The sequence below is a fragment of the Symphalangus syndactylus genome, chromosome 8, assembly GCF_028878055.3.
Source record: "Symphalangus syndactylus isolate Jambi chromosome 8, NHGRI_mSymSyn1-v2.1_pri, whole genome shotgun sequence".
Taxonomy (NCBI): domain Eukaryota; kingdom Metazoa; phylum Chordata; class Mammalia; order Primates; family Hylobatidae; genus Symphalangus; species Symphalangus syndactylus.
In genome coordinates, this window is record NC_072430.2 from 13,288,088 (window position 1) to 13,544,136 (window position 256,049).

At 48.5% G+C, this 256,049-nt stretch overlaps 5 protein-coding genes and 1 non-coding gene across 69 annotated transcripts; 3 read left to right on the forward strand and 3 right to left on the reverse strand.

Moving 5' to 3' along the window:
* Window positions 1–13,313: 13,313 nt before the first annotated feature.
* Window positions 13,314–13,771, reverse strand: LOC129487411 (small ribosomal subunit protein uS10). Its single transcript, XM_055288076.2, has one exon. It carries the CDS (start codon window positions 13,723–13,725, stop codon window positions 13,366–13,368), a length of 360 nt encoding a protein of 119 aa, XP_055144051.1. The 5' UTR covers window positions 13,726–13,771; the 3' UTR covers window positions 13,314–13,365.
* A 10,638-nt stretch (window positions 13,772–24,409) lies between these two features.
* Window positions 24,410–145,901, forward strand: PPP1R13B (protein phosphatase 1 regulatory subunit 13B). 6 transcript variants are annotated; one of them, XR_008659305.2, is made up of 18 exons: window positions 24,410–24,584; window positions 83,405–83,552; window positions 94,440–94,559; window positions 100,521–100,597; window positions 121,635–121,736; window positions 125,111–125,285; window positions 126,150–126,346; window positions 129,426–129,566; window positions 132,847–133,027; window positions 136,596–136,765; window positions 137,129–137,630; window positions 138,816–139,585; window positions 140,386–140,523; window positions 140,597–140,730; window positions 141,538–141,704; window positions 143,193–143,392; window positions 144,192–145,417; window positions 145,465–145,901. XR_008659305.2 is itself a non-coding variant. In XM_055288004.2 (17 exons), the coding sequence occupies exons 1-17, from the start codon at window positions 24,573–24,575 to the stop codon at window positions 144,231–144,233; spliced, it is 3,276 nt and encodes a 1,091-aa protein (XP_055143979.1). In that variant the 5' UTR covers window positions 24,410–24,572; the 3' UTR covers window positions 144,234–145,901. The 6 variants fall into 6 exon arrangements, 5 of the variants coding, with proteins under 5 accessions (XP_055143979.1, XP_055143980.1, XP_063499898.1 ...); XM_055288004.2 differs by having other exon boundaries at window positions 144,192–145,901; XM_055288005.2 differs by lacking the exon at window positions 24,410–24,584 and adding an exon at window positions 25,276–25,549 and having other exon boundaries at window positions 144,192–145,901.
* On the forward strand, window positions 83,572–83,651 carry LOC129489027 (small nucleolar RNA SNORD51). The gene has a single exon (XR_008659851.1). It is a non-coding gene; the product is annotated as a small nucleolar RNA SNORD51 (small nucleolar RNA).
* Window positions 145,902–145,989: 88 nt separating the features above from the next.
* On the reverse strand, window positions 145,990–163,920 carry ZFYVE21 (zinc finger FYVE-type containing 21). 4 transcript variants are annotated; one of them, XM_055288062.2, is made up of 8 exons: window positions 163,700–163,918; window positions 152,782–152,832; window positions 151,698–151,866; window positions 150,635–150,710; window positions 150,436–150,527; window positions 149,772–149,825; window positions 146,888–147,030; window positions 145,990–146,668 (listed from the first exon to the last, which is right to left on the reverse strand). In XM_055288062.2, the coding sequence occupies exons 1-8, from the start codon at window positions 163,835–163,837 to the stop codon at window positions 146,633–146,635; spliced, it is 759 nt and encodes a 252-aa protein (XP_055144037.1). In that variant the 5' UTR covers window positions 163,838–163,918; the 3' UTR covers window positions 145,990–146,632. The 4 variants fall into 4 exon arrangements, with proteins under 4 accessions (XP_055144037.1, XP_055144041.1, XP_055144042.1 ...); XM_055288066.2 differs by lacking the exon at window positions 149,772–149,825; XM_055288067.2 differs by lacking the exons at window positions 146,888–147,030; window positions 149,772–149,825 and having other exon boundaries at window positions 163,700–163,920.
* A 297-nt stretch (window positions 163,921–164,217) lies between these two features.
* Window positions 164,218–181,941, forward strand: XRCC3 (X-ray repair cross complementing 3). 20 transcript variants are annotated; one of them, XM_063643890.1, is made up of 11 exons: window positions 164,350–164,646; window positions 165,489–165,625; window positions 166,742–166,808; window positions 168,125–168,226; window positions 168,572–168,658; window positions 170,996–171,133; window positions 172,431–172,643; window positions 176,294–176,448; window positions 180,042–180,254; window positions 180,404–180,450; window positions 180,568–181,941. In XM_063643890.1, the coding sequence occupies exons 1-11, from the start codon at window positions 164,526–164,528 to the stop codon at window positions 180,785–180,787; spliced, it is 1,500 nt and encodes a 499-aa protein (XP_063499960.1). In that variant the 5' UTR covers window positions 164,350–164,525; the 3' UTR covers window positions 180,788–181,941. The 20 variants fall into 20 exon arrangements, with proteins under 20 accessions (XP_055144029.1, XP_055144025.1, XP_063499964.1 ...); XM_063643894.1 differs by lacking the exons at window positions 164,350–164,646; window positions 166,742–166,808 and adding an exon at window positions 164,226–164,256; XM_055288046.2 differs by lacking the exons at window positions 164,350–164,646; window positions 166,742–166,808 and adding an exon at window positions 164,256–164,332.
* Window positions 178,063–241,659, reverse strand: KLC1 (kinesin light chain 1). 37 transcript variants are annotated; one of them, XM_055288027.2, is made up of 17 exons: window positions 241,326–241,659; window positions 224,825–225,086; window positions 221,866–222,096; window positions 217,198–217,276; window positions 216,191–216,416; window positions 210,341–210,428; window positions 209,650–209,751; window positions 206,704–206,877; window positions 206,459–206,558; window positions 204,265–204,314; window positions 204,111–204,178; window positions 202,352–202,460; window positions 200,328–200,489; window positions 192,522–192,652; window positions 187,102–187,168; window positions 178,876–178,948; window positions 178,063–178,395 (listed from the first exon to the last, which is right to left on the reverse strand). In XM_055288027.2, the coding sequence occupies exons 2-16, from the start codon at window positions 225,083–225,085 to the stop codon at window positions 178,877–178,879; spliced, it is 1,920 nt and encodes a 639-aa protein (XP_055144002.1). In that variant the 5' UTR covers window position 225,086; window positions 241,326–241,659; the 3' UTR covers window positions 178,063–178,395; window position 178,876. The 37 variants fall into 37 exon arrangements, with proteins under 37 accessions (XP_055144002.1, XP_063499913.1, XP_063499919.1 ...); XM_063643843.1 differs by having other exon boundaries at window positions 200,328–200,564; XM_063643849.1 differs by having other exon boundaries at window positions 200,355–200,465; window positions 241,326–241,629.
* Between the last annotated feature and the right edge of the window lie 14,390 nt (window positions 241,660–256,049).

Genomic DNA, 256,049 nt, shown 5'->3' on the forward strand with positions numbered 1-256,049 from the left:
CACCCAGCCCATTCGGGAAGCAGGAGCCTGGGAGAGCCAGAGCAATAACATTGTAAGTTCGTCTCCATCCTGAGACTAACAAGGCACATTCCTTGCCAGCCACGACTTGTGGTCACAAGAAGCTTACAATTAAGGGAACAGCCTAAAGATACCTGCAAGGACGCACTCCTACAAGAGAAAGTCCAGATGTTCTCATAGTCGTAACAACATATGCTTTTGAAATAATTACAGCTATCATTTGATGTACTTACACTGAAGTGTCAAGGATAGTTTTCTGTTTGTTTTGGTTTTTGGGTTTTCGGGGGGTTTTTAGGTTTTTTTAGACAGGGTTTCGCTCTGTCGCCCAGGCTGGAGTGCAGTGGCACTATCGTAGCTCACTGCAGCCTCAGCCTCCTGGCCTCAAGCGATCCTCCCACTGTGGCCTCCCAAAGTATTGGGATTAGCCACCTCGCCTGGCTTGTTATTCCATTAACAAGTGATTCCACCTGAGCAGCCAGCATCCAGGGCGATTGCACCCAGGGAGGATGGTACTGGGGCCCTTCACAGTGGTCAGAGCCAGGAATGGGCCTGGGATGGCCATGCTCCAAGGTCCAGCTGACGGCCCCAGACAACAGGGAGGGCAGGCCGCAGGGCAGGAGGTGACCAGTGGCTGGGACCTAGACCAAGGATGCAGCCCTGAGGTGCCACACAGGGTCAGGCAGACAGGGACCAACAAGAATGGTGCAAAAGGGAAGGGACCCGGCCAGCTGGATGGGCTGTAAGAGGGTTCTGTGCAGAGCCACCTAGCAGGAACCAACCTGGTCAAGCCCTCTGGCCTCAAATCTGGCTTGGCTCCTGGGGCTGAGCTGGAGCCCAGCAGGGGGATGGGGAGAGTAGGGCCAGTCATGTGGCTCTAGGGATCCTGTGGCAGGGAGCCAGGCCAGGCCTGAGACTCCCTCTGCAGGAGTCAGAGGCCCAGTTCTGCGCCCCACATACCTGCCTGTGGCCAACCTCTAGGCTTTTCTGACCAAGGCCAGACTTTTCCTGCAAGGTTCCCTGAGACCAGGCCTGGGGGAGTTGGACGGTGGTGCCTCAAGAGCCCACATCTTGACAGGGCCCCGCACTACCACTTCCTGCCTGTGGAACACCCCATCCCTCCTCTCTTCAGGGCAGTTCAGACATTGAAGGAAGAGACAAACAGCCTTGAATGTCACGAAAAGGAGGTTGGACTTTATCCTGCAGGCAATCAGAAGCCAGCAAGGTTTCAGGATGGATGGGCTGATCAGATTTGAGTTTCAACAGGCCACTGTGTGAGTATGCGGAAAGGGTGCGGCTGGGGACAGGAAGCCCAGTGAATGGCACTGCTGTCCATGAAGAGGGGCAGCAGGGGCCTGGGCTGTGCAGGGACCAGGGGGTACAGCAAAGGGGCTGGTGTCCAGAGAAAGCCCAGGGATGCCCCGGGACAGTCGTACCACCATGAGTCTTTGGGCCCCGTCCCTTTCCTTGAAGACCCAGCAGAGTGGGTGCTGCTTGATTTCCCAGAAGCCCTTTGTGGAGAGTAACTCGCCCCATCCCCCACCCCTGCCACACAGACTGCTACAGACACCCAGACACCTGAGCTCCAGCCGGGCAGGCTGCAGGATGCCCAGCCATGTCCCCAGGATGCCCTGCATGCTGTCCTGAAAACTGACCTGTAACTGCAGCTCTCGGAGCCTTCCGGAACCCAGATCCCCACCTGAGATCAAACCAAAGACCTGGTTTCAGGTCCCTGGTTTGGCTTGTTGCCTCCCAGTGCTGCCCCAGTTTGCTGTCTTTTTTTTTTTTTGAGACGGAGTCTCGCTCTGTTGCCCAGTCTGCAGTGCAGTGGCGCAATCTCGGCTCACTGCAAGCTCCACCTCCCAGGTTCACGCCATTCTCCTGCCTCAGCCTCCCGAGTAGCTGGGACTACAGGCACCCGCCACCACACCTGGCTAATTTTTTTGTATTTTTAGTAGAGATGGGGTTTCATCATATTAGCCAGGATGGTCTCGATCTCCTGACCTCGTGATCCACCCGCCTCGGCCTCCCAGAGTGCTGGGATTACAGGCACGAGCCACCACACCTGGCCAACTTTGCTATGTCTTTAGGCCAACCCTGACTGCCCTGAGCCTCAGCTTGCCCAGGCCCTTGCAGAGTGATGGGGTCACAGAGAGGTACAGACACACAGTAGAACAACAGACATGTACATGGGGGGTGGCACATGTGACCATGGGAGAAGAGGGAGAGGGAGGAGGTCAGGGTAGGGACATCAGAGTTGGTGCTTGAAGGTGGGATGAGGCAGAGCCAGGGGTCACCGTCACCTCCCTCTCCCCCAGGCACCGGTACCCAGCACTGGCTCTTGCCCATGGGCAGGAATGAGGAATGGATGTCATTAGTAGCAGCTCCCAGTAACTACCAATAGGTGTGAAGCCCGGTAGCATTACAGAGGTCGACATGCTGCAACCTGCACTTTGGCAGCACATACCTGGCTTTGAAGTAAGTTTCATTATCTCCAATTCACAAATGAAGAGACTGAGGGCCAGGATGGTGTAAGTCACTATCAGTGAGTAGCCGTTCCTGTGGGGTGGGAGTGTAGGCCCTGGGGGCCCAGAGTGGGCAGGGGTGCTGAGGTCTCCTCCCTGTATCCCTGGGCAGCCAGGTGTGCCCTGCCAGAGCCTTGGAGCATCTCCAGTCTTGGGGCAGTAGATCCCTTAAAGTGAAGCCAAGGGTGAGCCCCTAGGAGAGGGGGTCCGAGGGCCCAGGTCCGAGGGCCCAGCCCATCTCCTTCCCTCCGGTCTGCCCTGAGTTTCTGAGCTGGGTGATGGGGGCCCAGAAGAGCAGGAATTGTGGGCGAGGCTGGCCTCCCTGAACCTAGGTAGATCAGGGACAGTTTCTTGGAGGAGGAAGTGCCTGAGCTGAACCTTGAAGGCCATGTCCAATTTTCACTAGCGAGGATGGAAGCAGGGACGTGTTGGGATCAACCAACAGCACAAGCAAGGATGGGGCCGGAGGGCAGGCAAGGGAGTGATGAGCGGCAGGTGAAGCCAGAGGAGCTGGAATGGAGGGCCGAGGGGAGCAGGAGCCAGGGCAGGCCTCCTTCAGCATTTGGGGCCCTGCAGACACCAGCAGGTCACTTCTGTGTCAAGCTCTGAAGCAGCACCAGGGAGGCCTGGGGAACCACCTCGCAGACACACACCCTACACTGTTTGCCTGCAAGATCAGCCCTCCTGGGGCAGCACCACTGCCCAGTTACAGTCAGGTCTGGTCAGTGCCCAAGACCAGGAGGGCACAGGGGCACAGAAGTCAGGGGATTGGAGACCAGGGGCCCTCCTCCAAGAGAGGCCTCAGAGGAGCCAGCTCCACGGAGCTCTCCCCACGGCCAGCCAGTGGCACGCGCCCCTCTGAGGAGGTAAGAAATCTGAGCCTGACAACGAGCCAGATGGATTGTTTCTCCTGGGACAGCAGGCCCGGAGCCAGTGCCTGCAGGCCCAGGCGTGACTGCCAGCCCCCAGCCCCACCTCCCTCCTGGCACTGCCTGGCACTCCACTGAGCTGGGCCCTGCGCAAGGCTGCTTTGATGGTGGAAATGCAGTCACGGCCGCCCATAGGTCTGGGAGCACCTGGACCTGAGTCTGAGGTTGCAGGGGCTCCAGGCCCCATCTCGCCCGTGTGACCTAAGGTCTGGTTCATTCACCTCTCTGGGCCTTGGTTTCCTCATCTGTCAAGTAGGAATGACAGCAGTGCTTACTTCCTGGAGGCTGTTTGAGGATGAAAGGACAGTGTGTGTGAAAGGCCCCAGGGAGCTCCAGCCAGGGCGCAGGGGAGGAAGGATTAGGCGGCACCCCACAAAGCAAAGTCAGAGCTACCTGACAAGTCCACACACCTTCGAGGGGGTCAGGAGGTTGCGGAAGGTGCCCGGGAAGGCTTCCAGCAGGAAGGTTCTGGAACATCCGCCCATGTTTGAACCCCTCTCAGCGTCCTTCGAGCAATGGAGCGCCTCGCTGCTCCTCCAGGCTTAGCTGCAGGTCTTCCTCTCTTCTACGGAACATCCTGTGAGTCCCCTGCCCCCCTCCCCTCCCCCAGCCCTGTAGTGTGTCCCTGGGCTTTCAAGTGGCTCACGCCTGTAATCCCAGCATTTTGGGAGGCCGAGGCAGGCGGATCACCAGGTCAGGAGTTTGAGAGCAGACCAACCTGGCCAACATGGTGTAATGCTGTCTCTACTCAAATACAAAAATTGGCTGGACATGGTGGTGGGCGTCTGTAGTCCCAGCTACCGAGGAGGCTGAGGCAGAAGAATTGCTTGAACTCGGGAGACAGAGGTTACAATGAGCCGAGATCTTGGGTGACAGAGAGACACTCTGTCTGAAAAAAAAAAAAAAAAAAAAAAAAAAGGCCGGCCGCAGTGACTCACACCTGTAATCCCAGCACTTTGGGAGGCCGAGGTGGGCGGATCACGAGGCCAATAGATTGAGACTATCCTGGCCAACATGGTAAAACCCCATCTGTACTAAAAATACAAAAATTAGCTGGGCATGGTGGCGTGCGCCCGTAGTCCCAGCTGCTTAGGAGGCTGAGGCAGAAGAATTGCTTGAACCCAGGAGGTGGAGGTTGCAGTGAGTCGAGATCGCACCACTGCACTACAGCCTGGCGACAAAGCGAGACTCCGTCTCAAAAAAAAAAAAAAAAAAAGAGTGGAATGACTGGAGCCACTGGTCATGGCCCGTCATCGTCAGGGCAGAAGGTGACCTGCACCATCCCTGTCCAGGGGCCCGTGCAATTTCCAGGATGCCCAGGGAGTCCCTCCACAGCCCCCGCCCAGCTGGGAGTCCTTTCTGTGGTGCCATGCTAAAGCTGTTCCTTCTTGGGACGAGGGAGGCAGGCACTGGCTCTGGAAGGCTCCAGTAAAGAGGAGCAAGTTCCAAGTTCCCATCAGCAGCCCCAAAACTACTTGGCAGGTAGCTGAGTCCCACCCCAGGGGCCTAATTCCGTAAATGGTGTAACATGGGCTCCCAGCACACGGGTCTTCGGTCAGTGGCCCAAGGTCAAGTCTCTGCCTCACCACCTGTGTGTCCTTGAGTGAGTTGCTCAACTCCTCTGACTCTGTACACTCACCTAAAAAGTTGTGGGTGACAATTGTATGACCTTCCTCCAGGGAGAGCTGTGAATGCTTATCAAGTTAAGTACCAAAAAGAAGTCAGAGGTGAAAAACCTTTTTTTTTTTTTTTTGGAGACGGAGTCTCCCTCTGTCACTCAGGTTGGAGTGCAGCGGCACGATCTCAGCTCAGGTTTTAAGCCCTGCATGCATTAGGTATTTGTCCTAATGCTCTCCCTCCCCTTGTCTCCCCAACCCCTGACAGGCCCCACTGTGTGATGTTTCCCTCCCTGGGTCCATGTGTTCTCATTGTTCAACTCCCACTTATAAATGAGAATATGCGGTGTTTGGTTTTCTGTTCCTGTGTTAGTTTGCTGAGAATGATGGCTTCCAGCTTCATCCATGTCCCTGCAAAGGACATGAACTCATCATTTTTTACGCTGCATTTTAAAAAAATGTTTTGTAGAGATGAGGTTTCACCATATTGCCCAGGCTGGGTCTTTGTATGAACATATGTTATCATTTCTCAAGGGTAAATGACTAGAAGTGGGACTGTATATACACACACATTAAATTTTATAAGAAGGGCCGGGCGCGGTGGCTCACGCTTGTAATCCCAGCACTTTGGGAGGCCGAGGCGGGCGGATCACGAGGTCAGGAGATCGAGACCACGGTGAAACCCCGTCTCTACTAAAAATACAAAAAAATCAGCCGGGCGTGGTGGCGGACGCCTGTAGTCCCAGCTACTCGGAGAGGCTGAGGCAGGAGAATGGCGTGAACCCAGGAGGCGGAGCTTGCAGTGAGCCGAGATTGCGCCACTGCACTCCAGCCTGGGCGACAGAGACTCCGTCTCAAAAAAAAAAAAAAAAAAAAAAATATTTTATAAGAAGGCCGGGTGCAGTGGCTCACGCCTGTAATCCTAGCACTTTGGGAGGCCGAGGTGGAAGGATCACCTGAGGTCAGGAGTTCGAGACCAGCCTGTCCAACATGGTAAAATCCTGTCTCTACTAAAAATACAAAATGTGCTGGGCATGGTGGCATGCACCTGTAATCCCAGCACTTTGGGAGGCTGAGGCAGGAGAATCACTTGAACCCAGGAGACAGAGGTTGCAGTGAGCCAAGATGGTGCCACCGCCCTCCAGCCTGGGCAACAGAGCGAGACTCCATCTCAAAAAAAAAAAAGCGGGGGGTGGGGGTGGGCATGGTGGCTCACGCCTGTAATCCCAGCACTTTGGGAGGCTGAGGCGGGCAGATCACGAGGTCAAGAGATCGAGACCATCCTGGCCAACATGTTGAAACCCCGTATCTACTAAAAAAATACAAAAAATTAGCTGAGTGTGGTGGTGTGTGCCTGTAGTCCTAGCTACTCAGGAGGCCGAGGCTGGAGAATGGCTTGAACCCGGGAGGCAGAGCTTGCAGTGAGCCGAGATCGCGCCACTGCACTCCAGCCTGGGTGACAGAGTGAGACTCCATCTCAAAAAAAAAAAAAATCTGTACACAGATGGCCATGGCAGCTTTGTTCATAATTGCCAAACTTGGAAGCAACCAAGATGTCCTTCAGTAGGTCAATGGATAAATAAACTGTGGTACATCCAGAGAATGAAATATTTTTCAGTACTAAAAATAAATGAGCTATCAAACATAAAAAGACATGGCTGGGCACAGTGGCTCATGGCCTGTAATCCCAGCAATTTGGGAAGCTGAGGCAGAAGGATCACTTGAACCCAGGAGTTTAAGACCAGCTGGGCAACATAGGAAGACCCCCATCTCTACAAAAAATTAACAAAATTAGCCAGTGTGATGGTGTGCACCTTGTGGTCCCAGTTGCTTGGGAGGCTGAGGTGGGAGGATGGCCTGAGCACAGGAGGTTGAGGCTGTAGTAAGCCAAGACTGCACCATTGCCCTCCAGCCCGGGTGACAGAGTGAGACCCTATTTGTGTTTTTTTTGTTTGTTTTTTTTTTCTGAGACGGAGTCTCGCTCTGTCGCCCAGGCTGGAGTGCAGTGGCGTGATCTTGGCTCACTGCAAGCTCCACCTCCCAGGTTCACGCCATTCTCCTGCCTCAGCCTCTCAAGTAGCCGGGACCACAGGCGCCCGCCACCACGCCCGGCTAATTTTTTTTTGTATTTTTAGTAGAGACAGGGTTTCACCGTGTTAGCCAGGATGGTCTCGATCTCCTGACTTTGTGATCCTCCCGACCTCGTGATCCTCCCGCTTTGACCTCCCAAAGTGCTGAGATTACAGACGTGAGCCACTGCGCCCGGCCGAGTGAGACCCTATTTGAAAAAAAAAAAAAACAAAAAAAAACCCAAAATACGAAAAAATGAAAAGCCTACATACTGTATGATTTCAGTACAGGACATTCTGTAACAAGCAAAACTACGGAGACAGCAGAAGATCAGTGGTTGCCCGAAGATGGGGAGGGAGGGATGAATAGTGGAGCACAGGGGGTTTTTAGGACAGAGAAACTACTCTGCATGACACTGGAGTGGCGGATACATATGGTTACGCATTTGTCCAAACCCACAGAATGTATGAGAGCAAGCGTGGCCCCGAACATAAACTATGGACCCTGGGGATCATGATGTGTCAATGCAGGTTCATTGATTGTAACAAACATGCCGCTGTCGGGGTAGATGTTGGCAGTGGAGGAGGCTGCGTGGGGTGGAGGGACAGCGGTCTATGGGAGAGCTCTGTGTCTTCCACTCCATTTGGCTGTGAACCTAAAACTTCTCTAAAAAATAAAGCCTATCATAATATTTTTAAAAAATCAAGCCAGGCAGGAGAGCAGGGTCTGGAGGCAGGGAATCTAAGGCCATTTCACACCAACTTCCCAGAACCAAATTGAAAAGAAAACCCTAACTTTCCAAGCCCAAGTAACGAAATGACCTGAGGCTACTCCTTTTGCAAATGTCCACTTTTTTTTTTTTTTTTTTTTTTTGGAGACAGGGTCTCTGTTGCCGAGGCTGGAGTGCCAGTGGCATAATCTTGGCTCACTGCAACCTCTGCCTCCCAAGTCCAAGCGATTCTCCTGCCTCAGCCTCCCGAGTAGCTGGGACCACAGGCACGTGCCACCACCACGCCCAACTAATTTTTTTGTATTTTTAGTAGAGACGGGGTTTCGCCATGTTGGCCAGGCTGGTCCTGAACTTCTGACCTCAAGTGATCCGCTCTCCTCAGTTTCCTAAAGTGCTGGGATTACAGGCGTGAGCCACTGCACCTGGCTCAAACCCACACCTTTTCTTCATGGCAGATGGGAAATTGGCTGTTGGCAACCAATCAGACTGAATGGCGGCTGAGTCTTCATTTGCACAGGAGTATAACTTTGTAAATTTAGCCTCTGATTCGTCACTTTCTATAGCCAATCAGATGTTTGCACAGGAGCGTGACCTCTGTAACTTCACTTCAGCCTCTGATTGACTGCTTTCTGCAACCAACTGTGAGCCACCACTTCATTTACATAAGGTGACTACCAAGTGGCAATGGGAAACCTGTAGTGGATATTTGAACCCAAGAAGATTCCATATCCGGGATCTTGAGCCGCTGCTCGGGCCACTCCCACACTGTGGAGTGTACTTTCATTTTCAGTAAATCCCTGCTTTCGTTCTTTCGTTGCTTCATTCTTTCTTTGCTTTGCTGGGCATTTTGTCCAATTCTTTGTTCAAAACGCCAAGAACCTGGAAAATTTGCAGTCACGACCCTCTACTGGTGACACAAGTACATGGATTATTATGATGGTGGTTTTTTTTGGAGACAGAGTCTCGTTCTGTTGCCCAGGCTGGAGTGCAGTGGCATGATCTAGGCTCACTTCAACCTCCACCTCCCAGGTTCAAGCAATTCTTGTGCCCCAGCCTCCCGAGTAGCTGGGATTACAGGTGTGTGCCACCGCTAATTTTTCTATTTTTAGTAGGGATGGGGTTTCACCATGTTGGCCAGCCTGATCTCAAACTCCTGGCCTCAAGACATCCGCTGGTATGTGCATGTATGTGGGTGTGTGTGTATGTAAACTCCCCCCGGCCCCAACTGGACCCGTCTTTCAAGACCAACATCCTCCAGCAAAGCCTCTCCTGGCCTCGCCTGTGCTCTTCAGACCTCGCTCAGCTGAGCAGCCCCCTGACTCCAGGCAGACTGAAGGGCCAGCAACTTCCTTTCAGCGTCTCTGGGAGGTATGTACCATGTCCTCCTACTTCACTTCAGAGGTGTTTCCTGAACTTTTCAGAACCATCTCAGGCACCCCAGCACCAATTGCAGCAGTCAGCCGCCTTATCTCCAAATACCACTGCCAGCTGCCTTCTCTGGTGTTGGCAAAAAAGGACAGATCACCCTGTTCCCCTTTGTACTCATGTCTATGTGGGGGAGGCTGGTGTGGGTGAGCCAGTGAGAGCAGATGCCGCTGTTGAGCTGGTGGGGGCGTTTCAAGGTCAGGTAGGCAGCCTTCGCACTCAAGGCAGATCAGCAGATGAGCTGGCTGGCCGTGAGATGGGGGCCCTCCCTAGCAGGCAGCAGCGTCTCACCCAGTGCAGGGACACAGCAAATACCTATGTGGTGTTCACCATGTGACGCACGCATTGTTTCATGTAACTGACAGAAATCCTTGAAGGAGGCTGGGCACTGTGGCTCATGCCTGTAATCTCAGCACTTTGGGAGGCCAAGGCAGGCGGATCACCTAAGGTCAGGTGTTTGAGACCAGCCTGGCCAACATGGTGAAACCTCGTCTCTACTAAAAATACAAAAATTAGCCGGGCGTGGTGGTGCACGCTTGTAGTCCCAGCTACTTGGGAGGCTGAAGCAGGAGAATTGCTTGAACTCGAGAGGTGGAGGTTGCAGTGAGCCGAGATCTTACCACTGCACTCCAGCCTAGGTGACAGAGCAAGACTCTGTCTCAAAAAAAAAAAAAAAAATAATAATAATAATAATAATAATAATAATCCTTGAGGGAGGCACTGTTATTATCCCCATCTACGGGTGAGCAAACTAAGGCACAGAAACTGGCCCAAAATTACACAGCCAAAACTAAGTGCAGATGTTCTCTAGTTCCACAGTCCAAGCTCATAGGTACTGTGTGAAAGAAAGCACATTTTGGGCTGGGCGTGGTGGCTCACGCCTGTAATCCCAGCACTTTGGGAGGCCGAGGCGGGCGGATCACAAGGTCAGGAGATCGAGACCATCCTGGCTAACATGGTGAAACCCCGTCTCTACTAAAAATACAAAAAATTAGCCGGGCGAGGTGGCGGGCGCCTGTAGTCCCAGCTGCTCAGGAGGCTGAGGCAGGAGAATGGCGTGAACCCTGGAGGGCAGAGCCTGCAGTGAGCTGAGATCCAGCCGAGATTGTGCCACTGCACTCCAGCCTGGGTGGCAGCGAGACTCCATCTCCAAAAAAGAAAAGAAAAGAAAGCACATTTTGCTAACTTCTTGCTATGAAATATCCAAGTAGTTACTGCCAAATGGATCCTGAGCTCATAAAACAATGCAAAGTGTATACATTGTAGAGAGTGTAGGATTTAGAGTCAGAAGAACTGGATTTGAATCTTGGCTCTCCCACTCAGTGGCTGAAAGACCCGGAAAGCCTCTATATCCTCATCTGTAATGAAGGGGAAATGGTATTTCCTTCACAGGATTATAGCGACGGCAAGTGAGATAAAATCCTTTGAAACACTTGGGAATGATGCAATGACAATTTTGAAAACCAAGATTAAATTTCAACATAAAAATAATTTATTAAGGAGCACTCAGAAGTGGCCTTGATTCGGCCCTCTAGAAAGACCACAGCAGATGGACTAGGGGAGAAACCCCAGGCCAGGAAAGGCAGGTGCATCTGAGAAGCTTCAAGAAGGGGTTTTTGTACATGACAGATGATGGAATCAGTGCTCCTGCTTGGGACAGTGAAGGGACATTGTCCTCAGGAGTGGGACCCAAGGTTGACCTGGAAGCAGCTGGCCGGCGGGAAGGATAGAGCAGGGCTGGAAGCCAGCGTGCCAGCCGAGTCGCTTCTCCCCAGGTTCGACTTCCTCCCACCAGGAGCCCCTGTGACAGGGAGCACAGATGGTCAGAGAGTTCCAGGTGGGCCAGGGAACAGGGAATTCGGACCGAGAGTTGGATGGAGGCAGGCCGTTGGGTGCCCACCCAGTGGACTGCAGGGAGGTGGGTGCCAAGGGAGCACAGAGCCTAGAAACTGGCAAGGGAGCGAGCAGGGATGGCCTGAGCTGGGAATGGTTTGCCAGCAGCTTCACTGGGCAGAGCTGGCAACACTCTCCACCCCTTAGTTAACTGTGAGGGAGCCAAAGAGTGGTCCTCCAAGGAGGTGGTTAGCCAATTTCAGAGGTCAACCAAGAAGAGGCACCCCTTCTTCTCGGGCCTCCTTCCCTTTCCCTTCCCCACCCTCAACATTCACTAAACACCTGTAGAGGTTTATGGGACCAGGTGCTAGGAAGGCCCCACATCTGTCCCTACCCGGCCAGTTCATGTGGGCCTTCCTTTCCTTCCTTCCCTCCCTCCCTCCCTGGCTCCTTCCCTCCACTCCCTCCCTCCCTCCCCCTTCCCTTCCTTCCCACCCTTCCTCCCTTCCTTCCTTAGTGGTTACTTACTGAGTGTCAGGCACTGTTCTAAGTGCTTGGGACACATATACAGATCCCTGCCCTCCTGGAACTTACATTTTACTAGGAGCAAGACAATAAACAATAAATATAATAAGACCAGGTGCGGTGGCTCATGCCTGTAATCCCAGCACTTTGGGAGGCCGAGGCAGGCGGATCACCTGAGGTCAGGGGTTCGAGACCAGCCTGACCAACATGGAGAAACCCCGTCTCTACTAAAAATACAAAATTAGCCAGGCGTGGTGGCACATGCCTGTAATCCCAGCTACTGGGGTGGCCGAGGCAGGAGAATCGCTTGAACCCAGGAGGCGGAGGTTGCGGTGAGCCAAGATCACGCCATTGCACTCCAGCCTGGGTGACAAGAGTGAAACTCTGTCTCAAAAAAAAAAATATATATATATATATAATAAATATGTGAATAAAATGTTATGTTAGAAGGCAATATATGTTAGGGGAAAGAGAAAAAGTAGAACAGAGTGTCCTGGGTTGGGTGTCCAGAGGGCAAGCCCAGAAACTGGGATTCCAGGGCCAGCTGTGGGTCTGGAAAGTGATCCTAGGAAGCGAGATGAGGAGGGAAGGAGAGAGGACAGGGTGCATACCTGAACAGGGTACCCCGTGCCCGCCCGGGCTCAGTGGCCTCTGGGCAGCTGTGTGGAATGTGCATCCCAGCGGAGCCGGCCTGTCAGGGGAGAGGGCCAGGGACCCCCCCAGCCCCGCAGTCTTTGTGAAGACTGCTCCTGTGCAACAGCCAGGATGGTGGAGTGGCCTCCCACAGCCTCAGGGGCTGCCAGATGGGTCCGGTGGTGACAGCCTGGGGCAGTGGCTCTCAAAGTGTGGTCCCTGGACCAGCAGCATCAGCACCACAGGGGAACTTGTTAGAAATGCGAATACTTGGGCCCATCCCAGACCTACTGGAGCAGACGCTCTGGGGATGGACCCAGCCCTCCAGGCAATTCTCAGGTGCTGAAGGTGGAGAAGCATCTGCTTTAGCGATGTAGCTAGGCACCGCTAAGGTCTGCACAGGGTTTGGGGACTCGGGAGTGAGTGGGGTAGTGTAGGGGTGGTGTCTTAGTTCCGGCTGCTGTAACAAAGTATCATTAACTGGGTGCTTGTCAACAACAAAAATGCATTTCTCACAGTTCTGGAGACTGGAAAGTCCAAAGTCAGGGCAGCAGCAGGTGCAGGATCTAAGGAGGGCCTGCTTTCTGCTTCATAGACAGCAGTCTTGCTCTGTTGCTAGGCTGGAGTGCAGCAGCACGACCTTGGCTCACTGCAACCTTCGCTTTCGGGTTCAAGTGATTCTCCTGCCTCAGCCTCCCGAGTAGCTGGGATTACAGGTGCCCACCACATCCAGCTAATTTTTGTGTTTTTAGTAGAGATGGGGTTTTTCATGTTGGCCAGGCTGGTCTTGAACTCCTGACCTCAGGTGATCCGCCCGCCTCAGCCTCCCAAAGTGCTGGGATTACAGGCGTGAGCCACCGCGCCCGGTCGACAGCACCTTTTGACAGTGTCCACACATGCCAGAAGGGGTGAGGGGTCTCTCCAAGGCCCCTTTTATAAGGGCGTTAGTCCCATTCATGAGGCTCTGCTTGTTATGGACTGAATGTGCCCTCCCCAAATTCATGTGTTGAAATTCTATTTTTTTTTTTTTAACAACTGGTAATCAATTTGTTAAAATAGTTGACTTAAGCATCTGCAATGGTGACTTCCACCTCAACTCCTGGCTCAATACTGATGGAAGTAATCTGCTTAACAATCTCAGAAGGACTGTGCAAGTCAATGAGTCGCTTGTGAATTCTCATCTGGAAACGATCCCATGTCTTAGAACCTTCACCACAAGGAATTTTTCTTGTAGTGATTCTCAAAGTCTTGGTAGGCATTCGAACTGGTCTTTTCACTTTGAGATTCTTTTCTTTTGCGCCTCTGATCAAGTCAGCACACACCTTTTCCAGGGATTTTACGTTGCGGCTTGTTAGGGTGATTCGAATTCGGTGAATTGCCACCTCTGGCTCCACGGGTGTTTTTCCGGTATCCTTAAAAGCCATGGCTGCTGCACGGCTTCCTGACCGACTTGTTCCTCTGAGAGAGCGAACAGCGGTGAGTCAGGAGCAGGAGCGTGCGGACCAGATATCCTCAGCACCTACGACCGCGTCTTCCTCCAAAAAAAAAGCCATGTGTTGAAATTCTAACCCTTAAGGTGGTGATATTTGGAAATATATTTGCACTATCGGAGGAGGCCTTGAAGGATAGACCAAGTGTCAGCAGATCCACCTAGAATGGAAGAGAGAGACCTTGGAGAGCCACAGCCTGGACCACAGGGGCTGTGGAGAACATGGCAGTCTGGCTTGCCGGGAGCAGAGTTGGGGCACTGCAGGCGAGGCCACCAGGTGTGGCTGTTGCATGACAGCCATTGATGGTGCTACAGAAGGGCCTTCAGTGGGGTAGTGACATACGTATTTTGGGGTCCTGTTAAAATGCAGTTGTTCTTACAGACCAGGAAGGCTCTGGCTCAGGAATTCACTTGATGTCTCATACTACAGAAACCCCCTACAAAGAAGAAAGGTGTTTGCGCAGAAGTTTCCTGCACACCTGTGCTGGGTGTCCGGCTTTCGTCCTCCCAGATCGACGCTCCATCCTTCACCCTGCTTTTGCATTTTGGGACCACCTCCATGGGCTGCAGCCACATGTGGAGGTGCCCCTGTGGGAGGTCAAAGGCAGGAGAGGGAGCGATGCGGGAATGGATCCCCTCCCTCTTTGGGCCTGCCTCTGACCAATGCCACTGCCCTCCAGGCCGGCCTCCTCTGGACTTTCTTTTTCTTTTTTTCTTTTTCTTTTTTTTTTTTTTGAGACAGAGTCTCGCTCTGTTGCGCCCAGGCTGGAGTGCAGTGGCGCGATCTCGGCTCACTGCAAGCTCCGGCTCCTGGGTTCACGCCATTCTCCTGCCTCAGCCTCCCGAGTAGCTGGGACTACAGGCGCCCGCCAACACGCCTGGCTAATTTTTTGTATTTTTAGTAGAAACGGGGTTTCACTGTGTTAGCCAGGATGGTCTCGATCTCCTGACCTCGTGATCCGACCGCCTCAGCCTCCCAAAGTGCTGGGATTACAGGCTTGAGCCACCGCGCCCGGCTGGACTTTCTTCTTTGCTGGAGAGCTCCCCTTTCTCTTCCTTCCAGCCCTGAGGGTGGAAAGAGCCCCCCAATGCTGGTCCCAGAGTCCTGCCCTCCCCTAGTGGTCCCCCCTCCCTTCTGTAAGCATCCCCCTTTGTAAATCGCCCTCCTGGAATTTCCCTAATTTGCGGAAGCCATCTGTTTCCCCATGGGACCCTGATTGATGTGACAGTGTTGTGAGTAATGGCGGGAACTGGAAGCAGCCAAGAGGCAGAGAGCTGGGGACAAGCAGTGGGTTAGGTGGAAGAATGTCAGGGAAAACCCGAAATAAAGGCAGGAGTGAGCGGGCACTTAGGGTAGGATACTTGGTGAAGAAGAAAAGACTAAAGCGTGTGGCCTCACACGACCTCCAGAGGGAAAGCTGTGTGCAGGGACCAAGACTCCCACCCTCCTTTGGGCCTAGCACGGAGGAAGGAAGAAAGGTCAGGAATGAATGAATGAATGAAGTGTCCTGGCCCAGCAGCCTTTTCTTCCTCACAGGGGCCCCAGACAGATTCCAGAAGGAGGGGAGAAAGAGAGGTTTAGACCCTGAAAGACCAGTACTGTGTGCGTAGGACACCAGGCAAACCCTGCCAAGGCAGAGGGCGGGACTTGCGGAGCTGGGAGTTTTGGGAGGCAGAGGCCACCAGGCGGAGGCCATATACTTGGTTCCAGGTTCCAGTCACAGACTCTGTAGCTCTGTGGCCCTGGGCAAGTGGCAAAGCCTCTCTGGGCTTCAGAGAATGCCTGCCCCGCTCTGATTCCTTGCAGGAAGATGAGGCTGCAGTCAGCTGAACACTTGCTGAGTTTTGGGCATGGTGTCCCCTACCCTGGACAGTGACCCTGTGACAGAGGCCTGTTGCAGGAATGAAAACAGGTGGGTTGGCTCCGGAGACCCCGTCCCTGAGTTCCAAGACTCCTGGGTGGGAACTCCTGGCAGGGACACTCTTCTGTGGCCTGGGGTAGATGTCGCTGGGTTTCCAGCTGTATTTTCTTTGGTGGAGGCAGCAGTGGAGTCTGCCCTCCATGCACATTTATTAGGTGTTTACTGTGTGCTGGGCACTGGGGATCTGGTGGGGGACACAAGTGTGGCCTCACAGGCCACAGGGGCCACCTGCGGCCAAACAAAAGACCAAAAACAAGCAGATAGCTGGGTGTTTTCCCACCAACTTATTTTCTAACCTGGATAACAAAAAATATTACTTAATGCCCCAGAGGAGCGAATGGAACCACAACTGGTTCACAGCCAACACTTGCGAAAACAGGTTTCCCCGGGCAGCTGTGGGGGCGGAACAGGAGCTGCACGTCCCATTGTCCCAGAGTCCCCACTCCCACACTGGGGAGGGGCTGCCAGCAGGGCCTAGGCCTGAGGCGGGGGATGGTGAGGGCAGGAGGCTGGAGAGCTAAAGACCCAAGCAAGCCCTCAGGGGTTTAACTACCCTTGACCGTCAGGGCAGAGGGGAGGCCCCCACGGGTCCCATTGGGGAGTGGTTGGGTTGGATTTTCCAGCGGGAGGGAGGCTAACTTGGAGTAGAGGTGAGGGCAGCTCAGGTTGGGGTGGGGCCAGAGAAGAAACGAGGTGTGTGTGTTGTGGGGGAAGGAATGAGGGGGAGAGGGGCACAGGTAACACCTGGCATTTGGCTGCAGTGCCAGATGGATCCTAGAGTGGGCCGCAGGCCCAGGCTGGACAGGAAGGGGAGTCATGAAATGTGGCCTTCCTGGGGACACCGTGGCCAAGCAGATGTCAGCACAGAGCCTACGGCACCCTCTCTTAGGCCTGGATAAGGCATTGTGGGCACCAGGTCGCAGGCCTTCAAATCCTACCCCAGATAGAAGCCCTTCCCCACATCCACTTCCTCTACCTTCCTCATCCTAAGGGCCCGCCCTCCTCCACTGCTGCGGAAGGCCAGCCAGCTTCCACCGGAAGCTTAAGACTGTAAATCAGCTGTCAGAGTTTCCCCTGGAAACACCAGAGGGAAGGCCTTCTGCCCTCAGGGCCAACAAAATCCAGACCCACCACAGCCCACAAACTGAAGCCTGACCCTACCTCCCTCCACAGCCTCCAGCACTTTCCCTTACCTGCTCCTCCCCCTCCCTGCTCCCTGCAGCCCACAACTCAAATTCACCTTCTCCTGGCAGAGGCAGCTGTCTCTGTCACATTATCTGGCTTTATTATTATTGTTGTTATTATTTTGAGACAGGGTCTCCCTCTTTTGCCCAGGCTGGAGGGTAGTGGTGCGATCTCAGCTCACTGCAGCCTCAAGACTCCTGGGCTCAAGCAATCCTCCCACCTCAGTCTCCCAAGTAACTGGGACTACAGGAGCACTCCACCACGTCTGGCTACTTTTTGTATTTTTGCTGTACAGACAGGCTCTCCTTATGTTTCCCAGGCTGGTCTTTTTTTTTTTTTTTTTTTTTTTTTTTTGAGACGGAGTCTCTCTCTGTCGCCCAGGCTGGAGTGCAGTGCTCCGCCTCCCGGGTTCACGCCATTCTCCTGCCTCAGCCTCTCCGAGTAGCTGGGACTACAGGCGCCCGCCACCACGCCCGGCTAATTTTTTGTGTTTTTAGTAGAGACGGGGTTTCACCGTGGTCTCGATCTCCTGACCTCGTGATCCGCCCGCCTCGGCCTCCCAAAGTGCTGGGATTACAAGCGTGAGCCACCATGCCCGGCCTCCAGGCTGGTCTTTAACCCCTGTCCTCAAGTGATCCTCCCGCTCCAGCCTCCCAAAGTGCTGGGATTACAGATGTGAGCCACCGTGCCCGGCCTGGCCTTATTGTTAAAAATACACTTAGCAGCGTTTGTGTTCTTGTCTATCATCTTCTCCCCTGGACGGAATACAAACTCTGTGAGGACAGGGACCTCACTGTTTTGCTCAAGGCTGTGTCACCAGGGCCTGGACCTGGGTGGATACATGGAAGAAACCAGGGGACACCTGTTAACGGAGCCTGCTGGCCCCTGGGGCAACAGGTACATGGACAGCTCCAAGGTGGCAGATTGTGATGCATGACCCAGGTCTGGGCAGTCTGGAGGCATGTGGTGAGATGCGTCATCCCTGGGCGATCTGGGGAAACGCTGCAGAAGAAGGCTTTGATTTTCAACAGGAACAGGTAGCACTCCTTTCTGAGGGACACACAGAGTGCTTTCTCATACACAGGGAGGTGGGTGGACAAGGGCCTGGAGGTAGGGTCTTCAGACAGGTAATTAGGTGAAATGAAGTCCTATGGCTGGGCCCTAATGCAATGTGACTATGACCTATGAAAAGAGAGACACCAGGCAGGTGCACACACGGCAAAAGACCACGTGAGGAGCCCGCAAGAGGGTGGTCATCTGCCAGCCAAGGCAAGAGGTCTTGGAAGAGTCCAGCCCTGCAGCACCTGGAGCTTGGACTTCCAGAAAATTACCACGAAATTGTGAGAAAATAAATCTCTGTTTTTTAAGCCACCCAGTCTGTGGTATTTTGTTATGGCAGGCCTAGCAAACCAATACGGGTCTTAGGCGTTTTTTGTTGTTGTTGCTGTTGTTTTATTTTGTTTTTGAGACAGGGTCTCTCTCATCTGTTACCCAGGTGGGAGTACAGTGGTGTTATCTCGGCTCACTGCAGCCTTGACCCCTGGGCTCAAGCAGATCCTCCCACCTCAGCCTCCTGAGAAGCTGGGACCGAAGGCGCCTGCCACTGTGCCCAGCTAATTTTTAAACTTTTTGTACAGGCCAGGCGGCGGTGGCTCATGCCTGTAATCCCAGCACTTTGGGAGGCTGAGGTGGGTGGATCACCTGAGGTCAGGAGTTCAAGACCAGCCTGGCCAACATGGTGAAACCCTGTCTCTACTAAAAATACAAAAATTAGCTGGGCAAGGTGGCTCATGCCTATAATCCCATCTACTCGGGAGGCTGAGGCAGGAGAATCACTTGAGCCCAAGAGGTGGAGGTTGCAGTGAGCCAAGATTGTGCCACGGCACTCCAGCCTGGGTGGCAAGAGTGAAACTCCGTCTCAAAAAACAAAAAAACAAAAAACAAAAAATTTTTTTGTAGAGATGGGGTCTCACCATGTTGCCCAGGCTGGTCTCAAACTTTTGGGCTCAGGCAATCCTCCCACCTCAGCTTCCCAAGTAGCTGGAACCACAGGCACATGCCACCACACCTGGCTGATTTTTGTATTTTTTGTAGAAATGGGATTTTGCCGTGTTGCCCAGGCTGGTCTCCAACTCCTGAGCTCAAGCAAGGCACCCATCCCAGCCTCTGAAAGTGCTAGGATTATAGGCATGAGGCACCATGCCCAGTCAAGTTTTAAAAAATGTTATTGTAATTTAGTAATATAGTCACCTGATTCAAAAATCAAACATGAAATGCAACAGCAGCCGAGAGATGAAGGTCAGCATCAATGGCACTGTCATGCTGATCATGTGCATCCTTGATACAATCGGATGAGAATGGTCCCGTACCTCTGTGGTCTTCCTCCTCCAAACTCATAACCTCAGTGTAACCATGAGAAAAACATCACATACCTTTCAACTGAGGGACAGTCTACAAAATACCTAACAAGCACTCAAAACTGTCCAAGCCATAAAAAAACAAGGAAAGCTGGCGGGGCGCGGTGGCTCACGCCTGTAATCCCAGCACTTTGGGAGGCCGAGGCAGACGGATCACCTGAGGTCAGAAGTTCGAGACCAACCTGACCAACAGGGAGAAACTCCGTCTCTACTAAAAATGCAAAAGTTAGCCAGGCGTGGTGGCGCATGCCTGTAATCCCAGCTACTCGGGAGGCTGAGGCAGGGGAATCACTTGAACCCCGAAGGCAGAGGTTGCGGTGAGCCGAGATCGCGCCATTGTGCTCCAGTCTGGGCGGTGAGAATGAAACTCTGTCTCAAAAAAAAAAAAAAAAAAAGGAAAGCCGAGACTGTCACAGCCAAGAGGAGTCTAAGGAGACAAGGAGACACGACGACTAAACGCCATGTGATGTTCTGAAACAAAGGCACTGGCTAAAAACTAAGGAAATCTGTGAAAAGTATAGACCTGAGTTGATACTAATGTATAGATACTGGTTCATTTGTTGTAACAGATGTACTGTACTGATGTAAGATGTTAAAGAATCGGGAAAACTGGATGGAGAAAGGTGTATCTGGGAACTCTCTGTATTTCAAACTCTTTGCAATTTTTCTATTAAACTGTTCTAAAAATAAAGTGTATTTATTTATTTATTTATTTATTTTGAGATGGAGTCTCGCTCTGTCATCCAGGCTGGAGTGCAGTGGCACAATCTCGGCTCACTGCAGGCTCCGCCTCCCGGGTTCAAGCCATTCTCCTGCCTCAGCCTCCCGAGAGGCGCCCGCCATCACGCCCAGCTAATTTTTTGTATTTTTAGTAGAGACGGGGTTTCACCGTGTTAGCCAGGATGGTCTCGATCTCCTGACCGTGATCCACCCGCCTCGGCCTCCCAAAGTGCTGGGATTACAGGCGTGAGTCACCGTGCCCGGCCCTAAAGTTTATTTTTCAAAAACTAATAGTGAAAAGCCTCACTCTGATTTCCGCCCCTTATCTACCCAGTTCCCATTCCCACGTGCAGTCATCACTTTATTAGTGTCCCTGGATTCTTCCAGAATTTATTTATGCCAACATGAATATATACTAATCTCCTCCCTAAAGGGACTTTTTATCTGTTTTAAGAGTATTTAATCATTTTTAATTTTTTTAAATTAAAATAGAGATGGGGGGGGGTCTTGCTATGTTGCCCAGGTTGGTCTCAAACTCCTGGGCTCAAGCGATCCTCCTGTCTTGGCCTCCCAAAATGCTGGGATTACAGGCGTCAGCCACCATGCCCAGTCTTTATTTTTTTATTCTGAGACAGAGTCTTGCTGTCACCAAGGCTGGGGTGCAGTGGGGCAAACTCAACTCACTGCAACCTCCACCTCCAGGGTTCAAGAGATTCTCCTGCCTCAGCTTCCTGATAAGCTGGAATTAGAGGCGCCCACCATCATGCTCAGCTAATTTTTTTTTTTTTTTGATACAGAGTCTTACTCTGTTGCCCAGACTGTAGTGCAGTGGCGCGATCTCGGCTCACTGCAACCTCTGCCTCCCGGGTTCAAACAATTCTCCTGCCTCAGCCTCCCGAGTAGCTGGGATTATAGGCGTGTGCCACCACGCCTGGCTAATTTTGTATTTTAGTAGAGACTGGTTGGTCAGGCTGGTCTCGAACTCCTGACCTCAAGCAATCTGCCTGCCTCAGCCTCCCAAGGTGCTGGGATTACAGGTGTGAGCCACTGCACCTGGCCTAATTTTTGTATTTTCAGTAGAGACAGGGTTTCAGCATGTTGGCCAGGCTGATCTCAAACTCCTGACCTCAGGTGATCCGCCCGCCTTGGCCTCCCAAAGTGCTGGGATCACAGGCTTAAGCCACCGTGCCCAGCCTTTAATCTACAGCCTTTAATCTTTTTTTTTTTTTTTTTTTTTTTTTTTTGAGACGGAGTCTAGCTCTGTGGCCCAGGCTGGAGTGCAGTGGCGCAATCTCGGCTCACTGCAAGCTCCGCCTCCTGGGTTCACGCCATTCTCCTGCCTCAGCCTCTCCGAGTAGCTGGGACTACAGGCGCCCGCCACCACGCCCGGCTAATTTTTTGTATTTTTAGTAGAGACAGGGTTTCACCGTGGTCTCGATCTCCTGACCTCATGATCCGCCCGCCTCGGCCTCCCAAAGTGCTGGGATTACAAGCGTGAGCCACCGCGCCCGGCCTAATTTTTTTTTTTTTTTTTTCCCTGAGGCAGGGTCTCTCTATGTTGCCCAGGCTAGAGTGCAGTGGCATGATCTTGGCTCACTGCAGCTTCCATCTCCCGGGCTCAAGTGAACCTGTTGCCTCAGCCTCCTGAGGAGCCGGGACTACAAGTGAGCACCACCATGCCTTGCTTTTATTTATTTATTTTGAGATGGAGTCTTGCTCTGTCTCCCAGGTTGGAGTGCAGTGCCGCAATCTCGGCTCACTGTAACCTCTGCCTCCTGGGTTAAGCGATTTGGACCAGCCTCAGCCTCCCGAGTAGCTGGGATTACAGGCATATGCCACCACGCCTAGTTCATTTTGTATTTTAGTAGAGATGGGGTTTCACCGTGTTGGCAAGGTTGGTCTTGAACTCTTGACCTCAAGTGATCCACCCGCCTTGGCCTCCCAAAGTGCTGGGATTACAAGCAGAGCCCAGCTCCTTTAATCTTTTTTTTTTTTTTTTTGAGACGGAGTCTCGATTTGTTGCCGGGCTGGAGTGCAGTGGCACAATCTCGGCTCACTGCAATCTCTGCCTGCCGGGTTCAAGTGATTCTCCTGCCTCAGCCTCCTAAGTAGCTGGGACTACAGGTGCTCGCCACCACGCCCGGTTAATTTTTGTATTTTTAGTAGAGACAGGGTTTTACCATGTTGGCCAGGATGGTCTTGATCTCTTGACCTCATGATCCATCTGCCTCGGCCTCCCAAAGTGCTGGGATTACAGGTGTGAGCCACCACGCCCGGCCCCTTTAATCATTTTTAACATAAAATATTTCAAACATAGAGTATAAAGTACAATGCACCCCAACATACCCACCATCCGGGTTCAAATGTTATCAAGAATTTGCCACGTATGTTTCAGCTATTCCTAACTGCTTGGCTCTCTTTCCCTCTGGCTGAATTGTTTTTAAATGAATTGCAGACCCCTTACATATGCTAGGATGCATCTCTAAAAAACATGGACATCTTCTTCCATAACCTTAATGCCTATATCCCATCATTAGTGGTGATTCCTTTTTTTTTTTTTTTAGAGATGGGAGGATCTCATTGTGTTGACCAGGCTGGTCTCGAACTCCTGGCCTCAAGCAATCCTCCCATCTTGGCCTCCCAAAGTGGTAGAATTACAGGCGTGAGCCACTGCACCCCAACATTTTTTATTTTTTTGAGACGGAGTCTCGCTGTCGCACAGGCTGGAGTGCAGTGGCGCGATCTCGGCTCACTGCAGGCTCCGCCCCCTGGGGTTCACGCCATTCTCCTGCCTCAGCCTCCAGAGTAGCTGGGACTACAGGCACCCACCACCTCGCCCGGCTAATTTTTTGTATTTTTAGTAGAGACGCGGTTTCACCATGTTAGCCAGGATGGTCTCGATCTCCTGACCTCGTGATCCGCCCGCCTCGGCCTCCCAAAGTGCTGGGATTACAGGCGTGAGCCACGGCACCCGGCCTGCACCCCAACATTAATGGCGATTCCTGATGGGCGGCTTGTGAACTTTGCTCTGTGTAATGGAGAGACACAGAAGGGCTTTACAGGGTTGGGCCGTGTGTACTCCAGGAAGATGGAGGGCAGGGGCTTGTGGGGAATGGTGGGGGCGTGGAGACTAGAGCAGTGGGCTTATAATGAATCAGCTTGGTCCAGGTGGGAGGTGATGGGCCGATGCCTGGAGGTGGCAGGCTGGGTGGAGAGGAGGACGGGGACCAGCGAGAAAGACTTGACGGGGAGCTGACCAGCCTGCCTCAAATGGACCCTTGCCTGGAGGATATAGGAGGCTTTGGTGTGAGGCACGGTAGCTGCCACTGTCTGTGCCCACAGGTCCTGCAGGCAAGAGGGGGGCCCTTGTGCCAATGCTCCCCTTCCTGGGAGAGCAGGCTCATTTGGATCACCTTACCCCGGGGGGCACCTCTCTGAATAGCCTTGGCAAAACCTGTCGTTTGTCAGGCTTCGTGGGCCACAAGTACTCCTTCCTGACTCAGGGATATCAGCTGTCAAAGCTGGGGAAACCAAGGCCCAGAGAAGGAGTGCAAGTTGCCTTAAGGCCCCACAGGAGGTCAGAAGCAGAGCAGCTAGAATTAGAACTTAAGTATGTCTCTGACTTTCAGCCTAGGATCACTCATTATCTAGAGCCTCCTCTTCTCTCCAAACACCCAGAAGAGGGGTGTAATTAGCCATTCATGCCCAGGTGTGGATAAGTTTAAAAGTCCCAAGGACGTCTGTAGACTAAGCCTCCTTGCTAATCACGGCCCAACTACAGAATGCTATTTATGGAACAGCTACCACGTGCCACAAATTGTGCTGAGAGCTTTCCATCCCTCGCATTCGAAAAAGCCCCCACACACGAGGCAGGCACTATTATCCCTACACTCTCCCATCACAGAGACAAGCACACTACGATGCAGAGAAGATGCAGCTTGTTTAGGATCCCAGGCGAGGGTGTGGCGGAGGCGGTGCTGAACCAAGTCTGTCTAACTGGAAAGTCCACACTCTCAAACACGAGCCCCCGTGGCCTCTGAGGGACAGGGGTGGCTCCCCAGGAATGGGCTGGTGGGAGCTCCCTGGCCTCCTCCCTTGCTCTGCCCCCACTCTGCAGCAGCCAGAAGCCTCTCCGAGAAGCAGACAGGCTCCAGACTGACCCTGACCTCGCGGCGGCCTTCTCCACCGGGCCGGCGCTTCCCAGGGCGGCTTACGCCTTCTGTGTCTGGGGCCATCCGCAGGCCTTGCCTTCTGATGCCCGTGGGAGTCCGGTGCTGCCGCGGGGAGCACCTCAGTCCCCCTGTCTGCTCTCCGCCGCGGTCCGAGCGAATGGCACGATGTGGGGGGCCCCGAGCGGGTGCCTGCCCCCCTGGCAGCCTTTACTGAGGGTCTGCTCAGGGCCCTGCCCGGGGATCTGTCACTCAGGCGCTCAGGCCCGAGGGGGCGGCGCCTCTGGAGACTGGGCTGCAGGGAGAGACCCAGGCCCTGGAGACTGGGACCGGACCCTCCCCGGGGACGCTGGAGCTGGACCTCGAGGGATGCTGGCGCAGGTGGGCACAGGTGGCACAGGTGGGCGCGGGGTTCTAGGCGGCAGCTCGCTTGGGAGAAGGCCAAGGCTCGCGAGCCAGGGCGGGGGGCGCGGCCCCGAGAGCCGCGGAAGACGCGGGTGGGGGAGAAGCAGGTGCCGGCCAAGGGCGTCGGGCCGGGGCTGGTTCCGAGCGCGCGGCGTCGGGTCACGTGCTCGCTCCGGGGGCCCCCCCCCCCGCGCCCCTCCCACCGGCCTCTGGGCCGCAGCCCCACGGCGCGCCGGCAGCCGGGGGTCAGGCCGCGGTCAGAGCGCGGGCGCGCGCCGTCGCCGCAGGGACGCTCTCGGCCCACAGTCGGCCCCCGGGATCCCGGGTTCGAGTCCCGGCCTTGCCGTGATCCGCTGGGGGACCCGGGCCGGCCCTTCCCTCTCGGGCCTCCGTCCTCCCACCGTCCGCGGTCTCCCCTAGTCGGGGCTCACGTAAGGGCGGGGGTGGCCACCGGTGCCCACTGCGCGTCCGCCCCTCCCCCGCCGCCGAGAGCGCGGACGCGCACGCACCTGGCCGCCGCTGAGAGCGAGGGTAGCGGGCGGAGCCTGGAAGCCCCGCCCCCCACTCCCCGCCCCCGCTCCCACCGGGCCAATCAGAGGGGGCGACGAGACCCGTGCGGGGCGTCGCGCTGGGGGCGGGGCCTGCGGGGGCTGAAGAGCGAGCCGGGCGGGTGGGCCGGAGGCGGTCGGGCTGGGGCTGAGGGTGAGGCGGCGGCGGCGGTCGGGTGCCCGGGACAGCGACGCAGCGCGCCGGCGGCCGCGACAGGGCCGGCGAGAGCCCCGCAGCCCGCCGCAGCCGCCGCCTCGCCGCGGCCGGGCCGGAGAGCACGGCGGCGGGAGCGCGGCCTTAGAAGGCGGCCGGAGCGGCAGGCACAGCTCGGCGCGGAGCGTCCTGTCAGGCGGCGGCCGAGGGAGCCGCGGACTCTCCCCGCGATGATGCCGGTGGGTGAGGGCGGGCGGGAGGTGGCGGCGGCTTCCTCCGCGGGCCGCTGGCCAAACCTCCTTCCTCCCGCGGCTCCCAGCCCCCGCGGGCCGGTGCGAGGCCGGGCGGGCGGGGAAGGAAGTGGCTGGGCGGGCGCGCCCGGCCGAGGCGCCCCCCGGGCGGGCAGGTGGGGGCGGCGCCGGGCTGTCAGCGCGGGGCCGGGGCCGCCTGCGGGCCCTTCCTGCTCGGCCTCCGCGGCCGCGGGGAAAAACAGATGCATCTGGGGCCGGTCATCTCCTCGGTCCTCTGCGGTGCGCGGTCGGACGCTGGGGCACAGGTCTCGTGGGTGGCACAGCTGTGACCCGCCTGAAACGAACGTCCCGGGGTCGCCCTGGGAGTCGGCGGGGTGGGCACTCGCGCCCGGAGTTCCCACACTCGGCATCCGCATTCCCGTAGCCTTCGCGGTTGTACTGAGGAGGGTGCCGAGTGCACGAATTTGGAGAGCCATCTTAGGAATTCCCTTTTCCCGTATCTGCAATATTGGTTCGTTTTGCTTTAACTGGTTTGTTCTCCGTGTTCTGAAGGTTGAAGGAGGTTCGTTTGTAGTGGTGGTGCCTTTGTCCTGCCCTTAAGGATGCTTCCGCCTAGAAAGACATTGGCCATTAGATTTGCCATCGTCCTACCTACCCTTCCCTTTACCTGTAATCTAAATAGGAGGGGATGCTGAATTCTGATTTTTAAAAATTGGCTTTTTAGGAGGTAAGCATCATGACTTATGAAAAAAATGTGGGACTGGTCGTACCCAGTTAGAGAGGTATTGGTTTTCTGAGCGCCTATATAGTAAGTAAAATTCTCAAACACATTTATAGTAAAGTAACACAGTCATGTTTTTAACCTACAATACTACGTTGAAAATCACATTTCACAGGGAAGTGCAGTTTCTCTGCATTCTCTACTTGAATATTGCCATTCTGCTATGCTGCACCCAAGGACATTTAGATTAGATCCCCCTTCTTCCTCTTTGATTTCCTTTCTCTTGATAATCTCTTCTCCCCGTTTTTAACGGATTCCAGCATGTTTTATAGCCGGCTTTCAGTGTTTTCCAAGTTTTGAGGTTTGATCTACTTGATCCTTAGGTCTTTCTTTAGTATCAGACTTTCTAAACATTTGGTTTTAAATGAATAATTGTCTTGTAATGGAAAGAGAATTGGATGAACATCAGAAGATCTGGGGTGAAACGCTGGTTCTTCCACTTTTTAGCTATGTGACCTTGAAGAAGTCAAGGTCTTTGAGCCTGGAATTACCTCTAAAGTAGGGATAAAAATATACCAATATCTGAGCGCTGTCCTGAGGATCAAATAGGATAATGTGTCCAAAAGTGATTGTTGAACAGAATGTCATACAAATATTTATTATTCTTAATATGGCTTTGAATTTTCAATTTCTAACTTTAATCTCTGTAAGATAAGGCATTTGGAAACTTCCCTCCCTAATTCTCACTAGCTAGATTTTGATGAAAGGCATTATGGTGTTTCAGAATTTTGAAAGTAGTTTTAGTTAAATCCTGTAATAGTTGATTGATGCATTCATACTATGGTGGCATTGAAGGATATCTAGAAAAATTTTGGCTGGCTTCATCATTGTATAATGTTTAATTATAAATATCCTGCTAAGAAACTTGGCTTACATTTTCCATATGATTCATTCAGACATTTTACCTCTATTCCACGTGATGAGAGTTTTGAGTTCCTACCTTAACAGGTTTCTTTTTTAAGAAGTTTGTTTAGCTGGGAATTGGGACATTTCTTCAAATTTCTCAAAACAATAAAATACTGTTTTTTTAAAAAACAGGTCTGTTATCTGTTTAAAACACCGCTTTTGTTTAAAAATGCCTTTTAGAAACAGATGGTATTTCTCTTAGACTCTCATTTATGGCTTTTACTTTTGTATTTCCTTTTTGATCTCTAAAAATACTACTTGAAGGACTGAGTCCTTCTTCTATTAACACAGTTGGAGTTGGTTGTAAATTTAGTAGGAGTTTTCAGAAATGCCATTCTTACTTGGTAATATTTTAAACTATGTATCCAAAAATGTAAATAAGATTTTTCTCGATTTATTGTATATTTGGTATTCATCATGATGATGATGAATCAAAGGAACGTTGGATCATATTTTGCAGTTCGTATAGAGCAGCACTGTCCAATAAAAATGCAAAGCAAGCCACAAATGCAATTTTAAATTTTGTGGTAACTACATGAAACAAGTTGAAAAAGTATTAATTTTAACAGTATCCTTTTATTAACTTAGCATATGCAAAATATTATTATTTTAACATGTAATCAATATGAAAAAATCACTAAGGAGATATTTTACATTTTTTCTGGTACTAAGTGTTTGAAATCTGGTGTCAATCTGGTGACAGTTTGCATTTTACAGCACACCTCAGTTCAGACTAGCACATTTCCAGTGCTCAGTAGCTACTTGTGGTTAGTGGCTACCATATTGGACGACATAGGCTTAGAGTATATTTTATTTTATTTGAAAATTGGCAATTAGTATATAATGTCTGTGGTAACTTTTTTTTTTTTCTTATTCTGTGACAGAATCTTACTCTGTTGCCCAGGCTGGAGTGCAGTGGCATGATCTTGACTCACTGCAACCTCCACCTCCCAGGTTCAAGAGATTCTTCTGCCCCAGCCTCCTGAGTAGCTGGGACCAGGTGTGCGCCACCACACCCGGCTAATTTTTGTATTTTTGTAGGGACTGGGTTTCACCATGTTGGCCAGGCTGGTCTTGAACTCCTGACCTCAAGTGATCCGCCCACTTTGTCCTCCCAAGAGTGCTGGGATTACAAGTGTGAGCCACTGTGCCCGGCCTGTGATAACTTTTTTTTTTTTTTTTTTTTTTTTTTGAGAGAGTCTTGCTCTTGCCTAGGCTGGAGTGCAGTGGCCCGATCTTGGCTCACTACAACCTGCACCTCCCGAGTTCAAGCGATTCTCCTGCCTCAGCCTCCTGAGTAGCTGGGATTACAGGCACCCTCTATCCTGCCTGGCTAATTTTTGTATTTTTGTAGAAACAGGGTTTCACTATGTTGGGCAGGCTGGCCTTGAACTCATGACCTCAGGTGATCTGCCCTCCTTGGCCCCCCAAAGTGCTGGGATTACAGGCATGAGCCACTGTGCCTGGCCATGTGGTAACTTTTAATTAATCACATGGTGTAGTACAGTGCCCAGTCTCTCAGCTGTTGGGAATAAATGAGAGTGTCTGGCCAAATTCTCATCTGACACAATCAAATCTGTAGAAGTCTTCTATTTGCTGTCGTACAAAGTGCCGTGACTTTCCACTTTTTTTTTTATTTTTCGAGACAGGGTTTCACTCCTGTTGCCAAGGCTGGAGTGCAATGGTACGATCTCAGCTTACTGCAACCTCTGCCTCCTAGGCTCAAGTGATTCTCATGCCACAGCCTCCCAAGTAGCTGGGACCACAGACATACGCCACGGCAAATGGCTAATTTTTGTATTTTTAGTAGAGATGGGGTTTCACCGTGTTGCTCAAGCTGGTCTTGAATTTCTGAGCTTGAGTGATCTGCCCACCTCAGCATCCCAAAGTGGTGGGATTACAGGTGTGAGCCACCCCTCTGCCCCTGCACCTGGCCTTTCCACTTTTTTTTTTTTTTGAGACGCAGTCTCACTCTGTTGCCACGCTGGAGTGCAGTGGCATGACCTCGGCTCGTTGCAACCTCCGCCTCCTGAGTTCAAGTGATTCTTCTGCCTCAGCCTACCAAGTAGCTCAGACTACAGGCGCGCACCACCACGCCCAGCTAATTTTTGTATTTTTAGTAGAGATGGGGTTTCACCATGTTGGCCAGGATTGTCTTGATCTCTTGACCTTGTGATCTGCCTGCCTCAGGCTCCCAAAATGCTGGGATAACAGGCATGAGCTATTGCGCTCTACCGGCCTTTCCACTTTTAAACTAAATTATATTTTGGAATTTTCCCTTATGAAAATAGTATTTTGTTTTTGTTATTGGTAGTCACTCACCTTTTTATCAATGGATGACATTTAAAAAATGTTTTCCCAGGAAAAAATGGTACCATTTAAATAATACTTTTCAGTTAGTCCCTAAGATCTGGCCCTGAAAGCATTTACAAATTTGATAGAAGTAAGAATTTTAGTAAAAATGGAAAGCCCAATTTAGATTATAGAAAGGATGAAAACTGCCTTGATTCAGCATAATTTATTTATTTATTTTTTTTGAGACAGAGTCTTGCTCTGTCGCCCAGGCTGGAGTGCAGTGGCAGGATCTCAGCTTACTGCAACCTCTGCCTCCTGGGTTCAAGTGATTCTCGTGCCCCAGCCTCCACAGTAGCTGGGACTACATATGCACACCACCATGCCTGGCTAATTTTTTCTAATTCTTGGTAGAGACAGGGTTTCGCCATGTTGGCCAGGCTGGTCTGGAACTCCTGGCCTCCAGTGATCTGCCCACCTCAACTTCCCAAAGTACTGGGATTACAGGCGTGGGCCACCGCACCCGGCTCAGCATTATTTCTTTTTGAAAGAGCGTGGATGTTTTGTAGTTAGTAAAACTTCTCATACATAGATGGGATGTATCTGGGGAATGTTGCTAAAGATACTTTTGTTTGTTTTCAGATAAGATCTCGCTCTGTTGCCCAGGCTGGAGTGCAGTGGCGCGATCTTGGCTCACTGCAACCTCCGCCTCCTGGATTCAAGCAATTCTCCCACCACAGCCGCCCACGGAGCTGGGATTACAAGGGCATGCCACCACGCCTGGCTAATTTTAGTGTGTTTAGTAGAGGTGGGATTTCCCCATGTTTGGCCAGGCTGATCTTGAACTCCTGACCTCAGGTGATCCACCTGCCTCAGCCTCCCAAACTGCTGGGATTACAGGTGTGAGCCACTGTGCCCAGCCAGGATACTTTTTCTTTTCCTAAAGAGTATCGACGAGTCAAGAAGTGTTCTGTAACTCTGAAGTGTTTTCCCTTCATAAAGAAGGTACTCTGGGCTTGGTGTGGTAGCTCACGCCTGTAATCCCAGCACGTTGGGAAGCTGAGATGGGCAGATCACCTGAGGTCAGGAATTCAAGACCAGCCTGGTCAACATGGTAAAACCCCATCTCTACTAAAAATACAAAAATTAGCCAGGTGTGATGGAGGGTGCCTATAGTTCCAGCTACTCAGGAGACTGAGGCAGAAGAAACGCCTGAACCTGGGAGGCGGAGGTTGCAGTGAGCCGAGAAGTGCCACTGCACTCCAGCCTGGGTGACAGTGCAAGACTCCATCTCAAAAAAAAAAAAAAAAGAAGGCACTCTGGTGGTGGTGTTTGGTGATGTTAGCAATGGAGCACCTAACTTCTTTTTTTTTTTTTTTTTTTTTTGAGACGGAGTCTCGCTCTGTTGCCCAGGCTGGTGTGCAGTGGTGCAATCTCGGCTCACTGCAAGCTCCGCCTCCCGGGTTCACACCATTCTCCTGCCTCAGCCTCCCTAGTAGCTGGGACTACAGGCACCCACCACCACACCCGGCTAATTTTTTGTATTTTTAGTAGAGATGGGGTTTCACCGTGTTAGCCAGGATGGTCTCGGTCTCCTGACCTCGTGATCCGCCCACCTCGGCCTCCCAAAGTGCTGGGATTACAGGCGTGAGCCACCGCACCCAGCTGGGGCACCTAACTCCTATTAGACGCTGTGAAGTGTGGCTATGATTCTGCTTATTTCTGTCCTAGGAGCCCTTTCAGCATGTTTACTGCAGGGTATGGATGACATTAATTTGTTTTTAATATTTAGCTTTCATTAAATATTTACTTATTCTAGGTATTCATTTTCTTCTAACTATGTAGAAACATTTTGAGATATGAGAATAGGTTTTTCTCTTTTTTAAATAAACAAATAACACGTAATTGACAACAAAACCCTGAACTGGAAATAGGGTTCTTGTTCCTACTTGCTGGTGAAGACCTTTGGACTTAATCTCTTCGGGCCTCAGTTTCTCATCTGTAGAATGAGTTGGATGTGGTAACTTTCAGGCATTTATGGTTGGTCCAGTAGCCGATTTATAGCAGATACTTGCATGAAGTTCTCTAATATTCGTATTCGCTTCATCAAAGGTTGAGGCAACTTGACACTTGTTTTGGCTTCTAGTAAACTCTTTCATTTCCGAAGCATCTTTTATGACACAGCGGATAGTAAGAGCTCAGTAAATGTTTGCTATTATTTTTTAATTAAGAATTAAGTGACTTGATAAGCTTGATTTTACAGCCTAATTCAGTAAACAAACAACAAAGACAATATTAAAAAACCAAAAGACAATATTAAAAAAAATTTTTTTTTCTTTTTTTTTCTTTTTGAGATGGAGTCCTGATCTGTCGCCCAGGCTGGAGTGCAGTGGTGTGATCTCGGCTCACTGCAATCTCTGCCTGCAGGGTTCAAGCGATTCTCCCACCTCAGCGGCATCCTGAGTAGCTGGGATTACAGGCGCCCGCCACCATGCCTGGCTAATTTTTTTGTATTTTTAGTAGAGATGGAGTTTCACCGTGTTGGCCAGGCTGGTCATAAACTCCTGACTTCAAGTGATCTGCCTGCCTCGGCCTCTCAGAGTGCTGGGATTACAGGCTTGAGCCACCGCGCCCAGCCTAAAATAAAGTTTTTTTTTTGAGACAGAGTTTTGCTCTCGTTGTCCAGGCTGGACTGCAATGGCACCATCTCGGCCCACTGCAACCTCCGCCTCCTGCGTTAAAGTGATTCTTCTGGCCGGGCGCGGTGGCTCAAGCCTGTAATCCCAGCACTTTGGGAGGCCGAGGCGGGCGGATCACGAGGTCAGGAGATCGAGACCATCCTGGCTAACACGGTGAAACCCCGTCTCTACTAAAAATACAAAAAATTAGCTGGGCGTGGTGGCGGGCGCCTGTAATCCCAGCTACTCAGGAGGCTGAGGCAGGAGAATGGCGTGAACCCGAGAGGTGGAGCTTGCAGTGAGCCGAGATCGTGCCAGTGCACTCCAGCCTGGGGGACAGAGAAAGACTCCGTCTCAAAAAAAAAAAAAAAAAAATAAAGTGATTCTTCTGCCTCAGCCTCCCGAGTGGCTGGGATTACAGGCATGTACCACCATGCCTGGCTAATTTTGTATTTTTAGTAGAGACGGGGTTTCTCCATGTTGGTCAGGCAGGTCTTGAACTCCCAACCTCAGGTGATATGCCCGCCTCAGCTTCCCAAAGTGTTGGGATTACAGGCGTGAGCCACTGCTCCTGGCAAAAAAATTTTTTAATTGATATGTTTATATATGTTTCTGAGGTATATGTGATATTTTGTTATGTGCATAGAATGTGTAATGATCAAGTCAGGGTATTTGGGATATCCATTGCTTTTAGCACTTACCATTTCTATGTGTTGGGAATATTTCAGTGGCTCTCCTAGCTGTTTCAAAATATACAATAATGTTCTGTTCTTTCTTTTTTTTTTTTTTAAGAGGAGGTTTCCTTCTGTTGCCCAGGCTGGGGTGCAGTGGTACCATCTTGGCTTACTGCAACCTCCACCTCCTGGGTTCAAGCAATTCTCCTGCCTCGTCCTCCCAAGCAGCTGGGTTTACAGGCGTGTGCTTCCACACCCAGCTAATATTTTTGTATTTTTTAGGAGAGACAGGGTTTCACCATGTTGGCCAAGCTGGTCTCAAACTCCTGACCTCAAATGATCTGCCCACCTCGGCCTCCCAAAGTGCTGGAATTACAAGCGTGAGCCACCACGCCCTGCCAAAAAGAGGTAGTTTTTTCCACCTGGAGTTTAGGGACAACTCAGTTTTAAATGTAAATGTGTTAAATGTATTTTCTTCATTCCTTTCTCAGCATCCTACTCTGAACAGTTTTAGGATTAACAGTTTCTTAGGATTTTTAGCAAAATAGAAACTTAAAATATCACTGGGTTATTGTATTGAAGTTATGTAACTGGTTGTCAACATGCATTTGTATGTGTTTGCACAGATGGAGAATACTTTCTCAGCAAAAGTGTGGTGGGATTTTGGTGCCTTGAAATGCTGTTGTCATAGTTATTTCACAAACTGTGGTTCTAGGGCTAAACAGGAATGGTGGTAATCAGATTCTATTGTGACACTTTCTTGGCTTGATTGCTTTGCTTTATTTCACTGCAAAGATAGCTATATGACTGTTGTTCAGACTAATTGGTAAGCAAAAGCTGCTGTTACTGGATTTTGTAAAATAAAAATCTTTGGTGGTATCATATAGAACAATATAAAGACTGGAAAAATTAGGTAGTTTTTATTAAAATTAATGATATCTGAAATATTAGCGTACAGTTCAGTACAAGATCTTGTTAGTGGCATTATTGATGTGTTTAGAGAAAATGTTAATGAGGTTTTAGCAGAATCATGATTTATGCCACATGTTGTGATTGTAATTATCGTAACTCAAGAGAATGCAAAGGCCATGTGGTAGGAGCATGCCCAGAATGCTGGAGAAACGAAAGTAGGCCTGTGTGGCTGGAGCGGAGTGAGTAAGGGGGAAAGTGGAGGAGGTGAAGTCAGGTGATGGAGAGAGTAGTGTAAGATTGATCTTGTAGGGCCTTAGAGGCTATTGTAATGACAAAAAGGATACAAAGATTTTTTTTTTTTTTTTTTTTTTGAGGCAGAGTTTTGCTCCTGTTGCCCAGGTTGGAGTGCATGGCATGATCTCGGGTCACCACAGCCTCCACCTCCCAGGTTCAAGGGGTTCTTCTGACTCAGCCTCTCGAGTAGCTGGCATTACAGGCATGCGCCACCACACCCGGCTAATTTTGTATTTTTAGTGGAGACAGGGTTTCTCCATGTTGGTCAGGCTGGTCTCAAATTCCCAACCTCAGGTGATCTGCCCGCCTCGACCTCCCAAAGTGCTGGGATTACAGGCGTGAGCCACTGTGCCCGGCGAGAGATTTCTTTTATCAGAAATGAAACACAGTGGGCTGGGTGCTGTGGCTCACGCCAGTAATCCCAGCACTTTGGGAGGCTGAGGTGGGCAGATCACAAGGTTAGGAGATCAAGACCATCCTGGCTAACACGGTGAAATCCCATCTCTACTAGAAATACAAAAAATTAGCTGGGTATGGTAGCACGTGCCTGTAGTCACAGCTACTTGGGAGGCTGAGGCAGGAGAATCGCTTGAACCTGGGAGGCAGAGGTTGCAGTGAGCTGAGATTGCGCCACTGCACTCCAGCCTGGGTGACAAAGCGAGACTCCGTCTCAAAGAAAAAAAGAAAAAGAAATGAAACACAGTGGTCTGTGTTTATTGCATCATAAGTAGTTCTGAGTAATAGGCATTGCCTAGGTGACTTTACTGTAGCAGGTAAGAGTGCAGACCCTCACTTTATTCTGCTTAAATATGGATGCTGGCATTGCCATTTATGGGCTCTGACCTTAAAGTTACTTGACCCCTCACTTACCTCTGAGTTGAGCATAATAGTAACCTTACATTGTTGGTAGGAGGATCAGATGCATTAGTACAGTGAAAAGTTGCCTGGCATGTAGTAAATGCTTAGTAAATATGTTATTTGTAAACTCTTTTTTTTTTTTTTTTTTCTTTCATTGTTTTTACTATAGTTTTGGTATGCATCTTTTTTTTTTTTTTAATTTTTTTTGCATACAAAAACAATAAACATTTTCTAAAAATACATACAAACAAAAAGATGCGTATCAAACATATTAGGAAGGTTGCACATGGGAAGTCGGGGAATAGAAATGGGGGTGGGAGTTAAAATAAATGAGAGAGGGACTTTATATGGATCAGTGATAATAACTCAATCCTCTATTTGACAAAGAAGAGGGAGAAGGAAGAGGAAGAAAAAGAAAGTGGGATAAAGGATCAGAAAGGGAGGAAAATAGAAAAAATTAGAGTATGACTCCAGGGTAGACCTGTTTTGTTGTCATTGAGTTGGTTGGTTGGTTTGTCTGTTGTATTCTTCATGTTTCGCCAAGTTGGCCAGACTGGTCTCGAACTCCTAGCCCGAAGTGATCAACCCGCCTCGCCCCCCAGAGTGCCGGGACCACAGGTGTGAGCCACCACGTCCAGCTCCCACATTGCTTCTGGCCTCCGTGGTAGACCTCCCAGACGGAGCGGCCAGGCAGAGGAGCTCCTCACTTCTACCCAGACACGGGGCGGCCGGGCAGAGGGGCTCCTCACTTCCCAGACGGGGCAGCCAGGCAGAGACGCTCCTCACTTCCTCCCAGACGATGGGAGGCCGGGCAGAGGCACTCCTCACTTCCCAGACGATGGGTGGTTGGGCAGAGGCGCTCCCCACTTCCCAGACGATGGGTGGCCGGGCAGAGGCACTCCTCACTTCCCAGACGATGGGCGGCCGGGCAGAGGCGCTCCTCACCTCCCAGACGATGGGTGGCCGGGCAGAGGCACTCCTCACTTCCCAGATGGGGCAGCCGGGTAGAGGCGCTCCTCACTTTCCAGACGATGGGTGGCCGGGCAGAGGCACTCCTCACCTCCCAGACGATGGGTGGCCAGGCAGAGGCGCTCCTCACCTCCCAGACGATGGGTGGCCGGGCAGAGGCGCTCCTCACCTCCCAGACGGGGCGGCCGGGCAGAGGCGCTCCTCACTTCTTCCCGGACGGGGCGGCCGGGCAGAGGCGCTCCTCACTTCTTCCCGGACGGGGCGGCCGGGCAGAGGCGCTCCTCACTTCTTCCCGGACGGGCGGCCGGGCAGAGGCGCTCCTCACTTCCCAGACGGTGGGTGGCCGGGCAGAGGCGCTCCTCACTTCCCAGACGATGGGTGGCCGGGCAGAGGTGCTCCTCACTTCTTCCCAGATGGGGTGGCCGGGCAGAGGCACTCCTCACTTCTTCCCGGATGGGGCGCCCGGGCAGAGGCGCTCCTCACTTCTTCCCGGATGGGGCGCCCGGGCAGAGGCGCTCCTCATTTCTTCCCGGACGGGGCGGCCGGGCAGAGGCGCTCCTCACTTCCCAGACGGGGCGGCCGGGCAGAGGCGCTCCTCACTTCTTCCCGGACGGGGCGGCCGGGCAGAGGCGCTCCTCACTTCTTCCCGGACGGGGCGGCCGGGCAGAGGCGCTCCTCACTTCTTCCCGGACGGGGCGGCCGGGCAGAGGCGCTCCTCACTTCTTCCCGGACGGGGCGGCCGGGCAGAGGCGCTCCTCACTTCCTCCCAGACGATGGGAGGCCGGGCAGAGGCGCTCCTCACCTCCCAGACGATGGGAGGCCGGGCAGAGGCACTCCTCACTTCCCAGACGGTGGGTGGCCGGGCAGAGGCGCTCCTCACTTCCCAGACGGGGCGGCCGGGCAGAGGCGCTCCTCACTTCCCAGACGATGGGGGCCGGGCAGAGGCGCTCCTCACTTCCCAGACGGGGCGGCCGGGCAGAGGCGCTCCTCACTTCTTCCCGGATGGGGCGGCCGGGCAGAGGCGCTCCTCACTTCTTCCCGGATGGGGCGCCCGGGCAGAGGCGCTCCTCACTTCTTCCCGGACGGGGCGGCCGGGCAGAGGCGCTCCTCACTTCTTCCCAGACGGGGCGGCCGGGCAGAGGCGCTCCTCACTTCTTCCCAGACGGGGCGGCCGGGCAGAGGCGCTCCTCACTTCCTCCCGGACGGGGCGGCCGGGCAGAGGCGCTCCTCTCCTCCCAGACGATGGGAGGCTGGGCAGAGGCGCTCCTCACTTCCCAGACGATGGGTGGCCGGGCAGAGGCGCTCCTCACTTCCCAGACAGTGGGTGGCCGGGCAGAGGCGCTCCTCACTTCCCAGACGGTGGGTGGCCGGGCAGAGGCGCTCCTCACTTCCCGGACGGGGCGGCCGGGCAGAGGCGCTCCTCACTTCCCAGACGGTGGGTGGCCGGGCAGAGGCGCTCCTCACCTCCCAGACGGGGCGGCCGGGCAGAGGCGCTCCTCACCTCCCAGACGGGGCGGCCGGGCAGAGGCGCTCCCCACCTCCCAGACGGGGCGGCCGGGCAGAGGCGCTCCCCACCTTCCAGATGGGGTGGCGGCCGGGCAGGGGCTGCAATCCCAGCACCCTGGCAGGCCAAGGCAGGCGGCCGGAGGGTAGAGGCTGCCGCGAGGCCAGACCACGCCACCGCACTCCAGCCCGGGCAACACCGAGCACTGGGTGAGCGAGACTCCGTCTGTAGTCCCAGTACCTCGGGAGGCTGAGGTGGGCAGAGCACTCGGCGTCAGGAGCTGGCGACCAGCGTGGCCAAGATGGCGAACGCGTGCCTGCATCCAAAGGAGAAAAGGCAGGCAGCGGTGGCGCGTGCCGGCAGTCCTAGGCAGCAGCAAGCCGAGTAGATTGTAGCCTGGGCCAGAGAGGGAAAGAAAGAAAGAAAGAAAAGAAAGAGAGAGAGAGAGAAAAAGAAAGGAAGGAAGGAAGGAAGCGTTATTTGTAAACTCTTATTTCCTCTGGAAAGCTTTCACTGTCTCTACCTTGGCCAACTCCACCATCAGAGGTGCTCACCCTGCCGTGTCTTTTTCTGGGGAGTGGGATATGGTATAATTCATGTGCTACAAAATTCACCTTTTAATGTGTACAGTTCATTGGTTTTCAGTATATGCACGAGACAACTATTGCCACTGTCTAATTTCAGATTATTTTACTTGGAGTGTCTTTGCAGTAATTGTTCTAGTTGTAATCTTAAACATTTGTTTGTGTGACTGGTTGATTTCTGTTTCTTGTCCTAGACTGTGAGCTTCATGAGAGCAGGAGCTCTCTCTTTTTGTTTCCCATTATACCGCTGCCGTTTAGCCCAGTGACTGACACATAGTAGGTGCTAAATAAATATTTGTTGAATGAAGAAAGATATGATGTGGAAGGTCATGTTGGACGCCATTGTGAAGAGCTGTGTGTGTGTGTGTGTGTGTGTGTGTGTGTGTGTTCCGTAACAGAGTTAGACTTGATCCCGTAGAGATGATCAGAAACCACCAAATGTTTTTATTGTGGTTATTTACTTTATTTATTTATTTATTTTGAGATGGAGTCTCACTCTGTCCCCCAGGCTGGAGTGCAGTGGTGCAATCTCGGCTCACTGCAACCTTTGCCTCCCAGGTTCAAGCGATTCTTCTGCCTCAGCCTCCCGAGTAGCTGGGACTACAGGTGTGTGCCACCATGCCCGGCTAATTTTTGTATTTTTATTAGAGATGGGGTTTCACCATGTTGGCCTGGCTGGTCTTGAACTCCTGACCTCAGGTGATCTGTCTGCCTTGGCCTCCCAAAGTGCTGGGATTACAGGTGTGAGCCACCATGCCCAGCCAGAAACCACCAAATGTTTTTAAAAAGTGGAGGGATAGAGTCAGGTTTGTATGATAGAAAGATAATTCTAGAGCCAGAATTATTGGAGGAGAGATAGTTGGTGCAGTAAGGGAGATTAAAAATAAACAGGAAGAGCAGTTAGGAAACAAATTGTTGTAGGCTTGACTTGAGGACCTGAAGAAGAGAAAAAGATCCAGTTGAAAAGCAGTAAATCGATCGGATGGAGAGTGTGTGTATGTGTGCGTGTGTGTGCATGTGAGGGAGTGCTCGCGTGCATGCACATGTAAGTGTGTGTGAGAGAGAGAGGAAGGAAGGAGGGAGGGAGGGAGATAGCTGGAATTGAGGATAACAGGTTTATTGCTTCAGCAGCCAGGCTTGCCTTTCCTTTAAGATAGAAGATACTGCTTGAGAAAGGAGTAAGTTTAAAGGGTTGTGAGAATAATGAGTTTTATTTTGGCTGTGTGGAGGTTGAGATAGATCCCTGCCATGTCCAGAAAGATGTTATCCTTAAATCTTTAGGTAAAATAGATATGTTAAATAAAAATTTTTTGCCTATGTTCAGTGGCTTTAGTGTTGTGGGTTCTGGATTGCTGCCTGGGCATCTGCAGTACCCACACACGTCCTCCCTGTGTTGCCGGTTTGCCTGATGAGCGTCACCCTGAGCCCACTGGACCAAGGTTCTCAGGGCAGGGACTGGACTCGCTTTGTCCGTCTTTGTGCTCCAGGCACCTGGTAGAGTTTATATGTACACTTTTTATAGAGGTGTAATTTCTGTCTGTGTTGATTTCTTGTGTCCTGCTTTTTACTCAGTTGCATATTTGTATTTCTATCTAATGACATTCTTGAAAATAGCATCAGTAAATAATAGTCAACATCACAAATTACCAAAGTATAAACGGAGATTTTTGTGATAGAGCTAGTATTTGTGATGGGAAACACAGATGTGAAAGTGTAGAGCATATTGGTTATCAGCAAGTCCAGACCCGAGACTGTATATTCTGGCTTTGCCTCTTACTAACTCTGTGACTTTGGACAATTTTTTTTTTTTTTTTCTGAGACAGACTCTTGCTCTGTTGCCTAGGCTGGAGTGCAGTGGCGCTGTCTTGGCTCACGGCAACCTCTGCCTCCCAGGTTTGAGTGATTCTCCTGCCTCAGCCTCCCGAGTAGCTGAGATTACAGGTGCGTGCCACCATGCCCAGCTAATTTTTTTTATCTTTAGTAGAGGTGGGGTTTCACCATGTTGGCTAGGCTGGTCTCAAACTCCTGACCTCATGATCCGCCTGCCTCTCCCTCCCAAAGTGCTGGGATTACAGGCATGAGCCACAGCGTCCAGCCAACTTTGGACAAATTATTTAACCCCTTTGTGCCTTATTTTCCTATTTGTAAAAATGGGTTTAATAACACTATATTTCATGATACTGTTAGGATTGTCAGGTGCTTAGAGCATTGTCTGTTACTATATGTAATAAGTAGTTAGGGGCTGGGCATGGTGGTTCACGCCTGTAATCTCAGCACTTTGGGAGGCCAAGGCAGTCAGATCACTTGAGGTCAGGAATTCGAGACCAGCCTCGCCAACATACTGAAACCCCATCTCTACTAAAAATATAAAAATTAGCCAGGCGTGGTGGCAGGCGCCTGTAATCTCAGCTATCTGGGAGGGTGAGGCAGGAGAATTGCTTGAGCCTGGGAGGTGGAAGTTGCAGTGAGCTAAGATCATGCCACTGCACTCCAGCCTGGGCAACAAAATGAGACCATGTGTCTTAAAAAAAAAAAAAAAAAAAAAAAAGTCAGTAGGCCAGGTGCCATGGCTTACATCTGCAATCCCAGCACTTCAGGAGGCCAAGGTGGAAGGATTGCTTGAGGCTAGGAGTTTGAGACTAGACCGGGCAACATGGTGAGACCCTGTCTATATTAAAAAAAATTAAAGGCCAGGCACAGTGACTCACGCCTGTAATCCCAGCACTTTGGGAGGCCGAGGCGGGCGGATCACGAGGTCAGGAGATCGAGACCATCCTGGCTAACACGGTGAAACCCAGTCTCTACTAAAAATACAAAAAATTAGCTGGGCGTGGTGGCGGGCGCCTGTAGTCCCAGCTACTCAGGAGGCTGAGGCAGGAGAATGGTGTGAACCCGGGAGGCGGAGCTTGCAGTGAGCCGAGATGGTGCCACTGCACTCCAGCGTGGGCAACAAAATGAGACTCCGTCTCAAAAAAAAAAAAAAAAAATTAAAAATTAGCAAGACATAGTGGCATGCCTTTGTAGACCCAGCAACTCAGGAGGCTAAGGCACTAGGATCGCTTGAACCCAGAAGTTGAGGCTGCAGTGAGGTATGATCACACCACTGTACTTCAGCCTGGCAACAGAGTGAGACCTGGTCTCTTAAAAAAAAAAAAAAAAATGCTGGGCGCAGTGGCTCATGCCTGTAATCCCAGCACTTTGGGAGGCTGAGGTAGGAGGATTGCTTGAGCCCAGGAGTTTAACATCAGCCTGGCCATCATGGCAAAACTCCATCTCTACCAAAATAATACAAAAATTAGCTGGACATGGTGGCTGACACCTGTGGTCCCAGCTACTCAGGAGGCTAAGGTAGGAGGATCCCTTGAGCCTGGGAGGTGGAGGTTGCAGTGAGCCGTCTTCATGCCATTGTACTCCAGTCTGGCCGACAGATCCTGTCTAAAAAAAAAAAAAGAGCAAATGTTTATTGAGTACTTTAAGTTTTCTCCAGCAACCATGAGGCTTCTTAGCAAACAAGATTCAGTCAGGAAAGGATCACAATTACCTTATTACTCTGAGGCAGAATGCTTGTGCCCTTCATGCTGAGAGTAGCTAGGTGGTTAATTGCAAAATCTATTAAGTTAATATGGACAGAGAGAGAATAGTTTGCTTTTCTTAGAAATCAAAGTTTAGCCGGTGCGGTGGCTCACGCCTGTAATCCCAGCACTTTGGGAGTCTGAGGCGGGTGGATCACCTGAGGTCAGGAGTTCGAGATCAGCCTGACCAACATGGTGAAACCTCGTCTCCACTAAGAATACAAAAAAATTAGCCAGGCATGGTGACGGGTACCTGTAATCCCAGCTACTCAGGAGGCTGAGGGAGGAGAATCACTTGAACCCGGAAGGCGGAGGTTGCGGTGAGTCGAGATTGCTCCATTGCACTCCAGCCTGGGCAAGAAGAGCGAAACTTGGTCTCAAAAAAAAAATAAAAAAGACATTAAAGTTTACCTTCCCTGTGCAGTGCTTTCTGTTTTCCAGACCTGACTCAGAACCAGAATAAGGTTCACTTCATGCAGTGTCCTGTCAGTCAGCTGAAAAGCGCTTCTTGTGGTCTCTACCTCGATGGCACCTTCCATCTTGTCTGAAATGCCCCTCCCCTTCTTGTGCTTTATTCCTTTTTGTAGTACTTACTAGTTTTTGAGACAGTCTCGCTCTGTCACGGAGGCTGGATGGAGTGCACTGGCGTGATCTTGGCTCACTGCAACCTCCGCCTCCTGGTTTCAAGCGATTCTCGTGCCTCAGCCTCCCAAGCAGCTGGGACCACAGGCGTGTGCCACCATGCCCAGCTAGTTTTTTGTATTTTTAGTAGAGACGGGGTTTCGCCACGTTGGTCAGGCTGATCTTGAACGCCTGGCCTCAAGTGATCCACGTGCCTCGGCCTCCCAAAGTGCTGGGATTACAGGTGTGAGTCACCACGCCCAGCCAGTTCCTCTTTGTAGTACTTATATCAGCCTGGTGTTTATTTGTGGAAGCACCATGAAAGCAGAGTTTTGTTTTCTTTTCCCACTGCAGTATCCTTGGCACTTAGGACATTGTTGGTCTCTGGTAGGCATTTAACATGTACTTGCTTACTGAAGGAACTCAGCACGCCTTTAGGATTCGTCATTTACGTGCTGGGTCAGCCGTTGCTTTCGGGGAGCTCACATTGTTGAGAACAGTCACGTAACTAAAACATGCCATTCCAAAAGATAAAAGTCAGGATACAAGGTGCAGCAGAGTACAGTGGCAGAGAGGTCTTCTCAACCTCAGGATGTTGGGAAGTTTCACAGAGGAGGCAACATTTGAATGGGGTTTGGAAGATGGAGGAAGAGGGAGTGAAGGTGATGGGGAAGGACTTTTAGGTAGAAGGATTTTATTTTTATCTTTTATTTTTTTATTTTTTTTGAGATGGAGTCTTGCTCTGTCACCCAGGCTGGAGTGCAGTAGTGCGATCTTGTCTCACTGTAACCTCTGCCTCCTGGATTCAAGTGATTCTCATGCCTCAGCCTCCCCAGGAGCTGGGATTACAGGTGTGCACAACAACACCCAGCTAATTTTTGTATTCTGGTAGAAACAGGGTTTCACCATGTTGGCCAGGCTGGTCTCAAACTCCTAACCTCAGGTGATCCACTCGCCTCGGCCTCCCAAAGTGCTGGGATTACAGGCATGAGCTACCGCGCCTGGCCAGGTAGAAGGACTGACATGCAGAGTGTTGAGGTCTGAATCAGCATGGTATGAGGGAAGTTGCCTAGGATATGAGGCCAAAGGAGGTAAGAGGAAGGGGATGAGGCTGGAAAGGTGGTAGAAGCCAGATGTGAGGGAAGTGTATTACCTACATAAGAATTTGAACCTGGTCCTGAGAAAGATATGAAAATATTGAAGGATTATTTTATGTTAAAATATGAGTTACCATTTTAGCCATTTTTAAGTGTACAGTTCTGTGGCATTAAGTATATTCACATTGTTTAGCAACCATTATCACCATCTACCTCCAGAACGTTTTCATCTGCATCTTCTCAAACTGAAACAACTGTTGATGGATCTTTTTTTTTTTTTCTTTTTGGAGATAATAATCTCGCTCTGTCACCTGGGCTGGAGTGCAGTGGCATGATCTCGGCTCACTCCAGCCGCTGCCTCCCAGGTTCAAGCGATTCTCGTGCCTCATCCTCCCAAGTAGCTGGGGTTACAGGCGCCCATCACCACGCCCAGCTAGTTTTTGTATTTTTAGTAGAGACAAAGTTTCGCCATGTTGGCCAGGCTGGTCTCGAACTCTGACCTCAGGTGATTCTCCCCCCGCAACCCCCCTTTGGCCTCCCAAAGTGCTGGGATGCTGGGATTATAGGCATGGGCCACCATGCCCAGCTGATGGATCTTAAGCTGAGATGTAAAGTGCTCCAATTTAAGTTAAAATTGATACCTTTAAGTGTCTGGAGTTGAAGAGAGTAGTGCCTTACAATAGTCAAGGGAGAGAAGGGTCTCTGGGTGATCAAAATAGTTGTCAAGGAACTTGGTGTTGAAACTGAATTCAGTTTGTAGACTTCCTCAATCCTTCACTTAACCTTTATTCTTACATGTTACACAGTTCCAATTTACCAGGCTTCTAAGTCATTAGAAGCTGCATCTGAGATTACTAGAGGGGTAGTCGTTGGCAGACAGACTGGCTGGAGAGTGTGGTCTCAGGCTGGAAATCATACAGAGGTAAAGCTTCAAGCACAACCTGAGGTTGAGGTCTGAAGTTGGGCAGCCTGACCTTAGTCATCCCAACAATTGTCACAATTACAGGTGACAGATTACACATAGGGTAGTGAAGTTCCTCATGATGACTGAGTCATCAAGAAAACAGGAAATAACATCAGTGATGTGGAGACAGCGACTGGATACATTTTAGATGAGCTGTGTGCAATAGAAACATAACTTTTTTTTTTTTAGGAGATAGGGTCTTGCTTTGCTGCCCAGGCGGGAATGCAGTGACAGACTTATTGTAACTTTGAACTCCTGGACTCAAACAATCCTCCTGCCTCAGCCTCCTGAGTAGCTGGGACTACAGGTGCACACCACCATCCCTGGCTAATTTTTGTTGTTGTTTTCTTTTTGTGATAGATTCTTGCTCTATCACCCAGGCTGGAGTACAGTGGCATGGTCTCAGGCTCACTGCAACCTCTGCCTCCCAGGTTCAAGCGATTCTCCTGCCTCAGCCTCCCAAGTAGCTGGGACTACAGCCATGTGTCACCATGCCTGGCTAATTTTTGTACTTTTAGTAGAGACGAGGTTTCACCATGTTGGCCAGGTTGGTCTTGAACTCCTGTCCTCAAGTGATCCATCCGCCTTGGCCTCCCAAAGTGCTGGAATTATAGGCATGAGCCACTGCGCCTGGCCACAATTTAAAATTTTCTAGGACCCACTTTAAAAAGGCAAAAGAGGCCGAGCATGGTGGCTCACGCCTATAATCCCAGCACTTTGGGAGGCTGAGGTGGGTGGATCACTTGAGGTCAGGAGTTAGACACTAGCCTGGCCAACATGGGGAAACCCTGTCTGTACTAATAGTAGAAAAATTAGCTGGGTGTGGTGACAGACGCCTGTAATGCCAGCTACTGGGGAGGCTGAGGCACGAGAATCACTTGAACCTGGGAGGCAGAGATTGCAGTGAGCTGAGATCGCACCACTGCACTCCAACCTGGGTGACAGAGTGAGACTCTGCCTCAAAAACAAAAAAAGTAAAAGAATGAAGTTGAAATTAATTTTAATATATTTTATTTAACTCATTATATAAAAAATATTATTTGAGGCTGCGCATAGTGGCTCATGCCTGTAATCCCAGCATTTTGGGAGGTCAAAGTGGGCAGATCATGAGGTCAGGGAATCGAGACCATCCTGGTTAACATGGTGAAACCCCGTCTCTACTAAAAATACAAAACATCAGCTGGGTGTGGTGGCACGCGCCTGTAGTCACAGCTACTTAGCAGGGCCGAGGCAGAAGAATCACTTGAACTCGGGAGGCGGAGGTTGCAGTGAGCCAAGATCGTGCCGTTGCACTCCAGCCTGGGCGACAGAGTGAGACTTCATTTCAAAAAAAAAAATTACTTGAGTATGTAGTTAATATTAAAACATCATTAGTGGGGTAGTTTACATTTTTTTTATACTGAGTCTCTCAAATTTTAAAACATATTTTACATATATGGCACAACTCATTTGGCTTAACCACACCCCAGGTTCTCAATAGCCATGTGTGCCGGTCATCATATGCACAACACAATTTCAGATGTTGCCTGAGATGGAAGGGTTAAATCCCCAGCCGTTCAGAGAATGCTGCCGTTCATAAGAATTCCTTAAGGATTATGGATGGCTGGGGTTTTATTATAGTAGTTTTCAGTTATGAATACTTGGTTTGTATGTTTGGAAAACTATTGGGAGGCAGTAAAGAGTACAGATTTTGGAACAGACTATCTGGGTTTGAATCTCAACACTGTCTTTTCTTATCCCTGTAATCTTGGGTCAGTTACTTAATTTCTCTGTGTCTCAGTTTCCTCATCTATAAAATGGAGGTCATAGTAGTACCTTCCTCATTAGGTTTTACGAGTTTTAAATGAGTTGTTACATAAAAAGAACCTATAAAAGGCTGTGCACAATGGCTCAACGCCTGTAATCCTAGCACTTTGGGAGGCTGAGGTGGGGAGGTCACCTGAGGTCAGGAGTTCGAGGCCAGCCTGGCCAACTTGGTGAAACCCCATCTGTACTAAAAATATAAAAATTAGCCAGGCATGGTGGTGTGTGCCTGTAATCCCAGCTACTTGGGAGGCTAAGGCAAGAGAATCACTTGAACTCGGGAGACAGAGGTTGCAGTGAGCTGAGATTGCACCACAGCACTCCAGCCTGGGCGACAGAGTGAGACTTCATTTCAAAAAAATAAATAAATAAAATAAAAATAAAAATACGGGCCAGGCGTGGTGGCTCATGCCTATAATCCCAGCACTTTGGGAGGCCAAGGTGGGTGGATCATGATGTCAGGAGATGGAGACCATCCTGGCCAACACGGTGAAACCCCGTCTCTACTAAAAATACAAAAATTAGCTGGGCATGGTGGCGTGCATCTGTAGTCCCAGCTACTTGGGAGGCTGACTCAGGAGAATTGCTTGAACCCGGGAGGTGGAGGTTGCAGTGAGCTGAGATTGTGCCACTGCACTCCAGCCTGGTGACAGAGGGAGACTCCATTTAAAAAAAATAAAAATAGTAAAATATTTAGCCAGGTATGGTGGTGCTTACCTGTAGTCCCCAGCTACTTTAGAGGCTGAGGTGGGAGGAATGCCTGAGCCCAGGAGTTTGAGGCTGCATTGAGCTGTGATGGTATCACTGAACTCCAGCCTAGGTGGCATAGTGAGACCCTTGTGCATAGTAACTGTACACTATAGATGTGTATTTTTATCCTCAAAATATTTATTATCTTTAAAATGTTAGGCTGGATATGGGTGGCTCACTCTTGTAATCCCATCATTTTGGGAGGCCAAGGCAGGAGGGTTGCTCGAGGCCAGGAGTCTTGAGACCAGCCTGGACAACAACATAGAAAGACCTTGTCTGTATTAAAAATTTATTTTTTAAAAAACATTAAATTATTTTGATTCACTATAGTTCAAAGACATTCTTGCTTTAGAGATTGCTTAATTTCATGTAGGCGTTTAGCAAGTTTTCACAGGTGAAGAAGAAAATGTTGAAGTGTCATTTTGTGAGGATGCTTTCTAATTGATGTCTTTAGGTAACTAGTTGCCTTGTTTGCTGCAACATTGACAACCACAGCAGTAGTGTGATTAATTAAAGGATTTAGATTTATAATTAAAATTAGAAAAATTTTGAGAGGATGATTTTTATCAGCATTTAATTAACACTTAAAATTAAGCCACTCTTTCTCTCTGAAACACTTTAGAATCCTCCTATGTCTGGGGAGACTTCATAGTTTTATCTTTTTTTGCAGTCAGTATATTTAACACACTGGATTATTTTGAGAGTTTCCACTTCTTTGTTAATAGAGTAGAAAAGAGTAGCAAAAGTAAAATAAAAATATAAAAAGATTACTATTTAGTACCTGGAAGACAGGTAAGAGGAGGACCTTTATCACCTTATAGAATGAAGACACGTGGCTGGAATCAACCAAATCTTCATATGGTTGTTTGAATGTCAAGTTTTTGGCACAGAAGAAAGCAGCTTCTAATGGGGGATTCTTCATCTGCTTTCATCTGCCGTTGATTAGCAGTCCAGCCCTGCTGTTTCCAGTCTACCCTGTCTTCTTGGGACATAATCTGCCCACCCTCTCCTTCCATCTGTGGCTTACTCCTTTCTGTCTTAGCCTTCCGTGGCGTCCTTTGGGAAGTCTTTCCTGTTGGAGCAGGCAGCCCTTCTGTGGGATCTCGTGGCACTCTGCAGTTCTGTACTGTAGTTTTCTGCTGTCCTTTCTCTGTGTCTGTTCCAAGTTTAGTGAGGGCAGAAGTTGGCTCAGAGCCTGGCCCAGGGCCAAGCTGGGCTGAGTAAAATTTTCCTAAATGAATGAATGAGTGATCCTGTAAATGTAACCAATTTATGTTACATAAAAGGTGACACCGCCTTACACTATGGGTTTTGGCTTTTGCACTTTTTTTTTTTTTTTTGGAGACAGAGTTTCACTCTTGTTGCCCAGGCTGGAGTGCAATGGCGTGATCTAGGCTCACTGCAATCTCCGCCTCCCGGGTTCAAGTGATTCTCCTGCCTCTGCCTCCCAAGTAGCTGGGATTACAGGCGCCCGCCTCCATGTCCGGCTAATTTTTTTGTATTTTTAGTAGAGACGGGGTTTCACCATGTTGGCCAGGCTGGTCTCGAACTCCTGACCTTGGGTGATCCACCCGCCTCGGCCTCCTACAGTGCTGGGATTACAGGCATGAGCCACCACACCCGGCCATGCTTTTTATACTGCCATGTCTTGCCATAAAACAAAAGCCTAGCCCAATTTTAGTCTCTTTATGGGGTTGGTTATTTGCCTCTGGAATTGAACAAACTCTTAAAAATCACTCTTAATAGAGAATACGTTATGGTCCAATTGCTTTCTTGTCCTTTTTGAGAGTTGCTAGTAATTAGATACTAAGGCTTCTGTGGGGTAACTAGGAGAGGAAAATGCTGTTTTTATAATAGCAATAGTAGCTGCTTATACTTTTGGTAATAAAATCACAGTAGCCAAGTTCCATGATTAAATATAATGGAAAAATGAACCTCAGTGTTTTGTTAGCTTTTTTTGTTAGGTGACAACCAATTGTTATTGAAGTCTCTTAAGCTGAAGCTTTATGGTTAATGATATACTATATCATATCTATATATATCTGTAGTATATATACTATATCGTACTATATATCTATAGTGTGATATAACTATATACATATATATCATATATATACTATATCATACTATGTTTCTAGCAGTTTATGATGTATTGGCTAATATTCAGAGGAGAAGTCTGGTGCTAGGAATTACTGAAACCAAAATTTTACACTACCATGAGATAAGAAATGGGTTTCTCAATGTTTTTGGAGGCTCTACTACACATTTAGATTTTTGCAAAATCTCATTGCCTTCACATTCCACTCTCCACCCCAAAAAATACCTAGTATAATCTTTTTTTTGGAGTCTTGCTGTGTTGCTTGGGTTGGAGTGCAGTGGCGCAATCTCCGCTCACTGCAAGCTCCACCTGCCGGGTTCACACCATTCTCCTGCCTCAGCCTCCTGAGTAGCTGGGACTACAGGTGCGTGCCACCACACCTGGCTAATTTTTTGTATTTTTAATAGAGACAGGGTTTCACCATGTTAGCCAGGATGGTCTCGATCTCCTGACCTCATGATCCACCTGCCTCGGCCTCCCAAAGTGCTGGGATTACTGGCGTGAGCTACCGCGCCCAGCCTTAATCTATTTTTTTTTGCCTTTTTTTTTTTTTTTTCTGAGATGGAGTTTCGCTCTGTCACCCAGGCTGGAGTGCAGTGGTGCGATCTCCGCTCACTGCAAGCTCCGCCTCCCATGTTCATGCCATTCTCCTGCCTCAGCCTCCCCGGTAGCTGGGACTACAGGCGTGTGCCACCATGCCCAGCTAATTTTTTTTGGTATTTTTAGCAGAGACGGGGTTTCACCTTGTTAGCCAGGATGGTCTCGATCTCCTGACCTCGTGATCTGCCCATCTTGGTCTCCCAAAGTGCTGGGATTACAGGCGTGAGCCACCGCACCCAGCTTTTTTTTGTTTTTTTGTAGAGACAGGGTCTAGCTGTGTTGCCCAGGCTGGTCTCAACCTCCTGGCTTCCCCACTGTGCATGGCCTATACCTACCATAATCTAAACTTAACTGCTTTGTACTTTTGTTTTGAAATTTTCAGTGTATTTCTTGTGATTTGAAGCTTTATTAGTCATAAAACCATAATTTATGATCTCTCTTACTATAAAGTGAGGAGAAATCCAGACTAATAACTGCTAAGATCCTTTATAATGCTGACTTTTCGTGGTAATAGCTGAGTAGACCTCTTTATATGAAAGCTCTGTTAGGGAATCTCCTGGTGAAGCAGGTGGGTTTCAAGTTTGAATTGTGTATGCATCCTGAGATCCAGAAAGGCCAAGTGGCCTGGGCTGAGTGGGAAGTAGTTCTATCCTGGGTGTTAAATCTATAAAGGCTTACTTTGGAGATATTGCGAGTTTGGTTCCAGACTACTTTAATAAAGCAAATAATCGCAATAAAGTGAGTCACACAAATTTTTTGGTTTCTCAGTGCATGTAAGTTATGTTTGGCCGAGTGTGGTGGCTCGCACCTGTAATCCCAACCCTTTGGGAGGCCGGGGCGGGTGGATCACCTGAGGTCAGGAGTTTGAGACAAGCCTGACCAACATGGTGAAACCTGTTTCTACTAAAAATACAAAAATTAAAAATAATAATAAAAATAAAAATACAAAAATTAGCCAGGCCTGGTGGCGGGCATCTGTAATTTCAGCTACTCTGGAGGCTGAGGCATGAGAATCACTTGAACCCGGGAGGTGGAGGTTGTAGCGAGCCGAGATCGCGCCACTGTACTCCAGCCTTGGCGATAGAGTGAGACTCTGTCTCAAAAAAAAAAAAGAGGAAAAGAAAAATCATTGTCTACAGTGCTATTTAGTGTAGCCACCTTCGTCAGTGATTGTGGCTAGATTTCTGGATAACTTGCTGCAGCTTTTCTGTCATTACTTGTTGTTTCACCTTGCACTTTTATGATACAGAGATGACTTCTTTCCTTGAAGCTCATGAACCAACCTCTGCTAGCTTCCGACTTTCTTTTGCAGCTTCCTCACCTTTCTCAGCCTTCATAGAATTGAAGAGACGGCCTTGCTCTGGATTAGGCTTTGGCATAAGGGAATGTTGTAGCTGGTGTTATTGATCCAGACTACTAAAACTTTCTTCATATCAATACTAAGGCTGTTTCAGGCTCTTATCATTTGTGTGTTCACTGGAGTAGCACTTTTAATTTATTTTAGGAAGTTTTCCTTTGCATTCACAGCTTTCAGCCTATCTCAGCTTTTGACATTCCTTCCTCTTAAGCTTAATCATTTCTAGTGACTTAGCTTTTGATTTAAAGTGACAGACATGGTCACTTTCCTTTCACTTGAGCACTTAGAGGCCATTGTAGGGTTATTAATTGGCCTGATTTCAATAATGTTGTGTCTCAGGGAAATAGGGAGGCTTGAGAAAGGGAGAGAAATGGGGGAATGGCCAGTTGGTGGAACAGTCAGAACACACACAACACTTACCAATTAAGTTTGCTGTTCTACGTGGGTGCTATTTGTGGTGCCCCAAAGCAATTACAGTAGTAACATTAAAGATCACAGATCACCATAAGAAATATAATAATGAAAAAGTTTGAAATATTGAGAGAATTGTGACACATGGGTGAACACATGCTGTTGGAAAAATGGCACCAGTAGACTTGCTTGACACAGGGTTGCCACAGCCCATCAATTTGTAAAAAAAAAAAAAAAAAAAATGCAATATCTGCAGAACTCAGTAAAGCAAAGCACAATAAAACAAGATATGCCTCTACTTTGAACACATATATTTGTGTTCTGACTAAATGCCAGGGCATTGTGAAAGATGTGATGGCCCAGTAGGGAAGATAAATGTAGTACAAAGAAAGTGACATACAACAAATATTTATTACCTTTTATTATATACCCACATGATCATAGGCACTGTGGACTTAAAGACACTAATTTTCTGTCTCCTTTTTTTATTTTTTTTTTTAGACGGAGTCTCGCTCTGTTGCCCATGCTGGAGTGCAATGGCGTGATCTTGGCTCACTGTAGCCTCTACCTCCCGGTTCAAGTGATTCTCGTGCCTCAGCCTCCCGAGTAGCTGGGACTACAGGTGTGCGTCACCACGTCCAGCTAATTTTTGTATTTTTTTAGTAGAGACGGGATTTCTTTTTTCTTTTTCTTTTTTTTTTTTTTGAGACGGAGTCTCGCTCTGTCGCCCAGGCTGGAGTGCAGTGGCGCAATCTCGGCTCACTGCAAGCTCTGCCTCCCGGGTTCACGCCATTCTCCTGCCTCAGCTTCTCCGAGTAGCTGGGACTACAGGTGCCCGCCACCATGCCTGGCTAATTTTTTTGTATTTTTAGTAGAGACAGGGTTTCACCGTGGTCTCGATCTCCTGACCTCGTGATCCGCCCGCCTTGGCCTCCCAAAGTGCTGGGATTACAAGCGTGAGCCACCGTGCCCGGCCAGAGATGGGCTTTCACCATATTGGCCAGGCTAGTCTCGAACCCCCACCTCGTGATCCGCCCACCTCAGCCTCCCAAAGTGCTGGGATTACAGGCGTGAGCCACCGCGCCCAGCCTAATAATGCCTGTCTCTAAATAAATTAGATGTGATCATATAGAGAAATAGCCTTAAAAAAGAGAATGAGGGCTGGGCACAGTGGCTCACGCCTGTAATCCCAGCACTTTGGGAGGCGGAGGCGGGCAGATCACAAGGTCAGGAGATTGAGACCACCCTGGCCAACTTGGTGAAATCCCGTCTCTACTAAAAATACAGAAATTAGCTGAGTGTGGTTGCACGTGCCTGTATCCCAGCTACTCAGGAGGCTGAGGCAGGAGAATTGCTTGAACCTGGGAGGTGGAGGTCGCAATGAGCTGAGATCACGCCACTGCACTCCAGTCTGGCGACAGAGCGAGACTGCATCTCAAAAAAAAAAAAAAAAGAATGAGGTAGAATGTTTTTTAGCTGACAAAACATATTGTTGCTGGAAAACTAACATTCTACTTCATGTGGCCTCATTGTGAAAAGGAAGGAAGGTGTTTTGTGGTGTAGAAAGGGTTTGAGGCCGGGCGCGGTGGCTCACGCTTGTAATCCCAGCACTTTGGGAGGCTGAGGTGGGCGGATCACGAGGTGGGGGTTCGAGACTAGCCTGGCCAATATGGTGAAAGCCTGTCTCTGGCCGGGCGCAGTGGCTCACGCTTGTAATCCCAGCACTTTGGGAGGCCGAGGCGGGCGGATCACGAGGTCAGGAGATCGAGACCACGGTGAAACCCCATCTCTACTAAAAATACAAAAAAAAATTAGCCAGGCGTGGTGGCGGGCGCCTGTAGTCCCCGCTACTCGGAGAGGCTGAGGCAGGAGAATGGCGTGAACCCGGGAGGCAGAGCTTGCAGTGAGCCGAGATTGCGCCACTGCACTCCAGCCTGGGCGACAGAGCGAGACTCCGTCTCCAAAAAAAAAAAAAAAAAAAGGGTTTGAAAGGATATGTATGTACCTGCTGTTTCAAGTGTGGGTCATTACGGGGCTATTTTTATTTCCTCTATTGGTTGACTTTTTTTTTTTTAAGTGTATGTATATTAATTTGTAAAAATAAGAAAGATACTTTAAAAAACAGGATTTCTGGCAGGCTTGAAAGTTGTTACACATGGAAAGTGATCAGCGCAAAGTCTAGCGTATAGTAAATGTCAATAAGTGGGTGCTATTACTGTTATCGTTGGAGGTGGCAGCCAAGGAGGAGGAAGACTGCTAGAGTGAATAATTTTGATGGTTGAAATTTGGTTCTGGGGTTTAGAATTTCCAAGGTCAGTTGATTCCCCAGGTATAAGATCCTAGTGACAAGGTGGAGTCCAGAGCCCATGAGTTTTGGCTGGTGTTGTGTGAAGGAAGCAAAATGTAGACCAAAGCTAGGTCCAGTGTGCAAGTTGTACGTGAACACTGCCCTCCCTTCTTCTCCATCCTACCCCTTCTCCTTTGAGAATAACACTGTCCAGATCACCTTGATGGAGGGAGAGCAGTGGCCTGCCAAATTGTCCCTGTTTTTTGTCTTTTGTTTTTTCTTGAGACAGAGTCTCTCTGTGTCACCCAGGCTGGAGTGCAGTGGCGTGATCTCAGCTCACTGCAACCTCTGCCTCCTGGGTTCAAGCGATTCTCCTGCCTCGGCCTCCCAAGTAGCTGGGACTACGGGCGCCCGCCACCACGCCCAGCTAATTTTTTGTATTTTTAGTAGAGATGGGGTTTCACTGTGTTATCCAGGATGGTCTCGATCTCCTGACCTCATGATCCGCCTGCCTCAGCCTCCCAAAGTGCTGGGATTATAGGTGTGAGCCACTGTGCCCGGCCAAATTGTCCCTGTTCTAAGAGACTTGGGGATCCTTATGGGCAATGTGATATAGTAGGCTTTCGGGGTCATCCCTGGATTTAGATTCTGATCCCCAGCAAGGTGTCAGGCATCTCTTGAGTCTGCTTCTCCACCTGTAACGTGGGGATGATATGACCTACCTCATTCATTTGCATGTCATAAACGGTTCTTTTCCTTGTCCTGTTCAATGCAGGAAGGATTAGGAAATACTTTTTTTTTTTTTTTTCTCAAGACGGAGTCTTGCTCTGTCTCCCAGACTGGAGTGCAATGGCGTGATCTCAGCTCACTGCAACCTCTGCCTCCCAGGTTCAAGTGATGCTCTTGCTTCAGCCTCCCCAGTAGCTGGGATTACAGGCATGCGCCATCACGCCTGGTTAATTTTTTGTATTTTTAGTAGAAATGGGGTTTCACCATGTTGGCCAGGCTGGTCTTGAACTCCTGACCTTGTGATCCACCTGCCTCGGCCTCCCAAAGTGCTAGGATTACTACAGGCGTGAGCCACCGGTGAAATAGGTAGTTAGGGTGAATTTTTATGAACAAGGAAATGTATTCTGTGGGGTTTTGGTGTTTTCTTTTTAGACTTGATTTTATAAAAGTTTGTGGCTTTGGCTGGGTGCACTGGCTCATGCTTCTTCTAATCCCAGCACTTTGGGAGGCCCAGAAGGGCAGATCACCTGAGGTCAGGAGTTGGACACCAGCCTGGTCAACACAGCGAAACCCCGTGTCTACTAAAAATATAAACATTAGCCGGGTGTGGTGGTGGGTGCCTGTAGTCCCAGCTATTTGGGAGGCTGAGCTAGGAGAATTGCTTGAATCCAGGAGGCAGAGGTTGCAGTGAGCTGAGACTGTGCCACTGCACCCCAGCCTGGGCAACAAGAGCAAAACTCCGTCTCCAAAAAAAAAAAAAAAAAAAGTGTCTTTTTTATTCTCGTCTCTTGGGATTGTCTTGTGGATGAAACAATGTAGTTTTTCATAGGCATGATTTGTATTGGGTGACCATATATCCAGATGTGCATGGGAAGGTCTTAGTTTTATCTGTTGTCCTAGCAATCTGTCCTGTTAGCTTATTTTTTTCACTCAAAAGTGGCATATTTAGTTCTTAATTTTATGATACCTCAGTTATATCCCAACTAAATACCTTGGACTTACTTTTTTTTAACAAATATTGTCACTCAGCTTACATTTTCCAGGGTCTTGTTGGTATTTATGGAGCCCTCTTATGTTTTCAAATCATATTATAGATCTATTTTGTGGTCAGCTCTTCTTTATTTATTTATTTTATTTATTTATTTTTTGAGATGGAATTTTGCTCTTGTTGCCCAGGCTGGAGTGCAATGGCGCAATCTCGGCTCACCGCAACTTCTGCCTTCCGGGTTCAAACAATTCTCCTGCCTCAGCCTCCCGAGTATCTGGGATTGCAGGCAGGCATCACCACGCCCGGCAAATTTTGTATTTTTAGTAGAGATGGGGTTTCTCCATGTTGGTTAGGCTGGTCTGGAACTCCCAACCTCAGGTGATCCGCCCACCTCAGCCTCCCAAAGTGCTGGGATTATAGGTGTGAGCCACTATGCCGGTGCTCCTCTGTATTTATAATTCGCACTTCATATATTCCTGTGTCAATTTTGGGTCTCTTTTGTGACTTAATTTCAGTTCATTTCTACAATTTTAAAAGTTGCGGGGAGGCTTCCCAACTTTTTCAGTGCCCATTATTATCAGGTACTGAAATTAAAAAGAGGAAGAGGAAATTAGATTTAAGAGAATGGTATGTCGTGTTTTTGCTAGACATTTTACAGACTTCCTTTTTTTTAATTTTTTATTTATTTTTTTTTTTTTTGAGACAGAGTCTCACTCTGTCACTCAGGCTGGAGGGCAGTGGTGCGATCTCTGCCCACTGCAAGCTCCACCTCCCGGGTTCACACCATTCTCCTGCCTCAGCCTCTCCGAGTAGCTGGGACTACAGGCGCCCGCCACCACGCCTGGCTAATTTTTTTTGTATTTTTAGTAGAGACGGGGTTTCACCGTGGTCTCGATCTCCTGACCTCGTGATCCGCCCTCCTCGGCCTCCCAAAGTGCTGGGATTACAAGCGTGAGCCACCGCGCCCGGCCCAGACCTCCTTTAATATTCAGTGAACAAGGTCACTGAATACTGAAAAGGATGTGTCATGCAGGGATGAGAATCAGCCTGGATTTTAGTCTTCATTTTGTTACCAAGATGATTTATTAACCTTGACAAATTATTTCCTTCTCTGGGCTTCTACTTCCTTATCTACAAAATGGGGAAAGAGTGTTGGATAGATTAGGTTCTAACCTGGCTCTAAGATTTTATGACTGATCTTTTTGATAGTTTAAATTTGAAATCTCAACATAACCCTTTTAATTGAATGCTTTCAAAAGGACTAAGAAGCAATCGCTTTCTTGCTTACTAACTCAAATTACAAGAAAAACAAAAAGTTATCCCTTTTTTCCCCCGCAAACAACTTTAGTGACTATAGAAAAAAATTGAGGCAGCTATGTAGTGTCGTCTTACGTTTGCAGCTTCTAATGTAAGCTTTTCTTCTAAAAGGACTAAGGCTGGGTGCAGTGGCTCACACTTGTAATTCTAGAACTTTGGGAAGCTGAGCTGGGAGGATCACTTGGGACTAGGAGTTGGAGACCAGCCTGGGCATCGTAGTGAGGCCACCCTGTCTCTACAAAAAAAAAAAAAAAGAGAAAATTCCTGGGCATGGTGGTATGTGTGCCAGTCCCAGCTACTGGTGAGGCTGAGGTGGGAGGATAGTTTGAGTCTAGGAAATTGAGGTGCAGTGAACCATAATTGCACCATTACACTCTAGCTTGGGTAACAGAGTGAGACCCTGTCTATTAAAAAAAAAAAAAGGACTAATGTGAATGTTTATTGAATGTTTATTTTCGTGTCAAAATATGGGTCCTTGTGAGAACATCCTGAGTGCTAAGCCAATAACAACACTATTTTCAGAAGAGAGAGAAAATGATTTTGCAGCAGTGTAGAAAGATGATAAAACAAAAGAAAAGGTGATCTGCCAATTTGGCCCCATTTTCTCTCCTCTTCTGTAGCCAGAGCTTTCAACTCCATGGAGCTGGGGCTTTCCCGTGTTTGCTGAGCAGAGGAGCTGAGGCTCTTGACCTGGTGGGGTGGTGAGAAAGGAGGGGCATTGTCTGTAATAGGGTGATTCCTGCTTCTCACGCGTCCCTCCCTAGGGAAGTTGCTGGGACTGAAGCCTGATTGTTGCTGGCCTTTTTTCCCTGCCCCTCCCCCTTGTTTTTGTTTTAAGCTGTCTGTACCCGTTGGCAGGTAGAGGACTACTCAAGGCCTTGGAATCAGTGTGCTTTAATGGAATAAGTGCAGGCTTAGGAGCCAGTCAGACTGGTGTTCATATCTGAACTCTACTACAAGTAACTGTGGGTCTGGGATAAGTACTGAGCCTTTTTTACACCTCAGGTTTCTCTTTGTAAAATGGTAATAATTGTAGCGGTTAAGTTCCTTTTGGTCTCATGTGGCAGAAACCAACTGTTGTTTTCTAACCTCTCAAAAGGGGGTTTATTGGAAGGACTCTGGAGGGATAGCCTAACAACCAGATCTTCAGATGGGGCAGAAACAGGGAAGCTCTGGGGACCTTGGCAGCAGGTGTGGTAGGCTTTCTCTCTAGGGCATGACCTCTTTCTCACAGTCCACATCCACTCCATCAGCAAATCTTGTCAGAGCTACCTTTACAGTGTACCCAGGTTCTATTTTGCATTATCTCTAGGGTTCTCATTCTCTCCTGGATTTTTATATTAGCCTCCTGAGACTCCTTCCTATTTCGTTCCTTTTTGTTGTTATTATTGTTTTGTTTGGTTGGTTGTTTTGTTTTGTTTTTTTATATAGACAGATTTATCATTCTCTTGCCCAGGCTGGAGTACAGTAGCAGGATCATAGTTCACTGCAGCCTCAAACTCCCGGGCTCAAGGGATCCTACCACCTCAGCCTCCCAAGTAGCTGGGACTACAGGCCTGTGCCACCATGTCTAGGTCTTCCTAATTCTGCACTTGTTCCCCGCCTCAGTCTGTTCTCAACAAAGCAGCTACAGTGAACCTGTAAATCTTTATGGCAAAATTTGCCACTTCTTACTTAAAACCCTCCAAGGGCTTCTAATATCCTTCTGAGAAAAAGCCTAATTAGTAGCTTATCTCTCATTTCCTACTCCTCCCCCTTTGATTTCCCTGCTTCAGTCAAGCTGGACTCCTTATTGATTCTCAATCTCTTCAGGCATTCATTCTGCCTCAGGGCCTTTGCACTTGTTCCCTTTGCCTGAATGCTCTTCCTTCAGGCTGTCATTATGGCTCATCCTTTCTCCTCCTTCAGTGAGGCTTTTGTTCCCCTTCCAACTTAGAATTATCCTTCAGCAGTAAGGCTTTTTCTGACCACCTATGGAAAACTAAAATTGCCCCATTCCCAGTCTCCTTTGTCTGCTTAATTTTTTTCCATACTATATGGTACCACCTACTATACTATATGTTTTGCCTATTTATTTAGTCTCTTTTTCCCAACTGTATAGTAAGAATTCCATAAGGGCAGAACCCTGTCCATTTTGTCAGTGCCGAATCTCCAGTGCCTGGCAGGTAGTAGGTGCTCAATAAATATTTGTATAATGAAGAACATTTTTCATCAAGTGTTTTTCTTAGTTGAGTCAGCATGGCAAGAGGGATGGGCCATGTAAAATAACCGTGACCCCTGGGAACTTGCCCAAATGTGAAGCCCAGAGAAGAGGAGAAAGAATTGTCATCTGAAGGCCATCCCAGTTGATGTTTCAGGTTGCCATGAGGATGAAATCTACTGGCGTATGATTGTCTAGTAGCTGCCAAGAAAATATTCGTTCTTCTCCCTTTGTGAAAACAGGTACCTGACAATATTAACATTGAGAAATTCGGTCATTCTCCATAATATAGGTGGTTGTTTGGAAGAGTAGAAATTATAGTCATAGAAATATGAAAACTCATATGCAGCCTAATGTTTTAATCAGTAGTGTCTTCAAAAGGAATGGTACTGAAATTCTACAAATTGTAGACGGGTTTTATAAGGGCTCTTCTGGTATCTGAGCAGACCCAAATCTCAGGACCCAAACCGCATTCATAAAAGAGTGGGAACTCATAGAGTGGGAAGGAAGGCATTAAAGTTTTCATTTTTAATTTCCTTTCTTCAGTAGGAAATGTCTTGCGCGGTGGCAGGCTAGGCTGTGAGTACATTTATCTTTGGATTTTATGATGAATATCTACTAATTTGTCCTTTTATGTCACACTTACAATGTTTTATTTTTCAAAGGTATGTATATATTATATGTATGAAGTGAGTTCTTTCATTATAAAAAAAAAAGTTTGATTTACTCATCTGGTAATTTTTGGGTAAAGATTATTTCCTGTAGTTTCATCAAGATGAAGAACTTGAATAGTTGGGGTTTTTTTTTTTTTTTTAATGTTCATAGACTTTAGCACTGTTTTGTTCCTGAACTATCTGAGTAGAAACTTAAGCTTTGGAGTCAGACACACTTGGGTTAGGTTGTCATGTCTGAAGCATCTCAGTCACATGGCCTTGGACACGCCAGTCTGTCTGCAGTGACAGGATCATCATCCTAGCACCTAGCACAGGCCTGTTGAGAGTTAAAAAAAGGAGAGGGGCTTATCCTCAAACATAGCAAGCAAAAATAATTAGCTATTTTTATTATTAATAAATGGTAAAAGTCCTTTAATGTTGTGTCTTATTATAAATTTCATTCTGATTTTAAGTATCTAAAATGTCAATACTAACAAAATTAAAAAAAAATTTTAGCTCTGTATGTACCCTACTTTGAACAAGCAATTTTCAGAAGCATAAAACATGAACGAGGCATTTATTGTGAAAACATTTTTAAACCTTTAGGTTTCACTTTTTAAAGTTGATAACCAAGCTTAGACAAGTCTTTTTTTTTAATATAACAAGTTTTATATGGAGATTAGTAAATTTATGTTTAGTCTTCATTTTGATAGTGATTTCTAGATCTTGGTTACAGTTGTTATTGAACAATGCTACCACTGAATTTTTTCTTCGCTGGAGCTCACCTAATTCGGTGAAACTTTATCCACCATGTCACTGTGCAGTAACAACAGTGGTCTGTCTTGTTTCATTAGGACATCTTATCATGGCTCGTGTCATTAGTGCCCGAATTTAGATTCCACAAGGCCTGAGGGACATCTATCTAAGTATTTTCCCTTTGTAAATGACATAGATAATCTCCAGGCACTTGCAATTTTGTTTTCCACACTTCGCTTTTGCTTAATTGTCTGAAGATGAAAAATATTTTAAGAACAGTAACTGAGCATTATAAGCAAATTCAAAGCAGCATCATGGTTTTCAAGAGCTGGCTCAGATCTGAAAGAGAAAATGGATAGAGTAATTTGTAAAAAGATGGAGTGCTTTTCGATTTACTTTTCCTTTGTAAATTGTATTCATCAGATGAATAGTATTTACTAAGCTATATTGATATACATGATTATATAAAAGTGTTCTTCAGGAACATTATTTCTCTAATTATCTTTGTTGTTTTAAGCCCCAGTTGCTACTGGCAAATGGATTAATACTGAATTTTTGGTATTTGCAGACATTAAGATTTGTACAGCTATAAATGTTTATTGCCTGAGAAAAGGAAAAATATATGCAAGGAAATAATTTTTTTTTTTTTTTTGGAGACTGAGTTTTTCTCTTGTTGCCCAGGCTGGAGTGCAGTGGTGCAACCTCCGCCTCCCGGGTACAAGCGATTCTCCTGCCTCAGCCTCCCGAGTACTGGGATTACAGGCATGTGCCACCACCCCCAGCTAATTTTTATATTTTTAGCGGAGACGGGGTTTCACCGTGTTGGTCAGGCTGGTTTCGAACTCCCGACCTCAGGTGATCCGCCCGCCTTGGCCTCCCAAAGTGCTGTGATTACAGGCGTGAGCCACTGTGCCGGGCCGAAACCTGGCCTGAGTTCTGGAGTTCAAGACCAGCCTGGTCAACATGGTGAAACCCCGTTTCTACTAAAAATACAAAAATTAGCCAGGGGTGGTGGCACGCACCTGTATTCCCAGCTACTTGGGAGGCTGAGGCAGGAGAATCGCTTGAACCTGGGAGGCAGAGGTTGCAGTGAGCCAAGATCATCTGCACTCCAGCTTGGGCAACAGAGTGAGACTCTTGTCTCAAAAAAGAAAAAAAAAGTTGTTTTCATTGAGAAAAATATTTTACTGATTGTATAGGTTGAATACTTGGCATAGCTAGGTTTTTTGTTTGTTTGTTTTGAGATGGCGTCTCACTCTGTCACCCAGGCTGGAGTGCAGTGGCGCCATCTCAGCTCACTGCAAGCTCTGCCTCCCGGGTTCATACCATTCTCCTGCCTCAGCCTCCTGAGTAGCTGGGACTACAGGTGCCCGTCACCACACCTGGCTAATGTTTTCGTATTTTTAGTAGAGACAGGGTTTTACTGTGTTAGTCAGGATGGTCTCGATCTCCTGACCTCGTGATCCACCCGCCTCGGCCTCCCAAAGTGCTGCGATTACAGGCGTGAGCCACCACGCCTGGCCGTACTTTTTTTATTATTTTAAAATTATTTTATTTTATTTTGAGACGGAGTTTCAATCTTGTTGCACACGCTGGAGTGCAGTGGCATGAGCTTGGCTCACTGCAACCTCCACCTTCCAGTTTCAAGCGATTCTCCTGCCTCAGCCTCCTGAGTAGCTGGGATTACAGGCACCCGCCACCATGCAGGATAATTTTTGTATTTTTAGTAGAGACAGGGTTTCACCATGTTGGCCGGGCTGGGCTTGGAACTCCTGACCTCATGATCCACCCGCCTCGGCTTCCCAAAGTGCTGGGATTACAGGCGTGAGTCACCATGCCTAGCCTGTGTTTGTGTTTTTTAAATAACAGCTTTATTGGTACGTAATTCAAATACAATAACATTCACCTTTTGAAAATGTACAATTCATTGGTTCTTAGTATATTCACAAATTGTGCAACCATCACTACTATCTAGTTTTATATTTTCATCCCAAAAAGAAATCTTGTACCCATTTTTCAGTCACTCCCTCTCTCTCCTTCCTCCCATCTCCTACCAACAACTAATCTACTTTATCTCTCTGTGGATTTGCCTGTTTTGGACATTTTATAAAAACTGAATCGTATAATATGTGATCATTTTGTATCTGGCCTCTTTCACTTGGCATATTGTTTCCAAAATTCATCCATGTTTAGCATTCATTTCATTCCTTTTTATGGTCAAATAATATCCCAGTGTATGGGTATACCACATTTTGTTTAGGCATTCATCAGTTTGAGTTGTTTCCACTTTTTGGCTATTGTGAATAATACCATAAATATTTGCAAGTTTTTACATAAACATATATTTTTTTCTTTCCTTTTTTTTTTGAGATAGAGTCTCGCTCTGTCGCCCAGGCTGCAGTGCAGTGGTGTGATCTCGGCTCACTGCAAGCTCTGCCTTCCGGGTTCACGTCTTTCTCCTGCCTCAGCCTCCCGAGTAGCTGGGACTACAGGCGCCTACCACCACGCCTGGCTAATTTTTTTTGTATTTTTAGTAGAGACGGGGTTTCACCATGTTAGCCAGGATGGTCTCGATCTCCTGACCTCGTGATCCACCTGCCTCGGCCTCCCAAAGTGCTGGGATTACAGGCATGAGCTACTGCGCCTGGCCCATAAACATGTTTTTAATTCTTTTGGACGTATAACTAGGATGGTATATTAGTCCATTCTCACACTGCTATGAAGAACTACCTGAGACTGGGTAATTTATAAAGAAAAGAGGTTTAATTGATTCACAGTTCCACAGGCTGTACAGGAGGTATGGTTAAGGAGGTCTCAGGAAACTTACAATCATGGTGGAAGGGTGAAGGGGAAAGCAAGCACATCTTCACATGATGGCAGGAGAGAGTGAGCAAAACAACCAGATCTTTTAAACAACCAGATCTTGGCCAGGTGTGTTGGCCCACGCCTGTAATCCCAGCACTTTGGGAGGCCAAGGTGGGCGGATCACCTGAGGTTGGGAGTTCAAGACCAGCCTGACCAGCATGGAGAAACCCCATCTCTACTAAAAATACAAAAAAATTAGCTGGGCGCTTATAATCCCAGCTACTCAGGAGGCTGAGGCAAGTGAATCGATTGAATCCAGGAGGCGGAGGTTGCAGTAAACGGAGATCGTGCTATTGCACTCCAGCCTGGCCAACAAGAGTGAAACTCTGTCTCAAAAAAAAAAAAAAAAAAAAAAAAAGAAAAACAACAACAACAACCAGATCTTGTGAGAACTCACTGTCATGAGAACAGCAAGGGGGAAATCCACCCCCATGATCCAGTCATCTCCCACGAGGTCCCTCCTCCACCTCCACCACTGGGGATTACAGTTCAACCTGAGATTTGGGGACACAGCCAAACCGTATCAGACGGTATTTTGTTTTCGTTTTTGTTTTTGTTTTGAGACGGAGTCTCGCTCTGTTGCCCAGGCTGGACTGCAGTGGCGTGATCTCGGCTCACCGCAAGCTCCGCCTCCCGGGTTCACGCCATCCTCCTGCCTCAGCCTCCTGAGTAGCTGGGACTACAGGCGCCCGCCACCACGCCCGGCTAATTTTTTTTTTTTTTTATTTTTTAGTAGAGACAGGGTTTCACCATGTTAGCCAGGATGGTCTTGATCTCCTGACCTCGTGATCCACCCACTTTGGCCTCCCAAAGTGCTGGGATTACAGGTGTGAGCCACTGCGCCCAGCCCAGATGGTTTTAAAAAACATATACAGGAATATATTTTCTTAAATTGTATAAAGCAATATGTAGAAAGAGGAAGTCTTATTCTGAGAATTGTTAGTACACCTAATTTAAATTTTTGAAAAGTCAAGAAAATTTGATTAGAACATTTGTGTAGTTTGAGTCAAATAATCTTTATAGTTGATTAATTATTAAAAATGCCACAATTCTTTTTTCTGGTTCTCCTGTATAATGATTAGAAGAAAAAAATTCTCACTTTGCATTTGATCGTTTTATCACGCATTTATGTTTAAAACTTGGTAAATTGGGAAGTTACTAAATAATGGGGGTTATGTTATAATGGAGGAGATATTTGTTAAAACTTTTTTTTAAGACAGGTTCTCACTGTGTTGCCCAGGATGGATTGCAGTGGCATGATCATATGTCACTGTAATCTTTAACTCCTGGACTCAAGGGATCCTCCTACCTCAGCCTCCCAAGTAGCTTCCTGTGTTGCCCAGGCTTGTCTCAAGTCCTGGCCTCAAGCAGTCCTCCCACCTCAGCCTCCCCAAATGTTGGTATTACAGGCATAAGCCACCTCGCCTGGCCATTTTTTTTTTTTTTGAGACGAAGTCTTGCTCTGTCACCCAGGCTGGAGTGCAGTGGCGCGATCTCTGCTCACTGCAAGCTCTGCCTCCTGGGTTCACGCCGTTCTCCTGCCTCAGCCTCCCGAGTAGCTGGGACTACAGGCACTCGCCACTACACCCGGCTAATTTTTTGTATTGTTAGTAGAGACAGGGTTTCACCGTGTTAGCCAGGATGGTCTCGATCTCCTGACCTCGTGATCCGCCTGCCTCGGCTTCCCAAAGTGCTGGGATTACAGGCATGAGCCACCGCGCCCCGCCAGCTTTTGTTTTTTTTTTTAACTAGTGATGTGGTCTTGTCAAGTTGCTTAGGCTCATCTCTTAACTCCTAGCCTCAAGTGATCCTTTTGCCTCAGCCTCCTAAAGTCTTGGGATTGTAAGTGTGAGCCACTGGGCTCAGCCCATTAAAACTTTTACTGCCTTTTCTTTTTTATTTTGAAGCATTTTAGAGTAATAGTTTAAAGCTTAAGCTTTGGAGTCACACAGGCCAGGGTTAAATCCTGACTCAGGTATTTATTAGTTCAGCAGACTTGGGACAAATTATTATTTATTTATTTATTTTATTTATTTTGAGACGGAGTCTCGCTCTGTCGCCCAGGCTGGAGTGCAGTGGCGCGATCTTGGCTCACTGCAAGCTCCGCCTCCCAGGTTCATGCCATTCTCCTGCCTCAGCCTCCCAAGTAGCTGGGATTATAGGCATGTGCCACCATGCCCGGCTAATATTTGTACTTTTAATAGAGACGAGATTTCACCATGTTTGCAAGGCTGGTCATGAGCTCCTGACCTCAGGTGATCCATCCATCTTGGCCTCCCAAAGTGCTGGGATTACAGGTATGAGCCACCACACCCGTCTGGGACAAATTATTTAACCTCTCTGACCCTCTTTTTCCTAATCTGTAAAGTGAAGAGTAGTACCTATATCACAAAGATGGTATGACAGTTGAGAATGTGTAAAGTCCATACTATCGTGTGTAATAACAAGCACCAATAAATGATAATGGAAATGTTTTTTCCCTAGTGCAATGACTTTTCATTTAGTTTTATGGAAGTCCTGGTAGGTTTCATGAGGCCCTCCGAGTGGTATCTGTCAAACTTTTCTGACCGTGAACCCACACTAAGAAATGCCTTTTACAAGGTGACTCAGTTCTTACATAAATACTCAGACACGTATCTATACATGTCAAAATGTCAGGAGAAAACACCCTATGTTACTCTTTTCTTACCCTGCTATAAAGAACTACCGGAGACTGGATAATTTATAAAGGAAAGAGATTTAATGTACTCACAGTTCTGGGTGCCTGGGAGGCCTCAGGAAACTTACAATCATGGCGGAAGGCACCTCTTCACAGGGTGACAGAAGAGAGAATGAGTGCCAGCAGGGGAAATTCCAGATGCTTATAAAACCGTCAGATCTCGTGAGACTCACACATTATCACGAGAACAAAATGGGAGAAACCGCCCCATGATCCAATTATGTTCACCTGGTCCTCCCCTTGACACATGCAGATTACAATTCAAGATGAGCTATTGGGTGGGGCACAGCCAAACCATATCTTACCCTTTCCATGGGCAGTGTACTGTCTTATTTTTTAGAGAAGTTTTAGATATACAGAAAGATGGAGCAGAAAGTACAGTGTCCCATATACCTTTTACCACCACTGCCACTTGCCCTTTCCTGCCAGTTTCCCTTTTATTAACATCATACATTAGTGTGGTACTTTGTTATTTGAGCCCAGAAGGTTGAGGCTGCAGTGACCTGTGACTGTGCCACTGCACTCCAGCCTGGGCGCAAGAGTGAGACCCTGTTCATGGACCAAGGTTGATTGATTAATTAATTCATTCATTCCCAGGACCAGCTTTGACTTTAATTGACACATTTTGTTGACTAAAGTTTATAGTTTGCATGGGAGTTTACACTTCCTGTTGTACACTTTGGTAGGTTTGGACAAATGTGTAATGACATGTATCTTTTTTTTTTCTTTGAGGTGGAGTTTCCCTCTTGTTGCCCAGGCTGGAGTGCAATGGCACGATCTTGGCTCACTGCAGTCTCCGCCTCCTGGGTTCAAGCGATTCTCCTGCCTCAGCCTCCTGAGTATCTGGGATTACAGGCGCATACCACCACTCCTGGCTAATGTTTATACTTTTAGTAGAGACAGGGTTTCACCATCTTGACCTCAATTGATCCATCCGCCTTGGCCTCTCAAAGTACTGGGATTACAGGCATGAGCCAATGACATATATCTTCTATCACAGTATCATATAGAATAGTTTCACTGCCCTAAAAATTGCCATCCTCCAACTATTCAGATCTCCCTCCCCTCCTGCCCTCTGGCAGCCACTGATCCTTTTACTGTCTCTATTGCTTTTCTTGTCCAGAATCTCTGTATACAGTATATAGCATACTCTACATACTGCACCTAGTATACAGTAGATAGCCTTTTTATGCTGGTTTCTTTCACTTAGCAATGTGCATTTAATACGGTTCCCTCATGTCTTTGTGGCTTGATAGCTCATTTCTTTTTTAACTCTCTTCTGGATTTGTGCTTTTTTTTAAACATTGCTGAGTAACTGAATAATATTCCAGCAGTATTATGTACCACAGTTTGTTTATCCATTCATCTACTGAAGGACATCTTGGTTGCTTCCAAGTTTTGGCAATTATGAACAAAGCTGCCATAAACATTCACATGCAGGTTTTTGTCTGGACACATTTTCAACTCCTTTGGGTAAAGAGCAAGCAGTGGGATTGCTGGATCACATGGTAAAAGTATGCTTAGTTTTTTAAGAAGCCACCAAACTGTCTTCCAATGTGGCTGTACCATTTTGTATTCCCAACAGCAAGTTCCTTTTGCTCCACATCCTCACCAGTGTTAGGTGTTGTCGATGCTTTGGATTTGGGCCATTCTAGTAGGTGTGTATTAGTATTTTTTTTTTTTTTTTTTGAGACGGAGTCTCGCTCTGTCGCCCAGGCTGGAGTGCAGTGGCGCAATCTCGGCTCACTGCAAGCTCTGCCTCCTGGGTTCACGCCATTCTCCTGCCTCAGCCTCTGTGAGTAGCTGGGACTACAGGCACCTGCCACCACGCCCGGCTAATTTTTTTTTTTTTGTATTTTTAGTAGAGACGAGGTTTCACCGTGGTCTCGATCTCCTGACCTCGTGATCCGCCCGCCTCAGCCTCCCAAAGTGCTGGGATTACAAGCGTGAGCCACCGCGCCCGGCCTGGTGTGTAGTAGTATTTCATTGTTGTTTTATTAATAATGTGCAATTCCCAAATGACCTATGATACGGAACATGTTTTTCATATGTTTATTTTGCCATTTGTATGTCATCTTTGGTGAAGTCAGGTGCAGTGGCTCACGCATGTAATCCTAGCACCTTGGCTGAGGCGGGTGGATCATGTGAGGTCAGGAGTTCGAGACCAGCCTGGCCAACATGGTGAAACACTGTCTCTACTAATGATACAAAAATTAGCTGGGCCTGATGGCAGGCACCCCAGTCCCAGCTACTCGGGAGGCTGAGTCATGAGAATTGCTGGAACCCAGGAGGCAGAGGTTGCAGTGAGCTGAGCTTGTGCCACGGCACTCCAGACTGGGCGACAGAGTGAAACTGTGTCTCAAAAACACAGAAACAGCTGCACACGGTGGCTCACGCCTGTAATCCCATCACTTTGGGAGGCCGAGGTGGGCGGATCACAAGGTAAGGAGTTCGAGACCAGCCTGGCCAATATGGTGAAACCCCATCTCTACTAAAAATACAAAAATTAGCTGAGTGTGGTGGCAGGGACCTGTAGTCCCAGCTGCTCGGGAGGCTGAGGCAGGAGAATCGCTTGAACCCAGGAGGCAGAGGTCGCAGTGAGCCGAGATTGCGCGACTGCATTCCAGCCTGGGTGACAGAGACTGTCTAAAAAAAACAACAACAAAATGAAAAACACACAGAAACAAAAACATTAGTTTGTTTTATGATTATTGAGGTGTTTTTTGTTGTTGTTGTTGAGGGGGAGTCTGGCTCTGTTGCCCAGGGTGGAGTGCAGTGGCGCAATCTCGGCTCACCGCAAGCTCCGCCTCCCAGGTTCACGCCATTCTCCCTCCTCAGCCTCCCGAGTAGCTGGGACTACAGGTGTCCACCACCACACCCGGCTAATACTGTTTTTGTATTTTTAGTAGCGACGGGGTTTCACCGTGTTAGCCAGGATGGTCTTGATCTCCTGACCTCGTGATCCGCCAGCCTTGGCCTCCCAAAGTGCTGGGATTACAGGTGTGAGCCACTGCGCCCGGCCTGGGTGACAGTGCGAGACTCCATCTCAAAAAAGAAAAAAGAGTTCTTTGTGTATTTAGGATACAAGTCCTTTATGTATGTATTTATTTAGAGACAGGGTCTCACTCTTGTGCCCAGGCTGGAGTGCAGTGGCACAGTCATAGCTCACTGCAGCCTCAACCTTCTGGGCTCAAGCAATCCTCCTACCTCAGCCTCCCAAGAAGCTGGGACTACAGGCCTGCACTACTACGCCTGGCTACTTTTTGTATTTTTTGTAGAGATGGGGTTTCACTATGTTGTTCAGACTGTTCTTGAACTCTTGGGCTCAAGTGATCTACCCACCTTAGCTTCCCAAAATGCTGGGATTACAGACATTCCGAAGTGCTGGGATTATAGGCATGAACCACCACACCTGGCCAAGTCCTTTATCAAATATGTACTTTGCAGATATTTTCTCCCAGTCTGTGGCTTGTCTTTTCATTTTCTTAATAACTTATATATTGTTCCGTTCTAGTTCATTAAAAAACAAAACTGGTCCTGAGGCAGTAATTGATTTTAGAGCCCACTAAGAGGTCATAGTCTGTGGTTTGAAATTCAGTGTTTGTTCTGCTTCTGTAATATTCACGTGATCAACATTAGTAAAGCAACCATTATTTCAAGCAGTAATTTTTTTTGTCTGTTTTTTTTTTTTTTTTTTTTTTTTTTTCTTTTTTTCGAGAAGGAGTCTCACTCTGTCCTCCAGGCTGGAGTGCAGTGGCGTAATCTCAGCTTACTGCAACCTCTGCCTCCCGGGTTTAAGCGATTCTCCTGCTTCAGCCTCCTGAGTAGGTGGAATTACAGGCACGCACTGCCATGCCTGGCAAATTTTTTTTTTTAGTAGAGACGGGGCTTCACCATGTTGCCGAGGCTGGTCTTGAACTCCTGACCTCAAGTGATCCACCCAGCTCAGCCTCCCAAAGTGCTGGGAATACAAGCACGAGCCATCTCACCTGGCCTGAAGCAGTAATTTTCAATTTTTTTTTTTTTTTTTTTTTTTTTTTGAGACGGAGTCTCGCTCTGTCATCCAGGTTGGAGTGCAGTGGCGTGCTCTTGGCTCACTGCAAGCTCCACATCCCGGGTCACACCATTCTCCTGCCTCAGCCTCCCGAGTAGCCGGGACTACAGGCACCCACCACCACACCCAGCTAATGTTTTGTATTTTTTAGTAGAGACAGAGTTTCACCGTGTTAGCCAGGATGGTCTTAATCTCCTGACCTCATGATCTGCCTGCCTTGGCCTCCCAAAGTGCTGGGATTATAGGCATGAGCCACCATGCTCAGCCAAATTTTCAATATTGATGAACAATGGTGTCAGGATTGATACTGTTCTTTATTCTAGAGTATTATTTTCTAATTTTAATTTTTTATTTTATTATTTTTGAGAGGAAGGCTCACTCTGTCACTTGGCTCACTGCAACCTCTGCCTCCTGGGTTCAAGCAATTCTCCTGTCTCAGCCTCCTGAGTAGCTGGGATTACAGGCATGTGCCACCACGTCGGGCTAATTTTTGTGTTTTTGGTAGAGATGGGGTTTCACCATGTTGGCCAGGCTGTTTTCGAACTTCTGATCTCATGATCCACCTGCCTCAGCCTCCGAAAGTGCTGGGATTAGAGGCATGAGCCACAATGCCCGGCCTTTTTAAAATTTTGAGACAGCTGGGCGCGGTGGCTCAACACTTGTAATCTCAGCACTTTGGGAGGCCTAGGCGGGCGGATCACAAGGTCAAGAGATCAAGACCATTTGGCCAACATGGTGAAACCCCGTCTCTACTAAAAATACAAAAACTAGCCGGGCATGGTGGTGTGTGTCTGTAGTCCCAGCTACTAGGGAGGCTGAGGCAGGAGAATCGCTTGAACCCGGGAGGCAGAGGTTGCAGTGAGCCGAGATCGTGCCACTGCACTCCAGCCTGGGCAACAGAGCGAGACTCTGTCTCAAAAAAATAATAATAATAATAATTTTGAGACACAGTTTCACTTTGTCACCCAGGCTGGAGTGCAGTGGTTCAATCATAGCTCATTGCAGCCTTGACCTCCTGGGCTCAAGTGATCCTGCCTGCCTCAGCACCCCACGTATCTGGGACTGCTGGCATATACTACCATGCGTGGCGAATTTTTTGTGCTTTTTGTAGAGATAGGGTTTCGCCATTGTTGCCCAGGCTGATCTCGAACTCCTGAGCTCAAGCAGCCTGCCCACCTCAACCTCCCAAAGTGCTGGCATACAGGTGTGAGTCACCACACCCAACCTATCCTAGAGTATTCTTTAAGTTCTAGTGGATAGAATAAGTGTGGTCAGCTGTATCACCGAGCTCTATATCCTGTAGTGATGACACATGTTGGTATTATGGAAAGCTGTATGAATTTTGCATTTCCACAAGGTTTAAGACAGGTTCTCTCAAAATGCGTTATGCTTTTAAATACTGAAGGGACTCTGTATACTAAGTAAATAATGTATATAGAAGCTAAGGTGCCTATTTTGTATTCCCAGGAATACTATATAATATAATTTAAAATGTGGAATTATTAAGGCAAGTAAAACAGTGATTAGAACTAAACAGAATTGAGAAGGTTATTGAGAATCTATTGTAGTGGCTTTTTAACTTTGAGTAGATGCTACTCAGATATTTGAATATGTCTAGGCTGGGCATAGTGGCTCATGCCTGTAATCCCAGCACTTTGGGAGGCCAAGGCGGGAGGATAATTGAGCCCAGGAGTTAGAGACCAGCCTGGGCATAGACCCCATCTCTACAAAAAATAAAAAAAATTAGCTGTGGTGCACTTTTATAGTCTCAGCTACTTGAGAGGTTGAGGCAGGGGAGGATCACTTGAGCCTAGGAGTTCGAGGCTGCAGTGAGCTAGGATTGGTGCTGCTGCACTCAGCCTGGGCAGCAGAGCAAGATCCTGTCTCTAAAGAAAAAGAAACATTAAAAAAAAAAAAGGGTATATATCTGTCTCTGCCTTCGTAAGAGGGTTAAATATGTACTTCTACAGTCCTATTTATTTAGAAAAAATTTTTCATTGCTCTAAGATTAATTTTATTTCTTTTCCAAAATAGTACAAGCTCTAATTATGGAAATTGAACTTAATATGATCTTACTAAACTGTACCTTTATTTTCCTTGGAGTTAATTCTTCATCCCTAAAATTTGTGTCAGGGGAAGGGGGTGGTGCTGAACTCACCCCCGTTACCCTGCAGTGCCATCTTGTGGAAAGAAAGGCTTTAGCTCAAGCTTGTCCAACCCATGGCCCCGGGCCACAGGAGGCCCAGGACAGCTTTGAATGCACCCCAACACAAAGTAGTAAACTTTTTTAAAACATTATGAGAGATATATATTTTTTAACGATCTTTTTTTCTAGCTCATCGGCTATCATTAGTGTTAGTATATTTTATGTGTGGCCCAAGACAATTCTCCAGTGTGGCCCAGGGAAGCCCAAAGTTGGGACACCTCTGCTTTAGAGCAAGGGACATCCATTGTATCTCTAGGTTTGAGTGAAATCTGCCAAATACCACATACTTTTGTTCAAGGCTCCTGACTTTCACACTAATTTTTTTTCTTTTTTTTTTTGAGATGGAGTCACTGTTGCCCAGGCTGGCATGCAGTGGCGTGATCTTGGCTCACTGCAACCTCTGCCTCTTGGGTTCAAGGGATTCCACTGTCTCAGCCTCTGAGTAGCTGGGCTTACAGGCATGTGCCACCACGCCCAGCTAATTTTTTTTTTGTATTTTTAGTAGAGATGGGGTTTCGCCATGTTGGCCAGGCTGGTCTCGAACTCCTGACCTCAAATGATCCGTCCGCCTTGGTCTCCCAAAGTGCTGGGATTATAGGTGTCAGCCACTGTGCCCGGCCTCACCCTAACTTTTTTTTTTTTTTTTTTCAACACCAAGGAATTTTTTTTTAATTAATTTTTTTTGCACACAAAAACAATAAACATTTTCTAAAAATACATACAAACAAGAAGATGCGTATCAAACATATTAGGAAGGTTGCACATGGGAAGTCGGGGAATAGAAATGGGGGGTGGGAGTTAAAATAAATGAGAGAGGGACTTTATATGGATCAGTGATAATAACTCAATCTTATATTTGACAAAGAAGAGGGAGAAGGAAGAGGAAGAAAAAGAAAGTGGGATAAAGAATCAGAAAGGGAGGAAAATAGAAAAAATTAGAGTATGACTCCAGGGTAGACCTGTTTTGTTGTCACTGAGTTGGTTGGTTGGTTTGTCTGTTGTATTCTTCATGTTTCGCCAAGTTGGCCAGACTGGTCTCGAACTCCTAGCCCGAAGTGATCAACCCGCCTCGCCCCCCAGAGTGCCGGGACCACAGGCGTGAGCCACCACGTCCAGCCCCCACATTGCTCTGGCCTCCGTGGTAGACCTCCCAGACGAGGCGGCCAGGCAGAGACGCTCCTCACTTCTTCCCAGACGATAGGTGGCCGGGCAGAGGCGCTCCTCACTTCCCAGACGGTGGGTGGCCGGGCAGAGGCGCTCCTCACTTCCCAGACGGGGCGGCCGGGCAGAGGCTCTCCTCACTTCTTCCCGGACGGGGCGGCCGGGCAGAGGCTCTCCTCACTTCTTCCCGGACGGGGAGGCCGGGCAGAGGCGCTCCTCACTTCTTCCCGGACGGGGAGGCCGGGCAGAGGCGCTCCTCACTTCTTCCCGGACGGGGCGGCCGGGCAGAGGCGCTCCTCACCTCCCAGGCGATGGGTGGCCGGGCAGAGGCGCTCCTCACCAACCAGACGATGGGTGGCCGGGCAGAGGCGCTCCTCACTTCCCAGACGATGGGTGGCTGGGCAGAGACGCTCTCCACCTCCCAGACGGGGCGGCGGCCGGGCAGGGGCTGCAATCCCAGCACCCTGGTAGGCCAAGGCAGGCGGCTGGGAGGCGGAGGCTGCCGCGAGGCCAGACCACGCCACCGCACTCCAGCCCGGGTAACACCAAGCACCGGGTGAGCGAGACTCCGTCTGCAGTCCCAGTACCTCGGGAGGCTGAGGCGGGCCGAGCACTCGGCGTCAGGAGCTGGCGACCAGCGTGGCCAAGATGGCGAACGCGTGCCTGCAGGCAAAGAAGAAAAAGCAGGCAGCGGTGGCGCACGCCGGCAGTCCCAGGCAGTGCGCGGCGCGGGCAGCAGGGAGCCGAGTAGATTGCAGCCCAGGCCACAAAGAAAGAAAGGGGGGGGGGGGGGAGGGGGGAAGGAAGGAAGGAAGGTCTAACTTTTTTAAAGAATATTTTTCTTCTCTTTGATGTGGACTAATTCAGTGATTAGAGGGGTAAAATATTGGCTGTTTTTCTACAGAGAACTTGAAGATGAGAAAACAGGCAAACACCTACCTGTCGTGATTCAAGAAACCTAGTATAAAAAGACATTTCATGGCCAGGTGTGGTGGCTCATGCCTGTAATCCCAGCACTTTGGGAGGCCAAGGTGGGTCACGTGGTCAGGAGATCGAGACCATCCTGGCTAACACGGTGAAACCTTGTCTCTTCTAAAAACACAAAAAATTAGCCAGGTGTGGTGGCAGACACTTTTTGTCCCAGCTACTTGGGAGGCTGAGGCAGGAGAATGGCGTGAACCTGGAAGGCGGAGCTTGCAGTGAGCTGAGATTGTGCCACTGCAGTCCAGCCTGGGCGACAGCACGAGACTGTCTCAAAAAAAAAAAACAAAAAAAAACATTTTACATATAATTGGGGGAGTTTGTTGAGTGCCTCTTATGTGTCAGACACTGCTTCAGGCACTACTGACACAGCAGTTAATTAACTGAAACTCTGCTCTCAAGAAGCTTATGTGTTCTAGTGACAACAGACAGAGGATAAACAAATATATACATAGATCCAGGTGGTGGTTGAGTGCTAAGCAGAAATACATAAACCAGGGTAGGAGGACAGAGGGATGGAGTAGTGCTATTTTAGGTAGATTCTAGGTTAAGGAAAGCTTCCTTGCTAAGACGCCATTCCAGCAGAGCCCTGAAAGAAGAGGGTAATACAATGTCAGTAGCTGAGTGAAGTGGTCTAGGCAGAGAATAGCAAATGCAAAGCCCCTGAGGCAGAAGTTGGCTTGCCCTGTTGGGGGAGGGAGAAGGGATGAAGAGTGTGGTAAGCATTGAGATCAGAGTGGTGTGCATGTGTGTGTTGCAGGTCTTGCAGGGCCTCTTAGACAACAGTTAGGACTTTGAAATTTATTCTCAGAGAGGAAACCATGGGAAGGTTTTGAATGAAGTGATGTATCTGAAGGGCGAGAGTGGAAACAGATGAATGAGGTTGCTCTTGCAGACATCCTTTCTGAGAGGTGGTGGTGGCTCGGGCTTGGGTAGTAGCCAGGGAGACGAGTTATCACATTCTGGGTAGGAGGTTGACAGTCTTGCTAATGAATTCTTTGTGGAGTATGAGAGAGAAGGGAGTTGAGCTAATCCTTTATTTTATTCTCCTTTCTCTGTGTGGATGACAGTGACTCCCAGGTGTGTTTTTCAGTCTTTGAGAGGCTGATTGAGGAAAGTGGGATGAAGCATTTAAGGTGATGGCTTAGACTTAGTTTTCCTTACAGCTCTAATGTTTCTGAGATTTTAAATTGGTGAACTGAGTTGCAGTCAGGGCCAGAAGGGACCTTAGCATCAATTCTTATTTTGAGGTGCGTGGCCTGCTGGAAAGCTACAGGGGTCTTCCTGGTGTTCACCCACCCCCACCCCAACTGATCCTTTCTGTGGCTTTTATGAGCTATTTACTCACAACCTACTAAGTGAGTTATTGCAAGTTACTAAAATTTAGTATAGCTTTTATCACCTTATTTCTCTTCGGTTATTTTTTGTTATCACTGAGCTCCATTTCCACTAGAAAGAAGAAGTAGATGGTATAGGTGAGCTGGGGGATCTAATACTTTACCTGATTGAGTTGGGCCAGAAAAGCCTGAGAGCCATTTTCCTGCAAATATGTGTTTCATATTATCTGCTGAGTTCTTGCCAAGAAACCAAGACCCAGAGATAGACCAAGGAGCAGCTTCCCCAGCCAGTTGCAGCAGTCAATGGCATAGCTAAGGATGGAACTTGAGTTTCTTATTCCAGGCTTCTTTGTACCATGTAAGGCAAGTTTCTGAATTCCTTTTCTAAAAGTTTTATATATCCTACTTTTTAAAAACAGCTTCATTGTGGTATAATTTATGTGCCATAAAGTTTACCTATTTTAAGTGAACATTCAGTGATCTTTAGTAAATTTACATAGTTTTACAACCATCACCACAATCTAATTTTAGAACATTACTGTCATCCCAAAACAAAGTTTGTGCCTATTTGCCGTCACTCCTCATTCCCATCCCCAGTCCTAGGCAACCACACATCTTTCTTTCTCTATGGATTTGACTGTTTTGGGCATTTCACATAAATGGAATCATATAACATGTGGTCTTTTGTGTCTGGCCTCTTTCACTTAGCTTAGTATTTTCAAAGTTCATCCATGTTGTAGCATGTGTCAATACTTTGTTACTTTTATTGCTGAATAATATTCCATTGTATGATATTCCATAATTATCTGTTAATGGAGATTTTGGTTTTATCTTGTCTTTCCTTTTCTCTCTCCTTCCTTCCTTGCTTCGTTCCTTCCTTTTTTTTTTTTTTTTTTTGAGACAGCATCTCGCTCTGTCACTCAAGCTGGAGTGCAGTGGCATGATCACAGTTCACTGCAGCCTTGACCTCCTGAGCTCAAGCAATCCTCACACCTAGGCTTCCTGAGTAGCTGGGACTATAGGCGTGTGCCACCACGTCCAGCTACTTTTTAAATTTTTTGTAGAGGTGGGGTTTTGTTATGTTGCCCAGGCTGGTCTTGAACTCTTGAGCTCAAGCAATCTGCCACCCTTGGCCTCCCAGAGTGCTGGGATTACAGGCATGAGCCACCGTTCCTGGCCTTGTTTCTTCTTTTTGGCTACTATGAACAGGGCAGCTATGAACATTTGCATATAAGACTTTGCGTGGACATTTATTTTTATTTCCCCAGGGTAGGTACCTAGGAGTGGAATTGCTGGGCTGTATGGTAAATCTGTGTTTAAAAATTTTTAGGCCGGGCATGGTGGCTCACGCCTGTAATCCCAGCACTTTGGGAGGCCGAGGCTGGCGGATCACGTGAGCTCAGGAGTTCGAGACCAGCCTGGCCAACGTGGTGAAACCCTGTCTCTACTAAAAATATAAAAATTAGCGGGGCGTGGTAGCATGCGCCTATTATCCCAGCTACTTGGGAGGCTGAAGCAGGAGAATCACTTGAACCTGGGAGGCGGAGGTTGCAGTGAGCTGAGATTAAGCCACTGCACTCCAGCTGAACTGTTATACAAAATAGCTGTACCATTTTATATTTTCACCACCAGTATATGAAGGTTTCAGTTTCTCTACATCCTTGTCAATGCTTGTGATTGTCTGTCTCTTTGATTATAGGATAATTCCTGTTTAGATTTTTTTTTCCTTAGAGATCGGATCTCACTCTATCACCCAGGCTCTAGTATAGTGGTGTGCTCATAGCTCACTGCAGCACTGAACTCCTGGGCTCATGTGATCCTCCACCTCAGTGTCCTGAGTAGGTGGGACTACAGACACATACCACCATGCCCAGCTAGTTGTTTATTCATTTATTTAGTTTTTAGTAGAGATGGGGTCTCACTATGTTGCCCATGCTGGTCTCAAATTCCTGGGCCTAAGCGATCCTCCTGCCTCAGCCTCCCACAGTGTTGAGATTACAGGCTTGAGTCACCATGCCCAGCTAGTTCCTGTTTTTTAATAGCTTGTACATCCTTAATTTGTGTTTTGCTTTGGTTTCCTTGGACTGCCAAGAAAATAGTTTAAATACTAAGTTTGTAAAAATGTTAAAATATCTGTGTGGATTACTTAAATTAGTGATTATTTGATTTCAGTTGATTTTCTTAGTTCAGATGTTCCTGAAAGCAAGGGTAAGATGACCTCTTAAGCTACTTAATAATGATTGTCAGTTTTATGCCTGCCTCATCCTGCATTTTTTGAGTACCACTGTGTGTCCAGGCACTGAGCTGGAGAACACAAGTATTGTCCTTATGGTCTAGTATGGTCTTTTCCAACTTTTTTGAATGAAAAAAAAATGGAGCAAGTTATGACACACTTAGATGATTTCAAGACCAGGTAATGAGTCACAGATACTGTTCCAGTAGAGGATGTAGTCAAGAAAACTATTGATAATTTAATGTAAGGAAGTTGTACTGTAAATAGCCACAGTCTGTTACAGCAGGGGAGAAGAGGAGGCTCTATCTGAGGTTGGGTTGAGATGGGCAGACATTGGTTCCAGTCTTTCTCAGGTCAGATCAGGATGGGTAGAGAGTATTGTCAGTGAGCAGAAAGGGGCAGGATTTGTTGTGTGATTCATCAGGGCAGAGAAACAGTTTGAGGAAAGGCATAAGTAGGACATCTTGTCATTACATGCTTTATTTGTTACAGCACACAATTAGAAATTTTTGTTTTCCTAACTGTAGCTAACCAAATCTTTATTTATTTATTTATTTTTGAGACAGAGTCTCACTCTGTTGCCTAGGCTGGAGTGCAGTGGTGCTATCTCGGCTCACTGCAAGCTCCGCCTCCGGGGTTCATGCCATTCTCCCACCTCAGCCTCCCGAGTAGCTGGGACTACAGGTGCCCGCCACCACATCTGGCTAATTTTTTGTAGTTTTAGTAGAGACAGGGTTTCACTGTGTTAGCCAGGATGGTCTTGATCTCCTGTCTTCGTGATCCGCCTGCCTCAGCCTCCCAAAGTGCTGGGATTACAGGTGTGAGCCACCGCTCCCGGCCCCAAATCTTTATTTTTAACATATTAATCCTTCAGGAAGGATAACCATATTAACTTGTTTTCTTTTTTCCTTTAGTTTCCTTAATCCTACTGAATTTCATCTGTTTTGTACGTACTATTAAAGAAAAAAAATGCTACCCATTGTGTCGTGCCATCAATTGTGAGGTATACTGTGATTTCAAAGATGTTATTAAAATATAAACAAGTGCATCTAGAATCAATACAATATATTTGTATTGGAGCTTCTTTAGTTATTTTTAAGCTAAAGAAATCTTACTAGAATAACATTAGCAGTCACATGGCTTTTCAGCTTCAATTTTCCATGATGGTTTAGGGAAATGTGTACCATCCAGGTAAAAACCAGCTTAATTTCTCTAGAAAGCTTTAAAATATGCCATGATTATAATGAAATTAGCTTTGAATAATAGAGATTAGGGAAAATGAATTTTGCTAAAATTAGGAAAGACAGGGTTATTGCGAGTGATAAAATGGAACGTAAGAAATTGAAATAATGTTTAGTGACTTTTGGGTAAGTTATTTGGGTGTTCTTCGCTTTTAAAAATACATATCCACATTTACAACCTGCCATCGTGCCTCTCCCCCTCCCTTGTCACATTGAACTTATTCATGAGCTGAAGAGTCTTGGTAATTCAGAAAGTACCCCAAAATACTGCCATACCATCCTTCATTCTGACAATGCGTTCATGAAGAATTCTGCTTTTCAGAGCAAGTAAGCACCAGCTGTGCCTCTGTGAGTGCCTAAGGGTACTGCTTTACGCATGCTGTATTCATGAGGCAATGATGGTGCGAATGTTTTGCTAGCTCAGAGTGTTGAGAGCAAACCGTGGGATGCCTTAGTAGGTAGAAGGGTAAGGAACAAGGAAGAAAAACCGATTCTGAAGTACTGAGTGAAACAGGGCATTCTGCTGGTTGCTAGTGAACTGTAGGAATAGCATTTAAGGGAAGGTAGTAAAAAAAAATTTTTTTTACTCATTTGAAACTTCAATTTATAAAGCATGATTTGGGAAGATTTATTATTAGATTTTTTTTTTTTTTTTTTTTGAGACGGAGTCTCACTTTTTCGCCCAGGCTGGACTGCAGTGGCACTATCTCACTGCAAGCTTCCGCCTCCCGGGTTCACGCCATTCTCCTGCCTCAGCCTCCCGATATTATTAGATCTTTAAGAGCATAGATTATGAAGTCACACTGGAAAATATTTACCGTTACAACTGTAGAATAAATGTGTATAAGTAAGAATAGAACTATATTCCAGTTGTTTCTGATGAAACTGTTAAAGTATTAGTCTTGGCCTTGTTTGAGCTGGATACAGTAATTACCTATTTTATTCCAAATTCTATAGATTCCAGGCTACTTATTTCAGTATACAAAAACCCCCAGTTTTTATAAATTCTTATACTTTAGTGAGCAGAGGTAACTGTTACTTAATTTTTAAAAAATTTATTGTAAAATAGAAATGTGTTCAGGGAAGAGGGATGATGCTTGTTTATTGAACAGACTGGATATATCTTACTTCGATTGTGTGTGTATTTATTTTTTCTCAACTTAGGGCATGGTGGGGGGTTCTATATTTTGTGTGTCATTCATAGAGTTGACCAGATTTTAGTGTGCCTCCTATGCGTCAGATCCTGACTCAGCAATGGGAAATTAAAGACTCAAAAGTGAAGTGCTCGGAAGAGTGCAGAGTCTATGAGGGGAGGGAGTCATCGAGGTGATGCAATAGAGATCTGTGTGAAGAGCCACTGGATCACAAAGGAAGGAGCATGTGGCCTGCCTGGTGAGCGGAGACGGTAAAGGGATGTTTTTGAAAGATGGTAGTTAGGAGCTGAGTTTTGAATTGTGAATAGGAATTTACAGGCAAACAGAAAGGGTACTTGGGCAGAGGGACGGCTGCCAGAGAGAACTCCATTGACGCTGATGGAGGGAGGTTTAGTGCTTGGAGAGACTTAGAACCTGGAAGGTTTTCTCGAGTATATTTTATAGAAATCCAAGCCTCATGAGATTCCCTGGAGGGAAAAAAGGAATATACATGATCATTACATTAGACTCTTAAGGAGTGCTCAGTTAAGAAACCTATCTCCTGCTTATATACCAGAGAAGGTGTTTTGGGAAGGGCTGGTGTTGGGCAGTGGGGAGCTTTTAAATATTTTAAGCAAGGGAATAACTTTATTTGACTTTTAGAAAATGAAATGGTAGGCCAGACATGTTGGCTCACGTCTGTAATCCCAGCACTTTGGGAAGCCGAGGTGGGTAGATCACCTGAGATTGGGAGTTCGAGACCACCTGATCAACATGGAGAAACACCATCTCTGCTAAAAATACAAAACTGGGTGTGGTGTTGCACACTTGTAATCCCAGCTACTCGGGAGGTTGAGGCAGGAGAATCGCTTGAACCCAGGAGGTGGAGGTTGCAGTGAGCCGAGATCACGCCATTGCATTCCAACCTGGGCAACAAGAGTGAAACTCCGTCTCAAAAAAAAAGGAAAAAAAAAAAAGAAAGGAAATGGTAATGGTGAGGAGTTAGAGTCGGGGGAGATTAGTGGCAAGGAAACCAGTTTAAAGCTGTTATCAATTTTGGTTACATAAAATCTGATCATAGATGTAAAGATGCTTAATTTCAGAATGTAGGAATTTAGGGCACTTGTAAGAAAAAAATATCTTTTTTTTTTTTTTTTTTTTTGAGACAGAGTCTTGCTGTGTTGCCCAGGCTGGAGTGCAATGGTGTGATCTTGGCTCATTGCAACCTCCGTCCCGCTGGGTTCAAGTAATTCTCATGCCTCAGCCTCCTGCGTAGCTGGGACTAGAGGCGCGGGCCACCACGCCTGGCTAATTTTTTGTATTTTTAGTAGAGACAGTGTTTTGCCATGTTGGCCAGGCTGTTCTCAAACTCCTGATCTCAAGTGGTCTGCCCACCTTGGCCTCCCAGAGTGCTGGGATTACAGGCGTGAGCCACTCCTCCTGGATGAAAAAAAAATCTTAACAACAAACTAAAATTATATACTGACTCGAATGCAGAGGTTTTAAGGTCTGGCTCTGTTGCCCAGGCTAGAGTGCAGTGGCGCGATTGTAAGCTGCACTGCAGCTTCAAGTTCCTGGGATCAAGTGATCCTCCCACCTCAGCCTCCAGCTGAGACCACTGTCCTGAGCCACCATTTCTGGCCTGTTTCTGACCTTTTATCAAAGATTAGATAGAAATGTTTTATAGTACCTTCTGATTAAAGAATATCTTTGGTTTAAATTTTACTTTATTCATTTATTTTTATTTATTTATTTTTGAGATGGAGTCTTGCTCAGTCACCCAGGCTGGAGTGCAGTGGTGCAATCTTGGCTCACTGCAACCTCATGCCTCCCAGGTTCAAGTGAACCTCCTGACTCAGCCTCCTGAGTAGCTGGGACTACAGGTGCGTCCATCACGCCCAGCTAATTTTTGTATTTCTTTTTTATCAGAGTTGGGGTTTCACCATGTTGGCCAGGCTGGTCTTGGACTCCTGACCTCAGGTGATCCACACACCTTGGCCTCCCAAATCTGAGATTACAGATTCGAGCCACCATGCCCGGCCTACTTTTTACTTTAGGTGTATTGTTTTTAAAGTATCTCTTTCATTGTCCCACTGAGGAAAAGGAAAAAAAAAAATTTCCTTCCAATATGATGTCTTAAGATGCTAGATCAAAGTGTTAGTATTTTTTTGAAATTTAAAAAAAAAAAAAAAAAGACCTGGCACAGTGGCTCACACCTGTAATCCCAGCACTTTGGGAGGCCAAGGCAGGCTGATTACTTGAGGTCAGGAGTTCCAGATCAGCCTGGTCAACATGGCGAACTCCGTCTCTACTAAAAATACAAAATAAGGCTCAATGCAATAGCTCACGCCTGTAATCCCAACACTTTGGGAGGCTGAGACGGGCGGATCACGAGGTCAGGAGATCGAGACCATTCTGGATAACACAGTGAAACCCCGTCTCTACTAAAAATACAAAAAATTAGCCGGGCGTGGTGGCAGGCGCCTGTAGTCTCAGCTACTCAGGAGGCTGAGGCAGGAGAATGGTATGAACCCCTGGAGGCGGAGCTTGCAGTGAGCCAAGATCACGCCACTTCACTCCAGCCTGGGCGACAGAGCGAGACTCCGTCTCAAAAAAAAAAAAAAAAAAAAATTCTTTAATGTACTTGAATATCAATCTTTTTAAAAATAGTGTCTGGTTTTTGAGTCATAGTTAGAAAAAACACCTATACTCCAAAGCTATAAAAGAGAATTTACCCAGGTTTTATTCTGGACTTTTTATGGTTTTAGGGTTTATATCTAAATATTTGATCTATTAGGAACTTATGCTAGTGTACGATATATGGTGTGAAACCATTTTTTTCCAGATGGATATATTTTGCTCAGACATCACTCATTGTATAGTCATTTTCCTTCCTTGATTTTTGAGATACCTACCTCATCGTTTGCCATTTTTTTCATAGATAAAATTGGGTCTATTTCTGGGGTATGACTTTGTCCCATTGATCTATATATCTACTGCTGTCTTGTTGTTTTGAGGCTTTATAATGATCTGGTATTGCTCTTTCTTTTCTATTACTCTCCTCATTTGGAATTTTCCTGACTTGTCTTTTTCATCTTTCTGCATGAACTTTAGAATCAGCTTATCTATTATTTCCAGAAAATAATCCTGTAGGCATTTTGGGGGCGGGGGGGTGGGTAGAGAGAACACTTTAAATTTACAGATTAATCTCTTTGTGATAAGAAATCTAAATTGTAGCTTTACTCTTTTCTCTTACAGATGATATTAACCGTTTTCTTGAGCAACAATGAACAGATTTTAACAGAAGTTCCTATAACACCAGAAACAACGTGTCGAGATGTTGTAGAATTTTGCAAGGAACCTGGAGAAGGCAGCTGCCATTTAGCTGAAGTGTGGAGGGGAAATGGTATGTATTAGGTCCTGTAAAGGTTGTTACATGAATAGAATCAAATCACCATCTTTTAGCTAAACTTGTGGTGGATTTGCTTTTTTTCTGATAAAGCTGGGGAAAAAAGGTAACTAAGTACATATAATTTAGTATTTATCAAATGGAAGATATTGCTTCTAGTTCTTAGTTATCTGTGGTAATAAAGAATTGAGTAACTAAAATAAATGTAATTATATTGCACAGGACTGAGTTTTACAAAATGCTTTTTTGTATACTTTTTTTTTTTTTTTTTTTTTTTGAGACAGGATCTCACTCTGTCTCCCAGGCCAGAGTGATAGATGTTCGGGCTGTCTCTTTTTTTTTTTTTTGGCTATTACGAAAAATGCTCCTATGAACTTTCATGTACAAACTGTTTTTGCTTTTGTTTTTGTTTTCCTACATGGAGTCTTGCTCTCTCCCGCAGGCTGGAGTGCAGTGGCATGCTCTTGGTTCACTGCAACCTCCGCCTCCTGGGTTCAAACGATTCTTGTGCCTCCGCCTCCCAGTAGCTGGGGCTATAGGCGCGCACCACCACGCCTGGCTAACTTTTTGTGTTTTTAGTAGAGTCGGGGTTTCGCCATGTTGCCCAGGCTGGTCTTGAACTCCTGAGCTCAGGCAATCCGCCCACAATGGCCTCCCAAAGTGCTTGGATTACAGGCATGAGCCACCGCGCCTGGCAATGTACAAGTGTTTGTGTGGACATATATTTTCATATCTCTTAGGTATAAACCTAGGAATCTGGGTCATATAGTAATTCTGTGTTTAACCTTTTCAAGAACCACTAGACTATTTTCTAATGCAATTGCTGCATTTTACATTCCCTGCAGCAGTATACGATGTGGAGAATTTCCGCACATTCTCATCAACACTTGATACTGTCTGCTTGAGTTTAGCCATCCTAGTAGTTGTAAAGATATGTCTTATTGTGGTTTTGATTTGCATTTCCCTAATGACTGATGATGGTGAAAATCTTTTCATGTGCATATTGGCCATTTGTATTTCTTCTTTGGAGAAATGTCTATTCAGTTCCTTTGCCTATTTTTTTTTTTTTTTTTTTTTGAGACAGTGTCTTTCGCTGTTGCCCAGGCTGGAGAACACTGGCACAATCCTGGCTCACTGCAACCTCCACCTTCTGGGTTCAAGCAGTGCGCCCACCTCAGCCTCTCTTGTAGCTGGGACTACAGGCGTGCGCCATCATGCCCGGCTAATTTTTGTAGAAACAGGGTTTTGCCATGTTGCCCAGGGTGGTCTCAAACTCCTGGGCTCAAGTGATCCACCTGCCTGGACCTCCCAAAGTGCTGGGATTACAGGTGTGAACCACCGTGTCCCACCCCATTGCCCATTTTAAAAATGGGTTATTTGTCTTTTTGTTACTGAATTGTAAAAGTTCTTTATGTATTCTAGATACAAGTCCCTTATAGGTATATAAATTACAATTTTTTTTTGCAAGGTCTTGTGCTTTTTACTCAGAATTCAGAGTAAAGAATTTTAAGGATACATGGAGAGAAATTTGATAAACATTGGACTATTACTAAATTAGAAGTAAAAGGACAGGCCCTCAATTGTTAGCCTAATGACAGCTACAGGACGCAGGCAGTTAAGTAATTGTAATTAACGTTTTTTTTTTTTTTTTTTTTTTTTTTTTTTGAGATGGAGTCTCGGTCTGTTGCCCAGGCTGGAGTGCAGTGGCCCGATCTTGGCTCACTGCAAGCTCCGCCTCCCAGGTTCATGCCATTCTCCTGCCTCAGCCTCCCGAGTAGCTGGGACTACAGGCGCCTGCTACCACGCCCGGCTAATTTTCTGTATTTTTAGTAGAGACGGGGTTTCACCTTGTTAGCCAGGATGGTCTCGATCTCCTGACCTCGTGATCCGCCCGCCTTGGCCTCCCAAAGTGCTGGGATTACAGGCGTGAGCCACCGCGCCCAGCCTGTAATTAACGTTTTTAAGGGGAGCAATGTTAGAGCCTGATCATTCATTCCATTGTTTTTTTTCTTCTCTAGCGTCTTAGCACTTTTGTTCTCTGTTACTTGTTATCACTTCTGATTCCTCGTCTGCCTTCCCGTTGTAAGGGAATAAAATTTTTACACAAGTATTATAGCCCTAAATGGTCTATGGCCTCTTGAGAATGCTTCTCTCCCTCATATGAGTCACTTAGTTGGTGCCATCCTTGTCTCCTAGCCCATCTCAAATCATAACTTAGTTTTACCTCCTCAAGGGTGAGGGCTACCACCCTGGAGCACAGAGTCACAGCACAGTGTATTTACCATGGCTTTTGTACATGCTCCTTCATTGTCTAGAACAATCCCTAGGAGCTTGGCTAACATCTGCTTATTCTTTGCCTCTCATCCCTTCTGTGAATCTCAAAGGTTGTTAATGTCCCTGTGCTCTAATACTGTGCTCTAATACTGTTGTAGTATTTATCAAAACATGATACAGGTCGGGCACGGTGGCTCATGCCTCTAATCGCAGCCCTTTAGGAGGCCAAGGCGGATGGATCACTTGAGGCCAGGAGTTGGAGACCAGCCTGGCCAGCACGGCAAAACCCCATCTCTACTAAAAATATAAAAATCAGCCAGGCATGGTGGCACACGCCTATAGTCCCAGCTTCTTGGGAGGCAGGAGAATCCCTTGAAACCTGGAGGCGGAGGTTGCAATGAGCCGAGAGTGTGCCACTGCACTCCAGCCTGGGCAACAGAGCGAGACTGTCTCAAAAAAAAAAAAAAAAACAAACAAACATAATGTAGTAGTAGTTTTCATCTCTATCTTGTTGGACTAAAATTCCTGGAGGCAGGAACTTGTCTGTTGTTCACCATTATATCCCCAGTGCCCAGCCTAGTGTTCATAGAAGGCACTTAGTAAACACAGATTAGTAAGTAAAATGGCCAACAAAGCTGGATCTAGGAAGAAGAGAAGGTAACTTCCAGTGGATGCCATCAAAGTGAGAGGGAAAGCACTGTAACAGACTTTCTCAGTCCTTTTACCTACAGGAACCCTTACAGAGATACATTTTTTTTAGGTTTCAGAGAACCCTCATGTAAAACTTACTGCACCTGGCTGGGCAGTGTGGCTCACTCTTGTAATCTCCACACTTTGGGAGGCCGAGGCGGGTGGATCACCTGACGTCAGGAGTTTGAGACCAGCCTGGCCAACATGGTGAAACCCCATCTCTACTGAAAAACCAAAAAATTAGCTGGGCATGGTGGTGGGCACCTGTAATCCCTGCTACTCGGGAGGCTGAGGCAGAAGAATCGCTTGAACCTGGGAGGCGGAGGTTGCAGTGAGCCAAGATTGTGCCACTGCACTCCAGCCTGGGCAACAAAAGTGAAACTTCATCTCAAAAAAAAAAAAGAAAAAAAAATTACTGCACCCGTAACTGCTGACATTAGTATGATCAGTATGTCATAGATAGAATCCTTCAATAGTAATTATCAGTGCTTTCCAGTAGAGCTATTTCACTGTGGATCTGTGCATTATTTTGCTAAGGCTGCCGTAACAAAGTGCCACAGACTGGGTGGCTTAAACAACAATAATTTATTTTCTCACAGTGATGGAGGCTAGAAGTCTGAGATGAAGGTGTCAGCAGGCTTGGTTTATTCTGAAGACTCTCTCTCTTTGACTTGTAGATGGTTTTCTTCTCTTCCCTGTGTCTTCCCTCCATGCCTGTCTATGGACAAACCACCTCCTCTTGTAAGGACACTAGTCATACTGGATTAGGGGCCACTGTGATGACTTCATTTTGACTTCTTGCCTCTTAAAAAATCCTATCTCCAAATACAGTTAAATTTCGAGGTACTTGAGGTCAGGACCACAACAGATGAATTTAGCGGAGACACAGTTCAGCCTGTAACAGTCTGTTAATTTGGCCAGGTCATTAGCTACTCTGTGTGGGTCCCTTCCCCACACAGGTGTCAGTGCTAATGCCAGTCAGTAAGATAGATAGAACCTTCCATTTTTATCTTTTGTTAAGTTTCCTACTTGAGCTTTTTTTAACCTTATTTAATTAAAGTTCCTAAAAGTCTTATAATAGATGTCCATTATACAAGATGCTAATTAGGTATATTTTATATTACATGATATGTATAGGGTAGTTAGTCCATTTTCATACTGCTATAAAGAACTGCCAGAGATGGGATAATTTATAAAGGAAAAAGGTTTAATTTACTCACAGTTCTGCAAGGCTGGGGAGGCCTCAGGAAACTTATAATCATGGCAGAAGGCGAAGGGAAAGCAAGGCACCTCCTCCACAAGGTGGCAGGAAGGAGAAATGTCAAGTGAAGGGGGAAGAGCCCCTTCTAAAACCATCAGTTTTCATAAGAACTCACTCACTATGATGAGAAACCACCTCCATGATTCAGTGACCTCCATCTGGTCTCTCCCTTGACATGTGGGGATTATGGGGGTTACAATTCAAGATGAGATTTGGGTGGGGACATAAAACCTAACCAGATCAGTAGTGTTTTTTCCTTTCCTTTTCTCCCTTCCCCTCCCTTCCCCTTTTCTTTTTTTTTTTTTTTTTTTTGAGACGGAGTCTCGCTCTTTCACCCAGGCTGGAGTGCAGTGGCGTGATCTTGGCTCACTGCAAGCTCCGCCTCCCGGGTTCACGCCATTCTCCTGCCTCAGCCTCTCTGAGTAGCTGGGACTACAGGCGCCCGCCACCATGCCTGGCTAATTTTTTGTATTTTTAGTAGAGACGGGGTTTCACTGTGGTCTCGATCTCCTGACCTCGTGATCCGCCCACCTCGGCCTCCCAAAGTGCTGGGATTACAAGCGTGAGCCACCGTGCCCGGCCTCCCTTCCCCTTTTCTGTGACAGAGTCTCACCGTATCGCCCAGGCTGGAGTGCAGTGGCGCATTCTCAGCTGACTGCAACCTCTGCCTCCCAGGTTCCAGTGATTCTCCTGCCTCAGCCTCCCCGAGTAGCTGGGACTACAGGCATGCGCTACCATGCCCGGCTAATTTTTTGCGTTTTTTATTAGAGACAAGGTTTCACCATATTGGCCAGGCTAGTCTTGAACTCCTGACCTCGTGATCCACCTGTCTCGGCCTCCCAAAGTGCTGGGATTACAGGCATGAGCCACTGCACCCAGCCTCTTTTTCTTTTTTTTGAGACAGAGTCTTGCTCAGTTGCCCAGGTTGGAGTGAAGTGGTGTGATCATAGCTCACTGCAGCCTTAAACTCCTGGGCTCAAGGGATCCTTCCATCTCAGCTTCCCAAGTAGCTGGGAGCACAGGCAAACTGCATAGTGCCCGGACAGTCCTTTTATTTATTTATTTTTTGTAGAGACAGGGTCTTGTCATGTTGATCAGGTTGTGTTTTTTCTGCTTTAAAACAAAAATTATGTTCGGTTAAACTTTCTTATAATTAAAAAAATATAGCGAAGCTTTCTTGGAATTAATCTTCTCAAAATTTTGCCAGATGCAGTAGCTCACACCTGTCATCCCAGCACTTGAGACCAAGGCGGGCAGATTGCTTGAACCCAGAAGTTCGAGACCAACCTGGGCAATATGGCCAAACCCCATCTCTACAAAAAATACAGAAATTAGCTGGGCATGGTGGCACATGCTTATAGTCCCAGCTACTTGAGAGGTTGAGGTGGGACGATCGCTTGATCACACCACTGCACTTCAGTGCTCCAGCCTGGGTGACAGAGGACAGAGTGCGACCCTGTCTTTAAAAAAAAAAATAAAATAAATAAATAAATAAATATGTATCTACCTATCTATACATACACACACACACACACATGAATAGAGGGAAACAATAAATTTCTGTTAAATAACTGGCTTAAGACAGAATGGGTTTTAACTTATTAGGTTATATTCAGACTTGGTATATTTAAATATAGGTTGTAAATTGATTTTAATAAATGTAAAAGTTTAAAAGTTGATTTTAATGTAAAAAAATGAAAATTTATTGACAATTTTGATTAGTAAAACAACTAAAAATAAAGCTACTAAATGATAAGCCAAAGCAATATGAATAAAAATGTGGCCTAAGACACAATTTTATGCAAAACTGAGAAACATGATTTAGCTAAATATAGGCCTTGCAGTTAGAAAAGGCCAGTATACATGCTTTTAAAAATCTTTTTATAGGCATATGTGTATATAAAAAAATGCTGCTTTCAAAACTAAAAATATGGAATGAAATTTACTTCTATATATATATATATTTTTTGTGTGTGTATTTATTTACTTTTTTTTTTTGAGACGGAGTCTTGCTCTGTCCCAGGCTGGAGTGCAGTGGCAGGATCTTGGCTAACTACAACCTCCACCTCGTGGGTTCAAGCTATTCTCCTACCTCAGCCTCCCAAGTAGCTAGGATTATAGGCGTGCGCCACCACGCCTAGCTAATTTTTGTATTTTTAGTAGAGACGGGATTTCACCACGTTGGCCGGGCTGGTCTCGAATTCCTGACCCCATGATCTGCCCACCTTGGCCTCCCAAAGTGCTGGGATTGTAGGCGTGAGCCACTGCTCCCGGCTGAAAATTACTTCTTTAATGTTTAACTTGTCATTGTTTTTTGCTCTACAAATACTTAGTTCTGATACGTAGTCCCAGCTACTTGGAGAGGCTGAGGCAGGAGAATGGCGTGAACCCGGGAGGCGGAGCTTGCAGTGAGCCGAGATTGCACCACTGCACTCCACCCTGGGCGACAGAGCAAGACTCCGTCTCAAAAAAAAAATTAGCCGGGCGTGGTGGCGGACGCCTGTAGTCCCAGCTCCTCGGGAGGCTGAGGCAGGAGAATGGCATGAACCCGGGAGGCGGAGCTTGCAGTGAGCGAGATAGCGCCACTGCACTCCAGCCTGGGCGACAGAGCAAGACTCTGTCTCAAAAAAAAAAAAAAAAAAGACAGAGGTACAGATTGGGTAAAAAATAAAATCCAGCTCTATGCTGCTTGCAAGAGACAGACATACAAGCATAATACCTTCAGAAATGTTGAAATGAAGACAAAGGTGAAAAGTAGCTTTTCTGGCAACATTAATATCAGGCAAAATAAAATTTAAAGTTAAACCGTTAGGATAAAGATAGACATAATAAAAGGAGTGATATATCAAGAAGCTTAAACAGTCATGAGTAGATGTACATTTAACAATGTAAACTGAAAAATATAAAGTCAAAATTTATAAAATTAGGAATTTAGTAAATCCACAATCAAAATGGGAGATTTGTAGGCATATATCTATTAGTCAAGATTAGGGAAGAATTGAGCAACACTATTAACAAGGTTTATTTATTAAGTACAGTTGAACCTTGAACAGCATGGAGATTGGGGGCACTGACCCCCTGCACAGTTGAAAAACAAGTATAACTTTTGATTCCTCCAAAACTTAACTACTAGTAGCCTTTTGTTGACCAGAAGCTTTACTTAGAACGTAAGTCACCAATTAACACATTTTATATGTCATATGTATTATATGCTTTATTATTACAATAAAATAAGGTAGAGAAAAGAACATGTTATTAAGAAAACCAAGGAAAAGAAAACATTTATAATTCATTAAGTGGAAGTGGATCATCATAAAGATCTTCATCCTTCATGGTTTTTTGTTTTGTTTTGTTTTGTTTTGTTTTGAGACAGAGTGTGCTCTGTCGCCCAGGCTGGAGTGCAGTGGTGCAATCTCAGCTCACTGCAACGTCCACCTCCCGGGTTCAAGTGATTCTCCTGCCTCAGCCTCCCAAGTAGCTGGGATTACAGGTGTGCACCACCATGCCCAGCTAATTTTTTGTATTTTTAGTAGAGATGGGGTTTTGCCATGTTGGCCAGGCTGGTCTCGAATTCCTGGCCTCAAGTGATCCACCTACTTGGCCTCCCAAAGTGCTGGGATTACAGATGTGAGCCACCACACCTGGCCCTTATCTTCATGTGAAGTAGGCTGAGGGAGGAGGAAGAGGAAAGGTCAGTCTTGCCATCTCAGGTGGCAGAGGTGGAAGAAAATTCACATGTGAATGGACCTCTGCAGTTCAGACCTGTGTTCAAGGATGAAGTGTATACAGTATGCCATAGCTGTGTAAGATGTTTGTATTAGGGGAAGGTGGATGAAGGATATACAGGAACTCTTTGTACTATCTTGGTAACTTTTCTGTAAATCTCAAATTACTCCAAAATAAAACAATTATATTTAAATGATAATATGCACATGTAAAACAGAAAATCAAGTTCAGAGGATAAATTAAGATGAGCAAGACCTCCATGGTGAGATGTTTTAAGACATCATTGAAGAACACAAGATGCATGAAAAAAATGGAGGCACACAATCATGTTCAAGGCCCAGAAAACTTGGTATTACAAAGATGTTAGGTCTCCTCATGTTTATTTATAAATCAATTAATATGGTTCCAGTCAAAATTCTACCTTTTTAAAAAAGATCTTGACAAGCTGCTCCTAAAACATATTTGAATGCAAAGGGATGAGAAATACTAAGACAGTTTTGAAACTAAGCCATATGAGGGAAATTGACCTACCAGGTAGCAAGACTCACTACAAAATGATAGTAATTAAGGTTGTGGTATTGGCACAGTGATAGGTGGATAGCCAATAAAATAGAAGAGACAGCTCAGAAAGATCCCATGTACATATGACATCCTGCTACATTATTAGAGGTGACAATTACTTGTCTATGGGGAATGGATAGACTATTCAGTAAATGATGCTGGGACCACTGATTATTCAAGTAGGGAAAAAATAAAATCAGATCTTTATGCCAAATGCAGAAAGAAATTCCATAAAGTCAGTGAAAACCTGTACTTTAAAATTTGTAGAAAGAACATAAGAGAGTATCTTTTTTACCTTGGAGTAGAAGAGGATTTGTTTTACCAAAAACTCAAACTGAAATTGGAAAAGACTGATAACTGCTTACATTTTAATTTTTTAAACTTCTATACAAAAAATGATATCAACAAAATTAATAGGCAAGTTTATTTTCAGTATATGTAACCAACCTAGGATTAGTATCCAGAGTATAAAGAACTCCTTTAGATCACTAAGAAAGAAGCAATCCAGATTCCCCCCACCCCCGAGATGGAGTCTCGCTCTGTCGCCCAGGCTGGAGTGCAGTGACTTGATCTCGGCTCACTGCAACCTCCACGTCTCGGGTTCAAGTGATTCTTCTGCCTCAGCCTCCTGAGTAGCTGGGACTACAGGTGCCTGCCACCACACCCGGCTAATTTTTGTATTTTTGGTAGAGACAGGGTTTCACCAAGTTGGCCAGGCTGGTCTCGAACTCCTGACCTTAGGCGATCTGCCCACCTTGGCCTCCCAAAGTGCTAGAATTACAGGCGTGAGTCACCCCACCCAGCCACAACCCAGATTTTTGAAAAATAGGCATAATACCTGAGACAGTTCACAGAGAAGGAAAACGGAATTCATTATACATATAAAAGTGGTTCTTTTAAATTCAACAACTGGGTTAGTGCTCTTCTCAAGTAATTGGTTAGATATTGGCCAGGCACAGTGGCTCACACCTGTAATCCCAGCACTTTGGGAGGCTGAGGCAGTCAGATCGCTTGAGCCCAGCAGTTCAAGACTAGCCCAGGCAACATGGCAAAAACCCCATCTCTACAAAAAATACAAAAATTATCCAGGCATGGTGGCATGTGCCTATAGTTTCAGCTAACTTGGGAGGCTGAGGTGGGAGGATCACATGAGCCCAGGTGGTGGAGGTTGCAGTGAACTGAGATCATACCACTGCACTCCAGCCTGGGTGGCAGAACAAAGACTTTGTCTCAAAAAAAGTAAAGGAGTGAGAGATTGTGAGTAAGCTTTGATTTTTAAAAAAATATTTGAAATACATTTAGTTCTATAGGATTTAATTTTTATTAACTTGGTACTGACAAACATTCACAATAATGTTGCCTGAGTTACCAGGAAGTGCCCTGTGCAGCCTTCATACCTCTGATTGCCACGCCTGACATTTTAAGAAATAACATGGCCTGGTCAGTTTATGTTTCTTTCAAGAGTGGGAGGCCGAGCATAGTGGCTCACACCTGTAATCTCAGCACTTTCGGAGGCCAAAGCGGGTGGATCACCTGAGGCCAGAAGGCCAAGAGGCCGAGACCAGCCTGGCCAGCATGGTAAAACCCCGTCTCTCCTAAAAACACAAAAATTAGCTGGGCGTGGTGGTGGGCACCTGCAATCCCAGCTACTCAGGAGGCTGAGGCAGGACAATCTCTCCAACCCTGGAGGCAGAGGTTGTAGTGAGCCGAGATTGCACTCCAGCCTAAGTGATAAGAGCAAAACTCTGTCTCAAAAAAAAAAAAAAAAGGCTGGGTGCGATGGCTCCCGCCTATAATCCCAGCATTTTAGGAGGCCAAGGCGGGTGGATCACCTGGGGTCAGGAGTTTGAGACCAGCCTGACTAACATGGTGAAACCCTCTCTCTACTAAATACAAAAAATTAGCTGGGCGTGGTGGTGGATGCCTGTGATTTCAGCTACTTGGGAGGCTGAGGCAGGAGCATCTCTTGAACCCGGAGGCGGAGGTTGCAGTGAGCCAAGATGGTGCTACTGCACTCCAGCCTTGGCAACAAGAGCAAAACCCCATTTCAAAACAAACAAACAAACGAATGGGAGACACAATGCTTTGTGATAAATAAGTTTTGTAAAGGGCATGTTTCAGTGTTCCCTATTTAATATTGCAAAATTGCTGTCATGGATACTTTTTGTGTTTATCTGTTGCCTAAATTATTTCCCATTCATATTCTTGCTTTTACTCATTAATGTTGAAATTCAGTGCTTGTAATATCTTTGAATTGTAACATGTAGACATGTATGTGTGCATATATACATTCATTTAAGTTTTTTAAAAAATTTACTTTTGGTTGGAGTCATTTTAATTCTGGAGTAAAAAAGATGTGGTCTTTTTCCTAGAACGTCCCATACCCTTTGATCATATGATGTATGAACATCTTCAGAAATGGGGTCCACGGAAGGAAGAAGTGAAATTTTTCCTTCGACACGAGGACTCCCCAGCTGAGAACAGTGAACAAGGTAGATAAATGCTTTCTTCCTCATTTGTTAATTTTTGCTAGAAAAGTTAATTTAAGAAAAATAGGAATAAATATTAAATTATTCACACACACCCGGCCCTGCACTTACAAGTGGCTAGAGAGAAAGTTGGTATCTCATGTTTCTTTGGCTTCTGTTAGTGTTGTTTACCATTATGGCACTTTTTTTTTTTTTTTTTTTTTTTTGAGACAGAGTCTCACTCTGTTGCCCAGGTTGGAGTGCAGTGGCACAATCTTGGCTCACTGCAACCTCCACCTCCAGGGTTCAAGGGATTCTCCTGCCTTAGCCTCCCAAGTAGCTGGGACTACGGGTGCGCACCACCACACCCGGCTAATTTTTGTATTTTTAATAGAGATGGGGTTTCACCGTGTTGGCCAGGCTGGTCTTGAACTCTTGACCTCAAGTGATTTGCCCACCTCAGCCTCCCAGAGTGCTGGGATTATAGGTGTCAGCCACTGTGCCCAGACAATTACATCACACTTTTTAGGCACCAACCCTTCTTTCCTTCTCAGGACTCTAAGTTAATTAATCAGCATACTCAGTCATGTAAAGGGACTTGGTGTTTAAAGGGATTTTTGTTTTGTTTTGTTTTGAGATGGAGTCTCACTCTGCCACCCAGGCTGGAGTGCAGTGGCACAATCTCAGCTCACTGCAACCTCCGCCTCCTGGGTGCAAGCAATTCTCCTGCTTCAGCCTCCCGAGTAGTTGGGATTACAGGCACCCACCGCCACGCTAAAGGGATTGTTTTTGGTAAATATCAGATTGGTCAAACATCTAGATTTTAAAAATGTATAAAACCATGAAAAGACTAGAAGAAAGTTCCGGGAGATCTTTTTATTTTTGAAGTGAACAAGGCCTTTGTAAGTGTAACACTAAAACATAAAAGACAAGACTGATAAATGAATTATTTAAAACAAAGCCTGGGTGTAGTGGCTCAGGCTTGTAATTTCAGCACTTTGAAAGGCTGAGGCAGGCAGATCACTTGAGCCAGGTAGTTCTAGACCATCCTGGGAAGCATGCCAAAACCCCATCTCTGCAGAAAATACAAAATAGCTGGTTGTGGTGGTGGATGCCTGTAGTCTCAGCTACTTGGGAGGCTGAGGTGGGAGGATCGATTGAGCCCAGGAGGTGAAGGCTGCAGTGAGCCATGGTTGTGCCACTGCACTCCAGCCAGCGAGGGCAACAGAGAGAGACCTTGTCTCAAAAAATAAAAATAGGCTGGGTGTGGTGGCTCACGCCTATAATCCCAGAACTTTGGGAGGCCGAGGCGGGTGGATCACTTGAGGTCAGGAGTTTGTGACCAGCCTGGCCAACATGGTAAAACCGCATCTCTGCTAAAAATTAGCCCGATGTGGTGGTGTGTGCCTATAATCCCAGCTACTCAGGAGGCTGAGGCAGAAGAATCGCTTGAACCTGGGAGGCAGAGGTTGTAGTGAGCCAAGATGACGCCACTGCACTCCAGCCTGGGCAACAGAGCGAGACTCCATCTCAGAAAATATATGTAAATAAAACAAAACCAAAAATAACTGCATGGCAATAACATCTAAAAAAAGTCAAAAGATAAATTATAAACTGGGAAGTAGCATTTATAGCTCATATTGCAAAAGGCTAATTCTCTTTACATGTAAAGAGTTCCTAAAATTTGATAAGAAGAAAACTTGGCTAGGTGTGGTGGTTCGCACCTATAATGCCAGCACTTTGGGAGGCCAAGTGGGGCGGATTACCTGATGTCAATAGTTTGAGACCAGCCTGGCCAACATGGTGAAACCCTGTCTCTACTAAAAATACAAAAATTAGCCAGGCTTGGTGGCACATACCTGTTATCCCAGCTACTCGGGGGGCCGAGACAGGAGAATCGCTTGAACCTGGGAGGCAGAGGTTGCAGTGAGCCTGAGATCGTGCCATTGCACTCCAGCCTGGGCAACAAGAGCGAAACTCCATCTCAAAAAAAAAAAAAAAAAGCTTAGTAGAATAATAGAAAAAATATATACACACACACACAGTTCACAGAAAAGGAATATACATGGCCCTAGGATATATGAAGATACTCACCTTATTCCTAATAAAAGACATGCAGAGAAAACTATCTTGAAATACTATATTTTACCTGTCACATTGGCAAAGATTAAAACAGTTAATAGCACAGTGTTGACAAGGATTCTGAGAAACAGGCAGTCTTCTGCATTGCTGTGGGAGGCAGTTGGCACCTTCTATAGAAGGAAATTTGGCAATAGCTGTTAAACTTACAAAACATAAAACCTTTTACCCAGCAGTTTCATTTCTGAGAATTTATCCTAAAGCTGTGCCCTGGCATCTACAAAATGATATATAAACAGGGTTATTCACTGAGCATTGCTGGTAGGAACAACCTAAATGCCCACCAGGAGAGTTGACCTAAATAAATTAGGGTCCATCTACACAGCAGAATGCTCTGCAGCCGTAAATAATGAAGAACCTCTGTGTCCTGACCCAGACAGACCATCTCCTAAACATGTTACATGAATTAAGCATGGTGCAAAAGAATGTGCACACCTGGCTGCCTTTTGTGGAAAGATGAGCAAAGAGTAATGTGCATATCTATCTTTTTGTATGTGTATAGGCATAAAGCGTTTTGGAAAGATATCTATGCAACTGGGGATATTGTTGCCCTGGGGGGGAAGGGAAAAGTGGCTGTAGAACAGAGGAGGGAGGGTTGTTGATTGTATACGTTTTTGTTCTTTTTGATTTTTGAACCATGGGAATATACTATATATTTTTGAATTAAAATTTAAAGAAAATAAGGAAATTTTTTTTGAACACATATACACTGTACAGTTAAAAGACCTTTGGCTGGGCACGGTGGCTCATGCCTGTAATCCCAGCACTTTGGGAGGCCAAGGCGGTTGGATCACGAGGTCAGGAGATCGAGACCATCCTGGCTAACATGGTGAAATCCCGTCTCTACTAAAAATACCAAAAAATTAGCCGGACGTGGTGGTGGGTGCCTGTAGTCCCAGCTACTTGGGAGGCTGAGGCAGGAGGATGGTGTGAGCCCGGGAGGCGGAGCTTGCAGTGAGCTGAGATCGCGCCACTGCCCTTCAGCCTGGGTGACAGAGTGAGACTCTGTTTCAAACACAAAAACAAAAACAAAACAAAAACAAACCTTTAACTTATTAATTAGCAGTGATTATGGATTACTTCTGATATTTACAAAAATGAACTCAAGCAGATAAAAGGACAATCCTTTGTAAAAATAATATTTCTTTATTGCAAGTTATCCGCTTTATTTGTATTTTATAGTAAAGGAAAATTTGCCCTTGGATGAGCTACTATCTACTTTAAAATCATCTTTCTGTAGCATAAGGCTGTCTTTTAGAATACACCATTACATCTGGAGCCAGGACACCAAGGCTCTGGGCTCAACTCTTCATCTGCTTTTACCTTAAACCAGGGTCCGTCCTCTCTGGGAACATCCACCTGAAGAGGAGGATTAGACTGGCTGACAGTTGAAGTGCTGCTTTAGTGCTAAGGATTTATTTTAACTCTCTACCTGAGTTCTTCAGATACCTATACCCTCCCTCACTTAGCTATACTTAAGTAAAAAGTCTTGCCTTTTACTTATTAATATGTACATAATCCTTAATGTCCTGAGGAGAGTGGTTATTTTTTTCTCACTTTATAAAGTTTGGAAATGGGCTGAGTATGGTGGCTCATGCCTGTAATCCCAGCACTTTGGGAGGCTCAGGTGAGAGGATTGCACGAGCCCAGGAGCTGTACATTCACTCTCTCTTTCATGCCCCGACTCAGAATTCCATCTCCCCCACCTGTAACACTACCCTCTGTCCCTTTACCTCTGCCTAAAAGGGTGGCATAAAGAGTAGCTTATTGGGTGCTGTCTCATGTTTTGTTTTGCTTTTGCTCACGAAACTTCTCCCTTCAACTTACTAATACTCTTTTTTTGTTTTCCTTTCTTTTTTTTTGGAGACAGAGTCTCACTCTGTCGCCAGGCTGGAGTGCAGTGGCGCAATCTTGGCTGCAACCTCCGCCTCCCGGGTTCAAGCAATTCCCCTGTCTCAGCCTCCCAAGTAGCTGGGACTACAGGTGTGCACCACCATGCTGGGCTAATTTTTTGTATTTTTAGTAGAGATGGGGTTTCACCATGTTGGCCAGGATGGTCTCAATCTCCTGACCTCATGATCTGCCCGCCTTGGCCTCCCAAAGTGCTGGGATTACAGGCGTGAGCCATCACGTCCAGCCCCCATCTCAGTGAATGTCTTTTTTTTTTTTTTTTTTTTTTTTGAGACAGGGTTTCACTTGTTACCCAGGCTGGAGTGCAGTGGCATGATCTTGGCTCACTGCAACCTCTGCCTCCTAGGCTCAAGTGATCCTCCCACTTCAGCCTTCCAAGTAGCTGGGACCACAGATGTGTGCCACCATGCCTGGCTAATTTTTTGTATTTTTGGTAAAGATAGGGTTTCACGCTGTTGCCCAGGCTGGTCTTGAACTCCTGGTCTCAAGTGATCTTCCTGCCTTGGCCTCTGAAAGTGCAGGGATTGCAGGCATGAGCCACCATGCCTGGCCCTAAAATGCAAATGCCTTTTGGATTTTTTTTTGCTTTTAGTTTTGTTTTTTTTTTGAGACAGAGTCTCACTCTGTCGCCCAGGCTGGTGTGCAGTGGTGCTATCTCAGCTCACTGCAACCTCCACCTCCCGGGTTCAAGCGATTCTCCTGCCTCAGCCTCCTAGTTAGCTGGGATTACAGGTGTGCGCCACCACGCCTGGGTAATTTTTGTAATTTTACTAGAGACAGGGTTTTGCCATTTGGGCAGGCTGGTCTCAAACTCCTGGCTTCAAGAAGCCTGTCCACCTCAGCCTTCCAAAGTCCTGGGATTACAGGCATGAGCCACCACGCCTGGCTGCAAATGCCTTTTTGAAAAAATTTTTCTTTTTTTTCCCCTCTTGGTAATATGAATGCCAAATTTTTATCTTTATTTTATTTTTGAGACAGAGTCTCACTGTCACCTGGGCTGGAGTGCAATGGCGCAATCATGGTTCACTGCAGTCTCTACCTCCTAGGCTCCAGCTATTCTCCTCAGCCTCGTGAGTGGCTGGGACTACAGGCACATGAGGCACATGTCACCATGCCTTGCCACTTTCTGTATTTTTTTTTTTTTCGTAGAGACAGATTTTCGCCACATTGCCCAGGCTGGTCTTGAATTCCTGAGCTCAAGTGATCCTCCCACCTTGGGAGAATCCCAGCACCTCCCAAAGTGCTGGGAATACAGATGTGAGCCACCTCGCCCAGCCCCAAATTTTTATTTTTAATTGAGATAAAATACACATAAAATTTACCATCTTCTCCATTTTTAAGTGTTAAAAGCCTTTTGATAACAAGTCAATTTCAAGATTCTGAGATAGAATGTAAAAAGAAAAGATTTCATTTAAACACTTTATTTCATTTATTTTTAATTTATTTTTTTTTAAACAGGGTCTTGCTCTGTTGCCCAGGCTGGAGTGCAGCAGAGCAAGATTGTGCAGTAGCCCAATCCTGGCTTACTGCAGCCTCGACCCCTCTCGCTCAAGTCATTCTCCCACCTCAGCCCCCCAAGTAGCTGAGACTACAGGGTGCACCACCATACCTGGCTAATTTTAAAAAATTTGTTGTGGAGACAAATTCTCCCCATGTTGCTGAGGCTCGTCTAGAACTTATGGGCTCAAGCTATCTTCCTGCTTTGGCCTCCCAAAGTGCTGGGATTATAGGTGTGAGCCACTGAGCGCAGCCTAAACAACCTTATATATTAAAGATTAATTGTAAGACCATTTTTTCAACTGTACTAAAGTCTTGAATTTCTCAGCCTGGTATTTTACACTTGTGTTCAATAAATATTTGAATATATGAAGAAATGGGAGAATATTATTTTTTCTAATATGCCTTTTGGTGAGTTTGGTTCTTTTATTTCTTTAGGTGTCCGTCAGACCCAAGAGCAACGAACTCAGAGAAATGTAATAAATGTACCTGGAGAAAAACGTACTGAAAATGGGGTAAGTGATAGTGAATTAAATTGAATTTTAAAAACTGATGGCTAGGTGCAGTGGGTTACGCCTGTAATCTCAGCACTTTGGGAGGCCAAGGCGGAAGAATCACATGAGGCCAGGAGTTTGAGATCAGCCAGAGCAAGATGGTGAGACCCTCTGTCTATAAAAGGTTTTAAAAAATTAATCAGCAGATGAGACCAGGTGCGGTGGCTCACACCTGTAATCCTAGCACTTTGGGAGGCCGAGGCGCACAAATCACGAGGTCAGGAGTTCAAGACCAGCTTGGCCAATCTGGTGAAACCCCGTCTTTACAAAAAAATACAAAAATTAGCCAGGCATGGTGGCATGCGCCTGTAGTCCCAGCTACTCGGGAGGCTGAGGCAGGAGAATTGCTGGAACCCGGGAGGCAGAGGTTGCAGTGAGCCAAGATCGCACCACTGTACTCCAGCTTGGGCAATAGACGGAGACTCCGTGTCAAAAAAAAAAAAAAAAAGAAAAAGTCAGATATGGCCAGGTGTGGTGGCTCATGCCTGTAATCCCAGCACCTTGGGAGGCCGAGGCGGGCAGGTCCCCTGAGGTCAGGAGTTCAAGACCAGGCTGGCCAACATGGTGAAACCCTGTTTCTACTAAAAATACAAAAAAAATTAGCTGGGTATGGTGGCGGGCACCTGTAATCCCAGCTACTCGGGAGGCTGAGGCAGGAGAATCGCTTGAACCCAGGAGGTGGAGGTTGGAGTGAGCCAAGATCGCAGCATTGCACTCCAGCCTGGGCAACGAGCGAAATTCCATCTCAAAAAAAAAAAAAAAGTCAGATGTGGTGGCATCCACCTGTAGTCCCAGCTACTCAGGAGGCTGAGGTGGGATGATGACTTGAGCCCGGGAGTTTGAGGCTGCCGTGAGTCATGATGGTACCACTGCACTTCAGCCTTGTCAACAGAGTAAGACCCGGTTTGTTTTCTTTTTTAATTGCTTTTTACCGGTACTAATGAGTTTGGGTTATAACTTATTTTTAAATAATTATTTTGGGGGTAGATATTGTCATTTCTATTGAATATTTCAAAATATTATATGAAGTTATAAAGCAGCAGTCACTGAGTGGTGTTACCTAGTCACATGATGGTCCATGAATCAGATCACGTCTCCTTTGGAGCAGCCCTCCACCTGCCCTTCACATGCTGCTGCCATGTCCTCTCCTGGAGCAGGCAGTGGGTGCCTCTGTGCACGTAAACACAGCATCTCTGTGGCGGCAGATGGGCCATGGGCTTAGCTTGTAGACTAAGAGTTGAGTAGGCTGACTTGCTTTGCATCTTCAATGTTGGTTCTGGATCCTCTGTCAGGTTTTGACAGACAAAGTGGATGGTGGGCTGCAGTGTCTTCCTCCATCATTGTGGTATAGACTTGGAGAATAGATGGAATGCTGATCATAGGTGAGGGGAGCTGTGGAGGAGCTCTTTGTAAGAAATGCTGGTGTTGGCTGGGCATGGTGGCTCACACCTGTAATCCCAGCACTTTGGGAGGCCAAGGTCGGTCGATCACCTGAGGTCAGGAGTTCGAGACCAGTCTGACCAATATGGTGAAACCCTATCTCTACTAAAAATACAAAAATTAGCTGGGTGTGTTGGCATGCGCCTGTAGTCCCAGCTGCTCAGGAGGCTGAGACAGGAGAATCACATGAACCCAGGAGGCAGAGGTTGCAATGAGCCAAGATCGTGCCGCTGCACTCAAGACTGGGCAAGAGAGTGAGACTCCATCTCAAAAAAAAAAAAGAAATGTTGGTGTGTTTTGAAAGAATGAACCAATAGGGACATTTTTAATGTGGTCTTTTCTGAGAATTTTAAAGATAACTTTAACAAGTAATTTTAAGACTAGAGATTGAGTTTCTTTTCTTTTTCTTTTTTTTTTTTTTTTTTTTTTGAGACAGAGTCTCGCTCTGTCGCCCAGGCTGGAGTGCAGTGGCCTGATCTGGGCTCGCTGCAAGCTCTGCCTCCCAGATTCAAGCCATTCTCCTGCCTCAGCCGCCCCAGCAGCTGGGACTACAGGCGCACACTGCCACGCCTGGCTAATTTTTTGTATTTTAAGTAGAGATGGGGTTTCACCGTGTTAGCCAGAATGGTCTCAATCTCCTGACCTTGTGATCCACTCGCCTCAGCCTCCCAAAGTGCTGTGATTACAGGCATGAGCCATCGCGCCCAGCCTGATTGAGTTTCTTTTTCTGGCTGTGACACTAACTAGGCATCTAAGCTTACGCAAGTTCCTTCCTCACACAGGGCTGGGCATGGTGAGACACTGGTAAAGTGCATGGAGTCTAGAGTGTGACTGGCCCATGTTCAGCCCACTGGCCTCGGAGCTTTCTAATGAGTTGAATTTGAGCAAGTTATTTCACCTCTCTACTTCCCAACTTATTATTGAATTGCCAGTTCTTTTATTGGCTATATTTGTGACCCTACCTCATATACCTAAATCTCTATTTATTTGTACTATCAACTTTAAACAGTATCTCTGGACCTTGCCCTTTGTAAAATGATAATATTAGGCCCCTGCCATCTCCCTCCCTCCCTCCCTCCCTCCCTCCCTCCCTTCCTTCCTTCCTTCCTTCCTCCCTCCCTCCCTTCCTTCCAGCTCTTGCAGCTGTACCAGACTTTTATGTTGTAAAGGTTGACAATATTTGCATATTGTTATCTAACTATAAACTTTTGTGCTTTGTAGATTGGTTATAAAGTTGAAAACCATTTAGTAGTTTTATTATTTTAGATTTTGCAGGTATAATCCACTGCAGAGCCACATGGTATACTAGATTATATTTTCTTCTCTTTGGTTTCAATATCATAATCCTTCTGCCACTCAGGGAGAAATATTCCTGTTGTTAAGATTATAGATTCTCCCTCTTCACATTCCTGCCTTCTGTCATTGGAGTAGAGATTTGTCCACTGCAAATCAAGAGCCTCTACAGAGTTCTTCCAGGCAGATCTGCTTCAGGACGTCTTAAGAAATAAAGGCACACACGCCACTGGTAGAAATTTTCATTCAGTAAATCTGGAGTGGGGCCTAGAAAACTCCCCACGTGACTATGTTGCCATGCCAAGCTTGGGAACATCCAGGTTACACTTTAGCAAGCATTTATAGTTTGTTTGTCCAACAGAATGTTGAAGATCTTTTTGAGTTCTAAGATTTACCATGGGACGGGCATGGTGGCTCGCTCCTGTAATCCCAGCACTTTGGGATGCCAAGGTAGGTGGATCACCTGAGGTCAGGAGTTCTAGACCAACCTAGCCAACATGGTGAAACCCTCTCTCTACTAAAGATACAAAAATTAGCTGAGCATGATGGCAGGTGCCTGTAATCCCAGCTGTTCGGGAGGCTGAGGCAGGAGAATCGCTTGAACCCAGGAGACAGAGGTTGCAGTGAGCTGAGATTGCACCACTGCATTCCAGCCTGGGTGACAGAGAGAGACTCTGTCTCCAAAAAAAATAATAATAAAGAAAGAAAGGAAGAAAGAATTACCATGACCTGAACTTCAGGGAAGATTAAATAGATATATTGAGTAGGCTGTGTGTTGAAGAAGTGAGATGTGTTATATATGATACAGTATATGGAAGAGACTCAAAAGGAAAGCATTCCAAAGGTATGATAAATTGGGTAGACCAGTTTTGATGTGATGAGACCTTTTCCTTGATGAAGTTGTTTCTTGTTAATAAGGAGAAAATGTGTATATTTCAAAATCAACAAAATTGAAACCTGAAACCAAAGTTAAAAATGTGTTTTTATCCTTTGTGTGGCTTGTAATTAGAGGAAGGTATGAGATCTCCTCTAGAGGAATAACTTAGGATTGGAAGCATCACATCAAAGATGTTACTGTATTTTATGGCTTACACATCTACCTTTTAAGCTTAATAATATGTTACCTTGTAAAACACTTTATTGTCTACAGAGCAGTTTTACGTGCATTTCAAGATATGAAAAACATCTTCCCCAAAAATGTTTCTGTGTATACCTTGGTTATAGAATAATGACATGCTAAGCCTTCTAACTTCTGGACTGAGACATCTAAGGACAGATTAAGGAGAGCTGTGAGGAAAGGAGGGAGTATGGGTTGGAAGAGAAGGGCAGGATGCTGAGTTGGTGTGATTGATGTCCATCAGCAGCTGCTGAACTAAGAAGCCGGGGAAGTTCTGCTCTCTGAAAATTGTAGGCCAGCAAGTCAGGTTAATACTACTGTGCTGGTTTGTCATTATGCTATAAAGGCAAATTGATTTGTTCTCATTATATATGCCTGTGTTGAAGCTTCCAAGACGTCCCCAGGTTCCGTGATTTGCTAAGACCACTCAGGACTAAGCATAGAGTTCTCTTGAGTTGCTACAATGAAAGGATTCAGAGCCAGATCAGCAAAGAGGAAAGACACATTCAACTTAGGTATCCTGGAAGAACTTTTTCCTGTCTTCTCAGCCAAGCAGGTTTAAAATCTGAGTCAGTTTTTACTTTATTCTAGGATATCCAGTAAGTTGCCAAGACCAACTGATCCTACCCTCCTGTGTTTTCTTCTAAGAGCTTTATAGTTTTAACTCTTACATTTAGTTTTATGATCAATTTTGAGTTAATTTTTGTGTATAGTGTGAGTTAAAGGATTCAAATTAATTCTTTTCCATGTAAATATCCAGTTATCCCAGCACCACTTGTTGAAAAGACTATTGTGTCTCCCACTGAATTGCCTGACACCTTTGTCAGATCAACTGACCATAAATGTGATGTTTATTTCCAGAAGCATTCATTGCTAATATAGTCACCCAGGCACCGTTTTCCATATGGTGCCCAAGACTCAACTGTGCCTATCATCTCCTAGGCCAGATAAAATTTCAGCTGTCTAGAGAAAAACTTTTAGACTTATGCCAGGAGAGGCTAGAAGCAGTCACCTAGGAGCATGGAGTTGGGGAGGAGATAGGGAGCTAACTGCCTCTTAAATATCGTTCCCTCAGTCTGCCTTATTTTCAGTCCCTACATTTTATTCCCCTTTCCGGAGGTACATGGTGTTGTCAGTTCCTGAAACTTCGAAGATTCTGTGCTGTAACTGGAGTGTTTATCCAGTTTTACTCCTCCTGGCTTGAGTTTTGTCTCTGATGTACTAGGTCAGTTATTTCTCATCTGTTCTTTTGCCAAATTCCAAACATCAGTGTTGTGTGCACTCCTGTTAGTCCCGCTTTTGTGGTTTTATATTATTTGATGTCAAAAATCCCTTTACTGTCAATTAGTGGAGTTTTGGGATTTAATGAAATTAGGATTAATCCTCCCTTGTGAGCAGAGCCAGGTGTGAATTTCTTTTAATTTCCCTATTGGGCTTTCTTGAATTTACTGATTCTGAGGATTGGCATCTGTCAACAGTTCCGGAATATTCTCTGTTATCTCGACAAGTATTTTATCTTCTGCATTCTTTCTGTTTTCTTTTGGAACTCTTATTAGACCTTCATCTTTCATATTATTCTCCTTGTCTCTTAATTTCTTTTTTTTTTTTTTTTGAGGTGGAGTTTCACTCTTGTTGCCCAGGCTGGAGTGCAATGGCATGATCTCGGCTCACCGCAACCTCCGCCTCCCAGGTTCAAGCAATTCTCCTACCTCAGCCTCCCTAGTAGCTGGGATTATAGGCATGTGCCACCACGCCCGGCTAACTTTTTGTATTTTTCGGTGTTTCTCCATGTTGGTCAGGCTGGTCTCGAACTCCCTACCTCAGGTGATCCACCCACCTCGGCCTCCCAAAGTACTGGGATTACAGGCGTGAGCCACCGCGCCCAGCTTAATTTCTTTTTTATATATTCTCTTTTTTGGTCTCTTTGTACTATATTTTGGATACTGTCCTAAGATTCATCTTTCAGTTAGTGAATTCTGTCTTCAGCTGTGTCTGTCTATTTAATACATAAAAGGTGCTTTTATTATTATTATTTTGAAAGGTATGACATAGTCTAGGAAAAATACTAGCAAATTATGTACCTGACAAAGGATTCAGATGCAGAATATATAAAGAACTCCCAAAGCTTAATAATAAGAAAACAAACAGCCCAATTCAAAAAAGAAATAGGCCGAGCTCGATGGCTCAGGCCTATAATCCCAGCACTTTGGGAGGCTGAGGCAGATGGATCACTTGAGGTCAGGAGTTTGAGACCAGCCTGGCCAACATGGCGAAACCCTGTCTCTACTAAAAATACAAAAATTAGCCCAGCATGGTTGTGCACGCCTGTAATCCCAACTACTTGGGAGGCAGGAGAATCACTTGAACTCGGGAGGCAGAGGTTGCAGTGAGCTGAGATCACGCCACTGCACTCTAGCCTGGGCGACAGAGTGAGACTCTGTCTCAAAAAAAAAAAAAAGAAAAAGAAAAAGAAAGAAACAGGTGAAAGATTGAACAGGTGCTTCCCCAAATAAAATATATGAATGTCAAGTAAGCACATGGAAAGGTGTTCACCATCATTAGTCTTTAGGAAAATACAAATTAAAACCACCATGAAGTGGCATTACACACCTATTAGAATGTCTAATGTTAAAAAGACTGATCATAACAAGTGTTGGTGAGGAAAGGGAGAAATTGGAACTCTTACGTACTGCTCGTGGGAATGTAAAATGGTATAATCTGGAAAATAATTTGGTAGTTTGAAACTTAAACATAAATCTACTGTATGACCCGAGAACTCTACTCTTAAATATTTACCTTAGAGAAATGGAAGCAAATGTCTGTGCAGACTTGTACATGGCTTGAAGCCAAAATCTGGAAACAACCCAAATGTTCGTTAACAGGTAAATGCACAAATAGACTATGGTATATCCTCACAGTGGAATATTCCTGAACAATCAAAGGAAATGAACTACTAATACATGCTACAACATGGATGAATCTCAAAATCATTGTGCTGAAAGAAGCCAGCCAAAGGATTACGTACTGAATACTGTTATGGGTTCATTCATATACAATTCTAGAAAACATAAACTAATCTCTAGTAACAGGGAAGGTCAGTGTTTGCCTGTGGACATGAGAACCAGGAGATGGGGGGCAAAGAGATACGAGGAAGGGATTACAAAAGGGCACAAGGAAATTTGGGGAGAGGATGAATTTATTTTCTTGCTTGTGATGATTTCATAGTTATACATTTGTCAAAACATCAAATTATATACTTTAGGTATGTGCAGTTTATTATATGTGAATTATACCTCAGTAAAGCTGTTGTAAAATTCATTAAAATTTTCAGTTCTAGAAGTTTTAGGCCGGGCGCAGTGGCTCACGCCTGTAATCCCAGTACTTTGGGGAGGCCAAGGCGGGTGGGTCACCTGAAGTCAGGAGTTCTAGACTAGCCTGCTCAACATGGTGAAACCCATCTCTACTAAAAATTCAAAAATTAGCCTGGCATCGTGGCAGGCGCCTGTAATCCCAACTACTCAGGGGGATGAGGCAGGAGAATCGCTTGAACCCAGGGGGCGGAGGTTGCAGTGAGCTGAGATCATGCCATCGCACTCCAGCCTGGGGGACAAGAAGAGGGAGACTTTGTCTCAAAAAACAAACAAAAAAAAGAAGTGTTCTTAAATCTTCTTAGTTGCTCTTTGCTTATATTTTAAACACACTAAACATTTTATATTCAGCAACGAATAATTTCTTTATCTGAATGTTACTTCTGCTGACTGTTGAGTCATGGCTCCTTGATTGCTCTGTTTTGGTTTTTGACAATGAGCTGCTCGTTTTCCTTGGAACTTTACCTCTGGGCATTTTTTGAGACCTGGATAAAGTCATGATTTTCCTGAAAGGCTTCCATTTGCTTTGTCAGTAACTAGGCACAAGCTAGGCTCAATTTCTACCGTCCTTTGTGGATCATGAAGCTTTCATGAGAGCTGTCTAGTGGTTACAGATAGTTAGGGGGCTGTCTCTCCTTCCACTCAGTGATGGGGAGAGGTGTAGGTTCCCGACTGCCCCCTTCTGTGTGGGGGGTTCATTTCATAGTTAGCTTTACATTGAGGTTGTAGGTCTTTGCATCCTGGACGTTTGTGGGCATCTCCTCTTGGACTCTCCACACTGGAACGAGCCTAAGTCTTTACCTCCTAATGCCAGACTTCACCAGCTGCCAGGGAGCAAGTATGCAGGTGGGCAAAAACCTTCAGGACAAAAGCTAGCTGTGGTGTTCTTTTATTATTGCCCAAGGTTTCTGGTTTCTCTTTATTTTTGGTCCCTGTAGTTTCCTTACTGTTGTGCCAACTCAGTGATGCCTTTAAAAACACGTTTTGTGTTTTATCTTGCTTTTAGGTGTTGTTACCAGGAGTGTGTTACAGGGTGTCCTGTCAGCCATGCGGTTGGAAGCAGAGCGCTTCCAGGGTGTTCTCATAGTTCTCATGTGGCATGGGATGTGTTTTCTTTTGTTATCTGTGCACTTTGATAGCCCATTTTCTTGCCAGTCTCTTTCTAGCCCTAATTATTCCTAGCATCTTGCCTTGGGTATAAATGTGTATTGAATTGAATTGATAGGGATGAAATTTTTTTTTTTTTTAAGACTGGGTCTCGCTGTGTCGCTCAGGCTGGAGTGCAGTGGCACAATCTCAGCTCACTGCAACCTCTGCCTCCCGGGTTCAAGTAATTCTCCTGCCTCAGCCTCCCATGTAGCTGGGACTACAGGCATGCGCCACCACTCCTGGCTAATTTTTGTATTTTTAGTGGAGAATGGGGTTTCACTATGTTGGCCAGGCTGGTCTCGAACTCCTGAGCTCAAGTGATCCTCCTGCCTCAGCCTCTCAAAGTTCTGGTATTACAGGCATGAGCTACTACCTGAGCCTTATGTGAATAAGTTTTACGATTAAAATTTATTCATATTGGGCCGGGCGTGGTGGCTCACACCTGTAAACCCAGCACTTTGGGAGGCCAAGGTAGGTGGATCACTTGAGATCAGGAGTTTGAGACCAGTCTGGACAACAGAGTAGACCTCATTTCTGTTTAAAAAAAAAAAAAAAAGTTATTCACATTTATAGACTAAAATAGCATGTTGAAGTACTATTGCAGGGGGTAGGGAGTCAGTATGCATTTTAGATATCTAATTGGCTCTTATTAATTTGTGAGACTTAGTAATTGTTGGAATATGAAATATTCTGGCTTCAGAATTTAATGAGATGTTAGACTTGATTTTATTAAACATTTTATATTTTTGCCACCTTTGTGACTGGGAATACTGAGCATATAATTTATGTGATAAAAATGAGCATCTGTGTTTATAAGGTATCTTGGTATCATTATCACCTATTTTTTGTTTGCTAAATGGGCAAGTAAAACCTACTCTTCAAACCTGAAGATATATAACCTTGAAGAGATAGGAATAAAGAGAAATGATTTCATATTGATGAATATTACGTGAGCATAAGTAGGTTTTATTCTAATTATTTTGCTAGAGTTTTGCATTAGGGATGTTTGTCATTTTTGAAATGACATTTTACTTGAGAAACTGCTTATACTTTTAAAAAAACTAGTTATACAGCATGCGTTGTGGCTCACGCCTGTGATCCCAGCACTTTGAGAGGCCAAGGCAAGAGAATAACTTGAGACTAGGAGTTTGAGACCAGCCTGGGCAACATAGTGAGACACTGTCTCTACAGAAAAAAATTTAAAAATACATCAGTGTAGGCCAAGCACAGTGGCCCACACCTGTAATCCAGCACTTTGGGAGGCCAAGGCGGGTGGATCAGTGAAGTCAGGAGCTTGAGACCAGCCTGACCAACATGGTGAAACCCCGTCTCTACTAAAAATACAAAAATTAGGCTTGGTGCAGTGGCTCATGCCTGTAATCCCAGCACTTTGGGAGGCTGAGGCAGTCAGGTAGATCACAAGGTCAGGAGATTGAGACCATCCTGGCCAATATGGTGAAATCCTGTCTCTACTAAAAATACAAAAATTAGGCCCGGTGCAGTGGCTCACGCCTGTAATCCCAGCACTTTGGGAGGCTGAGGCAGGCAGATCACAGGGTCAGGAGATTGAGACCATCCTGGCCAATATGGTGAAACCCTGTCTCTACTAAAATACAAAAAAATTAGTTGGGCGTGGTGGCACATGCCTGTAGTTCCAGCTACTTGAGAGGCTGAGGCAAGGGAATTGCTTGAACCTGGGAGGCGGAGGTTGCAGTGAGCCAAGATGGCGCCACTTGCACTCCACTGGCGACAGAGCAAGACTCCACCTCAAAAAATAATAATAATAATAAAAATACAAAAATTAGCTGGGCATGGTGGTGGGTGCCTGTAATCCCAGCTATCCGGGAGGCTGAGGCAGGAGAATCACTTGAACCCTGAGGGGCGGAGGTTGCAGTGAACCGAGATTGCGCCACTGCACTCCAGCCCGGGTGACAGAGTGAGACTCCATCTCAAAAAAAAAAAAAAAAAAAAAAAAAAAAAAAAAAAAAAAGACACTCAGGTGACTACCACGGAGGCTTAGAATTTCTCTCTTTATTATTTTTAAAACAATTCTCTGCAACTTATTTTAATTGTAGACAGAATAAAGACATAAAAGCAAGATGGTTAGTGGAGGCCACCTGAAGTATCCTCTCAGATTTCATAGAGAAAGAAAGGGTATTTTTGGAGACAGATGTGTGAACAAATCATGCTAGTATGAAAAGTGTAGTAAAAGTGGAATAAGGCACCAAAATAAAGGGGTATGATTAACTTTATCAAGATTGATGTTGGGCAATACTTCCCAAAAGGAAGAATCAGAGGATTCTACAAAGATACAGAGGAATAGACATGAAACTGTATGGTGACAGAGTTATAAACAGGACTGTGCAGCATGAAGTGTAGGGACAGGCAAGGGGGAGGGGACACTGAGAGGGGACACGGAGAGGGAGGAGAGCAAGAGGACCAGCCCAGGAGAGGCCAGGTCTTCACCATGCTAAGAGTTCAGATTAATCTTGTGGGATTTTAAGCAAGCTGTGTTTTAGAAAGATCTCTGTGGTGCTGGCCTGCAAGAATTATGTATCAGCAGTGGGAGATAAAGAGCAGGACGGGAATGAGACTGGAGACAAGAGCCTTGTGAGGTCATTGTTTGCTGTGCTTTGCAGTGGTGTCACAACTCCTGGAATCTCAGAGACTTTCAAAGGAAGTATTTGAAAATACAGCTTCAAGGGTATGGTGATAAAAGCAGAAAAGGCATCCAGTTATCTATAAATTACCACTTAGAAGAAATTTCACTTCTTATTTATTTTAAAGAGACAGGGTTTCGCTCTGTTGCGTAGGCTGGAGTGCAGTGGTACAATCATAGTTCACTGCAGCTTGGAACCTTGGGCTCAAGCAGTCCTCTCACCTCAGCCTCCAAAGTAGCTGGGACTAGAGGTGTGCGCCATCATGCCCAGCAATTTTTAAATTTTTTTGTAGAGATGATGTGTCACACATTGCCCAGGCTGGCTTTGAACTTTTGGTCTCAAGTGATCCTTCCACTCCAAAGCCCTTCGGGGTTACTGGGCAGGTGACATTAAGTCTATTTGGTCACTTCTCATAATCTTCCAAAAAAAAAGTTGCCTATAGAGTTCTCATTATTGCATTTATCTTATTTTTAAAATTGTTTTATTCTTGACTCAAGTAACTTTTATGTTTTGCAAGGGGGAGAAATTAATCCTTTCCCATTAGTTCCACCTATGTGAAATTGTTGATGTTTGATCATTTTTTGATCTGGCGGATCATGAAGTCGAGAGATCAAGACCATCCTGGCCAACATGGTGAAACCCATCTCTACTAAAAATACAAAAATTAGCTGGGCGTGGTGGCACGTGCTTCTAGTGCCAGCTACTTGGGAGGCTGAGGCAGGAGAATCGCTTGAACCCAGGAGGCGGAAGTTGCAGTGAGCCGAGATAGCGCCACTGCTCTCCAGCTGGTGACAGAGCGAGACTCTGTCTCAAAAAAACAAACAAAAAAGTAGTATTTTCACATGATTTAGATTATTAAGATGTCTTCATGGTGTCTGGTTTACCCTTTGACATAATAAATGGCTGTTGATTAGGAGCAACCACGTATACCAAGCTGCAGCCAGGTAGCGAGGGCATCACCTCCCATGTGATGGAAATAGTGCCTGCTTGCTGTCAGGAGATGTGGCTAGGATCCTGGCACTGCTTCTGACCTGACACGTAAGCATGGGAAAGCCAGTCAACCAGCTGCCCAGAGCCTTAGCTTTCTCACCTGTAAAATAAGCTTAAGAATTTTCCTCCTAGGGGCCAGGCACGGTGGCTCACGCCTGTAATCCCAGCACCTTGGGAAGCCAAGGTGGGCGGATCATGAGGTCAGGAGATCAAGACCATCCTGGATAACAGGGTGAAACCCCATCTCTACTAAAAATACAAAAAATCAGCTGGGCATGGTGGCATACTTCTGTGGTCCCAGCTATTCGGGAGGCTGAGGCAGGAGAATCGCTTGAACCCGGGAGGTGGAGGTTGCAGTGAGCTGAGATCTTGCCACTGCGCTCAAGCCTGGGTGACAGAGCTAGACTCCGTCTCAAAAAAATAATAATAAAAAAATAAAAATTTCCTCCTAGGATTTTTGTAAGCATCATCTAAGACAGCTATAAACTTGGGTATATATAAATGTCTGATATGCAGCAGGCATTCATTACATGTTAATTGTTGAATCTCTAGAATGAATTCAAGAATTCATTTTAAAAAGTACTGAGTTCTTCCCATCTCTGAAAGTGAATAAACATCCTGAATATCAAAACAATGGTATGAGAGAGTCCTCAAAGAATCAGGAAGAACTTCAGGAAGCAGATGGCATTGCCTCCTAGGTCTTAAGTGATAGGCAGAGTTGAGGAAGCAGTGGGGGAAGGGCACTGTGGGCAGCATGAAGAGCATGAGTGAGATATGCTCGCAGGAAAGTGTTGGTTCTAGAACGGAGTGGCAAGCACAGATGTGGGAGGTCATGAAGAGCACTTTCGAGCAGCAGCTTTTATTTAGGACAAGGATGGTTCAGTCAAAGATGTTGCTGCTGAGGCTTCTGGAAAAAGGCTAGAGCCATTCATAGAAATAGGGAATTTAGGGAGGAAGCCAGGCTTGGAAGGAGAGAGAGGAGTTCGGTGGAGAGAGGCCAGAGGTGGATGTTTTGACAAGGTGTGTTCTCATATAAACTAAGTGCAAAAAGGAACGAGCATGAAACTTAACTATTTCATGTCACCTCACTGGAGCTTGAAAGCTTAGGGAATTTTTTATTCCAAATAATATATATTTTTTTGATTCTAGGTTACAGTTTACTTCAAATAATCTGAATACAATGACCAGTATACAATTTTTAAAAATCAGGTACACAAGGAAATAAGACATCACGAACAAAATATGACAAACACCTCAGATACTGGTATGACCTGACACAGGCTATAAAACAGCTGTGTTGGCCGGGCGCGGTGTCTCGCGCCCGTAATCCCAGCACTTTGGGAGGCCGAGGTGGGCGGATCACAAGGTCAGGAGATCGAGACCATCCTGGCTAACACGGTGAAACCCCATCTCTACTAAAAATCCAAAAAATTAGCCGGGCGTGGTGGCGGGTGCCTGTAGTCCCAGCTACTCGGGAGGCTGAAGCAGGAGAATGGCATGAACCCGGGAGGCAGAGCTTGCAGTGAGCCGAGATCCACCACTGCACTCCAGCCTGGGCGACAGAGCGAAACTCCGTCTCAAACAACAACAAAAAAAACAGCTGTGTTTACTTTATTTAAAGAAATGACAAGTTTTGATGGTATGTTCAAGAGAATAGGAAAATATTTTAAAATGGCACTGCAGACTGAAAAAAGAACCCAACAGAACTTTCACAAATGAAAAAAACCCTGAAATTAAAAGCTCAAAAGAAAGGTTTGACACATATAGACAAATCTGAAGATTTACAATGAATAACAGAAATTGAGAATAAGCATTTTGAAACTTTCATATCAACAGGGTAATCTTATGTCTACTGACAACAATAATTAACATTGTGGATGTATTCTGTACTTCTATAATAATTTATTTTCATTGTATTTTCTGATAAAATAAAGGACTCATTTCTGGGATAACATACTGTTACAATTCAACAACAAGAAGACAACCAACTTAAAAATAGACATCTCATCAAAGAAGAGAGACAAGTGACTAACAGGCACATGCAAAGATGCTTAACATTTCCAGTCATTGGGGAAATGCAAATGGAAACCACAGTGAGACACCATCACACAGCCACAAGAATTCAGCTATAAGCAAAAAGACAAATATTGGCAAGAATGTGGACACACTGATGTCCATTGCTGGTGGAAATGTAAAATAGTGCAATCACTTTGGAAGACAGTTTGGCAGTTTCTTAAAAAGCTAAACATAAACTTACCATACAAGCCAGGAATTCCACTCCTAGGTATCTACTCCAGAGAAATGAAATATCTGCTCACACAGACTTTTATGCAAATGTGCACAGCAGCACTGTTACTCGTACCAGCTAAGAAATAGCCCAAATGTCCATTAACTGGTGAACGGATAAACAAAATGTGGTATATCCATCTGACTGAATATGATGCAGCATTAAAAAGAAACTACTCAACTCAGATGAACCTCAAAAACCTTACAGCAGATGTAAAAGACTACCTATGGTATGACTTCGCTTCGCTTATATGAAGTGTCCGGAAGAAAGTAAGTCTAGAGACAGAAAGCAGATCAGTGGGTGCCTGCAGCTGGGGTCCAGAGTGGAAATTAATGGTGAATGGCACGAGGTAACTTTTGGAGGCAGATGGAACCGTTCTAAAACAGAATTGTGGTGATGGTTGCACAACTCTGTGTATTTGCTAAAATAACTAAATTTTCCAGTTACAATTGGTGAATTTTAGGATATGTAAATTATGCCTCAATTAACTCTAAAAAAGAAAAGCCTGTGACTTGAAAAGTTAAGGAAAAAATAAAATCTAGGGATAGGGCTGAAAGTTACACTCAGAATGAATACGTGGCTTTAAATTCTTTTATTATTAAAAAGCAAACTAAAAATAAGTGAACTCTCTATTCAACTTAATAAATGAAGAAAAGGTTAAAATAAAAGACATAGGATAATTAAAGATAAAAGTGCAGATGAATAATATTGAACACAAACAGAACAGTCAAAAGAATAAATGAACTTATAAGGAGACATAACCGCCACAGATGGGAAAGAGATTAAAAGGTCCATTAAACAATGACCATGTACTAGTTAACAGACCCGCCTTTCTAAATGGACCCACTATGGTTAGAAGCTACAGATGTTTCATAAAGAAAAGCAACAGGCCCACTGAGTTCCAAGTCAACCTTTCAACCCTATTTCATGGACACATTCCTCATTTTATTGTTTCTGAAATCCAGGTCCATCTCATTATCCCTGTCATAAGGTGGCAGTGTGAGGGAGCTGCAGGAAAAGCTGCTGCAGGCCACCCCAGGAACCTTCACAAAGTGCTGGTGACAACAAATCTTTTAAGGATGGTAGTTTTTGAAGTCCTCTATTATTGCTTGCACTAAACCTTGAAGAATTTTGCCGTTTGTCTTTCTTCACTATGGGCTGAGAGACTGGTACTTTTATTTTAGCAGATACTGTAGATGGGACAGCAACAAGGCTGTTTTTCCTGATGGAAATTTGCTCTGATTCTACTGTGTCTTGTCCTTCTTTTGAACTTTTTCCACTCTTCCCTGCTTTTGGTGATTCTTTCTTCTTCTTGTTTTTATTCAGCATGGCTGGAGCTGGCGGCCGCTGCCACCGCCTGCCCCTGCAGCAGCAGCGCCCCCACCCCCAGCCGTCTCACCTCCACGGCCACTGCTGCCACCCAGGGACTGAGTCGTTCGCTTGCTCTTGCTTCCCGTTTTTCAGGCTTTCAGAGGCTGCGGCAGCTGCAGCAGTGGCTGCCTATTCCAAATAATATTGTAGTGACATTCTTTTTTTTTTTTTTTTTACTTTAAGTTTTAGGGTACATGTGCACAATGTGCAGGTTTGTTACAATGTATACATGTGCCATGTTGGTGTGCTGCACTCATTAACTCGTCATTTAACATTAGGTATATCTCCTAATGCTATCCCTCTCCCCTCCCCCCACCCCACAACAGGCCCCGGTGTGAGATGTTCCTGTCTATTATAACCATAATGAAGTAATTTGGCTGAATATTAAAATCAGCATATCAAGATTAGGGACATCTGAAATGACCCATTTGCTAGTAGATGTTTAATTGCTGACAGAATCCACTAGTCTTTTCTGTTAACTGATTTTGTAATCACAAAGGAATGTATGTTAGGCATTGAAGGAAAAAGCACCATTCATAGTTAAACCTCCATCGTTTACACTGTAGCTTAGCTCCTTTAAACATATACATGTTCTCTCTCGTCTCTGTGTTATGATGATGCTGTTTGGGGAGATTGCACTGTGACTGAACTTATAATAAAAATAGTTATAGGACGGGAAAGCAACTTTAGGGTAACAAAAGCTAAACAAGAGAGCACTTCAGAGCAGGTAGAGCCAGCACACGTGCACAACAAAACAGGCATCAGAGATGCTCTCCTGCCTCTGAGGCACTTGGCATATGTATGCCAAGCAAAAGCAGAATATTTTGGGTTTATCCAAGCATGACACAAAATTCAAATCTGTACCAGAGTCTGTTCGTCTGTTCTCTGACCAGGAACAATTGGGTTGACTAAATTAGTATGTATATTTGCCTGAAATTGTAATGTCAAAATACCACTCCTTATAGAGCATTATTTAGTGTTTCTTTTTTTTTCTTTCTTTTTTTTTTTTTTTTTGAGATGGAGTCTTGCTCTGTTGCCCAGGCTGGAGTGCAGTGGCATGGTCTTGGCTCACTGCAACCTCCGCCTCCTGGGTTCAAGCGATTATCCTGCCTCAACCTCCCAGGTAGCTGGGATTACAGGCACCCGCCACCAAGCCTGGCTAATTTTTTGTATTTTTAGTAGAGACAGCGTTTCACCATGTTGGCCAGGCTGGTCTTGAACTCCTGACCTCGTGATCCGCCCACCTTGGCCTCCCAAAGCGCTGGGATTACAGGTGTGAGCCACTGTGCCCGGCCTATGTAGTGTTTCTAGGTGAAAGATTATACAAAAAAAAAAGGCATAGTTTTTCAAGAACTGCAATAATGAAGAGTCATTAACTGGACAGATATTGGATGAGGTATGTAATATGATGAATTCCTCTGTTCATAGGTAGAATTGTAGTCTTTACTACTTTTTGGCACATAGCAAAATTCTTTTTCTTTTTTTTTTTTTTGATATAGGGTCTTGCTCTGTTCCCTAGGCTGGAGTGCAGTGGTGCAGTCACAGCTCACTGCAATCTCAACCTCCCAGGCTCAAGCATTCCTTCCACCTCATCCTCCCGAGTAACTGGGGCTACAGGTGCCCGCCACCATGCCTGGCTAATTTTTGTGTATTTTGTAGAGATGAGGTTTCACCGTGTTGTCCAGGCTGGTCTGAAACTCATGAACTGGGATTATAGCCGTGAGCCATCATGCCTGGCCACATATTAGCAAAATATTTCAATAGTACATTAAATAGAATTGTAAGACTAGCCTTCTTACTAATATTTGGAGAGGCAAAGGCAAATATTTTGTTTATAAAAATTTTGTAAGCTAGCTAATGAAGTCTCTTACTTCCGCAAGTAGATTTGTGGAAGTGGCCGGGCGCGGTGGGTGGAAGTTTGGAGAAAGAAGGCAGTGATATGATCAGATAAGTGATAATAAAAACTATTTCCGTCTGCTCATGCTGGGGTCGGGATGGGAAGCTAGCTAGACCTGAGGCGGGGTGGGCTGTGTTTATTGTGGAAAACAAGTGATGTTGGTGTGAGGCTGGAGAGTGAGCTGGGTTCATGAGGAGCAGGAACAGTGTTCCTGGAATCCAGAGTTCAGGTAGTGAACATCGGTGTTAGAGGAGATCTGGATCCCTGCGGCCACAGGTGGTAGTCCCTGCTGAAGGGATCATTGGAGCAGGTTTAAGGCTGGTGGGATGTTTCCTTTTTGGGGGTCCCGTATTTGTAGGCACCTGCCTGACTGTTGCTGAGAAAACTTTGCTGCTAATTTAACTTAGTTGTTGGAAGTGGCTTGTGCTCTGTGTGACCTGGAGCTGAACTCATCCGACAACTCTACCATAATTAGGGACCTTGAATTGCCTGAGGGAACAGGCAATTTGACTTCTTCTTCTTAGATGCAATCAATGAAGAGAAATAGGGAAGAATTAGGTAATAGGTTTGTTTGAATAAATTGAGTTTGTATGAAAAATGTAAAATTGTAAATAGGGATTAGTTTGTGTGTAATACAGTGATAGGCCTATTATTAAAAAATCCAGTTTGCATTGAAGGGTTTTCATTTTCTTTAAAATTGCGGAAAAAGTGCTTCTTTTTTCCCAAATTTTCACATTGCACAATTACTAAAATGTAAATTGTTACATACGTGTTGACTTACAGGTTTATGGTAGCTTATGTTTTTATAACCCGTTTAAATACAATTAAATCACACAGGCATATTCACTTTGAAATAACTCATTCAGCTGTACATTATGATTTATTACACTTTTCTATATGGAAGATCTTCAATAAAATTTCATCATAAGTTGATATGTAAGATACAATGAATTACTTAGGACAACATGGCGTATCTTAATTTTGTACTTAGAAAAACACATGCAACATGAAGAGAGTATAAATGTATGATTGGCAAATAAAATACTTTTTGGTTTAGGTAAGTAAAATGTTTTAATAAGCTCTGTCATTCATAGATATAAACATCAGAACACCAGACAGTTAAATTTCTCTTCTATCCTCTTTTCATTGTTTTGTGAAGCCTTTGGTGGAGGAGATCAGAAAGGTAGTTTTTGATTTTTTTTTTTTCTTCAAGTTGTGAAATTATAAAATTAATGTTAATTGAAAGATTTGTTGAATAGACATAGTTTTCCTCTAGTCAAAAAGTGTTTGAGTCTGGGAACAGTGGCTTACACCTGTAATCCCAGCGCTTTGGGAGGCCCAGGTAGGAGGATCATTTGAGCCCAGGAGATGGAGGCCAGCACAGGCAACATGGTGAGACCCCTGCCTCTACAAAAAATTTTAAAAATCAGCCAGGCATGGTGGCGTGTGCCTGTAGTCCTAGCTAGGCAAGAGGATAGCTTAAGGCTGCAGTGATTGCACCACTGTACCCCAGCCTGGGTGACAGAGCAAGATTCTGTCTCTAAATTAGAAAAAAAAAAATCTTGTACCATATTGCTTTTTCAGGATTTTTAGATAAACAGAATGGTAGTTCCAGTTAAGACTGTTAAATCCAGCCGGGCGCGGTGGCTCATGCCTGTAATCCCAGCACTTTGGGAGGCCAAGGCAGGCAGATCACGAGGTCAGGAGTTCAAGACCAGCCTGGCCAATATGGTGAAACCCTGTCCCTACTAAAAATACAAAAATTAGCCGGGTGTGGTGGTGGGCACCTGTAGTCCCAGCTATTCGGGAGGCTGAGGCAGGAGAATTGCTTGAGCCCAGGAGGCAGAGGTTGCAGTGAGCCAAGATCGCACCACTGCACTCCAGCCTGGGTGACAGAGCGAGACTCCGTCTCAAGAAAAAAAAAAAAAAAGACTGTTAAATCCTGATCCCATGTTTCAAGAGTCAAGAATGTGCTCAAACATCATAGAAGTTAGGGAAGACATGGAGCTGGAGGAACAGGAACTGTAACTGACTATTAAGAATTATAAGAGGTTTAGGCCGGGCGCGGTGGCTCACGCTTGTAATCCCAGCATTTTGGGAGGCCGAGGCGGGCGGATCACGAGGTCAGGAGATCGAGACCATGGTGAAACCCCGTTTCTACTAAAAATAACAAAAAAATTAGCCGGGCGTGGTGGCGGGCGCCTGTAGTCCCAGCTACTCGGAGAGGCTGAGGCAGGAGAATGGCATGAACCCGGGAGGCGGAGCTTGCAGTGAGCCAAGATCACGCCACTGCACTCCAGCCTGGGTCTCAAAAAAAAAAAAAAAAAAAAGAATTATAAGAGGTTTAAGGGTGGCGGAAGGTGAAGGTATCCTAAGAGTATATATGAACCTAGAAGTAGAACGTGGGAGCTTGAGGAGGAACTGTGTGGCCTCCCTGCTCAGAACTGAAGGGTTTGGAGATGGGCTTGTGAGAATGGAGCTCTAGGGCTTTTAATGAGCTGCGTGCCTCTAGGCATGCTCCTTCCCTTCACCCTCATAGCTCCTCACCCAGAATGGGGGCTCATATAACCCCCACAACCCCATGCAGATTTGTTTTGAAGAGCATATGGCACAATGCTCATAGCATGTCTGTCACAGTACACAGTGCACATGGTGTGGGCTTAGTAAGTAATGAACTATGAGTAACAGTCGAGAACATGGACTCTGCATCTCTGCTCTGCCTCACAAGCTGACTGCCCTGTGCTTGTCTTCTTATCTGTAAAATGGGGATATAACAGTACCTACCTCATTGGTCATTCTGAGGCCGAAGTGGGTCCATATATGTAAAGTGTTTAGTTCAGGGCATCACTGACAGAGAACGGAGAATGGAGAAACAGCCAACTGCATTCCTCTAGATGTTACTTTGCATGTTGATTTCACATATGTAATTCTCTCAGATGATGTGTTCTTCATGTAAGTCATGCATATGGTGTTTTTAGTGAGTTATTCATATATTAGAATCTGTTACATATTTTCATTTCCTGAGGTCAGGTGATAGTGAGATGACATTTGTTCTTAGGTGTTACCCGCATATTTATATTTTTGGTTGTGTATCCTTAAACATTTGACAGCCCCATTTGCTCAAATATACCTACTAAATTGTCATTCCAGAAGGAGGAATGTCACTTATAATACACATTTGCAAATGTTTGCTTAAACTTGAGCCCTTACTAAATACAGTATCTGATGTTTATGCATTAGAAAAACAGTTATATTTAATAAAAGCAGTCAACAATTAGGAAAAGTTCTTACAAGAAAATAAACTAGTTGGTGATCCCCTAACTTCTAGGGATCCTATCTAAAGTCCTGATATGTGTGAGTTTTAACACTAGAGAAAGACAATTATGCAGATAAACTTGTGTTCCAAAATAAGTGCTTTTTGTTTAGGTTGGGAATCCACGTGTTGAACTTACCCTCTCAGAGCTCCAAGATATGGCAGCTAGGCAACAGCAGCAGATTGAAAATCAGCAGCAGATGTTGGTTGCCAAGGTAAGTTATAAAAAGAGGTATTGAAACATTGTTCAAAAAGTACCTTCTTTAACCATCATTTTAGACTGGGGTTAATATGTTCTTGGGTAACGCTTATAAAATAGGCCCATGCCATGAGAGTGCTAAATGCAGTCTTTCTCTGTTATCACTTCCATAATAATATATGCATGCTGTAGTTTCTGGAAGTTGGGAAGCTATCAGAACAAGAGCATCTCACCTTTGACACATACAATAGACACCCCAAACAGGAAACTGATGGCCTTATTAAAATCATAGATAAAATTTGGAAAGGGGCCAGGCACAGTGGCTCCTGCTGGTAATCCCAGCACTCTGGGAGGCCAAGGCAGGAGGATTGCTTGAGCCCAGGAGTTCAGGACCAGCCTGGGAAACATAGTGAGACCCTGCCTCTACAAAAAATAAAAAAAACTAGCCAGGCATGGTGGCATGTGGCTGTGTTCCCAGCTACGTGGGAGGTTAAGGCAGGAGGATCACTTGAGCCCAGGAGTTGGTTGCAGTGAGCCAAGATCATGCCACTGCACTCCAGCCTGGGTGACAGAGTAAGTGAGACCCTGTGTTAAGAAAGAAGGCTGGGTGCGGTGGCTCACTCCTGTAATCCCAGCACTTTGGGAGGCCAAGGTGGGCGGCTCACAAGGTCAGGAGATCAAGACCATCCTGGCTAACATGGTGAAACTCCATCTCTACTAAAAATATAAAAAAAAATTAGCCAGGCGTGGTGGCATGCGCCTGTAGTCCCAGCTACTCGGGAGGCTGAGGCGGGCGAATGGTGTGAACCTGGGAGGCGGAGCTTGCAGTGAGCCGAGATTGTGCCACTGCACTCCAGCCTGGGCGACAGAGCAAGACTCCATCTCAAAAAAAAAAAATCAGAAGAAAGAGTGCTTTTGGTATCTCCTTTTGCCTCTGGGTATGTTCTTGGCTATGTCATTAGTATTAATGTTCAAGAAGAAGGCAGCAATCCGTGATGAAAACACTGATCAGGGCCATCAAGACAATGACAGGTGGTTAACGGGGCTTCCCAATGTGCTACTCTAGGCTGGACTTGTTTATTACAGTACGGGGCATAGATAATGCGTATTATATATACTGAGTTCTACACTGGTTATTGAAACTCGAATTTTTCTAAGTAATGTTTTAGTCATACTTAACTGAAACATCAGATCTGTCACACATGCCTGCTGGAAATGATTCATGTTGTAAATGATCTTAAAATATTCCACAATTGGCCGGGCGTGGTGGCTCACACCTGTAATCCCAGCACTTTGGGAGGCCGAGGCAGTTGGATCATCTGAGGTCAGGAGTTCGAGACCAGCCTGGCCAACATGGCGAAACCCTGTCTCTACTAAAAATACAAAAATTAGCCAGATGTGGTGGCTAACGCCTGTAATCCCAGCCACTCAGGCTGAGCAGGAGAATCGATTGAAGCCGGGCGGTGGAGGTTGCAGTGAGCTGAGATCGCGCCATTGCACTGCAGCTTGGGCGACAGAGCGAGACACTGTCTCAAAATGAAAAAAAAAAAAAAAGAAAAATTCCAAACTGCTTTAAAGATAACGTTTAAACATTACCAACTAGGTTCTTATTGCTTTCTTCCGTCGAGAGATTTTCTTTATGACTAAAATGTCCAATCTGATTTTTTAAAATTTATTGAATGACTGTATACTTCATTGTACTATCCACTTTTATGTAAATAATAATTTGGGTTGGACTTGTTTTAAAAAGTTGTCTCAATGTTTATTGGATTTATGAGAAAATGATTAAAAGTTAAGTTCAATTGGAAAGTACTTTATCCCATTAATAAGATTTCTGAGATAAAATATACATAGTATTATGTTATTGTAAAAATTTTCTAATTCTGCTTTTGTTTTTTTCCAAATATTGATCCAAGAGTATTGCTGTTCAAAATAGTTGTAGATATTTTCAGTAATGTAAATCACAAGTTAATGCTACATCTTAAATATTTAAGCACATATTGTTTTACCTTAGAGTGTAGTATGTAGTGCCTTCATAATCACACCTTAAACCGCTCCCTATGTAGGTATATTTTATGCGTACATATGGGATCATGAATACTTAATGTTGACTCTTATCTTTAAGGTATGTTTTCACATTAATAGGAAAACCCTATTGAAGAATATTGCATATATTGTTATTTTTCGATTGTTCTGGTATTGTTTGACTCTAAAATGTTTCATTATTGAAGAAAATAATCCTGAAGAAAGCAGACACTTCCTTGATTGTTCAGTAGCATAACAAATTGAAGATTTATCTCCTTACTGATCACCTTATCTCTTTTCAGTGTAAAATTCTCTGCTGGTCAGTGTTCATTTCCTTTAGGAAATGAATTAGATTCTTGGAAGCCACTTTGTAGCAGCAGGAAATGTATTACTTGCACCAGGAAAGTAAGGCTCACTGGGACATCACAGATGTGATAGAGTGAAGAGGAGACTGTGTTAGTGCATGTTCTCTTGCTGGAAGGTTTTCTGCAGAAGCGCTTATATTAACTGGTGTAGATGAGTGTGCATAAGAAAACCCTCTCTCGCCGGGCGCGGTGGCTCATGCCTGTAATCCCAGCACTTTGGGAGGCCGAAGCAGGTGGATCACGAGGTCAGGAGATCGAGACCATCCTGGCTAACACGGTGAAACCCCGTCTCTACTAAAAAAATACAAAAAAATTAGCCAGGCATGGTGGTGGGTGCCTGTAGTCCCAGCTACTTGGTAGGCTGAGTCAGGAGAATGATGTGAACCCGGGAGGCAGAGCTTGCAGTGAGCCAAGATCATGCCATTGCACTTCAGCCTGGGCGACAGAGCGAGACTCCGTCTCAAAAGAAAAGAAAAAGGAAACCCTCTCTCTTAAAAATCCCCCAGCTCTTACTATTTCATACTTAGGTATGTCCAATAATTGCAGTTTTGTATGGTCTGATAGAAGATTCCTCTAGTGTTTTAGTATTCTTTAAGATGAGTGATACTGTAGAATACTCTTACATTTTTGAGTATATAAAAGTAATCATAAGTTTCAATTTTCTTTTTTTTTTTTTTTTTTTGAGACTGAGTCTCACTCTGGCACCCATGCTGGAGTGCAGTGGCACGATCTCAGCTCACTGCAACCTCCATCTCCCGGTTTTAAGCGATTCTTCTGCCTCAGCCTCCCAAGTAGCTGAGACTACAGGCGCGCACCACCATGCCCAGTTACTTTTTGTATTTTTAGTAGAGACGGTTTCACCATGTTGGCCAGACTGGTCTCGAACTCCTAACCTCAGGTGATCCATCTACCTCAGCTTCTCAAAATGCTGGGATTACAGGTGTGAGCCACGGCGCCCGGCCTTCAATTTTCAAAGCTACATTTTTCTTTCTTTTGTTAGGAACAGCGTTTACATTTTCTAAAGCAACAGGAACGCCGTCAGCAGCAGTCTATTTCTGAAAATGAAAAGCTTCAGAAATTGAAAGAACGAGTTGAAGCCCAGGAGAACAAGCTGAAGAAAATTCGTGCCATGAGAGGACAAGTCGACTACAGCAAAATCATGAACGGCAATCTGTGTATGTGCCTGCAACACCCCCTCCACACCACTCTCACCAGGCCCAGATCCAGTCAGACATAGTCTAACTGCCTGACAATTCAGTCACAAATTCACAGGACTAAATAGCAAGTGTGCTAAAGTTTTGCTCTGTTATTTGCATCTAAAAGGATGGGTGGGTTAGGTTAAGTGATCTTAAAATTGTGTAGTCCCAGCTACTTGAGAGGCTGAGGTGGGAGGATTGCCTGAGCCTGGGAGGTCAAGGCTGCAGTAAGCCATGATCCGGCCAGTGCTCCCCAGCCTGAATGACAGTGAGACCCTGTCTCAAAAAAAATAAAAAGATCTCTTGCGGCCTCAGACGCAGTAAAAAGATTCTCTTGTTACATTGGTACCAGCGGCCCTTTGGATTAGGGTGGGGTGCTCCAAGACTTACTCATTCAGGGGGTCTGTTTTTCTTGAATAACTTAACTTGTATCCATGCATTAAGATAAGTTACGCTGATGCTCACTTTTTTTCCGTATGAACTCTTATTTTATTCATTGGTTCAGTCTGTGCCTACTTTAAGTCACAGTGATGCATGAGAGAGGCTTGGATGGCCCTGCCTTCACAAAACCTTTGGTCTCAGAGATTTCTAAGTCACTTGAACAAACTAGCTTATGGACTGATTACCCTAAAGAATGTCAGGAATTAATGCAAATATAATTGTTTGCTTTATGAGTAATCAGATACATGTGTCCCAAAGGCTTTTTGAAATGTGTTGTGGATTCTGCATATCACAGCTTTCTCCAAGGTCTGGCACTAGATGATACTAGAATTAAGTTCAGTGTATAGAAATGAAAAAGGATCAACTAAATGTTTTATTCTTTTCTTGTGTGGGCAATTATAGCTGCTGAAATAGAAAGGTTCAGTGCCATGTTCCAGGAAAAGAAGCAGGAAGTACAGACTGCAATTTTAAGGGTTGATCAGCTTAGTCAGCAATTGGAAGATTTAAAGAAAGGAAAACTGAATGGGTTCCAGTCTTACAATGGCAAATTGACAGGACCAGCAGCGGTGGAGTTAAAAAGACTGTACCAAGAACTACAGGTAACTCCTGGGTCTGGCAATGGTTGTATTAAAACATTCTCATCTTTCTATCTTTCATTAGCATGGGTTGGAAACCTTAGGAAGTGGAAACAAATTAGTAGATTCTAATTTAATAGTAGGCACAAAATATATTCAGTACAAAATAATTTTTAAAATGACTTGGAATAGGCCGGGTGCAGTAGCTCACGCCTGTAATACCAGCACTTTGGGAAGCCGAGGCGGGCAGATCACAAGGTCAGGAGTTTGTGACCAGCCTGGTCAATATGGTGAAACCCTGTCTCTACTGAAAATACAAAAATTAGCTGGGCGTGGTGGTGCGTGCCTGTAGTCCCAGCCACTCGGGAGCCTGAGGCAGAAGAATCGCTTGAACCCAGGAGGCAGAGGCTGCAGTGAGCCGAGATTGCGCCACTGCACTCCAGCCTGGGCGACAGAGTGAGACTGTGTCAAAAAAAAAAAAGGGGGGATATAATTCACACAGCATACAATTCATCCATTTATCCATTTCAAGGATACAGTTCGGTGGCTTCAGTACCTTCACCGACTTGTCAGTTACATCCACCACCACAGTTAATTTTAGAACATTTTTATCACCCAAAAAAAAGGCCTGCACCTCTTAGCCATCACCCCACAACCTCCATACTCTCCAGAGCCTGGCAGCCACAAATCTACTTCCTGTCTCTGTAGATTTGCCTATTCTGGACGTTTCATATGAATGGAATATGCAGTACAGGTTGAGCATCCTTAATCCAATAATCTAAAATGCTTCAAATCTGAAACTTTGAGCTCCAACGTGGCATGCAAAGGAAATACATGCTCATTGGAGCATTTTGGATTTCGGATTTTGGATTTCAGATTTCCAGATTAGGAAGGATGCTAAACAGTTAAATATAACGTAAATATTTAAAAATCTGAATGAATCCAACATCTGAAATGCTCTGGGTCCCCAGCATTTTGGTTAAAGGATATTAACCAAAACACACCCTGTATGTGGTCCTTTGTGACCGGCTTCTTTCACTTAGGATGTTTTCAGCACAAAATAATTTAATTAGCAGGTAATAATCCAGTAAAGAATTAAACTTAGGGTGATATTTTAAGGCCTTTGTTTTAACTCTTTTGATGAGCTAGGTGCCTATTGTTAAATCCTTGTCTTAGCTCAGACTGCTATAACAAAATATCATAGGCCAGATGGCTTAAACTATAGATATTTATTTCCCACCGTTCTGGAGGCTGGAAGTCTAAGATCAAGGTGCCAGCAAATTCAGTTCCCAGTGAGTGTTCACTCCCTGGCTTGCAGAGAGCCGCCTTCTCTCTCTGTCCCCACATAGTGGAGAGAGAGTTTTAGTCTCTCTCCGTTAACTTCATCGTGGGGGGCCCCACCCTCATGACCTTGCCTAAACCTAATTACCTCCTAAAGACCCTGCCTCCAGACACCATTACAATGGGGTTAGGGCTTCAACATAGAGATTTTGGGGGACACATTCAGTCCTTAACAATCCTTAAGATTTTCATGTCTCAGAAGTTGTCATTCAGCAGGCGATTTTTCAAGCCAGAAATAGGTCTTGCTGCTTTATTAGCACTTGCTAGAAAAAGTATTATTATCATTTTATGAAATGAGGGTATTTAACTAGAGTAAAATCACTTGTGGTTGCTGTTAAGTTCTTTAACATAAATGCATAGAAGTACTACAGTATTATAAGGTTTCATGACTTCTACATTTTAAGCTATTGTTAAAAGTGCAGGGTTTTAAGGATTTTTTGGTGAAATGTGATGAATGTAATATAAGGATGTCATTTATTTCCAACTTTTTGGACTGCAATCTAGTTTTTTTGTTTGTTTTTTTGTTGTTTTTTTTTTTTTTTGAGACGGAGTCCAAGGCCGGAGTGCAGTGGCACGATCTCGGCTCACTGCAACCTCTGCCTCCCGGGTTCAAGCGATTCTCCTGCCTCAGCCTCCCCAGTAGCTGGGATTACAGGCACCCGCCACCATGCCTGGCTAATTTTTGTATTTTTATTAGAGACAGAGTTTCACCATGTTGGCCAGGCTGCTCTCGAACTCCTGACCTCATGATCTGCCTACCTTGGCCTCCCAAAGTATTGGGATTACAGGCGTGAGCCTCCGTGCCCAGCCTGCAACCTGGTTTTTATTGTTGTTTTTTGTTTGTTTGTTTGTTTGTTTTTTGAGACAGAGTCTGGCTCTGTTGCCCAGGCTGGAGTGCAGTGGGGCAATCTCAGCTCACTGCAACCACCGCCTCCTGGTTTCAAGCAATTCTCCTGCCTCAGCCTCCCGAGTAGCTGGGATTATAGGCGCATGCCACCACACCCGGCTAATTTTTGTATTTTTAATAGAGACAGAGTTTTACCATGTTGGCCAGGCTGGTCTTGAACTCCTGACCTCAGGTGATCCACCCACCTCGGCCTCCCAAAGTTCTGGGATTACAGGCGTGAGCCACCGCACTCGGCCTGCAATCCAGTTTTTAAAAGTACATTTTACGTCCTGTTGAGTATACACATGGAAGTGTGTATGCACTAGTGCTGTGGGCATCCGAAAGTTTAAGACAACTCTTACTATGGGAAGCACACTCTGATATTTTCTGTTCTGTCCTGGTTCATTTCTTAAAAATGCTGGTTGCAAGCCTCTAAAATGACGTAAAGGTGCTTCACTTGGTGACTCAGGCCATCCTTTTTGGTTCTTTTTGAATTTCCTGCTGCCTCCACAGTAAGGTGCATCATGCGGTGGACTCAGGCCTGAAGCAGCTCCATGGGGTGGAGCAGAGCATCCTTTAGTTTCTGAGAGTGCCACAAACACCGCACTCAGTCTCCTGTCATCATCATTGGCATTAGTCATTTCATGTGCTTTGAAGAAGATGCGTTACAGATGTTTGCTCTTTCTTTGTTCCATAAGAACGCTGTCCTGGCTTCATCTCTGCTGTACCTGTGAAATATTCCACACAAGGTGGCAGTGCATGCATGTAAATATACATCAGAACTTAATGCTACTTTTCCTTTTTTAATCTCCCTGGCAATGAGAATTTGACTTGTAATTAACACAAATCATAAAAGTTGTATTTTGTGGTTTGTAGATTCGTAACCAGCTTAACCAGGAACAAAATTCAAAACTTCAGCAGCAGAAGGAACTCTTAAATAAGCGCAACATGGAGGTGGCCATGATGGACAAGCGAATCAGTGAACTGCGTGAACGTCTCTATGGGAAAAAAATTCAGGCATGTGAAAAAGTTTTTGTGAGATAAACTACTAAAGATAGTTTATCCAAGCATTGCTCATCTTCTGTTAGTAGCAGTATGCTCCTCCATCCACCATAGCTGATAAAACATAAATAGGCCATAAACCATCAAAGATGACAGAACAAAGTTCCTTCTCCCAGTGACTCATTTATTTCCTGGTGTGTGGAGGCAAAACCATCCTCAGCCTGCAGCCTTGCTCTCAGTGTGCTGGCCTTCCTTCCTCCCCATGTGTTTCTGTCTCCTCTTCACTGGGGGATGCTGTTGGCTTTGGAGTCACAGCATCTGTCACGGTCCGCACTCTGCCATTTTAAGCTGTGCCACTTTGAGCAAATTCCTTGACTTGCGTAGCCTCATGTTCTTGCTGTAAAGTGATTTGTCCTACCTGCCCTGTGAGTTGTTGTAAGGATTCTTATAAATAAGCCATGTAGAAGGATTTTGTAAACTCTTGACCAAAATGCTATATAAGGGGTTATACTTCTAAAAAATCCTTATTTGATACTGAATTTCAAAGGTAGTAAATACTCATTGAAAAAGTAATACAATAAAATACTCATTGAATAAATACTCATTGAAAAAATAATACAATAAAATACTCATTGAATAAATGCTCATTGAGAAAATGAGATTTATTAACCTTTGAAATTCAGTATCAAAGATTTTGGACTTGCCAGCGTCCACAATCACATGAGTCGATTCCTTAAGATAAATCTCTTAAGATAAGTACAGAAATATGTAAGGGAAAATGTGAAAGTCCTTTCCACCCTGTTCTCTAGAGGTGATAGTTGCTAATGGTTCCAGTCTTTTCCCTAATAAAGACACAAAGGTACAGAACTTTAACTGAAAATGGGATTGCAGGAATTACACTAGTCTCACTGCTCACCTAGTCTTTTTTTTTAACTGCAACATGGGTGTCTTTCCAAGTCGTTACCTCATTCTGGTTGCACCATCTGAAAGCTATTCCCTGGTCCTAGAGCCTATAACCCCTTTACCACCCTCTGTAGTCAGGCAGGGAGTCCTGAGTCTTGCTGCCACTCACAGTGCATTGGTGAGCACGTGTACCACTGACCCACCTGCATGGAGGAGGGGCGCCTGCACTCTGTGTCTTTGGCTGGATGTAGCACTTGACTTTTCTCGCACCTGCGGCACTCAGTGATTAGGGTAGCAGTGCCTGAATGCAGAGCTGAGTACACTCTGCCCTCATGGTAGGAGAGTGGAGCACCCACTCCTGACCCACCAGCAAGGACTCCATTCCCACATCTCCCTTCTGCATATAGTTTGGTGACAGAAGAGTGTCCTCTTGTTAGCGTCTGCTGCTCTGAAAGATGCTCTGAGGAGGCAGCATGGGCTTGAGGGCCACCGCCTAGGGGGAGTGGGTATAGAGGGTGGTAGACGAAGAAGGGAGCTTCCAGTTCTGTGGGTGTCACAGTCTCTCATTTACAAATCTGCCCTTCTTTTAAAAAAACAACACAATGAGTTTAAAGATCAGTAGTTTATTTGTACAACTTTATGATTTCAGATGTTGGTTTTCCTTTTTCTCAATATTAACAACAAAGAGTCCATGTGAGAGAGAGGCTGCAAGCACTGTCTGTATGCTTACATATGCTCCTCAGTAATGGCGTAGTAGTCAGGGCTCCCCAGAGAAAGAGAACCAGTAACGTGCGTGCACACACTTGCGTGTGTGTGTGTGTGTGTGTGTGTGTAGAGGAAGAGAGATTTATCTTAAGGAATTGGCTCACGTGATTGTGGACGTATGTGTGTGTGTGATTTAAGGAATTGGCTCACGTGATTGTGGATGTTGGCAAGTCCAAAATCTGTGAGGCCGGCCGGCAGCCTGGAGGTCCAGGGGAGATGGTGCAGCTGGAGTCTGAAGGCCGACTCTACGCAGGATCCCACTTTCTCAGGGCATCCCTCTGTTTCTCTTAGGGCATTCCACTGATTGGATGGGGCTCACCCAGCTTCTAGAGGGTCACCTGCTTTACTCAAATCTACCAATTTAAAAGTTAATCTCATCCAAATTGGAGACTATTATTCTAAGTGAAGTAACTCAGGAATGGAAAACCAAACATCGTATGTTCTCACTCATAAGTGGAAGCTAAGCTATGAGGATGCAAAGGCATAAGAATGACACAGTGGACTTTGGGGACTCGGGGAAAGGGTGGGAAGGGGGTGAGGGATAAAAGACTACAAATTGTGTGCAGTGTACACTGCTTGGGTGCACCAAATCTCTCAAATCACCACTAAATAACTTACTCATGTAACCGAACACCACCTGTTTCCCAATAACCTACGGAAATTAAAAAAAAAAAAAGTTAATCTCATCTAGAAAATACCTTTTCAGCAACATGTAGTCTGGTGTTTGGTCAAATATCCAGTTACTGTGACCTAGCCAAGGTGATGTGTAAAGTTATCCATCACAAACAGCTAGATTCATTCCACCTACACTTCAAGGGATCGCCTTGAAGAAGTCAGTATTTTTGCAGAGATGCATCTCGACCCAAAGGTCCTAGGTACCTTTGAGCAATTGTGAAAGCCATGACCCCTCACCCCAAAGTGACCTGTGCTCATGCATATAGAATCTTACACACAATCACAGGGGTTATGGATCCTATTTAGAGCCTATATTGAGATCTTGAGGAGTCAGTAGTTCTCTAGAATCCCTGTTCCAGGCCCCTTTGTTCCTGAGCAGTGTCCTCTGTCTGTGGCTCTGTGTCCTGGCTGAGAAAGGCAGCACTGCCTTCAGGGAGCTGGGCTCATGGCTGGGAGTGAGAGCCTGGTCTGCTCACTGTGCCTCACGTGGCTTAGACAGTACCGGCCACAGCCCTTATTCCGACTTGACAGGTGTGAGCACAGAAGCTGAGTCACCTGCGCAAAGCGGTGCAGTGAGTAAGTCACAGAGGGCGTTTGAAGCCAGGCTCAGAGCCCAGGGTTTGACCAGTGTCTCTGTGCCCGCTCAAGGGGGGAAGAGTATCCTGAGTAAGAGGGAAGCTACGTGTGGATCACAGGGAAGTTGCTCTGCCCTCACATCAGCTCCTCATGTGTACGGCTCCAGATGGGTGGGTGTTGTTAGAGAATTGCTCATAGGAAGCTACCGTTCCTTCTCCACAGTCTCCCCTTCTAGATGCTGATCTTTCCAGACAGGCTTCCTAAAAACAAACCACTGAGTGAGTGGTTTCTGTCCGAGCTGGCAGTCTCTTGCACTAGGCTTAGGACTTCTTTTAATTTAGGAGAATCTTGACTCTCATTTCTTCCCAATTTGTAGTTGAACCGTGTGAACGGCACGTCATCACCACAGTCACCCCTGAGCACATCTGGCAGGGTCGCTGCTGTGGGGCCTTATATCCAGGTTCCCAGTGCCGGAAGCTTTCCTGTCCTGGGGGACCCCATAAAGCCCCAGTCTCTCAGTATTGCCGCAAATGCTGCTCATGGAAGATCCAAATCCGGTGAGTGGCCCTGGCCCTCTTCCTGGGGGAGAGTTTGTGAGCAGGGAATGGGGCCTGCGGTGGAGGGGCAGGGGGTCGGGCAGGCTCCTGAGACTCTGCCCCACACATCATCAGACTCCAGGCTCAGTCTCCCCGTGAGGCGCTTGGAGAGCTGTGTTCCCCCGTGGTAACAATCCTAAAAAGAAAACAAGTTATTTTTACTGAACTAGAGGTCTCTACTGTGTGGCTTTTCAAAACACAAATGATTAATTAAAACTCTGATCCGTGGGCCGGGTGCGGTGGCTCACGCCTGTAATCCCAGCACTTTGGGAGGCCGAGGCAGGTGGATCACCTGAGGTCAGGAGTTCAAGACCAGCCTGGCCAACATGGTGAAACCCCGTCTCTACTAAAACTACAAAAATCAGCCGGGCGTGGTGGCAGGTGCCTGTAATCCCAGCTACTCTGAAGGCTGAGGCAGGAGTATCACTTGAACCCGGGTGGTGGAGGTTGCAGTGAGCCAAGATCGTGCCACTGTACTCCAGCCTGGGCAACAAGAGTGAAACTTCATCTCAGAAAAAAAAAAAAAAAAAAAAAAAAAACCATGAGTGTCCTCTCCTACTGCAGGTTTATTTACTCTGAGGACACTGAGGCCCGGCATGGATGCCTCACCACAACTCGGCTGCAGCCAGCCAGGTGGAGGGGCTGCCCCTACAGACGGTGCTGTGTCCTTATTGATCAGAGTGCACCATCGTTGGTTTGGTCGTGACCTCACAGTGGTGCTGTGTGATGGACTTGGGCCTCCAGCTCCGTCCTCCAGTGTAGTCCACGGTGGCGTCCCTGCCAAGCAGAGGGCAGGCTGTTCGTGGACAGTCTGTTTCTCAACCAACGCATTAAAAGTGTTGGGGCTTCCTTGCAATAAGACTTTCTTTATGACTGGGGTTGACACATTTCCCTGAAACACAGCATCAGGAATCCCTGTCCTGATGTATTGAAACATTCCTTTCATGAAAACAGTACTGTTACTCTCTGGCCAGCAGGCCTGTGTTTCGAGCCCCTTTTTCGGGATTGTGGTGGATTCGTGCTCATCTTTGTTTGCTTCATTTTCTTTTGCTTGGCCCCCAGGAGGGACAGCAACACACCTGTTGCCCCCACTGGGGAGCTTGGGGCTTGTTCTGAACTCCGAAAGAGAAGAGCATCACCAGCCCTTGTGAGCCACAAGCCCCTACTCAGATCCCTTACGGCCGTGTCTCAGCAGCCACATAAAGTGTGGGGTTGGCATGAACCCCTAACTTTAGGTTGCTCTGCTGAGCTGTTATTTATAGTTTGAACCACCCTGTAGTAGGCGTAGATACTTGTCTGTTTCCAGTGGGAGGTAATTAGCACAGCCAGCTACTTGTCTGCTGACTTCTTTGAGAAACTCCCCAAGCTGAGAATGTCTCCTGTTTCCCGTCCCTGTTGGTGTCTGCTGTGCTGCCTCAAGGGGTTGCAGCAAGGAGATGCCTTCACGAAGCCCTGGTCCTAGTCTCTGCTGTGGTTTAAAGTCATGGACACGGGAAACCTGTGCTCACCTTCAGACTGGGGGCAGAAGCTCAGCCCAGAGGTGGAGCTAGGGCGTGAAACCTCCTGGCAGGGACTCTCATCCCTCGCTGTTGGCTGTCCTGGTTCTGTGTCACACAGATGGCCACAGTAAACCCAGAGTGACCAGCTCATGGACAGTGTCAGACCTCGACGTCGGGCCTAATTATGGCTCCTCGCGGCCCTCTGCAAGCCCATTTGTAAACCGTATGTTGGCTGACAAGCTTAGTGGGAAGTTGCGTCCTCTTTAATATGTGCAAAATCACCTGTCACTTGTTTTTCCAAACTGACAAAGGTCTGCTCCATCACATCTAGACTTGAAAAAGATGCCACACAAACATAATTTGTCCCTTTCTTCAACAGACAGGTATGGAGTTTGGGTGGGGCCACATGCACCCTCCCATCCTCAGAAAAGGTGTGACAGCAAGGGACAGATGCTGGCATAGCATGGGTTTTGTTTTGGAGGGTTTTTTGTTTGTTTTTACAAAATTAAGATAATTTTCTGAGTTTATTACGAGGCTTTTAGTTTTACAATCATGCTAAAAGATAATTGTTCCTCTATAAAATGATTTTCCTTCTATGCCTCTTGCCTTCTTCTGAAGAAAGGAGAAGATTGCTTTTTAGTCCCCACTGTGGCTGATTTCCATACAACTTCCTGTTGTTGCTGGGTTGTTTCTGAAGCAGCTGGACAGCCACATTCCCTGTGACCCTGAGACCACAGGCCCTGTCCTTGGGGATGCTGCAGGTTTCTGGCCACACATCCTCCAGGCCACATGGAGCAAGATGGCAGTTGGTCCAGGGGCCTTGGAATGCCTCGCCAGGACCCACGGGGCTTGACGAGAGCTGTCTCAGAAGCCGCTGCCTGGAGCCTGCAGTGATGTTTAGTAGCATCATAACTTAACAGCCCAGCAGTGTATGCAGCTGGGGTTGCAGTGTGGCTGCATTGGGTCAGTTTGGCTTAGGAGCAAGCCATGTGAGGCTGCGGCTGATGGGGCCCTGTGTTGCCCAGGTGCTCAGAGCGCAGCTGGGAAGCTTCCTCGTCATGTGCTATGAGTCCAGAGTTCTGGCTCAGACGTTGTTGTGAGGACCACTGCTTTTCCTGCTGCTGCTTAGTTATCCTCTCCTGCCTGTGCTGGCAGATGGGATAAGGGAAAGGGATGTGCTGTTCCTGCCAGGAGGGCCCAAAACAGTCCCTCTGATTTCTGTCTGTCCCATCTTGCTGATGGTGCTGGAAGCGTTGAACACTTTAGTTCAGTTCAGCACCTGTTCCTGTAAAAGAAAACCAGGAGCCTGTGTTGTAATGGACTTTAGGCCACTGTGAGGGGTCCCGTGTTACCAGGGGATACTTCTGCACCCTTTTTCAGTTTGGAAAATACTCTATAAAGAACATATCATTTCAGTGGCTTTCCTGAAAACTTGGGGTTGATGACTGGCTTCCTAATCACTGCAACAGAATGATAGCCTGCTCCTCCTGCTACACAAATCAGTGGGAACTTGCATGGGCCTCCTGTGATCATAAGTTACCTTGGAGGGCAGAAATTTTTATCTCAATAATGAAAGTACTACTACAGGTCAAACCTATTATGAAGTCAAAAGATAAATCTTTTTTATTGCGCTATGTAATTGTACTTATAAATAGTGTTTCAAAAGTAAGGGCCAGTGCTTATTTTATTTGGTGGTGCTGATGTAATGGATTTGACCTGTGTTGAAATAGGACGCAGCCCCAGGCCCGCAGCAGTGGAGCCTTGGTTTGGCGTGAGTCTCTGGTAACACTTGAGGCGATTTGGGCATTGGCTCTGCCAGCAGAGCCTGTCCCCTGGTCTTGTGCACGGGTCTGTGGGTGCTGGAGGAGATCAGCAGTTGTGCGTGTGGCTGGTGGTCGACCACTTGGTTAATGGATCTGCATCAGAATGGGATGTCCCAGTGCTGTTTTTGTTTCTGGCAGAGTGTTATTCTTAGGTTGGGTCAACTAACGTCGAGAAAAGTTTTACTTAAGTTCTGTGTTCTTTTCAAGCTAATGATGGAAACTGGCCAACATTAAAACAGAATTCTAGCTCTTCAGTGAAACCAGTGCAGGTGGCCGGTGCAGACTGGAAGGATCCGAGCGTGGAGGGGTCTGTCAAGCAGGGCACTGTCTCCAGCCAGCCTGTGCCCTTCTCAGCACTGGGAGCCACGGAGAAGCCGGTAGGCCTGTGTCTTTATCACAAAACACAAGCAGGCTCTTCAACAAGGCTCTCTTCTGCCTTAGTACTAAGCTAAAGGGTATGACTTGTCAGGAGGCAAGTTAATCCTGTTATTGTCCAGACAACACCCAAAGTCCTGAGAGGGTTACTGGGCCCTAAGAGCCTGAGCAGCCCACGAGTACACGCACCTTTCGGTCAGAACTTTCGCAGACAGGCAATGAGCTCAACAGTGCGCCCCAAGTCCTGGTCACAGCCGATTGGATGGATTACAAATCCTACTGTGTATTCTCTCGGGGATGTGGGTGGAAATATTCTTCACTGTTCAAAGGATGACTTTGTTTTTCTTCTTAACACCTAAACTTAGGGCATCGAGATTGGTAAAGTGCCACCTCCCACCCCAGGTGTAGGCAAGCAGCTGCCTCCAAGCTATGGGACATACCCAAGTCCTACACCTCTGGGTCCTGGGTCGACAAGCTCCCTGGAAAGGAGGAAGGAAGGCAGCTTGCCCAGGCCCAGTGCAGGCCTGCCAAGTCGACAGAGGCCCCCCCTGCTGCCCACCACAGGCAGCACCCCCCAGCCAGGCTCCTCACAGCAGATTCAGCAGAGGATTTCCGTACCGCCAAGTCCCACGTACCCGCCAGCGGGACCACCTGCATTTCCAGCTGGGGACAGCAAGCCTGAACTCCCACTGACAGTGGCCATTAGGCCCTTCCTGGCTGATAAAGGGTCAAGGCCACAGTCTCCCAGGAAAGGACCCCAGACAGTGAATTCAAGTTCCATATACTCCATGTACCTCCAGCAAGCCACACCACCTAAGAATTACCAGCCGGCAGCACACAGCGCCTTAAATAAGTCAGTTAAAGCAGGTAGAGTGGGTTTATACTCTCCTTTTCTTGGGGCTAGGAAATCATGCTTTTAATTAAGAAAATACTAATGCATATCTTTACGTTTGGGCCACATGCTATTTAGGATTAAACTTAATTCTTACATAAAAGTACGGCCTTGGGTGTCAGTGTGAGAAGGGAATGGAAGCTGGAGTGCATGGAGGAGGCCGTTTTGCAGATGGCTCACAGTTCTCTGACTTCCTGTCTGAGCAGCCACCTCCCTGTGCTACTTAGGAAATCCAGCTCCGGGAAGGGTGAGATGTCGAGAATTTCCTCTTTTCCTTCTGTTTCATGGTAACTTGTGCCAGGAGCTGCCTAGTGAGTAGAGGGTGGCCCTCCTGGCAGTGGCTGAGCCCAACCCCTGGGCATGGGCAGTTTCAGGAGGGCATCTGCTGCGTAGGAGCCTCCCCCATAGCCCAGAGGGGAGGAAAGCCTTGGTTCCGATTATGGAGCTCAGATGTTCGAAGAAGGCAGCTGAGAGAAGGTAGCTTAGTTCCACACCTACCACCGAGGCCGATGGTGTTTCCGACTCTTATGGGAGGAAGCCGCGGGTCAGGTCTAGGCTAGGGCCTTCTTAGACATTCCTGGGCATTGGCTGCAGCTTCTAGACTCATAGTTGAGGGATTCCTGGATGTGCCTAGTCACTTCTTGCACAGGGACCTCCCAGGTGGTGGTGCAGTGTTCCCTTGTGGGGAGGGTTCTGGCCATGGTGGGAAAGGCTTAGACCATTCTCAAGAGCTCCTGGACCTCCAGATTAAACCTTCCTGCTCTGAGGAGGCGCGTGTTTCTCCATCATGTGAGTTAGTCCAAGGATCAGATGCATGTTTAGTGGATTTTGTCTTATTCCTTGGCCAGAAAACAGGCAGGCTTGTCTGCAGCAGGGAAGGTCGGGTTAGCAACCTATTTTTTTCTTCTGAAAAAGCTCCAGTACTGGAAACCCAAATGTAAAAACCGACACATTAGAGAGGCACCGCACCTTTCAGAAGGAGTCAGTGGAGGCTCTAGGAGGAGGAGGTTTCCTCAGAGATTTGAAATGAGAATTGAAGAACAGCAGCAGATGTATATGTGTGTCTTTGCAGGAGCCTGTCTCTGGTGTAATCATAGGTGTGTATGACTAGATCTCTGTAGTGAGGTCGAAATTGCCTCTGTCCTTCGTGTCTTCCCCAGTGTATGGTAAGCCCGTTCTACCTTCGGGTTCAACATCTCCATCGCCGCTGCCATTTCTTCATGGGTCACTGTCCACGGGCGCACCACAGCCTCAGCCACCTTCAGAAAGTGCTGAGAAAGAGCCCGAGCAGGACGGCCCCGCCACCCCCGCAGATGGCAGCACCGTGGAGAGCCTGCCACGGCCACTCAGCCCCACCAAGCTCACACCCATCGTGCATTCACCACTGCGCTACCAGAGTGACACGGACCTGGAGGCCCTCCGCAGGAAGCTGGCCAACGCACCCCGGCCCCTGAAGAAGCGCAGCTCCATCACAGAGCCCGAGGGCCCCGGCGGGCCCAACATCCAGAAGCTGCTGTACCAGCGCTTCAACACCCTGGCCGGTGGCATGGAGGGCACCCCTTTCTACCAGCCCAGCCCCTCCCAGGACTTCATGGGCACCTTGGCCGACGTGGACAATGGAAACACCAATGCCAACGGAAACCTGGAAGAGCTGCCCCCTGCCCAGCCCACAGCCCCCCTCCCTGCCGAGCCTGCCCCGTCGTCAGATGCCAATGATAATGAGCTACCTTCCCCCGAACCAGAGGAGCTCATCTGTCCCCAAACCACCCACCAAACTGCCGAGCCGGCGGAGGACAATAACAACAACGTGGCCACGGTCCCCACCACGGAGCAGATCCCGAGTCCTGTGGCTGAGGCCCCGTCTCCAGGGGAAGAGCAGGTCCCTCCAGCACCTCTTCCCCCTGCCAGCCACTCTCCTGCCACCTCCACGGTGGGTGTCATTGCTAGACCAAAGCCTGGCCTTCCTGGTCATTCATGCAACCAGGACCTCTGGGGTCCTTCCCTTGGTCAGGCTGTGCTGGGAGCAGTGGGAACCAGGGATGTCCCTGAGTTACGTCTTGTGGGGAGGACGGACAGTCACAGAGACAAATGGGGCATGAAAAAGCATGACAGATGGGGCTCGGCCACACAAATGCACATTGTGGCCGAGCCTTTCCCAGACAGCTGGTCAGGGAGCTCCAGAGTCTTTCCTGAGGAAGGGGAGCTGTCGCTGGCACCTGAAGGTCCTATAGAGAGATGAGGGAAGAAGCATCTAGACGAAGGCCCTGGGTGGGAGGTCAGTGTTGATGGAGCGGAGAGGGAGCCAGGTGCCATCTCAGGGAACCCTCAGCGGGGTTCTCTCCGCTAGGATCTGGTGCCGTAGCAGGAAGAACCCTGTCGCATGTGGGCAGGAACAAGCTGCTGGCTCCCATCAGCTACTTGGCAGTCACACGCCACCCTCCCTCCCACAGAGTGTTCCGAGGAGTGGCCAGAAGCTCAGACACGGCTGTGTCCCTCTGTGCGTGAGCCGGGGACTCGGGCCCCACACAGTGCTCTCCCTCGTAGTGAGCAGAGTGGCCCTGGCCCTTATTTGAGGTGGTCACCTGGGTGCTGCTACTGCTGCCACTCCAGGGCTGCTTCATGGAGCCACTGCCTGTGGGCTTTAGCTCTCACCACTCTTTCCCAGCAGGCGTGGGTTCTTAGACTTTAGTGGACCACCTTTAACTGGAAAGCGTGCTTCCTTCCCAACAGAACAAGCGGACCAACTTGAAGAAGCCCAACTCGGAGCGGACAGGGCACGGGCTGAGAGTCCGGTTTAACCCCCTGGCACTGCTCCTAGATGCGTCTCTGGAAGGAGAGTTCGATCTGGTGCAGAGGATCATCTATGAGGTGAGCTGCAGCCGGGGACCCATGCACGCTGCTGGGGGCGAGGGAGCGGGTGCTCACAGGTCGTGTGTCCTAGGTGGAAGATCCCAGTAAGCCCAACGACGAAGGGATCACCCCACTGCACAACGCCGTCTGCGCCGGCCACCATCACATCGTGAAGTTCCTGCTGGACTTTGGTGTCAACGTGAATGCTGCTGATAGTGATGGATGGTGAGGCCCATAGGAGTGTGGGGTGGACAGATTTACTTTTCCCTACTTTGCATAAGGGAAACATGCATGTTCTAGACAATCAGGAAGCACGGAAGAGAGAATTAGAGCAAGAACACCCATCATTTCATCCTTTGAAAGACAGCTGTTGCCAGGGCTTCCTTGCCTTTTTTTCCAGTCTTTTGATGATTTTGTTAAAAACATGGCTGTGGTTATGCTCTTCTGTGCCTCATCATTAACATTGCAATCTAAGCATTCTGTGAATCATTCCGTCTTCCCCTTTTCATATGTTCATATGAACTATTCACACTCTGTGCTCTGTGTGAAAAGCAGCCTCAGCATCCCCCTGGGTCAGGCATGTAGGTTGTTGCATTGTTCATTTCCGTTTGCCTTCGGGAGCTCTGCTGCTGGCGAGACGTGTTGGTCTCCTGTGGGGGTTATTTTGAACTTTCAGACAGCTGTCATTGTGCTGTATTTGAATCGTGGCAAAATACACATAACGGAAAATTTCACAGCTATTTTAAATGTGCGTTTCAGTGTGTTATGTACATTCATATCACCATGCAGTGTAGCGTGAACATCTGTGGATTGGCCATTTCTTAACCCATTCCCTGTGTCCCCTTTTCAAAATGTATGTATGGTCTGAAACAATTGGCTCGTGGAAATCCTGCCTTTAAAGAAACAACACTGAGACTTGATGGCACAAAGGCGAACGCCTTCTGCGAGATTCCTTAGAGGGAAATCTCTGAGGGCCACGTCCTACAGGACAGGAAGTGCCAGGCCTGCACCTTCACCCACGCTCTATTCCAGGACGCCGCTGCACTGCGCTGCCTCTTGTAACAGCGTTCACCTCTGCAAACAGCTGGTGGAGAGTGGTGCCGCCATTTTTGCCTCAACCATAAGCGACATTGAAACTGCTGCAGACAAGTGTGAGGAGATGGAAGAAGGCTACATCCAGTGCTCCCAGTTTCTATACGGTACGCAGGGGAGGCCTGGGGCCACAGTGGTGCTGTCTGCTGTGGTACTGCCGTGGCAACAGTTGGCCGGTGCCAGAGAAGCTTCAGCACAGCTTTCTCTTTGTTTTTTTTAAGACAGGAGACAAGGTCTCATTCTGTCACCCAGGCTGGAGTGCAGTGTTGCAATCACGGCTCACTGCAGCCTTGACCTCCCGGGCTCAGTTGATCCTCCCACTTCAGCCTCCCAAGTAGCTGGGACTACAGGCTTGTCCCACCACAGCCAGCTAATTTTTTTGTACTTTTTTTTTTTTTTTGTAGAGACAGTGTTTCGCCATGTTGCCCAGGGTGGTCTCGAACTCCTGGGCTTAAGCGATCTGCCCACTTTCAGCCTCCTAAAGTGCTGGGATCACAGGTGTGAGCCACCGTGCCTGGCAGCACAGCATTCTCGAGCTGTTCCACCTTCTTTAGGGGCAGCCAGGATGTCTCACTCGAGTGAAGGTCACACTGCCCCTTGTTTTCATTCCTGAAAACATGTTTGAAAGTCCATGTTGTTAGAAGGATTCTGTGCCAGATTCCCAAGAAAACAAAGTGACTTGGCTGTGCTTTGCGTAGATGTTCTGTACCCTTGCTTCTGGAAGCAGGGCCAGCTCCTTTCCTGGGGTGGCCTGGGGCCCTGGCCATTCCCCGGAAACATTTGATGAAAGGCTTGTGTCCTAATTAAGCTGCTTTAGCCAGGGCCGCATTTTCCAAGAGCTGGAACATCTTCTCTGTTCTGAGTGTTAAACAGTCACAAGTCATTTATTCCACATATTACTTGAGAACATACTATGTGCCCTACACTGGACCCTAGGGTTGAAATTACCCATGAAAACAGCCAGGTGATGCCCTCCTTGGCCCAAGCTCCCACAACAGAGCCAAGCAACAAACTCTCAGGCTGTGTGGCAGGGCTGGGGAGGCACAGCAGCCCCCAGGTGAGTCCCGCCAGTGTGAGGAGGAGGCTGCAGTCACAGTGGCACCACCAGAGGGAGGGGAAGCTCCCCATGGTCACCACAACTGGGCCTGGGAAGCAGAGTGTCCTGCAGAAGGGCCCTTTCTCGGGGACCCACAAGTAGCTGCTCAGTCAGGGCTCAGTGGTGTGTAGTTTGTTCATTACCATCCAAGGGCAGTCACAGCTGCTCTAGCTAGTGACTTTAGAAATCCGTTCTCACTGTGATTGCTCAGTGTCACCTTAAGAACAGCACACTTTTGCCCTGGGACTCAGGAGCCCATTTGTCCTGTCTGTCCTGCAGGACTTAGGAAGGGCCGGCAGCAGGAGCAGCAGCTGGGCCGGGCAGGGGCGGCATCAGGTGGGGCCCTGGTCTCCAATAGTCTCTCATCTCCCCCGCTGGCCTCCGTAGGGCCTGCCGAGAGCAGCCTCAGCAGCAGCATGACCATGTCCTATTCCTCGAGCAGGGTCCCTCACTGCAGGCCACCCTCTGCTGAGGCCTGACCATTGCTCTCTGGTTCCAGGGGTGCAGGAAAAGCTGGGTGTGATGAACAAAGGTGTGGTGTATGCTCTGTGGGACTACGAGGCCCAGAACAGTGACGAGCTGTCCTTCCACGAAGGGGACGCCCTCACCATCCTGAGGCGCAAGGACGAAAGCGAGACTGAGTGGTGGTGGGCTCGCCTTGGAGACCGGGAGGGCTACGTGCCCAAAAACCTGCTGGGGGTGAGCACTCAGGTTACTTACTGGGAAACTAGCTGTCCATGTCTCTGTACAGCATGCGGTCCTATCCTGCTGTGGGGCTGGGGAGGGAGGCTTCGTTTCTCTGAGCCTCAGCAGCCCCCTCTGTATAGGGGGAGGTGCCTACTTGGCAGAGCTGGCATGAGGCTCAGGCAGGGCCCCAGGAGGTTCCCCTGGCCATGCTTACGCCATGGAGGCCCGCGTGGAGGCTGAGTGCCCCAGTGAGGGGCTGCTCAATGAGCTCGGTTCATGATGAACTTCAACAAGTGGACCAGCTCACCCCACCCACACTCCCCAATCTAGAAATCTCTGCAGCCTAGAAATTTCTCCAGTGGAGGGAGAGGTGGGAACGTGCAGGCTGCTAGCTCTGTGTTGGACTCGTGACTCCCTCAGTCCTCTGGCAGAGGGAGCTGCCTCTGCTCTCTGTGTGCCCTGCAGAGCTGCCAGGGGCTTCCTGCTGAGCCAATGTTCTTGGCTAGGCAAACACAGCAGGGAGCCAGGCAGAGACCCTTGCCCGGGGAGCTTCTGACCTTGAGAGCCACAGGCAGTCACAAGTTTTTAGGTGGCATGAAGTGTTGTGAGAAAAACAGGATATTCTGGGGGTACGAGGCACATTTTAAAGAGGGCTGGGTGGGTCTCAGCGTAGAGGTGCAGCTGAGTGTAGGCCTGAGGGACAAGGGTGCTGCACGGCTGTCCAGAGTGGCTGAGGAGCAGGGGTCGGGTCTGGCTGGCCCTGCTCCGTGTGTGTGGCTTCCTGTCCTGACGTGGTTCCATTGCTTCCCAGCTGTATCCACGGATCAAACCCCGACAGCGAACACTCGCCTGAACTTCCTTTTGGAGCACCGCATGGTCTTGCCAGCTACCAGGAGCCACTGAAGAGATTATTGTGCTGTTTTCCCAGGAAAGCTGCAGCTAGAAAATGGTCTTAATGGTGCTCACTTTAGCAGACAGCGTCCACAATGTGAATCCTACAGTTTCCAGGTGAGGCCCTTTCTCCAGTTTGCCCGTAACTGGGAGAGGTACTTTCGCCTCCAAGGACTGAATTTTGCCAATTACTGTAAATTCAAATAAATACCCGCTTTCAAAACACCCACCCCTCTTGCCATTAAGAAGTCCCATAACAGGCCGGGCGCCGTGGCTCACGCTTGTAATCCCAGCACTTTGGGAGGCCGAGGCAGGCGGATCACGAGGTCAGGAGATCGAGACCACGGTGAAAACCCGTCTCTACTAAAAATACAAAAAATTAGCCAGGCGTGGTGGCGGCCGCCTGTAGTCCCAGCTACTCGGAGAGGCTGAGGCAGGAGAATGGCGTGAACCCGGGAGGCGGAGCTTGCAGTGAGCCGAGATCGCGCCACTGCACTCCAGCCTGGGGGACAGAGCGAGACTCCGTCTCAAAAAAAAAAAAAGTCCCATAACCCCTGGTTGTTTGCCAGTGAAGACAGAAGCTCTGACTGACTTGGCCCCGAGGCCATCACCCCTCCAGCAGTGAGCACTGTCCGCCGCTGTGAGCCCTGCCTCCTGTCACCGAACCGGACGTTCATCCTCTCACTCCCCACACATGATCCTTCTTCCCTTCATCACCAAAGGAGCCTCTGTATGGAAACATGTCAGTGTTGCTGCCCAGTGTGTATGCCTCCCAGCAACCACTCTGCTCGGCCGCCTTGGGGGTTCCGCTTCCTGTTCCAGTTCACCTAAAGGCTGATTGTGCAGGTCCAGCACTGTGGCTGGACTGCCGCGCCACGGGCACCAGGACCCCTAAGACCAAGTGACAATTGGGAGAGCCTCAGCATATACTCTTCTCCTCCGATCTCACAGCCTGTCATGCTGCTCAGTGTGGTTCTCACCCCTGCAAGCTCGAATTCAGTGCTCTGAATAGAGTCAGGTGCTGGAGGCCGTGGCAGCAGAGGGGTGGGTAGGGGTTGGGGTTGGGGCTGGGGGTGGACTGGTGTGAGGGCAGACCAGGGCCAGGTAGACGGGGCTGTTTGGTGCCTGAAGGATGGCAGACGCCTGGTGTCAGGAGGGGCCGCCACCAAGGGGCAGCAGCTGGGGCAGAGGAGCTGGGGTCAGGGGCCACCCCTCTCTGCTGATCTGCCTGCCTGGGCTGGCTGTGAGGCCACCACCTTTGTCCCAGGCCCAGTTTCAAGGCAAGGAGGGCGCTTCACTGAGGTGTGAATTGTACGTACAGGCTTTTTATATACCAAAAGTATTTTTTGACTAGACCATTCAAAGCTACCTGAACTATGTTGGAAATTTTTTTTTCTCATTAAAATACAGGCCCTTAGGCTCTATTTTTCATGTATGAGTCGTGTGTGTAATTTATGTAAAAATGCGTGTATAGAGTCACTGATGCAGCACTGTAGCCCATCGCCTTGGAGCATCGACTGTACATAGTGTGGTGAAGCAAAGTGAACGCCATTGTAGAGCAGCGTGGCCACTGCCAGCCCCGACGCTGCTGACGCTGTGTAAATGTGCACAATAAACTCGTCTCACCCCAGCGGCTGTGAGTCTTCTTTCTGGAGCCAGACTGTGCTGTGGCACGAGGGTTCAAGTGATCTGGACACAGGAAGGCGAGGCCTTGTCCGTATGTTCAAAATAGGTTTTAATCATAAGCTTTATATACAAATTGCTGTACAGTCATCTTAATAAAGTGAAATAGTGAGTGAAAAGTACAAAACACAAAGTCCCCACATTCCCCTTGGTGAAGTATCAAAGGATCACTCACAGCCCAGAAGCCCCAAATTAGTGACAAGGTAAGTGGACAGTCTGTAAAACAGGCTAAGGCAAGTGCTGTAAACTGGCTATTAGAGGCGAGCAGGCTCCACTGCAGACCAGAAGCCTGAGTTCCTACTACCGAAACTGGCTCTGTGGAAGAATTAAATGAAATGAATACTGATGGGCCAGAACCTTCTAGTAAACCTGGGAACTCATAAAAACAGTATATATTATGCTAAAAATAGTTTAGCAGTAGTGTAGCTCAGTCTCTCCCACCCCCAATTAAGTATCGACAATACACAAATTCTAAAACATGAAGCTGTTTAAAGCATTAATAAACTGTGAACATATTGCACTAGATAAGTGAACACTTCTGTTTCTCCAAATACGTGAGTTGCATTTCCCAGCACAAGCAGGATTAATCCCTGTGGTACGCAAGGAGCAGGCTCTGCTGTTCCAAGCGACTCAGTCCTGGTGACCACATGTACTCCAAGCTCAGCCCCACGTAGAGTTTTACTGGTCCCGAGATTCGTAGAGGAGCTTGGCAGCCTGCGGATCAGACAAGATCAACACAGTGAGGCCTGCTTGGTCCTGTGCCTGGTGGAGCCAAGCCTGTGTGCATTTCAGGGGAGATGGCGTGGGCACCCCAGCTGAGGGGAACAGGTTGTGGGGATAGGGGGCAAATGGCAGGACACAGAGCTTCCTCTGGGAAAGGCAAGCTTTTGTCTAAGCCAAAAGGCCCAGCCTCCCTGGCCTGGGCTCAGGTACCTTGTGCATGGCCACTAGCCACGCCACCGCCTGCCTCCTGCCCACATTCGCGTCCTCCACCGCTGTCAGCTTCAGCTGGGTCACACCCTCCGTCCCCGGCACTGTATACTGCAGGAACATGCCTGTGGCCCGTGCGTTGCCTCCTGGAGGAGGGAGACGAGGTAAGATGGCCCAAAGGAGACCCCCTGAGTGCCCAGGTGGCCACCAGCCCCAAGGCGGTGGCCAGGACACCTTCCTAACCTTGTGCTGCTCCAAGCGTAGCCTGGCGGTGAGGGCTGGTGCTGAGGAGCACCCAGGGAACACCATCTCCTCAGGCCTCTGAGGGGAGACCCAAAGCTCACGGGGGTGGGAGAGGGACCAAGACACTCAGCCAGGTGCCCCAGGGCCCGGGACAAACAACAAGAGCCACATCACCACAAGAGGCCTCCTTGGCTAATTGAGGCGCTGCTGTGCCCTGGGGCCTGTGGGGGTTCCTGCCTTCAGAGAACCCCCAGACAAGACTAGCTCCTGCAGAGGTGCCCACCTGCACCCAGGGCTGGGGGAAGAGTGGAGGCCACCTTGAGAGCGCCCTGGCCACCGACAGGCCAAACAGATGGTCAGGGTCACAGCTGGCCTCATACCCAGGAGTCAGAGGCCTCAGCCATCCCACTGTTGAGAAGCAGGGCCAGCACAGAGGGGATTGTCAGTACAAAGGCCCAGTGCCAGGGAAATGCCACCCCAGCATGGTCACGGGCCACCTCCCCAGACCCAGCACCCATGTTGGGGACTGGTCTCTGGGACCCAGGCTCCCCGTCTTTGGGCGGTGACCAGCTGTTCCAGTGACTGACTCAATTCCAGCACTTGCTCCAACAATAAACTGCTGAAGAGAGCAGCTCTTCAGTCAGGGCTGGTGTTGAAAGAGACCCACGGGATGCAGCCTCCCATGAACTTGATGACTTGGGAGGGAAGCCCCATCGTGAGCAATCACTGACCTCTCAGGAGACACCCTCCATCAGACACACATCTCCCTATCAGCACTCAGGGCCGGCTCTTCTGCCGGTTGGTGGAGTGGGCGCCAAGGCTGCAGTTGGAGGCGCACCAACCACGCTTGGAGGCCTGAGCAACCTATGACATGCTGTCCCCTGGGAGGCCCCAGAACCACACTTTTTTTTTTCCAAGATGGAGTTTTTGCTCTTGTTGCCCAGGCTGGAGAGCAGTGGCGCGATCTCGGCTCACTGCACCCTCCGCCTCCCGGGTTCAAGTGATTCTCCTGCCTCAGCCTCCTGAGTAGCTGGGATTACACCCAGCTATTTTTTTTGTCTTTTTAGTAGAGATGGGGTTTCTCCATGTTGGTCAGGCTGGTTTCGAACTCCCGATCTCAGGTGATCTGCCCGCCTTGGCCTCCCAAAGTGCTAGGATTACAGGCATGAGCCACCGTGCCTGGCTTATTATTATTATTTTTTGAGTCTCTGTTGCCCAGGCTGGAGTGCAGTGGTGCCATCTCGGCTCACTGCAACTTCCGCCTCCTGGGTTCAAGTGATTCTCCTGCCTCAGCCTCCCGAGTAGCTGGGACTACAGGCACCCGCCACCACACTCGGCTAATTTTTGTATTTTTAGTACAGACAGGGTTTCACCATGTTGCCCAGGCTGGTCTCGAACTCCTGATCTCAGGTGATCTGCCCGCCTCAGCCTCCCAAAGTGCTGGGGTTACAGGCGTGGGCCACCATGCCGGGCCTCTGGAACCACACTTTCATAAGCCCGGATCTATGGTTAGGGCACGCCCCCCCAGCCGCGACACTGGGGAACCTTGCCTGTCAGTGTAACGTCCTGCCTGGGTTCTACAGCAGGGCGACCATGGCTCTGCTCACCGCCTGCATTTGCTTGATAAAGCACCACTGGGTCATAGCCATGACCATCTGTCACCCTGTCTTCTGCAGCCGCCTCCGCCTTCACCACAGCACATGTGACCGGCAAAGGTTTACTATCTGGCCTTGAAAGAATGAGTGTGTGGCCTGCCCTGCAGGGCCCAGGCTGGCAGGCGGCCCCTTGGCTGCCTTCAGGTCAGGGGACTGTTCCTACTGTCCCTACCCCCACCGGAAGACAGGGTGCTGGGGTCTGAGGGGCTCTACTGAGACTGGGCAGAGCGGGGCTCACTGCACCCCACAAACCACAAGGGGGGGGACAGTGCCAGAAGCCCTGGGGAGGGTCTGCCCAGGAGAGCAGTCCAGGAGGCTGTGTTGCCCTGGCCTCCTGAGGTACTGGCCTTCATCTGATGCCCCTAAACGCTGGCCTTCATCTGAGCCTCAGGCTCCCCAGGAGGAGGCAGCCAGAGAGGGGTGCCTGTGGTGACCCCCGCTTCTCCAGACCCTACCCTTTGCACCTGGGCGTCTATACCTTGCAGCCTGCTCAAGGCAACCAGCTTGATGCCATCCCGGCTCCACACACATCCCTGAGCTCAGGACAGAACACTGGCCTGGGCGTCTCACCTCATCATTCAGGAGGCTGACAGTAGTGCCAGGAGAGTCAGGGGTCCCAGGAGGCCACATTGAGCTGGGGAGCAGCAGGCCTCGGTGGGAAGGGCAATGTTGGGAGAGGCCCCGAGGGCAGGTGAGCACCCATGCCCCCTGGCCTCAGCCTGTTCAGGGCTGGCAGGTACTGACAGCTGTCAATTGCTGGGTAACCCTCCCCCGAGACAGAACTGGGAAAGTATATCTGCTGCGGTATCTTCATTTATGCTTTATAAACCCACATATCAGACCCAACATCTGTCTTAAGTCAACCAAAATAAGTGAATTCAGGTTTCACAAAGAACCTTGGCATGGACCACCCCGTGGACAGAAGCCAGGTGGCGAGGGGAACAGACCCACTGCATGCAGGGAGCCCCGGAGAGGAGGAAGAGGCTGACCTTCAGAGGCAGGCTGGCTCCCTAGGAGGCTGGTGTAAGCGTGAATGTCTTTTTCTATGGCAAGAAGGTGGGCAGGCAGTGGCGAGAAGGAGCAACCAAGAGCCGGTCAGAGAACGGAAGGAAAGCAACATGAGTTACGGCACACGCATCTGTCAGCACAGTTTGCAGATAACGGGATGCGAGCTCCCCGTCAGCAGAGTTTAGTGGAGAAGCCCAGGCTGGGCCAAAGCTCACCAGGAAATGCATCAGGGGTTTAGTCTGCACAGACGCCTGCAGGAGGAGGGCTGAAGTGCTGGCTCCCGATGAGCCACCACTCAGACCTTTCTGGGGATCTCAGTTATTGCATTTGGGGCTTTATCCTTGGTTTGAGTCCAACAATAAACGGAATGATACATTAGAGCATTTAGAGCAGAGGAAATCATTATGATATGCTAAGGCAAATTTCCCTTTGTTGTCTTACAGTTTAAGTCTCCACTCACCTGGCGAGTTCTAAAGCCACTGAGTAAATACACGCCCCCCAAAAGAGGAAAGGCAGGTTGTCCTGGAAACCCAGCAGACCCCGCGCCTCAGGGCGGCTGCCTGATCCCAAAAGTGCACGCCCCTCTTGTCACCCACACATGGCACCAAACCCTCCTGGCTTAGGAAAGGACGTGCTGGCATTTACCTCCAGGAGGGAAGCCTTCTGTGAGGATCTGCACGGTGGAAATGTGTACAATTTCGATTTCATAGTGGCTGTCTCCATCCAGAAACAAGTATCTACATCAAATAAAAGTGTCCAAATCGGGTCACTCTCAGGCTCAGTGCCACCGAGGCTCCCGGTCTGTGACAATGCTGCCCCGTGCCAAGCAGGATCCGGTTCTTACCTCTGGTTATTGGAAAGACGACAAATCATAGTTTCAGGTTTCTCTGAGTTTCCAAACGTGACAAGGAAGGTGGCTCCTTTGGAACACAAAAGCAAACGTGAGAACAGGGCCTGCTTCTTTTCCACCTAACCCTTCCCACGAGTACCAGTAGGAGACACACGCACAGAAGACAGAGTGAAAACAGCAAGAAACAAACCACAGCTTTGTTCTAAGGACCCCTTCAGCTGAGCAAAAAGGCAGTCATGGATCAAGGGTTTAAGAGGTAAACCAAAAGGCGCTGCTCTAGACAGGTTCTGCTTGCTTACAAAGCTCCTAGAAATTCTTTTACATCCTTCAAAGGATGCAGGGAATTCATCACCAAAGTTCAGATCAAAGAACAATAAACCCCTCTGCTCACACGTCCTAAGAGCTGGCAGGACAGGACCAAGACAGCAGAAAGGAGGCACAACAAAGCCATGGACCATGCCCGTTTCACACAGGACGGAGCTGTGGGCAGGAAGGCAGGTGGTCCCAGACCCCACGGCAGGCAGGCAGGGGACAGGAGGCTGGGACGGCAGTGGCCAGAGGTGGGTGGGCAGTGGGGAGAAGGCGCTGCTCGTTGCTCAGAGATTCCAGGGAGGCACACCCTAAGCCCCTGGAGAGTGCCCTTCTCCCACACCAGATCCCCAGAGATGGCTCAATACCGGGTCTGCATCGTGCTACTGGGCAAAGGTCTCCTGACTCTCATCGAGGAGCCACAGTGGTCGCAAACGCCCGAGCGCCGGCGCCGGGTTCCACCTGGGAGAAGGGGGAAGGCGCTGCCTGGGCCCAGGGCCTCCCCTCCCACCTGATGGACGTGCCCAGCAGAGTCAGCACCAACATTTTGGACGACATTCCGTCTCTGAAAAGAAGGGAAGGCTCTATAGCTGCTTCTAAACGAATCCAGAAGAAAACGGGGAAGGGAGGGAAGGCGAGAGAACGTCAAGGAGAAGCAGAACGCCCCGTGCACAGCCCACAGCATCGCCACAGACACGATGAGCCGGCTGGCGGAGCGCGCAGGACTGTGCAGGACGCCCGTCCTTACCGCTCAGGAGCACTTTGAGCTGCTTGTCGTAGAACTCCGCCTCCTTGTGGGACACCAGGGCGCACTCCGCGCACTGCCGCACGGGGTCCACAAAGCACATGCGCCGCAGCGGCACCTTCTGGCTGCAGCACCTATCGCAGAAGCACTTGCCGCAGCGGCGACAGTGGTGCTGGGCAGATGCGGGAGGATTGGCAGTGAGGAGGGGCAGGGGACAAGCGGCCCCGGGTGTGGCCCCTGCTGGCCTGGCACTCCCCGGGCCACGCCTAAACGCGAGGCCCCAGTGCCGGCCGCTGCACACGCGCACCTCCTGACGCCAGCCCCTGGGCTCCCCACCACACAGCAGGGCTCCGCCTCACCTGGGAAATGAGGCCCTTTTTTCAAAATCATGGATCAAAATGGCTGTTTTTTCAGCTTTCTTTCAACTACCCAAGTCCCACGCTTAGGATGCCCTCGGGCTTCGGGGCGCCATGAGCTGGTCACACATTAGGGGCAAGACACTTCGCGAGGGCAAAGCGGCACGGGGACAGGGCAGAGGGGGCGGGGGAGGCGGGGGACAGGTGGGTGCACAGGCCTCGCAAGCTGCACCCCCACCCCATGGCGTCTGGCAGAATCAGCACAGTCACTTTCCACGGAAACAGGGCATGGCTGACACTCAAAACAAGCCACAATGGCTGGGCGTGGTGGCTCACACCTGTAATCCCAGCACTTTGGGAGGCCGAGGTGGGAGGATCATTTGAGGTCAGGAGTTCGAGACCAGCCTGGCCAACATGGTGAAACCCCATCTCTACTAAAAATATAAATATTAGCCAGGCGTGGTGGCAAGCCTCTGTAATCCCAGCTACTCAGGAGGCTGAGGCAGGAGAATCACTTGAACCCGAGAGGCAGAGGTTGCAGTGAGCCGAGATGGAGCCACTGCACTCCAGCCTGGGCAACAAGAGCGCAACTCTGTCTCAAAAAAAAAAAACAAAAAAACAAAAAAAAAAACGAGCCATAAGATGACATCCATCCCCTGCCAGAAGGGGCAGCTGTCCTGTTGGGGGCCCTCCCCTCTTCCCACCACTCCCACTCAGCAGCCTCAGCTCACCTTTCTGGTGAGAAAGTCAAACTTGGCATCACACTGCATACATCTCCGACACTGGGAAAGAGACGACAAAGCGTTAAAACCCAGCTTGGTCACTCGCCACGTCGCTGGGGCACGACCACGAGCTGCTGAGAAAGCTGGGCCCTGCCACTTCCCCACGCACCCAAGCAGCCTGAGGCAGGCAGGGTTGTGACGCAGGACGGTGGACTGGCCGCCTGTGCCCAGGCTCCGGAGCCAATGCGGTGGGGTGCAGGCTGGTCCGAGGCCTGCAGGAGATGCACCCAGCGTACCCATGGGGCCTGAGGTGGGCTTGGGGTTTGACTGTCTCAAAGCAGAGCGTGCATCCTGGCACTTCAGGTCCCTCCACACAGGACCCAACAGCAGTTCACCTTAACAACGCCTTTTTGGCCCTGGTCCTGTTACTGGAACCAAAGGGCAACGCCACAAAGCGACTAGGAAACCCACAGCAGGAGCCAACCTAAACCCCTAAACCAGGGAAGGCTGTGCGAGCACCCACTTCACGAACGAGGCGAGCATGGGGAGCTGCTGATTCTGGGGTTGTGCACCAGACAGCAAAAGCCCAGGTATCTGAGACATAAAGCTTATTATTCTGGTCCTTTACTTGGAGTCCTGGCGTGCGTGCCCTGACCCCCGCCTGTGAGGGAACCCCTGGAGGCAGCTGAAGCACACACAGGCCAGTGTGTGTCACGGGGGTGGGCGCCAGGTCTTGGGACGCCCTGAAGATGCTTCCTCAGCTGGAGGACTCAGGCGCAGAGAAGCTCTAAGACTCACAAGCCAGGGCTCACAAGGCTGGACTTTGTTGGCAAAGAGAGTTCTATGCACACAGAATGTACAAAGGCGGACAGAAACGGGAAGGTGACTGGGCTCAGGGCCCACCAGGAATTCTGACAGCACAAGACCTGGGAACTGGGCAGGTGGCCATGGGGCTCACTTTCCCCAAGGGGTCACAGCAGGCCTGAAACCCCATGGCAAGGTGGTGCTGTCCCGGCACCTCAGATGCTTGGTCGGTCTAAGGGTGAAGGTGGAATTGAAATCAATCAGTTAGAAATAAAACAGATTTAAGACGCTCCCTGCATTTCCACTGCTTCACTTGGCTAGACAAACAAAACTTGTCACCAAAGCACAGGGTACGTTTACCAAGCACCCAGAGACACACACGTGGTCTATGCTGAAGCCCCCACTGACGCTGGGCTCTCAGCCCCTGCCAGGAGGCCCTCACTGAGGAGGCCACAAGCCCAAGGTCATGCCCCACTGTGGGCAGCCATGGCCACCTGGCCAACTCCTTAGAAAAACCAGCCAGGCCTCCAAGCTCCATGGCTCAGCTTCTCGCAGCAGCCCCAGATGGAGTGCGGCCCGGCGAGGTGCCTGCTGGCGCACGACCACCACGGACGGTGTGGTCTGAGGGGCGTGGGTCCCAGCTGTGCCTGCCGCCTCCACTTAGAACTGCAAGCCGGATGCATTTACCACTTGCAGGGGGTTCCTAGCTCGAACCTCCTCATGACCACGGGACGAAGTCACCGTGAACTCGCTCACCCTCCGCACCAAAGGCACGGAACTCCAAACCTCCGCTGGGAAGGCTCCGTCCTGGCCTGGCCGCCTCCTGCGCACTCCAGATGGCAGGGGGACCCTGAGGCTGGCATGAGTGCAGCATGAGGACGCCGCCATTGCCGCCAGCTCCCCCGCTCTGACAGCAGGGACTCCAATCCAAGGGGAAGACATTCAGACCTGGCTCTGAAGGAAATCTGTCACCGTGCATTCTTTTAACAGAGTGAAGGACACTTTCGCCATGAAAATGGTCCCCGGATTTGGTGAGCCAGAACAGCCTTTTTCAAAGCTGGGCGTCGGTGCTGCCCACCGGCTCCCCAACAGGCCCTTCAGCAGCACATGGGGGCTGCGGGACCCAGGACGCCTCGCCTCCCTCAGCTTCATGAGAACAAGAACCCTGTGCTCTGGGGTCCTTGGTAAGGATGAAACAAGAAGGTCCCAGCGAGGCTGCCGCCTGGTGTGACAAGCACACCCCGCTTTGGTCCTCGGTGTCAGAGACCTCGGTGGCGGGTGGTGAACTAGAAACAGGTGTGGGTTAAATGAACCAGTGACTGAACAGTGTGAATCAAAGGGGGTCCTCTTGGGAGAGATGGAGGGTCTTTTGGCTTCTGATGATTAAGGACTCCGCCGAATATTGACCAAGAATCACCCATGTTCAAAGCACAATAATCCTCAAAAGAGATGTAAGAGAAGACCTTCGCTCCACGGAGAGCCCCCTTTTCCCTTCCAGGGGAAGGAGGGGCCCCCAAACGAGACCAGGAATTACCTGGCGAGCATACACTGAGGGCACTGAGGGCCTGAAGTCTCGAAAAGGAGGCAGACTGGAGGTGGCCACAGCATTACCAAGCCACACAAGAGTTCAGACGTCTTATCTAACGCGAGAGCCGCCTCAGAGCTCCATCAAGGACAGACAGGCTGTGCTGGCACTGACAAGCAGCTGACGGGGCTCAGCCCCTCCGTGGGAAAGCTGCTCCCACACGCGTGGCACTGTTCCAGCCCAACTCTGGGCCGGCGAACACTGCTGGGGCTGATTCCACAACGAGGCGGGCAAGGCCTGTGGGGTCACCAGGGCTGAGCACCTTCTGGAACACAGGCCCCTGGGTCTGAGCCAGGGTGGGGACTGCGCGGCCGCCCAATCCCCCAGTGCCTCTGACATGGCTGCACAGCCTCCCTGTGGTCTGGGGGCCCAGCCGTGGACCCTCCACCACCCCGCCCTGATCCTCTCCCTCACAGGCATGGGGACTCTTCCCTGCCCTGCACCCCTCCTCTGGGAAGTCCAACCCCTTCTCTGAGCCCCAGAAGACGCTGGTGCGGAGGAGCTGCTCCGATGCAGCGCCATCACAGCCGCCACCCTCACCGTGTCCCCGCCACCTGCACTGTGCAAAGGCAGGGGCCTCCCTCCAGCCTGCGGGACCCACACACGCAGCACAGGAAGCCTGCAGCCCCTCCACAGGGGACTCGGAGACAGTCCACATCAGGTGCCAAGTGCCCACTGTGCTTAGTTGGCAGAACAGAGTCTGGTGGTCCTGGGACTCTGCAGATGCTTCTGGAAGGAGTCCTCTGGGGTCCACAGCCACATGTGTACCCTCACTGTAGGAGGACAGAGGTCCCAGTTGTGGCGCACATCAGGGGCCCTTCAGACGCCATTCTGCAGCGAGGACTGGCCCCTCGTGACCCACACGAGGGCCTCATCCCTGCCGAGTTCCATGTCGCCACTGCCCCAACTCAGGCAGGCAGGTCCTGAGCTTTTTAGATCCCACGACCAGCCTTTTTTTGTTTCCCTTTGCTTTTAAGCTGCTTCCTGGACTTGGAAACCGGGCTTGGCCCACCCCAGCCTTCTGGAAGCATCTACAAAGTCCAGCTGGCAGCTCTGCCAGGGGCTCCCTGCCCACGGGCTGTGGGCGTTGGCTGGCTGTTCCCCGCCCTGATTGTGCTTTAGCCCAGCCCTGCCATTGCCCTCGAATGGGCCTGTTGGTTCCGGAACGTTCTGCCTGCTGTGCGGTGGCACAGTCCCTGCCTCTGTGTGGTGGCCCCTTCCCTGACCCCAGACATCCACTAGCCACAGAATCCACTAGAATCTGCTAGAGAAAGCTTCTCGGGGGTTTTAACTCTGAGCTTAAGCAAACACGAAGCCACATTATCACCAGGTCCCAGTGAGAATAACTGTTGATGGTCTCTCTGTGGTGACCCTGGCCCACAGTGCCCGATAGAAAGGGAGAGCGCTCTCAATATTCTCAGCAGACAGTGGTGAAAGAGGACTGCTTTTCACATTTACTGTGCAGTTTGTGTATGGGCAAGCTGAAAGGCCAATTTCTAAATATAACACCACACTGCTGGAGCAGTGGCTCATGCCTGTAATCCCAGCACTTTGGGAGGCTGAAGCAGGAGGATCACTTGAGCCCAGGAGTTTAAGACTAGCCTGGGCAACACAGCAAGGCCCTGTCTCTACAAACATTTTTTTTTTTTTTTTTTGAGACAGAGTCTCACTCTGTCGCCCAGGCTGGAGTGCAGTGGCGCCATCTCGGCTCGCTGCAAGCTCCACCTCCCGAGTTCACACCATTCTCCTGCCTCAGCCTCCCGAGTAGCTGGGACGACAGGCGCCCGCCACCACGCCCGGCTAATTTTTTGTATTCTTAGTAGAGACGGGGTTTCACTGTGTTAGCCAGGATGGTCTCAATCTCCTAACCTCGTGGATCTGCCCACCTTGGCCTCCCAAAGTGCTGGGATTACAAGCATGAGCCACCGCACCTGGCCTGAACATTTTTTTTTAATGAGCCGGGTGTGATGGTGCACACCTGTAATCCCAGCTACTTGGGAGGCACAGCTGGGAGGACAGCTTGAGCCCAGGAGGTCGAGGCTGTAGTGAGCCATGTTCATGCCACTGCACTCTAGCCTGGGAAGCAGAGTGAGACTCTGTCTCAAAAAAAAAAAAAAAGACAGACCACACCTAGGATTTACTCCCTTAAAAAATATAAGTGATCCAGAAGTTTATTACTCTAAATAATCAATGAGCTCAGATGTATAGATTTTTAAATAAGGTAATTTCCTATTGATATTAGTCAAAGAAATTTTAAAAATTATCAATAGAGCAATTTAATATGAAATAAAGCAATGGATGAGGACATAAGGTAAAACTACTGCCAAATACCTACCCCGCCAGTAAGCACACCCCGCAAAGGAAGCGCAGGCACAGCAAGCCGGGCACCAGACCAGGCTCCCACCAGCGCCTCCTTTAATTGGACCCAGCAGCTCTGATGTTCAGTGAAACAGCTATTTTAGGAGCTAGGGAGAATACACCAAAGCCCAGAAACCAAGTGTGATTCATCTGTTTTCACCGTAGGTGGCCAGCGGTGTCTGGAATGCCAGCCTCTGTCTGCATCACATCCCAGGTACACGTGTCACCACCAGGGTGGGCTGGTGCAGACTTTCAAACCAGCACATTCGCCGGGGAAACCAAAACCTCCAAGAATAACCCAATGAAACAGGCCTCAAGACGTTTAGTGAGGAAAATGAATAAATAATAAAGGTGTTTAGTGAGGGCCACGAGGCCAGAGGTGCAGGCTGTGACAAACACACAGAGACGAAGAAGGAGAGTGAGGCAGGGTCAGCTTGGGCAGTGCCCCTAATAACACCCATCTGCTGCCCGACCCTCTTGCCCAAGCCAAGCAGATAAGCCTGCTAATGACAGACACTGCCCCCGGGATGGACGGCGGGGCCCAAGTGCTCTCCAGGAGCCCTCGTGCTCTGTGCAGTGGCGTCACGGAGGCAGCCTCGGCCCAGGCCTCTCTGGGGCGCCTGGCACTCACTTCCACAGGAGGCCTCCGCGGCCACCTTGCAGGGCCCAGCACAGGCTTGGCGGGAAGCTGAATGGACACAGAAGGAGCTGTCTCGAGGGAAGCGGGGCTAAGAGGGAACGAGGACCAGGGCAGGCGCAAGCAGACGGCTCCCAGTGAAATTTCGGAACACACTTCCCCTGGCTGCCTACAGGAGTCAGAGCCCTGGGCACTCGTCCCCTCCCTGCTAGTTCAGTAAACCACAACTGACTTGCACCCACCCTGCCAGATGACATGCTCGGAGGCCGTCAAGGCAGATGCCATAAACTAGGCTTCCTAGTGGGTAAGCAAGATGGCCGCGAGCAATGAAAGAAGAAACCAGGTCAGGTGTGGTGGCCACACCCGTAATCCTGGCACTTCGGGAGGCTGAGGTGGGAGGACTGCTTGAGCTCAGGAGTTTCAGACCAGCCTGAGCAACACAGCACGACCCTGTCTCTATAAAATAAAACCTAAAAATTAGCCGGGCGCGGTGGCGGGAGCCTATGGTCCCAGCTACTCGGGAGGCTGAGGCAGGAGAATCGCTTGAACCCGGGAGGCGAAGGTTGAAGTGAGCCGAGATTGCGCCACTGCGCTCCAGCCTGGGCGACAGTGAGACTCCGTCTCAAACAAAACAAAAAAGAGAAATCGTGAAACCCGCCGTTCCTCCACAGTAGAGCAGACACCAGCACGGAGCTCCTTAGAGACCGGCAGGTCGAGAGCCGCTTCCCCACTCTAAAACAACAGGAACAGCCCCTCGAGGGTCACAGGGCAGCTCCTCAGAACCAGCACCTGGCCCACCCCAAAGAGTGGGGTTTGGCAGCACGCAAGAAACCAAAAGCGCCTCCACCCTCAAGGTCAATATAATCTGAAAGTATAGTTTAGGGAGTTTAAATGGATGTTCAAAAAAAGTTACCATAAAAAAAACGAAGTCTCAGGACATAGGCCGGACATGGACATAGGCCTGCCCTCCCTTTGAGGCTGGGGTGACAAAGGACATCAGGCCCCACCACGCACTCTGAGCTCCCACACTACAGTGAGAAGCGTCACCCACTGGCTGGTGGGGCTCCCACAGTCAACTAATTCTCAGCCCGCCAAGAACTCGCCAATCAAAAAACAATTTAAATGCATGTATCAATGCACCTTTATTGAAAGACAATCAGGTTTAACTGGTAGAGCGTAACTCCTACAAACAGAAAACGAACCCACGTCAAAGATTTAACTCATTAGTTAATGAGAGAACCAGTAAGACTAAAAACCCAGTTCAAAGGAGAATCCAAAGAGCAGACATGGATACAGGCCATGAGGAAGGAAGATATGAGTTGTATACTGGCTCCTCTCGCAGGGACACTGCGGTGGGGTGTGTGAGAGAGGACGTCAACTTCACCTCTGAGGGACAAAATCTACTTGCATCTCAGGGACTAGAAACACGTGCGTTACTATCAGTTTTCTACAATTTGAAGCTGTCAGACAGTTTGAAGATGGTGACAGGTGCAAACACTATGATTGCATCCTGGGAGGGCTATGCTGAGGGTGGCCTGGCCTCCCACAGGGAGTTTAAATGGAAATTTAAACTCAGCCCAGGAATCCTTTTTTGTGGCTTGAAAGTCTCAGTTTTACCTAACATCAGTAAAAGCTCTCCAGCCTGGGTAACACAGCAACACCTTGTCTCAAAAAAGAAAAAGCTCTTAGCCAGCCACAGGGACCCTTGAGAAGCTCGCCGGTGTCCCTGGCAGCATCTCATGAGGCTGCTGGTTCCCAGAACACCTGCGGAGGCTCTGGCAGTCCCTCGCACCTCACAGGGGTGAGCTTTGCCCAAGCGCTGAGATCCTGGAAATAATTCTGAAACCCCCCACCCTGCAGTGCGCTGGGAAAGCCTTCCGCCGAGAACCACCCTCCCCATTCGAGCCAGAGAGCACAGATGCCGCCCTTGTCCACCTGCAGCAAGGCCCTGCACATTCCCATTCTCTGCCTCAGAAAACACTGGCCATTTCTCCTCATGATCAACTGGAACACAATTCCCTTACCTGGACTTTTTTTTTTTTTTTTTTTTGAGACAGTCTTGCTCTGTCACCCAGGCTGAAGTGCAGTGGCACAATCTTGGCTCACTGCAACCTCCTCTTCCCGGTTCAAGTGATTCTCCTGCCTCAGCCTCCTGAGTAGCTGGGATACAGGCACACACCACCATGCCCGACTAATTTTTGTATTTTTATCATCTATTTATTTTTTTGAGACGGAGTCTCGCTTGGTCACCCAGGCTGGAGTGCAGCTGCACAATCTCAGCTCACTGCAACCTCCGCTTCCTGGGTTCAAGTGATTCTCCTGTCTCAGCCTCCCGAGTAGCTGGAATTACAGGCACACACACCACGCCCAGCTAATTTTTGTATTCTGGCCTCAGCTCTCTGATCTGCTGGAGGTCCTGACCCTCCACTGGCCCATCCCACCTCCCCAGCTTGATTCTTTCTAGCCTTGGCGACTCCTCCCTGCAAAAGAAAAGCCCTGTCTGGCCTGGCCTGTGAGACCCTCACAGAACTCAGGGTCCCTTGTTCTCCCCGCTGCACAGCCTCAGACGCCTCTAGCAACAGTCCTCACTTCAGATCTCTCCTCATCCGAGTCCAGGCTTGTGATCAGACACCCACGTGCTCTCTCCTCCCTGGTTCTGAATCTAGAGTATCCATCAAAGTGTCAACCCGCCAGCATGGAGCTGCGGTCATTGCTTCTGCCAGCACCACGGATGGGAGGTGGGAGGGGTGCACAGCGGCAAGGATTTTAAGGATAAAACTCAGGATCTCAGCTGCTTGTGACAAGCCCAGATGGCTGCACGCCCGGACCGCCCACCCCCAAGCCCACTGCCTTGCGTCAGTGTCGGATATTTGATGGCAGAGTCAGACAAGCCCCAGAGATCATCTGAGGCTTCCTTCACACCCCCAAAGCACCTCTATCCAAAGTGGTGTCGCACGAAGCTTTACACACCGCCTCCGCCTCCCCTGCCCCACAGGTTCTTGAGGAGGCACAGACTGGAGAAACGATTCTCAACCGGTTCTGCATCAGAGCGCCTTGAGAATCTGAGAGCTGCAGGCCACCTCTCTGAGAAAGGTGCACGTGTGCACACACTCTCCAGGGGTTTTTGCAGCACTTTAAAGGGATAACCCTCATGGGCCCAAACTGATAAACCAGCCTGGTCAGGCACCTGGTATTCCGGAGATGTCCAGTGGGCTGGATTCAGACTCCCCTGGCTAAGGACAGAGCCGGAATGAAAATGGACCAACACGTTTACAGATATGATGATGATGCCGATCGGCACACGGCCACCAAGCCAAGGACAATGTTACCCACCTGCCAAGTTCTACCAAATCCTCCTCTCCCCATTCCAAACCACCTCAAATACACCTGTTTCCCACAACTGGTTATCTGCACATTTGAGTCACCTCCCGACAATCACCTTAGCGGCCCCAAGCACGCAGCCAGCACAGCGTAGCTCAGCGTCCCCTTCAGCATCGCCACGTCAGGCGACTGTTACCATACGTGTCCCCTCAAGCTATTGCGACTAAAGCTGGACTTTGTTCCAAATCTTCCAGCCCTTACCGCCCCGTTCTGAGTTCAGAACACTGTCTTTGGTCATTTCTGGCCTGTAAGACCATGCTCCAATAAAATTCACAACACAAAACTCAGAGACAACGTCCATCTTCATTAGAATGGTTTCTCTGTCCCCCAAGCCCACCCAGTGCTAGGACCTCCCTCAGCTGCTCAGATCCCAATTAATCATCCAAACATGGTGGGGGGCTCTGGAGGGGTATCTTGCCACCACGCCAGCGTGGGAATGAATCTTCTCTTCCACCAGGGGCGCCACCTTGACTGAAGTGTTTCAACTCCACTCCGCCGGAAGTCACCGCGGGACTTCCACACAGTGCCTCAGCAGAGGCCACAAAGAAAGGCAGGGAAAAATGCTAAACAATTCAGCTGACACCAGAAGGGCTGTGGAAGAGAGAATCAAGGAGGGGAACACAGTGGTTAACTAAAAAACAGAACCGTAAGATCAGTGCATGTGTACAGTAGGGAGAAAGAAATTGTGCTTTGGTGGAAACCTCTGCCTCATCTTGGCCACACTTTCTCACGTGCTCCATACGGTTCATACAGACGTGGAGTGTTTCTGTGCTATTAAGAGTTCATTACACCATAAATACAATTTTCACTTGTCAACTTAAATGTAAATTTTTAAAAAGATGTCGTAGGAGGATGATTGGGGGAGTGTCTAAAAGGACTCCTTAGGGTGGCGATACTGGGGACAGGTGAGCAGCACTGGTCTCGACTCTCCAGGACACGCTCAGTGACCGGTGACGGCTCCGTACACTGTAGATGCCTGAGACACTTCCCCAGAGTCACTCGAATTCCGTCCTGTCCCCGAGGCTCTGTGGCCGCCCACCCCCGCACCAGGCCTCCGACCAAGCTTCAATGAACCCAGTCAATTAGTGCTACTTTGACTTCTTGAACCTAGTTCCAACGTCTGCTTAGTTCTCTCATCTGAGGGAATTAAACGAATCCGTAACATGTGTTAGGCATGAAAGTCATATTACAAAAATTCTTTTTCTCTCCCAACTTTTTTTTATCGTGGTAAAATCCACAGAACAGAAACTGGACACACCTGTTAGCGCACAGCCAGTGGGATTAAATGCACTCGGGGCCTTCCTAGTTGGCCAAGGGGCTGCTGTGAGGCAAAGGCACCTCCAATCAGGTCACAGGGAACCCCGCGGGAGGCCCAGCGGATGGCCTGGCTCAGGGACCCCACGCCCACGCCCCAATGTCTGCAGGAGTGGCCTGGGCAACTCCCGCCGTGTCTGGGCCTGTGGGAAACGGATGCAGCACCCGCACTCCTTCAGACTGTCCAGTGGGCGACTGCGCTCTCGCTTCCGAGGTGGAGGGTGGTGTAGACGAAGGGAAAGTGGGGGCAGCCTGGCCCGCAGAGTGGGTCCTGGCCCTCCTCCCGGCCCGGCTGAGCAGGAGGTGGCTTCGGAACCGGCCAGCCGCCCGCGGCACCGACGCCTCCCCTGGTTCCCGGGAGGGACCCCTGCGGGGCCGCCAGCTCCAGCGTTTCCGCGGACAGCACGCGCCCTCCCCACCGAGCCTGCGAGGAACGCGCTCCGCCTTCCACTTTCTCGGGAGCGAGCCCCAGCTCTCGGGACACAGTCCATACGCGTTAGCCCAGCACGAACCGGCCTCGGACAGGGCCGCACCCACCCCTGGGACCAGCCTGCGCCCCCGCCCCGCCTCCCGGCGCCCGCCCTGGACAGGTGCAGGGCCTCCTGCCCTGCCAGGACCCCCGCACCGGGACCCCGCGCGCCTCCCGCCCTCCCCGCGAGCGTAGGAGCCTGAGGCGGCGGCCCGGGGATGCGGCCAACTTGGGAGAGAGCGGGGCGGGGGCCGGCTGGGGAAGCGGCCGCCCGGAGGCGAAGGGGGCGTCGCGGCAGCCTGGAAGCCCGCGGGGCCGGGCCGGGACAGTGGGGCGGCGGGGCAGGTCGGAGGCGCGAGACGGGGCGACGGCCACCCACCTCCTTGTCCGGGACCCACTGCGGCTCCTCCAGGCCGAACGGGCTTCCGAAGGCGCGGTGCTCGGGCACCATGCGCAGGCCGCTGGGGGAGCGCACCAGCTTCTTGGCGTCGCGGCGCGCGGACACTTCGGAAGACATGACGCCGCCTCAGCCTCCCGGCCAGCGGCCCCGCACCCGGCCCCTCGCCCAGCCCGGGGCACCGCCCCGCCCCGCCCCGGTCCGCGCACGGCTGACAGCGCCAGCGTCCAATCGCCAAGCCCGCCACGGAGCGCGGACTAATCGGAGCTTGAACTCCGCCCCATCGCTGCCCTCTCCAATCCGCATAAGGGCACCTCCCCTGCCACCCTGCGGTCGGTCACCAATCGGCGGCGAGGGCTGGCTCGGGTACGCTCCGCCCCTTTCAGAGAGATTGAGACTTTGGATTGGTTAGCTAGTCAGTCACGTCAGCGTCGCTTCGTCTCTGATTGGTGTAGCCCACTCAGGGTGCTCGGCGCCTATTGGAGGAGAAGGCCGAGAGGGGCAGGACGGCGCGAAGAGGAGTGCGGAACCCGCCGGAGGTGAGGCCCGCCGAGCCGGGCTGCGGGGTCGGGCGGCGGCGGGGTCGGAGGTCGTGGGCGGCAGCGGGCGTGAGGGGTGAGGCAGGGTCAAGGGGCGGGGGCGGCCGCGCGTCTCCATTGCCCGAGCCTGTGGGAGCAGGCGGGCCTGGGGCTGCAGCACTCACCCCGGGGGCCCGCCGCGGCTCGGGTAGCGTTCAGGCACCTCCCCGGGGCAGGGCCGCGTGCGCTCGGAGCGGGGAAGGCGGGGAAGGCGGTCTCCAGGGCCCCCGATGCGCGCGGGGAGGCGTCCGCTCGGGGGAGGCCGAGGTGGGCCCGCGGCTGCGCCCCCGGCCTTCGATGCCTTCACTCTTCCGCCTGGGACCACGCTGGCCTCGCATCGAAGTGGGAGAGGTCTGAACAGTTATTGTAATGCTTTGATTTGGAAAGAAAATCTTTTAGGCCGGGCGCGGTGGCTCACGCCTGTAATCCCAGCACTTTGAGAGGCCGAGGCGGGCGGATCACGAGGTCAGGAGTTCAAGACCAGCCTGGCCAACATGGTGAAACCCCGTCTCTACTAAAAATACAAAAATTAGCTGGGCATGGTGGCACGTGCCAGTAATCCCAGCTGCTTGGGAGGCTGAGGCAGGAGAATTGTTTGAACCAGGACCCGGGAGGCGGAGGTTGCAGTGAGCCAAGATCACATTACTGCACTCCAGCCTGGGCTCAGAAAAAGACTCGGTCTCAAAAAGCAAAAAAAAAAAAAAAAAAAAAGAGAGAAGAAGAAAATGTTTGTTCATCCTGCCTTTAATTCCTTATTACAAGGCGTGAATTTTTATTGTTTTTTTTGAGACAGTCTAGCTCTGTCGCCCGGGCTGGAGTGCAGTGGCGCCATCACAGCTCGGTGCAACCTCGACCTCCCGGGCTCTCAAGTAGCTGGGACTGCAAGCGCCACCACGGCGCCCGGCTTTTTTTTTTTTTTTTGGTAGAGAATAGGTCTTGCTGTGTTGCCCATGCTGGTCTTGAACTCCTGGGCTCAAGCGACCCACCGCCTTGGCCTCCCACGGTGCTGGGATGACAGGCATCAGCAGCGTTGAAGCCTGTGAGGTGGGGTCCCTGTGGCTGACTCTGCCCTCTGCTGTGACCATTGGCAGTGCAGGGGTCCTTGTGTGTGGAGGGAATAAGGAGATGATCAAAGTATGATTCCACGAATCACAGGGTTTATTGTCAAAGACAATTTGTTCTCGGGTTCACAGTGCTCAGAGGGGAGGAGGTGAAGACACCTGGCAGGGAAGCAGGGCCTCCATGGATGGGGTGCATTCACCGCAGGGAGGCGAGTGCCAGAATGGCCAGAGTCCAGTTGCTCTGCTGGGATGGAGCGGGCCCCTGGAAGGTGAGATCTGGTTAGAGTTCGAGGTGTGCCTTAGTAGCAGTGGAGAGCATGAGAGCGGGAGCTCTCTGAGAAGCTGGGACCGAGGACCAGCTCCCAGGCCAGCAGGGTATAGCTTGCCTCAAAGCATCTGCCCAGCCTTCAAGTTGATTTGTATTTTTGCAGTCCAGCAGTCAGGGTCAGTAACTCACATAAGGGAGTGTCTGATAAGGTTTAAGTGGCATTCCCAAGGTTGCGGAGTTCACTTGAGTCCTCACATATGTGGTCTGATAAGACATCACACTTTTGCAGGGGGGTCAGGTCACCCCAAAACATGAGACTATGTGAGTGCTCTGAATCACTTCAAAGCTACACAGCAGGTCCCAGGGCCCGAGGCAGAGGAGTGAGTCCACCTGGGAAGGCTCAGAGTAGCTCCAGGCAGTAACCACGGCATTTCCAGGGTCTGAATTTCCGGAGTCTGGCGTGTGAGCCTGACAGCTCTGGTGTGACCACCCGTACTCACCTAGCAGCACGTGACATCAGCTGTCCCCCTGAAGTCATTGCTCAGCTCGGGTGCTGCAGGAAGACACACAATGTCTTGGGCCAGCCCCTTGCCTGCTGTGGGCTGCTCCCTGTGTGTGGCCTTCACCTCGGTGTAGAGCGATGGGCTGGTCACACCCTTGCCCCTCACAGCAGTGAGGGGACAGAGGCATGTGCTGGGCTGTCTGTGGAGCTCCCGGGCCAGTGTCTGGGATGTGGCAGGTGTTTGGTGTTAAAGGGAAAATATTCCAGGATACTTGTGAAAGCACGTTAGGCAGACCGTGGTTTCATTCAGAAACTTTGAGAGGTGTTGGAACCACCACAGCGGGGTCTTGGAGTGGGAGAGAGGCTGGGCTCAGCTCTGAACAGGCCATGGGCTGGCGGCGGCTTATAGCTCCAGAGCTGGGCGAGGGCAGAGGGTGGAAGGTTGCTAAGAGGAACCCCCAGGGGTGAAGGGGATGCGGGTTAAACTGACCTGCCAGGAGATCAGGCCGCCCTGGGGACAGTGGAAGATGAGGAGCCTCATCAGCTGTCAAGGGTGATGGGACACGGGAGGAGGTCCTCGCTAAACCGACTTTGAGCCGGGCCTGTTAAACCAAGTTCTCACCAGCATCTGCACAGAGGGCCCCGGAGGAGCCTCAGGAGCCGGACTGCCATTGGCCAGGCAGTGAGTCTGTTATCCATCAGTGGGCACTCTGCTTCCAGGTGCCTTGGCCCACGTCCTGAAGGTGGGAGACGTTGCAGCCACGTGTTGGCCTTCCGGGTGCTCTTGCCAGTGTCCCGCTGCTTGACACAGTCCAAGTTTTGTATCCAGACCCAGCCCGGGGCACAGCCTACTGACAGCCCCCAGGCCCAGCCTGTCTGTGACAGTCACACCTGCTCAGGGAGCCATCCCTCCGGTGCAGATCTGGGCTGTTTTGGGTGGTGCCTCGGGTGTGGGGTCCCCTACCAGGCGCGAGGTTCATACTCCCCAGGCTGCCTCCTGTCCTCAGGGCTTGGAGAGTCCCATGTTCTGAAAATGACCTCTTTTCGAGCCAGGCGAGGCCACATCTCCTTTGGCAGTGTAGTGCCTTCCCTGGAGGTGGCATTCCTTTCTGATTTGCCTTCCGTGCTTGGGAACCTCACTTCCTCACTCTGGCCAGCTCTGCCAGCAGTTTGGAGCTGGTTCAGCACCCCACCGCCCTGCCTTGGCCTGCGCCCAGCCCTCCAGGGTGGCTTCTCGCCAGTTCCTGTCAGGCCTGCCTGGGCAACCAGGCCTGGGCACCTCCCTGTCCCTTGCTCAGAAAACCCACAGGCCGTGGGGCCCCAGGAGCCTGGTGCGTGGGCAGGAAACGCATCCTGGAGCACCAGCTTCCCTGCCCTGCCCGCGTCACGAGGTCCCTGGGGGCGTGCCTCAGCCTGTGGCTCCTGCAGTCTGTTCTCCACGCCGGGCCTATCTCCCTGAGCAGGCTGAGCATGGACATACGAGTGACCAGCGTGATCATGTCCAGACCAGTGCCACATTCTGCATGGTCCAAGGGAAAACCTTCTCCAAGTCCGTGGCCTGCCCTTTCCTCTGCTGGGTTACAGCCAAGGGCGCCGGGCCTCACTGGAGGACATGGACCCTGGGCCTGGCCCTCGAGGCTGCTGCCTTCCGGTTTCCCGGTGCCCTGGACACTCTTGGTCTCGCCATTTGGGAAGTCAACAGGGGATGCCGAGTGGCCTGTTGGAAAGGCCTTATGTGACCCCAGGCTGAGTCCCTGAGCAGCCCGCCGAGGCCGGAGGGGAGAAGAGCTGAGCTTCTGCCTCGCTGGGCCAGGCTCGGGCTGTCGAAGGGCTGCCAGCTCCCTTCCTGGGAGAGGCTGGGTGGGGTCCACAGTGCCTTCCTCCCGTCCCACAGGAAGCTGTCTTCTGCTGTTGGCTGCTGAGACAGCTGGGGGCCACCGATGTTCGGATTCCCTGAGCACCCTGCCAATCCCAGACTCACCTTCCCACTCTTTCCAGAGTCCCCAGGGAGACACTTAAGGGAAATTAAACTGCAGAGTGCAAGAGATGCCTCAGTCAAGTCAGCCAAAAACGCGCGGGTCATCCCCGAGCCCCAGAGAGGTGAGTCAGGCAGGGCACTCACCTGCCACGGGAGGATGGTCTTATTTCTAGCACTTTCCACAGGGGGTAAATGTGGTGGGTTTGGGGGATTTTTCAAATGCATCAGTGTCTGGAATGGGTTCTAAGCTGCTAAATAATTCTTAGAGGTAAATTACAGACATGTTGCCCTAGATGTAGCTAGACAGCCTTCCCTCTACAGTGAAGTCAACTCCACCCTCAGTGACAGAGCCCGATGACACGGACACCTCGGCTGCTGTCACTTCCCTGGTTCAGGCCTCCCACAGGCTTTGAACTGAAGGCGAGTGCCTCAGAATTTGCATCTATTGTTCTGTCTTTCCTGGGAAGTTATTCATCCTGGTGGCCAGCCCACCAACAAAATGGATTTGGATCTACTGGACCTGAATCCCAGAATTATTGCTGCAATTAAGAAAGGTACATTTATTTCTATTTACATAAAGGGTGTGGGTGGGTGTGTGCACTTTATATAAGGCAGGTTAACAAAATGCTGGCTGGCTAAGCCTTCCTCCCTTTGCCTACCCTGATTATTAAACCGAGGGCGGGATGTACTATGGGATTTTCAGCTGTGTGTGTGTGTTCTTAACTGCATGGATTTCTTTCAGTTACTTTTATTTTTATCCAAGTAATACATGTATATTGCCTAAAAGGTAAAATGGAGCCACATAAAGTCTTTTAGTTTTTTGGTTTTTTTTGGTTTTTTTGTTTGTTTGTTTTTGTTTTTTGAGCTGGGTCTTGCTCTGTCGCCCAGGCTGGAGTGCAGTGGCGCGATCTCAGCTCACTGCAAGCTCCGCCTCCCAGGTTCACACCATTCTCCTGAGTCAGCCTCCCGAGTAGCTGGGACTACAGGCGCCCGCCACCATGCCCGGCTAATTTTTTGTATCTTTAGTAGAGACGGGGTTTCACTGTGTTAGCCAGGATGGTCTTGATCTGCTGACCTCGTGATCCGCCCGCCTCGGCCTCCCAAAGTGCTGGGATTACAGGCGTGAGCCACCGTGCCCTGCCATCTTTTAGTTATTTTAAAAAAAAATATTTACATCTGGGCTCCTAAATGTGTTGATGTGTAATGTTTGATTTGTCAGTGTTATTGATTATCCATGGACTTCTGTTGGGGGCTGTGAGGACTGAGCGTGCCTACACCTGTGTACCCCAACCTCCTCTCCCCCCAGCTCGCTGCCCATGCTTAGAACCTAGTTTGGGTGACATCAGCCGTCAGGGTTGTGACTGGGTGCATGCTGGCCATTGTTGAACCTGCTGTGTTGCAGGGGATCCTTTTCTTTCTTACAGCATCTTTTATCCCCCGAGTTAGTAAATGCTCAAAGCTCAGGCCCCACGTGCAGCCCCTGCCCCCTGCTCCCCATGCCAGCCACCTGGCTGTCGTCCGGGCACCCTCCTGCCATCTTCCATCCTCCCCCGTCTCCCAGGGCCTCAGCTACGTGAACCTCAGCATGCTGTCTGCGGCGAGAAGCCGGAGTGCTCATGGAGCTGCTGCAGCGGCCTGGTGACAGGGCAGGGCCTCGCTGTCCTGACCCTCCATCCTTGGCTATTGGTGGCCTTGTGATCACAGCTGCTGCCACAGCTGCAGACACGACGCTTGCAGAGCAGGGACAGAGAAGGGCTCAGCCAGGGAGTTCCTTTCTTACCTGTGTCTCTTATCCAAAAACCAATGTTTCCAGAAGTCCCTGCAGACTTCGTAGCTGTGAAGGGGGCTGGGGCTGTGAGGCTTACCAGGGGGAGCGCCCCGCCATAGCCCCGATCCCGGCGAGTCCTCAGGGCCCACAGAGCCTTCTGGAGCAGCCTGTCTGCGGGAAGCCCTCTCCGCTGGATCTGGTGAAACCCAGGGGCACTTTCTTCATTCCCACCTGTCCATCTCCCTGTGTTTTCTGTGTGGCTTTTCTGAAGATCATACCAGTGCTTACTGTTTTCCAGCCTGACAATGGTTGTCTTTTCACTGCAGCGTTCAGCGCACCCGTGTTGAGGGGGGTTCTGATGTGGCGAGTGTAAGTGTCCGTAGCTGGGCGGGGCCCTTCATCCACCACTGCTCCCTCTCGTGTGCGCTTCCTCGCACTTCCCTGATCAGCTGATCAGTCTGCAGCATTTGTCGTCTTCCTACGAGTTTGAAATTAGAAAGTGATGCACTTATCCGAGTCCAAAATTAACTTCCTTGCCCTCCTTCCCAAATGGCAGGTCCTGGGGATCTGCACCTCTGTAACTGCTGCCACCACCGTTCTGATTCGCACGTGCTCTGCCCCCTGCCCTGACTGCCCTGCACAGCTGGCGTTTGGACTTGGGCTCTGCTTCCCTCCCAGCACTCCCCTCCCCAGGGCACGTGTCCTTACCCGCGGCTCAGCCCAGATCCGTGCCTGGTGGGCGGGCGGTGGAAAGCTCGGTGCTGGTTTTTTCCTGCCCCTTTCTGGAGCACTGTCTCCAGCTGGCATGGAACTGGGTGCCTGTCGTTTCTTCTCAGCGCTGGGACCTGCTGTCAGCACCAGGACCTGCCCGGCCCCATCTTCTGGCTTCTGCCCCAGCTCACGAGGCTGGCGTCCGTCCAAGTGCCAGGACCCAGGGCTGCTGGACGCCACGCCACACTGTCCAGGGTTTCCAGGGAGCAGGGGATCCGGTCCCTACCTACCTTGTCCCCAGAATCGGAAGCACGGTGCTCTCACAGCGCTCTTACAAAGCACCTTTTATCACTGTGTTGCCCTGCATTATGACAGTCTGACATTTTCCTGTAATTTATCTGTGTTATTTCAGCCAAACTGAAATCGGTAAAGGAGGTTTTACGCTTTTCTGGACCAGACTTGAAGAGACTGACCAACCTCTCCAGCCCCGAGGTCTGGCACTTGCTGAGAACGGCATCCTTACACCTGCGGGGAAGCAGCATCGTTACAGGTAGGTGGGTCCTGGCATCTCTGCCAGGGGTGACATGTGGCTCCAGCATCATGGTCCCAGTGGTGCAGGGCGTGGGGCTGTGCAGACTCCACCCAGGGACTAGCCTCAGGGCGTGTGGCAGCTGCTCCAGCCCCAGAGTTCCCATCTTGCTTGTCCTACACCCATGGGGCTGTGGTCACAGCATCGGGTCAGAAGATGCGTGAGGTGGACACAGAGGGGCTGTGGGGCCTCCTGGGGACCTTGCTCCATGGGCCAGAGGAGGGGGGTGCAGGAAGCAGGGGTGGATTTGGCAGTCAGCACCCAGAGCCCTTCAGGCTCTGGCAGTGTGGGCACAGTGTGAGATGGGGCCCTGGCCGCGGTCCCACCACCATGTGTGGGAAACCAGGTCTCTGCAGGGGAAGGAGGTACCCAGGGAACCCCATGTGCCTGGACAGACAAGGTTTCCATCCCTGCATCTGAGCAGGCCCTAGTGGGCAGCGGGGTCCTGGCATGAGCAGGGTCCTCCCTCCCCTGCAGGTGGCTCAGTGGCCCGGGCCCCAAGGAACACACTGAACTTGGGGCTGCCATAGTGGGCAGGTGCCACAGCCGCACACATGGTGCTGTGGGAAGGGCTCTGGGCAGGCCTCACAGTCAGGGTGGCCTGCTCCACCTGGACAGGGTGCCCAAGGCAGTGTGCAGACTCCGAGGGAGGGGCTCCCCCTCCCGGCCCAGGCCCCAGGCCAAGAGCGCAGCCTGCACCACGTGTCCCACCTTGAGCCTCGCCCTGAGGGGCTTCGGTGTCATGGAGGAGGCTGTGTTGAATGGCTCATCCAAGGCCCTTTAGCCAAGAGGCTGTGACCAGCATCGATCTAGAATGGCGTCTGTCACAGAGCACTGACAGCACACACGGGGGGAGCCCGTTAAAGCCACTTGAGAATGGTTCAGCACCCCAGGGCATCCCAGCTGGATGGAGCTGGGCCTTTTTCTTCACATGGAGGCAGTTAGGGAGTGCTTCGGGGCTCTCTGGAAGCTTTGGCTGAAGGCGTCTGGTGCTGCAGTTGCCCCATAGGGGGGATCCCTGGGGGCATGTGATGGTGGCCCTGGGGCTCCCCCTGACTCTGCATCTCAGGTACACCTGTCCTTCCCGGCCGGTCCACCCCTCCCTGCCCTCAGCACCTTGCTCACCCCTCGTGACCGCAGGCACCTGTGCTCCAGCCATACTGCACCTGGCACAGGCAGGCTGGCCGTGCCTCCCGCAGTCCCCAGCCCTGCCCACAGGCCCAGGAGAGTCAGGCCTGACGCCATCTCTGCCCTTTAGCACTGCAGCTGCACCAGCAGAAGCAGCGGTTCCCCGCGCAGCACCAGCGCCTGAGCCTCGGCTGCCCGGTGCTGGACGCGCTCCTCCGCGGTGGCCTACCCCTGGACGGCATCACTGAGCTGGCCGGATGCAGCTCGGCAGGGAAGACCCAGCTGGCGCTGCAGCTCTGCCTGGCTGTGCAGTTCCCGCGGCAGCACGGAGGCCTGGAGGCTGGTGAGTGGCCACCCCTTCTGTGGGGTCTAGGCAGGTGGGCGGCCCCTGCTGTGTGCGGGACAGCTTTCCGTTGAGGTGGGGGAATGGCCGCCTCTTGCGCTGTTCCTACCGTTGCGTCTCCCTCCTTCTCGCCCTGACTGCCCTCGCTCCTTCCAGAACAGGGAGGGGGAAGTGAGGCTGGGCTCAGCTGACAGCAGGAGGGGTGGGAGGGTACGAACTCCACCACCAGGCAGCCGGCCCTCAGCAGAGCTAGGCCCCCAGGGGTCGCTGGCTGAGCACAGCGATGCTGGCCCACGTTCAGCACAACTGCCAAGCACGGAGTCCACAGAGCTGGCAGCACGGCCTTTCTCCCGGGTGCCCCGCCGCCAGGCCGGGTATGCTCGTGGCGCGGCCTCTTGAGCCTGTACGGCTCTGTCTGTGAAACGAGGGTTCCCTGCATTGGACTGAAGCTTTCAGAGCGTGCCTGCTTGGGTCTCTCAGGTGTTAAAAGTTCACGTAGTTTTAAACTGTGAGCTGTGAGTAGGAGAGATGTTTCTTAGCAGCTCCTTAACTTTTAAACCAATTCCCTGGTGTCAACATGCGATTCCCACGTTGTCTTAAACTCCACGTGAACACAGAGTGGCAGCATTTTTCATCAGTGGCGCCTTCGAGCGCATCTGCTAGGCTCACTTCCCACACAGGGCGGGACCCCAGGCCCTGGACCCACAGGCCCAGCCAGCCACCTCCTCACGGGCCTGACCTGCCAGCTGCAGTGTGGCTGGGAACCTCACCTCTGCCACCCTCAGGTCAGCATCGTCCCCGGGACCCAGGGTGTGCTGTGCCTGCCCAGGCTTCAGTGCTGGGTGGAGGGTGAGGGTCTCCTGAGAGCCCAGCTGGGGTCTGCTCACGCCACAGGCATTTTTGTCCCTGCAGCCCAGGGGAGGGCGCCCTCCTGTCAGGTGCCTGAGTCCCTGCGGCTGGTCTCAGGGATGAGCCTGGAGACAGCCAGAAGCCGGGAGGATAGGGGTTGGCCTTGAAAATGGGAGTCTCCCACCTGCCCCACGGAAGAGCTGCTGTGAGGTGGAGGCGGGACTCGAGCGTGCTCAGGGACGGGACGGGAGCCGCCCTCATTCTCCAGCGTCCTCCGCGCCAGGCTTCATGCAAATCTGATTTGTGCAATGACTTCCCCTGAGCTTCCACCCCGTTGGCCTTTTCAGTGAAGCCCATACTCCCCGCTACCCAGGGACACGGAAGCCTGAGGACACCCTCCCTGAATGCCCCAGCTGTGCCCAGCCCAGTGACTGCTGCGGATGAGAGCACAGTCTAGCCTTGCAAGCCAGGGGCAGGGAGGAGGCCCCACGGCCACCGTGACCACATGCAAGGCTAGGGATCAGATGTGCTTTCCTGGGGAAATGACTTCTTTTCCTGGATCCAATCTAAAGGCCCAAATTTTGAAAAGAAAGTGGCAGGCGGGCTCTGGAGTGATTCCGAGTCCCATGCTTAAGCCGCATGAGGCTCTCCCAGGCCTGCTGGGGCCCCGCCCACCGCTGGGCTGCCCACAGCCACCCTCCTGCCAGCTTCACGATGTCCCCATGACTGTGCAGCCCCTACATACGTCACCCCAACAAAAACACGCTGCTTGACCGGTTTCACCTGCTTCCGAGCCTTCCAGCCCAGCCTCTCTCCAGCCAACAGGACGGAGAAAGCCCAGGGCCCCGACCTTCCTGTGGCCTCCTGACTAGGGGCACAGTCACGGCTGGGGACACTGGTGGGGAAGGGAACCAGCCACAAAAGGGATGTGGCCTCCCAAGGCAGTATTTGTACGTCCCTGGCCTCAAGTGGGCCAGATGCTTCTCAGAAGCTTAGTTCTGACACAGAATGGGGCAGGGGGTTCCTGACCCATTTTTGCAACTCTTCTTTATGTTTGAAATTCTGTCAAAACAAAATCAGGTCAGAAATAAAGGTTATGCGGACACTCACAAACAGGCTGCATGACCCAGCATGGGGGTGCTGGCTCTCCCACAACTGCATGCACTACTGCAGGAACACGATGACCCCCATGGGCCACGGGCTCCTGGCTGGGCAGCCTTCCTGGCATAGTCAATGCTTAAGAGAGCTCGCCGGCCTTTTTTTTGTTTTAGTTTTTGTTTTTGCAGGAAACTGGAGTTTTATTATTACTCAAATCAGTCCCCCTAAGCATTCCTGTTTTTTAAATTGAGATGTAATTTACATGCCATAAAATTCCCTCTAAAAGTGTACAGTTCGGCCTGATAGGTGCAGTGCCTCACGCCTGTAATCCCAGCACTTTGGGAGGCCAAGGCTGAGGCAGGCGGATCATGAAGTCGAGAGTTCCAGAGCAGCCTGACCAACATGGTGAAACCCAGTCTCTACTAAAAATACAAAAATTAGCTGGGCATAGTAGCGCACGCCTTGTAATCCCAGCTACTCAGAAGGCTGGGGCAGGAGAATCACTTGAACCTGGGAGGCAGAGGTTGCAGTGAGCTGCGATTGCGCCATTGCACTCCAGCCTGGGCGACAGAGTGAGTCTCTGTCTCTCAAAAATAAAAAAAATAAAATAAATTCAGTGGCTTTTAATAGAAGCACAAAGTTCTGTGCCCGTCACCACTATCCAATTCCAGAACAGTTCCCTCACCCCAAAAGGACACCCCACCCATGAGCAGTCAGCCCCACCCCCAGCAGCCTGCATCCCCTTTCTCTACCTGTGGTTCTTCCTGTCCTGGGAGCTCCACGCGAGTGGAACCGGACAGCACGTGGTCTCGTGACGGGCTTCCTTCATTGGCATTGCGCTTTCGAGGTTCATCCATGCTGGAGCAGGTGTCAAAACTGCCTTCCCTTTTAAGACTGAATCATCCCACTGTAAGGATGGGCCGCATTCCATTCGTCCACTCCTCAGTTGATGGCCTTTGGGCCGTCTCCCCCGGGGCTGTCATGAAACGTGCTACGGTGGACATTGGTGTGTGTCTCCAGGCGGACGTGTTTTCTCTTGGGTATCTACCTAGGAGTGGGGCTGCTGGGTCATGTGATTTGTGTTTAACTTTTTAAGGAAGTACCAATTGTTTTCCGAGCTGCACCATTTTACATTCCTAGCGGCAGCGCGCATGGTTCAGGGGTCCGCCTTCTCCACATCCTCACCAACACGTGTCTTTTCAAGCTGGCTTTTTGAATTGCACCATGGAGTCCAGATTGCAAGAGCTTTGAAGAGAGGAAACACTTGCTCACTGGGGGCCTTGAGGGTGGCCGTGTGTCGGGGCTCAGGGGCCATTTCCAGAAGGCGTTGCCCTGATGCTGCCACTTGCTCGCTGCCCTGCAGTGGGGAACAGAGGGGCACGGGGGGAAGGAGGGGCAGGGTGGAGCAGGAGAGACCTCCCATCTGTGGCCATTCCGGCCCAGGGCCCAGGACAGGGAAGTCCTTGCCTGGGTGTCAGAAGTGGAGGCCCAGCCCGTATTCCTCCTGAGGAGTCACCTGGCCCCGAAGGTGGCTGCCAGTGTGAGGGTGAGAACCAGCACCAGCCTCCTCCCTCCCCGGGCCAGGGGCCTACCTATGAGGGGCAGGGAGTTAGAAATGGCGGGAGACATCTGCGCTTGATTTGTGTGGCAGTCACAGGCCCGTCTGGAGTCCCCTGGGCACATCAGGCACTCTCACTTCCCAGGAGCCGTCTACATCTGCACGGAAGACGCCTTCCCGCACAAGCGCCTGCAGCAGCTCATGGCCCAGCAGCCGCGGCTGCGCACTGACGTTCCAGGAGAGCTGCTTCAGAAGCTCCAATTTGGCAGCCAGATCTTCATCGAGCACGTGGCTGATGTGGTGAGTGTGGGAGAAGCCCCATGACACCCCTAAGGCAAGCTATTCAGGACCACTGGGGCAGGTGTAGCCACCACGGCAGTGGGGTCTCGCAGCAGGGCAGGGAGAGATGGGGCTCAGCTCTGAACACAGCATGGGTCGTGGGGGTTTACGCCCAAGGAACAGGTGGGGTCAGAGGATGGAGAGTGACTGAGAGGAACTGGCAGGGGAGGGGGTTCTGACTGAAGCATCCTGCCAGGACCCTTGCTGAAGGTGGGCCTTGGGGATCAGACTGCCCCTGGGGACTGTGGAGGATGGACCAGTCAGCTACTGAGGGTGACTGGATACGGAGGGCAGGGGTCCTGCTACAATCTCAGCAGGGATTGCCAAAACCGGATTTCACGAGGACGTGCACAGATGGGCCTAGGCGGAGGCTCAGGACAGCAGTTTGGCCAAACAGAATCCTGGCCAGGAGTGGCTGTGGGCCATGCAGGCAGGGCGGCAGGCTGCGACACCCAGTTACATCTGAATCTCAGGCAGCTTCGAAGCGTGTTCTAGAATGAGGATGCCCATATTCAGATCAACTTTCTTCATGATCTGAAACTCAGATGTAACTGGGCACCATCTGTCAGCCCTGCTTATGAAGACGGAGTGGGGAAGAGAAGCCCCAGGCGGGTGGCAAGGGCCTCCTCTGGGCTGTGGGCCCCTGACCAGCTGCCCCAGGAGACCACCGCCCTGAGAAGGATGGGACCTGCTCTCCAGGCTGCTGTCCTGGTGAGATAGCTGTGTTGGTTTCACCCTTGCCTCTGAGAGGAAGAGGCCCTCACTAGGGGCACAGGGACTCCACCTAGCCAAGGCCCGCCGGGCACCCAGCTCAGACAGGCGACCTCAGATCCTTGATCACTGCCTGGCTGCTGGCTTCCCTGCAGACACTGCCTGGGCTTGGAGGAGGGACCCATGGCAGGGCCTTGCAGAGAGCAGGGACCACTCACCGGGGGCCAGTGGAGTCCGTCCTGTAGCCAAGAAGCAGGCAAGAGAGGCTGGGACCCATCCCTGCAGCTGGGGCAGCAGTGCTGTGAGCTGTCAGTGCTTAGTTTATAGAGATCATCCTGGGAGGGAGAAGTGATGAAGTAGAAAAGATGCAGAATAAAAGATGGGAAGTTTGGGAGTAAACCCCTGACCAAAGGCAAATAAGGAAATTCTGCCCTGTGCAGGGGGAGTAGCTGCCATGTCTAGCCCACCCTAGACGTGGCTGTGGCCTGGCAGAACAGCTCCTGGGTGGGCCTTCCCCAACTTTTTTTTTTTTTTTTAAGACGGAGTCTCGCTGCCGCCCAGGCCGGAGTGCAGTGGCGCAATCTCAGCTCACTGCAAACTCCGCCTCCCGGGTTCACGCCATTCTCCTGCCTTAGCCTCCCGAGTAGCTGGGACTACAGGCACCCGCCACCACCCCTGGCTAATTCTTTGTATCTTTAATAGAGACGGGGTTTCACCATGTTAGCCAGGATGGTCTCGATCTCCTGACCTGGTGATCCACCCACCTCGGCCTCCCAAAGTGCTGGGATTGCAGGCGTGAGCCACCGCGCCCAGCCAGCCTTCCCCCACTTCTAAGAGGTCTTATAAAAACTTTCAAGTAAAGCATAAGGCATATAAACTTTTAATTTAAAAAAATGTACAATAGAATACATTATCGCACACAACGTGAGGAGGTTACACATGGGAAGGGAGCCGTGGGCCCAGCTCATGCCCCAGGTCTCCTGGCCGCACCAGGGCACCAGCTTAGGCCCAGCTCCAGCCCCAAGGTCACGCCAGCCGTGTGGTCATTAGTATCATGCCCCCCACACACAGACGCAGGAGAAATGAGTGGGCGCTGCGGCTCCCGGCCAGGGGCCCTCCCTGCCGCCCTGGCTGTCCCGGGCCAGCTCCAGGCCACACTCGGCAGTCCCATCCTGGAGCGGGGCCAGGTCGGGGTCACTGCAAGAGAAGATAGCAGGTCAGGGCTGGGCCGCCAAAACCTGACAGTGTTACTAAGTTCTGTTCTGGAAACAGCTCTCTGGGGAGCCCCCACCCCAAGTCTGCCTAGAGAAGAGGGTGTTGCTGGTTGTGAGCCTCCCTGGGGCCGAGGGGTCATGGGGGACCGGTGTGTCTTTGGTCTCTGCTCTCTGGAGCACCAAAGGCCTGCATCTGGCACGGGGGAGGCCAGGGGTGTGGACACAGAGCCTTCTCTTGCATAAGCAGAGCCTGGTGCTGTTCCCACCCCCACCCCGACTCCTCTGTGGCCCTTGGGCGTGGATGAGGATGGGGACCTCTGAGCCAAGCCCCTGTTGGAGGCCCAGCCCGGCAGCTAGCAGCAGTCACCACTTGCCCATCCCCAGCCTCCCCAGTCCCTGCACGTGCAGAGTCCCTCCCTGGCCCAGCTGCCTGCTTCCTGGGGCTGCAGGCCGTGGGACTCACGTTAGCGGTGGCGTCTTCCAGGCCACTGCTGCTGCTGTCGTTTTCCACAAAAAGAGGCTCGGCCGGAGACGCCCTGGAGACGAAGCACAGACGAGTTTCACTCAGGGCGTGCAGGCGGGCCCTCAGGCGTCTTCAGAGCTCCGGGCGTGACACCATGTGTGTGGCTGCAGACCTTGGACTTGAGGGGCAGCCTAAGGACCCCTTAGCAGCCTCCATCTGGCCAGAGCTGCTGGCAAGGCCCATGGGGCCTGAACTACCCTGCTTGGTGCCAGGAGCAGCTGTGCCACCCTCCCCCATCACCACGGCTCACCAAGCTCTGCTGTCAGAGGCCAGGCCAGCCATGCCAATGGCCCTGGCACCCACAGGCCACGGCAGCGCCCAGAGGGAGGCCGAGGACACCTGCCTTCCCTGGAGGCCCCACCCCTGGAAGCTCTCCTGGGAGCCGCTGGGCACAGGGCTGTTTCCACCCCCTGGCCAGGCCAGGCCAGCTCAGAGCACAGGGCTGGGTGCACGGGAGGCACTGGCCTTGAGGGTGTCTCAACCTACAGCCCCATCCTGACCCCCAGGTGGTCTCCCAGAGTGCCCCATGGCTTGGCAGAGGGAGGCCAGGCCTGACTCGCCTGAGTAACGCCTGAAGGGCATCAGGCCCCTGCCTTGCTGAGCGTCTGAAGAGGTCATGGCCCAGGTGGTCATGGCCACCACGGGCTGGCTTTGGTGGCACTGTGGCCAGGTTCGGGTGGTCTGAGTACCTGGTGTGGGGCCACTGAAGGAGGGGGCTGGTTGCTGCTGACCTGTGAGGGGGAGAGGGTGAAACCATGGCAGAAGGAGAGCAGACCCCTCCAAGGATTCACTCAGGAGCCTGCGCAAAGGACGCCTCTACAGAGGACAGTGTTGGCACAGCCAAGGGGTGACTGCCTGGGAGGGCCAGAGGAAGGACATGGGGCCCAGGGAACCAGTTGTGTGACCCTGAAGCTTCTATAGTTGGAGGCTTTTTGAGAAAAATACAGAATTGGGCTCAGAGTATGGGGACTACAGAGTATGGGCACTGTGAGCCCGATGGGCGGGAACGTTTTGAGTCAGACGGTCGAGTGACAGTCCAAACGGGGTCTGGTCACCTGGGGCGGGGGCTTGCTGACCAGCATAGACAATGACAGCTGTCCCCACAGGACACCTTGTTGGAGTGTGTGAATAAGAAGGTCCCCGTACTGCTGTCTCGGGGCATGGCTCGCCTGGTGGTCATCGACTCGGTGGCAGCCCCATTCCGCTGTGAATTTGACAGCCAGGCCTCCGCCCCCAGGGCCAGGCGTCTGCAGTCCCTGGGGGCCGCGCTGCGTGAGCTGAGCAGTGCCTTCCAGAGCCCTGTGCTGTGCATCAACCAGGTGGGCACCAAGGCAGGGGTGCACCCATGAGCTCATATTTTTAGCCAGGATGTGGAAGCAGAGAGAGCCGGTCTGGAGGTGGGGCGGGTGGCAGTGAGGTGGCCTCCAGCTCCTGCGGGTTGCAGCTGACCTGGACTGTGCTCTTCCAGGTGACAGAGGCCATGGAGGAGCAGGGCGCAGCACACGGGCCGCTGGGGTGAGTGCAGCCATGTGGTGTGTGTACCTCTCTGCACAGGTGCCAGGGGCACAGCCGGGCCAAAGTGGGCGGGGCCACCAAGCCTGAGCACTAGCTTGCCTGCTTCCTGTTTCTCAGGTTCTGGGACGAGCGTGTTTCCCCAGCCCTTGGCATAACCTGGGCTAACCAGCTCCTGGTGAGACTGCTGGCTGACCGGCTCCGTGAGGAAGAGGCAGCCCTCGGCTGCCCAGCCCGGACCCTGCGGGTGCTCTCTGCCCCCCACCTGCCCCCCTCCTCCTGTTCCTACACGATCAGTGCAGAAGGGGTGCGAGGGACACCTGGGACCCAGTCCCACTGACACGGTGGCGGCTGCACAACAGCCCTGCCTGAGAAGCTCTGACACACGGGGCTCCAGCCTTTAAAATGCTGTCTGCCTTGGCCGTGGTACAGCTGGGAGCCTGGTTCAGACACAGCTCTTCCAGGGCAGCGACTCCACTTCCTCATCCGAAGACGGTGGCCACAGACTGACCCCCACCTGCGCTGGGGGGCTGTTCCGCCTCTCCCTAGGTCTGGGGACAGGCCCCCTTGCTGAGTACCTGGTCCCCACTGCTGAGCTGGTCCTTGGGGACAGGAGATTCCCAGGGCTGGAGCCTGGGGTGTCCTACAGTGACTCCCTGGGAGCCCCCTGCTTCTTCTCTCCACATGGAAGCCCACCTGGGGTCGCATCTGAGGCCTGCCCCCTAGGCTGGGGCCTCAGACTCCCTCAGCCTTGGGACCGTGCCCACGAGGGTCTCCCCTCCTGCACACAGGGCAGTCCTTACCCCCCTCCCCACTCAGGCCATAGCGGGGCTGCAGGCAGGAGGTTCCTCCTCACCCACCTCTGGGTCCTTGGCTCCCGGGAGCCCCACCCCGGCACACACTGTGCCCCACAAAACTTCAGTATGGTACAAGGTGGAGAAAGCATATCCCACCGACCTCCAGTTCCAGGGTCCAGGAGAACCTGGGGGTGGGGGGGCTGCCTTGTCTCTAGTAGTGTGGCCTGTGCCACCGCCACAGCCGGTCAGAGGAGCACAGGCAGTGCAGGGCTGGCACATGACAGGCTCGTCAGCCACCTGGGAACACAGTTCTGGGCAAAGAGGATCCCAGTTTGAGAGGAAAGAGAGTCCTGGTGTATCCTGGCCCTGGGGCTCTGGGCGCCCAGCTCAGCCCTGGCCTGGCTGCATGGCACTCTGGTAGGGATATGGCAGGACTCCTGGCAGGGCCACCTGTAGACCCAGTCCCACACTATGGCCAGGCCTTACATCTGGCCGGAAAGCAGAGCCTCCTGGGAACACATCTGGCTGCAGATGCTGAAATATCCACCCAGCAGTCAAAGTGGCATGGCCTCCCCATGGGCAGAGTGGTGACCCCCTTGATTCCCACCGTACAACCCCCTCCACCCCCCCACCCAGTGCCTCCAGGCGCTGCCTGGCACAGACTAGGCCTTTGACAAATAAATGTTCAATGGATGCAGTTCCAGGACCTGGTTCTTGCTGTCTGCCAGGCACTGCTCTAAGTAATTTATGCACATTGAAGTATGTTTTCCTCACAACTCCTAGGGATAGGTACTGTTACATCTCCACTTGCAGGTAGGGAAATTGAGGCCCAGAACTGTTAAGTGGCTTGACTCCTCCCACGACCCAGAGGCAGAAATTGTCACCCCCCACCTCATGTGCCCAGGGTGAGCCTGTGGGTGCTCCTACAGTTGGGAGGAAGGGGGGCTGGCACTGGTTGGGGGGAAGATAAGGGGTGAGGCCATACTGTGCAGAATTTTTCTGTTTGCCGTTTTCTAGGGTGGGACAATCCATTTAAAACCTTCATCACATTATCAAGGCACTCTATGACCCTAAAGTTAAGAATCACTGGCATGACCATCGGAAAAAGTTATTTGGGGTTGGATTTTTACAAAACAGCCTTTCTGCAAAAGTGCAGGGATTCTACGACAGCTAGTAAGACATTTTATTTCTGTAATTGAACATAAGCAATTCCAAATGCTTTTCTAGGCAAGACATGCCAGCGATTAGAAAATGAGACAGCTTAAAGACAGAGGTACATTTAACAGAGAAAACACGCCTGGAAGCTCGGCCGGCCCTGCCCATGCTGGCTTAGTTCCTGCCCCCGGAGGGAAGGGGCTGAGGGGCTTCCCGTCCCAGGGAACTCCCACCACAGGAGTCTGCAGAAGGGCTGGCCTGGCAGTCCCAGGAGCACTGACCATCCCCTTAGGGAGGCACCACGCCCTGGGGAGCACAGTCCCGGGCCAGGGCCACGGGTCTTGCCCTGAAGACCCTCCCTCAGGGACCACACCCCTGACCCTCATTGCCTCACCATATTATAAAACACTAAAACCACTTAAGTTCTTCCCCACAACATTGGGGAACTAATTGTAAACAGAATACACGTCTACATATCAGCCCTAAGACAGCTGGCCCCGCTGCACACGCAGCCTGCCGGCCCTAGCAAGACGTGGTCAGAGCTGGTAAGTGCGCTACAGCATTCAGAAATCTGACCATAGTGTACACACAGCTCGCAAGTCAGTGCAAACAGAAGCTAATGACATCCTCCAAGAAAATTCCAGTTAGGACAATGGAAAACCTGTTATAGACCGTAACCATACATCATTAGCAATGTTTAATACATCTTACTATAAACACTGAATTTCTAATTACATGATATTCCTAGCAGCTTAATCCAGAAAATAACAATGTGAATCCCTCCAATACTGTAAACACAAGACCAAGTGCTGCCTATGAGAGTGCCCCGTGCCACCCGCGGGCACCACTGGCCTCTGAGGACCCCTGAGCCGCACACTGCTGCTGCTTCAGGGAAGCATTCATGTCACAGGACCTCCCCAGGGGCCTGGTTTCTGCCACAGCTGCACCGACTACCCAGAGATAGGCTGTCCGCCCGCAGACCCAGACGCTCCCATGCCATGGTTGCTGGGGCCGGGGGCTGCACACACGGCTGCCATGGGGGGTGCAGTGATTATTTTGACAGCAACTCTGAAGAAACAGGTGTGACTCTCACACGGGGTTCCTCTCACCAGAAAGAACACAGAGAAGGAGGGATGGCTGGGCCCACCACTTCTCTCCTCTGAAGGGAAAAATTCAGACCGCCATATGGGAAATGGCTTAAATCACTGCACTTCTATTGGGTGGGGGGGTTCAAACATCGGGGACTCAGGTACTCAGATTCCCTTGCTACCTCCCTCTCTGAAACACGAACCTTCCTTTACGAGCTGGCTTCTCTTACCCCAACACACAATGATCCCACAGCCACAGTGCTGCAGAGGCCACCTCGGCCCTAAAGTCCCATGGCTGGAAGCCAGAGCAGGCTCCACAGAGGCCCCACACAACCTCGTCTGCACCCATCAGACTGAAGAGGTTAAAATTCAACTCCACATTCAGCCCTATATTTATTCCTTCTAAATGCCCTTTTTCCTTTCCAGATAACTGTCACTAAGGGAAGCTGTCTGGGTTCCAAACTCTGCTCACATCCTCACAGGGACAAGGCACCCCCACCACAAGGGAAGCTCCGGAGCCCTCCTGCCTGTGGCACAGACGTAGCCCACTACGGGGGCAGCCACAGCACCTGTCAAGGGAAGCAGCTGTACAACCCCCTTTTTTTGGGGGGTGGTGGCTTCCCACAACCCATCAAATTTTATATATATATATATATGGGGGTTTTTTTGGTAGACACAGGGACTCGCTATGTTGCCCAAGCTGTTCTTGAACTGGGCTCAAGTGATCCTCCCGCCTCAGCCTCCCAAAGTGCTAAGATTATAGGATTACTGGTCTGAACCACCGCACCCAGCCATATATATATATAATCTAACATTTTTTCTTTTAATCCCATCCACTATTACAGAACCTATCAAATTTTCTTTAACACCTCTATGTAGCATTTAGAAAGTAAGCTCCTGATCCATCAGAATCTCCAAGAATGGAGTCAGGAGCCTCAGAAAAGGAGCCACGGCCACAGGTGAGCAGCTCGGGGACAACGCTGGCTCCACAGGGCAGCTCCTGTGCCAGGCACTCGCTGGTGACTACATGGAGCTTGTCTTGTGGAACCACACGTTTTCACAAACACAGCAGTCCTGCGACATGAGGTGGGATGAAATGAAACTTTCAAAGGTATTTTAAAGTCTAGCCTTGTAACAAAACCCCGGGACACTGTCCCCAGCCTTTGTGCCCCACAGGGAGCTTCTAGGGGCTGAAGGCGACAAGTGTGAGCCTCTGCTGTGCCGCCACCCGCCCTGTTACATGACAGCGGCAAGCTGACCTTTCACGGGATGGCCGGTGTTTCACAAACCGCCCCTCCATCCCGCAGCCTAGTTGGCTGGCATGGAGGTGGCGCTTCTGAGCTTCAGCCTTTGGAATCACTGATCACCTCGGCATCTGTTTTGTATGCTCTTTACCTATGGACTAGTCTGTGGACGGCTAAGAAATACGGCCTCAGCACTGATTTGCAAAGGTTCCTGTCAAGAGTCCACCATGCTCCCTCATTCTATAAAGCTTAAGCTTTTAAAAAGTGAAACGCCGTGTTAGCCAGGATGGTCTCGATCTCCTGACCCCGTGATCCGCCTGGGGGGTGCCTGTAGTCCCAGCTACTCGGGAGGCTGAGGCAGGAGAATGGCGTGAAAATGGGAGGTGGAGCTTGCAGTGAGCCGAGATCGGGCCACTGCACTCCAGCCTGGGCAACAGAGTGAGACTCCGTCTCAAAAAAAAAAAAAAAAAAAAGTGAAACGCACGTCTCTATGGGCTTCGTGTGCAGGGGCATCTGGGAGAGAGAACACTGCTCAAAAGAGGTGGGCATGGGGCCCCAGGCACCCAGGGCCACAGGCATGGGACCTCAGAAACAGAGACCCAGAAGATGCTCCTGCTGGGAAGGAATTCACTTCCCACTGACCAGTGTCTGCTAAGCTTCAGGCTTTACTGCCATAGATCACTAAATGCCTATCATTCTGAAAGGGGTACTTTATGTTTCCAGATTCTTAATTTACAGTCTTATTAGAATATTACAATTTAAAAGAGAGTTTGGTGTCATGGCAAAAAGGTGGCAGGCAGGAAATGCAACAGCATCGGTGAGCAGGAACCAATCCCCAGCGTGCTGAAGCCACCTCAGCGCCGCCTCGGCCTCCCTGAGCCAGCCTGGCCGGGTCACGGTCGGGGCGGCTCCTGGCACTGGGGCTGCAGGCCAGGTAACAGAATGCTGGGGCACGGCCACCCGGGTGTTTTGAAAAGGCACCTCCAAGGTTGGTGGACGTCACTATCTAGGAAAGGAAGCCAAGGAGTGCGGCTGGCGCCTCCGGGCAGGGCGGTGAGGGGCGTGGCAGGGCAGGGCGGTCTCACACTCCCAAGGCAGGTTACCTAGCCCTGCCGGCCCTCAGTGGGCCAGGTCAGTGTGGCTGGCACTCAGAGCTCGCGAGTCGGCCAGACAATTATTTCGTTCCTGCATGAAAAAACAAATAGAAAAATTACACTTAATCAGGACTTCAAATGATGCCAGCTTCAAATGGCCTCAGGCCTAACAGTACCAGCTGCACAGCTAAATCTAGGTTGGCACTCGAGAGGCCCAGGGGTCAATGTGCATGTGGAAACTCCAAGAAACCGGAGGGCAAAACACTGGGTCAGCCACAGAACCCTGTAAAATGAAGAGACTTTCTTTCCTCTCGTCATTACGGGTGCTTCAAGCAATATGTCCAGCACCCTACAAGCCTCTTTAGCAGCCACCGAGAAGGGGGCTGGGGAAAAGCTTTCCCGAGGTGGCTGCCTCCCAAGAGTGCTGGGGGATAGGTCGGGGCACTGGCCTGTCTGCGAGGATTAGTGGATCTGGACAACTGGGAGGGCAGTGCCTGGCCACTGTCGCGAGCTCTCAGCACCAGCACAGGGGCAGGGACTGCCGAGTCCCAACAGCTCGAGCTGCCGGGCGGGCTCCAGGCACCTGGCCACCCACTGACAGCCACAGCAAAGGTCGGAGTGAATGAAAACTCAAACAGCCTCCGTGATGGGGAAGGGAGCTAGTACTTTCAGGCACCTGGCCAGCCGCTGACAGCCACACAAAGGGCGAATGAATGAAGACTCGAAAGGGCCTCCGTGATGGGGAAGGGAGGCAGTACTTTCAGATGTAAACCTGATGTGTCTGCGTGAGACCTGAACAGCTTCACCAAGTGCTTAAGATTTTAGTGTCAAATTGACAACACGTTAGTCATCATGTTAATAGAGTTTTGAATAGTTTTGAACACTGAACAGCAGCTTAAGTAGAGAATTATTAATAGTTATAAACTTAGTAGAGGCTAAAATCAAACAAACTAATCATACAAACTAGTAATTGGTCAAGCTTTGATAGTACTTTAACAGAATAAATTAGTTAGGTTAAACTATTTTTAAAGACCATTTGAGATCATTAATATTCTGAGAATGTTCACAGTGTGAACATGCCCATAATTCACATAATCGGTGGTTAAGCAGAATATTAAAAATACTACTGTCACAACTGTCTGTCTAGGAACAGACGTGGCAGCGGCCCCAGCCCTCTGCAGGAGCAGGGGCCGAGCAGGGGCCGGGCACGGGTCTGCAGCAGACCTGCCAGCATGGTCTGGGCAGCCTAGGACACAACTCGGGGTAGGCTCCTTACTTGAAAGCGATCTTCAGCAGCCTTGCCACCCACGTTAAGGACATTCAGAGAGCTGGCACGCTTCATGCTGCAACCCGGACACGGACATGCAAGGACAAACGATCAGCACATCGGTCAACCAGCAACAGGAAGCACAAGCAAAGCCCCCTCCAAGGCCTCTGTGACAATGGGGGCTCTCGGGACCTTGCCTTCATCTTGCTTGGGTAACAGGGGAGTCCTATGTCTCACTCTATTTAATGCCCAGGAGAAAAGACCACAGCTTCTCTGCATCTTTCACAGCAAAATGCTTCTTTCAAAGTACCATATGCAAACTCAAAATGTCCTTAGAGTTGCACTTTTAAAAAGTGGCTCATCTAGACTGGGTACAGTGGCTCAAGCCTGTAATCCCAACGCTTTGGAAGGCCAAGGCAGAAGGATCACTTAAGCCCAGGAGTTCAAGACCATCCCGGGTAACATGGGGAAACCCCATCTCTACAAAAATAAAAATAAAAAAATTAGCGCGGTGTGGTGGCACACATCTGTCGTCCCAGCTGCTCGGCAGGCAGAGGTGGAGAATCACTTGAGCCCAGGAGGTCAAGGCTGCAGTGAGCCATGATCGCACCACTGCACTCTAGCCTGGGAGACAGAGCAAGACCCTGTCTCTCTTTAAAACAAAACAAAACAAAAGACCAGCTGTGGTGGCTCACACCTGTAATCCTAGCAATTTGGGAGGCAATCTGAGCTCAGGAGTTTGAGACCAGCCTGAGCAACACGGTGAAACCCCATCTCTACCAAAATACAAAAAATTAGCCGGGCATGGTGGCATGTGCCTGTAATTCCAGCTACTTGGGAGGCTGAGGCGGGAAAATCATTTGAACCCAGGAGGCGGAGGTTGCAGTGAGCTGAGATCACGCCACTGCACTCCAGCCTGCGCAAGAGGGAGACTCCATCTACCAAAAAAAAAAAAAAAAAAAAAAAGCCAGGCGTGGTGGCTCATGCTTATGATCCCAGCACTTTGGGAGACAAGACTGAGGCGGGTGGATCACTTGAAGCCCAGAGTTCACAACCAGCCTGGGCAACATGGTGAAACCCTGTCTCTACTAAAAATGCAAAAAATTAGCCAGGCATGGTGGTACACACCTGTAATCCCAGCTACTCTGGAGGCTGAGGCACAAGATTCACTTGAGCCCAGGAGGCAGCGGTTGCAGTGAGCTGAGATCACTCCACTGTACTCCAGCCTGGGTGACAGAGCAAGACTCTGTCTCAGAAAAAAAATAAATAAATAAAATAAAAGGTGAATCATCTGGGAGCAGAGAGGCTCTGCCTTCAGTCTGATGATTTTCAGGGAGGGTGCTCAAGGGCTCATGTCAGACTCATCACCATTAAGGGATCATGAAGAGACACTCAAAACTCACTGCTAAGAGAAGATGCATAAATATACTGTCTGTTTTTTATCTTTCTATATTAAAAGCTGGGAAATCAACTTTATTGTTAGTAAAATAAACTCTGAAGCCAGTATTTCTCTACTTAGAAAGCAAAATTTAAAATAAAGTCATGGCTCTCCATTTAAAGAAATACAGGGATTTATACATATATTTACTTTTCCTCCCATCTGATGTATTTAAAATACTTGATGAAATAGCCTATAAATAATCTATAACTTAAATGATGGATAGTCATAAAATGACTATCATTGTTCACCACCATGGATGCCTTTGAACATAAACTCACCTGAAGTTTTAAAGCTAAAGCAGCCGATACTGAGGGTTACTTAAATTCTGAACGTGAACTGCATGCAACATGGACGGCGAACGTGAGCACAGCAGTTCCTGGGCAAGCCAAGGACGGCGGCTGTGAGGCTGAGGCACAGGCTTGAGGGGTGACAGGGACAGCCTCACACAGGATACCGGGATGAGGCTGAAAGCCCAGGGCACCCGCCCGTGTGTCAGCAGTGCTGTGAGCACAGCGCCTGGCACATGGCAGATACTCAGCCAGCCCCTGCCGAACAACTGCACCAAAAGCAAGACCTGAGTTTCCTTATCCCCAAGCAAAACTCACCCCTAAAATGTCCCAACCAGGACAAAACAAAAACACCCCAGTGAAGCCCACAGCAGACACTGCTGGAGCCTCAACAGGTTTTCCTCCACCCAGAACCACTCAAGAACAAACGATAAAATCAAACCAAATCACAAGTAAATTATCATTTGACATACTCAATTATTCTTGCTATAAAGTGGCCATTAACTTTTTTTTTTTTTTGAGACGAAGTTTCACTTCATCGCCCAGGCTGGAGTACAGTGGTGTGATCTTGGCTCACTGCAACCTCTGCCCCACTGGGTTCCAGTGATTCTCCTGCCTCAGCCTCCTGAGTAGCTGGGACCACAGGCATGCACCACCTGGCCCAGCTAATTTTTGTATTTTTAGTAGAGACGGGGTTTTGCCATGTTGGCCGGGCTGGTTTCAAACTCCTGATCTCAAGTGATCCACCCGCCTAGGCCTCCCAAAGTGCTGGGATTGCAGGCATCGGCCACTGCACCTGGCCGCCATTAACTCTTTTTAAAAGAGCTACACAACCTTCCCTCAAACCCCCTTTTACGAAACGAAAGAACAACTCGAATCCTCAACGTCTCTTCCTGTTTGAACACGTGGCATTCAAAACCTTTCAGTACAGTAACTGTTAGGAGTCAGCCAATCAGCAAGCTGCAAACACCCTGGTCCTTCAGCGATTCTCAAAAGTGGCCCCGGGCCGGCAGCCCCAGCACCGTGGGAACTTGTGTGAGATCAGGGACTCAGGAATTGGAAACTCAGGGGTGGGGCCTTACAGTCTCTGTCTGAACAAACCCTCCAAAAGATGTCTGAGACTACTGTCTAGTTAATAAAAACAGTCACTCTCATTTGGAAAGATTATTCAGTTGTATGCATTTTACGGGATGCAATTTCCAAAGTCATGTAGAAAACGTTAGTCCGTGCAAGTGTGTGCATCTATGTCACATGGGTCAGGCTGGCAGTGCTATAGCCCCATGAACACTGACCACAGTTCTAACACTGGGAACTGGTCACACATTGCTACATTTTTATCACGGCAAAGACACAAAACACGAAAAAACAGAACAATTCTGAGAGCTGTCATGTGGGAGTGTGGTCCAAGTTACAACACTCAGCACCAGAACTGGACTCTGCACTTAACAGGCTTCAAAACTTAAGAACCTCAAACAATCCGTGTGTTCCCCTCCAGGAATTAAATAATGTCCAGAATGCTCTCTCTGGGGCATCATGTAATTCCTGGAGGGGATCTGAGAGCTGCTGCGTGACATTCCAAGGGAGGAACACCAAGCAGTCACGCAGCACTGCTCAGACCCTCTCAACGCTGTAAGAAGAAACGTGCAATCTCAAAATTCATCGAGAGGCAGATAGTAATCTATCATTTTGGTTCTGGAAATCTGTAAACATTTTAAAATAAGATCACTATTCCAAAGGCAATTTAAAATCTATTTCCCCCAAATAAGAGTTCATTTGTTTCATTGTAAGCAATTTGCTAAGTCCCCATAAACTTCCAGAAGTCCAGTCTTCAAACAAACCCTGGGATCTTCCAGGGAGTTTTCTGAATGAACATTCGTGGGGCTCCTAAAACTCCCTCTCTAGAAATGGGCTGGAAAACAGTTGTGAGAAGCTCCCTACAAAAGCCACGTCACTCCTCTTGCCTCAGGCCTGCACCTCTCTCACAGCCATGAAGAGAAGTCTCCATCCTCAACAGAGACTCCCACAGGGACACCAAGCGGACAAGAGGGTGAGCCCTACTACCAAGGGGCTGGGCCATCTCTGGCCACCCCGCACCCTGGCCATGTATGGCAGCAGTTCTAAGGGCTTAGGTTATCAGGGATACTGGGAGGGATGAAAAAGTGGACATAATTTTTTTTAAATAGCTTTTAATCCCAGCAATTTGGGAGGCCGAGACAGGAGGATCACCTGAAGTCAGGAGTTTGAGACCAGCCTGGCTAACATGGTGAAACCCCGTTTCTACTAAAAATACAAAAAACTAGCAGGCGTGGTGGCGTGTGCCTGTAATCCCAGCTACTCGGGAGGCTGAGGCAGGAGAATCACTTGAACCCAGGAGGCGGAGGTTGCAGTGAGCCAAGATGGTGCCATTGCACTCCAGCTTGGGGAACAAGAACGAAACTCCGTCTCAAAAAAAAAAAAAAAAAAAAAAGGCAAAGTAACAAAACAACTGATCAGGCAGATAACTTTATTATTTCCAGTATGTTCTCCAGAAGAACTCGGTTTCACCATCCTGAGGTGATCAGACTTCTTACTCACAGAACTTAAAGTGGGATCACTTGTAAAATAGTTTTACTAGGAATCAATCTCTAAAAAGTCGGTACCATTTAGGAAGTCAGAGTTACACAGAATGGCTGGCAAAAGCCTGCCTCATGAGAAATACGTCCAAGCCAGGAGCAGCTGCCCAGAGGTGACCCTGGACACTGCGGCAGGGACAATCTGTCAACTTTGTGCACCATATTAAAAACAAAGGGGCCGGGCGCGGTGGCTCACGCTTGTAATCCCAGCACTTTGGGAGGCCGAGGCGGGCGGATCACGAGGTCAGGAGATCGAGACCACGGTGAAACCCCGTCTCTAATAAAAATACAAAAAATTAGCCGGGCGTGGTGGCGGGCGCCTGTAGTCCCAGCTACTCGGAGAGGCTGAGGCAGGAGAATGGCGTGAACCCGGGAGGCGGAGCTTGCAGTAAGCCGAGATCGCGCCACTGCACTCCAGCCTGGATGACAGAGCGAGACTCCGTCTCAAAAAAAAAAAAAAACAAAGGATATCTTAAGAACCAAATTCCTTTGACAACTTAAATGTTATTTTTCAAAAGACTCTAAGACCCTTGACTCAAACCATTTTTTAAACATGTGAAAAGCCTGAGGTTTTGAAAATCACCTTATAATAAAGTCTTAAAAGTTCTGATCCTATTGAAACCATTTTTCTCCCTATTATAATACTGTATGAGATTTAATATAGTCGTAGCTAACATATCTGATTTAAAAGATTAAAAATGTTAAAGAATTTAAACTAATGCTAATTTAAAAAATAACGCATATCTAGAGTAAACAAGTTCAAAATGCTCAATGTTTTAATATAAATTCCCACATTTTGTTGCTAAGGCTTTCTTAGAACATGTGACAGAATCAAAAAATTCCATAAATTTCTTTTAAAGGTATTCGCCCTTTAGCCACTAACAGGAAGTTACCCAATTACTTCTCAACCTATCCTGGGAAAAACCTAGGCGGCAACTATGAAACCCTTCCGTTGTGAGAATACGGGAACCAACTGGAGTGTCCTTCCTGAAGTCTGTGGGTGAGGAAGGCTGCGCTAGGAAGAGAAGCGGCCCAGCGGCCGGCGGCGGGGGAGTCGGGAGAGCTGGGAGAGCTGGAAGAGATAGTTACCCAGGGTTCTTTGGCTCACTCTCTCGTGAACTTCCTCCCTTCAGCTTCCTAACCAGCTTCTCACTGCTGCGTCTAATGGAAGCCCGGAGTTTGCTAAAGGAACCACTGCGTTTTAAAGATCCAGTGCCATCCTGAAAAAAACGTGAACAAACGTGAAGCTGCAGGTGGTTCTCCCTCCCTCCCACAGGAGCCACACCGGGTGCAAATAAGAGCTCCACCAAGGCCGCCCTGCTTGCCAGCAGCTCACTGCTGACAGAGTCTTGCAGAAACCACCAATTACCATGTACGTGAATATACTTTAACTAGAAATTATTCTTTTTAAATTTCGTTAAAGATAATCCAATGATCATGAAAACCTTTGGACATAAGGAAGCTCATTCAAACAAGTGATTGCATCCCAAAAGCAATGTGAATCCTGCTATTTTGAGACAAAAGCCAACACGCAAAGTCTCAAGAAAATTAAAGCAGCTTCTAAGAATATCATCAAAATCGACTTCCACATTTAACAGATACGTAAGTATCTGGCCCAAGTAACACAGTACAGGACCCAAAGCATTTGGATCTGACAGAGGCTCTTCAACAGTTTTGTCTAAATGCAATAGTTGGAGGTACTGTTTCCTTCAGTAAATTTTACACAACAGTTTCATTAAATGTTAACTATCAAGGTGGCTGGAAAATTAAATAAAATGCTCATTCTATACAAATAACTAAAAATCCTCAGACAACCTGGTAGGGAGGTGAGAGTGCCCAGCTCTCATCTTAATTGATTCAGGTATTAATAAGTGAAATACTTGGCAGTATCTGAACATGAAAATAAAAAACACAGAGTGAAGAAGATGTGCATACAGCAGCATTTCTTCTTGGAAGGAACTCCTTGGTGAGATGAACTGTCACCCCATGACCCCTAGCAGCTGTGCCATGTGGCGTTTCATGGATAAAGAGTGAGAAGTTCTACCAAGCAGACAGACACCAAGACACAGGTCAGTCGGAGTGAGTTTATTAGAAGTTAGAAAGACACAAATACACAAATCACTGAGCACTTCAAGATTAGTAGAGAAAAGCAGAATGCCCAAATTTCACACACAGACTACACAGCAAATGCTACTGGGGCGTATCCTAGGGAGACCCGGAGTCCGAGCCGGGCCCCCAGGGCTCTAAGTACCACGGAGCACGTGCGGCACATGCCTTGCTCTAAGGCTTAGTTACATCAACAGGTCACTGTCATGCCATTGCAACAACACCTTGTGTGACACTTAACTACCTGTTATCAAAGTGAACAGCTAATCGCTCTTAATTTTTAAACTCGTGTATTACACAGTAAATGGATTTTATTAATACAATTTATATTACTAAGTACATATCTGGCAAAGCTACATGTATACAGAAATCAGGAACCCCCCCAAAAAGGACAGCAGCACCGAAAGGAATGGCCAGTTCACAGAGAGGTGCAGCTCTGACAAGATCCTAGGGGCTGCTAGACACAGCGCGCAGCACTGGAGAGAGAAGGGAAGCTGCGGGAGACGCCACCCGTCATGCAGGAGACAGTGTGAGAGTCACGGGCGGCTAGGCCTGTCAGACAGAAAGGAGAGAGAAAACCCACGTGAAACCGCGGCGAGGAAAGGCAACAGGCTCTGCATAACAGCCTGGCTTACAGTATTTCTAGGTCACAAGTCTCAGCAGCCTTCTGAGTGGCTTTAGGACTGGGATGACCTTCTGCCTGCTTCTACCAGCCCAGCATAAAGCAGGTGCTGGGCCTCGTGGTGCATTTCACAGAATCCAGACTGGTCCATTCCCAATGGTCATCAAAGTAAATTTCAACACTTTAAGCGTAAAGACTGGCAATGTATTAGAAATCTCCTTGACACTTGGTGTAAAAGGCTTTACAAGCAACTGTACATAAGGAGATTATGCAATGAAAAACATAGGGACCAAAATAAAGGCTACAGGTATGACTTTCATTCTCTTAAAAACACATTTTAGACATTTCAGAAACTTTAGGAAACCACGGACTTTAAAAGTCTACAGCCCATTTTAAACATGCAGTTGATAATCCAAAAGAAAGTCAATTTCCACAGGCAGCAATGCGTCCTGGGTCCTGCCAGATTGGAAAGCCGACGTCTCGACAGAAGCACCAGACAGCAGGGCCTGCGCCCCGCCCGCTCGGACTCACCATGGGACGCTGAGCAAGTCATTTAACCAGCCCGAGCTTCATTTTTCTCATCTTTAAAATGGAAAAATAACACTTGTTACCAACACCTCAAAAACGTGGGGAGGACAAGAAAACATAAGTTTTTGCTGCTCTTTAGAAAAAGGATGCTAAAATGCTAACATATCGTCATTAACAGTGCAGCCCTTGCTGTTCATTTCAAAACTCAGTGCTACACTACAGCAGTATTATAATACACCTGAACTAAATACTTGGCAGAACACAGAAGATTCGTTTCACTCAGATTCAAAAGTATTTCATGTGACACACACACACACACACACACACACACACACACACGCTCACTCACGCTCTCTCTCCCCTCTGCAGCTGCTGGAGTAGCAAGCTGACAGCTGACAGCTGGGCAATGGGCCCAGGAGTCCCAGAATTGGGGTCCGACCCAGCTGCCTCCTCCTCCCTGAGCCTCTGCAGATCCAGACCACACCTGGGGTTGGCAATGGAGCAGGTCTGCCCCACTCTGGGTCAGTCTGCCTGCTTCCCTGAACTTGCCACCTGAGGACCTTGGCTGTGAGAACCAGGGGGAAGGCCGGTGGCTGCCCTGGCCCAGGCAGATTTCCATTCAACTGGACTTCAGGGCCTGGGAGGATTCACTGCATTCTAACAGCTTAAGAAACTGTCTACCTCTTTATATTACTGGGAAAGAATATTCACATTACAAAGGTGGGTTATCTGAGCAGGATTAATAGGATAATGTGTTCACAGTTTAAAAATATGCAGTCATCGTTATTATCTATATACAGTGGGATCTCAGATAATTTGGTGCTTTTTAAGTTTATTTATTTTTGGCATATTCTAGTTGTCTTACTAGTGTAATTTGAGACAGATTCTGGCTCTGTTGCCCAGGCTGGAGTGCAGTGGCATGATCTTGGCTCAATGCGGCCTCCACCTACTGGGTTCAAGCGATTCCCTGCCTCAGCCTCCTGAGTAGCTAGGATTACAGACGCGCGTGACCATGCCTGGCTGATTTTTGGTTTTTTTTAGTACAGACGAGTTTTCACCATGTTGGCCAGGCTGGTCTCGAACTCCTGACCTCAAGTGATTCACCTGCCTCGGCCTCCCAAAGTCCTGGGATTACAGCATGAGCCACCTCGCCCAGCCCTTAGTGTAATTTTTTAAAAATAAAAATTCATCTATTTCTAACCATATATTCCATTCCCCAATCATCCTAGGTAAGAATTTGATGTATTCGAAACATGTAGAAATCGTAACATGGGAAAAGAATGGCAAGATGGAGAGAGGCTGCTGACCTGCGGACAGACAAAGGTGGTGCAGCTGGGAGGCAGACCTCGGGCTCTACCTAGGATAGAGCATGTGTGATGTGGCTCTGTGTGTCTCATGCGACCACTGTAAAGACAGCTGCTTAATGATGAGACAGCCCAAGGGGCTCCCACATCCCAACAGGGACCTGGTGCTGGTGGCTGACACATGCACATCACACCATGAACATGAAGCCACACGGATAGCAGTTATAGGAGGCCCAGTTTTAACCAGAAAAGGATTTCTGTGCACAATGCAGCTGCATTTTCAGAGGCAAGACCATGAGAGAGAGCCAACTGAGACTCACGGTGACAGCGGCTTCCAGATCTGCATGCGTCACACGAAAACGAGGTCACAGAAGTGCCGCTGTCAAGTCGTTTAATCATAGTCCCTACGGTGTGTACCTAAAAGAAGAGAACTGTCCTTCCCTGGACAAACCACCCACCAGGTCGAGACTCCGATCCAGACACTCCCTGCACATTACCAGCATCTGTCACCGCCTGATTTCCTTCTCAGTTCTGTGTGACACCAACGCTCAGGGCCCACGGGGGACGATTATCATTAACCAGTTTGTCCTTTCTTTGACCACATAACTCTTTGTTTTAAATGTTACTTATGAATATTGAGAAAAACTGAGTCCAATATCTGGTGTATGTGGTTATTATAACTTAATCAAAAGCTGTCACATTCATTCCTGGCAGTCACTTCTGCTGAAGCTGTAACTTCCCAACAGGGAACACAATGTTTTTCCCTATGGTAGTAGTTTTCAACCTTTTAAAAAGCATTAAAATGCCTTTTAGGCTGAGGCAGGAGAATCGCTGGAACCCGGAAGGCAAAGGTTGCAGCGAGTGGAGATTGTGCCACCTAACTCCAGCCTGGGCAACCTCCGTCTCAAAAAAAAAAAAAAAAAAAAATTATATATATATGTATGTATATAAATATGTATATAAATGTATATAAATATATATGTATATAAACATATATGTATATAAATAAAATCGAAATCACATTTTCTCAATATAAATATATAACAAGTTATTCTAATAAACAAAACAAGAACAATAAAGCTGCCTTTATAAAAACCCAAAATTTGAAATCTGAAGTTATAGATAACAGGTATAGTTGTTTTCTTTTCTTTTTTTTTTTTTTTTGGAGACAGTCTTGCTCTGTCACCCAGGCTGGAGTGCGGTGGCGCCATCTCGGCTCACTGCAACCTCTGCCTCCAGGGTTCAAGGGATTCCCCTGCCTTGGCCTCCCAAGTAGCTGGGATTACAGGTGCCTGCTACCATGCCTGGCTAATTTTTGTATTTTTAGTAGAGACAGAGTTTCCCCATGTTGGCCAGGCTGGTCTCAAACTACTAACCTCAAATGATCACCCGCCTCAGCCTCCCAAAGTGGTGGGATTACAGGCATGAGCTACGGCACCCAGCCACAGGTATAGTCTTTTTTTTTTTTTTTTTTTTTTTTGAGACAGAGTCTTGCTCTGTCGCCCAGGCTGGAGTGTAGTGGCGTGATCTTGGCTCACAGCAAGCTCCGCCTCCCGTGTTCACGTCATTCTCCTGCCTCAGCCTCCTGAGTAGCTGGGAATACAGTTGCCCGCCACCACGCACAGCTAATCTTTTATATTTTTAGTAGAGAGGGGGTTTCACCGTGTTGGCCAGGATGGTCTCGATCTCCTGACCTCGTGATCCACCCGCCTCAGCCTCACAAAGTGCTGGGATTACAGGTGTGAGACACCGCACCCGGCAAGGTATAGTCTTAACATTTACCTCAACACCTAATTTATTTCTCTGTTTTAACTTAATTGCATAATAATACTGAAAAAAATCTTGATGCACACAAATTAAGTGGCTACAGTGGTAACAGTTTGCTTTGCAATCTCAGGGAAATTTTCACTTAAACAGAAACAGCATGAGAAACTTTGTTCTAACATCTGTATAAAGACAAACTAATGTGCTGACCTGCACTGTGTTAATATTTAAATCAGACAACATTTAAAATGGTCTCCTTTTATTGTCTCTAATTATCCCTCAATAAAGTTGATTAAAAATTAATACCTATGTGCATACTGCCCTACCTTTTAAAAAACAAGTCGGTGGTTTATGCCTGTAATCCTAGCACTTTGGGAGGCCGAGGCGGGCAGATCACGAGGTCAGGAGTTAGAGACCAGCCTGGCCAACATGGTGAAACCCCGTCTCTACTAAATATAAAAAAATTAGCCGGGCGTGGTGGCACACGCCTGTAATCCCAGGTACTCAGGAAGCTGAGGCAGGAGAATTGCTTGAACCAGGAGGCAGAGGTTGCAGTGAGCCAAGATAGCGCGATTGCACTCCAGCCTGGGTGACAGAGCAAGACTCTTGTCTAAGGGGGAAAAAAAGTGTACTTTGAAAAGAAAATCAAAAGTTGGTCGAGTTTAGCATTCTGCCTCCTCAGAACCTTAGAGCTGTGGGGAGATCGGGTTGGAGGCCAAGGCCTTCCTGTGAAGGCTCTGAGGCAGCCTCAGCTGCCCGCCTAGTGAATTCACTCACTTTATCTAAGACTCCATCTAAAGAGGGGCTGCCTCCACGCACAAAGTGAGTTTAGGAACCACTGCACTGGACAATTTAAAACTCAAACTGTTTTGGTAGATCACCCGCGGCCAACGCACCCCGGGATGAATTCCATCAAACCTGCAGAGCTACCAAGTACACTGCTCAGGAAAGGGACACACCAGAAACACAGCCTGCGCATGGCCTATAGAATCAGGTGTCCAAAGTGAGAAAGGAAGCGTGGAAGGAGGAAACCAGCAGGCGCGCAGAGGAGCAGCTGCTTTCATCCACAGCAGCGACACTTCCAGCCCGCGGGCCTGACGGGGACAACTGCCCACGAACCCCCTGCAGTGGACACGAGCAGTTCTCCCTCCTCTCTGAGTCCATCTTTAAGATGGTAACAGAGCTCTGAATCGTCACAATTTTATCATCAGATGATTTCATGTCAACATGGACCTAGAAATACTGTCTCAAGAAACTTCCTCCAGAACTTCATTCAAGAGGATCACAATCTGCACCCTGGCTCCTAGAGCCTAGATAAAGGACTTGTCCTTCTATACAAAGCATGCAGGTACGACAGCAACCAAGAGAAGAGTACAGTACACAGTTCTGACAGAATGCGGGTGACAGGGAGGCCTGCGGGCCAGGATTTCAGTTTTAGACTACTGCCCAACTGGGGTTGAGTGGGCAAAGCAGATGCTGATTGGTTGTCTTGGCACAGAGAAAAACCAAAGCAAGAAAGCTGCCAGATAAAGACAGTCAAAGAGAATGTTCTCCCTCAAATTTTACTACTAACATTTTTTATAAAATATTTATTTAGAATGCTAGCTCCTACCAAATTGCTATAGCTATAGAAAATCCTAAAGAATAAAAGGATTTACATTATAAGAAAGCCCAAAACTACAATTTGGCAGAACATCTGCATAATTATAACTAATCAAACTGCACTACGGCAACTTCAAAAAACCAACTGTGCCCCTAGATGAGTCAAATGTTGCCTTCAACTCTCCCTGACAAAAGCAAAATACCAAAGACACCAGCTTCATGTATCAAAAATATATATATATCCATGTGCTAAAAAATTCACCGGAGAAAAAATGTCCAGAAGGCCACATGGTCTTTGGCAACCACTGGATAAACAGCAGTGGTTAGGAATTTCCAGGGGCAAACCAGTAAACCCAGAGGGGGCCCTGTGCAGCCTCTCAGGCACATGGCAGGCTGGCAACCAGGAAGAGCCAGCCCCAAAGATCTGGACGCCCTCTCAGGAGAAATGCAGGACGCTCAGGACTGAGGCAGGACATCAAGAGAGCAGCCACCTAAGCTCTTGTTTCTGACCTGTTTTCTAAAAACAAATTCCACTTAAACAGTATCTCCCTTTAAAGCATTTCAACTCATTCTAACAAAATCTAGAGCAGCCTGGTCAGTGAAGTTAGGAGCACTGGAGTTAGCAATGAAATGGGTGAGTTAAAGAAGCGAGTTAGTTATCTGCCACACTGATCCCGATATTAAAATGAAACCAGATAGGGATCATGCTTTAAATAGCCAGGACACTCAATCAGCATTTAAGTGCTCAAAGTTAAGCCAAACAGCTTTCATGGATTCCTGAGAAGAAAATTACCACTTTAAACAAATAACAGACTTCAGTATTAGCAGAAGTGAAGAACTTACAGAAAGCTTAATTGGCACTTAATTTGAGAAAAGCAGAAGGTCTAGCACATGAGACAGGAGGAAGGCCTGGCAAGCGCCACTTGGGGGCGCCTCCCGGAGCACGTGCCCGCTGTGTACTGTACTTACCCCGTTCCACTCTACGCTCATACTCACTTCCTCCCCTCCGTCAGGGCCACTCTCGTACTTGACCACGTCCACGTTGAGGCTCTCACGGCTCCTGCGCTTCTCCATGTTCTCAGGGTCATTGAGCACTTCCGCCACCCTCTGTTTGTGAACATTGTCAAGACCCTGTGAGCCAGGCAGGGGAAAATGGTTTGACCCATTAGCACTTAAGATTTTCTTAGGTATTTCTGAGATACTTCGCTAGAAAAAAAAAAAAGAAAAAAAAAACAGTTCTTAATCACTGGAGGGAAAAAAATTGGAACAGTGGTTCCTTGGAGGTGGTGAGGGTGGAGGCAGGGAACTGGAAACACAAAGGACCCCTTAGGGGAACAGTGATGGGGCTTGGATTGCACAGGGTGTGTGCCCGTGTTCAGTTATTCTGGGTCTATACCTAGGACTGCAACTGCTGAGTCATGTGGTTTTCTAAGTTCAACTTTTAGATAAGCCATCAAACTTCTCCAGTGCCTGCACCATTTTACATTCCCACCAGCAAGAAGACATGAGGCTCCAGCCTCTCCACATCCTCACCAAAATGTTATTTTCCATTTGTTCGCTTATTATAGCCAGTCTAGTGGGGATGAGGTAGTATCTCACTGTGATTTCAGTTAATATTTCTATAATGACTAAAGATGTTGAGTATCTTTTCACGTGATTGTTGGCTATCTGTATATCATCTTCAGTAAAATGTCTATTCAGGTCCTTTGTTCATTTTTTAATTGGGTTGTCTTTTTGTCTGGATACCAAAACCTTATGAGATACATCATTTGCAAATATCTTCCCCCATTGCATGGGTGTCCCTTCACTTTTTCTTTTTTTTTTTTTTTTCTTTTTTCTTTTAGACAGGGTCTCGCTCTGCTGCCCAGACTGGAGTGCAGTGGTACCATCTAAGCTCACTGCAACCTCCACCTCCCGGGTTCAAGCGATCCTCCCACCTCAGACTCCCAAATAGCTGGAACCACAGGCTTGGGCCAACACACCTGGCTAATTTAAAAAAAAAAAAAAATTTTATAGAGACAAAGTATCACTATGTTGCCCAGGCTGGTTTTGAACTCCTGAGTTCAAGGGATCCTCCCGCCTCAGCCTCCCAAAGCACAGGAATTACAGGTGCTCACCACTACACTCAGTTCCCTTTCACTTTCTTGATGATGTCCTTAGATGCACAAGAGCTTTTAACTTTGGTGAATCCAACATATCCAGTTTTTATTTTGCTGTTCATGCTTTTGGGGTCATATTCATGCTATTTTATTTTAGTTTTTGAGACAGAGTCTCGCTCTGTTGCCCAGGCTGGAGTGCAGTAGCGCTATCTCGGCTCACTGCAACCTCTGCCTCCTAAGTTCAAGCGACTCTCCTGCCTCACTCTCCCGAGTAGCTGGGACTACAGGCTTGTGCCACTGCACTGTGTTTTTAGTAGAGATGGGGTTTTGCCATGCTAGCCAGGCTGGTCTCGAACTCCTGACCTCAGGCAATCCACCTACCTCGGCCTCCCAAAGTGCTGGGATTCAGGTGTGAGCCACTGTGCCCAGCCTCATGCTTTTTTTTTTAATTGAGACGGAGTCTCATTCTGTCACCCAGGCTGGAGTGCAGTGGCATGATCTCAGCTCACTGCAGCCTCCACCTCCCAGGTTCAAGCGATTCTCCTGTCTCAGCCTTCCGAGTAGCTGGGATTACAGGATTACAGGCGTGTGCCACCACGCCCAGCTAATTTTTGTATTTTTAGTAGAGACGGGGTTTCACCATGTTGGCCAGGCTGGTCTCGAACTCCTGACCTCAGGTGATCTGCCCACGCTGGCCTCCCGAAGTGCTGGGATTAAAGGTGTGAATCACCACGCCCGGCCTCATGCTCTTTTAAACAATATAGCTTTATTTGTTCAAACTAAAATAATCAACATTTTCTATTTCTAAACCAAGCTTTCAATAAAAGTCATGTAAAAGAGAACCATTCAATTCAAAGTTCCCATGGGCCGGTTAAGGACAGAAGTATGACTAACCTGTTTACGAGACCGCATAGCAGCTTCTTCTAATGTATCTGCAGCTTCAAATTTGCCTTGACGTCTGTAAAGTGCCCCAAGGTTTTTTAGAGTGGTTGTAACAGTTGGACTGTAAGAAAGCACATGACATCCAGAACTATGACATAGAAGCTCTGAACAACCACTATCAACAGCACATAATCTAAAGAACTAACAGACTTATGTTTTGGCTTGAATATATTTCAACTTTCTCTTGTACTTTTTTGAGACTGTAAAATTCTAAAGCGTTCTTCCCTCTCAAGTAGCTCTGCCTCCCATGACCCTGGCCCTTCCTGTAGACAGCCCCTGTAGGCCAGGCTAACACCACACTCCATCCAGGCTGAGGCGGCTCTCATAGACCACTGGCCACTCTGTCAACAGAAACATCTGGGCCAGGTCTGTGTGGTGATCAGCATGCTTTTCCTGGAGACAGCTAGGTCTGCACCGGCAGTAATGACGAACAGTGCTCTGAACGTCGCTCACGTGCTCCTATCTCCCCTCAAGTACCCGGGAGAAGACAGCAAAGCAGAACCTCCCTATCAGTGGGGTGTGAGGGCAGAGGATAAATGCTTCATGTACCAGGGAAGCAATAAGCAGATGGCTGAGAGGGCAGCTGTGTTTCTGTATTCTTTCTTTTTTATTTTCAAACTGTATCATTGGGCTTGATGTTTCTGCATTCTTGATAGAGCAGACTTACTAAAAAAATTATAAATAAACCTAGATTCATTTCAGCATAGATAAGTACTTCGAGAGATTTCTGTTCACTTTCTTACAATACGCATTTTGGGTACAGAAATAAAGAAGCTATTTTCTATGTCTCTGAAACAATTAATCTATGGTAAGTGCTATAGGAGCCCTAGAGAGAGTTAAGAGAGTTTTCTGAAAATAGATGAATGGTAGGCTGAGTCTTAAAGGATGAGGAAAGTTAAGAGTGGAAAGACACAGTGGCTCATGCCTGTAATCCCAGCACTTTGGGAGGCCAAGGCGGGTGGATCACCTGAGGTCAGGAGTTCAAAACCAGCCTGGCCAACATGGTGAAACTCCGTCTCTACTAAAAACACAAAAATTAGCCGGGCATGGTGACGGGCTGTAGTCCCAGCTATTCAGGAGGCTGAGGCAGGAGAATCGCTTGAACCTGGGAGGTAGAGGTTGTAGCGAGCCAAGATCGCGCCATTGCACTCCAGCCTGGGTAACAAGAGTGAAACTCTGTCTCAAAAAAATAAATAAAGAGTGGAAAGACAGCAAAACAGGTGGGCCACCTGGACCCAGGGACGGCAGCCATCACAGAGGGCAGTCTGCACAGGCTCGGGCTCAAGAGGCAAGGCTCTCGGGCCGGCCACGGAGGGGCCTACACTTCCCTCTGCAGAGGACAAGGTCCCATGGGCTGTGAGGAAAAGGAGTGTGTGTATTTGTGTCTCCAGTGCTGCGTGTGAGGAGCTGGCTTTCCCAGGCCTGCTGGCACGCTTGTCATGCATTTACTGTATGGTTTCTGCCATTAAAAGTAAAAGTAATGGCAAAATCGCAATTACCTTTGCACCAACCTAATATGACGGTGGGTTTTATACATGTAAATGATCTCATTTACAAAGTTAGTGGGTTTTTTTAAATTGGAATTCGGGAAAAACATGGGACTGTGCACTTAAGGAACACTACACATCGGTCATTTATAAGCTGCCCTGTAGAACACAATTACCTTCCCCCGCTTTTTGGTTTTTCCAGCCAAATGCAATTCCAGACGTACCTATCAACTTTGCAGGCTTTGTACCAGCCGCCATACTCTCCAAAAGATGTCCCATCCTTTTGCTTTCCCTAATTATAACAAATAATTTCAAATGAATAATTATCTTGAATGCAGTATATACAATTTAGAAAATCTCAAAATAATAAATTCTCACTTTGCATTCTTCTCTTTCTTCAGCATGCATCCAGATGGGCTTATTTTCATCTAGGGAAGAAAACACAGCACACAGGTTGAGCATCCTTAATCCAAAACTCCAAAATCTGAACTGCTCTAAGGGGAATTTCCTTTGAGTGTGAAGTCGGCACCCAAAAAGTTTCAAATTTTGGAGCACTTTGAATAATGGGATACTTAACCTGTACTATAAATGAAGGATAACAGAGCCTGCTAAGTAAAATAGAAATCATTAAGCCTTGGTGGTTGCTTTTTTATTTTTTTGAGATGGAGTCTCACTCTGTTGCCCAGGCTGGAGTGCAGTGGTGTAATCTCGCCTCACTGCAACCTCCACCTCCTGGGTTCAAGTGACTCTCCTGCCTCAGCCTCTCAAGTAGCTGGGATTATAGGCAGCTGCCACCACACCCAGCTAATTTTTTTTGTATTTTTAGTAGAGATGGGGTTTCGTCATGTTGGCCCGGCTGGTCACTCCTGACTTCAAGTGATCCACCTGCCTCGGCTTCCCAAAGCGTTAGCATTACAGGCGTGAGCCACTGCACCCAGCCTGTTTTCTTTTTTATATGATCCTTGTTAGATAGTACTTCTTACAGCATGGACAGATTAGGTTCACACTGGAGGAAAAAGTCTGTGGAAGACAGAGTTGGACACCAAGCAACAGGTAAGACACAGGGCACAGAATCAATGTCCTGAGACAGGTGGGCAACTGTCAAGACACCCCAACAAATGCTAGGGCCCTGTAATGTAACTTCTAAAATGCTAGCTGCTCAAGTAGCACAATGGAGTATACAGAATGTGAGCACTAAACAAAAACATTAAACAATAGTCTAAGAAAAAGTAGTAAGATGTTGGTAGCAAAAGTAGAAAAGATACAAATCAAGGCCGGTGCGGTGGCTCACACCTGTAATCCCAGCACTTTGGGGGACTTAGGCAGGAGGATCACCTGAGGTCAGGAGTTCGAGACCAGCCTGGCCAACATGGTGAAAACCTGTCTCTACTACAAATACAAAAATTAGCCGGGCGTGGTGGTGTGCACCTGTAATCCCAGCTACTTGGGAGGCTGAGGTAGGAGAATCACTTGAATCCAGGAGGCAGAGGTTGCAGTGAGCCAAGATCATGCCATTGCACTCCAGCCTGGGCAACAAGAAAGAAATTCTGCCTCAAAAAAAAAAAAAAAGAAAGCAAACAAATCAATATTCGTTTTAAGTCATCTCCTCGGAACACTCACACAAGTTTCTAGACAACCAACAGACCCATGCCATGGAGGAAAAAGCCATCTTAAAAATAATGTTTATGAAAATATTTTTATGACTGAAAAGGTACTCACACTAAAAATGTAAAGAAAATAAGCAGTATACATGATGATATGGACGGTATGGTTTGAAATCTGTAAACCAAAGGCACAGAAGGAAGGAAAGACATTAAAAATGTGAAAAGATGAATATGGGTGATTCTCCTGTTTGCATTTCTGTGTGAATTGGATAGGTCTCTGCAGTGAGGACATGAAGATGGACTGGGTGATGCTCCTGTCTCCGTTTCTGCGTGAACTGTGTAGGTCTCTGCAGTGAGGACATGTTATGGGCTCTGGGCACTGCAGTCCCAGTCTAACTGCTTCTCAGCCTCGGGGCCTCATGCAAGTCACTTAGTCTGTAGTGTCCCTGCCTTTTTTTTTTTTTTTTTTTGAGACGGAGTCTCAGTCTGTCACCCAGGCCCTAGGCTGAAGTGCAGTGGCACGATCTCGGCTCACTGCAAGCTCCGCCTCCCAGGTTCACGCCATTCTCCTGCCTCAGCCTCCCAAGTAGCTGGGACTACAGGCGCCTGCCACCATGCCCAGCTAATTTTTTGTATTTTTAGTAGAGACGGAGTTTCACTGTGTTAGCCAGGATGGTCTCGATCTCCTGACCTCGTGATCCACCTGCCTTGGCCTCCCAAAGTGCTGGGATTACAGGCGTGAGCCACCACGCCCGGCCTGTGGTATCCTTGCTTTTAAAATGGGGTAATGTTTGACCCGCTGCACAGGACTGCTGTGAAAGTGAAGTGAAATCACACACTTTAACTATTTAGCTTAATGATGTACACAGTTAAGTGCTTAATAAACAGTAACTAATACTATTAGTATATTACTATTAGTCAAGTCATTATACAATTAAATTCACTTGAAACGGGAGTATATTTCTTACCATCTACAGAACCAAACTCCCTTTCATGTGCACGAGTGAGAATCTCTTTGTACAGTGTTTCTGCTTGCTTGAACTTTCCTTGTTTCAAATAGCAGGATGCCTTAAAATAAAATAAAATAAAATATTTCATATCTTTCAGATGTAAATAAAGCATACATTTTAATCTCCACTTAAATGAGAAAGTGTTTGGACTTGGGAAGAAAGCACTCCTGGCCCCCTCCCTAGTGCTGTGCCAGTCAACACACCAGGTTATTTTTCGTCTTAGCCACGTTGGGGTCATCAGGTCCCAGTTTTGTCTGGTAGATCTCGAGGGCTCTTTGATAATAATATTCTACTTCTTCATACTTGCCCTGGTTCTGGCACAGTAAGGCCAAGTTATTTAACTGCTTGGCAACATCGGGGTGATCCTTCCCCAAAACCTGAAAATAAAAAAACAGCATATTAGACACACTTATTCTGCTCCCATCCAATCCATTCTCCACCCTACTGTCACGTTAGGATCTTCCTCAACATACGCACGACTGTGCTACACTTTCAGATTTAAACCCTTAACTGGCTCCCCACACCATGTAATAATAAAATAACCAGCATTTATCAAATTCTTATACATGAGGGGAGGGAGGGAACTGTGCTAATTTTCTTTAGCTGTGTTAATTATTGTAGTAATCCTTCATGGTAGGTACATTTTTGTACATTTATTGTACTATGTACAAATGTACACATTAGGCACATTTTGAAGATAAGGAAATGGCCTTTGTAAAGGCTATGTGAGTTTTACTGCCAGGTTCTGGAAGAGCCCACAGCTGTCCCAGTTGCCCAGGACGCTCTTCTCCTAGCCCTCCCCACTAGCAATGACTTATCCTTCAGGGTTCTCCTCAGTTCCCCTCAAAGGAGACTTCCCTCGGCCACCCCACCTCACCTAGTGAACTCACAGGCACATCACCTGTTTGTTCTTTCTTTGTAAGAATCACTTCTCCACACACTTGATCTTAGCCAAAAGGCTGAGAAGCGATGTAAGAATCACTTCTCTAAACTACCTTGAATATTCTTTATTACAATATAAGCCCCAAGAGTGCAAATTCTTTGTCTCTCTTCTTCACCAATGTAATCTCCGCATCGAAAAAGGGGCCTGGCACAGAGACGGATGAATGAACACTAACCTCCTCCCTCAGTACCTTGAACAAGTGATGAGTTCTCTCTGCTTTGTGCCTTTACACATGTGGTCCTCAGGGAGGTAAGCTGCCTCTCTACTCCTTTCTGCATTCCCCACCTCCCTATGCCTAGGACACTTTTAACTCAATTATTCAAGATGCAGTTCCAACACCGACCTTCCCTGAGAAACCATCCCCAACACCCCCTGGCTCTGGCCCGCAGGAGCCCACACTCCATATCCTCCCAGAGCTCTCTATTCTAGATGCTGATGTGCCCTCTGCGGTCCTCAGTCTGTCCAATGGACTGTGTCCTAGTGGAAGGAACTACATCTCTGATCTGTAAATCACCAACTCTAAGCAGGGGGCTCTAAATGCATGAAAGGGTAAATACATGAATGAATTTGGCAGGTCATCTTATATGGTTCCTAATCCTTAATTTGATACTTTTGTGCTCTCCCTGACTTTAACTCCAGCCCATCCCAAATTCGACCATTCTATTTCAGAAATATCAAGCAGATTGACAGCATGATAAAATATTACCTGTATAATTTGATAAGGAGCCTCTTTTTATTTTCACTCCCCCAATTCCTTGCCATGTGGCTCAAAATTAACTATAAGAATCACTGATAAACAATCACAAAAAATACCAGGTTAAAATACCATTTGTGCGGCTGGGCACAGTGGCTCACGCCTGTAATCCTAGCACTGTGGGAGGCTGAGGCAGGTGGATCACCTGAGGTCAGGAGTTCGAGACCAGCCTGGCCAACATGGTGAAACCCGATCTCTACTAAAAAATACAAAAATTAGCCGGGTGTGGTGGCACATGCCTGTAATCCCAGCTACCCAGGAGGCTGAGGCAGGAGAATCCCTGGAATCCAGGAGGCGAAGGCTGCAGTGAGCCGAGATCATGCCACTGCACTCCAGCCTGGGTGACACAGCAAGACTCCGTCTCAGAAAAAAAAAAAAAAAAAAAAAAAAAAACACAATTTGTGGTCACTCATCGGATAGACCCAATACCTGAATCTTCATAACATCTAAAGAGACTGTCATACAGAGCACTGCTGAAATGAACAAGTTGTTATTTTTTTAATACCTAATTACCATAAACTGTAGCAGCTGGTATTAAATATACATGACATTGACTTAATCTATAGCTCTGAGTTAATCTTTAGTTATAATAATTACTTCATTTTTCAGCTTCATAAAGCATATTTGGTGAATTTATCTTTAAACTATCATGTTTTTCTTATTGACAAGCACATGTTCCACTGCCAAATGCAATGCTCCCAGGCTTTCCATCTCTAGTCCTCAGACATGTCTTCTTCAATCAGAGTCACTTCTAGGCCATATCAGGCTTGGACAGCACCAGACTCAGGACTGCACCTTTCTAAATGCACACGCCTCATAACTGGACCTTCTTTTCTTTTTTTTTTCTTTAGAGACGAGGTCTCACTATGTTACCCAGGCTGGTCTTAAACTTCCTAGGCTCAAGTGATCCTCCCACCTTGGCCTCCCAAAGTGCTGGGATTACAGGTATGAGCCACTGCGCCCAGCCTGTAATTGAGTCTTAAACACTGATTTGTATAGGCCAATCTGGCTTTGTTTTGTGGGCTATTTCCTAATTAAATGAGTTGTTTTCAGCTAATAGTCAGTTAAAAACACAACACAGTGGTTATTTCTCAAAACCTAAAACCGAAAAATTTTTAAAAACACAAAAAACAGGGCCAGGCACAGTGGCTCAGCCTGTAATCCCAGTACTTTGGGAGGCCAAGGCGGGTAGATCAGGAGGTCAAGAGATCGAGAACATCCTGGCCAACATGGTGAAACCCCATCTCTACTACAAATAACAAAAATTAGCTGGATGTGGTGGTGCGTGCCTGTAGTCCACCTGAACCATGGAGGTGGGGGTTGCAGTAAGCTGAGATCACGCCACCGCACTCCAGCCTGGTGACAGAACGAGACTCCGTCTCAAAAAAAAAAAAAACCACACACACACAAAACAAAAATCTCAAAGAAGACGACTGCCCCCTTCTTTTGTACCTTTTCTCGGATTTCCAGAGCTCTTTTACACAATGGCTCTGCTTCTTTGTACTTCCCTCTTTTACCATAAAGGACTGCAAGGTTATTCAAAGTTGCCGCCACCTGTAAACACAGAGAGAACCACTAAGAATGGTAAAAGACAACCAAATAGAGTACATTTATACACCACATATTCATTTATACTCAATCTACACAGTAAAGCATTCTTAGTCAGATAGAACAATATGACTTCAGTTAAAACGAAAAGTGCAATTCACTAGAGTATAGATTATACAAAGTAACACTGCAGAATACTAAAATTAAACAAATCAACATCAACAACGTAATATTGACTCTTTAAAAATTTCCCCGGAAGCCACAAAGCCAACCAAAACAGATTCATACGCAAATCTGACCAGATTTTAATGAAGACAATATAATTATTCAGAAAAAAATTTCTAGAAGGACATGCAACTTGATTTACAATCAAAAACTACAGTTGGTGATCCATCTGAGGGGGGGTCATAAACAAATGAAGTGTGCTCTGGCCTGTCGCTAGCACTGAGTAACTGAAGACCTCCTACCTGCACCATCTAGGGAGAAGGCAGCACTTAAACTTTCCCTGTTGAGTTTAATGGTAAAATGAGTTGGATAAAAGAAATATATGGGGAAAATAAAACATAAAAAGAATGAAAGAACTGGATATACAAACCGCAGGATGATCTTTGCCCAAAGTTTTCTCACGAATAGCCAAGGCATCATTCAGTAGGTTAGCTGCATCTTTGTATTTATTCTGATCCCTAAATGGAAAAACACAAATTAAGTGTTTTAGATAAGTGTTTCAGATGTAGATCACTACAGCTTTTCTTTTTCTTTTCTTTTTTTTTTTTTTTTTTTTTTTTGTTTTTTTTTTTTGACAGAGTCTTACTCTGTTGCACAGGCTGGAGTGCAGTGGTGCCATCTGCAACCTCCGCCTCCCGGGTTCAAGCAATTCTTTGCCTCAGCCTCCTGAGTAGCTGGGATTACAGGCATCTGTCACCACGCCCGGCTAATTTTTGTACTTTTAGTAGAGACGGGATTTCACCATGTTGGCCAGGCTGGTCTCAAACTCCTGACCTCATGATCCACCCGCCTAGGCCTCCCAAAGTGCTGGGGTTACAGGCACGAGCCACTGTGCCCGGCCTCACTACAGCTTTTTTAAATGTAATTTTCAACTACAGAAATAAAAGTTAAGCTTAAATTATTTAAGAAAAACCACAGGGCCGGGCGCAGTGGCTCACGCCTGTAATCTCAGCACTTTGGGAGGCTGAGGAGGGCGGATCATGAGGTCAGGAGATCGAGACCATCCTTGCTAACACAGTGAAACCCTGTCTCTACTAAAAATAAAAAAAAAAATAGCTGGGCATGGCAGCGTGTGCCTGTTGTCCCAGCTGCTGGGGACGCTAAGGCATGAGAATGACGTGAACCCGGGAGGCGGAGCTTGCAGTGAGCATAGATTGCGCCACTGCACTCCAGCCTGGGTGACAGAGCAAGACTCCGTCTCAAAAGAAAAAAAAAAAAAGAAAAAAGAAAAACCACAAGCTTATGGATGGGGAAAAAACACTGGAAGGAAATCCATCAATAAATGGACTGGCAAGGTGAACTCTGGAGTCAGACCCAACTAGCTTCTGAACTTGACCTTCCCATCTAGGCCATTGGGAAGATAATGTCCCCATACTACAGTGTTGTCCTGCGTATGCCAGCTGGCCAGCACAGAATAAGTGCAACAGTCTAGAACAATGGACCAAGCTTGCATTTGGTATCAGACAGAATTAATTCTAGTGTCTGAGCTTGGGCTCTACCAGTTAATAGCTACACGGCTCTGGGTACATTAAGTGACCTCACGCAGTCCCAGCCTTCCCATCTACAAAGCAAGTATATGATCTATTGCACAGTCTTGCTGTAGGAAGATATGCTACATGTATACTGAAAAAGTCTTTTAAAAAACAACAAACAAGAGTAAATATATTGTTGTGTCTGAACTTGGTACCCAATCTGCCTCCATTTTGTTGAGTATGGAGGAACAAAGAATCTTTCTTGATTGGAGTAAAACAGAAACACCCCAGAACCAGACACTCTCAGTTTAAGTGTGCTACTCACTACTGATGTGACTGAGAACAAGTACTTGCTTTTGAGACTTAGCACACATCTTTCTCAAATGAGTAGTAGTAACTGCCTGGCAAGGCTTTCCCCTGAAAAACGTGAGAAAGGTTAATAAGGCTTCTAGAACCTCTGAAGCACACCAATTCTGGCCAAGTATTAATATATTGTTGTTTCTTCTTTCATCCTATTACATCCTATTGTAAGCTGCCTCAAACTTTTTGTGAAAGTCAGCAAGTACAAAATAGAGTTCCAAAAAGTAATGGCCAGGTGCGGTGGCTCACACCTGCAATCCTAGCACTTTGAGAGGCTGAGGCGGGCAGACTGCCAGAGCTCAGGAGTTCAAGACAAGCCTGGACAACACAGTGAAACCCCATCTCTACTAAAATACAAAAAATTAGCCAGGCGTGGTGACATGCACCTGTAGTCCCAGCTACTCGGGAGGCTGAGGCCGGAGAATTGTAGCAAATGCAATTTAAAAATAAGCTACCAAGGCTGGGCACAGTGGTTCACGCCTGTAATCCCAGCACTCTGGGAGGCCAAGGCGGGTGGATCACCCGAGGTCAGGAGTTCAAGATCAACCAACATGACAAGACCCTGTCTCTACTAAAAATACAAAAATTAGCTGGGCGTGGTGGCAGGTACCTGTAATCCCAGCTACTCAGGAGTCTGAGGCAGAAGAATTGCTTGAACCCAGGAGGCGGAGGTTGCAGTGAGCTGAGATTGTGCCATTGCACTCCAGCCTGGCCAACAAGAGTGAAACTCCATGTAAAGAAAATAAAATAAAATAAGCTACCTAAAGTGTTATGAGAATTAAATGAGGCCGGACATGGAGGCTCACGCCTGTAATCCCAACACTTTGCGAGGCCAAGGCGGGTGGGTCACCTGAGGTCAGGAGTTTGAGACCAGCCTGACCAAGATGATAAGACCCTGTCTCTACTAAAAATAAAAAAAATTAGCTGGGCATGCTGGCGGGCGCCTGTAATCCCAGCTACTCGGGAGGCTGAGGCAGGAGAATCGCTTGAACCTGGGAGGCAGAGGTTGCAATGAGCCAAGATGGTGCCACTGCACTCCAGCCTGGGCGACAGAGCAAGACTCTGTATCAAAAAAAAAAAGAAAAGAAAAAGAAAAAAAAATGGCCAGGCACGGTGGCTCACGCCTGTAATCCCAGCACTTTGGGAGGCCGGGGTGGGTGGAATCACCTGAACCCGGGACACAGAGGTTGCAGTGAGCTGAGATCACGCCATTGCACTCCAGCCAGGGGTACAAGAGCGAGACTTTGTCTCAAAAAAAAAAAAAAAAAAAAAAAGAATTAAATGAGATGAGGTATACTAAGCACTTCTGTAAACGATAACATATTATAAAATGTCTGGGACTATTAGTTAGCAGTGGTTCTCAGATGTGGTCCCAAACCAACAGCAGTCAGCCTCGACTGGAACTTATTAGAAACCCAGAACTACCCTAGCCCTGCTGAACCAGAAACTCTGGGAGTGGGACCAGCACACTGTGACTTGTTAAATCAAGTGGGCTTAAGAAGCCCACGAAGAACTCAAATTCAAAAGAAAACAAAAATAGAATACTAAAGCATTAAAATCCTAACAGAAAAATGTGCAAGGTAACAGGAAATTCACAGAAGGATACAAATGACTAAAAATACATAATCAAAGAAATACAAATTAAAACACAATGCATACTCTATCTCCACCAACGGAACAGAGCCCCCCACCTCCAGGGTGGCGCCTGTGCGGCAGGAGCATGGGCAGACACAGCCTTTCTGAGTGGCAGTTTGGCAGCAGGTACCAAGGACTATAAAATGTTTATACTCTAACCCATCTTAGGAATTTATCCTAAAAAAAGAAATACATGGCTGGGCACAGTGGCTCACACCTGTAATCCTAGCACTTTGGGAGGCCGAGGAGGGTGGATCACCTGAGGTCAGGAGTTTTGAGACCAGCCTGGCCAACATGACAAAACACTGTCTCTACTAAAAAATACAAAAAATTAGCGGGGCTTGGTGGCAGCTGCCTGTAATCCCAGCTACTTGGGAGGCTGAGGCAGGAGAACTGGTTGAACTCGAGAGGCTGAGGTTGCAGTGAGCCGAGATCACTCCACTGCACTCTAGCCTGGGCGACAAGAGCAAAACTCCATCAAGACACAAGAAAGGACAGGACAGGACAAGACAGAAAGAAAAGAAAAGAAAAGAAGAAAAGAGAAAGAAAGAGAGAGAGAAAGAAAGAAAGAAAGAAAGAAAGAAAGAAAGAAAGAAAGAAAGAAAGAAAGAAAGAAAGGAAGGAAGGAAGAAATCAATCCAGGCCAGGCATGGTACCTCGCAGCTCACACCTATAATCCCAGCACTTTGGGAAGCCAAGGTGGAGGATCATTCGGAGCCCAGGAGTTTGAGACCAGCCTGGGCAACACGGTGAGACTCCATCTCTACAATCAATCAATCAATCAATCAATCCAAAATCTTGAACAAACCTTATAAAGATCAGTAAAAAATTAAAGGCAAAAAAAAAGCTTAAAATTATGTGTCCCTTAATACAAGAATGATGAAATAACAAGCTGAAAGGTAGAATACTGAATATGAATACATATGCAGCTACTATTTTTTTTCCAAACATCTACACACGTGGGTCAACTCTCACACTATAATGCTAGGGAAAAACACAAGACTGACAGAGGCCATGGCATCCCTAGCACCCAGCAGTGATGTGTGTGCCCATGCACACTGTGCACAACAAAAACCTAGTTATGCTTACTTAACTCATTTATATTAATAATATCCAGTGCTGTCCAGAAACTTCCATATGTTTTAATGGGCACATAAGTTTAAAAAAAAAAAAAAAAAAAAAAACCTTGGCCAAGTGCAGTGGTTCACACCTGTAATCCTAGCACTGTGGGGTACCGAGCTGAGCAGATCACTTAAGCCCAGGAGTTCGAGACCAGCCTGGACAACATGGCAAAACGCTGTCTCTGCAAAATATATAAAATTTAGCTGGATGTAGTGGTGCATGCCTGTGGTCCCAGCTACTCAGGAAGGTGAGGCAGGAAGACTGCTCGAGGCCAGGAGTCGGAGGTTGCAATAACCCATGATGGCGTCACTGAGCAAGACCCTATCTCAAAAACAATTTTTTTGGAATGAAATGTCTCAATCTATTAAGAGCTAAATGCAAATATCTCTAAGAATTTCCTGCAGTGAAATACGCAAACAATTGGCCAGGCACAGTGGCTCATGCCTGTAATCCCAGCACTCTGGGAGGCCAAGACAGAAGGATCACTTGAGGTCAGGAGTTTGAGACCAACCTGGCCAACATGGTGAAACCCCATCTCTACTAAAAATACAGAAGTTAGCCAGGCATGGTGGCGTGCGCCTGTAATCCCAGCTACTCAGGAGGCTGAAGCAGGAGAATCACTTGAACTCAGGAAGCAGAGGTTGCAGTGAGCTGAGATCACACCACTGCACTCCAGCCTGGGTGACAGAGCCAAATTCTGTCTCAAAAAAGAAAATATGCAAACAATCTCAACATTCACCAACAGGAAAACAGTCAAAAAATGTCTAGAATGTCCACGAAACCCTGCTGCATAGTCATGGGGCAGACCAAGCTGCTGACAAACTACAGAGCCAAAGGCAAAGGGCACGGCCTCATTTTAAATAGTGTTGTTATAACAGGGTGCTTACTTTCTTATTTGTGTGTTTTTATTTTATCAACTTTCAAAACTTATTTTTAAAGAAATCACTTATGCGTGTGGGCAGTCATATCACCGCATTTCTCTTCAAGCGTCATTAGGCCCTGGACTCTCCTCTTCCTCCACACGTCCTCCTCCTTGCTCAGGTTCCCCTCGCCCCACCCCAACAACCTCAACCCTGTCCCAACAGCACACCCTGCCTCCGGCTCCAGCCCCCAACTGCATCATAGGCACTGAGCCAAAGGAACTCTTCTAGCACACAACTCAAAGCCCACCACTCCCCTGGGGCATCCTTCAGCAGGGGTGAAAGGGTTAGGGGAGCAGACAGGGACAAAGGGCAAGTTGAATCCTGGATTCCAAAAGGAGGTACAGAGTACCAGACCTCACAAGGCAGGAAGACACTGCCAGGCCAAGTGGGAAGGCTATTTAGACAAAAGAAGCCGCCTGCACAGGGTCTTGTGGAAAAGGTCAAAACAGCTTGGTTTGGCTGGTGTGAGGGGTACACCATGGGCTATTCTAAACAAGCTGAACTGAGTGGTCACAGGCAGCGTCCGTTCTGATTCAGTGACACCCTTCCACAAAGCTTGCTAAATACTTTTAATTTAACCCGTTTAAAGAGAAGTGGATGTGGTTGAAAAGTAGTTTATACAGATACATAAAAATATATTTTAAGGGGCAATATGGTTAAAAACATTGTCTCTAGGTAAAATTCAGTAGGTAAACAAAAGTGACTAGCCTGTACACCAAGGCCAGGATGTTGAGCATGGTGGCCACGTCCGGGTGGTCGTGTCCTGAAGTCTTCTCCAGGTCCTCCAGGGCCTGCTTGCAGAGGGGCACAGCTACCTCGTAGCGCCCCTGCGAGGCGTACTGGATCACCAGGTTGTGGAGCGTCCGCAGCCGCGCGGGGATCTCGTAGCCGCCCTGCTGGGCAGCCGCGGCTGCACTGCTGTGCTGCTGCTGGACTGCACCGAGAAAGTTCACTTCAGATGGGTTTTTAAAGACAATTATCCAGATGAGTCAGTTTCTTTAAAATTATCTTTACTAGCTTTGGTTCAAGTTAGTATTTGGCCCCCAGTGCTATTTAAATCTTTTCGTAGTACTGCCTGGGCAGGCAGGATAAGAGTAGTGACTGGCCGAGGCAGGCGGATCACGAGGTCAGGAGATCGAGACCACGGTGAAACCCCATCTCTACTAAAAATACAAAAAAATTAGCCGGGCGTGCTGGCAGGCGCCTGTAGTCCCAGCTACTCGGAGAGGCTGAGGCAGGAGAATGGCGTGAACCCGGGAGGCGGAGCTTGCAGTGAGCCAAGATTGCACCACTGCACTCCAGCCTGGGCGACAGAGCAAGACTCCATCTCAAAAAAAAAAAAAAAAAAAAAAAAAAAGAGTGGTGACTGTAGTGTCAGGGATGGCACCATGGCCGCTCAGTGCCATGAGACTCCTCTTGGCACCATGAAACAAGCAGAATAAGTAATTCTGACCTCTTCACCCCATAAGAATCTGCAGATCACGCCTGAACTGCACATGCATGCCGCTGTATCCTAGGGTCTGCTCTAGCATATTCCTGTATCCCAACACACAACACAAATTATTTTGGAAAACCAAAGGCAACCCTGCTCTGGTGGTGCTTCCTCCAGGCAGGCCGCATGCACTAAGGCTGCCACTGATTGCTATGACCGTGTTCTAGGGGGAAAACGCCTCTCTCCTGCACTCGGTAACATTCCCGCATCACCCGTCACTCACTTCCTTGCCCTGGGTCGTCTTCGTCATTGGGGAAAAGGTCATCCAGAGGCTCTTTGGTAGAATCAGTGTCTTTGTCCTCCTATAAAACAGACCCAGGACATCACTTCATCTTACAAGTACTATACACATCCTGTCCTGAAAATCTTTAATATTAAATACATTTTAACTAAGAATCTTAGAAAAGATGATCAGTTTTTAACATCAAATGTAGGATTGCCGACGATCTGGCTTATCCATCAGTTGAACAGGAGTAATGAAAAGCTTGCTAGACTAAGAACACAAATACTTAAGTGCAGACCAGAGTTTGACGAAATGGGCCATGGCTGCATTTCCATGCCTCAGATCCTTCTCCTGCGCTCTGAGGGAGGTCTAGGAGAGCAGGGAAAACCCTGACTCAAAATAAAATCTTATTTGGGAACCAAATATGTAGCAACAGATGAAAATGGTACATCTCTGATCCCCAGAGAAGTGGAGGGGCTAGATTCCTCACCACCACAATCAGCTCTGGGGCAGGATCCCTGGGAGCAGTTTGAAACCTCCCAGGTTTTAAAAGGCCTGTGACCCATGTTTCCCCACATATTGCTGATTAGTCAAAGAAATAAAATCAGAAACTACATAATGGAAAAGACAGGTAACAGCCTGACCAGTAAGAAATTAGCTTCGTCATGGGGCAGATGAACACTGCTTGGCTCCGGAAGGGAAAATGTGATAAAGACATACTGCTTTTAGAATATTCCTGTCTGGGATGCATAATCCAGGCATTAGATGAACCCCAACTGAGGAATGATGGACGAAATAACTGGCCTGCATTTCTCAAAAGCACCAATGTCACGAAAGACAACCATAGACGGAGACCCCATTCCATGTGAAAGGCTACTCAAGAGATATGACAGCCACATGCAGGATGCGCCCCTGAACCGGACCCTGGGACACAGTGAAACAATGCCATGAAGGATGCTGTTGGCAGTTAACAAAATGAGAGTATGAGCTGCAGAGGAGAGCATATACTGGGTCTGTGTGCCCTTGGCCCTGGACTGCCACAGAAGAACCCCTCACCCTAGGGAAAGATGCCCAGCAGCAGTAAGCAGCCGTGGCACGTGCTATGCCACTATGTGAACAAGGTTCAGAAGAAACAGGCACTCGTAAGTACTCTGGAAAGGGTAAGGAGAGTCAGCTCATTGGATGTTTTCTCCAAGTTTAACACTTTTTCAAAATAATAAATTTTAAAAATCTCCAATCCTACGAAACCAGCTTTCCTCTTCTCAACATCCTCCAGTGTCCCAGGTCAATCACTGCTGGCATCGACATCTGCAAAGTACTTGCATTTCCACAGCACTCTGGCGCAAGCACATCTTTTATTTATTTATTGCTTGTTTGTTTTTTTGAGACAGGGTCTCCCTCTGCCACCCAAGCTGGAGTACAGTGGCATGATCTTGGCTCACTGCAACCTCCGCCTCCCAGGTTCATATGATTCCATGCCTCAGCCTCCCGAGTAGCTGGGACCACAGGTGCACCCAGCTAATTTTTTTGTATTTTTTAATAGAGATGCGGTTTTGCCATGTTGGCCAGGCTGATCTTGAACTCCTGGCTTCAGGTGATCCGCCCGCTTCAGCCTCCCAAAATGTTGGGATTACAGGCATGAGCCAACGCATCGGCCTTAATTTTTTTTTTTTTTTTTTTTTTTTGAGACAGAGCTTTATTCTGTCGTCTAGACTGGAGTGCAATGGCGTGATCTTGGCTCACTGCAACCTCCATCTCCTGGGTTCAAGCGATTCTCCTGCCTCAGCCTCCTGAGTAGCTGGGATTACAGGTATGTGCCACCACACTTGGCTAATTTTTGTATTTTTAGTAGAGATAGGGTTTCACTATATTGGCCAGGCTGTCCTCCAACTCCTGACCTCAGGTGATCTGCCTGCCTCGGCCTCCCTAAGGGCTGGGATTACAGGCATGAGCCACCGTGCCCAGCCACATCTTTTAAATCAAAACATTCAGTTGGACCCTAACCTAGAGGAGATGTGAGGGAGGAATATGGTATAAGCCTTTTGAAATAGCACGCTGTCAACTAAACTGTGTTCTCCCCAAATTCCTATGTTAAAGCCCTAACCCCCAGTGTAATGGTATTTAGAGATGAAACCTTCAGGAGGTGATTAGGATAAGATGAGCTCGAAAGTGTGGGGCCTTCATGATGGGATTAGTGCCCTTATAAAAAGAGACATCAGAGAGCTTACTCCCTCTCTCTCTGTACCATATGAGAACACAACGAGATGGCAGCAGTCTGCAAGCCAGAAAGAACGCCCTCACCAGAACCAGACCCTGCTGGTACCCTGATCTTGGACCTCCAGAACTATGAGAAAATAAATGTTAAGCCATCCAGCCCGTGGTATTTGTTACAGTAGCCCAAGCAGATGAAGACAGAGGGGAAATGCAGGTTTGCTGGTGCTACGCAAAAAACTGTTTCAGTAGTCTTAGGATGGGGATTTGAACCAGAGACACAATGTGCACCTCTCTAGTATTCTCATTATGTACATGAACATGTCTGGCATCATACAGGTATTTAAAAAACATTAGTTCCAAATGCAATGTGGAACACTGGACTAGGTCCTAGCACAGAAAAGAGATACTAGTGGAAGGCCTGGTGACATCCAACCAAGTCTGTGTTTCAGTTAACAGTAAAGTATCGATGTTAATATCTTAGTTCTGACCACTGTTCTATGATTATGTAAGATTAGGGGAAACTGGGTTATGGGCATATGAATTTTCTTCTCTAACTTTTCAACCTTTCAATCAATTTAAAATTATTCCATTGGAAACTTGAGAGAAGGGTAAAATTTTAAAAATTAAAAATAAGTAAAATAAAATAATTCCAAAATTTAGAAATTTTCTTTAAAAAGAAGTTAACTGAGGCCGGACGTGGTGGCTCACGCCTGTAATCCCAGCACTTTGGGAGGCTGAGGCGGGTGGATCACCTGAGGTCAGGAGTGGCCAACGTGGTGAAACCCCATCTCTACTTAAAATACAAAAATAGCCAGGCGTGGTGGTGCACACCTGTAATCCCAGCTACTTGGAAGGCTGAGGCAGGAGAATCGCTTGAACCCAGGAGGTGGAGGTTGCAGTAAGCCAAGATTGCACCATTGCACTCCAGCCTGGCGTACAAGAGTGAGACTTTGTCTCAAAAAAAAGTAAAAATAAAAAAAAATAAAAAGTTAACTGGGCTGGGCGCAGTGGCTCACACCTGTAATTCCAGCACTTTGGGAGGCCGAGACAGGCAGATCACGAGGTCAGGAGATTGAGACCATCCTGGCTAACAGGGTGAAACCCCGTCTCTACTAAAAACGCAAAAAATTAGCCGGACGCGGTGGTGGGCGCCTGTAGTCCCAGCTACTCGAGAGGCTGAGGCAGGAGAATGGCGTGAACCCGGGAGGTGGAGCTTGCAGTGAGCCAAGATAGCGCCACTGAACTCCGGCCTGGGAGGGAGACTCCATCTCAAAAAAAAAAAGAAGTTAACTGGCCGGGCGCAGTGGCTCACACCTGTAATCCCAGCACTTTGGGAGGCCGAGGCAGGCAGATCACAAGGTCAGGAGATCAAGACCATCCTGGCTAACACAATGAAACCCTGTCTCTACTAAAAATACAAAAAATTAGCCAGGCGTGGTGGCACATGCCTGTAGTTCCAGCTACTCGGGAGGCTGAGGCAGGAGAATCGCTTGAACCTGGGAGGCAGAGGTTGCAGTGAGCCAAGAGCGTGCCACTGCACTCCAGCCTGGGCAACAGAGTGAGACTCCATCTCAAAAAAAAAAAAAAAAAAGTTAACTGAATCAGAAATAAATGTTGAATGAAAAATAACCGAGACTAGGATAAACATCCAAACAGAGCCAACAGAGAAAGAAGGCTGGGCATGGTGGCTCCCACCTGGAATCCCAGCACTTTGGGAGGCTGAGGTGGGCAGATCACTTGAGGCCAGGAGTTCAAGACCAGCCTGGCCAAAATAGTGAAACCTCATCTCTACTAAAAAAAAAAAAAAAAAAAAAATACAAAAACTTAGCTGGGCGTGGTGTCACGCACCTGTAATCCCAGCTACTCCGGAGGCTGAGGCAGGAGAATCCCATGAACCCGGGAGGCGGAGGTTGCAGTGAGCCAAGATTGTGCCATTGCACTCCAGCCTGAGTGACAGAGCGAGACTCCTTGTAAAAAAAAAAAAAAAAAGAAAAAGAAGAAAACCAAGATCCTTTCTTCCACTGCAGATATAGGAAGATAAGCTGGCAAGGGAAGCCAAGGGGAGGATGAGAGAGGTGGCAAGAGAGCCAGGTGGTGTCCAAAGGGCCAGGGGAGTTTCAAAGAGAATGGCAATGCCAAGAGCACCCACCATAAGGGGCAGAGAGCTTGCCCAGAGTCCAGATTCAGACGGCCGGATTGGACCACTGCTACACCAGCAGCTGATGGCATGGAAGCCAAGATACAGAGGGGCAAGGAAGCTCCAGAGCCTAAACTGGGGCAGACCTCGTTGAAGGTAATGGTGTCTCTCTGGATTGTGGCTTATATTTACAAAACATTTTTGCATGTTCTGGTCAATGTTCTAATATGAAAAGAATATGGCAAACGGAACCTCTATGACTTTCCCAGGGACTCCATTTTAAACATTAGCACCACATTTGCTACAGAGCCACTCACGGATGGGGAAATGTCGTCGTCATATTTTTTTAGCTGATTCATAAACTCCAGATGCTTCTTCTCCTCCTCCAGTTGAGCCACAGACTGCTCACTCTTCTGCAGTTTCTGCTGCGTGTTGGCCAGTTCATCCCGTAGCCACTGATTCTCTTGGCATAGACGACGAACCTGCGCACGCAGTTTCTGCTTCTCGGACTCCACAGCATTCAGGTGATTTGACAAAGCCATCATAACCTGAGCAGACAGAAATTATGTGCAGCACTGTGGCACGTTGTCCAGCAAGAGTCCCTCCCACCTGTGCGAACATTCTGTGGCTGGGGCTGTAGCCTACACTCGCAGATATTTTCTCCAAAGTACATATAAGTACAATCTGCCATTTATTTCTCTTTTCCCCTTCAGCCACAGACTACATAGCAGATAAAGAATATCACACGCTCAGAATTCCTATAAAAAAATACTTATTTTTTTGAAGAGCATGTCAAATGGACTAGCAATGAAAACACAGCTACCCTTCTGATGAAACTGTATTAGTTTACTTTCTATCAAGATGGCCCCAACATAATTTTTCATAGACCCTTTCCCATGTGTGAGACCTTGTGTACACACATGCATGTCTGCACACAGAGTGCAGGTTGGTGAAGGGCTGGAAGTGGGGGTCAGAGAACAGTGCACATACAAATTTTCCTTGATGTTCCAAGGTGAGAGAAGACATCTCTGTAGCTACCACCAAGAGTAAGAATGCACTGGTGCACTCATAAGCTTATGTTTATGTCATAAAATCCAGGGGCCACTCCAGGGCTCTGCCTACAGAGTGCTCACCAGTTTCTGGAACAGACCAGCATGAGGCTGTGGCAAATTCCCAGGAGCATAAGAGCAGAAAGAGCTAGGAGAAGCTGGCTGGCTGCAATCTGTTCTCTCTTTAGAACATACATCTGCCCGTCCCTCTCATAACGTAATAACCAGGTTATTATCCTCCTAGGTTTAAAACCTGAAACTCCAGAAGGTGGGACCTTTTCTTCCTTCTATTTTTAAAACTCTTACCTGCGACACTAAAAAAGCAAGTTTAAATTCATGTCACCTGTTCTCAAGATAACAGAACTTGAGAAATAATAGGTTCACAATATCCAAACAAAGCTACAGTTCTGCAACTCAAGTCTGTAACATAGTTAGGATGAAGACTCTAAAATCAGGGTGTGGGCAGTCACTTCCTCTATGAAAGCAGAAACCGCTGGCCAGCAGCCCCTCTTCTGTTCTATTCACTCACTAAACTAGAGAAAGCTAAGAAAGAAGCCAAGCTTTAGTATATTTAATTTTACCTAAGATATGCTGACAAAGCCAGAAGTTATCAGGAGAGAGAATTTAAAAAGCTGGATGTTTCCAGTGTTTTCATCTCTATGTCAAGCATGATATTATAGAAACAAAGGTTAGTCAAAGATATGACGCAGTCTGGCCCTGGGATTGCAGAGACCACCACCCACTGGCCAGTGTCCATTCTCCTTTTCTTCCTTAGGCTTAAGAACCTGCCACTGTAAGTGGGAAGACAACATTCCCCAGTCTCCCACTCACCCAGGTACAGCCATAAGGTCTGGCTAATGAAATGTAAGCACTGCTGTACACAACATCAAAGTAGTAGCCTTCAAGGAAGGAGGCACGTCCTTCCTTTCCCTTCCCCTATGCTAGAACAGGGCCACATGGAGCTCACTCTCAGTCCCCAAGACAGGCTGCCAAGGTGTAGTGTGGCAGATGTTAGGAGCCTGAGTATCCCTGATGACTGCGTAGCTACAGAACCCATCCAGGATAGTTTACCTCGGTACTTATTTGACAAATGTCTTGTGGTTTAAGCCACTGTTTTTGTTTTTTTGATACTGGTAGCCACATCAAATCCTAAATGATACACAGCAGTATCCACTATTTTGGCTCTGCTTTTCAAAATTCAGAGAGGCCCTGAGGTCAGGAGTTCAAGACCAGCCTGGCCAACATGGTGAAACCCCGTTTCTACTAAAAATACAAAAAATTAGCCAGGAATGGTGGTACGTGCCTGTAATCCAGCTACTTGGGAGGCTGAGGCAGGAGAATCACTTGAACCCGGGGGGCAGAGGTTGCAGTGATCCGAGATTGAGCCATTGCACTCCAGCCTGGGCGACGAGAGCAAACACCGTCTCAAAAAAATAAAAATAAAAATAAAATTCAGAGGCTGGGCATGGTAGTTTGCGCCCATAATCCCAACACTTTGCTGAGGCAGGCGGATCACGTGAGGTCGGGAGTTCAAGACCAGCCTAACCAACATGGAGAAACCCCGTGTCTACTAAAAATACAAAATTAGCCAGGTGTGATGGCACATGCCTATAATCCCAGCTACCTGGGAGGCCGAGGCAGGAGAATCACTTGAGCCCGGGAGGCAGAGGTTGCAGTGAGCCGAGATTGCATCACTGCACTCCAGCCTGGGCAGCAAGAGCAAAACTCCATCTCAATCAATCAATCAATCAATACAATTCTGATAGGCCCAAATCAACAGTAATTTATTAACATACAGAACACACGATCTGTTTTTTTTTTCTTTGAGACAAAGTCTCGCTCTGTCACCCAGGCTGGAGTGCAGTGGCGCAATTTTGGCCCCCTGCAACCTCTGCCTCCCAGGTTCAAGTGATTCTCCTCCCTCAAGCCTGCCTAGTAGTTGGATTACACACGCCAGCCACCAGGCCTGGTTAATTTTTGTATTTTTAGTAGAGTCAGGGTTTCGCCATGTTGGCCAGGCTGGTCTCAAACTCCTGACCTCAAGTGATCCACCTGCCTCGGCCTCCCAAAGTGCTTGGATTACAGGCCTGAGCCATACCGCACTTGGCCTGGATCTGTTATTCTATAACCATCTTTCCTCTTCTTTAGTGAAACTGCTTATTTCAAACAAAGTCTCCATTTTACCATCAAAAGTTCCTGATAATGTAGGAGTCACTCTCACTCGTACCTGTGCCTCACTCAGGCCGAGCTCCAACATCTCCAGTGACTTCCGGATCATGTTTGATTTCTCCTCCACCAAGTTACTTTCATCATCTTTCTTCAAACATTTCAGTGTCTCCAGCAAACTTTGTAAAATGGAATTGTGCTCATTCTTCAAAGCTTCCAGCCCCTGAATTACTTGCTTTGTCTTAGAAATAATTTCATCCTGTGTAAGTTTCTCCAACTTGTCTTCCTTTATGTACACCATTGTGGACATGTTGTCATACATTCTGGAATGAAAAAAGAAAAATTAGACCCCTCATTACAGGTTTCATTTCTGTTACATCAAGTAAATATGAAAATTTTTTAATTAACATTTTATAGGGGAATAATAAATATGCACATTTGTAATTTATGACCTTGAAATACCATATTCTGCACTGTTTCTGTTTTTCTTTTGCAGACACATTTAATTACTTTTCTGGTTTATGTCTCAATTCTTTTTTATGACAGCAACTGAAATTAATGCCAAAGATTAAAAGCAGCAAAACATCTAAATGGCATTTCCAAAACACATATCCTCAGTGAACATTTTTTCTTGAATGTTTGCAAGCCTTTTTCTCCTCCTAATGAAATGCAGAAAGAACACTACATTCTTGAGGCCAGGCGTGGTGGCTCAAGCCTGTAATCCCAGCACTTTGGGAGGCCAAGGTGGGAGGATCACGTGGTCAGGAGATCGAGACCATCCTGGCTAACACGGTGAAACCCTGTCTCTACTAAAAATACAAAAAAATCAGCCAGGTGTGGTGGCGGGTGCCTGTAGTCCCAGCTACTCAGGAGGCTGAGGCAGGAGAATGGTGTGAACCCGGGAGGCAGAGCTTTCAGTGAGCCAAGATCACACCACTGCACTCCAGCCTGGGCGACAGAGCAAGACTCCATCTCAAAAAAAAAAAAAAAGAACACTATATTCTTGGTAACATGTTTAACTGGACAAAGGCTTAAAAAGGAGTCACGTAGCTGCAAGAAGAAAGAAAAATCAGCCAAAGAACATGGAACAGGAAGGGCAGCAGGGGAGAAGCAGACCTGGAAGACACAGGTCATCAAGGACAGGTGCAGCACGGTCACCAGGCAGGCTCACAGACGAGGAGGGCACAGTGAAGCACCGCTGGGGCCAGGCCCAGGGTGATGTGATGCAATGTCTGGAAGGGGCTTTCAAACACCAAAGTGAGAAAGAAAAGGGGGAGGCAAGGGGAATATAAAACAGCATCATTTGTGCTGTTGTGCCTGAGAGCTGCTGCCACTGAGCAATGGTTCTCTCTGCTAGCTTCTCTCCTTTTTTCTAAGTCTTAAAACCCCATAGTTAAGTTTAAAAAACAGAAAGATAATGAGCAGTGATCTTTTCGGCAGAGTGACAGGGATGAAGGCGAGATTACACGTCAGAGTTATTTCCTTCATAGCACTGCCAACTGTCTGAAATCTCACGTTTCATGAAGTGTCTAATATCACCTTGAATATAAGCTCTTATTTAAAAAGGCAGGACACGGGCGCGGTGGCTCACGCTTGTAATCCCAGCACTTTGGGAGGCCGAGGCGGGCGGATCACGAGGTCAAGAGATCGAGACCACGGTGAAACCCCGTCTCTACTAAAAATACAAAAAAAAAATTAGCCGGGCGCGGTGGCGGGCGCCTGTAGTCCCAGCTACTCGGAGAGGCTGAGGCAGGAGAATGGCGTGAACCCGGGAGGCAGAGCTTGCAGTGAGCCGAGATTGCGCCACTGCACTCCAGCCTGGGCGAGAGAGCAAGACTCCGTCTCAGAAAAAAAAAAAAATAAAATAAAAAATAAAAAAAAATAAAAATAAAAATAAAAAGGCAGGACAGCCAGGCATGGTGGCTCATTCCTGTAATCCCAGCACTTTGGGAGGCCAAGGTAGGGGGATCACTTGATGCCAGGAGTTCAAAACCAACCTGGCCAACACGGCGAAACCCTGTCTTAACTAAAAATACAAAAATTAGCTGGGTGTGCTGGCACACACCTGTGGTCCCAGCTACTCAGGGGCCTGAGGCACAAGAATCACTTGAGCCCGGGAGGCAGAGGTTGCAGTGAGCCAAGATCTCACTACTGCACTCCAGCCTGGGTCACAGAGCAAGACACTGCCTAAATAAATAAATAAAAATAAACAAAATAAAATTAGCTGGGTGTGGTGGTATGTGCAGGTATTCCTTGCTACCCAGGAGGCTCAGTGAAGCACAAGGATCGCTTGAGTCCAGGAATTTGAGATGACAGTCAGCTATGATGGTACCACTGCACTCTAGCCTGGGTGACGGAGCAAGACCTTGTCTCTTTAAAAAATTCCAAAAAAAAAAAAAAAAAAAAAAGGCAGGGACTTGAACTTATAGGACTCCACCGCATCTAGGGGCAGCTCCTGGCCCAGACAGTGGTGAATGGATGGCCTGACAGATGCTGAATGAAGGGAAGAGAAGCTGAATCAGCAGATACAGACCATATATTCCAGGATTTTGGGGTGAAGCTATGAGTGCTTGAGAATAGGGTCACGTTAGTCTCTGCATCACCGATTTCACACTGGAAAAATGATTTTTTTTCCATAAATATGAAGACTAAATTCCTTTTAAAATTTGGAAGTTGTCTGTAAGACTATTCAGAAATCCACCTCCATTCCACTAACAAAGAGCCCAGAAAACAACAAAAGAACAAATGCCAGCCGGGCACGGTGGCTCATGCCTGTAATCCCAGCACTTTGGGAGGCCAAGGCGGGCAGATCACAAGGTCAAGAGTTCGAGACCAGCCTGGCCAATATGGTGAAACCCCGTCTCTACTAAAAATACAAAAATTAGCCGAGCCTGATGGCGCTCGCCTGTACTTCCAGCTTCTCAGGAGGCTGAGGCAGGAGAATCGCTTGAAGCCAGGAGGCAGGAATTGCAGTGAGCCAAGATCGCGCCACTGCACTCCAGCCTGGGCAACAGAGGAAGATTCTGTCTCAAAAAAAAAAAAAAAGAACAAAGGCCACTCCTCTACCTGACAGTATGTTAACTGTATTTATTTAACACAGGGCTCTCCAGCTTCACTGTAGCAAATCCATGGTGTGCCAGGCTGGGAATAGATTGCTGAACAATACTGCTGCTCCATTAGGGACCTCATCCATACTGTTCCATGATATATCCCCAGCCTGGCACTCAATACACATTTGTAAAATGAGTGAAAGAAAACACTTAAGGACCAGTTTTCAACAAACAAGATTAAAATGTACTATGTTAAAGTGTTGATCTGAACATCTTTGAGGTTCCTATGAGTGAAGGGAAGGGTCTTCGGGAGGAGGAAAATAAAACTTAAGGCCTGTTTTTCCACCCTGACAGCAAAGTATTCATGTATTATATCCAAATGATACAACATGTATTCTTTTATGTTTCCCAAACTAGCAGATGCAAGTGTTTTACTAAAACTTACTCTGAGCTAAGCCCTGGAATGTACAGATTAATAAGGGCCTCGCCCTCGGGGACATGGGAGCTAGTAGAAGACAAGCTATACAAGCAGGTGCACGAAGCCCTGAAGGCTCAGGGACAGTGGCTGTGCGGCGGAACACGGTGGTGGGGGGCAATGGCCAACTGAGAGACGAAGGCCAGGCAGAAGAAACCACTCCCAAGGGAAGCCAGTGTTATCAAGTAGCACCTCTCAAGGCTAGCAAGGGCTACTAAGATTGCTAAGGGCACTGCCAGCCCGGCACGAAAGGGGAGCTAAAGGCAGAGGTGTGACGGCACCCACTGCTGGCGAGCAGCTGCTCATCACTGGGGAGCCAGACCCAGTACCAAGGCTAGAGGAGCAGCATGGAGCGACAGCACAAGAAACCCGCCCCCCAAGTGACCGTGGTATAGACGTTAAGTACACGCGCCACTTCTTCAGAGGGAAACAGAGAGTGGCATGTATATTTAGACTCGATACCTCTCACCATTTCTAGGCTAAGCCATTATAACCAAAGACAGCTTATATAATAAACGGTGCTAAGGCAACTGGCTATTCAGGAAAAATAAAATAAAGTTAAACTCCTACACTCACTATATACTAACACGAATTCCAGATTAATAACTAAATTAAAAAAAAAAAAAAACTAGAAGGAAATATAGGCAAAGGTCTATAGCACGTAGGTCAAACTAAAGATCATTCTATGAATAAAAGTAATGGCAAGCTGGGCATGGTGGCCCACGCCTGTAATCCCAGCACTTCGGGAGGCCGAGGCTGGTGGATCACAAGGTCAAGAGTTCGAGACCAGCCTGGCCAACATGGCGAAACCCGTTTCTACTAAAAATACAAAAAATTAGCTGGGTATGGTGGTGCACACCTGTAATCCCAGCTATTATGGAGGCTGAGGCAGGAGAATCGCTTGAACTCAGAAGGCGGAGGTTGCAGTGAGCGGAGATCCCACCATTGCACTCCAGCCTGGGCGACAGAGCAAGACTCCGTCACTAAATAAATAAATAAATAAGGTATAAAACTGTAAACCACTGACAAGTCTACTTAGGACATTTTTCAAGTTTGATGCAGAAACAAAATGCGTTTCTGGGGAACACTATTTTGCAGCTCATCAAGATTAAGAATTCAAAAGTATACAGGCGGCCGGGTGTGGTGGCTCACGCCTGTAATCCCAACACTTTGGGAGGCCCAGGTGAGCAGATCACTTAGGTCAGGAGTTCCAAACAAGCCTGGCCAACATGGTGAAACCCCTTCTCTACTAAAAATACAAAAAGTTAGCCGGACGTGGTGGCAGGTGCCTGCAATCCCAGCTACTCGGGAGGCTGAGGCAGGAGAATCACTTGAACTTGGTAGGCAGAGGTTGCAGTGAGCTGAGATCGCACCACTGTACTCCAGCCTGGGCAAGGGTGAGACTCCATCTCAAAAAAAAAAAAAAAAAAAAAGTATACAGACTACCACTAAGTAACAGGTTACACTGATTTCTGCAAGGTAAAAAACTACTCAGAATCTAAGTTGACTCAAACATTTTGCCAGCCTATAAATCACATCATCACTGGACCATCTTCCAACTCTCATGCTGTGTATGCCAGGAGATGATTCAATGGAACAAGGAATCAGCCAAAACAATGCCTAGCAACCCACGGGCATGCAATAAAAATGCATGCAATGAATGAATGAAGCAGCTTTGGAGCTACTGCATCTTCTTCTCACCTACCCTGGGGGGTGTTGGAGGCTCAATCTCCCTGTACATCAAGTGAAATTGATACCCACTTGACCTGGAACATAGGACAGGCTCAGAAATACTCCCTTCCCTCTTTCCCTCTGACTGACACACAAGCTATCTGGCCCCAGGTTATTCTAACTACGAACTTTTTTTATTACGCTTTTATTCCTTAAAAAAAAAAAAAAGTCCTATTTAAAGTTCCATTATTTACTCTGTGAGACCAAAAGAACTCAATGCAAAATCTCCAGTGTAAAACTTGATAAATCTAACATCTGAATTAAGCTCCCAAAACACAAGAAGCGGCCGGGCGCGGTGGCTCACGCCTGTAATCCCAGCACTTTGGGAGGCCGAGGCAGGCGGATCACGAGGTCAGGAGATCGAGACCATCCTGGCTAACACAGTGAAACCACGTCTCTACTAAAAACACAAAAAATTAGCCGGGCGTGGTGGCGGGCACCTGTAGTCCCAGCTACTCAGGAGGCCGAGGCAGGAGAATCGCTTGAACCTGGAAAGTGGAGGTTGCAGTAAGCCGAGATCCCGCCACTGCACTCCAGCCTGGGCAACAGAGCAAGACTCTATCTCAAAAAAAAAAAAAAAAAAAAAAATTTCTGGATAAAGAAAGTAATTAAAAAACCCATGCTCAAACTTGAAAGAAGGCTTAACAGTTCGGATAGACAAGGTAACTGTAGCATGTTTGTATTACTCCACATCCTACTTGACAGGTAAGGATTTGTACCTGTGTAACTGAAAAGAGATGGCATGCAGTAAAACCTAATATACAGACTACAAGGAAAGTTCTATCACTCAGCTCTGACAGAACACCAGACATAAATACGAATTTGCATATTCAGTTGCTTTACCTCTAAAGTAATCCAAGCAGAGGTAATATTAAAAACAGAAATAGTTCTTATGCTGCACACTGTGGCTGATGTGTGTAACCCCAGCACTTTGGGAGGACGAGGTGGGAGGATCCCTTGAACCCAGGAATTCAAGACCAGCCTAGGCAAGACAGCAAGACCCCATCTCTACAAAAAAACAAAAAAAATTAGCTAGGCATGGTGGCACATGCTTGTAGTCCCAGCTACTTGGGAGGCTGAAGCAGAAAGATCGTTTGAGCCCAGGAGTTCAAGACCAGACTGGGCAACATAGACGGGTCCCATCTCTTCAAAAAAGAAAGAAAAAAAATTAGCTAGGCATAAAGATGCATGTCTGCAGTTCACGGCTGCAGTGAGCCATGACTGTGCCACTGCACTTCAGCCTGGGTGACAGAGACCTTGTCTGAAATATGTATATATACACATATATATGCATATATATATTTTAATTAAAAAATTAAAAATTAGATGGGCATGGTAGTATGTGCCTGTACTCCCAACTACTTGGGAGGCTGAAGTGAGAGGATGGCTTGAGCCCAGGAGTTCAAGGCTGCGTGAGCTATGATCATGCCACTGCACTCCAGCCTAGGTGACAGAGCAAGCAAGACTGTCTCAGAAAATAGTTATTACACACTAAAACTGTCCTTTTAATTTGTCCTTTATGACAGGAGTGATACTTTACTTACTCTATCACACTAATGACTAAAAGAGAAGGCCTTGGGAATTTTAACTAACTCCCTGATAGATGTGACGCAAACGAACAAATTTAGAATAGACAATTCTGTACAATACAGTCATGCGCAATATAATGACATTTTCGTCAATGAGGGACCTCATATTTGACAGTGGTCCCATAAGAGTATAATACCAGGCCGGGCGCGGTGGCTCACGCCCGCAATCCCAGCACTTTGGGAGGCCGAGGCTGGTGGATCACTATGTCAGGAGATCAAGACCATCCTGGCTAACACGATGAAACCCTGTCTCCACTAAAAATACAAAAAAATTAGCCGGGCATGGTGGTGGGCACCTGTAGTCCCAGCTACTCGGGAGGCTGAGGCAGGAGAATGGCGTGAACCCGGGAGGCGGAGCTTGCAGTGAGCCGAGATCGCGCCACTGCACTCCAGCCTGGGCAACAGAGCGAGACTCCGTCTCAAAATTAATTAATTAATTAATTAATTCAGGCTGGGCGCGGTGGCTCACGCTTGTAATCCCAGCACTTTGGGAGGCCAAGGTGGGCAGATCACCTGAGGTCAGGAGTTCGAGACCAATCTGGACAAAACAGTGAAACCCCGTCTCTACTAAAAATACAAAAAAAATTAGTGGGGTGTGGTGGTGCATCTGTAATCCCAGCTACTTGAGAGGCTGAGGCAGGAGGATTGCTTGAACCTGTGAAGTGGAAGTTGCAGTGAGCGGAGGTCGCACCACAGCACTCCAGCCTGGGCGACAGAGCAAGATTCCATCTCAAAAAAAAAAGAAAAGTGCAAAGTACATGCTGAGGTACAAGCAGACTCAGAAGATGATCAGACAAGGCAAAGGGAAATTGGTCATCCTCGCCAACAACTGCCCAGCTTTGAGGAAATCTGAAATAAATTACTGTGCAATGTTGGCCAAAATTGGTGTCCATCACTACAGTGGTAATAATATTGAACTGGGCAGGGCATGTGGATACTACTACAGAGTAGGCACACTGGCTAGCGCTGAGCCAGGTGACTCTGATACCATTAGAAGCATGACAGAACTGACTGGTAAAAAGTAAACCCTGCGGCCGGGCGCGCGGCTCACACCTGTAATCCCAGCACTATGGGAGGCCAAGGTGGGCAGATTACCTGAGGTCAGGAGTTCGAGACCAGCCCAGCCAACATGGCGAAACCTCATCTCTACTAAAAATACAAAAAAGTAGCCAAGGGTGTTGGTGCACACCTGTAATCCCAGCTACTTAGGTGGCTGAGGCAGGAGAATCACTTGAACCCAGGAGGCAGAGGTTGCAGTGAGCTGAGATCGTGCCATTGCACTCCAGCTCAGGCAACAAAAAAAAATAAAAGATAAAAATAAACCCCGCGAAAATTTCTTTTTTTTTTGAAACAGAGTCTCACTCTGTTGCCCAGGCTGGAGTACAGTGGCGCAATCTCAGCTCACTGCAACCTCTGCCTCCCGGGATCAAGCAATTCTTCTGCCTCAGCCTCCCAAGTAGCTGGGACTACAGGCGCGCACCACCACGCCCGACGAATTTTTGTAATTTTAGTAGAGATGGGGTTTCACCATATTGGCCAGGGTAGTCTCAAACTCCTGACCTCGTGATCCACCCGCCTCAGCCTCCCAAAGTGCTGAGATTACAGGTGTGAGCCACCGTGCCCAGCCGAAAATTTCTTTAATAAAACTTGCCAGAGCATGGTTGAGAAAAATTAAAAGTATTGATTTATTAAAAGGCACTACCAAAAAATAAAGTTAAGCCATAGATTAGGAAAAAATATTTGCAACACATATATATCTGGCAAATGGCCTGTATAAAAACTATGTCAGCCTGGGAAACAGAGCAAGAGCAAGACTCCATCTCAAAAAAAAAACAAAATATGTAAGGAACTGCTGGGCGTGGTGGCTCACACCTGTAATCCCAGCACTTTGGGAGGCCAAGCCGGGTGGATCACGAGGTCAGGAGATCGAGACCATCCTGGCTAACATGGTGAAACCCGTATCTACTAAAAATACAAAAAAAAAAAAAAAATTAGGTGGGCGCGGTGGCAGGCACCTGTAGTCCCAGCTACTCCAGAGGCTGAGGTAGGGGAATGGCGTGAACCCAGGAGATGGAGCTTGCAGTGAGCCGAGATCGCGCCACTGCACTCAAGCCTGGGCAACAGAGGAGACTCCGTCTCAAAAATAATTAAATAAATAAATAAATATGTAACGAACTTAAAAATACAAGCAATCCAACTTTTTAAATGGGCAAAAATCTTGAACAGACACCTTACAAATCCAGGTATACAAAAGACCAACAAGCACGTAAGCACTCACCATTATGAGTCATCAGGGAAATGCACATTCAAACTAACAAGATGTCACTATACATCCACTAGAATGGCTCAGATGAAAAAGACAGGCAAGGCCGGGCATGGTGGCTCATTCCCAGCACTTTGGGAGGCCAATGGGGCGGGGGGGGGGGGGGGTGATCACCTGAGGTCAGGAGTTCGAGACCAGCCTGACCAACATGGAGAAACCCATCTCTACTAAAAATACAAAATTAGCCCAGCGTGGCGGCCCATGCCTGTAATCCCAGATACTCAGGAGGTTAAAGCAGGAGAAGTGCTTGAACCCAGGAGGCAGAGGTTGTAGTGAGCCGAGATCGTGCCACTGCACTCCAGCCTGGGCAACAAGAGTGAAACTCCATCTCAAAAAAAATAAAAAATAAAGTATTGAAAGTAGTTCAAAATCATAGAACCAAAGTAGAAAAGATGGTTACCGGGGGAGGGCGAGGGAGAAGGAGATATCGGTATTTGGGGGCTACAGTCTCAGTGCTGCCAGATGAAAGAGTTCCAGAAATGTGGAACAACGATGTGCCTATCACTACTGAATTGTGAACTTTTAAATGGTTGAAATGGTACATCTTTGAAAAAAATTGAAGTGGCGCAAGGTTTTCCCAAGGAAAAGTAATGATAGGATTAAACAGCATTATCATGATTCACCTGAAGCTGCAGCTTTTAGTACTGCAAGGTGATTCGAAGCTTATACTGCGAAGCAAAAAAAACAGAGTTAGAATCCTGACTTCACAGCTGTGTAACTTTGGTTTCAGAAACTTCCCCTCTCTCACCCTCAAATTCCTCAACAGTAGAATCTCAGTAACAGTACCTATTTTACATTTTTTTTTTTTTTTTGAGATGGGAGTCTCACTCTGTCACCCAGGCCGGAGTGCAGTGGCACGATCTGGCTCACTGCAACCTCCGCCTCCCGGGTTCAAGTGATTCTCCTACCTCAGCCTCCCAAATAGCTGGGACTACAGAAGCATGCTACCACATGCAGCTAATTTTGTATTTTTAGTAGAAACAAGGTTTCACTCATGTTGGCCAGGCTGATCTCAAACTCCTGACCTCAGGTGATCTGCCCTCCTCGGCCTCCCAAAGTGCTGGGATTACAGACATTAGCCACCAAGTGCAGCCTTCTATTTTTTTAAGAAACAAGGTCTCACTATATTGCCCAGGCTAGTTTGCACTCCTGGGCTCAAGTGATTCTCCCACCTCAGCCTTCGGAGTAACTGAAACTACAGACACATATGACATCCCCGGAGTTTACAGTACCTATTTTCTCTGGAACAGTGCAAACATCACTCTGATCAGTTTTAGCAGCAGTATAGTGAACTTCAGAGAAGCCTGAACATAAATTTATGTTATGCAACTGAAGTCAGGGAACAATCCATGGTTTAAATGAAGGTAATTGAGATATTTTAGAACCAAGGAAGTAACTTAGTTCACGTATGCACGTAACTCAGCTTAACATGTTTGCTCCATATCCGTTGCTTTAAGTTCAGATACACTTTTCAAATTCAAAAAGCATAGATGCAAACTGCTTTCATCTGCCTCCAAAAATTAGTTAAAACTAAAAAAAATCATAATTCATTTCTGATCCATGAGTATACTAACTGGGAGGCTACAGAGTACAATGCCACAAAGGATGCCTTGGGAGAACGAATGAAGATATCTCGAAATAGCCTCCATCCTGAAGAGGTAATATTCTCAGGAAACAGGCAACAGGCCGGGTGCGGTGGCTCACACCTGTAATCCCGACACTTTGGGAGGCCACGGCAGGCGGATGGCTTGAGCCCAGGAATTCGAGACCAGCCTGGGAAACATAGCAAGACCCCCGTCTCTATATAAACTATATTAAAAAAAAAAAAAAAAGTTAAAGGTCATTAGTCACCTCCTAGAAGCAAAATCCATAGAGACTTCTCAGTCCAACCCATCACTGACTTCTTGGCCAATTTGATACTGATCTCCCTCCTCTTTTCTTGGTTTCCCAGGGCCCTCTCCTCTTAGACCCACTCACCATCTCTACCAGATGGACATCACACCTGACTGGCTCAACGATATGATGCAGTCTCTGGAATCTTTACCTCCAGCCTCAGCCTCTGTCTTGAGCTCCAAAAGTGTATCTCTAACTGCCCACTAGTCCACTTGGCTGCCCCACAAGCACTTCAGATTTAACATATCCAAAAACAAACTTGTAATCTCATCCTTCTCCCATTTTCCCTCCTTGGATGAGTGACACCAGCCAGTGAGTCACCCAAGTTAGAGATGAGGAAGTCATTCTAGATGCATTCCTTCAACACACATTTACTAAGTTCCTATTACGTGCCAAGCACTGACACTGAATACAAGAGACAAAACTCCCCGCACTTGTGGAGGTTATGAACGTAAGTGGAGACAAACAATAAAAATTTAAAAATGATTAAAATAATACAGTATTGGCCGGGCACGGTGGCTCAGGCCTGTAATCCCAGCACTTTGGGAGGCTGAGGTAGGTGGATCACTTAAGGTCAGGAGTTCGAGACCAGCCTGGCCAACATGGTGAAATCCTGTCTCTACTAAAAATACAAAAATTAGCTGGGCGTGGGCACATGCCTGTAGTCCCAACTACTTGGGAGGCTGAGGCAGGAGAATGGCTTGAACCCAGGAGGCAGAGGATGCAGTGAGCTGAGATCATGCCCCTGCACTCCATCCTGGGTGACACAGCGAGACTCCGTCTCAAAAAGTAATAAAATAATAATAATAATAATACAGCATTTAAGATAGTGAGGTGTGCTAAGGAGAAAAATTAGGGCAGAGGCTAAAAAGTATGTGGGGAAGTGAGGAAATGCTAATCACTATAAGAGTGGGTTTGGTTCAGAACTCCAGATGCACCTGGAAGTGCTTGAGTAGGGCCAGAGCAGGAAGTTGAAAAGAGACAGGGTGGGGTGCTCAGAGAACACTGACAAAAGCTTTAACAGAGGGGTGACTCAGGTTTTCACAGGATCATTCTGGGGAGTCCTCCTTGCAGCTCCTCATTTACCCCAATCAGCCCCAAATCAGGTCCACTATAACCCTTACAGCCCAGCCTCCACCCCCATCTAGCTTCTCTGTTCCTTCTGTCACTGCCCTAATCCTGAGGCTTGCTGAGTTGGGGTTAATGGCTTCCTAATTAATCTCATCCCAGTTCATAGCACCTGCCCCACCACTGCCTATGCTCTTTCTAAAGTGGCACCTGGCTCCTTAGAATCTTCCAACCCTCCGGCCAGGCCTGGTGGCTCATACCTGTAATCCCAGCACTTTGGGAGGCCAAGGCGGGCGGATCACGAGGTCAGGAGATGGAGACCATCCTGGCTAACATGGTGAAACCCCGACTCTACTAAAAATACAAAAAATTAGCTGGGTGTGGTAGCACGCACCTGTAGTCCCAGCTACTCGGGAGGCTGAGGAAGGAGAATCACTTGAACCTGGGAGGTGGAGGCTGCAGTGCGCAGAGGCCACGCCACTGCATTCCAGCCTGGGTGACAGAGCGAGACTCCATCTCAAAAAAAAAAAAAAAAAAATCTTCCAACCCTCCCTTGTAAACCTCAGAATGAAAGTAGACTTCTAAGAAGTCATTCAAGGCCTTTCCTAACCTCGTCTTTCCACTCTCACTCCCATGTCCCCTTCCCAACACGCCCCTTTATAGCAGCACAACCTCAGGATTTATTTCCTCCAAACAGGAACCCCAATCCCAACCCCACCCCGACCCCCTGACACTGGCTGATTTGTACTTTTCTTTTGTGAAGAATCACCTCCTCAGTGCACTCCACAGCCTTTAACCTGGTCTGTGGTATCTGTCCATGCCAGCCTGTGAGCTCCTAGAGGACAGAGGTTTTTTGTTTTTTGGTTTTATTTTGAGGCGGAGTTTCGCTCATTGCTCAGGCTGGAGTGCAATGGCGTGATCTCGGCTCACTGCAACCTCTGCCTCCCCGGTTCAAGCGATTCTCCAGCCTCAGCCTTCTGAGTAGCTGGGATTAGAGGCACCCGCCACCACACCCGGCTTTTTGGTTTTTTTTTTTTTTGTAATTTTAGTAGAGACAGGGTTTCACCATGTTGGCCAGGCGGGTCTCAAACTCCTGACCTCAGGTGATCGGTCCATCTTGGCCTCCCAAAGTGCTGGGATTACAGGAGTGAGCCACTGCACAGCTGACAGTGGCTCTTTTTGTTTGTTTTGAGATGGAGTCTCGCTGGAGTGCAGTGACGTGATCTCGGCTCACCACAACCTCCACTTCCCGGTTCAAGCGATTCTCCTTCCTCAGCCTCACAAGTAGCTGGGATTACAGGTGTGTACCACCACACCTGGCTAATTTTTTTGTATTTTTAGTAGGGATGGGGTTTCACCATGTTGGCCAGGCTGGTCTTCAACTCCTGACCTCAGGTGATCCACCCGTCTCGGCCTCCCAAAGAACTAGGGGTGATCCGCAGCCTCGGCTCCCCAAAGAGCTAGGATTACAGGCGTGACCACGCCCGGCCAACAGTGGCTCTTTTATCAACGTATCGCTGACTACTCAGCACAGTACCTGCCATTCAGTTGGTTCCCAACAGACATTTAAGACCAGTATTTGTAAGGCCGGGCGCGGTGGCTCACGCCTGTAATCCTAGCACTTTGCGAGGCCGAGGCGGGCGGATCACGAGGTCAGGAGATCGAGACCATCCTGGCTAACACAGTGAAACCCCGTCTCTACTAAAAATACAAAAAATTAGCCGGGCGTGGTGGCAGGCGCCTGTAGTCCCAGCTACTCGGGAGGCTGAGGCAGGAGAATGGCGTGAACCTAGGAGGTGGAGCTTGCGGTGAGCCGAGATTGCGCCACTGCCCTCCAGCCTGGGTGACAGAGCAAGACTCCGTCTAAAAAAAAAAAAAGGACCAGTATTTGCAATCTTAATGTGCTTTGTCATTTTTATTCTATGTCCTGAAATTTGACACTTAAATCTTCTCAAATACTCTCGTTTGAGTATATTACTGATCATTTCTTTGCTACATAAAATACTGGTTTCAGCCCAGGCGCAATGGCTCACACCTGTAATCCTAGCACTTTGGGAGGCTGAGGTGGGCGGATCACCTGAGGTCAGGAGTTCGAGACCAGCCTGGCCAACATGGTGAAACCCCATCTCTACTAAAAATACAAAAAATCAGCCTGGTGTGGTAGTGGGCACCTGTAATCCCAGCTACTAGGGAGGCTGAGGCAGGAGAATCACTGGAACCTGGGAAGCGGAGGTTGCAGTGAGCCAAGATCACACCACTGCACTCTAGCCTGAGCCACACAGTGAGACTCATCTCAAAATAAATAAAAATAAAATACTGGTTTCTAACATTCCACTTATCTAAAAAGAATGTTTTCAGGTGATACTAATCATACATTTCACTCAACTTTTGATTTTTCTGTTCTAGGTTTCTTTTTATACAAGTATGTTTTAAGACAGTTTATGGCCCTATACAGAAAGTTACACATTGACTTTTTTCCAACATTGAGAAACATGCCTAAGAATGTATAAATTTTAAAAATGTATAAATTTGGGCCAGGCGCGGTGGCTCACACCTGTAATCCCAGCAGTTTGGGAGGCCGAGGCAGGCGGATCACGAGGTCAGGAGATCGAGACCATCCTGGCTAAGATGTTGAAACCCCATCTCTACTAAAAATACAAAAAAATTAACCGGGCGTGGTGGCGGGCGCCTGTGGTCCCAGCTACTCAGGAGGCTGAGGCAGGAGAATGGCATGAACCCGGCAGGCGGAGCTTGCAGTGAGCCGACATAGCGCTACTGCACTCCAGCCAGGGCGACACAGCGAGACTCCATCTCAAAAAAAAAAAAGTATACATTTAAACGACTGCAGTTATTTGCTATGAAATATTTAAGATACTGTGTGCCTCTCCCCAGTGTCATTCCCTCCCCCCTTGCTGGAGATAAACGCTGTCCAGAGTCCTGTGCACGTCTGGATGCTTTTCTAAGACAATGCTAGGCAAGATGAGGTGCGCCAAGGCTGCAATAGGGTTAGAGGTTACCACCTGGGTCCTCCACAGTACTCAATGCCAGACAGGGCTGCCAGGCTCAACTGCAACATGATGTTGCATTCTTTGATGACTTGGAGAGACATTGGCTCTTTAGAGTGCCTACCCTCCCACACAGAATTCCATACAAGTTGAAATATACTTCATACTTAGTATCATTGTATTCCTACAAATATTTAGGAAACAGAGCAATAGGTCAAATTTCTCACCATAACAGGCTTGCTGACAATCCCTGAAAGAAACAAGGCCATGTCTGTAATATAACTTAAGGAGGTCCTTCCAGTTTTCTAAAGTGTTTTTCACTAAACTAGTACAATGTATTCCGAGCTGATTCTGATCAATGGCTTAGTCATGCCGTACCAAAAAAAAAGGCCTTGGAATTTAACTAATGCAAAGAATCAAAGCTCTAATTGCCCTTTTACAGAACACCTGAAATAGTGTATCTCAAATTTTTTGTTCTCACATTTTTAAAAAACATCATTTTTGTAAGTATTCCTTTTCAAACGCTTAATATGTAAATTCTTAATTCATTTAAACAATAAAACAGTAACAGGCAGCAACAATTCTAATACAAATATACCTAGAAATGACCTACAAATGTTAAGTTATAAAACCATCCACTCCATCACGCATTAATTTCACTATTTTAACGCTTTATTTTAATTTTCTTAAGGAAAAGGGTGCACCCAATTTTACATGGGAAAAGCATTCCAGGACGGGGGCTGCTTCAAGTTTAGTCGGAGCAACGCCAGCCTAGGTGAACAGGGTAGCCTGAAACGTTTCGCATCTGGTTACTGAAAAAAAGGGGGTCGCCAAGGAGGCAAAGCGGAGCCAGCTCTCGGGAGGGACCCGGCCCCCCGCCGCCCGCGAGGATGACAGGCGCGTCCGCTCAGGGCGGTGCCGGGAGAGGCGGGGGTGGAAGAAAGAGGAGGAATCGGACAAAGCCAGCCCCGCCGGGCCTCCGGCCTCCCCGCCCGCCGCGATCCCGGGGTCGGCCACCTCCCCTGTCGCGGGCTCCCAGGGCCCACAGCTGTCCCTGGGAACGGCCGCCGCCGCCCGCAGCAGGGCCAAGCCGGGGATGCGGGGCCAGGGCGGGGCCCTGGGCAGGGCCGGGGACCGGAACCTGCAGTGGCACGCGGATGGGGAGGACGCGCGGCGCCGGGAGCCGGGGCTGGCAAAGGGGCCGGGGACAAGAACCCGACCTGAACCTGGAAGGAGTCGCGGACCAGCCGGGGTGGTGAACTAGGGCGGGTACCGGGGTGGGAACCGAGAGGGGCCAAGACCCAAATCGGGAAGGGGACCCGGATGGGGACAGAGTTGCGGCTGGGGCGGGTCCGAAGAGGAGCGGGACAGGGATGGGGCGGAGGATGAGGAGGGGGCCGCGGTCCGGGGCGCACGCCGGGGACTCACCGTCTTGCTCCTGAGGGCCGCGCTGTCTCGCGCTGTCAGCACCTGGAGCGCCGCCGGGCGCGCGCGCGGAGCAGCGACTGCGCGCCGAGCCGGCCTCGGCTGTTTGAGGCGCGGCGCAGCGGTCACCAGCGAGGGGCGCCGGCGCGGCCGCCCCGCAGCATCCTCGGCCGCCCACGCGCTGTCCCCTTGGCCGCCGAGCACAGCCCCGCGGCTCCTCGCAGCAGCCGCCCAGCCGACCTAGCCAGTCCCGCTCGGCCGCCTGCGCCGCTCCCGCCGCCGAAAATGGCGTCTCAGTGTTGCTCCCCCGGCGCCCCGCCTCGCCCCGCCCCACAATGCCGCGCGCCGGCATGACGTCATCGCCCCTCGCGCCGCCCGGGGCTGGGGAAACTGAGGCTGGGTGGCTCCCCGCAAGCGCTCGGCGAGCTGGGGACTGGAGGGACGAGAAAGTTGTTTGGGTATCAGGTGGGCGGTCACAGGGAGGAGGGTGACGGTGCAGGACTCAGCGGGCCTCCCGGCTGTAACGCGGACGGGGGCGGGGCGCTCGGGGCAGGGCGCGGCTCGCGGGGTGGGCGGCCAGGCCCTGGCCTCTCCGACGCCGCAGCCACGATGACCGAGCGCTTCGGCAGCTTCCCTTCCAGCCGGGCTGTAGGCCCTACCGGAATGCGGCCTGGGAAGGTGCAGGCCTGGCCGCAGCCGCCACCACTAGGCTCCCGCCCCGCTCCACTCCCAGGCCCGCGAGCTTCATGCGCTCACTTCGGTCCCCCCAAAACCCCGCTAGGAGGCCTTCGGGAGGCCCCGGAATCACAGGATCCCGGCCAGGCCTTTCTCCCTTCTCCAGGAAAACCGACAGCCTTTGGTCGAGACCCTGACCCCTAACCCTGCGCCTTCCCCTTCTCATTATTCCCTCTTCTCGGGGCTTTTGGACCCTCGTATCTATACGAGGAAACTTTCCAGGCGCTCCCCCTCGACACAAACTGCGCCTCAGACGGGCAAAGGGGAAGGGCCGGGGTGTAGGCTGTGAGGGTGGGAGACACCCACCCTCTGTCCCCACGCAGCCACCGGCGCATCTCCCTGGCTGCAGGGCCTCGACCTCCAGCCCAGCCTGAAGGGCAGCGGAGCGCGCCTGGGTCAAGTCCTGCGGCTTCGCCGGCTCCGCAGGCCTGACTCAGCAGCCAGCCGGGAGGGCATGCTGATTCAGTGGGCGAGGCTGCGCTCGCTGCTGCCAGCGGCTTGGGAAAAACCTTCCCAGTGCCTGCAGACGTCCGAAGTGCGGGGCCCGGAGGCATCATTTAACTTGGAGGGGTTCCTGGGCCAGTCCTCCCGCCCCATCTTGTGAACTGCTGTTCCTTTCCGATGTTATTACCCAGCACCAGCAGCCCTGTGTGAACCCTGCAGTTACGCCCCGCAGTCACCAGAGAAGCAAGTGCTCCTCGGTTTTTCCAGGGAGGTCTGGTTACTTTTATCTCATTTATAAAGACAAAGGTGGGCTACAAAGGGGGAGCTCCTAGGTAACACGTTAGGGTTGGCCCGGGGAGAGGCACCGAGTCAGGGTCAAACAAACCTTCTCCATACCACTTTCAGGTTAATGATTTCAGCCAGACTGCAGCTTGGATGTCACTAAGCTCAGCCACTGGGCTGGGCACCGCCAAGCATCGAGTGCTCATTCTTTCTGTGCCGCTGGGCCCAGTAACTGTCCCCTCTGCTTACCCACAACCCTAGCCAGAAACCCGGGATGCCTGCACCGCTCCCTTATGCCCTACTACAACAGGTGAAAAAGATTCTACTTCTTCAATCTTTCTTTCCTTCTTTGAGTTAGGGTATCTTTGTCAACCCTGACTGGAGGGCAGTGGCAATCATAGCTCACTGTAACCTTGAACTCCTGGGCTCAAGAGATCCTCTTGCCTCAGCCTCTCAAGTAGCTAGGGACTACAGATGTGCACCACCACTCCCAGCTAATGTTTTTTTAAATTTTTTGCAGAGAGGAGATCTTGCTATGTTGCCCAGACTGATCTCGAACTCCTGGCCACAAGTGATCCTCCCAGCTGGCCTCCCAAAGTGCTGAGATTACAGGTGTGAGCCACCATGCCCGGCCTCTCAGTATTTCTTGAATCCATCTCCACTGCTACCACTTTGTTCTGGCTTTATTACCTTGTTCTTTTATTTCCTCAACAAATATTTGTTGCTCTCCCATGATCATGATAACAGCCAAGGATGCATAGGTGAACAAGATAGATAAGATCTCTGCTTTCTAAGAGTTTACTTTCCAGTGAGGAGAAGTAGGCCATAAACACATAAGGAAATACCAGATCTTGCAGAGATGATGGAGCAGGCAGAGATGGAACAAAGATGATGGAACAGGCAGCGTCTAGGTGGTCAGGGGTGAACTCAGAGGCAGGCGGGTGAGCTGAGACCCAAATGAGAGGAAGGAGGCAGGCGTTCAAAGCCCCAGGAGAGGCCGGGTGAGGTGGCTCACACGTGTAATCCCAACACTTCAGGAGGCCAAGGCAGGTGGATTGCCTTCAGGAGTTCAAGACCAGCCTGGGCAACACAGTGAAACCACATCTCTACTAAAATACAACAAATTAGCCGGGAGTGGTGGTGCATGTCTGTAGTCCCAGCTACTCGGGAGGCTGAGGCAGGAGAATCGCTTGAACCTGGGAGGCAGAGGTTGCAGTGAGCCAAGATCACGCCACTGCACTCAAGCCTGGGCAACAGAGCCAGATTCTGTCTCAAAAAAAAAAAAAAAAAAAGCAAAAAAGCCCCAGGAGAGCTCTGTGGGCAGGAGTGTTCAGGCAGGAATGACCCTGGAGTGTTGGGGGAAAGGAGAAAAGGCCAATTCATCCACCAGTGCTGCCACGCATCACTCTCTGCAGCAACTTCAAATTCCTTGGGTTGGTCAACAAGGCCCCCAGGGCCTGGTGCTGCCAACCTCCTGGTCTCCTGTGCTCTGAACACCTTTACCTGTTCCTGAGTTCACTTTGGTCTCTCACACAGCCACGCCCCGTACATAATATTCACTCTGCCTAGAATGTTCTCCCTCCCCCATTCCCCCCAGTGCTCCAGGATTCAGCTGATAGTCACTTCCTGGGGGAAGCCTCTTCTGACAGCACCTGCCTGGGTCAAGGCCTCCTCTGACTACCCATCTGTCCCTTCCCCAATGTGTACTATGTGGTCAGTTGACACAGCTGCCTTCTCCTCGGCCTGTAAGCAGAGAACAGGAGGGGCCGGTGTCCTCGTCCCCACAGCCCGCTCAGCACCTGACACAGCTGCAAGGGCACCCCTCAAGCAAGCATGAGAGGAGGGCTGGGCTGCTTCTTCTCCAGGCTTCCTTTGCACAGAGATGCTCCTCTTGCTCCCCTTTCTTTTTTTTTTTTTTTTTAAAGTTATGAGATTAGTATACAAATATTCAGATTTATTATACTATTCTCTACTTTCTTATACATTTGAAATTTTTCATAGTAAAAAGTTTTGGTTTTTTTTTGTTTTTTTGTTTTTTTGTTTTTTTATTTTTTATTATACTTTAGGGTTTTAGGGTACATGTGCACAATGTGCAGGTTTGTTACATATGTATCCATGTGCCATGTTGATTTCCTGCACCCATTAACTCGTCATTTAGCATTAGGTGTATCTCCTAATGCTGTCCCTCCCCCCTCCCCCCACCCCACAACAGTCCCCGGAGCAGACTCATCGGGTCCCCTTAAGTCCCTGACTTCTGCCGTGATCCTCAGGAGATCCTGCAGTCCTTGGAGCCGTTAGCAGCTCCTAGGCTGGGCTCCTAAGGTGCTGCCTGGGATTAAAAGGCATGGACAGCCTGGGCAACATAGTAAGACCCTGACTCTACAAAAAAATTTAAAAATTAGCCAGGCATGGTGATGCACCCTTATAGTCTCAGCTACTCCGAAGGCTGAACTGAGGTGGAAGGATCACTTGAGCCCAGGAGGTCAAGGCTGCAGTGGGCTATGACTGTGTCACTGCACTCCAGCCTGGGCAACAGAGTGAGACCCTGTCTCAAAAAAAAAAAAGAGGGGGGAACTACCCACCTTCTGCCATTTGCCAGTCCCCTGGTACATCAGAGACACGCATAGAGACTACAATTTTTCGTATTCATGTCATTCTCAGTATTTATTGAGAACTGCTAGTATCAGGTGCCAGGCTGGGCAACAGAACCAGGTGCCCTGGACAAGTGAGCTGACTGCCAGCAGGAACTGAGATGAGAGGCCTGAAGAAGTGCAGAGGGGAGCCCTGCACCCAGAGGGATCCCTCCTCATCCAGGAGATGAGGGAGAGGGACGCTCACGTGGTAGGTGGGAAGGCTGCAGCAGGTGGAGGAGCCACAGGAAGGAACTGCAGTGCCCACATAGAACAAACCATGCAGTCCCGTGTGTCTGAAGTGGAGAATGGAACAAGAAGTTGTTATTTTTTACGCTGTTCATTTTTTTACTGTAGATGTTTGTAGATGTCTGTCTTTGCGAACGGCTTTTGGGAAGAGACAAGCAGGCAGGAATTTCTCTTTGGTTCTTGAGGGTCTGCAATCTTGTGGGCAGCCCTGTCTGTGAATGCCTGAAGAAAGGAGGGAGGAATGGGGTGGGGAGGAAAGAGGGAGAGAAGAAGAAGGGCAGGATGGAGGCAGCCTGAAGCCTGTCCCTGGCTGGCGGCTGTACTCGGGTGCCCATCCTCGGGCTGAGAGGGGTGACCTGGCTGGAGGGGCAGGGGCGGGGGGAGCACAGGCCATGGGAAGAGCAGGCTGGTTGACTCCACACAGCCCTGACCGCTCCCCGCAGCCTGCTCATCCTCCTTGTCAGCATGAGGCTTAGGGTCGAGTCACCGAGTCACCGGACGGGCGTGCTGGGCCAGGGAGGGGCTGCCTGGCATCCGGACCTGGCTAATCTGGGATCTGGCCTGCCTTGCTCTCAGCCGCAAGTCACACCCTCTCTGGTCTCAGGCTTCACTTCTAAAAATGGAATTCCTCTGATTTCCAGGGTGTTTTTTCCTTTCTTTTTTTTTTTTTTTTATTGAAATGGAGTCTCACTCTGTTGCCCAGGCTGGAGTGCAGTGGCGCAATCTCGGCTCACTGCAACCTCCACCCCGCAGAGTTCAAGCAGTTCTCCTGCCTCAGCCTCCGGAGTAGCTGGGATTACAGGCGCCCACCATCACAGCTGGCTAATTTTTGTATTTTTAATAGAGACGGAGTTTCACCATCTTGGCCAGGCTGGTCTTGAACTCCTGACCTCGTGATCCACCCACCTCGGCCTCCCAAAGTGCTGGGATTACAGGCATGAGCCACCGCACCCGGCCAGGGTGTTTCTTCTTTAAAGAGCTGGGGCTGCTCAGCACAGCGCTCCAGGGACCACTTCCTTCAGAACTGCAGGGAAAGGCACGCTGGAGATCGGAAAGAGGTGGGTTGGACACCCTGCCAGGAAGCCACCCCTCAGTCTGTCTCTCTGTCCTTCACACGCACTCCACTCCCGCAGGATAGCCCGGGGGCCCCTGAGAGAACAGAGCCCGGGGTTCTCCCAGGGCCAGCAGACCACCGTGACCGCTCAGCAGCACTGTCCCCCACACCTGGGATGCTGTCTCAGCAAGCCTCCGTTGTGGTAGCTGGTTTCCTCACATGGCCTGGTGACCCAGACCCCCAGCATTTGTGTCCTGTTTCCTGGTACAGCTGGAGGGAGGCTGCGCCAGTGCCAGCCTAAGCTTTAAGACAGCTGGAGGCGCCAAGCAGCGAAAGAAGCCGTCTGGGCGGTCCCCTGGGACCAGTATTTCTGCAGCTGAGGACTGAGGCTCAAATGGCAGCAGGGAGGAAAACATCACCAACCAAACTCAGCCTGGCTGGGTGCACTGGGTTGATCCTGTGCCGACTGAACCCCACCTGTGTCTCTGGACTTGAGCCAGGTGCCAGGGCGCCAGTACTTCAAGTGACCAGGAGAATATTTACCCCACTTCACTGCCTCTCAAAGAATCACAAGATATCTTGAGGAAAGTGCTGGACTTCCCACAATATGTGGCATGGAGACTGGACGTGTTTTATGTGGTTATCCAAAAGGTTATGCCAGAAACTGGGAGAAGGGAAGACATTTATGTCATCCAGATAATTTCAAAATGGTTTGAAGAACACTGATAGAGGGAAACAGTGGGGCTGTGGTACCTGCGATTAGGGATTTGCCATGGAAAACAGATTCTATATTGGAGATTTTCTCCCAACATTTTATTATGAAAATACATTTACAGAAGAGTTGGAAAACCTGTACAGTGAAGGCTGGGTGCAGTGGCTTACACCTGTAATCCCAGTACTTTGGGAGGCCAAGGGAAGAGGATTGCTTGAGGTCAGGAGTTCGAGACCAGCCTGGGCAACATAGACACCAACTGTACACAAAATTTAAAGAAAAAAATTAACCACGCCTGGTGGTGTACGCCTGTAGTCTCAGCTACTCTGGAGGCTGAGATGGGAGGCTCCCTTGAGCCCAGAAGTTCAAGGTTACAGTGAACTATGATCATGCCACTGCACTCCTGCCTGGACCACAGAGCAAGACCGTGTGTCTCAAAAAAAAAAATAACCAACTGTGCAGTGAACGTTCACATACCCACCACCAGGATTCTACCATTAATATTTTGCCTGGGCTGGGCGCAGTGGCTCGTGCCTGTAATCTCAGCAATTTGGGAGGCTGAGGCGGGTGGATCACTTGAGGCTAGGAGTTCAAGACCAGCCTGGCCAACATGGCGAAACCCCATCTCTACTAAAAATACAAATAATTAGCTGGGCATGGTGGTGCGCACCTGTAGTCCCAGCTACTTGGGAGGCTGAGGCAGGAGAATTGCTTGAACCTGGGAGACAGAGGTTGCAGTGAGCTGAGATCACGCCACTGCACTCCAGCCTGGGCAACAGAACAAGACCCCGTCTCAAAAAAAAAAAAAAAAATATATATATATATATATATATAGCCTTATTTCCTTTATCACATCTCTCCTCCCCATTCTTCTATCAATACATTTTTAATGCATTTCGAAGTAAATTGCAAAGATCAGTACATACCACCTCTAAACACTTCAGCATTCATAGCATTAATGGAATCCAATATTCTCTGCTTGTTTGTTTTAGGAAATATTTACACGTGGTAAAATGCATAAATCTTAAGGACAGCATTTGAAGAGTTTTGTTTCACATGATATTGACCTTTATTTCAGAGACTAAACAGTTTTGTTTTGTTTTGTTTTGTTTTGTTTTGTTTTGAGACAGAGTCTCACTCTGTTGCCCAGACTGGAGTGCAGTGGCACAGTCTCAGCTCACTGCAACCTCCACCTCCCAGGCTCAAGCAATTCTCGTGCCTCAGCCTTCCAAGTAACTGGGATTACAGGCACGCGCCACTACCGCCCAGCTAATTTTTGTATTTTTGGGGTTTCACCATGTTGGCCAGGCTGGTCTCAAACTTCTATCTCAAATGATCCACCTGCCTCAGCCTCCCAAAGTGCTGAGATTACAGGCATGAGCCACCGCGACTGGCCGGTTTTGTTTCGTTTTTAATTGTGTTTCGTTAAAGCAGTTTTAGGCTCACAGAAAATTTGAGCAAAAAGTACAAAGAATTGCCATGTATGTCCTGTACCCAGTTCCCCTACCACTAACATCCTGCACTAGTGTAGTATATTCATTACAATCAATGGACCAATATTCATATATTAACTAAGTCTAGAGTTTACATAAGGGCTCACTCTCTGTATCATACACAGTATTGGATATTCTATGGGTTTTGACACATGTAAGTATAATGATATGATGAGTTGTGAGAAACCTTTCACCTGTGTAACTGAAGTCCCTACCAGGAAATGGAACATTTCCATCACATTGCAGGGTTGCCTCATGCCCCTTCCCATCTGACCCCAGGCAACCACTGTTGGGTTTGTTAGTTTGTTTACTTATTTATTCTAGAGACGGAGTCTCATTTTGTTGCTCCGGCTGGAGTGCAGTGGCACAATCTCGGCTCACTGCAACCTCCACCTCCCAGGTTCAAGCAATTCTCCTGCCTTAGCCTCCCAAGTAGCTGGGATTATAGGCGCCCACCACCACGCCTGGCTATTTTTTTGTATTTTTAGTAGAGATGGGGTTTCACCATGTTGGCAGGCTGGTTTTGAACTCCTGACCTCAAGTGATCCGCCCACCTCAGCCTCCCAAAGTGCTAGGATTACAGGCATGAGCCACCACGCCCGGCTGTTTATTCATTTTTTATTTATTTTGTAACGAGGAGGTCTCACTATGTTGCCCAGGCTGGTCTTGAACTCCTGGCCTCAAGCGATCCTCCTGCCTCAGCCTCCCAAAGTGCTGGGATTACAGGCGTGAGCTACCATGCCTGGGCTGTTTTTTTTTTTTTTGCTTATTTGTTTGCTTTTTTAGACAGAGTCTTGCTCTGGCACCCAGGCTAGAGTATGATGGCGCAATCTCAGTTCACTGCAACCTCTGCCTCCCGGGTTCAAGCAATTCTCCTGCCTTAGCCTCCCAAGTAGCTGGGATTACAGGCACGCACTACCACGCCCTACTAATTTTTGTATTTTTAGTAGAGATGGGGTTTCACCATTTTGGCCAGGCTGATCTCGAACTCCTGACCTCAGGTGATCTGCTCACCTCCCAAAGTGCTGGGATTACAGGCAGGAGCCATCGCCCCCACCCCAGTTTTTTTTTGTTTTTTTGTTTGTTTGTTTTTTTGTTGTTTTTTTTTTTGAGACGGAGTCTCGCTCTGTCGCCCCAGCTGGAGCGCAGTGGCGCGATCTCGGCTCACTGCAAGCTCCGCCTCCTGGGTTCACGCCATTCTCCTGCCTCAGCCTCTCCGAGTAGCTGGGACTACAGACGCCCGCCACCACGCCCGGCTAATTTTTTGTATTTTTTAGTAGAGACGGGGTTTCACCGTGGTCTCGATCTCCTGACCTCGTGATCCGCCCGCCTCGGCCTCCCAAAGTGCTGGGATTACAAGCGTGAGCCACCGCGCCCGGCCCCAGTTTTTATTTTTTAAATGTAGACCTGTTTTGCCTGTTCTAGCATTTTCTATGAAGTCACATAGCTTGTACTTTTGTGTCTAGCATCTTTCACTCACCTCCTGTTTTTGACATTCATCCACGTTGTCCCACATTTGTTTGCCATTCTCCTGCTGATAGAAGCTGGGCTGCTTCCATTTTGGTTGATATGAGTAAAGCTAATCTCAGCTTTCTTATACAAGCCTATTGGTGAACATGTATTTTCATTTCTCTTAGGTAAATACCTAGGAAGGCCATGTACAGTGCCTTATGCCTGTAATCCCAGCACTCTGGGAGGCCAAGGAGGGCAGATCATTTGAGACCAGCCTGAACAACATGTCAAAACCCTGTCCCTACTAAAACTACAAAAAAAAATTAGCTAGGCCGGGCGCGGTGGCTCACGCTTGTAATCCCAGCACTTTGGGAGGCCGAGGCGGGCGGATCACGAGGTCAGGAGATCGAGACCGTGGTGAAACCTCGTCTCTACTAAAAAATACAAAAAATTCGCCGGGCGTAGTGGCGGGCGCCTGTAGTCCCAGCTACTCGGAGAGGCTGAGGCAGGAGAATGGCGTGAACCCGGGAGGCGGAGCTTGCAGTGAGCCGAGATTGCGCCACTGCACTCCAGCCTGGGCGACAGAGCGAGACTCCGTCCCAAGAAAAAAAAAAAAAAAAATTAGCTGGACATGGTGGCACATGCCTGTAATCCCAGCTACTCAAGAGGCTGAGGTACGATAATTGTTTGAACCCACAAGGTGGAGGTTGCAGTGAGCCAAGATGGCATTACTGCATTCCAGCCTGGGTGACAGAGCAAGACTCTATTTCAGAAGATAAAAAACAACAACAACAACAAAACCTAGGAGTGAAATTGCTAGGTCACCAGGTGGGCATATGTTTGTTTGCTTGTTTGCTTTTTTTTTTTTTTTGAGATGGAGTCTACCTCTGTGGTCCAGGCTGGAGTGCAGTGGTGTGATCTCAGCTCACTGCAACCTCCGCCTCCCAGGTTCAAGTGATTCTACTGCCGCAGCCTCCTGAGTACTCCTGAGTAGCTGGGACTACAGGTGCATGCAACCACGCACAGGTAATTTTCTGTATTTTTAGTAGAGACAGGGGTTTCACTGTGTTAGCCAGGACAGTCTCAATCTCCTGCCCCCGTGATCCACATGCCTCAGCTTTCCAAAGTGCTGGGATTACAGGCGTGAGCCATTGTGCCCGGCCAGGCATATGTTTAGTTCTATAAGAAATTTCTGGGCTGGACGTGGTGGCTCATGCCTGTTAATCCCGGCACTTTGCGGGGCTGAGGTGGGCGGATCACAAGGTCAGGAGTTCAAGACCAGCCTTGCCAATATGGTGAAACCCTGTCTCTACTAAAAATACAAAAATTAGGCCAGGCACGGTGGTTCATGCCTGTAATCCCAGCACTTTGGGAGGCCGGGGCAGGCAGATCATCTGAGGTCAGGAGTTAGAGACCAGCCTGATGAATATGGAGAAACCCCATCTCTACTAAAAACACAAAATTAGCTGGGCATGGTGGCATATACTGGTAATCCCAGCTACTTGGGAGGCTGAAGCAGGAGAATCACTTGAACCCAGGAGGTGGAGGTGGAGGTTGCGGTGAGCGGAGATCATGCCATTGTACTCCAGCCAGGGCAACAAGAGCAAAACTCCATCTCAAAAAAAAAAAAAAGAAAAGAAAAAAAAATTAGCCCAGCATGGTGGCACGTGCCTATAATCCCAGCTACTCAGGAGGCTGAAGTAGGAGAATTGCTTGAACCTGGGAGGCAGAAGTTGCAGTAAGCAGACATCACGCCATTGCACTCCAGCTCTGGGTGACAGAGCAAGACTCCATCTCAGGGGGAAAAAAAAAAAAAAAGAAAGAAACTTCTGGTTGGGCACAGTGGCTCACACCTGTAATCCCAGCATGTGAGGCTGAGGCAGGAGGATTGCTTGAGCCCAGGAGTTCGAGGCTAGCCTGGGCAACATGGCAAATCCCCGTCTCTACTAAAAATATAACAGTTAAGGCCGGGCGCGGTGGCAGCACTTTGGGAGGCCGAGGCGGGCGGATCACGAGGTCAGGAGATCGAGACCATCCTGGCTAACACGGTGAAACCCCGTCTCTACTAAAAATACAAAAAAAAAAATTAGCCGGGCGTGTTGGCAGGCACCTGTAGTCCCAGCTACCAGGAGGCTGAGGCGGGAGAATGGCGTGAACCCAGGAGGCGGAGCTTGCAGTGAGCCAAGATCGCGCCACTGCACTCCAGCCTGGGCGACAGAGAAAGACTCCGTCTCAAAAAAAAAAAAAAAAAATAGCTGAGTGTGATGGCATGCACCTGTAGTCTCAGCTACTCAGGAGGCTGAGGTGGGAGGATTGCTTGAGCCTGGGAGGCAGAGACTGCACTGAGCCAAGATCATGCTACCACACTCCAGCCTGGGCAACAGAGACTCTATTTCCAAAAAAAAAAAAAAGAAAGAAAGAAACTTCCAGGCCTTTCTCCTAAGTGACTGCCCATCTAACCCTCCCATCAGTGAGCTATGGGCATTCCAATTGCTCCACGTCTTCCCCAGCGTCTGGTGGTATCAGTCTTTTTGAATCCGAGTCATTCTGGTGAACGTGTAGTTCTCTCTGTGGGTGGTTTTTTTTTTTTTTTTTTGAGACAGAGTCTCACTCTGTCACCCAGGCTGAAGTGCAGTGGCACTATCTTGGCTCATTGCAACCTCTGCCTCCTGGATTCAAGCAATTCTCCCATCTCAGCCCCCTGAGTAGCTAGGTTTACAGGTGCACACAACTAAGCCCGGCTAATTTTTTTTGTGTGTGAGACAGAGTCTTGCTCTGTTGCCCAGGCTGGAGTGCAATGGCATGATCCTGACTCACTGTAACTTCTGCCTCCCAGGTTCAAGCGATTCTCCTGCCTCAGCCTCCCAAGTAGCTGGGATTAGAGGTACATGCCACCATGACCGGCTAATTTTTGTTTTTTTTGTTTGTTTGTTTTTTGAGATGGAGTTTTGCTCTTGTCCCGCAGGCTGGAGTGCAATGGTACAATCTCGGCTCACTGCAATCTCTGCCTCCCAGGTTCAAGCGATTCTCCTGCTTCAGCCTCGCAAGGAGCTGGGATTACAGGTGCCCACCATCACATCTGGCTAATTTTTGTATTTTTAGTAGAGACGGGGTTTCACCATGTTGGCCAGGATGGTCTCCAACTTTTGACCTCAAGTAATCCACCCGCCTTGGCCTCCCAAACTGCTGGGATAATAGGCGTGAGCCACCACGGCTGGCCCCTAATTTTTGTATTTTTAGTAGAGACAGGGATTCACCATGATAGTCAGGCTCATCTCAAACTCCTGGACTCAAGTGATCGGCCCGACTCGACTTCCCAAAGTGCTGGGATTACAGGCTTGAGCCACCGTGCCTGGCCTCTTTGTGGTTTTAATTTGCATTTGCCTCATAAGATGCTGAACATCTTTTCATGTACTTATTGGCCATTTACATATCTATCTTTGTGAAATGTTTGTTCAACTCCTTTGCTTTTTTTTTTTGAGATGGAGTCTTGCTCTGTCACCCAGGCTGGAGTGCAGTGGTGCGATCTTGGCTCACTGTAACCTCCGCCTCCCAGGTTCAAGTGATTCTCCTGCCTCAGCCTCGGGGGCTGGAATTATAGGCAATCGCCACCATGCCTGGCCAATTTTTGTGTTTTTTTAAGTGGAAACCAGGCTTCGCCATGTTGGCCAGGCTAGTCTCGAACTCCTGACCTCAGGTGATCTGCCCGCCTTGGCCTCCCAAAGTGCTGGGATTACAGGCATGAGCCACCGAGCCCAGCCTGAAACGTCTGAGATTTTACCTTAGCTGCAAGCTAACAAGGTGGCCTGTCACTGGTTCACGGATGCTGACAAAGGACACCAACGCCTGGATGTGAGACAGCACAGATTTTTACTCACAGGTCTACAGTGGCCTGAATCTCAGCACTGTGGTGCTGGTCCCTGAACTCGGTTCCCACAGTTCCCACAGGGCAATGTGAAGAGGGCCGGATGACATCTGCACACACACTCGTGTGCATTCCAGGAGGGGATCCCTGTGCCCAGGAGCTGGCTGGAAAGCCCGCCCGTATTCCACTCAGGAAGGCTACGCTATGTTTTGTTGAAGGTAATTTGCTACACCAACATGCCTGAGAGGATGGGCTGGAACAAAGGAGTCAGGGCCGCTGATCATACATGCACGAAACGTGAGAGACTCCTGCAGAACAGCCCCAAGGTGGGGGCCTTGCTTGGATTCAGTGGCCAGGGGTCTGGGTGATTAGAGAGGGCCGGGAGGTATCCAGGCTCCTGTAGGGAAGAAAGGCCGGCTGCTCAGCCACAGCCCTGCCCACAAGGTGCAGAGACCCTTCAGAAGCCACCCCGTAAACCAATGATTCTGCCACCAAAAAAGAATATTGGAATATGTGCCCAAAATGTGGAGGGACTGGAGATGGGGGTGGCAAGCAGGAAGGGTACAGCAGGTGTCGTGCAGCTGCCGTCTTGGGAGAAAATAATTCGCCCTCCTCCGGGCTGCCTCACCATCTCCCCTCACACAGTTCTCACAGTAAGACTTCGACATTCTCCCATGTGAGGTGGAATCAATATGCCTTCCCCTGGAGTCTGGACAGGCCTGTGACTACAGTGGAAGTGACACTCTAGGACTAAGCCAGGTTTATGTTTTTTTTTTTTTTTGACATGGAGTTTCGCCCTGTTGCCTGGGCTGGAGTGCAATGGCACCATCTCAGCTCACTGCAACCTCCGCCTCCCAGATTCAAGCGATTCTCCTGCTCAGCCTCCTGAGTAGCTGGGATTACAGGCACCCGCCACCATGCCTGCCTAATTTTTTGTATTCTTAGTACAGACAGGGTTTCACCATGTTGGCCAGGCTGGTCTCGAACTCCTGACCTCCATGATCTGCCTGCCTCGGCCTTCCAAAATGCTGGGATTACAGGCATGAGCCACTGCACCAGGCCCAGGTTTGTTTGTTTATTTATTTATTTATTTATTTATTGAACAGAGTCTCACTCCGTTGCCCAGGCTGGTGTACAATGGCACGATCTCGGCTCATTGCAGCCTCCACCCCCCAGGTTCAAGCGACTCTCCTGCCTCAGCCTCCCAAGTAGCTGGGATTACAGGTGCCTGCCACCACTCCCAGCTCATTTTTTTTTTTTTTTTTTGTATTTTTAGTAGAGATGGGATTTTGCCATTTCACTATGTTGGCCAGCTGGTCTCGAACTCCTGACCTCAGGTGATCTACCCCCCTGAGCCTCCCAAAGTGCTGGGATTATGGGCACCCACCACCAAGCCCAGCTAATTATTTTTTTCTTTTTTTTTTTTTTGTATTTTTAGTAGAGATGGGATTTCACCATTTCGCCATGTTGGCCAGCCTGGTCTCGAACTCAGGTGATCTACCCACCTTGGCCTCCCAAAGTGCTGGGATTACAGGCGTGAGCCACCACACCCAGCCCTAAACCAGGTTTTGTTTGTTTGTTTTAGACGGAGTTTCACTCTTTTTTGCCCAGGCTGGAGTACAATGGCGCAATCTCCTAAGCCAGGTTTTAAAAGGTGATACAGGCCGGGTGCGGTGGCTCATGCCTGTAATTCCAGCAATTTGGGAAGCCGAGGCAGGTGGATTACCTGAGGTCAGAAGTTTAAAGACCAGTCCGGCCAACATGGTAAAACCCCAACTCTACCAAAAATACAAAAATTAGCCAGGCGTGGT

Excerpts from the sequence above, each read along its gene's own strand:
- PPP1R13B (XM_055288004.2), top strand. Across the intron at positions 129,567-132,846 it reads TCTATGGGAAAAAAATTCAG|TTGAACCGTGTGAACGGCAC; the intron begins GCATGTGAAAAA and ends CCCAATTTGTAG. Across the intron at positions 136,766-137,128 it reads TGGGAGCCACGGAGAAGCCG|GGCATCGAGATTGGTAAAGT; the intron begins GTAGGCCTGTGT and ends ACCTAAACTTAG.
- LOC129487411 (XM_055288076.2), bottom strand. The coding sequence starts at position 13,725 with ATGGCTTTTAAGGATACCGGAAAAACACCCGTGGAGCCAGAGGTGGCA.
- XRCC3 (XM_055288043.2), top strand. The coding sequence starts at position 170,375 with ATGCACTTATCCGAGTCCAAAATTAACTTCCTTGCCCTCCTTCCCAAA. Across the intron at positions 170,898-170,995 it reads TCCCCAGAATCGGAAGCACG|CCAAACTGAAATCGGTAAAG; the intron begins GTGCTCTCACAG and ends GTGTTATTTCAG. Across the intron at positions 180,451-180,567 it reads GCAGCACACGGGCCGCTGGG|GTTCTGGGACGAGCGTGTTT; the intron begins GTGAGTGCAGCC and ends CCTGTTTCTCAG.
- KLC1 (XM_063643843.1), bottom strand. The coding sequence starts at position 225,085 with ATGTATGACAACATGTCCACAATGGTGTACATAAAGGAAGACAAGTTG. Across the intron at positions 222,097-224,824 it reads TCGGCCTGAGTGAGGCACAG|GTTATGATGGCTTTGTCAAA; the intron begins GTACGAGTGAGA and ends CTGTCTGCTCAG. Across the intron at positions 178,949-187,101 it reads CTGCTGAAGATCGCTTTCAA|GGCGTCTCCGGCCGAGCCTC; the intron begins GTAAGGAGCCTA and ends CTTCGTCTCCAG.
- ZFYVE21 (XM_055288062.2), bottom strand. The coding sequence starts at position 163,837 with ATGTCTTCCGAAGTGTCCGCGCGCCGCGACGCCAAGAAGCTGGTGCGC. Across the intron at positions 150,711-151,697 it reads GCTCAAAGTGCTCCTGAGCG|GAGCCACCTTCCTTGTCACG; the intron begins GTAAGGACGGGC and ends TGTGTTCCAAAG. Across the intron at positions 150,528-150,634 it reads CGTCTTTCCAATAACCAGAG|ATACTTGTTTCTGGATGGAG; the intron begins GTAAGAACCGGA and ends TATTTGATGTAG.